The sequence below is a fragment of the Thamnophis elegans genome, chromosome 8, assembly GCF_009769535.1.
Source record: "Thamnophis elegans isolate rThaEle1 chromosome 8, rThaEle1.pri, whole genome shotgun sequence".
In the NCBI taxonomy this organism is placed as follows: Eukaryota; Metazoa; Chordata; class Lepidosauria; order Squamata; family Colubridae; genus Thamnophis; species Thamnophis elegans.
In genome coordinates this window covers 80,483,707-80,719,839 of record NC_045548.1, presented here as the reverse complement: position 1 = coordinate 80,719,839, position 236,133 = coordinate 80,483,707, and the positions used below count along the sequence as shown (strand labels likewise).

The 236,133-nt window shown below is 57.9% G+C and overlaps 6 protein-coding genes across 21 annotated transcripts; all 6 read right to left on the bottom strand.

Moving 5' to 3' along the window:
- Positions 1–2,916: 2,916 nt before the first annotated feature.
- On the bottom strand, positions 2,917–38,818 carry SCRIB (scribble planar cell polarity protein). 5 transcript variants are annotated; one of them, XM_032222500.1, is made up of 39 exons: positions 38,619–38,818; positions 29,773–29,890; positions 29,488–29,566; positions 29,105–29,194; positions 28,960–29,016; positions 28,809–28,872; positions 28,464–28,538; positions 27,628–27,772; positions 26,842–26,960; positions 26,518–26,717; positions 24,793–24,959; positions 24,563–24,696; positions 24,248–24,364; positions 23,491–23,736; positions 21,888–22,196; positions 21,191–21,253; positions 19,926–20,015; positions 19,746–19,823; positions 19,156–19,470; positions 18,875–18,955; positions 18,218–18,475; positions 17,996–18,106; positions 17,665–17,841; positions 17,443–17,559; positions 14,257–14,445; positions 14,046–14,165; positions 10,920–10,976; positions 10,760–10,810; positions 10,353–10,478; positions 10,137–10,247; positions 9,989–10,039; positions 9,744–9,906; positions 9,095–9,272; positions 8,819–9,007; positions 8,566–8,705; positions 8,442–8,479; positions 7,969–8,043; positions 4,300–4,354; positions 2,917–4,044 (listed from the first exon to the last, which is right to left on the bottom strand). In XM_032222500.1, the coding sequence occupies exons 1-39, from the start codon at positions 38,778–38,780 to the stop codon at positions 3,905–3,907; spliced, it is 5,055 nt and encodes a 1,684-aa protein (XP_032078391.1). In that variant the 5' UTR covers positions 38,781–38,818; the 3' UTR covers positions 2,917–3,904. The 5 variants fall into 5 exon arrangements, with proteins under 5 accessions (XP_032078391.1, XP_032078392.1, XP_032078395.1 ...); XM_032222501.1 differs by having other exon boundaries at positions 9,095–9,269; XM_032222504.1 differs by lacking the exon at positions 7,969–8,043.
- Positions 38,819–40,829: 2,011 nt separating this feature from the next.
- Positions 40,830–53,173, bottom strand: PUF60 (poly(U) binding splicing factor 60). Of its 2 annotated transcripts, XM_032223423.1 has the most exons (11): positions 52,974–53,173; positions 49,695–49,790; positions 47,876–47,965; positions 47,174–47,224; positions 45,090–45,251; positions 44,893–44,985; positions 43,925–44,138; positions 43,651–43,841; positions 43,061–43,205; positions 41,420–41,655; positions 40,830–41,258 (listed from the first exon to the last, which is right to left on the bottom strand). In XM_032223423.1, exons 1-11 carry the CDS (start codon positions 53,148–53,150, stop codon positions 40,959–40,961), a joined length of 1,755 nt encoding a protein of 584 aa, XP_032079314.1. In that variant the 5' UTR covers positions 53,151–53,173; the 3' UTR covers positions 40,830–40,958. The 2 variants fall into 2 exon arrangements, with proteins under 2 accessions (XP_032079314.1, XP_032079315.1); XM_032223424.1 differs by lacking the exon at positions 47,174–47,224.
- On the bottom strand, positions 49,694–66,289 carry NRBP2 (nuclear receptor binding protein 2). 4 transcript variants are annotated; one of them, XR_004255920.1, is made up of 19 exons: positions 66,044–66,289; positions 62,043–62,165; positions 61,838–61,939; positions 61,544–61,633; positions 61,280–61,320; positions 61,099–61,193; positions 59,694–59,717; positions 59,389–59,472; positions 59,248–59,303; positions 59,026–59,121; positions 56,988–57,120; positions 56,800–56,902; positions 56,404–56,454; positions 56,115–56,250; positions 55,491–55,544; positions 55,053–55,116; positions 53,812–53,867; positions 51,717–53,705; positions 49,694–49,790 (listed from the first exon to the last, which is right to left on the bottom strand). XR_004255920.1 is itself a non-coding variant. In XM_032223431.1 (18 exons), the coding sequence occupies exons 1-18, from the start codon at positions 66,158–66,160 to the stop codon at positions 53,592–53,594; spliced, it is 1,539 nt and encodes a 512-aa protein (XP_032079322.1). In that variant the 5' UTR covers positions 66,161–66,289; the 3' UTR covers positions 49,694–53,591. The 4 variants fall into 4 exon arrangements, 2 of the variants coding, with proteins under 2 accessions (XP_032079322.1, XP_032079323.1); XM_032223431.1 differs by having other exon boundaries at positions 49,694–53,705; XM_032223432.1 differs by lacking the exon at positions 66,044–66,289 and adding an exon at positions 65,764–65,834 and having other exon boundaries at positions 49,694–53,705.
- Positions 66,290–72,961: 6,672 nt separating this feature from the next.
- On the bottom strand, positions 72,962–115,105 carry EPPK1 (epiplakin 1). The gene is given in 72 exon segments (XM_032222365.1): positions 72,962–75,713; positions 77,808–77,893; positions 90,771–92,291; positions 92,294–92,425; positions 92,428–92,491; positions 92,494–92,730; positions 92,732–92,868; positions 92,871–93,092; positions 93,095–93,151; positions 93,154–93,198; positions 93,201–93,359; positions 93,362–93,416; positions 93,418–93,477; positions 93,479–93,652; positions 93,654–93,956; positions 93,958–94,118; positions 94,590–95,007; positions 95,010–95,141; positions 95,143–95,253; positions 95,255–95,541; positions 95,544–95,598; positions 95,601–95,654; positions 95,656–95,829; positions 95,831–96,069; positions 96,072–96,178; positions 96,326–96,523; positions 97,291–97,360; positions 97,363–97,649; positions 97,651–97,735; positions 97,738–97,785; positions 97,788–97,814; positions 97,817–97,870; positions 97,873–98,106; positions 98,109–98,147; positions 98,150–98,266; positions 98,269–98,736; positions 98,739–99,020; positions 99,023–100,189; positions 100,192–100,481; positions 100,483–100,589; positions 100,591–100,667; positions 100,670–100,839; positions 100,841–100,890; positions 100,892–101,086; positions 101,089–101,447; positions 101,450–101,491; positions 101,494–101,635; positions 101,637–101,888; positions 101,890–101,927; positions 101,930–101,953; positions 101,956–102,025; positions 102,027–102,073; positions 102,076–102,333; positions 102,336–102,359; positions 102,362–102,431; positions 102,434–102,513; positions 102,516–102,554; positions 102,557–102,587; positions 102,589–102,648; positions 102,650–102,760; positions 102,762–102,889; positions 102,892–102,946; positions 102,948–103,025; positions 103,027–103,379; positions 103,382–103,430; positions 103,432–103,526; positions 103,529–103,742; positions 103,745–103,930; positions 103,932–104,240; positions 104,242–104,736; positions 113,336–113,557; positions 115,052–115,105. Coding segments are annotated over 72 exon segments (15,552 nt in total). The 3' UTR covers positions 72,962–73,001.
- A 7,547-nt stretch (positions 115,106–122,652) lies between these two features.
- On the bottom strand, positions 122,653–132,148 carry LOC116512089 (microtubule-actin cross-linking factor 1-like). The gene is made up of 15 exons (XM_032222364.1): positions 131,900–132,148; positions 131,105–131,264; positions 130,726–130,923; positions 130,353–130,490; positions 130,069–130,212; positions 129,725–129,913; positions 128,918–129,035; positions 125,746–125,915; positions 125,231–125,393; positions 124,860–125,014; positions 124,227–124,301; positions 123,815–123,932; positions 123,543–123,721; positions 123,320–123,443; positions 122,653–123,092 (listed from the first exon to the last, which is right to left on the bottom strand). Exons 1-15 carry the CDS (start codon positions 132,079–132,081, stop codon positions 123,046–123,048), a joined length of 2,160 nt encoding a protein of 719 aa, XP_032078255.1. The 5' UTR covers positions 132,082–132,148; the 3' UTR covers positions 122,653–123,045.
- Positions 132,149–155,150: 23,002 nt separating this feature from the next.
- Positions 155,151–230,310, bottom strand: PLEC (plectin). 8 transcript variants are annotated; one of them, XM_032223401.1, is made up of 35 exons: positions 230,239–230,310; positions 229,224–229,419; positions 182,895–182,956; positions 181,790–181,879; positions 180,439–180,516; positions 180,252–180,344; positions 179,287–179,453; positions 178,324–178,439; positions 178,127–178,233; positions 177,902–178,021; positions 177,531–177,626; positions 177,269–177,396; positions 176,805–176,898; positions 176,557–176,711; positions 175,935–176,235; positions 175,737–175,814; positions 175,393–175,554; positions 175,188–175,292; positions 174,913–175,008; positions 174,652–174,777; positions 174,401–174,553; positions 174,151–174,305; positions 173,816–173,942; positions 173,437–173,620; positions 173,079–173,236; positions 172,652–172,830; positions 171,284–171,422; positions 170,811–171,167; positions 170,189–170,272; positions 169,976–170,080; positions 169,575–169,673; positions 165,135–168,515; positions 156,948–163,894; positions 156,351–156,476; positions 155,151–156,004 (listed from the first exon to the last, which is right to left on the bottom strand). In XM_032223401.1, exons 2-33 carry the CDS (start codon positions 229,411–229,413, stop codon positions 157,568–157,570), a joined length of 13,812 nt encoding a protein of 4,603 aa, XP_032079292.1. In that variant the 5' UTR covers positions 229,414–229,419; positions 230,239–230,310; the 3' UTR covers positions 155,151–156,004; positions 156,351–156,476; positions 156,948–157,567. The 8 variants fall into 8 exon arrangements, with proteins under 8 accessions (XP_032079292.1, XP_032079298.1, XP_032079293.1 ...); XM_032223407.1 differs by lacking the exons at positions 229,224–229,419; positions 230,239–230,310 and adding an exon at positions 214,247–214,358; XM_032223402.1 differs by lacking the exons at positions 229,224–229,419; positions 230,239–230,310 and adding an exon at positions 200,816–200,978.
- Between the last annotated feature and the right edge of the window lie 5,823 nt (positions 230,311–236,133).

The window sequence follows — 236,133 nt, the reverse complement described above, 5'->3', positions numbered from 1 at the left end:
GTGGCCTCTCTCTGAGCCTTTCCCCCAGCACCCGATGGTCCCTGTGCCACCACATGCTGAACGGGCAGGCGGCTGCTTCAGTCTTTTCTGTAAGGGCGCAGCTGAAGGAGCAGCCAGAATGACTGCCTAGCCCATGTGCAGCTGACACAAAACTCCCAGAGGCAGGAGACAGCCATTTCTGCAGGTTCCAGAGGTAGCCTAAAGGAGACCCCCCACACACACACACATGCACACTCACAGCGGCAGGGCAGCCGCTACCCGTCTCGGGAACTTCCAAATAAGCAGCACTTACTTCAAACCAGGTGGTGAGGAGCCTTGTCCTTTGGGGCTGCAGCCAGAGAAACGCCATTTCCCAGGAAGTCACAATTCCACGCTATTCTGCAGGAAACCTGGAACTCCACTGTTCCCATTTAGAGTAGAATAACAGAGTTGGAAAGGACCTTGGAGGTCTTCTAGTCCAATCCCCTGCTTAGGCAGGAAACCCTACACCAGGCAAATGGTTATCCAACATCTCTTTAAAATCCTGCAGTGTTGGAGCATTCACAACTTCTGGAGGCAAGTTGTTCCAGTGATTAATTGTTCTGTCAGGAAATTTCTCCTCCTAGGCTGCTTCTCTCCTTGATTAAGTTTTCCACCCATTGCTTCTTGTCCTACCCTCAGGTGCCTTGGAGAATAGTTTGACTCCCTCTTCTTTGTGGCAGCCGCTGAGATATTGGAAGACTGCTATCATGTCACTCCTGGTCCTTCTCTTCACTAGACTAGCCATGCCCAGTTCCTGCAACCGTTCTTCATAGGTTTTAGCCTCCAGTCCCCTAATCCTCTTTGTTGCTCTTTTCTGATTGCAGGATTCCAAGTGTGGCCTTACCAAGGCATTATAAAGTGGTATTGACATGTCACGTGATCTTGATTCTCTGCCTCTGTTGATGCAGCCTAGAACTGCGTTGGCTTTTTTGGCAGCTGCTGCTGCACATGGCTGGCTCATACTTAAATGGTTGTCCACTAGGACTCCAAGATCCCTTTCACAGTTACTACTATTGAGCAAGGTACTACATATACTGTTCCTGTGCATTGTTGTTTTTGCCAAATGTAGAACCTTACTTTTTTCACATAATGAATTCCAATTTGTTAGATAGTGCCCAATGTTCAAGTTTGTCAAGATCCTTCTTTATCTTAAGCCTTAAGTCTTCTGGAGTGTTGGCTATTCCTGCCAGCTTGGTGTCATCTGCAAATTTGATGAGTTCCCTTTTTATTCCCTCATCCAAATCATTGATGAAGATGTTGAAGAGTCCTGGGCCCAAAACAGAGCCTTGGGGTCCTCCACTGCATGCTTCCCTCCATGGAGATGCAGTTCCATTGAGGACTCCACGTAGAGTGCGGTTGGTCAGACAAATACGAATCCATGGTGATGCTGTCTAACTCACATTCTTCTACTTTATCTAGTAGTAGGTTATGGTCTACTTTATCAAATGCCTTATTGAAGTCCAAGTAAATTATATCAACAGTATTCCTCTGGTCCACTAATTTTGTCACTTTGTCAAATAATGTAATAAGATTAGTCTGGCATGATCTGTTTTCGAAAAACCCATGCTGGCTTTTGGTTATTATTTTGTTTGCTTTTAGGTGTTCACTGATTCACTGCTTGATTAACTTTTTCAGAATTTTGCCTGGTATTGAGGTCAGGCTGATAGGTCTGTAGTTTCCTGGATCTATTTTTTCCCCCTTTTTTGAAGATGGGAACCACATCAGCTCTTTTCTAGTTCTCTGGCAATGCCCTGGTGCTCCAGGATCTCTGAAAGAGATAGTTCAGTGGTTCCGAGATCTCGTCTGCCAGTTCCTTCAGAACCCTGGGGTGTAATCTTTCCGGTCCTGGTGATTTGAACTCGTCTAGGACAGACAGGTCTTCACTTACCATTTTCTTCCCTATTTTAACTTGAGTTCCTAATCTGATTTTTGTGGTGCTGTTTTTGATAAGTTGGACCGTTTTTTCCCCTTGTGTAAAAGACAGATGCAAAAAAAATCAACAACCCACAAGTTAAATAGTTCTGCTTTCTCCCTGTAGCTTGTCACCTTCTTGCCACTTTCTCCCAACAATGGACCAATTGTTTCCTTGACTTTTTTCTTGTTTTTAACATGTTGGAAGAAGCTTTTTTGTTATTTTTTACTTTTATTTTACCATTTCTGGCCCTTACAATTCAAGAATGGACCAGAGTTGTCAGAGCAGCATCAACAGACGCAGTAAGGGGGACGGTGGGGCTGGAAATTATCTGTTCCAAAGAGAGAAAGGGCCACTTGCTTTAGCTTGGAGAAAATGTTACGGCTCTTAATACCTGAAAGGAAGCCCCAGAGGCCTGGGCTGTGGGAGGTCGGAAACGGCTGCAGGCCGCAGGATGGCAGGCCCAGCCATGGGAGGGATTTCCTTTAGATCCTGCTGCAAGCCTCCTAGGGCCTTATTTTATTAATTTCTTTTTACAAATAATCCAGGGTACGGAAAGCTTCCAATGCACCTCCCTCCCCCTAACTTCCCCATAACAACCGTTCCCTGAGGTGCGTTGGGCTGAGAGAGACGGACCGGCCCAAGGTTGCCCAGCCAGTTTTCATGGCTAAGCTGGGACTAGAACTCACCATCTCCTGTTTTTTAGCCTGGCGTTTTAACCACTGGCCCAAGGTGGCCTTTCAGTGCGGGTGGCAGGAAGCGGTCAGTCTTGGCCAGCCTTCCTGCCCCACATAACCCTCTGAAAAAGGAAGGCCGGCCAAGGCTGAAGAGGACGGGGTTCCTCCTGAAAAGAGCCCCCCCCCCCAGTTGGCCTCACTTGGGGGGGGGAGGGGGGGCTTGGTTTACTAATCTTTCAGAGGGAGAGAAAGCAGCTGGAGGGGGGGGGGGAGGGAGAGCAGCTAAGCCAAGGAAGGATCCGGGGCTCTAAAAGGTAAAGTAAACTTTATTGTCATTGAACCACAAAATAGATTTCTTTGGTTGTACAAATGTCACTAGTTACAGTCCTGATCTCCCCCCCCCCCGGACGACCCCGGGGGACTAGAGATGGATGACAGCCCAGCACCTATAAGTTAGTTAGCCACTGAAACCCTGCCTGATCACTCCCCAGTTGCTCCTTAAAAGCAAATGCTAAAATTAGTTTAAAAACAAAAAGCTCTAACCGGTGATGTCGAAGCAGCCACCTTGGTAGCTGGAGAAAGAGAGACGCAGACCTCCCATGCTACCCTCCTAAAGCCAAACCTCCCGTTCAAACGAGCCTTTCTCGGCGATTTGGCCTAAGCGATGCCCCCGTCCTGTGGAAGGCTGGCAGCCTGCCCGGTGGGTGCCAGCAGAGTCCCTCGCCCCGCCCCCCCCCTTTCCCAGATGGCCCCGCAGCTCCACCGGCCAGGCTCAAAGCACCGGCTGGGCTGGTGGGGGCCACAGTCGCAATCCTGGGACTTCACCGGAGGCCGCCAGGCCCCTCCCCCCGCACTACTCCAAGCCCCTGCCTCGCCACACCCCTAATGCCACTAGCCGGCCCCTACTCGGCTTCCCCCTTGTCTACCCTGCCTGGCACAGCAGCGCCCAAAACGCTCCCCGCCAGCAGGTGGTGCTGGGCACCCTAAGGGAAGGTGGGGACAGGCACGGGGGCCCCACCGCTGGTCGGCTAACAACCGGTACGTCTCCAGCAACGACCACAGCTGATGCCACGTGGAAACAGTTTCGTGGCCCTCCTCCACCCACTATTTACAGACCCCACATCCCATCGGTTCCCCTCACCCCCAATGCTCTCCCTCAGTTTCGTCACGACCTGTCCCAGTGCATTGCAAGGAGGTCCAGAGCCCCACGGTCCATCGGGAGGCCCAGCAGCCGAGCGCCCCACTCCGTCCCGTTGGCCTGGCTGTGTCCGTACAGTCTCCAACGACAGGCGTGTTATGTCGGGACGGCGGCTTCTAAGCTGTGTTGGGCCTGCTGGAGGTTGCGCTCCTCGCCAAACAGCCCCAGCTCCTGGCCCGCAGAGGGTCCGTGGGTCACCAAGGGCTCTGGGCTCCCACCACCATGGTCCTGGCGCCCTAAGGGGAGGAGGAAGGAGAGGTCAACCTGCTCTTCGGCCAGGGGCCTTCTGGGACTATGGCCCTCCAGAAAGATACTCCTCACTCCACAGGTGGAGCACCCCTTGCTCTCTCCAAGGAAGGTCAAGAAGCGGCTAAGCATGGGTTTTTTTGGGGGGGGGGTCCCTTATCCCCTGGCCCAACGGCTTGGCCACACATTCCTCCTCCTTGCTGTCTGGGGCCGCAGAGAGCCCGGCCGGCCAGTCGGCCACCCACCTGAGCTGCTGCCGATGCTGCCAAGACGTTTGCAGGATTCTCGTGCATCTGGAGTCTGCAAGAACAGAGGAGGATCAGCCCCCCTCCGGCAGCCCCCCCACCTGCCTGCCTCCCCCCCCAAGCCCTTGATGGGGGCGCCCAGAGAAAGGGGACACTTCAAGGAGGAGAGCAGGAGTCAAAGGAAGGCTTCTAGGGCAGGGGGGGGGATCAAGGGCTGGCCGCAAGGACAGAGGGGTGGGATGAGGGTTATTGGGGGGGGGGGGGATGTCCTACCAGGCACAGCCGGTTCTTTTAAACAGGCTGCTGCAGCCTCAGGTCTGCTCTTGTGCCCGGGGGGCACTGGCCGGAGCCAGACCATGATTGGTGTGGCCGGCACAGGTGAGATTTAACCGTTCTGACCAGTTCGCCCGAACCGTTGGTTAATTGCTTATGCAGTTCAGAGAACCGGTTAAAAATAAAGAGGACCCCCCTCCCCCTCCCTTCAGTTAATAGCTCCTCTTAACAGTTGCAGCTGAAATGCAGGCCATGCACCACAGGGATAAAGAAATGGACAGGATCGGGGCAGGGAAACCCATCAATCACCCATCGAGAGACGGGGTTAACCTTTTCCTTTCAGGAAGGAGGAGGAGAAGATTACAAACATTTTCATTATAAAGAGTGTTAAGTAAGACTTCTGTGACCAGCTGAGACACCCTGGAGACCTTTTATAGCTGCTGCCGGGTCGGCCACTGCTTGTTTCTTCCTGGGGGAAAAGATCCAGGAGGGGACCAGGATGCAGCTGGAGCCTACGGGCCGGGAGTTTAGTGCCTGTGTGGCCCAGCCACGTGGAGCGCCCAATTTAGAACCCAGAAGAATAGGAGGGTTGATGGCTTTTGGCAGCACGAAGAGGCTTTCAATGACCTTGAGCAGCTGCTCTGGGTTCTCCTCTCAGCTGCCGCGGTCGCGTTGACCTTTTTTAAAAAGGGGGGGGGTGGCTTTTTTTAGGTTTCCTGCATTGTTCCAGTGGTGCCTGGGGGTGTCCTTTTGGGGTGCCCTGCTTCCCTCCCTCTCTTTGAAAGCCCCTCGTGATGGAGCACCCAGAACCCCCGAAGGCCGTTCCATTGGTTGACTGATCTCACTCTTAGGCAATTTCTCCTTAGTCCTAGGCGGCTTCTCTCCTTGGTTAATCTCCATCCATGGTTCCTTCTTCTGCCTTTTGGTGCTCCCTCTCTTTGTGTAGCGGCCCCTCTAATTTCCTGACGGAACAATTAATCAGCGGAACAACTTGCCTCCAGAAGTTGCAAATGCTCCAACACCGGAAGACAATCAGTTGTCTGAAGTGGTGTGGCAGGGTTTCCTGCCTAAACAGGGGGTTGGACTAGAAGATCTCTCTCTCCCTCCCTTATAAACATTGGAAGAGTGCCATTTCATTGTGCTGTATAATTGTGAGTTGGACTAAGGAGAAATTTCCTAAGGGTGAGATCAATCAAGTTGGCCACGGCCACCTAGTCACATGAGGCATTTCCCACAAAAAACACAGGGAGCCACAAAACCTGGGTAGGTGTGCCGTGTGTGTGTGTCTGTGTGTGTGTGTGTGTGTGTCATGTGACTGGGTATGAGTGACATTGAGTTGGCCACACCCTCCCACTCACATGACCCCCCACCCATGCCCACCAAGCCACGCCCACAGAAACGGCGAAACGGTAAAAAAAACTGAATCCCACCACTGGTGGCCGCCCCCCTCCACCGGCATCATGGGGCTCGGCTGACCGACGGGGAGGGCAGCAAGGAGAGGGAGGGAGGATGGAGGGAGGGAGGGAGAGGAGAGAAAGAACAGAAAGGGCCAGGACAAGGAAAGGGGGCTCCTTCCATGCTCTCGGGAAGCCAGGAAGCTGTCGTGGCCCCCAGCCCTCCTCCTCTTGAGCAGCCTCACTCAGACCACCCACAGCTCTGAGCACTTCCTCACATCTGGGCCTACGTGCCATCCAGCCCCTCCCCCCCTTCAAATTGGCGGGGACGAAGAGGACCGGCATCATTGGAGCTTCACTCCGCATCCATGGGAGGGGAGGGTCAGAGCGGGCGCCGTCTGGTGGGTAAGGAGGCAGAGCAGAAGCGGAGTTTGAGTCCTGCCTGGGGCCCCAAGACCCTCCCTCTCAGCTCTGGGGGCGGGGAGGAGGAGGAGGCCCCTTCCACAGAGGCTGCCGAGAGAAAGGGGCAGGACTGGGAGAGTCACACATGCACACCTACCTACATACCCAGAGTGTGTTGCAAGACAGGGACCGGTGGCCCTTCCCTACCAGCAGGAAAGCAGCACCCCTCCCCCAGGGGTCCCATACGGGTCCTCCGATGCCTCCCACCCAGCGGCCAACTGGGCGCCCCTCGGCTGGACAGCCTCCTCCTCGGACTCCTCCCTTTGCACGAGGCTCCCGCTCATCTCCTCCCCCCGCCAGTGTGGGCCTTGCCCCCACCTGCAGAGCCAGACAGGGCTCCCTTATTGCAGGCCAACCTCAAAGGAGCCACGCAAAGGTCCACCGCATGGTCAAAGCGTTCCCCCCCCCCCCCCCCGGGCATTCATTCGGAAGACGGCATCTTGTCTCTGAATCCGGCTGGTTCAGCCCAGGGACTCTCGGCTGGAGCAGTTCTCCCTCGGGCCCTTCTGCTTCCTCCCAGGGGAGCTAGCTTTATAAGGGGGTCAGAGAGCCCCCCCGTCTTGAGCCACTTACTTGCACGGGGGGGGAGGGGAGAAGGTCACCTGACTGGCACAGACTGCCCTCCCCCTGCAGATCTTCCCCATCAAAGGCAGCAGAATTCAATGAGGGCCCCAGGGCCCCTCCTGGCTACTTGATATAGGGGAAGGGGGGGGGGGCAAAAGGAAGGAAGACGCTCTGGAGGTGAGGCTGGACTGGCCCATTTTAGCCCCTTCATAAATGGCCTGGACTGAGTGGGGATGGGGGGCAGACAGCTGGCTAAGCCTGCAGACCCCTTTGGCCATTTTGGACCCCAGAAAATCAGCAGTGAGCCGAGGGGGGGGGGTCTGGCCTGCAGGTGAACCACAAAGTGATGGGGGGGGGAGGGCCAGGAGACCGGCTGTCAACACACAGTCACACACCCCTCCCGACCCCCGGAGCTCACCAGGCGAAGCCAAGGACATCCTGGCTTGACAAAGGCAGCAGCTGGCCTTGGAGCTCAACGGTGGTCCAGGACTGGGACCCCAAGGGAAGGAGGAGGCCTTGCTGGACTCTCCCCCACCACCCCCAAGAGCCCTGCACCCAGGCTGCCCTGTCCCACCCACTCCCTTAGAAAGAGCCGGGGGGGGGGGATGTTACCAAGCTCCCCCCTGGGGGAAAGGCCTTTGGAGATGCTCTGGGTCGAAGGGAGGGGCCAAGGCCCACTTGGCCTGGAGAGAGTGGGCAGCCGCAGGGCCATGGCCGGGGGGGGGGGATCTGGAGCGGACATAAGCTCCTCCTTTGCCAGAGGAGCCGCTTAAGAAACAGACAGAGGGCCAAGAGCCCCTTAAGGGCTCCGTCCTACTTTGGGGGCCCCTAGCGGTCCAGTTGCAGAGAGGAAGCAGCCCCTGATGCCCAGAGGCCCAGAGGGGTAGCCTGAGAAACTGGGAAGGGCTTCAACTATCCCCCCCCCACCTTGTGGGGAGGGGTTTCCTGACCATGCCCCCCTCCATGCAGATTGTACCTGGATTTCATATACAGGTTTGGAAGAAGGAATGGCTGCAAATTCCCTGTAGAGGAACTTCTTTTCAGGCAAAGACTGGAAGGGCCAGCGGGGAGAGGCAGAGGGGAGGGGGGGGCGATTGGGGGGGGGGGAGAGCAGAGGCAGAGAGAGAGAGAGAGAGAGAGAGAGAACAAGAGTGACCAGAGCCCAGGGAAGGCAGGCAAGGCCTCTGCCCAGGGAAGCCTCACTTGCTCCAGGGAGAGCAGAGCGGGGGCCCTCCAGCTGCTGTGGGTTTGGGTCCCTGGGCCCCCACCAGACCCCCTGTCTCCGGCCCTCCCGGCAGAGGGCGAGAGAAGCCCCCTCTGCCTGGCTGCAAAGCTAAAGGCCCCAGAGTCCTTTCTAGGTGGGGCCCCCAGAGTCCCCGTGCCAAGCCACGCCTGGCAACACCCCCCCCCCCCCCGGAAAAGCCTCTCTGCTGCGCAGGGATCTCCTACCAGCCGCCCTGGAGAAACTGCGACCCGGGAAGCACCGTCTGCAAAAGAGGGGGGGGGGCAGAGGAGTTTCAGAGACTCTCTTCCGGAGTCCATGCGCCAATGTCCAACGGAAGAGAAGACGCACCTTCCAAGGGCGTGGGGGAAGGCGTGGGGGCCGGGGAGGGTGACTCTGCCAGCTGCTCCAACGTGCCACGCTTCTTGTTCTCCCTGGATTTGGCAATCACCATCTGGGCCTTGAGGGCATCCTGCTCCAGAGACTTCATTCTGCCGCAGGGAGAAAGAGCCGTCGGGGGCCTTGTGGGTCCTGCCCGGGGTGGCCCCTGGGCCCTTAGGTGGCCCTGGACCCTCTGACTACTTCCCCCCCTCCCGGCACCTACCGTGCTGCTCGCCACATGGCCCGCTTCTCCGCTTCCAGGGCTCGGCGCTCGGCTGGGGAGAGCTCCTTCTCCGGGATGGCCAGCAGCTCCGGGCTCTGCACCCGCAGGCGTTCCTGATGCCGCCGTTCGGCTTTGGCTGTCCGGACTGGCACCCCCGGCTCCCCCCCTCTGGCGCAGACGGGGCTCATCCTGTCAGAGGGAGGTTGCCAAGGCTCAGCCGGGGAGGGGGACTTCCTCCTCTCCTCCCCCTCTGCTTATCAGAGACAGTGAGCTCACCAGGCGGTTGGGGGGAGACTGCCCCCGTTCTGCTTCTCCACCCTGTACTCAACGCCTTCGATGAAGATGCTGGAGGGGCACCCCGTGCCTGGGGGGGGCTGGCTATGCGCCTCCTCCTCCTCCTCCTCCTCCTCCTCCTCCAGCAACTGGACTCGCTTCTGTTGGAGTTTCCGAGCTGCTGAGAAAGAGACTGTGTATGTGGGGGGGTGTCAAAACAGGAACCCCCTCACAGCCTCTCCCTTGGAGTAGGAGGGGCCCTGAACTTCGCCCACGCAGCAGCAGCTGGACGGGGTGGGGGCCGAGGCTGCCACCTATGCAGGAAGGGATTTGAGAGAGCTACCAAATGGAACACACAACACAATCGCAACGGGGAAGCCCCCCCCCCCACGGCCAAACAGGAGCCGCTTGAGAGCAGTTTCCAAAGGGAACAGGTGAGCCCTAAGCCCCACAGCAGCCCCCACCCCCAGGGCCGACCCAGCCAGGGCAGCAGCCGAGACCTGCTTTTTCCTAGGGGTGGGTGAGAAGCTGGCCAGATGGGCATGGAAGCAGTTGGCGCAGGCCCTCAGCTGGCGGAGCTGCTGGAGTTCTTGCCCAAGGAGCAGCAGCAGCAGCCGGCCAGAAGGACCCCGCCCCGCCCCGCGGGCCCCACCTTCTTCCTCCTTCATCTTCTTCAGGTCTTCCTCCCCGACCAGAGAGACTCGCTTCAGGGGCTTCCCGGCGGCAGGCGGCTGCTTCAGCTCCAGTTCAAAGTACTTCTGCCTCTCGCGGAAGGTGCGCTGCTCCGGGCTGTGTGGGCTGCCCGGCCATGGGCTCTGTGGGGCACGGAGGCGGCGTGGGCTCAGCTGGGGTCAGGCGCCCTGCCCCGAGGCCGCTCCCACGGCCCATACTCCTTACCTCGGAAGAGACGGGCGGCACCCGATCAAGGCTCCTCTGGCCAGGCAGCTCCTGGGGGGGGGGGGAGGACACAGGATGAGCGCGGCACAGGTTGAGCCACAGACCATCCCACCCCCAACCCCCACCCCAGGGCCCAGGCCTGCCTCACCTCCGTCTCCAACGGGAGCTGCAATCCTGGGACGGCGGCCAAGGCCTTGTACACCTGCTTGGCACTGAGAGGGGGGTCCTCGCATTGCGACAAGGGTCCGGACTGCCAAGGCTGTGGGGAGAGCCAGGGAAAGGCAACTGACAGGGCCCCCGAGACGGCATGGGGCAGGCAGGGCAAGGGCAGGGCAAGGGCGGGGGTGTCTCCCCAGGCACTCACCAGGCCGTTGGGGCTAGAGACCAGCTCAGGCTGCTGCAAAGGGCTGGGGCTGCCCTGCCCCTCCGTGGGGCCCAGGGCTGAGGTCAGGCGGAGGCGAGAGACTGGCTGAATTCTCCCGGGCTTGGTCTGCATGCATGCCAGAGGGAGAAGCGGGTCAGAGGGCAGGCTGGCCTTGTGCCCAGCAGAGAGCCGCCCAGGGCAAGCTGAGGCCAAGAGCAGCTAAGGGCAGGCAGAGGCACCGGGGGCCGATCCAGGAAACGGAAGGGCCGCCGTCCAACAGCCATTGCTGCCTCAGGACTCCAGGGCTGCTCAGGGCCACGAGGCCCTAAAGGAGGGGGGGGGGTTTACAGGATACAGAAGCTGGGGGGGGGGGGGTAGGCAGAGGGCAGCAACCGAAGGGCACTTACAAAAAGAGTCTCTTTGCCCGCCAGGCAGAAAGGCTGGGACGGGGCCGAGCACTGGAGAATGACCAGGCCAGAGAAGGAAGCAGAGAGAGAGAGAGAGAGAGGCTGACCGGCTGCCAGGAGCAACTGGCACAGACTGCGCCCCGCCCCAGGGCCTCCCTACCTGCTGGCTGCCGGCAGGCTCCCGCTGGGCAGACTCGGCTTCCCCCACTACCACGCCCTGCAAGAGAAGGAGGCGGCAGCCGTGAGGACCCCGCCACCACCACCACCAACTGCGGGGGGAGGGAGCTTCCGCTTGATCTCAGGGTGGGCACAGCTCCCCGAACCAGCTGCCCAGCCAAGGCCGAGCCGCACTGATTCGTAAAGGACGGGGGTGGCACGATATTTCCCAACAACCAGCGATGCTGTCGCTTGTTCCTGGGCACTGTAATTTTGAATGTCTGTTAAACTGGTCGTAAGGTCGAGGACTATCTGGGCATGTCTTCCATGTCCGTGTGTTCCGTGATCAGAACCACGCTGGGAAGGCTTTCCGTGCCACCTGCTGTGGAAATGGGCACGGAGGAAGCAGGACACGAAGAGAACCGGTGGGAGGAGACGCCCTGAGGCAGCCAGGAACACAAACAGCCAGGACCGAAGTCTCCTGTACCAGACCCACCAGGCAGAGGCAACTGGGGGAGACGGGTGGAAGGGAGGAGGAGGAGGAGGAGGAGAGAACCAGCGGAAAGGTGGGTGGACTGAGACACCTGCTGAGAGGGCCAAGGGAGCCGGAGGGAAAGTGGGGTGGAGGTGGGTTTTCTTACTGGTTAGGTAGAACTTTATCTCCTGGTTCGCAGAAAGAAAGGAAAGTTCATCGAGGTCAAAGTGTCCTAAATGGGTATTCTAGAAATGTGGGGTTTTTTGCCCATTTATCTATCAATGACTGGGGGGGGCGGGGGTCCCCTCTCCAGAGCCTACAGAGACCGAGCGATGGCCGGCAGCTGGCCTGAACTCCTTCTAGCGGAGGCCTTTGGCTCCTTTGCGGATGTCCTGTCCCCCGGGGCGTGTGGTTGGGGTCATGGCTGCTTTTTGCAACGTCCTTATTTAGCAAAAACTAAAATCAATATCACACAGTTAAACACACACAGACACACACACACACACACACACAGACACACACACTCCTTAGAGAAGGAAATCAGCAGAGATGAAGCTTTGAGAGGTGAGACCACGGGGTGAAGGAAATGGAGAGAATGGCTAAGGCCCCTTTTGAGGGGAAGCCCCGTAGCAGCCTTGGCTCCCCCTTCTCCCCACCTGCCCCCCCCCCCCCAGGAAGCGAGAGGCAGCCCCAGGAAGGCTCCGTCTCCTGGGCCAGAAGCAGCAGATAGGAAAGGCTGCTCGGCCAGGCAGCACCATGCAACATCACGCCACGCCAGTTGCTCGCCCCCCTGCCTTGGTGTAGAGGCTGGTCTTCAGCAGTGCCCTCTGGCTGTAGACAAGGGGCGCGCCCCCCCCCAGATGGCAGGGCCCTGCCAACTGGCCCACACAAAGGGGTTGGTGCTGAAAGGGAGGGGCTGGGAGTCCACCAAGGTCTGCTGCCCTGGAAGCACCGCCTGGGCACTGCCCGCCTGACCCCTGTCCTGGGAGGAAGCCTGACCGGTGGGGACGTCCAGCAGGGGAAGAAGCCAACCAGCCTGGCAGGAACTGGCAAGAAGAGGAGCCGGGGGGGGGGGCTGTTGGGCAACTTCCAAGATGGCTCTTCCACTTCCCGCCCTGAGAGAGGCCCTGGAGAGGGACCGGGCTGCACGGGGCCAGAGCTGAGGCCACCTTGCCTGCCACCCAGGACGCGGGGAAGGCTGGCAGGCGATTCCAGGACTGCCTGTGGAAAGGAAGCCCTTAAGCGCATCCCGGGCCTCCCAGAAGAGGCAGGAGGGCTGGGGGAGCCCACCGCAGCCCTAACCCGGCTTAGCCTCCCCCCGTGCCCAACACTCAGCCATCCTGCACTCCTGAGCCATGCCCCCACCTCCCCCAGGCCTCTGGGAAAGCCCCCTTCACCCCCCACCTGCTCCACTGGGGAGGCAAAGACTGCTTCTGGAACTTGGGAGGCCCCCCGTGTTTGTCCGGGAGCCCCCCAGGACGCCCCTGGCCGGAGGAGATGCCAAGCCTTCAAAAGCAGAGAACAGGGCGGGGCTGAAGGGGCAAAGGTCAAGGCCAGCCCTCTCCCCTTCCCTGAACGGGGGCAAAAGACAGCGGAGCCCCTCAGAGGAGACCACCCCCGAGAGAAGACCCTGCTGCTGTGGTCCGCAGGGCCCCCCCCCACATGCCTCAGGACGCTCCCCACTTCTCTTGGGAGCTGCCTGCTTGTAGGCCTCAGCCGGGCAGGTCCTCCTGGCGGAAGGCCATGCCAGCCACTCTGGCTTGCCCACGGCTGCTTCTCCGTTTGCAGGCAGGCCCTTCTTCCGCTCATTCTAACCCCCCTCGTGCGCATCTGCCGTATCTTCTGGCTTCCTGCAAGGGCTTTGGAAACTCTCTGCATTGTCCTCCAGTGAAGAGCAGCAAGGAGCGTTTTGTGTTTAGCAGCAGCAACAACAACCACAACCACAACTACAGTTCCCCCTTCCTGTCCAAGGAGAAGGTGCAACTCTAGCAAAGGGAACGGCCGGTGCTGGCCTTGAAGGAGAAGGTACAAGATTTGGGGGTCTTGGCAAAATGACGACAGGAAGGTGGGAAGGAGGATGAGTGGGGGGTGGGGAGCTTTCTCCTTTTTTGCCGTGGTGGCAACGAATGATGGTGGTGGGACCTCAGGAGAAGTCCAGGAAATTTAAGCTGCCCAAAGGAGGGGGGCTCATGAGAGGTTGCCCACGAGGAGGAAGACAGGAGGCCAAGAGGGAAGCGAAGGGAGGCAGAGCTGCCTTCCTCCTCCTCCTCCTCCTCGCAGCTGAGGTTCAGTGGAAGAACGGCTGCAGCCCAGCCCCCCTCGGCCTCTGCTTCACAGGCCATGCAGACAGCTGGGGACCCAACCACATATGTCACAGGCAGGTGGAAAGAGCCCACTCCTGACACACCCAGAGGGGGGGCTCCTGGGGGAGGCCTGGTCCAAAGAGCAGTGGCCATTAGAGCCCCCTCCCTTTCCCACATCCCCTTTCGGCTATGCAAGCACAAGGCCGGGGGGGGAGGGGGTGGCTTCTGTGCACAGGAGAAGGGTCGAGCAGCACAAGACCAGCAAAGAATGGGGGGGAGGGGGGGAGGCAGGAGGGCCGCTGCTGCTGTGGGCTGCTTTGCTTGCCCCAGAGCCCCAGGAGCATCCTCTCACCTTCTGAAGAAGATCCGCCTCTTCTGGGCTGGGGTCCCTGTCAATGGACGAGATGCTCTCCAGGCTGTTCTTGCGCCCAATTCCGGCCGCAAAAGGGTTGGCGATGATTCCGGGAGACATCTGGGGTGGGAAGAGGGAGGCACTTTCAGGCCTGGCTTGGCCAGATGGTGGGGAACCCTTCCCTGGGAGAAGGCCGGGAGAGGGCACCAACCTCAAGGGCAGCCATGGCTTTGGGGTCAAAGCCCTCGCAAACGAGCACCAGCAGCCAGTCCCCCACGGCCCGCAGGACCTGCACCGCCTCCGCGTGCGTCATGCCCAGCAGGCTCTGCTGGTTCACCTCCAGGATGCGCAGGCCCATCCTCAGCCGGCCATCGCGGGCCGCTGCCCCGGTGGAGCTGACCTGAAAGGCACCAAAGAAGTGGGAAGGTGGCAGCACGGCTGTCCCCCCACCCCCTGGGATACCACCCTTGCTCCATTGGGGGAGGGGGGAAGGCTGCTGCCCTGGCTACTTTGGATGCATTGGGACAGGGACAGATGAAAAATTAATAAAGAAAATATATAGCTATTTGATAAGCATTAAGATGCAAGATGGGGAAGAGATCCGTCGTCGCGACGGCCGATGTGCGATCTTGGTGCTCCGAGATTGCAGTCAAAGTTCTGCCACTGGATGGTCCATTTGGACCTAAACCATCCCGTAGAAATGATGATTGAGAAGGGCACCTCCTGCTGATCTCAGGGACACTGCAAAGTCCCTGAAAGATCCAGGAATAGCCTTTTTTTCCAGCGATAGAAACGCAGCTAATGAAGCTGCTGAAGTTGGGATAGCTCCAGAACGGGAAGAAAGCGGAAAGAGAAAGTGTGTCGAATTGGTGAGGAAATTTTATTATTAGAGGAAGAGACTACCCAAGAAAAAGATTTAAGATTGAAGACAAAAAACTGTAGGTGGCGAGATTGATCTGCATTGAATTTAGTGTGTTATCTAGTTTCTAATTCTTTTTTTTTCACGGATGGAACTTTTGCAGGGGATCCCTATTTTTGAAACTAAATGGGTTAATTCTTTCTTCTTCTTTTTTCACGTTTGCTTATACCTATGGATTAAAATTCTCCTTTTTTTAATAATGATTGATTTGATTGATTGGATTGTTTTTGATCTCCATCTGATGGAGAAACTGAGGATGTTTACCAAATGAAGAAAGTGGAGGACAGAGTTCAAAAGATGGAAGAAAAAAAATGAGCAAAGAGATAGGAAAACTGTGGCTACTGACAACAAAGTGAGCGTGGTTGGTAATGGCAAGAGCGGAATATGGAAAGGGGAGATGGATGGATTGGAACTCTACTCCAGACTTCAAAGCACAGAAGAAGAAAAGAGGGGAAAAATGACGGAGATAAGGAGAAAAATCTTGATAGAAGCACTAGCGATAACCAAAGATAAGCTGATGGAAAGAGCAGATGTTGGGTTTCAAGCTTTTGTGAGATACAAAAGGAACAGCATGTTGCCAAGGGAGGTTTATACAAGATTTATTAAGAAAGGAACTAGAATATTAATGCTACATATGGCAAGAGATATAAGACCGTACTAGTGCTGGAGGGATACAGGTTGATGCAACGAAAATGTATAATAAAAATTAAGCTAAATTTAGTTTACTAGTAGTATGTATAAAATGAAGCGATAATAGCTATAGTAAAATAATGATTAATAATGATAACAATATATTAGTTTATATGAAATTTTATATAAGCAACACATGGAGATTATGAGAGGAGGTTTAAAAGCTTTATTTAGAATATATTATAAAGATGTATTATGATTGGATGATTTTAGGATGATTTAATGGAATGTTATCATATAATCCTAGATTTTGAATATTATATATAAAAGGACGTAAAAACAATTATAGTCAAATTAAGGTTGAGATATAATAATTGTGATATACATGAATATAGGTGAATTTGAAATATGCGATTTGATATGAAAAGCAGGTGGTGACTTTGGAAGAGATGCATGGAAATACTGTAACCGACTGACACACTTTGTACAATTTGTAATGGAAGATGGGTTTTTATTTTATTTTTATGTTTGTTTGTCATTCAAAAACAATTAAACATTGTTTTTTTAAAAAAAGATGAACAAGTAAAAGAGACAGTATGGGCTACTCGATTAAGTTAGATCGATGGCAGAAATTATGCAATAGAAACTATAAATTAACAATGTCTACTGCCCACAAATAAAATCTTCATAAAATGTTTTATAGATGGCATTTTCGGCCCTCAAAACTAGCAAAGATGTTTAAGAATAAATTTGCAAAATGTTGGGAATGGCATCAGATACATAGTTCATACTATCATATGTGGTGGTGATGTCAAAAAGCAAAAAAATACTGGACAAAAGTTGGAAAAAACGATAAAACAACATATCAACTTGAAACCAGAGACATTTTTGTTGGGCATTTTACCAGCTAAGTATAATAAAAGGAATGTATATCTGATTTTACATGTATTAATGGCAGTGAGCGCCTGTTCACCGCCGCCCGGCTCTCACGGCTTGTCGCCTTCGAAATGCCAGTGAAAGGCGCTCTGAACGGCTTTCAGTGCCTTTTCACGTGCCTCCCAGCCTCACGATGCCCTGGCCCAGCTCTCCCCGCAGAGCACGGGCACATCCGCTGCCGCTATCCCAGCATGGCTTTTTCGGCGGCTTCCAAACCGAGTCTTCCGGCAATGGCCGCTCTGGGCGTAAGCTCTTTGGTTGTGAGTCAGCTGCCCGCAAAGCATATGCCCGCTAACAAGAGAGCAGTCGCCCAGCAACTCCCCGCCCCTGCTTCAGCTTGGCACAGCGCTGCTCACCAACGTAGGGTATCCTGAAAGTGCCAAGCAATGTGATCACCTTTATCCTCCCCCCCCCCCGGTTCCCGCGGCTTGGCACCTTCGGGATACCCTCACTAGGTTGGTGAGTGACATTCTGCCTAGCCAGAGATGGGGGGGGGGGGTGTCCAGGGAGCTTATTTGCAGGGGAGGGCTTATATTTTTGCCCACCAGAAAAATGTGGCAAGGCCTTAGTTTCAGGACAGGACGTATTTTCGGGGAAACACAGTAAAATGGTTTGTACACAGTCAACACACTGTTTGAAGTTGGAATTTTTATATACTATAAAATAGAATAAAAACTTATTACAAAAAAAAAAAAGAGGCCACCATTGCTCCAATTGGGGAGGGGAAAAGCTGCTGCTCTGGGTCCAGGGGCTGCCCCGCTGCTTTGGACGTGTTGGGTCTCCTCCAGCAACAACCTGCCAAACGGACGCAGGGCTCTGTGTTGCATGGGGTGAAGAGGGGTGTGTGTGTGTGTAATACGCCCCTCTGCTGGACCACTCGCCCAGACACGGGCCGCAGAGGCCTAAAAGTACCTTGGAGATGAAGATCCCCTCGTCTGTGGGGTCAAAGGGGTTCCCCGCATGGCCCTTGGCGCCGCCTCGGATGCTGATGCCCAGTTTCTCCCCAGGCCTCTTTTCAATGCAGATCTCCTGCCAAGGACACACAAACCGGCGTCTTGGGGGGGGGGGGCACTCTGTGGGGCAGAGGAGGCTCTCCAGCCTCGACCGAAGGGTAGGGGGGGCGTGCTTCCCTACCTCCATTCCAGGCGGCGGAGGGTCTCGCCTAACCACCATCCGTAGCTCCGGGTCTCCGGAGAGCAGAGCGTTGACGGCCTCCTGGTGAGTCGCCTGGCGCAGGTTGATGCCATTCACCTCTAGGATCCGGTCCCCCACACGCAGGCCACTGCGGGAGGCCAGGCCGTGCGGAATGACCTGTGCAAGGAGGCAGGAAGCAGGCGGATCTGCATAAGAGCCCCTCGGCAGCCCTTTCCCCTCGCCCGGGCGGGGGGGGGGGGGGCAATTGTCCCGGCTGCACCGCACCCTTCCGCTGGGTGCCTGAGCACGGGGGGGGGGGCAGTGCTTCTACCTTTGAAATGAAGACTCCTGGCTCGTGGATGCCAAAGGGGTGGCTGGAGTGGTCACTGCCTCCCACGATGCTGAGGCCAAGGGCCCCCCCAGCCTTCACCAGGCAGACCTCCTGCAAGGAAAGGCCGGGGGTTCCCCACGGTCACTGGGGTGCCAACTGCCCCTCCCAGGAGAGAGGGAGCCCAGTGGCCCACGCCAGCCCAGTTCATCCCCGGTCACCCACCTCGGTGGGGTACTGGCTCTCCGCGCCTTTGGGCAACTGGCTCCTGGGGGGGGATGGTGCCGCCTCCTCCAGCAGGGCCTCTCCTTGGGGGGGCAGAGGTGGAGGCGAGGGGGCCTGGGGCCCTCGTGGCCCCACGGGCAGGTCCTTCTCTTGTGGTGCCGCCTCTCTTTCTACCAGCAGAGCAATGGTGGGTGGGGAGGCGGTCAGCAGTGCTACAGCCTGATCGTGCCGAGCTTCCGTCATGTCCACCCCATTGATCTAAAAAGGCCCCAAATCAATGTCAGCAGAGGGGGAGAGGCAAAAGGCAGGCTTATCTTTGTATTTGTAAGCCGCCCGGAGTCCTACGGGATTGGGCGGCATATAAATTTATTAAATTACGAATTATGAATTATTTCAGGGTTCAAGAAGGGAATCAGCTCTAGGCTGCCTCCCAGTGGCGTATGGGGTGAGTGGCCCCTCTAGGACATGAGCTCTCCCCTACACTGCTATCAGGGGCAGGGGGAGGTGGAAAGGGACCTCACACCATCCAGCAGGGAAGATTGGGAGGAGGGCAGAGATGGGGGGCGGTCAGGAGGAACTGGCTCAGCATGAGAAGTCTTTCCCGAGGTCCAGTGGGGGGGGGGGTGTCCCACCGTCCACCCTGGCCCTTTCTCTCACCAAGATGACCCTGTCGCCCACTTGCAACGTTCCTTCCCGGTGGGCAGCCCCCCCGTCTGCAATCCGGGAGATGAAAATCCCCTGCGAAGGAAGGGCTGAATCACTGAGTGTCCGAGATGAATCGCAGAGGGTCCCAGCTTCTCCCCATGGGGGTGAGGAAGAGGGCTCCATCCATTCAGAACAGATTCTCCAAGTCAGCAGGGCCCAGGAGTACTTCTCCAAGGGAAAGGGGGTCAAGTATCACCCTCAGGAAAGGGCTACCCCTCCCGCTCTCCTCTCACCATGTCGCCTGGCCGGTATGGGGTAGAGCCCTTGCCGCCGGCAATGCTGAAGCCCAGGCCCCGCTCGTTCCGCACCAGGCAGGCCGAAAGGCGCTCGGTCGTGGTGGTGTCTTTAGCCCCCACGGCTAATTGCAGCCCTCCACGCCATTCCCGCGGGCTGTAATCATCTTCGGGCCGCAGTGGCGTCACCGTGATGGCGTTCTCAGGCTCCACCATCCGCTCCCGCAGCACTGTCATGGAGACACTGCTGCCCGAGCCCCGGAGGGCTTCCACCGCCACGTGATGCTCAGCACCGTGCAGGGACACCCCATTCACCTGGGGGGCAGGGAGGGCCCCCTGAACGAGCGTCCGTGGAGGACCACGCCAGCCCCCAAACCTTAGGCCCTCCAGGCGGCTGGACCAGGGACAAACAGGGCAGAGCCGGCAGTAGCCACCGGAACGGGGTGGCCACTGGCCCCAAAACCCTTTGGCCAAGACAGGCAAGCTGGAACAGCAGTGGGCCACCACCACTGCCTCCAGCACCGCGGGCCCTCCTCAAGCCAGGCCTGGCACAGCACCTAGTCCTCCCAGAGGCTGCCCCCATGACCTACCTCCAGGAGCTTGTCCCCCACACGAACCCCAGCCTGTGCTGCTGGGCCCTCTTCCGACACACGGGAGATGAAGACACCCTAGGAAGTGGGGGGGGGGAGGGGGAGAGGCCTGTAGGAACTGGCTCCCTCCAGCAGCCACCCCGGGGCACCCACCCCCGAAAGGCTGCCCCCGACCCTCACCTCATCGTCTCCCTTGTAAGGGGTGGAGCCCTTGCCTCCTGCAATGCTGATGCCCAGGCCGCCCGTCTCCCGCACGATCGTCAGAGCCAGCTGGAAACCAAGCAGAGGGGTGGACGGGAGCAATGGGTGCAAGGGAGGGGGTTCCAGCCCTCCTCCTATGCCACCCGGAGGGCCCTCCACCCCCCCTGGGTACCCATCTGCTTGGCAGGGGAATCTCTGCCTGGAAAGCCTGCTGCAGACAAGCAGCCAGCCAGGAGCCTTTGCCTGGCCAGGTGCCCTCCTGACTCAGGGCAGGCCAGGGAAGAGGCTGGCTGTGAGGCCAAGGGGTACGACTGGCCAGGCAACAGACACCCCCCCCCCCGCTAGAGATCAGAGGCACTGAAGGGGGAGGCCGGGAGGGAGGAGGGCAGAACCAGGGAAGGGGGGGGGGGGAGAAGCCATGGAGGGACCGAGGCCAAGCCAGCCAGTCAGCGACCGCCACACCTTCCACAGACTGCTCTGGTTGCCACCCCCCCCCCCCCAATGCACACTCATCCGTGGCAACCAGGCACAATGGGGGAGGGAAACCCCTGGCGAAACTGCCCCCAGCCTTCCTCCTTTGCAGAAAGTGCCCAGAGCCCCCTTCCCAGGAAGCCAGCAGCTCCCCAGAGGACCCTGCGGGGCTGGACAGGAAGCAAAGGGGCAGAGAGAGGAAAGTGGAGGAGGAGGGGACCAGAGCCCTGGCCCAGGTGCCCAGGTAGAGACAGAGGGTAAAGCCATTCTGACCCCACCCCACCTTTTCTGAAAGCAGGAGACAGCCCAGAGGGAGAAGCCAGCCACCAACGCTGCACCGGGCTTGACAGGAACAGGGAGTGGCACTGGAGCCAAAGGGCCCAGCAGGCGTCAGGGGAAGCCATCTGGTCAGAGTGGGGCTCCAGGCCACAGGGAGCAGCACTGCAAGAAGCCCAGGGGGCCACCACCTATTTCTCCTAGGGGGTCAGGAAAAGCCACCAAGCGCAGCTCCCAAATGCTGGGCCTAAGGGTGACCCCAGAGCCCCCCAGGAGGAGGAGGAGGAGGAGGAGGAGGGGCTGCCCCCGTCAGCAAGGAAAGTGTCCCGCCCGCTCCGGGCCCTCTTCTCCCTGAGGGGCTCAGTGAGCCCCCTCCCCAGCTGAGGCAGAGGAGAGGAGGCCAGGGGAGAGGGGAGGCAGGGTGGCCCAGGAGCCCCGCCAGAAGCTCCGGCCCCACCAGGGAAAGAGACAAACCCACCCGGCGGGGCGGTACACACCTCTTCCTCCTCAATGCGAGCGGGCTCAATCAGCAGATTATTGGCTTGATCAAACGACACCCCCTGTTAGGACAGCAACCGGCAGAGGCAGAGGGCAGATTAGTGGGGAAGCCCCAGACCACCACCGGGGAGAGGCAGGCAGGCAGGCAAGCAGGAAGGCAGGCCCCACCCAGCACCGAGAGACCACACCAGAGAGAGAGAGAGAGAGAGAGAGAGAGAAGCAGGGAGAGAGCAAGAGCAGGCAGGGTAGAGGCTCCTCCTCATTGTCCCCCCCAGGCGGAAAAGGCCCCCTCCTGCCCCTCTTGCCAAGGCCAGCAGAGCGCGAGAGGGCCAGTCAAAGAGCTGCACTGACTGGAGCCAGCCTCAGCGGCCGGAGGCCCTGCCGCTCGGGGGGACCAGAGGCAGCCAGGCTGCTCTGGGCCTGGGGGCAAAGACTCTGTGCCTTGACCCAGGAGGGCATGCGTGCCAGGGACTCCCCAGCAGGGAGAGCAGCGAGCAACGGAAACCCCGGCTGCGGTCCACCTGGGACCCCCTCCCCATCCTCCAAGGGGCTGCCAAGGGGGCCCAGAGTGTGGCCAGGTGCCTTTGCCTCATCTCCCAGCAGTCGAGCGGGTGAACCAGGAGGGAGAAGTCCTGACTGTCCGCCCAACATCGCTGCCTGGCCTCCTGCCAATCCCCCTCCCAGGAAGCCCCTCACCTTGACCGAGGGTGGAACTGCTGTGCCCCCCTCGCTGACAGCCTCTTCCTGGCCCCACCCCGCCTGCTCCGGGGCCTCCTCCTGCTCTGGCTTCTCCTCTTCCTCCTCCTGAGGGCTCCCACTGGCCCCGAAGCCCTGCAGGAGGGCCACCACCGCCTCCGGGCGGGGCAGCTGAGCAATCCGGAAGTGCTTCTTGTAGTGGGGTGTGTCCTTGCGGATCAGCCGCTGCTTTCCTGCGGGGATCGGGGGTGCCTCCTCGTCCTCATCCTCACTGCGAACCAGGGTGTCCTCTGCGAAGTGCACCGTGGGCTGTAAAGAGACCCCCCGCCAGGGCAGAAAGGGTGAAGCCGGCCCCTGCCAGGCTGCGGGGGGAAGCCAGGGGCCACCCTGCCCGCCAGTCAACCCCTCTGGGCTGCCTGAGAAAGCCATGCGTGTGACAAGGGAGGGGAGGGGCGTCTCTCGCACCTGGGAGACGTGGGGAGGGAGGGTTCAAGCTGCTCAACTCCACGTTCCAGAGGTGCTGCTGACCCCCCCCCTTCTGCCAGAGTCCCCCCAGCAGTTGCTCTTCAGCTGCAGTGTCCCCCGTCCCCCCCGGGCACAGGTGTGAGCAGCCAGACAGAAGAGGGGGTGTCCCCCTCAGTTGCAGCTCCTCCAGGCCGCATGGAGAGGCCTCCGTCTGGTGGGAGAAGAGTCGCCTGTGGCCCATTGCTTCCCATGGAAATGCCCTGGGGAGCGGAAAATCCCTGCCCCTCCCCTTGGCTAGCGAGAGAGCCCGGAAGAGGCCGAGGGAGCTGGCGGGCAGGAAGAACGCCTGGGCGAAAACACCAGAGGCAGCTGCGCCTTCCCTTGCCTGGGGCAGTTTTCCCCTTGCCAGCCCCGAGGTCTTTAGGGGCATCTCGGCTGTAGGACGGTGGCAAAGGCCCCTCCACTCCAGGATGGAAGGCTCAGGCGCCGAGAAAAGGAGACCGGGCGGCCCTTGCTCTCCATCGGCCTTCCTCCAAGCTGTGGGCTGGGCCACCGTGCCCCCCCCCCCCCCGGGTTCTCCTGACCCAGGTCATAAAGGAGAACCCTCTGCTGGTCGGAAAGAGGCCGGGAAAGGACTCGGAGGAGCCGGGCAGGGGCAGCCCCCCTGCCCCCCTTCCCAGCTCTGCTGTCAGCCGAGGGGGAGGGAAGGTGGGAGGGCCCCATTGGACGTATGGCCGACTGAAGACCCAGCTGCTTCGCTCTTTCCCTCTGGGCAAAAGTCATCTGATCGCCTGAAGCTCCAGGCAGCTGACAGCAATGGAGTGTTAAAAAGGAAGACGCTTCCGGTCCTGGAAGAGCAACTGGCCAGAACCAGAATCCTCCCAACATCGTGGCCTTCACCGCCTGCTGCTCTCCTTCGCCCGCTCCGCCCCACTCCAGGGCTGCCAGGAGGCTTTCGGAGAGAAGCAAGCGCTTTGTCCAAAAGGGCCTGGAAAGGCTTCCACCCCAATTGCAGGTGCCCACAGTCCGGAGGCCTCTGCTCATGCCAGCTCGGCCAGCAGCCCCAGGCACAGCGAGCAGAGCGACCGGGATGCGGGGCCCTTGGAGGAGCTGCCTTGGGGGGCCTCCCGGCTCCTACCTCCGAGTACTCCAGCTCCTCCTCCTGGTCCTCGGCCGTCTCCTCCTGCGTGGCCACCTCCTCCGGGGGCACTTGGCCTTTTTCTTCGGCCACCAGCTTCCTCCCTCCCTCCAGTGGAGCCTCTGCGGCTGCGCCCTCGGCCTGCTGCGCCTCTCGCCCCTCCTCCAGGCTGCCGCTGGCAGAGAGGGTGCTGCCAGAGACGTGAGAGTCTTCGCTGTGGTTGGAGGTGGCACTCAGCCTCTTGCCCTGTGTGGGAGAGGAGCCGGTTGAGGACCTGGGCACTGCCTTGCCGATGTTGGCAACCCTGGCGGCCCCAGGGGCACCACAGTCACTTTGGGAGGCCTCCCCTCGCCTGCCAGCAAAGGGAAGAGCAGGGGCAAAGGTCGGGGGCTGGAACCTGAGGCCACTCTTCCCAAACCACAAACTCCTTTCCGGGATCTGGAGAGAATAAATGGGGGGCCTGGCAAGGTGACCAAAACATCCCCCCGTCTGCTGAACAGGCCGGCCGGGACCCTCAGCGGAACGACAGGGTCAATGGTAGAGGACCCCACTTTCCTCACCAAATTCCCAATTTAAAACTGAAGCACTGAAGTGCAAGGCATGGGGGAGGCCCCAGGGGCCCCAGGGGCCGGTGGCTGCTCTCTTTGGACTCCTCTCCAAGGGACTGGGCTGGTGCGGTGGTCGAGGCACCCGTGAACCAGGGGCCGAGCGGGCATCTCTTTGCTAGGCCACCTGACCCCTGGCAGAAGCCGCCCACCTCAGAGTTAGGGGAGTCCCGCTTAGCTGCCGCGGAGGCCTCACTGCGTCGCACTTCCATTCCCTTCTTCATGGACTTCAGCTCGCTGGGGTGCGGAGTGGCTCTGCGCTGCAGCCCCTGCCAAAACCATGGGGGGGGGGAGGGGGGAGAAGCGGGCAGGTGAGGGCATGGCAAGGTTCCTCCGAGGCTCATCAGCTCCAGTTGCTCCCTCCAGGAAACAGCATCCCCCCCCCTTCCGCCAGCCAGCCAGGAGAGTGAACCCCCCCCACCCCCACCCCCGGCTGTCCAGCCCTGCTCCTCTCCGTCGGCCATTACCCTCTTCTCAGTGCCAGCTTCCTCCTCCTCCTCCTCCTCCTCCATTTGGGAGTCCTCCAAAAACTGGATCACACTGACCCGGTTGGGGTTGGCCTCGGCCCAGCTCTCCTCCAGGCTGTTCTGCAGGAGGTTCTCTGCAAGGGAGAGCGAGAGGGATGCTGGAAGTGAGGGTGGGCTCCCCCCCCCACGCCCACCCCAGAGAGAGAGGCTGGGCCGTGGGGCCCCCTTACCTGAGCTGGCAGGTGGCTGCTGGGGCAGCAGGTAGCAGGTGAGCACTTTCTCCCCCGTCTTCTCATCCTCCTCTGTCTGGAACCGGAGCATGGGCTGCGACTGGTTCTCTGCCAGCCAGAGGGCCTTCAGGTGCAGGTTGGTCAGTGCGAAGGGCAAGTGCTGCAGCCTGTGTCCGTGCAAAACCATCAGGACGGGGGGCTCCCTTCGTCGTCCCCCCCCCCTCCCCAATCCGGTCCAAAAGCTGCCAGTTTAAATAGGGAGGGCAGCTACTCTGGCAGCAGCAAGGGCTCAAGACTTTCCCCCCCCCTACATGGGGGTGCGGGTGGGGGGGCTGTGAGAGCTCTGGGCAAAGTGAGTTGTCTGTCTGTCTGTCTGTCTGTCTATGCACAAAAGAGGCTTGGAAGGCTAGAGTGGCTAGAGTGGCTATCAGACTCCTTCTTTCTTTTTTTCTAATATTTTTAGAAAGATTTTTATAATATTAGATACTTAAGGTATTAGAAATTAAGATAAAATGAGATTGAATTATGAATAAGATTGTATATTTGAATGTTGGTACAAAATATGTATACCCAGATGACACACTGGTTAATGGAAAATGGATTGTTTATATATAAATAATATATTTTTTAAAGGATCTTGACTACACTCGGCCCAAAGCAGAGAAGTCGGAGGGGGGACACGACAGCCGCCTTTCCAGCCTTGAGGGGCTGACCCAGAAGAGAAGCGTGGGCTACTCCCGGGGGCCAGAAAAGGACCCAATGGAGGAAGCTTGCAGGAGACAAGCTCAAAGGGAGGGGGATTTCCAGGTATGAAATGGTGGAACCGCCGGCTTCCTGGTATTGCAGGAGCTTTCAAACAAAGATTGGACAGGCCTACCGTTGCCCCAGGCCCTTCCGGGGCAGAGGAGGGCCAGGTAGATACCTCTCTGCCCGCTCTCTCAGTCAGCCCCAGGGGTAAGCAGAAGAGAGTGGAAAGAGAGACAGGGCGCTCCAGAGCCTCACCAGAGGAACGACAGCCCTCGGGCGATTTCCGAAGGCTGAAAAGAGCGCCAGAAACATGGTGAGATGAGCACCAGCTCTCGCCACGGCCTGTGGCTCTTTCTCCTTTGGGAAACATCACATCGGCTCGTTTCCCACAGCAGCCGTGCTTCACGTCGGCTGAGCAGGCTTGGCAGCAGCTGCACGGAGGGAGGTGGCCGGTCGGGACGGGGGGAGGGGGGGGGAGGCTCCTACCCAGTGGGCCTAGCCGGATGGGGCCCACGGAAGGGGAGGCCGTTTTGAGGGCAGGAGCGCTGCGAAGCGCCTGCAGCTTTATCACGTGATCGAAGGGACGCTACAACGCCTGGCGCTGTATGTCTCTTTGTTCAGCGCGGTCGGAATTCTGAACGGTTGTGGAAGAAACAGTTGTAAGTCGAGGACTAGCTGTAAAGCTCCCCCACACGTCTCTTATTTATATTCAGGCTGCGAGACGGGCTCATTGCTACAGAGATCTCACTGCTTTAATTTCGGGTGACCTGAAATTGATCCATTTTATGTTCCCATGCCACTAAGGAGCACGCCTGTGCTTGCTCAGTGACTGGCCAGAGCGCAGAGCCCAGGGAAACAGGGGGACCACTGTGTTCTTTAGGCCCCCCTGGAAACAAGGTGGATACGCACAACCAGGGGCGGTGAGGGGCGTCCCCTGGCCAAGGCTGAGCTTCTTCCGTCTCCCCACCCCAGTCGTACCGGTTGCCCGCTACATCCAGGACGTGCAGCTCAGCGGTGCCAGCAAGCTCCGGGGGCAGCCAGTCCAGGCGGTTGTCCCGAAGGGAGAGGACGTTCAGGCTGCTGCAGCCCCCAATCTCTGCAGGGAGCACCTTCAGGCGGTTCCGGTCCACGTTGAGGTTGGTCAGCTTGGTGAGTTTCCCCAGAGACCTGGGGAGGGTCTGAGAGAAGAGCACCCACGGATGGGGGCATCAGACCGCCACCCTTGGCAAACCAGCTGGCTCATCTAACCCTAACCCTAGCTGCCCGAGGCACAGGGCAGGCACAGCCAACCTGCACGCCCACCTGTAGCAGGTTCTCGGTGAGGATGAGCTCCGACAGGTTGGCACAGTCCCCAATGGCTTCGGTCACCTCCGTCAGACGATTCTGGTCAACCTTCAGGATGGAGAGCTGCTTCAGCTGGCCTGAGGAAAGGTCAAAAGAGAGCACGGGTGACCCTGTGCAGCCAGGGAGGCCCCAGGCTGGGGCTGCAGGAGGCGATCCCTTTGGGGGCCTGAGCTCTCTCAGAAAGGTGGGGCCATCAGCATGGTTCAGGGGGTTAAGGACAGAGCCGTTATATCCGGGAGCAGAGGAGCCGGAAGCTGCCCGGGCATTGGCTGGAGCAGCCCTTCCCCAGCGCTCCTCTCAGGAAACGCTTGTGCCCTCCTGGGCATCAGAGGGCAGAAGGCCTTTAACAAAAGCCCTATGTTATGCTTCTATGCTCTCGTCTTATGCCCTCTTAACAGGAAAGTGCAGCAGAGACAAATGATACTAACAACGACAACATCAGCAACGACTTTTAACTTTATAAGGAAGGCTTAAAAGATTTTGCCTCCATGAGCCTTTTCCCCCTAACCCTGAGCCCCCCCCCCCCCCGAGCACAGCGGCAGTCCTTAAAACTCCGTACCGAGGAACGGTTCTCAAAGAGGCTCCTCCCAGCTCCAGAAATAAGAGCCAGGAGGAAGGAAAAGGAGATTTCAAAGCCAAGTAAAAGCCGATGCCACTGCAGGACGGCTTCCTTCTTTCCCAAGCCCCCCCCCCCCCAAATCTCACTCTAGGTTCCCCCCCCACCCCCAGCATGGCCACACTCACCAATGCCCTCGGGAATCACCTCCAGCAGGTTCTGTGACAGAAGCAGGTCCGTCAGCACCACCAAGCCGCCAATCTCATCGGGCAGCTGCTCCAGCTTGTTCTCGGAGACGTCCAGGCAGACCAGCCGACGGAGGTTGCCCAGCTCCTGCACAGAGGGAAGCCAGGCAGGCTGACTCGGGCGGCCTCTACAGCCCAGCCTCTTGCGCAAGGCTCTGGCTTCTCCCGACTGGGAAGCTTCGGGCAGCCGCACTGCCCGCAGGACAGAAGCGACACTTCCGCTCTTGCACCCTGGGCTGCCTGCCCCCCTGCCCGAGGCCACGCCCAATTGAATCAAACACGGGGGCGGGGGCACCAATTCTGCCCATATGCCAATTTCAGCCCTATGTTGGGAAAAAGCCTCTGCACCACCATTATGCGCCCCACTTCGGCATCCTGGTTGCCTTCCCCGTCCACTGGACTCCACGGGACGCCCTCTGGAAGCAGCATCAGCCCCCCCCCCCCCCCTTTAGGCCTTCCTGAAATCCGGAGCCACGCCCCCCCCCCCTGCAGCTCATCCTCGTCCTTCGGGGGGGAAAGGAGAAGCAGCACGGGGCACTCAGCCTGCTTTCCTGTCCCTGGTGAGGGGCTTCCTGCTCTAGCCACGCCTTTATTTCAAGGAAGCACCTCGGCCCACGTTCACTGGTCTGGGTCCCCCGTCTGGCTTTCCCTCAGCCCCGAGTCCCCGTCCCCCCACTGGCTTCCCTTTGGGTGGGGTGTTTGGTCAGCCTGCGAGGGGCCACCGGAGGCCAAGGCCGCTGCACTGGAAGGACAAGGCACGGGAGGGGGGAAATACTCACAGGGGGCAGGCCGGAGAGCTGGTTCCTGTCCAGCCAGAGCTCACGCAGGTTTGGCAGGGCGCCCAGGGTATCTGGCTGGGAAGGAGAGGAGCACGACATCACTCTCCGAGGCAAACACCCTCCCGGGGGGACACACACACGCGCACACACCCCCAGCACCTTCAGGCCCAGCCCTCGAGGGGTCTGCTGAGAGAGGAGGCTGCAGGAGGGTCATTTCCACTCAGGACCCGGGGCAAGGAGCAGCACCACTGGCTCGGGTGGGAAAGGGCCGCAAGGCGAGACACTGGCCAGGAAAGGGAAGGCAGGCGGGCGCCCCACCTCCCCCACCCGCCCAGCCCCCCTTACCAACACTTCAAGGTCGTTGCCCCCAAGGTCCAGCTGCTCCAATTTCACAAGGAAGGAGAGTGATCTGCAAGCAGAGAAAAAAGTCAGGGGCCCTGGGAGCACAGGGGCCGTGCCCCCACCTCAGCTGGGGCAGGAGCAGACGGGCACTCACGCCGGGAGGCACTTCAGCAGATTCTCACGAAGCTCCAAAGTCACCAGGTTTGCCAAGCTGAGGGAGGAAGGAGAGCCAGGGTTGAGCAGAGGAGTGGCCGAGAACCCTGCCTCCCCGCTACCCACCAAACCGGGCACGGACTCACTTGCCAACGTCACTGGGCAGGCTCTGCAAGGAGACGTCGTTCAAGGCCAGGTGGCCCAGGTTGCGCAGCTGGGTGAAGCCTTCGGGGAGCCTGGGGGAGAAGCAGGGGGACCCCAGAGGGTTCTGCAGCCGTGCAAGGAGCTGGGCAGATGGAGCCCCTCAGGGCAACTGGTCTTGGGGGCTCTCAGGACCCCCGAAGAGAGCGAGCGGCCACGTTCAGCACTGGCCCTTTGGGCCTCTCCCCCCCTCTGTCCCTCCAACAGAGCATTCGCACAGCAGCCCCAAAGCCCCTGCGGGGCAGAACCTCCCCGCAGCCGCCTCCACCCCAGCCAGGTCCCCTCCAGTCAGAGAGGCCCTTCCAGAAGGGCGACGCATCTCCCCTACCTGGACAAGGGGTTTCCGCTGAAGTCGGCAATCTCCAGGGACTTGCAGAACTTGATGCTCTCGGGAATCTCCGGGATGTCTGGAGCAGAGCAGCCCAAAGGCCGGCAGGAGTCAGGGAGGAAGACCAGCCCCAAGCCAAGCAAGTCCCCCCACCCCCCTGCATGAAGACAGGAAGAGCGACCCCCCCCCCCCCCGGACAGCCAGGCTCCAGCCTCAGCAGCTCCACGTGGCTCCCCTGATGCACACGGGGACAGACTGGGAAGGCAGCAGCCTCCCCTCACCCACCATTGCGGGAGATGTCCAGCTCCACCAGCTGCATGAAATTGGCCACTTCGGGAGGGAGGCGCTGGATCTCATTGTCACTCAGGCCCAGCCTGCGCAGGTTCAGAAGTCGGAAGAAAGGCTGCGGGCAGAGAGGAAGGGGCTGCTTACTGGGGCCTCCCGCCAGCCAGCCTCCCCCTCCAAGCACCCTCCCTCCCCTCGGGGCGGCCTGCTCTTCCTGCTGGAGCGAGCAAAGGGCCCACGGTAGCTGCACCCACCGCAAAGGCAGCTCTGTGGCAGAGGCATCTTTGGGGGCCCCGTTTGCACCCAATTCTGAAGGCCGGAGGAAGCCTCAACAGGAACCCCACCGCCCTGAAGGCTCCCCAGAGCAGAAGACGCCTTTTAGACCTTCTTCCCATGCAACCTCACGGCTGAGACGCCCAGAGCCTCTTGGGGCCTCTGGCGCCACTGTCCGTTGGTCCTCCTGGCGACTGTAAATGCTGAAAGTCTGTCTCTGCCAGCAAAACTTTCAAAGAGCCAAGTCCGCTACTCCTGGCTGATGGATTTGCAACCTTCCCTGCTAAACACAACTGGCTTGTCTTTTTTAGTTCCATGCTGGTTGTTGCATTATACAATCTATCCAGCATTCACCGTCAATCATTTCTCCACCTTATCCAAGTACCAGCCCAGCTTCTACAGCAGAAACATTTCCGACGTCTTTACCTGCACATACACTGACCAACCAAGGGAAGCAACGCCCTTCTGTGCTCAACCTCCGTGCTCAACGCTGGGCTACAAGTGCTCCTTGTTTAGCAACCAACTGCCCACAGTTACAAGGATAATGAAAAAGTTGCCTCCCAGCCAATACCCACAGCATTTGTGACTCTCCCTCCCTCCCCCCATTACAGCCAGTCTCGTCCTGCCTTGTCCTGACCATCCTCCCCCCTCCCGCACGGAGGTTGCTCCTTTCCTCCCCTTGGCCCTCAAAAGCGACAAATGCGAGTTAAGGAGCTCAGCTGTAGGGACCTTAACTGGCCTCCCTCAGGGGACTCAAAGGTGTTTCGGTTTTTTTTGGTAAAAAAAATTATTTTTCCATTTTCACAACATTTAATCACATGTATACTATTACATAGCCAACATCACTTTGTATTATTAAGTGTTTACATCAATTCATCTTATCAGCTCCCAAAACACAATTATTTAGCTCTTCTGCTTTCCATACACCATATTTATCTTACCCATCATTCTTCTCCCTCCTCCCCCTCCCTACCTTCTTTCTACTTCCCCTTCCTCTCTCCTTCTCCTTTCCACCCTTTCCACTCCTTCTTTCTCTCCTCCTCTTCCCCCCTCCTTGCCCTCTCTACTATTCCTTTCTTCTTCCCTTGCCTCTCTTCAATTCTTCTCACTCTTATCATTTACTTGGTGTATTTTAGCCTCTTCTGAGCAAGCTCCGTTTTATGTTGATGGTATTTATAGTTCCTTTTCGATATACGTATTTCATTTTAACATCCTTCCTTGGAAAAAAAATAGAACAAAAATGTACACATCTATAGTCATTGTACTTTTAAACCCCTCCCCTCCCCAGCTTAAATTTGGTCGAGATGTAGACCTGGTTACAATTCCTAGCTATTCTCATCATTATCTTTGTATAATTATACATCCTTACGCGCCCCAAACTTGTGCTTCTATCTTAAAATCATAATAGTTTCCCATTGTAGATGTATTCCAGGTTCCCTCTCTATTTTTCTATAACTTGGATCAAATTATCCTTAAATTGTCTATGACACAGCACACTGTTCAATGTTTATTACAATTCCCTTAATCTATTATGTTAAAAAAAACAAGCAGTAAACATCTCACTTTATTCATCGTCTTAAAATTTCTATATATGTATCCATGTCTCATATATTTTAACCAATGTTTGATTATCCTACTGTTGTCATTTTCAGTCAATTCACAACTCAGTTTAATTATCACGTGTAAAAGTGAAACAAAACCTCTGCTTTACAACCTCCCCATCTCAGTTTCATATTTATCCGTATTCAATTTATTTTGGGCTTTTTTAGTTATCTTTCCATTATTACGTTCAACCAGTTAGCAACTCCATTTTATTTTCATGTTTAGGAATAAAACCTTTATCTTCCTTTGTATTTTCACATATCCAGATACCTGATTTCCCCCCCTCTTTTGTCCCATTTCTCTGTTCCTGTCTTCCCCCTTTTCTTTAACATCTCCACTCCCAACCGTGGTTTTTCCCCAAACCACCCTCTCATCACTCTCAAGCATTTTACATTCCTCTTTCTTGGGGCAGAGCCTCCTACTTCAATTTTCTTTACACCACTAACAACCTTCAAGAGCACTTTTGCCTGCTTTCTATTCCCTTTTGCTGGGACACCTCCTCTTTTTAGCTATTTTCCCTACACCAATGCCAAGACTGATGGGGTTTCTTGTCTGCTTTTTATTTCCCTCCCTTCACTGTCTTCTTCTTCTTTGAATTCTTCTTTAGATCTCTGCTTCTTCACTGGGTTCAGGATTCCATTTAAGCTTAATTTTATTGATCCAGGCATATTTTTTACAATGCCACCCATTTCTTCTAATTCCCTTGCAGGAGGCCTGCATTATTCGCTGTCCAAGGCCGCGTGCTTGGACACAGCTGCTTCAGGAGAGAAGCTGACGATTCAGAAGGATCTTGGCCGACTGGAGCAGGGAGCCCCCATCGGACAAGATGCAGCTCAGTGGGGAGAGAAGCAAGATCTTGCACTAGGCAGGAAAAACCGGTCCCTGAGAAAGATCTGGTTCTCCTGGTGGACCACCTGGCTTAATGGCAGGGTGGCGGCAGCTGCCAATGCATCAGGATTGCAAGGCGCGAGGGTACCGCTCTATAGCGCACTAGTGAGGCCACACTTGGAGTACGGCATTCAGTTCTGACCCCCGTGGTGCAGAAAAGAGGCTGCAGAAAGAGTGCAGAGAAGAGAAACGGATAGAGAGCCTGGAGGCTAAATCCTTAGGACGGACGGTTAAGGGAACTGGGCATGTCTGACCTATCAAATGGAAGGGTTAGGGGTGGCATAAGAGCTGAGCTTAGTATTGAGCAGCTGTCACAGAGAAGGGTAGGGGGTCAACTGATTCTTCAAAGCTCCTGTGAGTAGGACAAGAAGTAATGGGTAGGAGATCCCCCAAGATCCAAGGAGAAAATTTCTGAGAGTGAAAACAACCGATCACTTGAATGGCTTCCCTCCCCCCCTGGGGGCTCCATCACCAGAGATTTCCAAGAAGAGAAGACTGGTTCAAGCAGAGGGTTAGAAGACCTCCAAGGTCTCTCTTTTCCAACCATGTTAGTCTACGTCAGGGGTAGTCAACCTTTTTATACCTACCGCCCACTTTTGTATCTCTGTTAGTAGTAAAGTTTTCGAACTGCCCACCGGTTCCACAGTGATGGTGATTTATAAAGCAGGGAAGTAACTTTACTTTATAAAATTTATAAAGCAGAGTTACAGCAAACCCCCCATCGCCCCCCATGAAAGCTGGAACGCCCACTAGTGGGCGGTAGGGAGCAGGTTGACTACCACTGGTCTATGTTATTCCTTTGCTGACCCGGAGCCTGCCTGCCTGTCCGTCTATGCTGGATTATGGTTCCTCACCTTCCATGGGAGTGTGAGGCCAATGAGATGTTTCTGAGCACATGCCACAGTATAACATAGACTAGAATATGCATATATCCTCCTTCTGTTACTTGTCTTATTTCTAGAGATATTCCATAATTTTTGTTGCTACCCAACTTGGTAATTTACCAGACTGCTAATCTAACTTCATCTTTCAGGGGTTCTGATAAGTAGAGGATATTTTGCAAATCACCTCAGATGTTGAGAAGTATGTACTATACCAGATTTCAGTGCACTCCTTCCAGCCGTGTTTGATGTTCCTTAAATTTATTGCTGCCCATTAGCATCTCTTAACAGATCTATTTGGAGCTGGAACCTCCTTCAAAGTTCCTTTGGAAAACTTCCTTGCCATCTTCAGTATTTTTAGAATGTCGTACTTTTCCTTTTTTAAGCCACTCTATGAAATTCTTTATTAAATTCCTTCCTGAGATCTTTCTGGCCTTCTGGGGGATTTGGCTTCTCTCATCTTCTGGCCAATCTCCATTGTTTTTTCTAACATCTACTTTGCTTTCTTCTTTTTCGTTTCCTAATCTTTGACAGTCTCTTCACATTCATTCTGGACTTCTTTAAATTCATTCCACCATTTCTTTAGTTCCCTATCAATGAGGTTCAGGGCCTCAAGGGAATTTCTGATGTTCTCCTTGAAAATGGTAAGCAGGTGTCCGAGAGCCTCCAATAGGAACTTCCACTTTAGCTGGGCCTGGAACTTGTGCATAAGCGCTTTTTTTTTTGGTAAAAATTTCTTATTTTTCAATTTTAAAATACATACATTCCATCTTTCCTTAAGCAGTGTGTTGTCTGGGCATAGATATCAGTGTGACGTTCTTCCATAAATTATAATACATTATACAGTTAAATCTTAGAAATCTCTTCAGTTCCTTCTTAACATGTCTTCTTCTATATATACAAAAATAACATTGATTATAGTTATTTTCATCATACTCATGTAACAATTAGGAAAGCTATAAAAACCTGGCTGTTCCGGCAGGCCTGGGGCTGTTGACCTGATTGTTGAGGTCCAGCCCCGATTAGAATGAATGTATGTGGTGTTGTGATTTTAAACTGTCTTTTTTCCCCTCTTTTTTCTCTCTTTTTTTGTAAGCCGCCCGGAGTCCTTCGGGATTGGGCGGCATATAAATTTTGATAATAAATAAATAAATAAATTATCATTTTATTTTTTATCTCCATCTTAATACATTTTCTATTCTTCTTTTTATCTTCTTCTTTTATTTCCAATTTCCTTTTTTTCTCTCCAAACATTGGTAAAATACTTCTCAAATCGTATAATATTCAGTTTCCTCTTTCCCCTTAATTGCAAATGTTAATCTATTCATTTCTGCGCATTCTAATATTTTCCTAATCACCTTCTCTTCAGCAGGAATCTCTTCACTTTTCCAATATTGTGCAAATACAATTCTAGCTGTGATTAATATATGAAGAATTAAATATGTATTCTCTTTATTCTAAGTTTCAGGTAATATACCCAACAAAAATATTTCTGGTTTTAACACAATACTTTTTTTATCATCCTTTCCAACCATATCTTTATTTTTGTCCAATACTTCTTTGCTTCTCCACATGTCCCCCACATAGAATAGTAAAATCCAGGTAACTGGTGGCATTTCCAACATTTGGCTAATTTGTCTTTAAACATGTTTGCCAACCTCGCCGGTGGAAAATACCATCTATAAGATATATAAATTTTCTTTATATGCAGTTGACATTATTATTTTATAATTTCTGTTCCTGACCAAAATTTTACGCCCACGTGCATAAGCAATTTCTGAAGACTTTCACGGTAAACCCCTGGCCACTTCATTAACTCTCAGCTCTTTAAATTAGGAATGACAGAATTCTTTTGCTTCCTTCTAGTAATAGCACGGTCAGTATGGTTCGGTTTCTGTGTATTTCATTTGGTGATATCTACATATAAACATATTTTTTTTTGGGGGGGGGGGAGTCTGAGTTACCAAGAAAGCAACAGATTGACATAAACTGGCTTCATGTTGGTTTTGCATTTTCCTCCTTAGCATTTCTAACTTTGACATTCCAGTCTCCAGTCACAAGGAGCACATCTCACCCACAGGTTTCATTGAGTTTGATCCTCAAACTCTTCTTCTTTTGTATGAAGGGTTGAAGCCCAAACTTAGACAATGGTATTAAGGGGATGCCCACCTTGCGCCCGAAAGTCGTCCTTGGCACACCTTTCCTTCTTCGGTTTGCGTGAGCCGTAAACAACCTCGTCTGTTTGAAAGTGCCCTGATTGAGTACATTTCAATTTGATGGTGTGGCCATTTCACCTTTCACGGTGTTGAGCCCTGCAGCTCTCCAAGTGCTGTCTGACCCGAGGGGCACACCATTCAACAGGGCACTGCCCATTGTTTTATGTTTCCTACTAGGTGTTCCTCTTTTTCAGAAGTGGTTTAACCCTAGCCCCCTGCCCACTCAATATGCAGGGATGCCTCTGCTGCTGTTGTGATCGTCTGCCTGCTGCTCAATATAAGGGCCTGCTTGTTTTAGCCAGGCAGCTGGGATGCCCTTCTTGCCTTGAGTGATCTTGCCGAGATTATACATTATTGGCAGGCACTCCTGGCACCCTTTCCCTTGTCCCACCCAGGAACAACCTCCCCCCACAACTGCCATGACAGGGCAGCACAACAGGATGCCCGGATAGGCAGAGAAAGCAAGCGCTATCTCCTCGACTGCAGCAACAGAAGCAGAAGGTCAGGATCAAAAGACGATGTTGCTTCTCTCAATTTTGCTTCCGTCAAAGCAGAATTAAGTCTGGACAATACGTTGTAGGAATCCTAAAGCCACAGCCAAATCCGCTCCAATGTCCTGCGTCCTGCTTGGTCCAGGAGAGATTCTCTGTTCATCTCTCTTTAAAAACCTCTAGTAAAAGAGCTCCTTTCCTGTGGCAGACTGTTCCGCTGGCTGACGCCTGATGCCATGCTGAGGCTCCTCCTGAGGGTCTTTCCTTGCACCTTCCCCCCTTCACTGCATCCGGCCAGCTCTGGGGGCGCTACAGAATAAGCCCACTCCCTCTTCTGCAGGACAACGCCCCCCCCCAACAAGGGAAAGCAGCTGTCCTCCCTCCTCCTCTGGAGGCTGAACCTTGACCCTTTCAGTCCCTTGCTGGCCCTCTTTGGCCTGGCCCCCATCGGCCCGGGGGCTTTTGGGGGCCCCAGAATTGAAGGCAGGACTCCACAGGAGTTTGAGAGGACAAAGTTCATGGAAGAGTTGCTCCTCCAGATCTGGATTCTATGCTCCTGCCAAGCCCCCCACCCCCCTCACCCCATATGTAGCTATAGCTGCTGCCTCAGACTCCTGCCTGATGGCTGAAGGAAAGACCCAGAGAAACGGAGAGGAGGGGGAGGAAGCCTCACCGCCTCTCCCAATCTTGTTCACTGACAGGTCTCAGCCCTTTCTGGTGAGAACTCTGCCAAGCGCTCATTCCCAAGGACCCACTCCGGTGGTTCTTGTGCTCCCTCCAGCTACGGCGACACAATAGTCCTACCCTTCCAGTCATCAAGCACCCATGCCAGCTTCCCCCATACATTACGTTAGCTGCAGATCCACTTCCCATCTTCCCTTAGCACTGGTTTCAATTCCACTCTTTAACAAACCCGCACCAATTCCATGCAAATCCCAAAAACCTTCTCACTTCCATTAATCCCAACCGTCTCCCTTCTGCTCCTTCTGCTGGAGGTTCTTTATTTAGCCATCTTCCCTCACATGCAAAGCAGTTGTTCTTTGGGTCTACCCTGATTCGCCTCCTTTGTTCCTCGTTCTCTTTCATTATTGTTTTTTCAACTTTTTCCCTCAACGCGCAGATGATTTCTGTCATTCATACATTTTGCAGCATTCATTCCCACCTCTTTTAGAGCCCCCCTCCCATCTTCATTCCACCATGCTTTCTCTTTCTGTATTTCTCATTAGCATAGCCCCCACCCACCAGAGAGAGAGAGAGAGAGAGAGCTCAATGGGCCATGGAGCCGTAAAAAGAAATTGGAGACAATGGGAAGAAAGCGGCTCGCATGCAGAAATGGGTGACCAGGACAAAAGGACATTGAGACGGTCTGGCTGTGCAGAGAGAAGGATGACCAAACGTATGGAAATGGTATATCAGCCACGAGAAAGTGGTTTCGCTATTTGTGTGTGTGTAATTCCCCCCCCCCCCCCCAAGATCCACTTTTGACCCCACTAGAAAACGGTCTGCTCCACCTTTGGAATGTTTCATCCTGGTACTAACAACAGGCTCAGACTTTCCACATCAAATCTGCCTTTAGTTTCAAAGCTGCCACAAGTTTACACATGAATCTAACCTTCTTAATCCTGTACACCACCCTGAGTTGCAGTGAAGTTGCCGTTGGGCCCCCTTACAAATTGGAGGGAGACTTATTCTTAAGCCTTACCTCCGGAGCATACTTTTTCTAAGCAAGTAGTCACCAATCACCACCCTTATTCATTTCTGGATCTCCGAACAGCCCAGTCACCACCACCACCACCACCACCTGCCCATCCATCCCATAGAATATTTCTCCCCTAAATCACAAGCATCCAGAACCCAATTCCTGCCAATCCCCTTTTCTGGTTCTTCCCTTATCACCCCTGGCTGGAAAGCGATAAGGTGCAATTGTCACCCTCCTGCAGATTCTTTACTCGGGGACCCACCCATCGAGAAATTAAGATACCAGTCCATAGTTCCAACACTTTCATTCATAAAAAGAAGAGTTGCACCGCCAGGGCTCCTCAGCTCCGCCCATTAACTTTCCCAGCTGGCGATTTTCCTGGGGACCCAGCCCAGCCCACCCCCCCCCCCGCAAGATACAGACGGCTAGAGAAGGGGGCCCCGGCGGGCAGCAGGGAGGCCGCTTTGGGCACCTTCCGGGGCCAGGAGGCCGAGGGAACCGGCGGCCTTCGCGCCCAGCCACAAGGGGCCCAGGCCGAGCGCCGTCTGGCTAAGGAGGGGGCGGGGCGGAGGAGGCCCCGGACCGCTTCTGCACCGACGGCCGCGGGGGCCCCGCAGGGGGGAGGGGGGGAGGGAGGGGGGAGGGCGGGGGGAGGGAGGGGGGAGAGGGGGGGAGGGGCAGCCCCGCCCACCCACAGCAGCGGCGACAGGTGCGCGCGGGGGGGGGAGGGGCGCAGCGGGGCCCCCACCGGGCGACGTCCCCGCCCCGCCCGCGCGGAACTCCCGCCGGGCCCCACCTTGGGCAGCTCGCGGAGCTGGTTGGAGTCGAGCAGCAGCTCCTCCAGCGAGCGGCTGTAGCGGTAGACGTCGTCGGGCACGGCCTGCAGCGAGCAGTGCCGCCGGTCCAGCGTCTCCACCTGCCGGTTGCAGCGCCACAGCGGCGGCATGCAGCGAAGCATCCTCGGCGCCGGGGCGGGCGGGCGGGCGGGCGGGCGGGGGCGCACCGGGCCGCGCGGGCTCAGCGGCCGAGCCGGCGGCGCGGCATCCCGGCGGCAGGGAACCTCCTGGCCATCCGGCGCGAGGCACCCTGGGACGACGGCGCCCCGCCCCGCCGCGGAAGACTACAGCTCCCAGAGCGCCCGGCCGGAACCATAGATCGCGCGGCGTAGCGCGTCCTGCCGTCTGCGCAGGCCCCCCGCTCTTTCCCCGCCCCTTCCTGAAGAGGCGCTCCGGCTCAGCCGCGGAAGGAGGTCGCCGCTCTGGGCCAACGGCTGCGGAAGAGGAGGCGGCGGCGGCGTCGCGAGTGGCCGAGGCAATTTTGAGACGGCCTTCAAGGGCCGCCCCGCCTGCAGCGCACGGCAGTAGTCCAGCCGGGAAGACAGAGCAAAGGCCCAGCTGCTCCTCCGGCAGGAGCGCCAAGCCGGCCCCGAGAGAGGCCCCTCCTCTCAGACTGGGCTTGAGCGGAGCCGGCTCTCCGCCCCCCCCCCCCCCGCCCGGCCCCTCCAGGCCAACACCACCACGACCGCCCGCACCCGCCTTGCCTCCCTTGGGCTGCCGCTCGCCTCTCCCAGCGGCCTCCATGAAGGGTGCAATGGGGACACCCGCCCCCCCCCCCCGCAAGGCTGCCTTGCTTAACCTCCCCCCCCCCCATCCCCAGGTGGCATTGACATTTCTACCGCCGGTGCTGCGGGCGTGGCAGGGGACGGATACCGCCAAACCCCCCTCCCCACCCCTGGGGCAGCCAGAGGCGGCATTTGGCTGCTCTCCAAACTACTCAAAATTCCCGGTTCTCCAGAACCTGCTGAATTTCGCCCCCATCCCAGGGCTGGACCTTCCCAGAGCCCCCTTTCCCTTCCGTGGCCCAGCCTGGGAAAGGGCCAGGGGATCCGCCTCCTCGTCCCCTGAATGAGGCTCCCCCAGAAGGGAAGTGGGGAGCCCAGACAGACGCTACCCAATGGGGGCTCTGGGGAAGTGGGGCTGTCCCTCCCAAGGAAGAGCCTCTGCCTGTCTCTGGGCTTTCCCCTCCTCCTCCTCCTCCTCCAAGCCGGACCCTGCAGGGAGTGGGACTCTGCGCCAAACGGGGCTGGAAGCTCTGTTGTTGTTGTTTTTTTTGGGGGGGGGGGGAGAGGTTATGGTGCAGAGGTGGGTATTCAGCAGGTTCTGACCAGTTCAGGAGAACCGGAAGCAGAAATTTTGAGTAGTTTGGAGAACTACTCTAGCTGGCCCTGCCCCCATCTATTCTCTGCCTCCCAAGTCCCAGCTGGTCAGGAGGGAATGGGGATTTTACTATATCCTTCCCCTGCCACGCCCACCAGTAGTAGTAAATAATAATCCCACCACTGGTACAGTGGCTCAGTGGTTAAAGACACAGAGCTTGTCAGCTGGAAAGCTGGCAGCCCAAGTTCCAGACCCCAGTGCTGCACTACCGGGTGAGCTCTTGTCCCAGAGCCTGTTCGCCTAGCAGTTCCAAATGTAGGTAAATAGGTACGGTAACAGTGTTCCATGTGCCTCGGCAAATACTCATGCTGGCCATACAACCATGGAAATTACCATCGGACAACGCTGGCTCCCTCAGCTAAAAAATGGAGAGAAGCACTGGCCCCTAGAGACAGAATCAAGTGGACAGGGCAAACCTTTGGTGTGGAAGAGACATTAAGGAAAGAGGTAATGTACTGGTTTTCTTGCCTAATGGAGATTCTGAGTCATCCAGTCAGAGCTGAAGAAACTTCTTGGATGAGAAGCGACACATCTTCAAAGAAAAACCAGAAAGCCCAATCGCCTCTTGAAAAAAACACCTTTGGGGCTACTGGTTTTCTTGTTAAAACTGGTGTTTTTCAATTAGTTTGAATTAACAAGGAGGCCAAGTGAAAATGCAGCAACACCACCACCACCACCAAATTGACCATTCTCGATCTGGTGCCTAATAATACATTGCCTGGGAATGGCTACCTGCCTAACCTGCATTCCCATTTTGCCCCCGTGGAGGTAATGCTCTCGCACACATCACGGACAACAGAAGGGTTTTTTTTCTTCCTGGCATATTTACCAACAACTACATGTACAACACAGGATAATGCTGGTCCAAAAATATTCCAGAAAACATGGGGGAAATGAAAGAGAAGTCTTTGTGAAAGAGTTCATGCGGAGAGGTCACTATTATCAAATCTCTCCTGGTCATACACTTCGGCCACAACCTTCCTGCCCGCAAACCAGCGCCCATTCAGAGCCTGGATGGCTTTGTGAGTCTCTGAGGCCATGGAGAATTCCACAAAGATCTTGACAATGATCTCCGCGTCTTCTTCCTCGCCCTGCTTCTCTTGGTAGATGATGACTCTGTTGACAGCCCCAAATTTGCCACACTCCTCCGTTACTTCTCCTTCCAAATCATCATCAATGTCCTTGGGATCCACCATGTTCCGCAAAACCATCACTGTTGACTGTGTGAAGAAAAAAGCCAGAAAACGTCACCTCCCAAGACTCCTTCTTCCAGCCAGCCTCGTTTTGCCTTTGTGAAGGCCCCCCGCCCTTCTTCCACGACAGGCTCAGTCTGGAGGCTTCTCCCCAGCAGCCCTTCCATCAGCCCTGCTGAAGAACTCACCTCTTGTTTCCGGAGAAGCTTCTGCATCACCATGTGGCGGGCGCTGCTGCCAGAGATGCTCATGTGCTCCTGTTCACTCAGCATCTCTGGCCTTTCAGATTCTTGGAAAACCTCCTCCTCCTCCTTCTCCTTCTTGGCTTCTAGCAGGCCTAATGTTGGGGGACTGGCCAAGATGGGGTTCACCACACCCACCTGGGGAATAGTGACGGGAATAGGTGGGCGAGCCGGAGTGACCCCTGGAGGAAAAACACATTTTGAAGTAGGTGAAAAGAACTAGTCGCCCATATACCCTCGTGCTCCACATCCAAAGCGAAACAGAATATCCAAGGCCTCTCAGACAAGGAGGGTAATCCCACCAGCTCAATACACACAATCAACCCGAATTTAAGAGAAATGGGCAATCCCTCGACTCACAACAACCTTAGCAACCAACTACAGGACCGTCGTATCAACAAGGAGTGAAAATCTCAGAAAGAACCTCAATACCCCTCACCCATCCTTCTACTCCACAGAAGGGAAACAGAAAGAAAAGACAAGCAGTCCTTGAGTTGCAACCATAAGAGAAAGACTGCCTGTTACAGGCATAAGTTGCAAAATGGATTGGTCACACTTTGCAGCAGTTATTAAAGTAATTTCTCATTGTGAGAAACGGTTTTGCTGAAAACCAGAAGTGGGGAAAATTGGGCATAAATGTAGCTGTGTTGCTGAGCACCCAAAGGCCGACCACGTAATTGCTGGGGGGGGGGGGAGAATTACAGGGGTGGGAACAAGCATCAGAACTCAAAAGAGGACACCCATGGGGCCAGCCCAAGCAGAAGAGGAGACAGAAGCAGCCAGCGGGGAGGCCGGTCTCTACACACCAAAGTCTTCCAAGGTAAACATCCATGGGGCCAATTGTTTCTCCATGAGGAAGATTTGTAAAGTTAGAATTATTCAAATTGCTAAAAGAAAATTTGTCAGAGACTTTTGAAAGAGACCCACCTCCGAGGCTCTTGGGCCAAGAGCCCACCGGATACCGAAGGTGCAAGTCAAAAGCCAGGAGAGAGGAGGGCCAGAGGTTTTACGGTTCCCCCAAGAGCGATGACCCCCTTCGGCCTCCTCCAAGCTAGGCTCCTCTTTCCCACCTGGCCAGACAGGAGCCCCAAAAGGAGGTTCCCAAGCAGAGGACCCTTCCGACTAAGAGGACCAACTGGCCCAAGGCCGGCCTCCCTCCTCCTCCCCAGTGCTCCCACCGCCAGGCTTTAAAGGCGCTCCTCACTCCCAATCCAGCAGGCTCCGTGGGGCAGGGCTACGGAGCTCTACCACCTAACCGAAAAATGCTGCGTGGGTGGGGGAGAAGAGCGCATTCTCGCTGGAGAGTGAAGTGCCACCGCCATCAACCCACCCGACTGGGCGGCACCAACCGGCAGCCCTTCCTTTCGTTCCTAGGAAAGCTCCTCAAGGCTTCTTTCTTTCTTTGCTTATTATACTTGCATGCCTTTATTAGACTCCTTTCTCCAAGGAGGCCTTCGCCTTTCGCTTGGTTTCACAGACACAACAGATGTTGTGGAGAAGACAGAGACGGCTGGGCCACCCCCACACAGGGCGGCTCCCTTATCCCAGGCGGCAAGAGGCGGGTGTTTCAGCCGCCAGGCCACTCACCCGTGATGACGCCAGGAGCTTGAGCTGCCATCACAGCCTGCGGTAAGGCCCCCAGGGGCTGCGCGAGGGTCAGGGCTGGGGTCACCAGTCCGGGAGTGGCCAATGTGCTAAGGACGGCAGCACCCGCCACCCCTGCCACAGCTTCCTACAAGAGAGAAGTCAGCTCAGACGCGGCCTCTGCAGCTGCAGGGCTGCTCCTGTACCCCAAGGCCCAAGCGAGGAACCCCACAGCCAGGAGCTCCCCCCCACCCCATCATCTTCTTCTTCTGTGGGCCCATTGGAGCGGAAGGGGCGCCTCGGGCCAGTATTTGCCTTTGCTTGCCTGATAATCCTACCCAGCCCCAGAGACGTCAGCCGGGCTCAACCCGGCCCTGGCAGCAGAGGGAGGAGGGGCCTGCAGAGCAGCTGCACACACTGAGCCCCTGGCGCCCCCTCCTCTCTGCTGCAGAGGGTGGGAGCCTGCCGGAGCTTGCAGGGGGAAAGGGATGCGGACGGGTGCCCCGCTTCTGCTGGTCAAGGGGAAGAGTAGGAAGGTCCATCCAGCCAGGGCAAGGACTCTCCAACTCCGCTCCCCAGGCCCTGCTCCTTACCTGAGCGGTGATTTTCGCCGTGGCGGCAGCCGCGGCTACAGCTGCTGCAGGGGGCAGGCCTCCCGGGGTGGCTGGAGTCAGCAGGGGCATGGGCGGGGTGACTGCTTTGCCCACGCGGAGGTACTGGCCCCCCAAGTCAAAGAGGTTCATGGAAGAGACGGCGTCCTGGGAGGACTGGGCCTTCTCGTATTCTGAGCGGGCAGAAAGAGCGATATGGAGCACTGGCCGCTGGCTCTGGGCCCTCAGCAGCAAGGCAGCTGGCCCCGGGGCTCACCGATGAAGCCGTAGCCCTTGTGCTTCCCCGTGGTGGGATCCCGGGCCAGCGTGCAGGACTTGATCTTCCCAAAGGCCTCGAAGACACTCTTGATGTCGTCGTCGGAAAGGTCCTGGTGCACCGATGCCACGTAAATGCGGTTGAAAGCGCGGGCCTCCTCTGCCAGCTGATCGATGATGGGCTGCGCTTGGCCAATGTTGCTGGGCCTCCCCACCTGCAGGAAGGTGACCCGTGAGGGCCTCTGGGCGCCCCCGGGGCCCCCAGAGCACCAGCTTCTCAACCGCCTGTCAAGGTGGCACTCGGCCTAGTCAACATGCCCAGCTAAAACACCGGTTGGGAGGGGGGGGAGGGTCTAGCCTGTTTCTACAAGCCCATCCGACATTCTGCCAACTGTGGGTTAACGTGTTTCCCACATCCAGACTTATTCATTAGGCTGCACCCTGTCTTTCCTCTTGCTGACAATTTTGTTCTTCCCGCATACAGCCCCGTGGGTGGCATGAGAAGGGGGCAGTGGCCAGCGAGGTGAATCTGAAGGTCCTCGGTTGCAGCCCGGCCCCTCCACCTCACTGACCCCGGCACGACAACCGATGAGGGAGTAGAGGGGCCTGGCCCGCTCTTACGTTAAGCCAGTCACTGCCTTCAGTTCTGATTTGTTGTTCTCACTGGGCACCCGCATCATGGGAACGCAGGAAGTCCTCCTTGCCACAAAGCAAGTGGCAAACGCCAGCCAGGCAGCCCAGCGGTTCACCCACCCACTGTGGGGCGGAGAGACCTTTGCAGCCCAGGGGCCCTGGGTGGTGTTGGGCAAAGCACTCGGCCTGCTCCCAAATAAGCCCCTGCTGACACCTTAGCCCTGCCGGAGGGACGGTAGGAGCTGGGGCAGGCAGGCAGGCAGGCGGCCCAGCTCCCCCCCCCCTTTTACAGGACGGAAAGACTGGCGTGTGGCCCACAGGTCTCCCTCCACGTACCTTGATGTTCCGCCCTCCGAGCATCACGGAGTTCATCTGCTCCAGGGCCAGCTGAGCAGCTTCCGGGACCTCATATTCCACAAAGGCAAAGCCCTGCCCAAGGAGAAAAGGGGGCATTAAGCTCAAGCACTCCCCTCCCCTCCCCGCCCCCCCCCGTGCACCCCTTCTTCCCCCTCCCTGCCAGCTCTCCCGCTCACCTTGTGCTTCATGGTCACGGAGTCCCAGGACATGTCGATGCTCTTGATGGGCCCAAAGGGGGCGAAGGCCTGCCGAATGGTGTCCTCTCCCAGCTCATAGTAAATGGAGCCCACGTAGACCCGGCACATGATGGCCAGGGCCCGCTGCCGCTGCGCTGCCATCTGTATCGGAGAGAAGGTCTGGCCGGTCAGCGCAGGAGGGAAGCCCGGCAGCTCTCCCGTGCCCCCCCCTCCCCAGGAGGCTCCAGGGTGGCGAGGGGGAGCCTCCCCGAGGAGGAACTAGCCCAGTCCACCCTCTCCCTCTGCCGCCCCAAAGGGTCCTTCCCCACCACTCTGGCCCCACACAGCAAGAGATCCAGACCGGGCACCTCGTCTCTGTCTTCCCCTGAAACATCTCCCACCCCAGGACGCTGCCTCTTCCTCTCGGCAGGCGCCTTTGGGAGCAAACGACCGCCACGGGGTCACCAGCCTTCTCCTCCCAGGGCCAGGCCGGCTGGTGCCAGGGGCCCTCTGACACTGTCCCAAGAAGGTGCAGTGGCAGAAGGCCCGCGATGACCCATCTCCTCCTCTGCCGAAAGTCTAGCCAGCCTACAATCCAGATTCACAGCTATGGTTCAGTGGCCGGGCAGCAGCTCCCCTGCCTGGCAGCACAGCCAGGCCCAGGACAAGCCGCTGGAGGGCTTCTCTGGAGCTGGGAAAAAGGACAAGGCTACTCCTGTTCTCCTGAGAGGCCCACCCAGCCGGGGATTCTGGCCGGTTGTAGATCAGAGCCAAGAGCACCTTGGGGGCTTCGCAGCAGTCCCCCGGCCCTTCTCACGAGGGTGGGGTGGAGAGATACCTACAAGACTAGGAAACCTCTGTCCCCCCTGCTCCCTCTCTGGGGCACACCTGCCACCCGGCCGCTCCCCAACCCTGGGGAGAGCTGCTGCTGCCTTGGGCGGATGCCAGGCAAGGCCTCCAAGCTCAGCCTCCCTTCCAAACAATTCTGGGGGAGGGGGGTGTCTCGCTGCTCCCCAAGAGAGACGAGGGACCCCCTGCAGGAAGAGGCTCTCTGCTGCACATCAGGACAGCCAGCGCCACTGGACAAACTCAACGAAGGGCACGCACTCCCAGCGTTCAGGAGCCAGCAGAGCAAAGAGTTAGGGAGAGGGGAGATGGGCATCTACAACGAAGCCCATGGGGGCTGCCCGGCTATTTGGCCTATCTGCTTCCCCTCCCACCAGCAAGCTGGCCGCCCCTCTAGCACCCCAGAACCAGATCCAGGCTGAGCGGCTGTTCTGAGGCGGGCAACCCGCCACGCTTCTCTTCCACTTGCCCCACAGAAACTAAGCTAAGCCTGTCCTTCTGGTGCCGGGAGAGCCCCGGGGACCCGGGTGGCCTAACTGCCGGCTGCCCCGATGAGCCGGCCTCTTCAACAGCTCCAAGGGGATCGATGCACAGCAGGAGCCGGGGCCCTGTGCAAGATCCACCAGCACATTAAGGGGGACCCCTGGCTCCTGCCTGGGTGTGCTACCCTGCTAGCACTCGGGTGGAAGGGCGGGGGCCCTCTCTGCCCAGGAGAGGGCGGGGCCTGCTCCTGCTGGCTCCAAAGGTGAGGGGCCTGTGCCCTGGCAGGCAGGCCCCGCGGCAGCCACCCCCCCCTCTCTGCCCCAGCGCCAGCTAGCAGCCCCTCTTCCTAGCACCCTTCCACTCGTCTAGGAGAGCCGGCCGAGCCCCAGCCCCCGGCCACCAGCCTCTAGCATCCCGCGCTGGCCCCCTGGCGAGTTACCTTGGCAGCTACTTTGAGGCCAGGACCTCAGCATCCCTAGAAAGGCAGTTCTGCTGCTGCTCGAGACTAACGCTTCCTGTCTCTCTCTCTCTCTCTCTCTCTCTCTCTGCCCAGAGCCTCCGGGGGTCCCAGCTGCCCCCAGCCCAAGGTCTTCCACTGGGAGCTTACACTTGGCCTTGGCTGGTTGGGGGCGGGGGGGTATATCCAGACCAGGGGGGGGGGGGGTGGCGAGAGAGGGAGGCCACAGCTACGTCCTCCCCCAGCCTAGGCCCTGACTAAGACCCAGTGCCCAGAAGAAGTGAATGTGTCTATTGACCGATTGTAAAGGTGAGAGAGGATCTCCAAAGCCCATTGTCACTGCTGCCATCTGAAAGACAGTAAAGACAGAGTTCAGTCTGTGGGAGCTGAGCACACCACCAGGGGTTTGTCAAAACTCAAGTGGGAGGAAAGAGGCCTCGCCTGCCTGCCTGCCTCCTCCGCCTCCTCCTTCTCCTTGCCGAACATCCCCGGCCGACCCTGGGTAGCCAAGGCAGGGAGGTCCAGGACAGTCTTCAGCTCTCAGCAGACCACTAGCTATAGGGACAGCCCCCCACCCCCCCCACCCCCCCCAGCAGCCAGAGCTGCCCCAAGGCTTTGCTCTTCCCCTCCCCCCCCCCGCCCTCCCCTGTTAGCTCCTCAGGAAGAGGAGCTTGGACAGCAGCTGGCAGCCCCCCTCCCACAGCCCTGCAAGACCCCAGACTCTCCCTGCCCCTCCCTGCCTGAGGCCAACTACTGCACCCCACACCGGCCTTCTCCCCCCCCCACTCCCTCCCTCTTGCTCCCTCCCTCCCTCCCTCTCTCTCTCCAGGCAGCTAAGCTTCCCTCCACAGGCGGCCATGTCTAGGCCTGAGAGGTCATGGCAGGCCAAAGGCAGCACTCCGGGCAGATCTCGGGACTGGCAGTGGCTCTAAGGGGCTGCCCTGGAGAGGGGGGAGGGGAGGGCGTGTCAAAAGCAAGGGCATCCTGGCAAAGGCCTCACCTGGAGGTTGGTGAGCTGCTGCTGCTGGTGGGCAATCGTCTGCTTAACCAAGACGCTTTTGATGCTCTGCTCCATTGCGTATTTTTTCGCCTGGCAGGAGAGGGAGGAGAGAAACCAAAGTCACAGAGACCAGCAGCTGGCAAACCTCTGGCCCCGAGAGACTCGGCAGCTGGATCAGGGATAAGGCGGTCCTCCTGCTCGCAGCCACCCACCCTCCTCCCTCCGTCAGCCCCACCAGCTCCCCTGTTAGGCCAGGTGGGACGTTTTCTATTATGTCGTAAAACGCCTTATGATAATTTTATGTCATCAAATGTTTTATAATTTTTTTAGCTCCGTAGCAGTTACGTGACCCAGATCTTGGACCCGTTATTCTGTAAGTCAGCCATTGGAGGTTCCTTTATTCAACAAACGTTTCTCTCCAGTCAAGGTTTTAGGGGAAGGAGAGATTTAGAACCGTATACTTAGATATATACTAGGTTGTTCTTATCATTGGTGCCGTTTAAATTGTTGGCAAGGGAGCCGCCCAAAGTTCCATATAAGATAGTGGCTGCCTATCTAAGGGTTTTTGTACATAAATAAAGCTAGCTTCCTAACATTGCCACAGTAAAAGGGGACAGGCCTCACGCAGCTGGTCCTTCTGACGGGACGGCTTTCTTCCCTAAGGACTTGAGGGAACCTCCACAACAAACCTGGGAGCAAGACTCTGGAACAGCGCTGGGCTTCCCCCCAGCTGCTCCACAAGCCAGCCAGACCAGAACACTCGCTTGGCTGCTGCCCCCTCCCCCCCCCAAAAAAAGGCTGGAGCTCTGGCCCTGCCTTCGGGGTCCACTGGGACCCCCTCAATGCCCTGAGGAAGCCCAGCAGCACCGACAGGAGGGCCCTCGGCCTCCTCTGCTGTCAGTGCCTGCCAGCTGGTTAAGGCAGCAGCCCTCTCCTCCTCACCTCGGGGTACCATGCATCAACCCCAGTTGCCACCCCCCCCCCACTACCCACATCACCAATGCTGTGCCTGCTTCTCCTCTGAGCTTAGAAAGGACCACCTTTCCTAGAGGGAACTGCCCCAATCCTCTGATAAGGTTGGTTATTTTTTTCATGGGCCTTCTTCCCCAGCTGTGTCACTGTTTTCTCCAGCAGGAGGGATCCAAGTAATAGGCAGAAATCTGAGCACGATTCAAGCCCCCGGCCCTTCCTATGAGGGCCGTTTCACTTTCAATGCACTTCCTGCTGATTCCAACATGGGATTTACAACCGTCGCACGTGTGGAACACCTTTACCAGTTCCCTGCTGAGAGTCCAGTATCCTCTGCCTGCCCAGCCCTATTGAGCCAGAGTTCAATGGGGCAGGTTTTCTTACGCCGCTCCTCATCCCGTTCAATTTTCTAAGAATTAGTAAAAGCCGCTTTATCCCAGGGAGGTTTGTCCCCAGCTACTTGGGAAACCTGAGGCGTCCATCCTGAGTTCTGTTTTGGATTTTAGTTCTACGATGGAAGTGGGGTGGGCGGGCGACACACACATACGTACGCCGTCAGCACAAAGCGATGCACGCTTGCCCTAAAAGCACCAACTTTCTAGGCGTCTGTGCAGTTACGGATTTGGGCGAAGCCACATTAATGCCCATTCATTTGTTCTGCATCTGTTAGCACCTCACTGAATATCTGGGTAAAATCCCCCAATCTGATTACAGCCCACTCCTGTGCAGGGAGACAGTACATTCCTGGTGGGGCCCTGCCCGGAAGGGGAAAGATCCTTGCCCAGGCCTCCCTCTCTCTCTCTCCCTGGCTATGCTTAGGCTGGCTGACTACCTTGGTCAAGCTGCTCACCTTCTGAAGGGCCTCCTGCTGCTCCGGGGTAAGAGGAGGGAGCCCCAGCTTGGCTGACGTGCTCTGTCCATTTTCCACCTTGATGGTTTCGGTGCCCTGAAATTGGAGAGATGCTCATGAAAGCCTGAACACAGGAGACCTATACAGGGTGGGCAGGGAAGCCCAGTTTCACTGAGCAGGGGAGGGCAGGGGAAACAGGACCAATAGCAACTTCAGAATAACCTGTTTGATATGTAAATTGTCTGCCTCCCAATCACTTTAGAGGCCGATGCCTGCACTTCTTCCCAGCTGGGATCCCCAGAAAGGCGTTTACACAGCAGCCCCTTCAACAGAGCTAACTGGCATCTTCCACAAAAATCCTTTCACCGGCTCATCCAAGTGTTTCTTCATCAAAACAGCTTTGAAATACCCTCCACTGGAGCAGCTCCATACAGACCTGCTCTTAGCCATCTCGTTAGAGGGCCTCTATTTAATTAGCGTATTAATCAGAACATCCTGGGATGTGTTGCTAGCCAGCACGGCTTGTTCTTGCCGATTTCCCAAGCCTTAAAGATTTTCACAGATCTCTGTGACCTGCTCCTAAATGTTTGGGTGCAACAAATTCCCAAGACGACCCTCCTCCTTCAAGATAAGGGCAACAATCACTCTGCTAGTGGTCTGATGCTTTATGCAGCTGTGCAGAATTTCTCAGCAATTATATAAGGGGTCATCCAGATGTTCAGCTACTTCCTACAGATTTAACCCATTGAAAAGAGGAAAAAAGGCTCAGGTCGTCATCACTTACCAACCAGAATTGGGACTAGAACACCATCACTGATATAGTCATTTAGTAAAACATCACATAGCCACATTGGCCTCACAACAGTCCCTCTGTAGCCATTAAGCAAGCCACTGGATCATTAAACACAACCTCCTCGTATGACAGCACCCCCCCCCCCCCCAAAAAATCCGCAACTCCCTGCCAGCTTCCCCACTGACTTTGCTTGTTGGAAGCCTGCTGTCAGAACCACATGACCGTGGGATACCAGAATAATTGCAAAGCACTCTGCAAAGGGGGCCCAAGTTGTGATCATGCGACTGTGGGAATGTTGCAATGGCTGCAAGTCCGAGGACCTGTTGTGAACCTACTTTTTCAGTGTCACTGTAACTCTGAACAGTGGCTGGATGAGGCGGTAAGTGGGGACTACCTGTATTCCTAATCATGCAATTATCAGGTTTTAGCCCTGCCCCTTCACTCCGGCCTTCACAATTTTCAGGGGAAATACATCTTCTTTCATTGGAAAATCCAAAGGGATTACTTATCCCCCTTCTTTTGTTTGAATAGCTCACACAGATTCCTTCTTCCACCTCCACCACCCATTGTTTTCAATGCCTTTAAAAGCCAGTGATGTGGATCTGAAGAGACCCTCATGCCCCCCCCCCCGGGGGGGGTCCCCTCTGAATCATCTTTCCTGCTGCTCATCCCTGTCCAAAGCCCTTTTGGTGGCTCTTAGACATCTTTTCAACCACCATTCATTCATTCTGCACTTCTATTTTCTTGTTTCAAGTGAGTAACCATTTTGTCTCTGCATTATCTGAAATTTTGTCTTTGACTGTAGCTGTGCATTTTGAGCTCTGGGTTCCGTTTTCCATTAATGTTCTCCTGCTGTGAAGTCCTAGTGGCCACAACTATGGCTAGGTTTTTTTGTAGCTCTAGATCCCAAGGATTCACCAGGTTCTAGCACTGGAAGTTTGATTTCCGCTTTCAGAAATTGCAAAGGTGTCTGTTACCCCCAAAGGAGGGGGGAGATGAAAAGATTGGGGGGGGAGGGGAGGTTATAGGAGTGATTGGGTCTAGGGTGGTGCTGTACTACTACTTTAGAATGGATCGGATAATAACTCAGGCCAAACTAACATATGACTTCTCCTGGGAGTTTAAAGAGTTAAGTGCGATAGTTAAGAATGAAGCTCTGGGACGCTACATAACCGAGAATCTTTCCTCTGCTGCTCCCAACAGAAACTGTCAGGTAGGAGTGGACCTACCAGAGAAACTCTGAGTCCTCAGCTGTGGTTCAGGAGGATGCTGTGACTGGAAGCACCGCAATCCATGGGGAGGTCTCCCTTCATCCGAGTCCTCCCGGAGGTCAACCCTCCGAGGAACCAACATAGTTTCCGTCCCATGATCAGGTATGAAACCAAACCGTCTCTGGAGGCTTTTGTAACTGCAGTCCCTCCTCTTCCTTAACCTTCCCCCAAGAATGGGAGTATTTGGGATATAATGGAAGTAATTCACAACTGCTGGATTCGGATTTAGCTCCTTGGGGGGGGGGGTGAAAGGACCTGCCTCCCCTCTTCCAGGACTTCGGAGGCCTTGCCTTCCCCCAAAGGGATTGACCACAGCTTGAATCCAGCTCCCAGTTCCCTGCCTGGCCATTTCCACCAGCCAGGTTGTGCAGAGGCCCAATCCGGAGGTGATAAAACTGAAAAGGCATTTCTCCAGATTCACTTTCTGTGATCCAGACCATCTGGGGAAAGACGGCCAGGCAGTCCACTGGTGCCCCTGGGAGCTCTTAGACGAGGAGGTTGCAGAGAGAGTCATTCGCCTTGGTTGACTTAGGAATCGGCTAGAAAAAGTCTGAAACGGCAACAGTCTTGGCCCAGGAGCCCGGGGGTCTTGGCCCCTCCCCCGCCCGGCCTTGAAGGGCTGCCCGGCAGAGGAGCAGAGAGGCTCGTGAACACCCCCGTGGCAAGGCCTCCTGCAGAGCCACCCGGGACCCAGCTGCTATCGGGCAAGCCGTCTCTCGGGCGGGGGGCGGGAGAAGCTGCTGCTGCTGCTGCTGGGCCCCCAACCACGAGGGGCCCCGGAAGGAGAGAGAAGCGGGGCGCCTCTTTCTCCGGGGCTCCTTCTGGGTGGCGGCCTACGCAGCTTCCCCTCGGAGCGGCGGCCATGGGCTCCTCAACCCGCCCATGACGCCCAGCCACCCGGGAGGCGCATCGGGTCTCGCTGCCCGCGAGGGAGGGGCGCGGCCTGGCCGACCCGGGCTTCCTGGCCGCACTCCGGCAACCCCGGGGAGGGGACGGGGCAGGGAACCGGGGCAGGAGGCCGGCCTGGCGGCCCGCGGGGGAAGAGTAGGGGGAATGGGGGGGGGGAAGCGCGGGCGGCGGAGGGTGCCGCGAGGCGGCTCGGAAGGGCAGTCTCCCCCCCGCTCCGCGTCTCACGCCCCGCCAGCGGCTCAACCGGGGACGTCCCGCATCTCTGTCGCGCGGCTCTCCTCCGCTCCGACCAGCTCGGCCGCTTACCAGAGAGAGCGCCGCGGTGGTGGTGGTGGTGGTGGTCGCCGCAGCCGCCGCCATCTTCGCCGCCGCAGCCGCCTCCTCCTCCTCCTCGAGCCCCAAGCTCCGGAGTCTCGCGAGAACCTGGCGGCGGGAGGCCGGGCGAACACGAGACGGATAGAGCTGGAGGCAGCTAGGGCGCATGCGCGAGCCCGCTGATTGGCCCGCGCCTCCCGCCACCCGGAGCCTTGGGGAGGGGAGGGGGCAGCCTCTTGGGGGAGCCTTTCCCGCTCCTCCCGCCCCGCCCACATCCGTCGGAGGGGGGGGGGCGGCGCGGGGGGAAACGGAAGAGCCGGCGGAGCGTCGGTTGCTGGCGCTTTAATGCGGGGGGGGGGTGAGAGAAGGGCGCATGCGTGGCGGAGGCGGCCGCGCGGGGACAAAGGCAGCTCCCGTCCGAAAAGCCGCCCGCCTGCCGTCCCCGGCCGAGCCCCGCTCCCGCCGCGTGCAAGGAAGGCGCTGCCCCTCGCCGCCGCCGCCGCCTCCTCCTCCGTGGCAGGGAGGGAGGAAGGGGAGGCGGGCGAGGGGCGAAGGGGCCGCGGCCGGGCAGGCGGCTCCTCTCCTCTTGCTCGTGCGGGCGGTGCCGGTTCACTGGGCCTTCTGGGCGCCGACCTCGGGGCTGGAGCCGGCGCCTCGGGCGGGAGGGTCCCGGGGTCTTTGCAGGGCGCCTTCCAGGAACGCCGCCAGCTTCTCCCGGTCGTCCTAGGGGAGAGCAGCGGATGGGCTTGGGCTCGCAGAGGAAACCCCCTTCACGTCTACCGGCCGCCCCGACCCAGGCCGCCTCGGGCAGCGGGCGCAGAAGGCTCACCTGGCTGATGAACCCATAGTGCACCAGTTCAGCCGCCAGGTCTCTGGCACGGTCGCCTGTGGACGAGCAGGGATGAGCGGCCTCACGGGGGGACAGTGTGGCCTTTGGGCCCCCCCCCCCCCCCCGCGAAGCAGCTTCAGCCCTCCCACCCACCCCCCCCAGTGCAGCCCTGCAGGAGGAGGGGCCCCGGGGGGGGGGGGGCAGCCTGAGCTCCTGCGGCGGCAGCAGCAGTCCAAGCAGTGGTGGGTGCAAGGCAGTCCTTCCGTGCCATCCCTCCTCTGCCTTCAGAGCAGCCCCGGGGCAACCAGTTGGCTTCTGAGTGCCACCCAGGGGGCTGTTTGTCCCTTGCGAAGCCTCTCAAGGCTTCTCCTTTTGCTCCTGCAAGAGACGATCCCCGCAGGGCCCTACCTCTAGGGCCAGGATGGCGAAGCTATGGCACACGTACCACAGGTGGCACGCAGAGCCATTACGGCACGGGAGGCGTTGCCCTGTCAGCTGGCCAGCGTGCATGCGTGTGCTGCCCAGCTAACTTCAGCCTTTCTTTGAGGCCGTTTTTCACCCTCCCCAGGCTCTAGAGGCTTTATAGGAGCCTGGGGAGGGCGAAAACAGCCACCACCACCACCCCGGGCCCTCAGGAGCTGTTTTTAGCCCTTCAGGAGGCGCCCCTGGAGGCTCCGGGGGGCTAAAACTGGCCCTACAAGCAAACCGGAAGCCTCTTCCTGAACTTCCGGTTTGCCCACAGGGCCGTTTTTTTGCACTCCGGAAGCTTCAGCATTTGACACCCCCCCCCCTGCGCTCACCCCCCCCCTTTTGCCACGTGAGCCAAAAAAGGTTCGCCATCACCGGTCTAGGGTGTGTGGCCCCATGGCCAGCTTCCCAGGGAGAGATTGGGCTTTGCAGAGCATTGCACCCGGCTGCTTCGGAGGGCCTTCGGATCTCCCGTGCGGGGACTCGGTTAGAGGCCCCGCAGTTCTTCCTCAGCAGCGGGTGTTTTCATGGCCACACGGCCAAATGGATAAAGGAATCCCGGTGGGGTGGGGGGGGGTTGAGGGCCTGGGATGGCGTTGTCCGGATTCTCCCCGGGGCACGGGGGAAGCTGCACCTGCCTTGGGAGCCCAAGGTCTTCTCTGCAGCAGAGATGGGGAGCCTACCCAAAGTCCGGAGGCACAGCTGGCATCGCTGCCCATCCCACCACTTCTATGCCCCTCGCACCCAGGAGGAGGGAAGCGGGCGGGACTTACCTGGGAGCAGGTCGTAGCTCAGGTGGCGGTGGAGCTTGTCTTCCAGGGTGAGGAGGAGGGTCAGCTGTTAGGGAGGCACAGGCTGGCATGAAAGGTGGCCGCCTGGGGCAGACGGAGAGGAGGGAGGCACTTCCAAACTCTAGTCATAAAACTACTAAGGAAGGATTCGAGGGGAAGCGAAAGAACACTGGCGGGAGGGGGTGTCCTTGTCGTTGGGAGCAGTTTCAAAAATAAGCTTTATCAAATGACCTTTGTCCTGCCTCGGCCCCTTTCGCCCCACGGGCCCCAAAGGCCCCAAGCGGGGCCTGGTCTCCCCTGTGAGGGCCGTGGGCTTCCCTGCGCCCACCGCATCTGAACCCCCCAGCTTCCGCTCCCCAGGATGCCTGGCCTGGTGCTCTTCCGGCCTGCAGCTGCAAGCCTTCCCCCAGCCATACGTACGCGCCATTGCCGCCTCTCCTCCTGCCACTCCGTGCTGCACTGCATTTGCACCACCTGGGGGGGGGGGGGGCAGAGGCAGCCCTCAGTAGGAGCCCCAGCCAAGGCCTTGCTGGTAGGGGGTGCTGGAAGCCGCCCCTCCTTGTGCCGGTCCCCAAGCTTGGCTCCCCAGCCCTGCGTGCAAGCATCTCCCATGGCTGACAGCCCCCTCCCAATGAACACTCATCCGCCCCACACCGCAGCGTCATCCCCGCTAAAGCCGGCTAGGCAGCTTAGTCTTTTTCCCCAGAGAAACAGCCGTGCAGCCCCCTTGTGAGGGTCCCCAGGGCCACGCGAGGCTTTCCTGCAGGCGATGGGGGGAAGCAGATTTCTCCTCCGCTCCTGTCATGGGTTTAGTCCCCACCTCATTGCCCTGACACGTCCTGAGGCTCTGACCCCTTGCTGCCCGCCCTGGGGTGGGTCTGCCTCCTCTTCCTGCCCCCCCCCCGCCCCCTCACTCCATGGGAAAACAGACTGAAGTGGTGCAAAGGGTGGAGGAGAGTCCCGCAGGCAGAGACCCTCCCCCCTTTTGCCTGCCTGGGCTCCAACCAAGGCAGGGGGGCTGCTGACCCGCCAGAGCCCCCTCACCTTCCGCGTCTCCACATCCAAAGGCTCCGGTGTGGGGGTTTGGGCTTTCTGGGGGTCTTCCAGGGCCTGGGAACTGGACTGTGGCAGGGTGTGGGGCCGGACGGTGGCAAAGTTCATCAGGGGGTAGATGCCATTCCTGGCAGAAAGAGCGAGGTGGGTCAGGGACGGGGTCCCAGCAAGGCAAGTGGGAGAGCTGTCCGTCCCATGCCCCCCCCCCCCCCGTCCCCTGGGCTCCCCCAGCAAAGGGTCGGTGGCTGCAGAGGGAGAAGCGGAAGATGGAGAAACTCACCTGACGTCTTCCAAGAATTTGTCCAATTCCAGGAAAGAGACCTCTGAATATCTGGGGGGGGGGGGGGATTTAGTTCAGTTGTCTGTGGAAGCTGCAGCCGCTCGACAGGGCCAGAAGGGTTCAAGGCACCATGGCTGGCACCAGCCCCCCATGCCAAGGCCAGAGAGGAGGATGCAGCAAGGGCCTGGCTTCTGCTGTGCCTGCCCTCCCCAGGCTCTCCCCTGCTGGAGAGGGAGGGCGATGGAGACAGCTTTGGGCTGGGAGGAGGAGGAGGGGGGGGGAAGTATCTGCCTGTGGCCACCCAGATCAGCCGGGAATCCCAGGTGGCAGGCGGGCGGGCACCCTCCATGCTGCAGGCGAGCCTTCCTGGAGGAGTTGCTCGTGTGCCAGACCCACCTCCACTGCACTGGCAGCCGCCCTGCCCGCCGAATCTCTGCCATCACCTCACTCAGATCCAGCTCCTTCGTTTTCTCTTCCACCACATTTTCAGGCCACAGGTCTGCAAGAGACAGGACTGGTACCCCAAGCCAGGAGCAGCCGCCCTTCCCTCCTGCCCCGCTCCCAGCTTCCCCCCCCCAACTCACATTGGTGGGTGATGAAGCAATGGGCAGCCAGGAGCTTCAGGGAGTGGACCTCAAAAAGCACCCGGTGGAACAGCAGGTCGTGTGCCGTGGGCCGCCGGCTGGGGTTCAGGAGGAGGCAGCCCAGGATGAATTCCTTGGGGGGGGGGGCGGGGGAGATGGTTAAGGACAGAAAAGTGTCTCTTCCCAGCAAGACAGGCAGCTCAGCCCTACACAGGGACAGTTTGGGGGCTGAGCAGGAAGGGGTGACCTGCAGAAAAGGGGCTGTGGCATGTAGCTCATCCTGGCAGGGGCCAGCCATGCCAAGGCCACACCCTTCTGACCGGTAGAGCATCAGAGTCCTCCGGCTCACGGACTCTGAATAGATGGCAACTGACTAAGAAGGATCCTCCCAATTACGTGGAATGATATTTCACGTGTCTGATGAAAACTAATTTATTCCTGCAAGCATTTGACAGATGCCGAGTGAACTGGTGCAGATTTGTTCAATGAACAGAAAATTCTGCAAGCAAAAGCTTTGTGGCGCTCCGTGGCAGCCGGAAAGGCTTCCTTGCAGTGTTAAGCCAAGTGGGGCCCACTGGCATTCCCAGAGGTGCCCTCCGGGCTGAAGAAAAAGAGGGTGGGCCCAGCCTAGCAGAGCCAGCTGCTCCCGCAGTTTCCATCCCATTTTTCTGGAGCTCCGCCTCCAATGTATTGTTTTTCATTCCGCTGCAGTGATTGCCGACACCTTTGTTACCTACGGATCTTAAGTTCCCTTCAGCCAAACCTAGTTTTCTCAAGGAGGGTCTTGTTGAGGGAGCGGGAACTGGAGCCAGCTGTCCCCGAGGTTTGGTAACTGGTCTCTGTGGAGGCCACCTAAAATTGTGCTTGCTTTCTGGCCACCTCATCACCCCATGATTTATAAGAACCCCCCACCCTGAATATTTCCAGAAATACCTGCACGGTTAACTGACTGGCAGCTGCCATTCCACGCTCGCCTCTTGCTGTGGTTCAGTGCCAGGCTGCCATGAACTCGGGGGAGGGGAGGGGGGCTGGATGGGAGGGGGGAGGATTCGAAAAGTTCATCTTCCCCCCCAAGAGGAGGTTTCAAAGTCAACCAGCTGGGACTGGAATCCAGCTGCATCCCAAGCCCCACACTTGAGGCCTCCGTTCTGAAAGCATCTCTGGATTTGATTGGACATTGCGGGGGGGGGGGGGGGCTTAAGGCAAGGGAAGTTTGATTTGGGGATTTTGGCAGGTGAATTTCACTTCTGGCTTTACGCTACTGTATTTCACTTGACCTCTAGTAAATTATACCTTTCCCAACAAATGGAGTTAAGGATCTTCTTTCTTAGGTGTGTAGCATTTGAGTATCCAGAGGTCCTGGGGGTATTTCTTCTATCTCCTCCAATCTCCCCATCACTCTCTGCCTCCTTACGTTCTCCGGTTGTTCCTTACGCTCTGCCTCCTCCCATCATCAGTTCTCTCGTGGCTTTTGGCCTCAGGTTCTAAGCTTTGTGAAGATTGTCCCCCTCCCCAAATGGACAGCAAATCTGAACGCTGCGAAACTGTTGGCAGATCAGCAGTTGCTGATAGTTCGTGGCTCACTGAGCTTTTCTCAAATCAGGGCAATCGCCGGAATCCCCTGGGAGGCCTTCCGCCCAACATTCCTCCTTGGAATTTCCTGCTTGTAAACGTGGCTGCTCGTTCTGATCAGGGTGAGGCCTGGTACCCAGGGGACTGAGGAGCAAGCTGCTCCCTATGCAGAGAGAGAGGGCACCAGCGGGACCAAACTCTTCCTGTGGCTCTGTATCGTATGACCCCTCTCTAGCCCAGACTGACTGACTGGGCAGACGGCAAAGAAGTGGTGGCGTGAACTCCCTCAGACCCCGGGAAGCAGATCAGACCCACCCCCAGGAGGCAAGAGTAACACCCACGGGTCTGTCCATAGTACAACCAGGGATATCTCGCCATTCTGAGCTGAAACGTTATGCGCTGTTCCAGGAGTCATCCTGTCGCCCCCTGCCCTGCCCCACCTCAGAGGGGCCAGGCTGCCTCTCACCCGCATGTTGGGGTCATCCAAAGAGTGCCTGGCTCGCTCAATGGCCTCCTTGGTCACCGAGGAGTCCCCGTTCGACTGGATCTCCAGCACGCCCATCTGTGGGAGAGGCCAAGATGGAGCCAGGCTGGCCACGCAGGCAGCAGCTGGGTTCCAGACCCCCAGCAGCAGAAGTTGGGTAGGGGGAACTTTTCGCACTCAGCCTCTGCCCCCGCAGGCCCTTACCTCCAGCGCACACATCCCAAAGGAGAAGATGTCCACCGCTGTGCCGTCGGCCGTCCCTGAAAAGCCAACGGCATCCCATGGAGCTGGCATGCCCCAAAACGGCCGTGCCCCTCCCCCCCAGCAGAGGGTGCTCACTCTCACCTCCGTACTCCGGTGGGAAGAAGTGCAGGTTCCGCGGGTCCTCCCGCTCTGTATGGACCGGGCTGTGGAGCTCGGGCGGAAGGGCTGCAGGAGGGGAGGGAAGGACTTGCTTAGGAGAGAGCAGCACGGACTGGGGCCCCAGGTGTCGTCCAGAGCTGGCTTCCTGCATCAGAGTGCGGCGTCCAGAGGACCCAGTCCTGAAGTCAGGTGAGGGCGGAAGGACTCGACTCTGAAATGGGAGCCAGCAGGGCCCTTCGGGCGGCAGAGAGAGGCGGGAAGATGCAACTCCAAGCAGCTTCACTCACCCTTTGCAAAAACACGATGCCAGACTGTGGGGGGAGAGAGAGAGAGAGAAGAAGGCCGTTAGAGGTGCAGGGCTCCTACCCAGAAGCTGCAGGAGAGCCCCAGCTGTGTCGTCCCAGCAAAAGCTTTGTGCGTTTGCTTCTCATCCTGAGCAAAGAAGTCCTCGATGATGGGTCAGGCTGAGCCCAAGAACGATGACCAGCAATTCAGCCAGAGGTCGGCTCTTTATTTATGAGCACAACCTAGGCAGAATCTTGCCAGACTGAATCCCCGCTACACCCGGCCTGACGAATGTGCCCCCGGGGGGGAGATGCTAGGAAGGGACCATCCTGGCTCTCTCCCTCTGCCTCCCACCCTCCAGCTTCAGGCTCTGCTGCCGCTTTCTGGAAGGTCCTACCACCTGCCTGGGAAAGTGGCACCAGGGTAGGCTGTTGCCTCCGTGGGCATCGTCTCTCTCACACAGATGCTCCCCACCTCACCAGGCTGTCTGTGGCAGGTCCACGCACAAGAGTTCTTCTCTTCCACCGGGGGGGGGGGGAGGGGGGGCTGTGAGCAGGTCATGGGAGAGCTTGATCCAGCCAACACACACGTGCGTCCGTGCATGTGTGCATGAAAGCAATGGAACGAGCCCCCCCCCCCCACTCCTATTTATTTTATTTATGTGCCACTGAGATGAGAGCCAACTCTGGGTGGCTTACGGAATAAGAAAAAGTAAAAATACAAAAGACTTAAAATGGGGAAAAATTAAATAAGAAGCTAAAACCGAAGAGGTCAGGTGAGGCAGGCGTGGGGATCTTCTCTCTACCCGTCAGCCGTCCTGAGCCCAGAATGCCCCACCAGGGCCCCCGGCCAACCGCCAGAGCCAAGACTGCCCTGGAAGGCCAGGAGGGTGGGGGCCGACCTTGCCTCCAGAGGGAGAATATTCCAGAAGGTGGAGGCGACCGCAAAAAAGGCGTCTTGTCCTGGGCCCACCAGCCCAAATAGTTTGGACGACAGGATCCAAAGGGAGTGGGGAGGGCCAATTCTATTGGCGGGCGGGGGGGGGAGTTCATCGGATACCCGGCACCCATGCTGCCAGAGGCTTTACTGGTAATGACCAACCCCTTGAGTTGGATCCAGAAGCAAATGAGCAACAGCGGCGTCACTCGCGCCAGGAGGCTCCGCACTGCTGCATTCTGTATCCCCTGCCATTTCTGAATAACCTTCTAGGGCAGCCCCATGTAGAGCATGTTGCAGTGGTCCAGCCAAGAGATGACCGGGGCTTCAGGACCCAGGAGGGAGAGGAGGGACACGGGTCTTTCTCAGGGGCCGGTCTGAGAGGGAGGGGGTCCCCCTGGCAACAGCTGGGGCCTCGCTAGACGTCCTTTCAGGGGTTCCAGAGACTGACCTGGCCCAACTCCTTCGTACCTGATCCAATTTTGATGAGCCCGTTGTGCTGGATGAAGATGGTGTCACTGGTGAGGTTGCCGTGGATGATGGGGGGATTGCAGGAGTGCAGGTAGCTGCGGGGAAAGAGTGCTGAGGGAGCCCTGCGCCCGAGGGGCCAGCAGGGCTGAGGAAGGGCGGGGGGGGGGGACCCAGGACTTACCTGAGAGCTGAGAGGATCTGGGTGCACCAGCGCTTCCACGCCTGTCGGGGGGGAGAGCAGAGGGAGAAAGGCCGTCCGTGATGCAGGGGAACCTTTGCCTAGACCCCCCCCCCTCTATTCCCAGGCTGTTGGCAGTGGGCCCAGCGTGGCAACCGTGCGGGTCCATCCGCGGCACCGGGGTCCCTGCACCCAACCTTCTGAGGGGCTCCCGGGGCAGCCGTCGCAAGCAGTCAAAGCGGGAGGGTGGGTGGGAGTGTCACCCACCTTGGCATTCATGGCTTTGTGGTTTTTCTTGGTCTTCTTCAGGAACTGCTTCAGGCTCCCTGAGGAGACGTACTCGGTGATGAAGATCACCTGCAGGGGAGGGGTCGGTCGCAGTGGGCACCCCTATTCCCAGGCACCCTTCCCAGCCATCAAACCCCTTCCCAGCCCCTTTCTGGTTCCATGGCCTGGCGGATGCTGCCGGCCCTCACCCTGCCCACCAGCGCCCTCCTCCCGGGGACTCTCCCGGAGCCCCTTGTCCTGAGCCCAGCCCTCCAGCCCCAGAGGTCAACTCACTTGGGCCTTGCTTTCCTTCACGTCCAGCCAGTATTTGTGCACCTTCACGATGTTGGGATGGTCCACGACCACCAGCTGCTCAAAGGTGGCCTTGATCTTCTCCTGTTAGGCAAGCGGCACTTCAGGGGAAGGGAGCCTCTGCCAGGGCCAGCCAGAGACGGGCGTTCTGGGCAGAGGCCCCGCTCCTCCTGTGGACCCCACTCACCTCATGCGCCGTGAAGGCCGCCTTGTCCATGAACTGCAGCTCGTTCCACACCACCTCCACACCTTCCTCCGTATCCATGGCCAGGAAGGTGCTCTGGAGCCCGGGCATGTTGCCTTGGTTCACCTGTGGGCATCGTCCGGCTTCAGCAACCAGGCTGGCCAGAGAACCATCGGGCACAACACATGACACACCCTGGCTGAGACAGGGTGCCCACCTCCTGCCCCCCAGCTGTGCCACCACTGGAACAGAGTGAGCTTCCAAGGGGAAAGGGGGCCTCCCCCCTCCCCCAGCATCCTTATTGGGATGGCCAAATCAGCCCATTTCCTGGCTCACACGTGACCTATAAGCTTAGCACACAGAAGACGTGGAACTTTGGGATGGGCCCTGAACCACCACCAACCCCGACTCCAAGCTCTGCATGCGAAGAATTGTTGCAGCGATCGCCATTGTACTGGCAACGGCCCTCTGGCCGAGCACAGCCCCCTCTCCAGGAGAAAGAGGGCAGAGAGCCGTTCTCCTGGGTCCTCCAAGGGCAGGAGCCTCTGGCTGGGCATCCAGGGAGGGGACCACAGCCAGACACACACACTTTCCAGGAGCTGTTTTAGGAGAGTAGACCCAGGTCCAAGTAAGGGTCCCTCCGGAGTGGGTGGCTGCCTGAGGTTGCTACCAGAATTCCCTCCTCTGCCATTCTCTGCCCCTTGATGGACTCCCCTGGGCTGAGGTTGGCATCCCGTGTCCTAGGAGCCCCTTGGCTCAGGGGAACCAGGAACAAAGGGCAGCCGCTTCCCTCACCCCCTCGGGGCCCATAAGAAACCGGGGTTCAGCAGCAGGACCGCCAGCAAAGGGAGGAAACACCTGCCATCTTGTTTTCCTGAGACTGGAGGCTTTGGGGAGGAGGTGCAGCCAAGCGCCAGAGTGGCTTTCTGGCAGCAGCAGCAGGAGGAGGAGGAGGAGGAGGAAGGGGGGTCTGCACCCCTGAAGAAGCAGGAAGGAAAGGGGAGCACCTCCTCTGCTTGAACCCCCTTCCCGGCTCCCTTCTGCCCAGGCAGCCTCCTCTTCCAGGTCTGTGTTTGGGCAGATCACTCAGCTGATTCACCCGCAGGATCTTTACAGCTGGCAGGTAAAATTAGATCCTGGGTTTTAGTGCTGTTTATTTCTCAAGGATAAATTATAGCGTGTATTTTGACATATTTTTCTAGGCATTTTGATTAATTCTATTGATATCGAATTAGCATCTGTGCCTATGTGTTCATCATAAAACAACTAAATAAAGAATACTCAAGAGGTGGGCCCACGGCCTCCAAGGGTCCTTCACCCCATGCCCAGCCCCACCTTGTCCCACCAGCAAACCCTTCGCCCTCCCCTCCCACCACCTGCGGGGAGAGGCGGGGGGGGGGTCTGCCCTCCAAAGGAGAGCATAGCCTTCTGATGAAGCTGTTGTCATGGCAACTGCCTGCAAGATCCAGGAGGCCAACCCGGCGACAGGGACCACCAGAGAGCTCAGGACACCTTGAGTGGGTGGTTTGTGGACAGGCATCCTGCAAAGGGAGCCGGGCTTCCACGCGGCCTCCCCTTGCAAGAGGTTTCCCAGCGCTTCCCTCCTCCAGGCTAATTGCCCGTTCAAGGTTTCCTGGCGCTGTAAAGTCAGGATGGGAGATAAAACTATTTTGCCAGATCTGCTCCTTGCCTGGCAACCACACTCACAGTTTCTGCTTCCTGGGTGAAGGAAGCGGTAGAGGAATGTGGAGATGCCCACCAAGAGACTGGCAGCAGCCCCCGCAAAAGCACCGGCCTCGCCTGGCACGACAGAAGCGGGTGAGGAAGAAACCCAACACCACCCTGGCCAAACTCTCGGGCAGGAGAGGAGGAATTCCCCCAGGCTTTCCTGGAGGCCAAATCAACTCACGCGGGGGGGGGGGGGGCTCTGGGGCCTCAAAGGGCTTCGCTCCCTTTCTGGCAAGGCCAAATGGCTGCTCACCCCCCCCCCCGCCCCAAGGCCGCCCCATGAGCAGGAAGGGAGGAGGCCACAGCAAGCAGGACCCAGGAGAGCAGCCCTGGGGGGGGGGGCAGGACGCTTGCCTAAAGGGCCCCCCACCAGGAAAAGGCCCAGCCCTGCCCTCCTCTGATAAGTCTCCAGCCCTCCCCCCTCCCCTCCCCTCCCCGGGGAGATAAGCAGCAGCAGCAGTTCAGCCACGCCCAGGTTCCACCCAAGGCAGGGATGGCCTGTAGCCCCTCCCAGGGGGAGGCCGGGCAGGAGCCAGCAGGTGCCCTTGGCAGCCCTGCCAGGAGGCCCTTCTTTCATCAGTGGCCCCCGAAAGGCCTCCCCCACTCGGACCCCTCCGGAGAAACCCCATGCGGCTCCCTTGGGAGAAACAGGAGGGGAAGCCCAGGCAGCCCAGAGGCCCCCCCCCCCACCCGGCGACAAGAGGCGGAGGGGCCCAGGGGGGTCCTTGGCAGAGCCAGTCAGCTCCCCATCAGGGTTCCCCGGGCAGCCTGGTGGGCACAGCTCCTGCTGCCCGCCTGAGAGGGGGAAGAGAGACTTGGGTGCCCCTGCAGGCTAAAGCCAGGCTCGGCCCAAGAGTGGCTGAATGAGGCCTGTGGGGCGAGTCGGGCAGGAGGGGAGGCCTGCGGGTGAAGACAAGGGGGGGCAGCAAAGATCTCCAAGCCACACCCGAGAGCTGCCAAGGGAAGCCCAGGAGGGCTCTCCAAAATCCCAGCAGCTGGGAAACAGCTGCAGTCTACCTGCAAGGCCGGTTCCTCCACTCTGATCTTCCCTCCCTGAAGTTCTCTGGGAGGGGCCCTTGGAGGACAAAGGGCCGGGGTGGCTGCTGGCTGGGGGGGGGCACTGGGAAGAGGACCCCAGCCGGCCTCTGCCAGGGAGCAGGAGACGCAAGACAAGGGGGGGGGGCAGGAGCTGCATTGTAGGTAACAGGGGAGCTGCCTGAGGGCAGGACCTCCGCCAGGGGGGGCGCGCAGCCAAGGAGAAGGACAGGCAGGGTAAGAACACCCCCCCCACACACACACGCATGCACACACAGGGTTGGGATGATATGGTGCAGGAGTCCCACAAGCCCCTCCTCACAAAGGGGCCAAGGGTTCGCCCTGCCCACCCCTCTGCCCAGGGAAGCCTCTGCACTGGCGCCTGAACTCCGGCCAGACTTTGGCTGAATGGCCAAATTCCAGAGAGCCTGAGAGGCCTCTGCTGGGGGGAGGGGGGCTGAACAGGAGGAGGTCCCTCCTGGGACAATCAGGCTGCACTCCTGCCCCCCCCCACTCCTTCAAAACGGGGCTCCTCCACCAGCAGGGAGAAGGGTGTCCCAGATGGAGGCCTAGGATGCCCCCCCCTCTGGGGGAGGAGGAGGGATGGGGAGGGCAGGCTTTGGCCAGCAGTTGGGAAGAGACCCTTGCCCCAGCTGAAGAGTTGCCGCTTGGCCTGCTCCCTAAGGCTGGGGGAGGGGGAGGAGGTTCGCCACTGCTTCCTCCTTTGCTAAGGGCCGGGGCTCTGCCGGCAGACAGTCGAAGGTCGGCCGGGGGGCGCTTGGTGACAAGAGGCGGCGGTCAGGAGGGAGCCCCGATCGCACCACTGAGAGGCTGCAACTGCCAGGGTCCAGCTGAGCCCCCCCCCCCGCCCCATAATCTCCCCTCAGGCAGCTCCACGCGCCGGCGCCTGGCGGTGGAGTAGATGGGCGGGGAGAGGGCTGGGCCGTCTGAACAAGCCTACCTCGCGGGGTGAGCGTTGTGGGCAAAGGCTGGAAAGGGAAACCCCCGCCCGGTAGGAGCTTCCGAGGACCGGAGAATGTAGTTCGACCGGGTTATAAGTAAACAAACACGTAAAACTGTCCGGTCGGGCAGCGTTCCTGCGGGTGAGGCGCAGGCGCAGGTCACCCAGTAGGACCGCCCGACTCCGGAGCGATACCCGCCTCCGGGACCGGGAGGACGGCCCGGCGGGAGCTTGGCTGCCGACTCCCCCGCTCTTCCGCGGCGCCCCAGCCCGCGGCTACCTGCTCCTTGCGCTTCTGCCAGCGGCCGCACGGGCTCTCCTCCAGCACCTCGCTCTCGTCCTCGCTCTCCTCCTGCGCGGCCGCGCACGCCTGCTCCGTTTCCGTGCGCCCCGACATGTCCCCCGGCGTCGCCCAGGCCGACGGAGGACGAGGCCCGCGCGCCGCTGCTCCCGGGAGGCCGCTGGAGGGCCAGCCGCCGCGCCTCTTTGCCTCGCGGTCCCCGCTGCGCAGCGCAGCCGGGCGTCACCAAGGGGCGGCGCGGAAGACCGCCCGCCTCCGCCGCCTCCCGAGCTGGTCCGGCTGTGCCTCGGCGATCGACGGCCGACCTTCGCTGCCCCGCCGGAGGGCTCCGGTGTTTAGGGGCTGGTTGTGGAGGTCTACCCCCGGTTGCTCTTAGGGGACGAGGCTGCCCCTTGCCTTTCACGTGGGGTGGGGTCTGTGTCCCCGAGGCTGCTCAGACCGGGCCTCTGGTGGTGGCCTGCAAGGGCCTCTGTCTCGGGGGTGTTCTGGGCAGCCGATCTGCCCCCACCCGGGAGGCCCTGCTGGGTGGGTCCCTGGGGACAACGGGTCCCTGGGCTTGTCCCCAAAGGCCTGACAAGAAAGGCGGACGGTCCCTTGGGAGAGGAGAGAAGCTGTCTCGAGATCACCTCCCCAGATCTGAGGAAGCCCCTGGAGTGGAGCCGCTTTGCTCTGCCTGCAGACAGGAAGGGTCCCGAGGAGAGCCCCGGAGGATCTGAAGCGCGTCTTCTCCAGGATCCCTCCTTCTAATGCAGGGCTGTCAAACTTCTTTTCATTGAGGGCCCCATCAGGGTTGTGTTTGATCTGGGGGAGGGCAGGGCGGACGTGGCCAGCTCAACCTCACCCGTGTTGGGGGTCTCTGTGGTGGCCTGAGTGCTCTGCCAGTGAAATGGGCTCCGGAGCTCCTTTTTCACTGGCAGGGGGTCACAGGAGTCCGTGGCTGCAGTCGGGAGTCCATTTTCGCTCGCAGAAACACAGCAGGCCAGTCCTTTGCTCTTCCCAGGGGCCGGATCCAGCCCTCAGGCCTTGAGTTTGAGACCCCTGTTCTAATGGAACCGGGGGATGGCAGGCATTGCCAATCCCACCAGCTCATCCTGCAGAACACTCTTCGTGAACGGGGTGGGTGGTGGGGGTCCTGGGTGGTAAGAAGACCAAAAGGTTAACTGCACATAATTAAGGCTCTGGTGGAAACATCTGAAGCCCACCCACCCACCCCACACAACCCCATGGCCGCAGACTGTTTTCCCTGGTGGTGTTGCCTCAGTTTACAAATGGCTCCTATTTAGCTGGTTGTCCACTAAGCCCCCAAGATCCCTCTCACGGTCCCTGCTATTAAGAAACTGGTTTCACCCAATCCGTATGAGCGTCCTTCGGGTTTCTCTTGCCTCAGTGTAAGACTTTACTTTTCTCTACATTGAGAAAAGGGTCCAGGATTCAAGTCTGTCAAAATCCTTTTGGATCCTGAGCGCTTTGGGATGGTGGCTAGTCCTGCCAGCTTCCTATCTGCAAATTTGGTAATTTCTCCTTCTATTCCCTCATCCGTTTATAAAGATATTGAAGAGAATTTTGATGGGTCGGCCCACTGGCACTTGTAAAGGCAAGAGCAGCCCAACTGAATGTGGGAGGGGGGGTGTCAGAGGAGCAGGAAGTGGGGTGCAACGGCAGGGTGGGGGGGGAAGCCTCCACCCCTTCCACAGCCATTATATGCCCGTGTTCACCCTTTGCCTGGGCTGAAAGGCGGCAAATGGGGGGACACCCCTCCCCAAAATAGTCTGTATTGGGAAGGGGCCACCGCGCCAGCCTTGCGGTTCAGAGGGCAAGCCGACCCCGCCCGCGAGGCTCAGCATCCGGCGCGGGTCGCGGGGGCAGCCCCTTGGCATAGCTGGATTGCCCCTCCGGCCCTGCTGCTTCTGGGGCCCGCTCCGCGCAGCGTCCATTGCTCCCGCAGCCGGGCGGTGAGTGGGCCTCCAGGGCGGCGGCCAGCCCGGGGACAGGGAGGACCCTATGCGCAATTGAGCGAAGCTTCCCACCCCTCGCTCGCCGCCGCCTTATTTATTTCTTGGGTTCGCCCCGCAGGAGACGCCCGAGCTGAGCTTCACCGTGGCGGCTCCGGCGCCCGCTCCTTGCCCACCTCGCTAAGCCCAGCGTCCGCAGCAGCCACCAGCCGACCCCAACACGCGGCGGCGTGTGTCGGGCAACGCGGGGCCTCACTAGGCTGCTGCCTCGGCCTCCGGCACCGACGGCTCGCGCTCTCTACCCGCGCAGGCGGGAAGCGCTCGGGCATGCAGCCGCGCAGGGGGGCTGGGATCGCACGCGCGCCGACCCGCGGAGGGAACGGCCAGCCCCGCCGATGGCAAAGGCGGCAGGGTTCAGAGGGGTTGAGTGGGGACGCCCCGCTGCCTTCCTGCCGACCCTGCGAGCTGCCTGCCGGCAGTCGGGGCCCCTTTGAAGGCAGCAGGCCCGGAAAGGCCGCAGGCAGCGCGCTCCTGAGTCTCGGGGGTCTCGGGCGCAGCAGTCGCTTCTGCTACTGGCCGGGCAGCTGGCTCGGGCGCGCTGACCCTCAATCCACCGGCCGCTCTTTTCCCCGATCCCTTACTCTCGCTGTTAGCATCCGCCTTATTTTAATTTTGGCTCTTTAGGCGCTTTACAGATGGTTTAAAACACGATAATAAAATGAAGCGTGAATAAAATCGGGCGGAGATGGCAGGATTAAAACCTGGATGGAAAGAAGTGAAAAGAACCCAGGTGGGGGCCTTTCAGATCCGTGGTGGGGGGACTCATTCCGGGGAAGAGGCGGAGGGCTCAACGAGCGAGAGGGGGCTTCCCTGCACGTGGGCTGCGGAGTGGGCGCGTGCGGGGAGGGGGAGAGGCTCAGGGTGGAAATTGAGGCAGGAGAAACCCGGCTCTCTCCCCTGAGGCTAAATGCCTGGGAGGGGGGGGGAGGTGTCAGCTGACCAGAGAAATCTGAACTGTGGGCCATGGGGGGGGAGTGATTAGGGCGCAGTACTGCAAGCTACTTTTGCTGCTTGATGGCTGCCTGCAGTTTGGCAGTTCGAATCTCGCCAGGCTCAAGGTTGACTCGGCCTTCCAGCCTTCCGAGGTGAGTAAAATGAGGACCCAGACTGTTGGGGTCAAGAGGCTGACTGTGTGAACGGATTAGAGAGGGCGTGAAGCGGGATAGGCAGTAAGTCCAAGGGCCATTGCTCTTTGGATAGGCTGCTTCTTTCCACAGGACAGCAGAGCAGGCTGCGCAGGTGGCCCCTCTGGGCCCAGGGCTGCCCAAGATGACCTACTTTGTGATCCGTCCACCCCACCTTCTATTCAGGAGGTTAAAGAGGCGGTGCTTCCCCTACCTGCACGGAGGCTGAGTTTCTGTGGTCTCCCCAGGCCCAGCCCTGCCCTCCAACACCTTTGTGGGTAATGGATTAACCTGTGGTAGTGGCTAAAACCCCAAAGGAATTTGGTAGCAGCTTTTCTGACTCTCGCATTTTATGGCAGAATTGGCAGAAACTTTCATGAATTTCCTCTCCTCCCGCAACCATATTTGGGAATTAGAAAAGATTTCACTGGGCTCCTCCTCCTGAGGGGAAGGCAAGGCTTCCGTCACTGCAGTGGCTGAGAAATTGGATTGAGACAGCAGCCTGCAGAAATGGGGAAAAAACAGGCCCATAAATAAAATGAGGGGGGCTGATGGAAGGCCTCGGCTCCCTGGCCAGTCTGGCACATTGGCACTGCTGCATGGCAGGCAGCACCCGGGCTGGGGCTGGTAGCAGGCACCTCCCCAACCTCTTACCAGGCTGCCCTCTTGTGGGGAGGGGGTCTGGGACCCTTACAGTCCTCCTTACCATCAAGCCCCAGGCAGCAAAACTTTTTTCTGTGGTGAATGAAAAGGTGCAAAGGAGTCCAAAGGATGCCTGAGGGGGCTCTCTTGGTCTTCAGACATCCTCCCCCCCCCCACCTTTTGATCACCCCCCCCCCAAAGCAGACTCCCTTCCTATTCTGCTCTTTCATGGAAATAGGAAATAGGAAAGTTTATTTATAGGCCGCCCTTTTCCCTGGGGGGACTCAGGGTGGCTTACAATCCATAAGGAGGGGAACACAAACAGTAAAACATATAACAATACATAATTAAAAATAAAACACAACATTCATTCATTCGGGTGGGGACGGATTACAATCTAACCCCAGGCCTGACGGGATAGCCAGATCTTAAGGGCCGTGCGGAAGGTCTGGAGGGTGGTGAGGGTACGGATCTCCACGGGGAGATCGTTCCAAAGGGTCGGAGCAACTACCGAGAAGGCTCTCCTCCGCGTAGTCGCCAGTCGACACTGACTGGCAGATGGAATTCGGAGGAGGCCTAATCTGTGTGATCAAATTGGTTGTGAGGAGGTGATTGGCAGGAGGCGGTCTCTCAAGTACCCAGAAGCCTTCCCTCTTCCCTTTCCTCCCTTCTTTCCCTTTCCTCCTCCCTCCCTCCTTCACTTTCCTTCCTTCCTTCCCCACTCCAGCTCCCTCCTGCTGGAATGAGCTCCCTTTGGTGGCAGGCAAGGAACAGGTCCGGCAGAATGAAGGGGTGCTGCAGCTGCGGAAGAGCTGCTCTCTGGGTGTGCCTCTTTTCTGGAAATATCACCTCTGCCCTGCATGCTCTGGGGCCTTTGATGTGGGTCAGCCCCACCCGAGTCCCCATTTCCTTGTTTTGCTGCTCTAATTGCATCTGGGTGGGGGACCACCCAGGAATTCCCGGGTTGTGGCTGGGAAGCATCCAGGAAGCCACAGTGCCCCCCCCCGAGCTGCAGGGAGGCTCCCCTCACCTGGAACATTCCGGTCCTTCCTTTCCAGGACTAGGACTGGCTCCTGCCCAGGCTGAGCATCCTTTGGGGCTGCTGGTCAGCTTCTTGCTGCTGATCTTCCCCCATAAACACACACACACACACACACACCATGAACCCCAAAGAGAACTTACATTTCTGGGGTGGCTCCCTCCCCCGCAACTCCCAGCCCCACCCCTTCTCCTGTGGGTTGGGGATGTTCAGCTTAGGAAAGGCAGAAACAGGCAGGAAGAGGGTTAAGATGGCACAGCCCCCTCCAATATACAACGGGTGAAGGACCCCCCCCATGGGGTAGCCTGCCAGAAAGCCTCTTCTTGCAGGGGCTTCTCAGAAGGGAGGTCGGGGAGCAGCTGCTGCCAGCCAGAGATGGCATTCAGGGTGATGGGCTGCAGCACCTGAGGGACACCTCTCCTTGGGCCACACTGGCTGGGGCCCCCACCGGAAGATGTAGCTGAGCTCAGGGTGGCCCAGACACATTCCCCAGGAGGGGGTCAAAGGCTGGATGGTGAGAAAGGGGGCGGGGGGGGCTGGAAGATGCAAGCAGCCTTTGCAGCAGTGGGGTGCTCTCCCTGCATCCCCTGGCCTGAGAGAAATCACCCCTCGATTTGCAGACGGGAGGGGTGGGGGCTGGCCAGCGGGACGACGCATGCCAGAATCTTGAAAAGAGGAAGCAACAAATCAGTTTTCCACATCCACTTTTTATTGGCAGAGAGCAAAACTAAACAGACTGTTTCACAAGGCAACAACCCCCCCTTCTCCCCCCCCCACCGCACGTCACAGAACCGCTGCAGTGCCTGTGCTCCTGCTCCTCCTTCACTGGCTGCTGCTCCCGGGTCACCTCTGCAGCTCCCGCACCAGCTCTGGGCAGAGGCCCCAAGAGGGACTCCCTGGTCCCCTGCCTGGCTCTGTCCAAGGACAGGTAGAACCTAGAGCTGACTTAAGGCTGCCCCTCCCAACACAGGGGCTTGATAGGACGCTGGGGGAGTCACCCACGGGTCGGTTTCTTTTGGTCCCACAAGTGGACATGCACAAAGCCCTCGCAGGTCCGGCCTATGGCCCACCCTCATTCTGCCCCACCCGGGCGGCCAAAGGCTGCATTGCGCTTGCCAGGACAAGTGAGCAGCGGCCATAGTCGGAAGGAGAGACCTCTTCACAGAGGGTGCAGCAGATGCCCAGCCCAGGGGGTGGGGGGCTTGCCCAGTCCCCAAACCAGGCAGTGGAGCAGCGGGTGATGAAAGCAGGCAAAGGGTGCCGGGTGGATCCCCTTTTGCCAGCAGGATGGGGACCTCTACTGCCCAATCCCAGCCTGCTTGTGCCACAGTGCCTGGCCCTGGCCCCTGGCAGGACCCTCCCTGAGGCAACGGGACAGCGGTGCCCCCAACAGGAACAAGAGCCTAAGAGCTCCCCCATCCCTCGCAGCCACCTGGCCAGAGAGTTAGCAGAGGTCAGGTTAATCCTCCACCTGGGGGGCTGACCAGGATGGTCCCAAGCACACTTGGGTCTCTACAAAATCTCTGGGAGCAACCCAGGGAGAAGGCTTGACCCACAGTCTCAGGACTGAGCTGAAGGCTGACTGACCCAAGAAACAGGCATCCCTCCTGGCCAGCCCCAGCCCAGGTGAAGGGGAGGCTGCCCTGACCCCAACCCTGCCAAGCAGACATGGGCAAAGATATAAGGCCCACCACCACCGCCGCCACCACCACCCCCGGTCAAGCTCCCCCACCTAACGGACCTAGGGGCAGATACGTGCCATGTGGAAGCCTCAGCCCAGGGCACCAAGGCACATGCCTGCCTTCCCATAATGTTTGGTGCCCAAACAAACACAACGGTGGCTTAACATGGTGCGCCAAGATGATGCTCCTCTTCCCTGCAGATGGGTGATCCAGTCCCTTTCAGTCTAGCCGAGCACATGGCACCCAGCAGCCTATGGCCCAGCCTCTCACTGGTTGCCTGGATCAATCGCCGTCTCTGACCAAGAACATCCTCCCTCCCCCCCCCCCAGGCACTTTCCCTTCAGGGCTGCTTGTCAGTGTCCTGTCCCACACCCCCCCCACCCCCACCCCCACCCAGCAGTGGAAGTAAAACTCTGTGCTCGGGGATCTGCCCAGTGCTCATTCCGGCTTTTGCTCGGCTCCTTGAACCACCGTGGTGGTCATTGTGACCTCGCTGTAGGTCACCTTTCCGTTGTTCTGGGCTTCTTGTTCCTGAGGCCCCAGGAGGTCTTGCATGGAGGCCCTGGGGGGCCCAAACATCATGTACGAAGCCTCCCGGGGCAGCAGGGGGAAGAGGGGCGGGATGCTGAGCATATTCCTCTGGCTGTGGGCCTCTGTGATGAGGGCAGTGAGGGCAGCCAGCAGATCCTGGTTGTTCAGCGCCCCTATGGCATATTTGGTCAGGAGCTCCTGCCGCTTGGCGTCCGGGACGTAGTTGGAGAAGAGCAGGTCCCACACGGTCACCCTCCGGCCTTGGAACTCCCCCACGGGAAACTCAAAGGTCAGACTTTCCATGGTCCTCTCCCTGAGCCTCTCGGCGGAGACCTCGGCCACCCCGGTTTCCTTCAGGCGGTGGCCGGGAGGGCTGCTTCCGTGCCGGTCTTCTTTAATCTTTTCTTCACAAAGTTTGGTTACCACCGTTGTGACGATGGTTTCCATTTGGTCAGCTGAGAGAATCCCGATCCTGTACAGCTTCAGGACTTCCTTCCTCTTCTTCTCTGGGAAGTACCTGGAGTGGAGCAATTTCCAGAGAGAGACCTTCTGCCCAGCGAATTCCCCCACAGGGACCTCCACCATTCTCGATTTCAAGACCTTATCCTTCTTCTTCTGGTCCTCATCACCACTGTCCTCATCGTCATTGTCTTCCTCGTCCTCCTCGTCCTCGTCCTCCTCCTCTTCTCCCTCAAACGACACCGTGGGAGGGCCAAGCGAGCCTCGGGCTGAAGCCTTTGTGCCAGTTCTGGAAGGGGTTTTCTCCAGGGTAGAGAAGAGGTCGTGCAGTGATGCCAGGATGGTGAGCGTGGAGGCCATCTCCTGCACGGTGAAGGTTCCTTCCCTGTACTTCCTCAGCAGCTCCTCCCCTTTGTCTCTCGTGATGTACTGAGAGGAGAGAAGGTCCCACACAGACATCTGCTGCCCCTGGAACTCTCCCGCAGGGATGATGACCGTCTTGGCCTTCAGCAAGTCATCGGCCTCCTGGGAGGCGGAGGAGGAGCTGGAAGCTGCCGCCACCTGCTTGCTCCCTGAGGCTTCCTGGCTCCGACCCTTAATCCTCACCATGAACCTCTTCCTGCTGGCCTCAACTTTCTCCAGGGTGCTCCTCACGGCTTCCACCATCTGCTTGGGGCTCAGCACCCCTGACCCATAGAGCTCCAGCAGCTCCTGCCTTTTCTCACGGGAAAAATATTTAGAGAAGAGGAGATCTAGCACAGACATGTTTTGTCCTTTGAATTGGCCGGAGGTTACCGGGATCTGGATCAGCTTTAAGGATTGCTGCACTTGGGTGTCGTGGGACTCACACCGACTCTCGTCCTCCTGGACTGCACCCAACATTTTGGCCTTCTCTTCCTCCACTTTGGCCACAATGGCAGTAACCACCACTTCCATCTGGTCCACCGTGAGGACGCCGGTTGCAAACAGCTTCAGGAGTTCCTTCTTCTTCCCTTTAGGGATGTACTTGGAATGGAGGAGGTCCCACACGGAGATCTTGTGTCCAGCGAACTCCCCAGCCGGCATCATGACCACCCTGGACTTCAGGATCTTTTCTATGATCTCCCTCTCAGAGCTGCAGCGGCTTTTGTCTCTCTCGCACAGAAGCATCATTTGGATGGGCTTCGACTTGCTTTTCGTCTCCGCCTCGTCAATGATGGAGGTGAGCATCTGCGTCATCTCCGGAAGGGTCACGGAGCCAGATTTGAACTGCTTCAGGAGCTCCTTCCGCTTGCTCTGGAGGATGTACCTGGAGAAGAGAAGGTCCCACAAGGAGACTTCCTGGCCCTGGAAAATCCCCACCTGGACCTTCACGGTGGCAGACTTTAAGGACTTCCGTGCGTTCTCGTCCAGGTGGACGCACCCCTTATCCATCACCTGGAACATCAGCAGCCCAGTGTCCGAGTCAAGGATGCAGCGGGGCAGGAGCTGCAGGTAGGTGAGGTTCTCACGGGCATTGGGGTCAAAGCACCTCTTGGTGTGGTTGGCGGGATTGGAGATCAGGTGGAAAATCTCAGCATCCAGGTACCCCCACTTGTAGGCCACTTCCACAGGGAGGCGGTGGCTGTGCATGGGGTGGATGAGCCCCCCCGTGGCCACCTGGGCTTCCAGCAGGCGGATGCCGTGGTCCTTGATCAGGAGGCCTTTCCTCATGGCCTGGAAGAGGGAGATTTTGTTCCCTGAGAAGGGATCCGTGTAGCCGGTCACGGCTTTCTCGGCAATCAGGAGCGTGTTGAAGTGGTCCCGGTCCAGCAGACCCGCGTTCTTCGCATCTCTCACCGAGAGCAGCCGGTTCTTGGCACAGTCCACGATGTAGCCAGAGGCGGCCTGGTGCTCCAGCAGGGCCAGGCCTGTTCCATGCGTGAGGAGGCCCCGGTGCATGGCTTGTCGGATGCTCAGCTGCTCCCGGCCAGGCTCCTTCAGGATGCCCGCGATGACCTGATCCTCCCGGGGATCCATCAGGTTAGGAAAGGGCCAGTGGGCTTCTTCACGGACTTGCACGATGGGGGCTCCCTCTGGACACCCCGAGGCAGAGCGCTTGTCTCCTGGCATCACTTGGACCTGGATGCAGATATCACGCTGTCTCTGGGGACGGGCGAGGGCAGGCGGTGGCAGATGGGTCTGTAAGGAGAGAAAAGGCCAATGGGCTCGGTCAAGGGCAGGCCAAAGGCAGCTCAGCCTCCACTTGGGCCCCTGGGCAGCCTCCCCAGGCTGGTCCGGCCACAAGCGGGCAAATCCTTAACCCAAAAGCTCAGCCGAAAAGTCATCACACACCTGGCAGGGTTTCTGGCCACCTTTTTCCCCACCACCCTTTTGTGCCACGTGGCACAAAGCCAAGGGCTCCCCAGGCCACGGGTAGCAGGCGCAGGGCCCACCCCTGGAGCAGGGCCAAAGCAAGGCGACCCCTGGACCTGGGCAGCCTCCTTGGGAAATGTGCCCCTCCCGGGCCCAACGCCCCAGCTTCAGCCTTTGCCCAGCCGGCTCCCGGCCCCTCCCAGCCTGTCTGGGGGGCCCAGCTTGCCCCGCATACCTCAGCCATACTAGTAGGACGGTGGCCACTCAGCTGCTCCTCTGTGGCAGGTTCTCCAGTAGAAGGGCAACTGGGCAAAGGGCCCCTTGGCAAGAGGGCTCAGCCCAGCCGGGCAGGAAGCTGAGTGGGTGGTCAGGCATCCACCACCCCTTTTGCTCCCAGCACGGAAGGTGTTTGTGCCACGGCTGGAAGGGCCAGTCGAGCCCCAGATGCTGCCAGCTCACCTCTTGTCATTGCTCTAATTGCTGCCTTGTGGGGCATGACTTACCCCGTTTGGCTCCGATTGCACCCAAATTGGCAACCGGCTGCTTCCCTTCTGAGCTCATTCCTCAAGGCAGCTAATTGCGGCTGGGATCCCTGACAAACAGCTGCCCTGAAAGTAGTTGCAGGCCACAGAGGGCACCATGGGGGGCATCCCCAGCAACGGAGCTCTGCGCTTGCGTCTGTACACGCACGCACGCACGCACACACGCACACGCCAAGGCCAGCACTGCCAGCAAGCAGCAGCCCTGTGCTCCTTCTCTTCTGGGCGGGCCTGGGGCCCATTTCCTCAGCCTCCCCCTCAACCTTTGCAGGGCCGCTGAGCCTCCCCATTAGGGAGTGAAGCACCAACCCAGAGGGACCCAACTCTGGGGCCTCTGTGGGAGGGTCTCATGGGTGGAAGGGGGGGGGCGGCACAAGAGCCACTTTTGGGCTTCGGCTGCATAATGAAGATGATGATGGGGGGGAGGCTCTTGGACCAGCTGCCTGGGAAAGTGACAGGGGCTTGGCCCATCCAGGAGTCTGTTTTGGACATTCCTTGATCCATGTTTGGGGGAGGCGTGAGCTCTCCGGCCCCAGGCTGGTTCCTCCAACTGGCAACCTGCCACGTGAGGAAGGCTGAGCCTCAGCCCTGTAATGACGCAGAGCGCTTCCCTGCTGGCGGCCACGGTTGTTGTGGCTGAACCCCAGACAATTATTTTGGGGAAGCAGGCTGAGGAGCTGGATACCCTGCAGGGCAGTGAGGCACCCGGATTCCAGGCTGCAGCCCTAATTGCCACTTGGGAGGGAGGGAGGGAGGGAGGACGTGGGGCCGGGTGTCAGTCCTGGGGCAGAGGTGGCCTGACACAAGGGGGAGGGGGCCGCTGCAGAGGAAGTGACACACCGGTAGAGCAGCAGCGGGGCAACTCAGGTGCTTCTTGGCCCCTAATTGTGGAGTGGGAGGCGGGAGCAGGGGCCAAGAAGCCCCTTCTCCGCTGCCTTCCCAGGAGCCCGGGGCCGTCCCTGCAGAGCTGTCAGGAGGGGGCAGCCAGCCTGGCCCTGAGCCCCCTCAGAGTTACCTCCCCCTCCCCTGGGAAGAGTCTGTGGGAACCGGGGCTCTCCCTGGCCAAGGGACCTTCTCTTTGGAGCGCTGCCGCCTCCCGTAGTTCGGAAAAGCGGCGCGCCTTTCGCGGTGCACGTTCCACTCCGCGCAGAGAGGCTTCTGGTCCCAAGACCGGCCGGCCGGCGGCCGGGTCTGGTCTCTGGCGAGAGGACCGCAAGCGGGACATCCGCAGCACCGCAGCCTCAAGAGGCACCTCAGCTCTCGCCCCACTCGGCCCTTCCTGGGGGGGGGGGGCAGGAAGCGCGACCCCGGGGCCGGGATTGGACAAGGGGAAGGTGGAGGTCCCCAAGCGCGACACCCCTCGCCCCCCCCCCCGCCTTACCTGCAAAGGCTGCTCCGGGCGGCTGGTTTCTGTTCTGCTGCTGCTCCGACGGCGGCTCGACGGCTTCCCTGCTCGGCCGGCTCGGCCTCACTTTAAAAGCGCGCCCCATCCCAGCCCCGGGGTGATGCAGCGCCGGTCCGCCGATCACGTGCCAAACCCTCCTCCCGCGTCCCTCCCTCCTCGCTCGGGAGAGCGGGGTGTCGGCCCGGCCGAGGTCCACGGCTGCTGGGAAGCTGGGAGCTTCGGGACTCGGGCTGCCACCTTGCGAGGTCCGGGCGAACCGAAGCTCATCCCCGCTTGCCTCCCTTCGCGGGCCGAGGGGGAAAGCCGCATGGGGGCCCAACCCAGCGCCTCTTCTGGAGCGACCTGCCACAGAGAGGAGGAAGGGCGGGGCGCGGGCGGGGGGTCAGGACTGCCCTCCGGCCAGATGACTAAGCCACGCCTTTCTCTTCCACTGGCTGCCCCCCCGTGGGGAGGCCGGGTGGGGAGGGAAAGTAGTCGGGGGGGGGGGGCAAATAAGCCGAGCCGGCCGGTTGTTTGGATGCTCAGTCTGGGATGCCTCTAGGGACACAGATCCAACTGCCCCCTTGATTGGGGGGGGGGGTTCTGCAGTAAGTGCGCCCCTCTCAGCCTCACATTCTCAAGCTAGAGGAGATGTTTGACGGTTTCTTGGGAAGGTGGTGGTCAGCTCCAGATGCCGAAGAGCAAAGGCAGGGGCGAGCAGCTGGTCCCCTCTGGCAGCACAATCCCAGCTCCCCCCCCCCATCAAGTCCAGCAGACAGAGCCTAGGCTAGGGAAGGGGTTTTAGCCCTACAAGAGGGGAGCCTGTCAGCTGGATAGCCAAATGCAGGCAGAAGCAGCATTCAAACAGGGGAGCTGGTGTAGGTCTCCCCCCACCACAAACGCCTTCTTTTAAAAAAAAGTTTTTATTTTTTTCATTTTAATAACATATAATCACATGTATACTATTACATAGCCAATATCGTATTGTATTATTAAATGTTTACATCAATTCATCTTACCATCAACTCCCAGAAATGATTATTGGCTCTTCTGCTCTTCATACACCATATTTGTACCTTATCCATCACTTTCTTCTCCTTCTCTCCTCCCCCCACACCTCCTTTCTTCCCTCTGTCATCCTTCTCTTCTCTACTTCCCCTTCCTCTCTCCTTCTCCTCTCTCCCCTTTCCACTCCTCCTTTCTCTCCTCCTCTTTCCCCCCCCCCCGCCCTCTCTCCTATCCCTCTCTTCTTCCCTACATTTTATGTTGATGGTATTTATAATTCCTTTTCAATATACTTATTTCATTTTAACATATATCTTCCTCCTTTTTTTAAACAAATAGAACAAAAAAGTATACATATATAGTAATCATATTTTTAAACCCACCTATTTTGGGTCGAGATGTAGATGGTTACAATTTCCAGCTATTCTCATCATTATGTTTATATAATTATGCTTCCTTACACGCTCCATATTTGTAGTTCCGTCTTTATAATCGCAATAATTTCCCATTGTAAGTATATTTCCTGTTCCCTCTCCATTTTTCCATATCTTGACAGGTTACCCTTAATTGTCTTTAAATAACAATGCTTACTGTTCAATGTTCACTACAATTCCCTTAATCTGCTATGTAGAACAACAAGCGGTCCACACCTCACTTGGTCCATCATCTTAAAAGTTCTATGATGTATGTCCATGTTTCATATATTTTAACCATGCTTAATTGCCCTTCTATTGTCATATTCAACCAATTAGCAACTCAGTTTAATTATCATGTATAAAAGTGGAGCCAGCTTTTTGTGCAGTCATGTTGCTATGCTGCCGCCCCGGCTCCGATTCAGAGGGCAAATCTCTGACCTATGAGGGCCTGTTGCACTCCCTCTGGGTCTGATGAGACGCTGCCCCTTCTTCTCCCCCCCCCACTCCAGGGAGATTCTGATCCAAAAACGGATCTCGGAGACAGTTTGACAGACAGGGTTCATGTAAGCGTCTTCAGAGCTCACCTCCCCCACGTCTGTCCAGCTGCAGAACTTCAGGTCGAATCCTCCACAAATGCCCTCTTGAGGAAAGATCACTCATCCCCTTCTTTTATTAAGAAATGTTTTTTTATTTTCATTTCCATATAAGTATCCACAAGTATATCATTACATCTTAACAAACACTATTATGTATTATCCAGTATTATATCTCATCATCTACCCACAACTCTCAGTTGCTCTTCTGCTTTCCGTACACCGTATTATACCCTGTTCCACAACAGCACTATCTCCTCTCCCCCTCTCCTTCTTCTTCCTACCTCCTTCCTTCCCTCTACCATCACTCCTTTCTCTTCTCTCCTTTCCCTTCCTTTCTCCTTCTCCTCTCTCTTCTTTCCACTCCTTCTCTCTCTCCCACTCTCTTCCTCACCTCTGCTTCCTTCTCTCCTATCCCCTCTCTTCCCCTCCTTTCCCCTCTATCCACTTGGCTTACATGGTATATTTCAGAATCTGAGCAGACTCCATTTAATATTGAGGGTATTAATAGACACATTCCAGTATTTGTCTTTCATGTTAATAATTTTACATACATCCTCCTTTTAAATGTATACATATATAACAATTCCATTATTATTCCCCTCCCCCCCCAGTGCGTATTTTTTGGACAGTGTGGGCCAGGTTCAAACATCATTTCACATAGTTTTAAATCATATCTACATTTCCAACTATCACCAAAATATTATTACACAGTTGGACATCATTAGATGCCCATAATTTTCTTTTTTTATATAAAAAAGTTTTTTATTTTTCCCTTCAACTTTATTCTCAAATATACATTCTTATAATTGTTATTTAACATTTAACATTTTCAGATCATTTTTCCGCCTGTATATTTACATTTTCATACTTTCTTATTTCTCCTCCCCCTGATTTAATAATGTGTCATCTGAGTTATTTGGTTTTTTTTAATTATTTTTTTTTATTTTTAAACCAACAAAAACGAACGAAACATAAGACACATACAACCTTCTTCCCTTTCATTTAGCGTGTCGTTTGGTTGCAAGATTTTTTGCGTCTTTTCCATGGTCACCACTTACAATTATATATCGAATCACAAATTGTTCCTTAGATAAACATAAGTACATTATTAGCGTTATATATCAATTATTCAACTCCAATTATTATTCCTTCATTTTAAACAGAGTATTCTATATGTTAAAATCATACATAAAAACATAATTCCATTACATCGTTCTAATCTGTTTAACAATGCTGAACCTTTATGGGATTGTATATATCATTTTACTATTCTTAAAATATGAAAAAAATCTCCAACATTTTCCATTACTATGATTTTTATCTAACCGTTGATAAAACAAATCCCAAACCTTGTAAAATTGTTCATCTTCTTGTAGAAAATGACAGGGCTTAGACGTTTCAGGATGCAAGGAGAAGTTTATTGGCAGCCAGGTTCAGAAAACTAGAACAGAAGACTAGCATTGCAAGTTCTGAACCACCTTCATTATCGAATCAGGCGTTCTTATACACTCTCAAAGGCAGCGTAGCACGGAAACACTTAACTCATTTCTTATTGGTTGCCTTGAGGAAAGAAGCCTTATAAGTAGATATTGTCTGACTTCTCCTTTTGTCTTGGGCCATAGGTACTGGCTACACGTGTCTCTATGCGAACTTTAGCTGAACCCTGTGGTTTTGGTATAAGAACTTTTACTGGAACCTTTACTGGACTTCTGTGGTTTAGGGCTTATGGCATTTTCCTTCTGCCACGTCTTACTCTTATATTTTAATTCACATTTTATCCTGCTTTATCCCCCCTTCTAGACTCTATTAATAGCTACAATTGAGTCTAGGCCATGACAGAGTTTTTGATTAACAATTCAGAACACCCATCAGCGAGAGGGAAAAGAAATACACATAGAATAATTCTTAGGGCTTATCTTCCAGAAGCACTTTCTCCACTCCCAAGAGTGCAAGTCGAACATACGTGCCAGTATCTGAAATTTCATCTTCATCATCCTGATGTGGGGCAATCCTATGGTCAATAAAGCTTTCCATCAGAATTAATTCCTTTTCAACCCGTATTTCCTTTACGGACCTCGTAACGAGTTGCTTGAATAGGGGTTATTATGGAAGGAAAAAAGGCCAGGCTCGCGATCCCACATAGCAGAAGAAACAGCATTTGTTTAATCCAACCTGATCCTACAGGGTCCCTCGCAGTCTTTGCCCAATTGAGGATGCTTGGTCCCGCAGTTGTTGTTGTTGTTTTTTGAGAACTTTTTTTATTGTTTTAGTTAAACAAACAAACAAAAAAAAACATCTTTCGTTACATCTTGTTGAAAGCGTATCGATTGGTTACAAATACATTCCGTGGGTTTCTTCATTTTTTTTTTTTCATTTCATTTTAATTTATTTGTATGCCGCCCTTTTCCCTAAAGGGACTCAGGGCGGCTCACAACTCAAAGGGAGGGGAAAACAAACAAAGTTACAAAAAACATAAAACCATACATGGTTAAAAAGCACAACAGTCATACCATTCGAAGTGGGGCAGCGAGTCTTTAGCCCCAGGCCTGTCGGAACAGCCAGGTTTTAAGGGCTGTGCGGAAGGCCTGGAGGGTGGTGAGGGTTCGAATCTCCACGGGGAGTTCGTTCCAAAAGGTCGGAGCAGCCACAGAGAAGGCCCTCCTCCGGGTAGTCACCAGTCGACACTGGCCGGCGGATGGAATTCGGAGGAGGCCTAATCTGTGGGATCTTATCGGTCTAGTGGAGGTGATTGGCAGCAGGCGGTCTCTCAAGTACCCAGGTCCAATACCATGAAGGGCTTTGTAGGTGACAACTAGCACCTTGAAGCGTACCCGGAGATCAACAGGCAGCCAGTGCAGCTCACGGAGGATAGGTGTTACGTGGGTGAACCGAGGCGCACCCACGATCACTCGCGTGGCTGCATTCTGGACAAGCTGAAGTCGCTGTATACTCTTCAAGGGCAGCCCCATGTAGAGCACGTTGCAGTATTCCAGTCTAGAGGTCACAAGGACACAAGTGACTGTTGTGAGAGCCTCCCGGTTCAGGTAGGGACGCAACTGGTGCACCAGGCGAACCTGGGCAAATGCCCCCCTGGTCACAGCTGACAAATGGTGTTCAAAAGTCAGCTGTGGGTCCAGGAGGACTCCCAAGTTGCGGACCCTATCTGAGGGGCGTACTATTTGACCCCCCAGCCTGAGAGGTGGAACACTTGGCCAATTAGTAGGAGGGAAGCACAGCAGCCACTCGGTCTTATCTGGATTGAGTACAAGCTTGTTAACCCCCATCCAGTCCCTAACAGCCTCGAGGCCCTGGCACATCACGTCCATCGCTTCATTGAGTTGGCACGGGGCGGACAGATACAGCTGTGTATCGTCCGCATACTGGTGGTATTTTATCCCGTGCCGTCGAATGATCTCACCCAGCGGTTTCATGTAGATATTAAAGAGGAGGGAGGACAGGACCGAACCCTGCGGCACCCCATACGTTAGGGGCCTAGGGGTCGATCTCTGCCCTCCGACCAACACCGACTGCGACCTGTCCGAGAGGTAAGAGGAGAACCACCGCAAGACAGTGCCTCCCACCCCCACCTCCCGCAGTTGTCGCAGAAGGATACCATGGTCGATGGTATCGAAAGCCGCCGAGAGGTCAAGGAGTACTAGGATGGAGGCATGACCTCCATCCCTGGCTCTCCAGAGATCATCGATCAATGCGACCAAAGCAGTTTCCGTGCTGTAGCCAGCCCTGAAACCTGACTGGAAGGGATCTAGATAACTGGTTTCCTCCAAGGACCGCTGGAGCTGAAAGGCCACCACCTTTTCAACAACCTTCCCCACAAAGGGGAGGTTGGAGACTGGACGATAGTTGTTTAGGACGGCTGGATCCAAAGACGGTTTCTTCAGGAGGGGTCTCACCACCGCCACCTTTAATGCGGGGGGAAAGACCCCCTCCCGAAGGGAGGCGGTAACAACCACTTGGATCCAGCCCCGTGTCACCTCCCTGCTGTTAACAACCACCCAGGAGGGGCACGGGTCCAGTACACATGTGGAGGCACTCACAGCTCTCATGGCCTTGTCCACAACCCTTACATATGCTTCATTCAAATCAGGTTGTACATTTTAAGTCAAGAAAGAAAAGTTATGTATTTTACTATCCCTGTACCATAATTCTCATTTGGTTACCATTGTTTTAAACATGTTTTTATCTAGAATCATTATATTAAAGACACAACCACCTACTGGCATTCATTTGCAATTTCAATAGATCTCCAATAACATTGCACCTTTATAACATATTTCTAAAATTAATTCGGTTAAGTAAGATATCTAAGCATCTGTCTCCCCCCCCCCCCCCCGGTAACCCACCTGTGTGTATCATTAAATATTGTCCATTAATATTCATTGTTATTATTGTAGTTAACTAAAGGTTATTTACTGTTTATCTCACCTCTCCTCTCCAGGCTCACACATATTATAACTTTATAGCCGTCTTTAAACAATGATTTATAATAAGATTTATAGGACTTTTCCCTCAATCCTAAATTAGTTAATTACGTGCTAAGAAAATAAACATTAGACATCTAAGACAATCTAAGAGATATTAACATTTCTACTTGACAATCACCCAAAATATACATTAGCATTTCTATGGCCTGGTTATTTATCCTAACTAGGGTTATTATTTCTCTATTAGTATCATAGTAAATTTATGTTAATGAATAAACATTCAATGGTAATCTAAAACAGCCTATAAGGTACTAAAATCTCTACCTAATTAACTAGCTTTTCCCATCAACTAGCATTAACACCGAACCAATTGTTATGATGGACATAAGCTTCCCCGACCCCCCCCTTGAACACCTGCTGGCTGCCCCCCCCCGTTTCATCTCCCCGTTCCATCTCCCCATGATGTCATCCCGTTTGATGCCACACTCTCCTCTATGTTTACCACTGCGACAGAACTTTATTCCCTCGGGAAACTCCCCCTTTCCCGGGGATGGCCTTCTGCCTATCAAGACGCTTCCTTAATGACGGATCAGGATCCCGAGAGGTGGCATGCGAAGAGAGAGACTTCTTGGGTTTTTTACAGGGTTTTTAAAGAAAAACTTAAGGGTGGGGTGGGGGTGATACGATGGCTCAACAGCGGCTTTTGGGGGGGGGAGTCTGCCAGGGCACAGTCCAGAGCAACTAATGGGCACGGTCGGGAGTGCTGGAAGGTTAGGATTCTGGGGGGAGACATTAAGCCATTCCATTGGGGGTTCCACCATCTCCACTGTTTGTGGGAGAGCAGATATAGTGGGGGGCCGAGGGCCAAATTATTGGTCAGGGGACGCGGTGTCGCTGTATAAGAGCGATCGCGCGTTTCGACCCTCATCACCCTTCTCACACCCCTGGGTTGTCAGGATACAGGACCCTGGTCTCCGCTGGTGTCGCTTAACGCCCACGTCCGTGGTACATAAGACTCCCCTCATTTACGACCTCATCAAGAGGGTAGAGCGGACCTGGCGTCCATTATGGAGACCTGGCTGAGCCATGAGGGGATGGTTCCCCTTAGTGATTATGCCACCAGGCCTTCCGGGCGTTTCACCAGCTGAGAGCCCAGGGCAGGGGTGGGGGGGTGGCGGTGGTTATTAGGGAAAGTCTCAGACCTCATGAGTTCACCGTCAGATAGGCGGGTGTGAGTCCCTTTTTGTGAAATGGGCCTTGAGTTCAGGTGGGCCTTTTTGTTATGTACATGTCTCCCTGCTACGTTTCATCGGCCCTGCCGGAGCTGCTAGAAATGGTGTTAGCTGGATTGGCGGTTGATTTCCCCAGGCTTATGATCCTGGGGATTTCAATCTGCCTTCCATTGGCAAGACATCCAAGTCAGCTCAGGATTCATGGCTTCCATGACGGCTATAGACCTACTCAGTTAATTCAGACCCCATCCATAATGGGGGACGCACGCTCGACCTGATTTTTTTCTCTGGATGAATGATCTAGATTTAGGGGATGTTTCTATCCAACCCTTGTCATGGTCGGATCATTTCCTCATCAGGCGTGACTTCCATACTGCTACCCTTCACCGCAGGGAGGTGGAACTGACTAAATGGTTCCGCCCCAGGCGCCTGATGGACCCTGAAAGGTTCCTGATGGAGCTTGGGACTTTCCTGAATCCCTTGCTCACAACTCGACCGAAGCCCTAGCGGAAGGCCTGGGATAGGGCGGCCACTGGGGTTTTGGATCGTTTTGTGCCTTTGCGGCCTCTGACATCCCGGATAGCTCCCTGGTTTACCGAGGAGCTCCGGGAGATGAAACACCGGAAAAGACGCCTAGAGAGTGGTTGGAGGGCCAGCCGGTCTGAATCTGATCGAACACTAATAAGAATTCATATTAAATCCTACTTAGTGGCGATAAAAGCGGCAAAACGGCAACATTTTTCCGCTCTTATCACATCCTCAGATAACTGCCCAGCCGCCCTGTTTAGGGTGACCCGCTCCTTACTTAACCAAGGAACTGGGAAAGACCCCTTGCAGGGTAGGGCTGAAGAATTTGTTCAGTATCTGCAGGATAAAATCGCTCAGATCCGGACAGGCTTGGACTCTGACTGGATAGATTCGGGCGAGTCGACGGGGATGAATCTTGTGGAGACCATCTGAGTTTGACCCTGTGACCCCCGAGGGCATGGACAGGATTATGGGGAGACTCAGTGCTGCCACTTGTGTGCTGGACCCGTGTCCCTCTTGGTTAGTCTCGGCTTCCTGGGAGGTGACACGAGGCTGGCTCCAGGCGATTACCAACGCTTCGTTGAGAGAGGGGTTCTTTCCTACTGCCTTGAAGGAGTCGGTGGTGAGGCCCCTCCTTAAGAAGCCTTCCCTGGACCCAGCTTCTTTAGCCAACTATCGTCCGGTCTCCAACCTTCGCTTTGTAGTGAAGGTTGTTGAGAGTGTGGTAGCACGTCAGCTTCCCCAGTTCCTGGATGAAGCTGTCTACCTGGATCTGTTTCAGTCGGGTTTCAGGCCCGGATACAGCACAGAGACGGCATTGGTCGCGTTGGTCGATGATCTCTGGTGGCCCAGGACAGGGGCTGCTCCTCTGTCCTGATCCTGTATATGAATGAATAAATGAATGAATGAATGAATGAATCCTATTAGACCTCTCAGCGGCTTTCGATACCATCGACCATGGTATCCTACTGCGACGACTCGGGGGGTTGGGAGTGGGGGGCACCATTTTACGGTGGTTCTCCTACCTGTCAGATCGGTCGCAGTTTGTGTTGACTGGAGGGCAGGGATTGACCCCAAGGCACGTCACTTGTGGGGTGCCCCAGGGGTTGGTTCTCTCACCCCTCCTGTTCAACATATATATGAAACCACTAGGTGAGATCATCCGTGGTTTTGGGGTATGGTATCATCAATATGCTGATGATACCCAACTTTTCATCTCTACCCCAAACCACCCAAACGATGCCCTCGACGTGATGTCCCGATGCCTGGAGGCTGTGCGGATCTGGATGGGGAGGAACAGTCTCAGGCTCAATCCCTCCAAGACTGAGTGGCTGTGGTTTCCGTCATCCCAATTTGTGCATCTTGTTCCATCTTTGATGATAGGGAGAGAAATTTTAGCCCCCTCAAAGAGGGCCACAATCTGGGCCTCCTCCTGGATACGGCTTAGTTTAGAAGAACACCTGACGGCCGTGACCAGGGGGGCCTTTTACCAGGTTTGCCTGATACGTCAGTTGCGCCCCTTCCTGGATGGGGATGCTCTGTGTACAGTCACTCATGCCCTCGTCCTTTCTCGCCTGGACTACTGTAACACTCTCTACATGGGGCTGCCCTTGAAGAGCACCCGGAGGCTTCACCTAGTGCAGAATGCGGCTGCGCGGGTTATCATGGGGGCACCTAGGTGCTCCCATGTTACACCCCTTTTAGGTGGCCTGCACTGGTTGCCGGTTGTCTTCCGGGTGCAATTCAAGATACTAATTATGACCTTTAAAGTGCTCCATGGCTTAGGCCCAGGATACCTGCGAGACCACCTACTGCCACCGGTAGCCCCCAGTGCGATCCCACAGGGTTGGCCTCCTCAGGGTGCCGTCAGCCAGCCAGTGTCGGCTAGCGACCCCCAGGGGGGAGAGCCTTCTCTGGGAGTGCCTGCCCTCTGGAATGAGCTGCCCCCGGAGCTTCGTATAATCCTGACCTCCTAAAAAGCTGGCTTTTCCAGCAAGCCAGCCTGGCCTGAACAAAACAAAATAAATTATTGATCACTGTTAATTTTAATTGAATTTTCTTAAAAATGTCATTGTTAATTCTAATTGGGTTTGTTTGGGATATCCTATTGAATACTTTCTAACTTTTGTAGTATGTGTTGTTTTTTTAATGTTGTAGGCCGCCCTGAGTCCTTGGGAGAAGGGCGGCATATAAATCTAATAAACCAAACCAAAACCAAACCAGTATCTTTCCAGTAACAAAATGGTCTTTCCTCTCTCGCCAGCTATTGTGTCGATTCTCTGTCCAGGACCTTTCCAGGGTTTAAGGCTTCTCTCCGCACTTTGAAGCTTAAACGATCTCTCGCGTGTGGTTTTGTTGCCCTTGAGTTGTTATTAGTGTAAGATTAATTTTGGTTGTCAGGTTGATTTCTGAATAGATTTGTCTTATTAACTCCATCTTTTTTGCTCTTTCTTTCTCTCCTGCATCTTGGAGTTTGGAATGGAGCACCAAATTGTCAAAGTCACTTTTCCAGCTTCCCTTCTTTCCACCTTCCCTCACGTTTACTCCATTTATAAGTTCATCTGAGTTCTTATCTTTGTTTTCTGTATTTCCATTCACTTCTTTAATTTCTGGGGCTGCAACCCCATCATCTATTTTTTGTGATTCCCCATAGTCTGTCCCATTTCTTGTCAAATCTCTCAAGTCCTTCTGAGAAGTTTTGAAGTCCAGCCAAAATGTTTTGAATTTACAATTTTTTTATCTGAGTATTGCTCCATTTTTTAGAGACAGGAAAAATATAAAGAAAAAGCAAGAAGAAGAATTTGGTACTATCTGCCACTCTGGCCTGTCACAGATTTTGAAGAATATACCTATTTTTATTTTAAATCTTAAGCAAACGTTCTTTTATGGTTTTCAAAAAAGAAGGGTTCTAAAGTTTTCTTTCCTTTTCCAATTCTTGCCAAAATATTTTCCACACACCACTATTTGTGACCTTGGGTCTTTATCGGGTTTTAAAGAGACGTTCCAAACCCTCCTGTTGCACAGTCAGTGTGGTCAGATAAGAGTGAACAAAGGTCAAAGCTTAACCAACCAGTCCGACCCTCCTCTGGGTCAGAAATGCTGGTTGTGTTTATCTGCTGGGCCTTCATCTTATCATTCCAGTTGAGCCAGATCTTTGGGAAAAGACCAGGGCTACGATAGTCCTTGACAAGGGAGGTAGAGGGGGAACCAAAACGGCAGAAACCCAGCTGCAAAGTGACTTGTATAATGTACTCAAAAAGCTGGGGATTTAGCCGTCTCCCCATGGTTGGCCCCGTAGCCGTGGGTGTAAAAATTACAGGGTCACCCTCCTTGTGCATCAAACGTTTTATCAGGAACCTGGCATTCCTGTGGGGTCACTGTCAGAGGAACAGTGCCCATTCTGAAATGTACCTTGCCCCTAGGAAGACACTTGTGGACGTGAAATTAACGCACAGCATGTCTCCCTCTGCTCACAATCTCTTCCAACACAAGGTCATTTCCTCGCTTCCGCCCCCACTCGTTTTTAACTGTTGGAAGGGGAATTTGACTACTGGAAGATGCCCAAGGCCATTTCAGCCACTCCGATTCCCCGTTTGGCTTACGGGATTTTGTGTTTACTTTCCCCCTGGTGGTTAATTCTGTTATGTTAACCCCTACATTATTCTCTTTTCAGGAAATGTTTTTCTTCTGAGGAGAGGCCGCCTGTCAGGCCTGCAGCCAGATTCCTTTTTGGATCTTTGGCCTGCCACTCTTCTATCTACTATGCAGTTTCTGTAGTGGGGAAATGGGAGGGGGATAGTAAGGAGTAGAATGTGATGTAACCAAAATAAAATTTCTTTTAGATTGCCAAGGTCATCCTTTGCCTTGGTACCTCTGAACCTGACAGGAGCTGGATGGGTGGAAGCTGCCAGCATGGCAGTGGGAGATTGGACCACGGGATGGGCTTGTGGGTATGGGGGCAAGATCTTGAACTCTCAACTGGGTGTGGAAAACCAGGAAGCCTTCAGATTCGGGTTTTCCCAGATGTGCCAACATGGCTCTCTTCATAAATTGGAGCTTTGAGTAATACTTTGCCTTGGAATCTGGTTTCATTTTGGATGTTATTTGGAATCCTGACACCCCCATACCTCTGTTCGCCCCCCCTTTAGCCAGTCTAGGGAAGCAGCCTGGATCTGGAACACATTCCAATGCAGTCAAAGCAATTTTAACACATTTTCTTTCTTTTTATTGCCAGTAGAAACAGTCCAATAACCGAGATTCACGTAGCTAAGTTGCAGCAGAATTGGAGTCGTACACAGTTAATCCCCCTCCCCCTCCCAAGTCCCCTACGAAGGATATGATTCACCTTGAACCCTCCCGTCTCTCGGGCAAATGGCTCCCCAGCCCTGTAAGCAGTTCTGAGCAGGGAGCCACCATTTTGCCTCCTGCAGGAACTGATTCAGCCTCTTGTGCTTTCACTGGTATCTGGGTTCTAGAAAACCAAAGCAAGAGTGGGGTTCCCAGGAAGAAACAGTGAGACGGCTGGAGAGCATTCCCTGGGAACCCCAGGGAAAAATCCCACCGCCCACCCAAGCCAGATGCAGCAGCAAAGGAGTGAGAGGCGAAAGGGATGGCAGCCAGAGAGGCTGCACTTGGTGGGGTGGCCGGAGGCTCCTGGGTGGATGAGAGAGAAAAGAATCAGCTCCAGCAAGATGGTCTGTTGCTTACAGGTCTCCCCCTTGGTCCTGCCTCTCTTTTCAACGCACAGCCCTTTTCTTGGTTTCTGGCTTCTCCTGCTGGCGTTCCGCCTCTTCCAGCAGGCCAGTGATTGTGCTTATCAAGTCCTCGATGAGTAAAGTCCCCGCCCTGTATAGTTCAAGGAGCTCCTGCCTTTTATCCTGAGGGACGTATCTAGAAAAGAGGAGCTCCAGAACACATATGCGTTGCCCCTTATATTCTCCCACCGTCACAGGGACCAGAGTGGTCCTCAACGTCTTCTTCAATTGCAGCTGCTGAGCCCGGGACGCACTGTCAGCTGCTGCTGTGGAATCGGGGCTGCCGCTGGTTGACCAGCCTCTGCTCGGCCACTCTTCCCCCCCCTCCTCTGGGTGGATGATGCCGATCACCGCCGATTCCATCTGATCAAGGGTGAGATCGCCCAATTGATAGAGCTGCAGCAGCTCCTTCCTTTTCTCGTGGGAAATGTACTGAGAATGCAGCAGATCCCACAATGAGGCTTCTTTTCCATGGAACTCAGCAACTGGGAAATTTAACAATCGAGACTTTAAATCACTCTGTGAGTGAAATGTGCTTTCTACCAAAGGCTCCTCAGAGGCTTGGGGAAAGGAAATGTTTCCTAGTGAAGGCTCACAAAAGACGGATGCCCCATCGCTTGAGGTCCCCATTTGTGTAACCGCAGTAGACATCACCTTGCCATCTGCAGGGACACTACCTGCCAATTCTCGAGATTTGAGGTGACTCATTTCCTCACTGGTCTTAGACACACACCTGAAAAAGAAAGGATCCCAGGTGGATGTTCTCTGGTCCTGGATATTACGGATAATGTCATTGATGTCCTCCAACTCCAATGTGTACTGAAAAAGGTCATACTGTGAAGGATGCTGATTTCCTGATTTCATGTCCTCTGTCTTATTGACGATGGCGGTGACCACGGTCTCCATCTGGTCAATGGTGAGGATGCCCGATCGGTACAGTTGTAGAAGCTCCTTCCTTTTCTCCACAGGGATGTACTTGGAATGAAGTACCTCCCACACCGACACTTTACGCCCGTGAAACGCCGCAGCCGTGACCTCCACCTTCCGGGACTTCAGAGCCTCCTCTTTCCGCAGGTCGGCAGGATCCCCTTCCCCCCCTTCTCTGGTGTCTTCGGCCTCGGCACTTGAGCTGGATGTGTGGAAGTCTGTGGGAAGATGACGTTCGCTGCTTGTGGCTCTGGGAAGGCGGTCGGTGAGAATCTTTGTGAGCTCCTCAAGGGGGAGGCTGCCCCTCCTGTATCTGCTCAGAAGCTCTTCCCGTTCGTGCTCTGTGAAGCGCTCGGAGAACAGGATGTCCCAAGCGGAGAACTCTTGGTCAGCGGAAGGTGCGGGCAGGAGCTGAGAGCGCAGGGCGCTTTCCCAGTTTGCCAGGTCTAAGGAGGAATCCCTGAGAGCCCGGGGATCTGCCGCCGCCTCTTGATCTGGGCTCCTCACCTTCACATCGAGCTTCCTGCCAGTGGCTTCCTTTTTGGCAACCAAGGCGTGGAGGACGATGCTGAGCCGCTCGTTGACAGCAGCCCACTTTTGAACAAGTCCAGTAACTCTGTCCTCTTCTCCTCGGAAATGTTGTTTGAGAAGAGCAGGTCCCAGAGGGTGACCCTCTGCCCTTGGCAGTTGCCTGCAGGCATATCCACGGTCGTGACTCGAGGGTCTTCATCCAGGGCTCTCCAAGTGGTGGTTGATCCGTGGCATCATCTGCTGTCATGGGTGGTTGTTGGGAGCTTCTTTGTGACCGATGGCCTGGAACTCTTTCCTCTGCCTCGTGATTATGGCGATGAGGACTTGGGTGAGGCGCTCAAGTGTCATGGTGCCTGCTTTGTGCTGCCTCAGCAAGTCCTGCCTCTTGGACGGAAGGATGTATCTGGAGAAGAGGAGGTCCCATACAGAAACCACTTGGTCCCGGAACAGCCCCACGCCGATCTGGGTCTTGGCCGCCTGCAAAGCCTTTCCTGGTGTTCTCGTTGAGGGAAGAGGAGAAGCAGCCCTTGTCCATGATGTGGAGCAGCAGCAAACCAGTTTCTGGGTCGGGCAGGCACCGCTGCAGAAGCTGCAGGTAAGTGAGGTTTTCGTGTGTGTTTGGGTCAAGAAGCCCTTGGTGTCGTCGGTGGGATCAGAGAGGATCCGGTTCATTTCCTCATCAAAGTAGCCCCGCTTGTACGCTACTTCCACGGGGAGGCGGTGACTGTGCACAGGATCAATGATGCCCCCCGTGGCAATCTGGGCTTCCAGCAGGCGGATCCCATGCTCTTTGACTATGAGACCTTTCTTCATGGCCTGGAAGAGGGAGAGCTTGTTTCCCGTATAGGGTCCTTATATCCAGTCACAGCCCTCTCTGCAGAGCGAAGCTTCTCCTGCAGCTCGGCCCCACCAGTTCAACAGAGACAGCGTCATCGACGGGAGAGTTCTGATTCCCCAGGGGTCGGTGATGAAGCCCGTGGCGGCCTGTGCCTCCAGCAACACCAGGGCCGTGCCTGGCCTCAGAATGCCTTTCCACGTGGCCTGGTAGATGGTCATCTTCTCTGACTTGGAAGGGTCTGTCCTGGATGGCACCAGCACTCCAGCGATGCAGCTGTTGCTTCCAGGTACCTCTTCACTGAATCCATCTCGCTGACCTCTTCCACCGTCTTGGTGCCCTTGCGTGAACTCGGAGAGCGTGGCTTGGTTGATGATGTGGGAGTCAAACAGTTCTGAGGCCGGACACCTGCTTCCTCAGCCCCGAGAACCTCGGCTGGTTTCCCTTGTCTTCCATCTCTTCCAGCAGGTTGGTGAGAATTTGGACCAGCTCTCCTGGGGCCACAGACCTCTCTGGTATTTCTGCAGCAGCTCCCTGGCGCTTGGCCGCAGTCACGTACTTGGAGAAGAGGAGCTCCCCACGCAGATCGCCTGGAGCCTTGAAACTCACCCACAGGCACGTCTATGGTCACCTGTCGCAAGTGTGCATTCCAGTTCGTTGTGTTGGGAGGGAAGTGTGGCTTCCTCTCCTGGGGAAAAAGCCTGTCCTTGGCGTGAAGCGAGACCAGGGTGCTGATCATTTCCTGAATGGTCAAGGATCCCAATCGGTATTTCATCAGCAGCTCCTCTCTTTGGCTTTCTGGAATGCTTTGGGAGAAGAGGAGTTCCCAGACGGAGATCCTCTGTCCTTGGAACTCGCCAACCTGCAGGGTCACGGTCCTGGTTACGCAAGAGACCCTCCCAGGAGCCAGGAGACACGGGAGTGTGGGACGGTTCTCTCTTTTCACTGTCCTCTGTCTTATTGACGATGGCGGTGACCACGGTCTCCATCTGGTCAATGGTGAGGATGCCCGACCGGTACAGTTGTAGAAGCTCCTTCCTTTCTCCACCAGGGATGTACTTGGAATGAAGTACCTCCCACACCGAAACTTACGCCCGTGAAACGCCGCAGCCGTGACCTCCACCTTCCGGGACTTCAGAGCCTCCTCTTTCCGCAGGTCGCAGGATCCCCTTCCCCCCCTTCTCTGGTTGTCTTCGGCCTCGGCACTTGAGCTGGATGTGGGAAGTCTGTGGGAAGATGACGTTCGCTGCTTGTGGCTCTGGGAAGGCGGTCGGTGAGAATCTTTGTGAGCTCCTCAAGGGGGAGGGCCTGCCCCTCCTGTATCTGCTCAGAAGCTCTTCCCGTTCGTGCTCTGTGAAGCTCGGGAGAACAGGGTGTCCCAAGCGGAGAACTCTTGGTCAGCGGAAGGTGCGGACAGGAGCTGAGAGAGCAGGGGCTTTCCCAGTTTGCCGGGTCTAAGGAGAATCCCTGAGAGCCCGGGATCTGCCGCCGCCTCTTGATCTGGACTCCTCACCTTCACACGAGCTCTCCTGCCAGTGGCTTCCCTTTTTGGCAACCAAGGCGTGGAGGACGACAGCTGAGCCCGCTCCGTTGACAGCAGCCCACTTTTGAACAAGTCCAGTAAACTCTGTCCTCTTCTCCTCGGAAATGTTGTTTGAGAAGAGCAGGTCCCAGAGGGTGACCCCTGCCCGTTGGCAGTTGCCTGCAGGCATATCCACGGTCGTTGACTCGAGGGGTCTTCATCCAGGGCTCTCCAAGTGGTGGTTGATCCGTGGCATCATCTGCTGTCATGGTTGGTTGGTTGGGAGCTTCTTTGTGACCGATGGGCCTCCTGGCACTCTTTTCTCTGCCTCGGTGATTATGGCGATGAGGACTTGGGTGAGGCGCTCAAGTGTCATGGTGCCTGCTTTGTGCTGCCTCAGCAACGTCCTGCCTCTTGAGACGGAAGGATGTATCTGGAGAAGAGGAGGTCCCATACAGAAACCACTTGGTCCCGGAAAAGCCCCACGCCGATCTGGGTCTTGGCCGCCTGCAAAGCCTTCCTGGTGTTCTCGTTGAGGGAAAGAGGAGAAGCAGCCCTTGTCCATGATGTGGAGCAGCAGCAAACCAGTTTCTGGGTCGGGCAGGCACCGCTGCAGAAGCTGCAGGTAAGTGAGGTTTTCGTGTGTGTTTGGGTCTAAAGAAGCCCTTGGTGTCGTCGGTGGGATCAGAGAGGATCCGGTTCATTTCCTCATCAAAGTAGCCCCGCTTGTACGCTACTTCCACGGGGAGGCGGTGACTGTGCACAGGATCAATGATGCCCCCCGTGGCAATCTGGGCTTCCAGCAGGCGGATCCCATGCTCTTTGACTATGAGACCTTTCTTCATGGCCTGGAAGAGGGAGAGCTTGTTTCCCGTATAGGGGTCCTTATATCCAGTCACAGCCCTCTCTGCAGAGCGAAGCTTCTCCTGCAGCTCGGCCCCACCAGTTCAACAGAGACAGCGTCATCGACGGAGAGTTCTGATTCCCCAGGGGGGTCGTCCATGTGATGAAGCCCGTGGCGGCCTGTTGCCTCCAGCACAACACCAGGGCCGTGCCTTGGCCTCAGAATGCCGTTCCACGTGGCCTGGTAGATGGTCATCTTCTCTGACTTGGAAGGGTCTGCCCTGGATGGAACCAGCACTCCAGCGATGCAGCTGTTGCCTTCCAGGTACCTCTTCACTGAATCCATCTCGCTGACCTCTTCCACCGTCTTGGTGCCTTGCGTGAACTCGGGAGAGCGTTGGCTTGGTTGTGATGCGGGAGTCAAACAGTTCTGAGGCCGCACCTGCTTCCTCAGCCCCGAGAACCTCGGCTGGTTTCCCTTGTCTTCCATACTCTTCCAGCAGGTTGGTGAGAATTTGGACCAGCTCTACTGGGGCCACAGACCTCTCTTGGTATTTCTGCAGCAGCTCCTGGCGCTTGGCCGCAGTCACGTACTTGGAGAAGAGGAGCTCCCACGCAGATCGCTGGAGCCTTGAAACTCACCCACAGGCACGTCTTGGTCACCTGTCGCCAAGGTGCATTCCAGTTCGTTGTGTTGGAGGGAAGTGTGGCTTCCTCTCCTGGGGAAAAGCCCTGTCCTTGGCGTTGAAGCGAGACAGGGTGCTGATCATTTCTGAATGGTCAAGGATCCCAATCGGTATTTCATCAGCACGCTCCTCTCTTTGGCTTTCTGGAATGCTTGGGAGAAGAGGAGTTCCCAGGACGGAACTCCTCTGTCCTGGAACTCGCCAACCTGCAGGGTCACGGTCTGGTTACGCAAGAGACCCTCCAGGACAGGAGACACGGGAGCGTGGGACGGTTCTCCTCTTTTTCATGTCCTCTGTCTATTGACGATGGCGGTGACCACGGTCTCCATCTGGTCAATGGTGAGGAGCCCGACCGGTACAGTTGTAGAAGCTCCTCCTTTTCTCCACAGGGATGTACTTGGAATGAAGTACCTCCCACACCGACACCTTTACGCCCGTGAAACGCCGCAGCCGTGACCTCCACCTTCCGGGACTTTCAGAGCCTCCTCTTTCCGCAGGTCGGGCAGGATCCCCTTCCCCCCTTCTCTGGTGTCTTCGGCCTCGGCACTTGAGCTGGATGTGTGGAAGTCTGTGGGAAGATGCGTTCGCTGCTTGTGGCTCTGGGAAGGCGGTCGGTGAGAATCTTTGTGAGCTCCTCAAGGGGGAGGCTGCCCCTCCTGTATCTGCTCAGAAGCTCTTCCCGTTCGTGCTCTGTGAAGCGCTCGGGAACAGGGTGTCCCAAGCGGAGAACTCTTGGTCAGCGGAAGGTGCGGACAGGAGCTGAGAGCGCAGGGCGCTTTCCCAGTTTGCCGGGTCTAAGGAGGAATCCCTGAGAGCCCGGGGATCTGCCGCCGCCTCTTGATCTGGACTCCTCACCTTCACATCGAGCTTCCTGCCAGTGGCTTCCTTTTTGGCAACCAAGGCGTGGAGGACGACGCTGAGCCGCTCCGTTGACAGCAGCCCACTTTTGAACAAGTCCAGTAACTCTGTCCTCTTCTCCTCGGAAATGTTGTTTGAGAAGAGCAGGTCCCAGAGGGTGACCCTCGCCCTTGGCAGTTGCCTGCAGGCATATCCACGGTCGTTGACTCGAGGGTCTTCATCCAGGGCTCTCCAAGTGGTGGTTGTATCGTGGCATCATCTGCTGTCATGGTTGTTGGTTGGGAGCTTCTTTGTGACCGATGGGCCTGGCACTCTTTTCCTCTGCCTCGGTGATTATGGCGATGAGGACTTGGGTGAGGCGCTCAAGTGTCATGGGCCTGCTTTGTGCTGCCTCAGCAAGTCCTGCCTCTTGGACGGAAGGATGTATCTGGAGAAGAGGAGGTCCCATACAGAAACCACTTGGTCCCGGAACAGCCCCACGCCGATCTGGGTCTTGGCCGCCTGCAAAGCCTTCCTGGTGTTCTCGTTGAGGGAAGAGGAGAAGCAGCCCTTGTCCATGATGTGGAGCAGCAGCAAACCAGTTTCTGGGTCGGGCAGGCACCGCTGCAGAAGCTGCAGGTAAGTGAGGTTTTCGTGTGTGTTTGGGTCAAAGAAGCCCTTGGTTCGTCGGTGGGATCAGAGAGGATCCGGTTCATTCCTCATCAAAGTAGCCCCGCTTGTACGCTACTTCCACGGGGAGGCGGTGACTGTCACAGGATCAATGATGCCCCCCGTGGCAATCTGGGCTTCCAGCAGGCGGATCCATGCTCTTTTAAGATTAATTCCTTTTCATTGCTTGGAAGAGTGAAATAGTTTTTCCTGTGTTTGGATCCTTGTAACCTTTCGGCTCTCTCTGCATAAGTACTTTTTCTGTATTTCTTCTCCTACCACCCCAGCTTCAATTGCCTGATCTACAGAAAGTCTCTCATTGCTTAATGGGTTAATGATGAAGCCCGTGGCGGCCTGTGCCTCCAGCAACACCAGGGCCGTGCCTGGCCTCAGAATGCCTTTCCCATGGCCTGGTAGATGTCATCTTCTCTGACTTGGAAGGGTCTGCCTGGACGGCACCAGCACTCCAGCATGCAGCTGTTGCCTTCCAGGTACCTCTTCACTGAATCCATCTGGCGACATCCTGCGCTCTCTCTTTCCTGCTTCCAAATTGTTCAACGTTTTCTTCATTAATGCTGTCTGCCTTTTGTAGTTCGGAAGCTGTGACTTTCCGCCGTAGTCTGGAACCATATGGTCTTTTCTGTGGTCTTCTCTTTCCTCTATTATCTTCAGTATTTGCCTTGGCAATAGACTTCAGAATTTCAACACCCCCCTGATATTTTTAATCATTTCTTTCTGCTTTTCTTTTGTAATGTAGTCAGAAGAAAGGAGTTCCCAAAGGGAAATGAAATGTCCTTTGTATTTCCCAAGACCTACGTTTATTTTGCAAGATGAGAGGACACGCCTCGTTTTTTCATCCACAAATATATACTCTCTCTTCTCTAATAACGGCAGCAGGTATGCCCCTGTCTTTGAATCTTTGGTGCACCTGAGCAGGAGCTGAGCGTAGGTAATCTTTTCCTGGGTGTTGGGATCTACAAATCCTTTGGGAACAAGCCCCTCATCAGAAAGCAGGATGCAGGTTTCTTCATCCAAGCAGCCCCGCCTGCAAGCCACCTCCACAGGGAGGCGGTGACTGTGCATGGGGTCAATGATGCCCCCGTGGCCATCTGCGCCTCCAGCAGCCGGAGGGCATAGGCTTTCTCTACCAGTTTACTTTGCATGGCTTGGAAAAGGGAGACCTTGTCTCCTGTGGAGGGGTCGGTGTGTCCAGTAACGGCTTTCTCAGCAAGGAGGAGCGCCTTGTGGAACTCTTCCCCAACCAGCCCAAGAGAGACGGCCTGGTCAACTGAGAGGGACTTCTTCCCCAGCAGGTCAGTCAGGAGCCCTGTGGCAGCTTGCACTTCTAGTAACGGCAGAGCGTGTTCTGGGGAGAGAAAGCCTCTTTCATGGCCTCATAGGCAAGCAGCTTCTCCCCGGCTACCAAGACACCTGCAATGCAGCCTGTCCCCTCCAGGTAGCGCTTCACGGTGTCCCTCTGGGCAAGCTGCTGCAGCGGAAGGGTCTTCTGGTGCAGCCGGTCCACAGTCGCCTTGTCAAGGATTTCTGCATTGAAGAGCTCTGCAGCAGAGACCTCTTGCCCCCGCAGCCCCTTCAGCTTCAGCTCCTGGGTTGCCCGCTCCGTTTCCTCCACGATGGCGGCAATGGTTCTGCAGAGCTGCGGCAAACTGAGCTTCTCACCCTTGTACTGCCTGACCAGATCTTTCCTCTTCTGTTCATGGATGTATGGGGAACAGAGGAGGCTCCACAGAGAGACCGCTTGGCCTTTATACCGACCGACCTGTACACGCATAGTCTGCATTCTCAAAAATTCTTTTGTTGCTTCGTCAATGTAGAAGTAGGCTTCCCCTCTTCTGACAATCTGCAGCATGTACAGCCCAGTTTCTGAATCTTGGATGCAGCGTTCGAGAAGCTGAAGGTAAGTGAGGTTCTCGTGAGTATTGGGGTCAAAGAATCCTTTGGTATCATCCGTGGGGTCCAAAAGGATGCGGTTCAGGTCTTCATCAAAGTAGCCTCGCTTATATGCAACCTCCACGGGGATGCGGTGGCTGTGCACGGGGTCAATGATGCCCCCCGTAGCAATCTGCGCCTCCAGCAGGCGGATGCCATGGCTCCTCACAATCAGCTCCTGATTCATGGCCTCGAAGAGGGAGATCTGCCCGTTGGTGTAAGGATCCGTGTATCCAGTGACGGCTTTTTCTGCACTCAGCAGCTTCCCATGAATTTCTTTTCCAATCAGCCCTGCTGTCATGGCTTCGTCCACAGAGAGCTTCTTGTTTTTCACAGGGTCAATGAGGTACCCTGTGGCTGCCTGGGCCTCCAGTAGGACCAGAGCTGCCCCTGGTCTCAGCAGACCTCGCCTCATGGCTTGATAGAGGCTCATTTTTTCATGATCCGGTTCTATGAGGACCCCTGCAATGAAGTTGCACCCCTCCAGGAAGCACTTGACGGAATCCATCTCGCTGACTTCCTGGACAGTTGTCTTCCCCTGCCTGAGTTCGTCCAGGGTCGTCATGTCTATCAGCTGGGACTGGAAGAGGTCGTTGGCTGACACCTCTTCCTTAGGCCTTTGAAGGTGAACCTCTTGCCTTGTTGCTCTGTCTCTTCGATGACATTCTTGATGGACGATGCCATTTCCTGAAGAAGCTCCTCGTGTGCACCTTTGTATCTCAGCACCAGCTCCCTCCGCTTGGTATCTGGGATGTACTCTGAGTGAAGCAAGCAACCAGAGAGAAACTCTTGCCCCTTAAACCTCCCAGTGCTGACCGAGACAAGGAAAGAGTTTAGCACTTCCACGGCTTGCTGGTCTCCATAAAAGCTGCCTCTTCAGACAGTGGGAGAAGCCAGAGCCTGACTCAGGATCCTGGATGCACCTGTCCTTCAGACGCTGATAGGTCAGGCTCTCCTGGGTATTCGGGTCAAAGAAAACCTGGATCTCCTTGCTGTCCTGAGAAAGAGGCCATCTGCATTTCTTCGTCAATCAAACCGTGCTTGAAGGCCACTGGAGGTGGCAGGTGGTGGCAATGAACAGGTCAATGATTCCTCCGGTGGCCAGCTGAGCCTGAAGCATGGGGATGCCCACGCTGGCAGGTGAGGAGCTCCTTCTAATAGCCTGGCACACCGAGATTGGTTTCCCCGAGTAGGGTCAGGGAAGCCAGTCACTGCCCTCTTCGGCTTGCAGCAACTCTTCCATCAGCTCTTCTCCACAATGCACTTTTGATGGCATCCTCAACGTCGGCAAACCTCCGATTAGACACGGTCCACGATGGAGCCAGTGGCTGCCTGGGTGCTGAGCAGTTGTTGCCGCCATCCGTGGCAGGAGAAGCCTTTCCCCGCATAGCTTGGTAAATGCCCATTTTTCTTGGAGGACTGAAGGAAAACTCCAGCAATGCTTCCTGTGCCCTGCAAGTACGACTTGACGCTTTCCATCTCGGACACTTCTCTGGGAGGATCTCCTTGCCTTGGGCCAGCTCAGCAAACACCTTTTCTGAAATGATGCCTGCATCTACGAGCCAGACGGCTGGCACCACTCCTCTCAGGCCTTGTAAAGTGACCTGCGTCTTAGCTTTCATGTCTATGTCATTAATAAGCTCCTGGACCAGGCTGACCAGCTGGCGGAGGGAAACTGCTCCAGAGCTGTACTTCTCCAAAAAGTCTGACTTCTGCTCCTCAGTGAAGTAACCGGAACTCAGGAGGTCCCAGAGAGAGACCCCCTTGTCCTCAACGAGGGTCTCCTGAAGGCGCTGCTGGGTCTGCTCTTCGGTGGAGCCAGCAGACGTTGTTTGTGCCAGAGGCAAGAGGCGAATGCCTGAATGGGCTCCTCCAGACACTGGTCCATCAACTGGCTGTAGCTGACCCTTTTTTCCTGTCCAGCATGCTGAAAGCCTTGGAGTTGCTGTCCGGGTTGGAAAGGGTTTTCCTAAACTCCTCATCCAGGTAGCCATTTCTCTGGGCAAATTCTATGGGGACATAGTGGCCGCTGTGTGGATCAATGACCCCCCCAAGTAGCCAGCTGGGCATCCATCAGCTGCCTGGCTTTCCTGTCTGCCAAAAGGCCTTTCTTCATTGCTTGGAAGAGGGAGACGACCTTGCCGGTGAAGGGGTCCCTGTAGCCTGTGACGGCTTCTTCCGACTGTTGCAAGACCTCATAAAGCTCAGGGGCCAACCAGGCCTTTCTTCACTGCATCATCCAGGCAAGTTTCTGGCTGCTCACAGGATCCACGAGGAATCCAGTGGCTGCTGGGGCCTCCAGCAAGCGGCAGGGCTACTCCGGGCACCACCATGTTCCTTCTCATGCTTCGTAGAGGCTCAGCCTCTCATGGAAGGCTGCAGCAGAATTCCCCCTATGCTTCCCGTGCCATAGAGGTACCTTCGGACCGAATCAAGGCGCAGGCACGTCCTCTGGGCTCACCGCTCCATCTAGGATCTGCTCCAAGAGGGCCGGTCAATGATGCCTCTCTCCAGCAGGTGGTAAGCACGACTTCCCTCGGATTGCTGGGAACCGGATGCAAGCCATTTCTTCATTTCCTCTTCCAAAGTCAGGCAGATCTGCTCCAGGGTGAGCTTCTGGAGGCGGTAGTGGTTGAAGATTTCCTTTCTCTTTCCCTCACTGAAGTACTCCGAGTTCGCAGATCCCACAAGGAGCTCTTTGTCCTTGAAGCGCCCGTGTTTGACAAAGAGCCAGGAGCTCCTGAAGCCTGCTTGGTGGCATCATCCAGGGGTTGGGGCTTCTGCTGTTGAGTGGCAGGAGGCAGAGGCCTGTGGTGGGTTCCACAAGGCAATTCTCCTTCAACTTGCAGGTAAAGTTAGGTTCTCCTGCGTGTTGGGATCAAAGAAGCCTTTGGTGTCATCACTGGGATCTGAGAGGATCAGGCTCATTTCTTCTCAAAATAGCACCGTGTGTAAGCCACTTCCACAGGAGGCGGTGGCTGTTGACAGGATCGATGATGCCACCAGGTGGCAATCTGGGCCTCCAGAATGGAGGATGGCATGTCGGTGATGATGAGCTCTTTTTTCCATTGCCTGGAAAAGGGAGATCTGTTTCCCAGTATAAGGATCCTTATAGCAGTCACTGCTTTCTCAGACGCCCAGCAACTTGCTATACACATCTGGACCTATGATGTTTGCCACGCAAGGCCTCTCTCACGGAATATCTCTGATTGGCCACGGGGTCAATGATGTGTCCCGTGGCCGCTTGAGCCTCCAGAAGGATGCGTGCCGTTCCCGGGCGGAGGAAGCCCTTCCTCTTGGCTTCGTGATGCTCAGGTCTCTCTGGGAGTCAGGCAGGAGCAACCCACCACTGCTGCCAGTTCCCTTCCAAGTACTTCTTCACCGTGGCCATGTTAGTCACCTCCTTGACCAGGGTCTCTCCCTGCGTTAACTTCTCAAATAAAGTCTCTGTTGATGATTTCAGAGCTCAGGAGCTGAGCAGGAGTACCTTTTCCTCAGGCCTTCAAAGGTGACTCGGGATCGGCAACGGTTTGCTCCACCATGAGACGGATTTTGTCAGCCAGCTGCTGAGCAGAGAGGGACCCGGAGGAGAATCGCTGTGTAAGAGTTCTCCTCTGCTCTCCCGTCAGGTATTCCGAGAAGAGGAGCTTCCAGAGGGATACGGGCCTTCTCTTGAACCTCCCGGAAGCCACAGACACCGTGGTGTTTTTTCAGGGCCAGCTTGTATTGTGGTCAATGAAGGTCTGACTCCTCTTGTGATCTCCAGGAACGGGCAAGAGGCAGAGCCCGGTATCCGATCAGAGACGCCCCGCAAGAGCAGTTCCCCATAGGACACTTTTTCCTTTGAGGTTGGGCTCAAAGAATCTGCGGGCCTCGTTCGTAGGTTTGCACAGCAGCTTGTACGTCTCTTCATCCAAATGGCCCCTCTGCAGGGCCGTCTTGTAGGAAGCCGGTGATGGGCATGTGGGTCAATGATGCCTCCGTGGCCAGCTGGACATCCAGCAGGGAAAAGGCCTTGGTTTCTGGGCACCAGGTGTTTCTGCATGGCTTGAAACAAAGAGATGGTCTCCCCTGTGTAGGGATCTTTGTATCCCGTGACAGCTCTCTCGGCTACAGTCAATTTCCCAAAGAGCTCTGGCCCAACAACTCCTGCCCGGAACGGCCCTCGGCCACCGTTAATTTTGCATTCTTTATAGGGTCAATTAAATAGCCCGAGGCCACCTGAGCCTGCATGAGAATTTCAGCCACGCCAGGAGGAAGGAGGTGCTCCACTAAGGCCTGGTAAAGACTCTTGCGTTCATTCGTTGGAAGGACGGCTACTCCAGCGATGCTGGCAATCTCCGACGTGGGACTGCTGCACCACGTCCATCTCTGCCACTTCCTGCACAGTCACCTACCCCTTCTGGAGGGCTTCAAAGGTGGCAGAGTCCATGACTCCAGAATCCAGCAGCTCCCGGCTAGTCACGGCCCCTCTCAGTCCAGGGAAAGAGATCTTGAGAGGCAGCAAGAGCAGGCCTTTGGCTGGGTCTGCAACACACCTCCTCATCAGTTCTCCGTAGGGGACCCTCTGGTCAGTATTAGGGTCCCTGAAGCCCTGGGCCTCCTTGTTGCCTGGGTCAGAGAGGGAGCCACCCAAGGCCTCGTCCAAGTAGCCCCGGTGCATAGGCCTCTTGCAGAGAGATGCGATGGCCAGAGACAGGCTCAAGGACCCCTCCGGTGGCTATCTGGGCTTCCAGGAGATGCAGGCCCAGCTTTCTTCCAATCAGCTCTTTCTGGATGGCTTGGTAGAGGGAGATCTTCTCCTCTGTGTAGGGGTCAGGGAAACCCATCACTGCCCGCTCTGCGCACAGCAACTTCTCCTTCATTTCCAGCCCCGCCAATCCCACCGCCAGGGCCTCCGCCACAGGGAGGAGGCGCTCGCCCTCCAGGTCAACGATGCCACCTGTGGCTGCCTGGGCTTCCAGGAGGGCCAGGGCAACATCCGGTTGGATCAGGTGGTCCTGGAGAGCTTGTGCCAGGCTCATGGTCTTGCCAGAAGCTTCCACAAAGACTCCTGAGATGCTTCTGATGTTGTGGTCTTTGAACCCGTTGGCTGTGGGGCTTCCATTATTGCTGCTGCTGCTGCTGCGCCTGCTATGATGGTCAGGGAGGTCCTGCAGAGAGAAAAGGAAAACAAGGTTTTAGAGCGGTGGGAGCAGGTGGAAACAAAGAAGGGAACGGAAGCTGATTGGGACAGTCTTGGTTTTCATGGTGCTTTATCTAAACTGATGCATTTTCCTTTCTTCTTAGACATTAAGAATATTAACAGTAGTAGAAAGCAGGGAAAGTAACATTGAGTTTGCTGATTTATGAATATTCATGCTTCACTATCCTATTAGCTATGCAGATGTATGGACCTGCGGATTTTCTCGCTTCCTCTTTCCGGTATGAAATGTGAGGGGACATCCTTCAGCTTGGCAGGGAGCCTCTCTCATTACTTTTCGGGAGGGAATTCCTTCCAGGTCCCGCGGTTAATAAATTTAACACTGGGGGGTGGAGCCTGGATTATTCTCCTGGTATGTCAGTTCGCCCCTTCCTGGATCGGGAGCTCTGTGCACAGTCACTCATGCCCTCGCCTTTCTCGCCTGGATACTGTAACGGTCTCTACATGGGGCTGCCCTGAAGGCACCCGGAGGCTTCAACTGGTCCAGAATGCGGCTGCGCGGGTTAATCATGGGGGCACCTAGGTGCTCCCATGTTACACCCCTTTTAGGCGGCCTACACTGGTTGCCGGTTGTCTTCCGGGTGCAATTCAAGGTACTAATTATGACCTTTAAAGTGCTCCATGGCTTAGGCCCAGGATACCTGCGAGACCACCTACTGCCACCGGTAGCCTCCCACCGTCCAGTGCGTCCCACAGGGTTGGCCTCTTCAGGGTGCCCTCGGCCAGACAGTGTCGGCTAGCGACCCCCAGGGGGAGAGCCTTCTCTGTGGGAGCGCCTTCCCTCTGGAATGATCTGCCCCTGGAGCTTCGTATAATCCCCGGTACTCCGGTCCTTCCGACGCGCCCTAAAAAGTTGGCTTTTCCAGCAAGCCGGCCTGGCCTGAACCAAAACAAAATAAATTATTGATCGTTGTTAATTTTAATTCGAATTTTTTTAAAAAAATGTCATTGTCAATTTAATTGGGCTTGTTTGGGATATTCTATTTAATTCTTTTTAACTTTTGTAATATTTTTTTTTTTTTAATGTTGTATGCCGCCCTGAGTCCTTGGAGAAGGGCGGCATATAAATCTAATAACCAAACCATTAGCTTTTTAGTTCCATTTTTTAAAAATTATTTTGAAACATAAAAGACAACTTTAAAAAATTCTCATCCATTACATACCACATGTCGTTTGGTTGCAAGCTTTTGTGCATCCATATTTTCAATTACACATACAATCACAGATTTTTCCGTCTAATATAACTAGATAACTCACTTTCATTGTACAACATAGATTCAATTACGATTAATATTTCTTTCTTTTCAATGAACCTAATTCCCTTGCATTCTTGATTGTCTATTTAATAACAATAAACCTTTATGTAATCACTTATCTCATTCTGAATATTTTTACAATGTAAAAGAATTACCAACTGTTTATGTTTATAAATCACTACTTTCAATTATGCCTAATCCCACCAATTATCCCTCAAGTATGCTTATGTTGATTGTTGTCCTTGTACATCATACATTCAAAGAAAAATGTTATTCCTTCATTTTAAACAAAGTATTCTAAATACTCACTTCATTACTTCCTTATTAAATTATTTATCAACAACAAAATATCTTATAATATACATCGCTACTCTAACTCTATGCATAATATCGCCGATCCTCTATCAAATGTACATAGATTCATTATTATCCTTATCCTTTATTTTAAAACAAAATATTCTAAATTATTCAATTCATATATATGTCAGTCTTTCATTGTATCAACATAATTGTATTATCTCCTTCAATTAAAACATAAGTAAAACATTTTTCATTTCCAGGTTGTTGTTTTTCCAGCCACTAATAAAACAAATCCTATATCTTATAAAATTGCTCGCCTTCTTGTTCTCTAATTGTCAATTTACTCATTTCAGCACACTCCATTATCTTTTGGATAACATCCTCCTGTTTTGGTATTGTTTCATTTTTCCAATTTTTTGCAATACGATTCTAGCTGCTGTTAAAACGTTTACAATCAAATATTTCAAGTCTTTATTGTAATTTCTGGTATGATCCCCAATAAAAAGAACCTCTGGTTTAAAGTCTATGTGTTTGTGTGTCATTTTCTCCAACCACATATGGATTTTAGTCCAGTATCTTTTAGCTTCAGTGCAAGTCTACCACATGTGGTAGTATGAGCCCGGTGTCTGTTGACATTTCCAACACTTTTCTGATTTATTCTTGGACATTCTTGCGATTCTCGTTGGGGGGTAGATGCCACCTGTAAACATCTTATACAAATTTTCTCTATATGCAGTAGACATTGTCATTTATAATGTTGAGACCACACTTTCTGCCCTTTCTCTAAATCAATCCCATGCCCAAAAGTTTTTCCCCAAGCTATCATAGTTTCTTTAACTTGTTCTTCCTTCAACTTAACCTCTAGTAAGTGTCCATGTAATTTTTTAATTACTTTATCATCAGTACCTGTCAAAATTTTGTCTAATTCAGTAATTTTGTCATAACTTTTTGATTCCACAGAAACTGCTTTCAGAGGTGGGACTCACAGTCTTTGAGCTGTGACCAGGGACAACAGCTGGGGCGCCTCGCAGGGCGTGGAGAGATTGATCCCATGTCCCTGCCCACTGCCACAGAAGGGCACCGCTTAGGAGTGTGTGGAAGGCCACAGCCTGTTTTGGATGGAGGGGGGGGGGGGGCTCGCTGAATGCAAGGGGTCCCTTTCCAGGCTGATTCTCAGCTTCCCTGCTGCACGCTCAACTGAGCAATGAGGGGTCCAGAAAGCAAGGGACAACTTGGCTCGGTGGGGTGGGCAGTTGGAGCTTTCTGTGCTGAAGAACGGAGGCCCTGTTGACACTTCCTTTTTCCTTTTGTCTCCATGAAGTTGCCTAAACTGACCCTGGGCAGGAAGGGAAGAGGGTAACGATGCTCAGGCAGACTCTGATTGGTGGACGTGCGCCCTCACAACCAGCAAACCGGTTGTACAGCCCACCTCTGCTTAATTGTTATTCCACCTGGTGCAGCGAAATTAAATGCCATTTCAGTGTACATCATACCTAAGGAAACTATAAAAATAAAACACAAACACATATCCTTCACATTCTACACAATTGAATTGAAAACCCCTGATACTATATTACCACATGTGGTGGACTTGCATTGAAGCTAAAAGATACTGGACTAAAATCCACATGTGGTTGGAGAAAATGATACACAAACACATAGACTTTAAACCAGAGGTCTTTTTGTGCTGAAATGAGTAAATTGACATTTGAAATTAGGGAACAAGAAGACAAGCAATTTTATAAGATATGGGACTTGTTTTATCAGTGGCTGGGGGAAAAAAACTTGGAAATGAAAAATGTTTTACTCATGTTTTAAACTGAAGGAGTTAAATGATAACACAATTATGCTGTGAAATAGACTAACAACGATATAATGAAAACTGATACATCTATGAATTGAATACTTTAGATCTTTTTTTTAAAGGATAAGGATAACAATGATTTTATGTATACTTGATAGAGGATTGGTGATATAATGTATAACCCTAAGAATATATTACAACGATATCCTGTTGTTGATAAATAATTTTAATAAGGGAATAATTAAAAATTGGTATATATGTGTAGTGACTATTTAGAATATTTTGTTGAAAAATGAAGGAATAAGATTTCTAATTGAATGTATGATGTGACTATATGTGACTATATGTAGGACTATATGTAGTGACAATCAAGAATGTAAGGGAATTAGATTTATTGGGGGGAAAACAATAATACTAATTGTAATTGAACATATACTGTACAATGAAAGTGAGGTATTTAGTTATACTAGATGAAAAATCTGTGATGGTAAATGTTATTCGAGAATAGGGATTGTAAAAATACTTGTAACCAAACGACATGCTGTATGTGATGATGCTTTTTTATGTTTTTTTGTTTTTCTTTTGTTGTGTGTGTGTATGTTGTTTGTTTAATAAAAATACAAATTTATATTAAAAAAAGAAAAGAAAACCCCTGATACTGCATCAATATTACACCAGAGGTGGGATTCAGCGGGTTCTGATCAATTCTGGAGAGCCGGTAGCAGAAATTTTAAGTAGTTCGGAGAACCGGCAAATACCACCTCTGGCTGGCCCCGCCCCCATCTATTCTCTGCCTCCGGAGTCCCAGGTGATCAGGAGGGAATGGGGATTTTTCAGTATCCTTCTCCCGCCACACCCACCAAGCTATGCCCACCAAGTCATGTCATGACCACCAAGCCACGCCCACAGAACCAGTACTAAAAAAAGTTGAATCCCACCACTGTATTACACTATACCGTAGAATTCAGTATAGTTACTGCTCTGGGATAGAAGCTGTTTTCCAGCCTATTTGTCTTTGTTTTTATTGTCCTGTACCGTCTGCCAGATGGCAATAGTTCAAAAAAAGAAGGCCAGGATGAGATGGATCTTTAAGGATGTTTTGAACTTTCTTAAGGCAACAGAAGCTACAAGGGGGAAGGGGTTAGGGTTAGGGTTGGTATATATATGTAGTGACTATTTAGAATATTTTGTTGAAAGATGAAGGAATAATATTTCTAATTGAATGTGTGATGTACAAGGACAATAATGAACATAAGCATACCCAATAGTTGATTGGTGGAATTATGCATGATTGAAATAGTGACATACAAATATAAATGGTTGGTAAAAAAAAAAAATTCATATTGGGATTTGTGATTATATAAAGGTATACTGTTATCAAATAGACAATGAAGAATGTAAGGGAATATGATTTATGGGAAAATAATAATACTAATTGTATTGAACATATACTGTAAAATGAAAGTGAGGTATTTAGTTATACTAGATGAAAAATCTGAGATGGTAAATGTTATTCGAGAGTATGGACTTCCTGGCAGGAGCCTGCTGATGGTGGCAGCTTAAAATTAGCTGTCCCCGAATTCCTGGTTATGTACCTGTTTAGATGATCATCCATCTGACGTCCTTAACAGGTTTTCTATCCTTCAGGCAAGAAGGGAAGAAGAATTGTTTTGCTGGCAAATGCCCTTCGATTTTTGCAGCTTTTGTGACTGTAGAGAGAGGGGGGCCAGCCCAAAGCAGAACAGTGTCCGTGCTGGGAACTTCAAGTAGGTCTCCCCCACTCAGTTCAAAGTTTGATTTATTTGATTTTATCACGAGCTGAATCCGTCCACGTGGAAATTAAATGTTTACCAAGATTTTAGCTTCTTATTTTACAAGAGCTTTCTCTGAAAACTACTTACTTAGAGGCTTTTAAAATGGCGCCGAGCAGGCTGGACTCTCCGGTAATCTAAAATTTCAAAGGAGTATCCTTATCACTTGTTTTACAATCGGCCAGCAGAGGCTTTTTAATTAGTTTCACTTTTACAAGACTTTCATTCTCTCATTAATCTTGCTTATCTGGAATTTAAATGGTGATGAATTTGCTGAACTGTCTTGTTACAATGCTTATTTTCTGAAAGTTTTGCCAAGCCTCAAATTTCAAAGTAAAGGGAGAAATTCAGCGTCTTTACTTATAGCTGCATAGTCAGACAGCAGAGTTTTATTAATTGCTGGAACATAAATTTAATGTTAAGATCAGAAATGATTTAAATTGCTTAAAGTTAGTTCAGCAAGAAGAAACTAAGGTCAATGTAGAATGTTATTAATTTCTTTGTTTCCTTTTTTTTCTCAATAGATTTTAGACTGTGTTTGTTAAAAATCCATACCGTGTACGGGTTCTGGGAAGTCGGGGGGGGGAGGAGGGGGGTTGGGGGGCAGGGAGGGGCATACAAAAAAATTGTACTTCGATGTTTTATTGATTGAGGAATGTTGAATATTGACCACCGTCCAGACCTTCCGCACAGCCCTTAAGATCTGGCTATCCCGTCAGGCCTGGGGATAAGGTCCCAATCCGCCCCGCCCGAATGCTGAATGAATGTTGTGTTTCACTGTTTTATTTTATTTTATTCACAAATTTTATGTTTTGTCTTGCACTCCCTCCCACGAGTTGTAAGCCGCCCTGAGTCCCCTCAGGGAAAAGGGCGGCCTATAAATGCCAAATAAAACTCTAAAAACTCTAAAAAATATTTGTGTTTTAAAAGAAATAAAACTTTTGAAGGCAAGAATGAAAAAAAGAGAGAATATGGATGTAAAAACACTTGTAACCAAACGACATGCTGTATGGGATGATGCTTTTCCCCCGTTTTTCTTTTGGGGTGTGTGTGTGTGTGTGGTGTTTGTTTAATAAAAATAAAAATTTGTATTTAAAGAAAAGGGGGGAAGACGGTGGTGGCTGCATCCAGAGTTTCCCAGCCAGGTTGGGGCTGAAGGCCAGTTGCCCCCACCCTCTTCCTGTCTCTCCCCAAATGCCCCCCCCGGGGGGGGGGTCTGGTCCTTCTGGAAAGAAAGGCGGGCAGACAACTTTTGCGGCCTCCCCAAGCAAACCGGCAGAGCTCTCTGGCAACCCCAGGAAACTCAGCCAGGTTGAATGTCAGCTGAGTGTCCCAAGGGAGTCCAAAGGCCTGAGCTGGCCAGCCTGGTTAAGTATGTGGTGGTGCCGTAGCAGCCCGTCTGAACTGCAATCTCAGCCAGCCCACTGAGGTCTAAGCCTGGACGTGCCATGCCCCCCCCCCCCAGCAAGGCAGCCTGGGCCGCTCCTCCCACCACCCAAAGTGGCATGACCTGTTGGGAGAAGCACCAGCTCTGGGAAGCGTGAGGGCGGGTCTGCTTGGTTGCCCCTCCCCGCCACGAAGGTGGCAGATGCACTGGCTCCCCTCCCGCCCTTGCTCGGCGCATCCGAGGGAGAGCCGCAAAGGGCTCTTGAGGACCAGGCTGGGTTCCCAGGCTCCTCATGCGAGGAGTTGCGCCCCACCATCGCGAGCACACAAGGTGGAGGCTCTCTGAACAAGATGTGTGAATCCACCAGGCCTCTTGTGGCTCTGTCCAACAAGACAGATCAAGGTGTGGCCGCTGCCGGGGGGGGGGGGGGGAAGAAGGGGGGGCAGATGTCCAGAGGAAAGGAAAGCCCACCCCCCAGGGGGCCTGGAAGATTCTGGCAGGGGTCATAAAGAGGTGGATCCAGCAGCATCTCGAAAGCAAGGCAGGACATACAGGTAAGTTCTCAACCTTCCACCACAATTGAGCCCAAAATTTCTGTTGCTCAGCGAGACGGTGGTTGGGTGAATTTTGGCCCTTTCTGCAACCTTTCTTGCCACAGTTAAGCGAATCTTAACTGTGTTAATGATAGTCATTAAGTGAACCCGTCTTTCTCATTGACTTTGCTCCAAAGGAAATTGCCAAATGTGATCGCATGACCCCGGGACATGGCAACCATCATAAATATGAATCTGTTGCCAAGTGTCTAAATGTTGATCAGCTGACCACGGGGATGCTGCACTGGACGTTAAGTGCATTTTCCACTCTAGGGGACAAAACTCAGAGGAACACCCACACGTGTGTGTGTGTGTGTGTGTGTGTGTGTGTGTGTGTAATATACCTGTTTTGATGAAGAAGAAAACAACCCCCGGAGGGGAAGTTAAAAGCAAATGGAAGGCAAGGCAGGAGCCTCCTGTGGCTGCAAACAATTTTAGACTCCAGAAGGAGCATTGACAAGAAGTCCCGGTCCCACCGATGTGCTTTGTTAGACCGAATCCACAGCTCGGGGTGCTGTGTCCAATCCCAGGCACCGTCCTTAAGAAAGGGAAACTGGGAAAAGTCCCAGGAAGGCAACACTGGTGGTCCTGAAGAAGATGCTGGGCCCCAGGAGGAAGAAGGGAGGAGGAGGAGGAGGAAAGGAACTGAGCTGGTCTGACTTTGAATAGAGACATCAACTACCTGAAAGTGTGTCACATGGAAAGGCCACAGGATCCGCCCTGTTGCTCCAAAGGGGTGCCTGGAATAATGAGATGCAGGCCTTGGAGCTTTGGCTGGAGGCCCAATCCACCAACGCTCCCTAGAGCCTCCCCACCCCACCCCCACCGTGTTTCTGTGGACTCCTGCCCTGGGCTGCTGGCTTCAATGCCCTTCCAACGGCATCCTCTCTTATCAGCTGGCACCAGCTCCAGGGCTTGGGTTCCCTCTGCCGCTGGGGGGTGCCGCTCGCCAAGCGCCTTTTTGCCCGCTGCATGGCCAACTGCACCAAATCAGCCGCCCTTTCCGCCAGGGGTCCCATCCCGCCTGCCAAGAAAGCGATCCCTTCCGAATCCTTCCCAAAGAGGCGAGGCTCCGGGGGAGCGGTGCACCCGGGAAGCTTTCCCGGCGACGGGGGTGGATGGTGGCGGGGTCCGGGCGCAGAGTTGGAAGCGGGTAGACCGAAAGCCTGGATTCAGCGTGCACCGGGTGGGAAGAAAGCATGTCAGATGGGAGGGAAGGGACCGGCGCAGCGGACCGGCTTTTGGGGCTGCTTGGATCCCGGGCACCGCACTGCCAGCGCTCCGAGCGGCTGCTCCGAAGGCCCCCCCGGAGAAGCTCCTAGCCAGGTGGGTTTGCCTGCCCCCGGCACGAGCCAAAGCCCACCACTCCCCTCTCCCTCCCCTCTGCGCCCGGCTTACCTGAAGACCTTCGCCGCGCCGCCGGTCCAGTAAAGTGTCCCGAGAGAAGCTGAGCCTCTCCCTCTCCTGTCCCCGCCCCCTCACTTCTTCCCCCCACCTCCGCCTGGATGACACACCGGCCCATCCCAGGCTGCGCGGGGCCAACAGGCCTCCGCGGCTCTGGCAGGTACCTGCCCAGGGTGTGCAAACCCTCCTACGCAGGACTTTGGTATCTTCCTCTGCCTGGCAGCAGCGTGAGCTGCGGGGGGGGGGGGTGTGGGGAGGGGGGGGGGAGGAAAGTCCACCGACTTCCAGGAGACTGTTCTGCAGTCCCAGAGGCCCATCGATGCCTTCCTCTGGAGCAGAGGCCAGAGAACTCCCCGCCTGGCGCCCAGCAGCAGGCTGATCTCCCCCCCTTGCCTCTGGAGGGGTCCTGCCTCCCACCTGCCCGTCCTTGGCCCACAGGGGTTGTGGCAACTGCTGGTGGGCAAAGCGGGTTGGAGTGCGGCTTGGAGGAACCTGTGGGCCTTCCCTCCCTATGGAAACCAAATCTTCCTCTTTGCCAGCTGCTCTGTTGCCCCTACTTTGGGGGCTTCAGCGCCTTTCTGGTTGCCCACCCCACCCCGTTCCACCTGCACTAGCTGGCCAACTCCCCAGGGAGCCCTACAGAGGTATCCACCGGCACCCTCTTGCCAGCATGCCCACTTTCTGCCACTGGGAGGGAGGTTCATAGGGATTGCGGCCACTGAAGGCAAGGTGGGATGCCTGCCCACCCACCCACCCAAGAAAGCAGCAGGAACCTGGTTTGGAGAACCAACCCCTCCTTCCCACCCATAGGAGACCCAGAGCCACGGAGGGTCCTAGCGGAGACGTTTGCATTGCCTGGTCGGGGAGCGCTTTGGTGTTCCCAGAACTGCTGGCTCAGCTCACCTTGCAGATGGATGGGTGTAGGAGGGAGACCTGGAGGAGGGAGGGGACTCTGGCTGGAGCAGTGGACCAGCTGTTGCTCACAGTTTCACCTGCAACTAGAAATTGCAGGTTTATTCTTCTGACTCCGAACTTCAAAGCCGCTTCAGTGCATCTGTGAATGGTTGGGCCAGAAATCCTCCTCAGGGGGCTTAGCTGTTGGGGGTGACTCGGGAGGGGTTGCTGGGTGGGAGCCCCAGCTGACTAAGCCTCTATAAAAATGGCAAGAAGCTGCTAATGGAAAGGCCAGGCCAGCTGGTGTAATTCTTGGGGCATTTATCAGGCGGAGTTATTACATTCAGAAAAGCATTCGGGCAAGGGGGAAGCTACAGGTATCTCGAACTATGAAAGGTGCGAAGAACGTGGGGCCGCAGGGCATTCAGAGGGCCACAAGGAAGCTTTAAGTCAGGACAGTAAAATGGCAGAGGTGACCTCAACTGGGCCTCTGGCCAGGTGGGGGAGGCTGCGCTGGAGCAAATGGTCCAAAGGGGAAGAGGCAGCCCAGGACCCAAGCGGGCCAAGGACTCCCTTTCTGTCCTGGGAGGGCACACAGGGCGGGGGGGGGGGTCCCGCAGCAGAGAGCCTTTGGGAAAGGCTGAGGCCATCACTAGGAGCCAATGTGGGTCTGTCAAGGGCCAGGGCACTTAACCAGGTTATCCTTCTTGCCTCTGGGGGTGAACAGGCCTAGGATGCTGGGAGTGGATGGACCTTGAGCTGAGTTGGCCAGTTTTTGCACTGCCCTGCTGGATGAGACGGACACATTGGTGGTACCCTGGTCTGCAGCATCTGGAAGTGGTTAAACGTTTGCACGAAAAGCTTATTCATCATTTGCAGTGCATTTGGAGGAAAATATTGAGAATGGGGTCCCAGGAACCGACATGTTACACATCTTTATAAACAGCCCAGTCAGCGGGAGAAAAGGGACGCTCTTCAAATTGGCCAAGTGGCCAAGACAGAAGGTTGGCTGAGTCCTTAATGGACCAAAATCTCGTGTCAAAACGATTTTTTCTGAGTTAAATGTTGGAACAAATCCAGCGGATGCCTAAGATCCTGCATCCAGGGAGGAAGAACCAAGCACAAAGGATTGTCCAGGGAGCCCTGGGGTGCAGAAGGGTCTGCTTCAGGAAAATGCAGCTCTCGAGAGGAGGCCAGTTCCTTCTGCTCGGCTTTGGCTGGACCCACCTCCGGCACGAAGGCCCACACGTTCAAGGGAACACGGAGCAGTTTGGGGAAGAGCCCCCTGAATAAGGAGAGGGTGGAAAAGAAGGAATGCTGAAAAGGGTGGCTGGGCGGGGGAGGGCAGGGGGGAAGAGCCGTGATCCAGGCGGCCCAGGAGATCTTGGTGGTTGTGCCTGGATGGTCTCAGGGCCACGCAGGGGCCCCAGCGGGAAGCCCAGGAGCCCTCTCTGCAATCAACAAGAGAGGGGTGCCCCATCGCCCCATGGCCTGGCGTGGCAGAGCTAGTGGACGTCTCAGCCACGTCCTCCTTCCCTGGCGCTTTGCCCTTCCGGACAGGAGACTTGCAGCAGGTCTGCACCCTTGAGAAGGAGAGTCCGACCTCACTAGAGGGTCGCCTCTGTTTGAGTGACCATGTGAAGGGTCAGTCCATGTGTGCAACTGCAGCTGTTCCGTCCTTAAATGCATATATTGCCACCCATCTTAGTCTGCAATGCAATTCTGGGTGGCCTGCAATTAAAAACATGAATATTGAAACATTGGGTACAAAGATAAGGAATGAAAGACAAGATTGGCATGGGGTGGCATCTTCCCTCAAAGTCCACCAGCCCCCTCCACCATAGAGCCCCCTCCCCCTCCCTGGACCCAAGCCAACCAGCCCTTCCGCAAAGGTATTTGGGCAGGGCAGAAAGGATCCTCCTGGCCCGCTGCTGCCCGGCTCCCATCCCAGACAGGACTTGGCTGCCGGGACAGCGGGGGTGGGGGTGGGGGTGGCTTTCCCTCCCCCCAGTCCTTGCGTGCCAGCCAAACCGGCTGTGCTCCTGACTCCGAGCAGCCTCTCCAGAGCCGCCACCCGCCGACGAAGGAATGAGGAGTGGTTGCGGGAAGGAATGTGGCAGCAGGCATGTCTGAGCTGCGGTGGGCGAGCGACTTGCGTGCGTCTCCCCGCCGCCCGCCCGACTTCCTCGGAAATCTCTGGGCCAGCCTAGCCCTGTTGCTCCCCCCCCCACCCCCAGCGCCGCATCCGGCTTTGGCAGCCAAGTGCCGCTTCCCTCCAGGCCCCCGGAAGCCTGCAGGGAGCCGGCTCAGCACCGCAGACTCACACTTGGTCGTGAGAACAGGGGAAGCGCAGCCGGTGCTCCAGGCGAGGGCGCGCCCCGGGCGCAGAGGCCTGGCTGGTTCGACAGGCTCCCTCGCTTCATCGGCTCCCTGGGAATCGCTCCGAAGGCGGCGGCGGCGGCGGCGGCGGCGGCTCCCCCTACAGCGTTCTCTCCTCTGCCCCAGAGCGCCCTCCCAGGGAGCAGAGGGGGAAGCCGGCAGCCGCCGCCCAGCAACCCGACGCGTGGCATGGGGCGTCTCTGCACGGTCGGGATCCAGCTGGGGGAAGAAGCGGGGTATTTCCCTGGGCTGCCTCCAGGCTCGGTGCTGTTCAGCCACGAGGAACCGCTCAGAGGAGGCCGAGAGAGAAGGCGCAGGCGGGCGGCACGAAGCAGGGCAGCGCAGACCCTGGGACCGTTTGAGCTGGGAGAAGGGCCACGCGGCCCCCCTTGGCTTACTTGTACTGGTGGCGATCCGCTGGAGTTTGGGGAGGGGCCCCTTTTTCCTAAGGTCTCCAGCCAGTCAGAAATGATGCCCTATGGATCCTCTAAAGAAACGCAAGTTCTCTTTTGGGCAGGAAACTCAGAGGCCCCGTTACAAAGTGGAAACATTTCCAGGTAACTTGCTCGGCAACCAAAACCTGGACCACCAACTGCCTGGGCAACTGCTGTGGTCCCTGGGCAGAAAATCACCTGACAGGCTTACAAGGTCTCTTCCCATTTGACCCCCAAGAGAGTCACTGTTGTCCTTCCTTCCAACTCCTCCGTAACGGGTTGGCAAGCAAGGCTCCAAAGTATCCCTAAATGAGGCAGTCAGGAAATGAGGACTTCTACACCGAAGGGCAGAACTTGTAAAGCAAAGCAAAGGACAGAAATAACGATAAAAACGGGCTACCTTGGTCTCCAGCCGGCTGCCCAAGGGGCATCCCGGGCGGCATCATAGCTCTCCATCGTCCTGAGTCTGAACCTATCTCTGGGCAGCACAACTGAAGAGCTTACAACCCCCCCCCCCATAAAGACTGAGAGGAATAACAATAGCAGTTAGACTTATATACCGCTTCATAGGGCTTTCAGCCGCTCTCTAAGCGGTTTACAGAGTCAGCATATCGCCCCCACAGTCTGGGTCCTCATTTCACCCACCTCGGAAGGATGGAAGGCTGAGTCAACCCTGAGCCTAGTGGGATTTGAACAGCTGAACTGCAGATAACAGTCAGCTGAAGTGGCCTGCAGTACTAACCACTGCGCCACCTTGGCTCTTTAAGGAACGGCTGGGGATGATGGGTTGAAGAAGAGGAGACCGCAGGCAGGCAGGGGGACCTGAGGGTTAGGGTCTCTTGGGCCCTCCAGAGCTGCAGGGAGGATGGGGGGGGGGTTGTCCCAGGAGACAAGAAGCCTAAAGAGAGAGCAAGGAGATTCCAATTGTCCGTCCCAAGAATGCTTCCATCCGAAGGAGTTTGCTTCAAGAGAGGAGGGTCTTCTGCTGGAGAGGCAGTAGCAGTGGACTCCTAAACTGGGCATGGGTTGGGCTAGATGACCTCCGAAGTCTTTTGAAACTCTCCCCTTTTCTAATTCCCGGGCTGTCCAGGCAGGACAAGGGCCAAGGGCTCTGCTGGAGTGCCGAGATCTTCTGCACTCCAACTTTGGGCCATAGGCTGCAGGTCAAGATTTTACCCAAGACGTACTCCCCCCCTCCTTGCCCACTTCTGCTGCAATGGCAGAATCAGGGGCAGAACTGGCTGAAGAGGGGAGCAGGGGGAGGGTGCCGAAAGGGGCCAGGGAGGCTGTGGAGGAAGGCTCCCGGCTAACTGCCCTGGCCAAAGGCTGCTCCCATTCCTGGCACAGGAGACCGTGCACGAGTGTGTGCGTGTGCGCACTTCCGGCCAGGTCTCCAGGCTGAGGAGTGAGGCTTTCGGGGGGGGGGGGGGGCTCTGTGGAGCACATGAGGCCATGCAGGGACCGCTTGGGAATCAGGGCCACTCTCTCCGCAGGCCCCAAAGCCCATTTCTCCTTTCCTCCTTCAGAACTCAGCTTGCAGCAGCGGGCAGAGGCCCCACCTGCCCTCGCACTGCCCTCCACCTGCTGCAGGCACCCCCCTCCTTCCAGACAACCCCACTGCAGCCTTTGGCCCCGGGGGAGGCTTTGATCTCAGGGCCCCTCCTTGGCTCCAAGGTCAGGCTGAGACCGTGAGATCCTGTATTTGAGCGTCTTCACAGTTGTCGCAGGGAGGCTGGATGGAGCTGTGGGGAGGGAGGGAGGGGGAGGAGAGATAGCTGGGGGAACATGTAGCCAGAATAACATCCTTTCTTCTGGGAACCTGAGGCGCTCTCGCCAGCACCTGCAGGGGCGTGGACGGGAGGCATCCGGGATGGGAAGAGACTTGATTGGGGCATGGAATGGGTGGGGGGGGGGGAGAGAACTTTGGATTTTGAACTGGGTGGGGAAAACCCGGGGAACTTCAGAGTTGGGTTTTCACCAGCTGTGCCAATATGACATGCCTAATAAATCTATACTTTGAGGAAGCCTCTGGACTTGGGAGTTTTGATCCCACACCGGCTGTTGCTTGCAACCTTGGCAGACCCGGCTGAAGGTGGCCCTTGCGGTTCAGCCCCATCACCCCCTCGGGTCTGGCAAGGAAAGCTCTGGGCCACCACCGGACAGCTGGCAACCAGCCAGCCCAGAGACAGCTCTCCCGAGACCCGCCAGCCCGAGGGAATGAGGCCCGGACCACAGACCTGCTGCCTGCAAGCGGGGAAGTCAGCAAATGCCTTGGCTGCCTGCTGCTCCTGTGGGCTCCATCCTTTGGTGGGCCTTTCCAGCAGCCATGGAGAGGTGGGCTCGGTTGGCCCTTGTGGGAAGCCCAGGAGGGCGGCCTGGAAGGGGGCTGGGGGTGCAGAGGAGCTGAGGAATAGGAATAGGGCCAGAGGAGACCCCTGCAGGCTGGGCTTCCCAAGTCGCTGTTCCCTCTAGGGTGCCAGCCGTCCCCCTCAATCCTGCAGCTGGCGCCCCTTGGACAGCGTAGTCCACCTCTGGTGAGGCTGCGCTGGGCCAGGGGCAGCAACCGGCCCCCCTGTTGAATTTGTGGGGGAAACCTTGCCAAAGCGCAGAGGAGCATCGTGACGGAAGGGCCAGCACAGAGGGGGAGAAGGGGCCAGCTGAGCCTCCAAGAGCCCGGAGGCAGAAGCTCTGTGGCGGCGGCAGCAGCTAAGTGCTCAGGCCCAGCCCACCCAGCCACAGGAACCGGATCAGGTCTTGGGGGCACGGAATGAATGGCTTTGTGTGGACGAGGGGAACCCAAATGTCTGTGACTGAAAATAACAAAATCCCCCCGCAAGGAGATGTCCCGACGATGTTCTTGGCCAATAAAATGGGCCCCTCAAATCAGTGGATGTTGTCAGGCATCAACAGAGCCCAGTTTAGGGTGCCCAGGGGAACAAGCTGGAGGCTACGATGACGGCAGATGAATGGCAGACGACAAAGTGTCGGCAGAAGTGCCATGCCGTGCCAGAGTTGGGAACGGGCTCCCTGGCCTCCCACTGCTGACCTCTGCAAGTCCCAGGGAAAGAAGCAAGTTGCAGCACATATTGCCAAGCCTGGGCCGTGGTGAGCCGGCCCCTCCCTGAACCGGCCCCTCTTTGTTCCCAACAAGGTAAACAGAAAAGGTGACACAACACGTATGTAAACTGATCCGAGAAGCTGAGGTTGAACCGCCAACATTTGTTGTCTCCGCCCAAGGACGCAATGGGGAGGGGGGGAGTTTTTCCAGTGAAGTGGCCCTCCGCTGCCCTGGCCGGGAGTCTGGCCAAGTCTAGCCTGGTGGTGTCCCGTCCAAGTGCTGATTGAGCTTTTGTGCGTAGTTGCAGCCGTCTCCTCCCAGGCAACGCAGACTGACAAACTCACAGACAAAACGCGGCTGAGGTTCTGCCCTCAAAGGCTTCCAACACATTGGACGTAGCTCCTCCAGGCCCCTGCCGGCCTTTAGCAAGCAAAGGAGGGCGGGGAGCCTGCAATCCCTTGGACCCCTTTCAAGCAAGACCCCTTTCTGCCGCCCCAGAGCAACCCCCCCCCCAAGGTCTGCAGACCGAAATCCACTCCAATTTCTGCTTTGAGCTGTGCAGCTTCTGTTCCTACAGTGGAAGAGCTTTCAACCTTCCATGAAGGCCGATATGCCCATTGGCCAAGAGGCCCGAAAGCTGCGCTGGCAAATGCCTCCCTTTCAAACGCCTTGCCTGGAATCCGCCTTCCAGCCGTTCCGACCTGCTTGAGGTGGAGCTGCCGGCAGGCGGGGTGGAGGGATGGGGGCGCTCTTGTCAGCCGTCCGTCCGTGTGTGTTGTGTGGCTGTGTGATGCAGCTGCCAAAGAGGCCAATGTCATTCCTGGATTCTGTTCCCTGCAGCATAAACTGCCAATCACAGGTAGTAACTGGTCCCCTCACCCCACCCCACCCCTTTGTCAAGTCTTTGCACCACACTCAAAAAGGGCAGCGACAAATGGATGCGGGCTCGGAGGAGCGTCCTCAGGAGAGCCATCGGGGATCTGGCCCCCTGGATTTCCCTGCTGGGACCTCAGGGCTTCCCCATCCGCCAAGGCAGTGCCCACCTCAAAGGACCCCCGGGGTTAATGAGGCGCTTTTGTCTGCCCTCCCCATTGCCCTGGGGCAGCTGCTGTCCACTCTCTCCAGGACAGCTTCACTGGTTTGACAACCAGCCTCCTGGCCCTCCTCCCCAGCATTCTGGGTTACACCCTACAGGCCAGACCTCCTCTTGGCTCACCCGTTTCCAGGGCCCTCAATGGCCAAGGGGGCCTGCGGGTTTAGCCAGCTCTCTGCCCTCCCCCCAGACCATTTATGAAGGGGCTGAAAGGGTCTCTCCCTCCAGGGCCCAGCAATGCTCTCCTGGATCCCCTCCCACTCCTCTGCCTGCACTCGGCCGGCTTTGAGGCCTCCTCCTTTGCCAGGAGCTCAAACCTTCTCCCTTGGGATGGGTGAGGTCGCCATTGGGTAGTTAAGGGAGGGCGTCCCATGCGGTCCTCACCGAGGCCAGCCCTCCCCCAAGGGCAGAAGCCAAGTGTCCGCACTGAAGCCCTTTTGGGAGGGGCTGCCACAACAGGGCCTGTTGGGAGCTGTGGGGACGTGAGGGGGGAGACAGAGATAGCTGGGGGGGGGGATGGATGTGTATGGATGGATGGATCCGGCATACTGGTGATGCTTTTTGAAGATGTCTCCCACATGACACCTGTGGGGTGTACGGATTGGACTATGGGATGGGGTTACCATGGGGAGGGGGTTGGGTCACATATTGATACCTATGATTACGCGCGCTTTTGCCTCCGATCTTGCTTTGCTTAGCTGCTACCTACTCATGACCAGTAAAAGTGCTTCTGCAAAATGGAGTTGAGTGGTTTTTCTTTCTTGGTTACTGAGGGAGGCCGCCGTGAAAACAGCCTTTCCCGTGGGAGCCAAGGACGCTCTACCAGGGGTTGGAGGGGCGGGGGCCAAAGGCAGCTGGGACTGGGACCTGGGCTGTGGGATGGACTTGTGCCCTGGGGGAAAGAACTTTTGATTTGGGTGGGGAAAACTTCAGAGTCGGATTTTCACCAGCTGTGCCAAGATGACATTCCCAGTGAATTCGTGCTTTGGGGAAACTCCGGGACTGAGAGCTTTGGTGGCTTTGGGTCTGTGACTTGGGACCCCGATGCAAAGCGGCTTCCCTACCAGGATCCCCTTCGCTTCCCTCCACTCTCCCCCACCCTCCCATTTCCCTGCCCGAGTTTCACTTCTGGCTGCTGCAGGCCCCATCCCCTCACCCCATCGCCTGGAGGAGTTCATTTGGGGCAGGGGGCTGTGCTTAGAAACCCTGGACACCCGGCCACGGAGGTTACCTGCCAGCCCAGGCCGTGGCGGCCCCTGCGTTGCAACCTCAGCACCTTCCCTGGTGGCTGCGTGAGGCCGCAGAGCAGGCAGCCATCCTGGCCCCAGGAAGCCCAACCTCAGCAGCCTCTCGGTGGGCAGCCGGGAATGAAGCCCGCTGGCTGCTTCTGCACCCCTGGGTTCCCCGCATGCACACACGCACTATCACACACCGCGCACACAGAGGCAGTGGGGACTGCAGGAAGCCTTGTCTTTATTGCCCCTGGTGCTCTCTCTGGCCCCAGGATTCCACCTGCCTGCAGAGGGACAGTGCTCGGCCAGGGCAAGGCGCCACTCCTTCCAAAATCTGCCCCAGGAACACCGGAGCTTCACCCGAGGGAGGCCTCGGCTAGCTGGGCAACTGGCTTGTGGGAGCACCAAACCGTGCCTCTCCGACGGGTGGTCTTGCTCCAAGAGAGCCTCAGCTGCATTGCCAGGGACGGCTGCGGAGAGCAGGGAAACGGATGCTTGTGGGGAAAGGATGGGGCAGCCTGCTTAGCCTCCCAAGGCCTGGGTGCCAGTGGGGGCTGCTCAGATCCCTCCGCTGCTGCTCCCTGGGCCCGGAGAGGAAGGAGATGCTCCAGCGGTCAGGGTGCAGGGACATCACCTGGGGCAGCTTCTCTTCTGGGGTGACCTACACAGAAGCAGAGAGAGCGTCCCACAAAATAGGCCCTTCACAGGGGCAATCCTGCTCAAGGAGCCCACCCAAGCAAGGCTGCCAGACCCGGGTGCCCCCTGGACGGTTGCAGCCATGACCCTGGAGGCTTTGGGGCAAGGGCCGGCCTGCCTCTCCGTTGGCAGGCTGAGGTCAGCCCCTCTGGTCAGCCCCTCTGGCCACAGAGTCCAGCACCACTCTCTCACCTGGGGGCTCAGCGCCAGGCCCAGCCACTCCAGCGGCAAAGTCCGGCTCGGCCCTCCCGGTTGCCCCAGCAGGACTGCAGGAGTGGAGGCACCGATCCCCTGAGCGTGTCCGGCGCAGAACAGCCTGGGAGGAGAGGGAGGAGAGGCCGGCTGCAGGATTTGCCAGGGCCGCCTCGGGGAGCCCAGGACTCTGCCCACCCGCTGCCCGCTCCAACCGGCTCACCTTCCTCGGGACAGGGCTGCTGGGCGCAGAGGCGCTGCTGTACAGGCTGAGGCTGGAGGTGGAACCGCTGGGGGAGAGGATCTTGGAGGCAGGGGCAGATTGGCTGCCGGCCCCCTTCCGCCCCAGAAGTCCCGGGGAGAGGTATCGTTCATTGATCTTCAGGTTGGTCCTTCCCTTGACTGCGAGAGAGAAAGCCACCAAGATGGGGAGGCCGTCGGACACCCATCCTGCTTGGGCTGCTCCTGGGGTCCTGGCACCCAACAGCCTCTCACCTCTGCAGGGGTCGTTCTTCACCAGGAACTCGTCCAGAGCCGTCCAGCCTCCCCCGACTCGCACCATCAGGGTACTTCGTAGAATCCGGACCATGCGCAGCTGCTGGCACTCCCCAAACTGGACAAGCAGCAGGAGGGGCCATTTGACAGAGGCCATTCGTGCGGCCTCCCTCTCAGTCCCTGCTTCTCAGGGCGGAGGAAGAGCCCCATGGCTCGGCTGCCCCCTTCGCGGACCCCGAGGGCAGAGCTGGTGTGAGAAATGAGCGCCAGGAGAAGCCCGGGCAGAGACCCAGCTTAGAGCAACCTGACTGGAAGCTGACAGGGTCCCTGGCTTAGAGGGAAGGGCCAAGAGACTCGGGAACCAGAGGGCACAGGGTTAGGAAAGCAGGAGGGGGGGGGCGCACAGGCTTACTCTGTAGCGGCTGCCACTGATTTGCTCCACTTGGAAACGCTTCACACAGTTGCACTCAGCCACTTGTCGGTTCACCTGGGTCACAAAGGAGAAGCAGTTGGGGGGGGAGAAGAGCCTCCAATTTCTCCTAGACACGCCTGCCTTTGCAGGGGCCCAGACTTCACCCCCCCCCCCCCGTTGCCAGCCTCTCTTTTCTCTCGGGGAAATTCCATGCCGGAATCCTGGAGGTCCATGCCTGCTCTCACTCAGCAACCACCGGAACTCAGCCGCTGCCGAGCGGGTGCTGCTTATGACCGGCCTTCAAAACGCCCCCAGCACGGCCTCCTGTGGTCACTTGGTCGCCTTTGCCAACCTGAATTGCTGGCTTCAATGAGAAAATCCAGCTGGGAAGCCGGCAGGGAGTAGCAAAAGCTGCCCGTATGAAGTTGCACTGGAGAACGGCAAGAGAGGCATCCGCTCTGGCTTTACAGCTGCGCCACTTGGGCGATGAGAATCCCAGCTGGGAACCCCCTGCACCCCTCCCGCCATCCATTCACATTCCTGGGCATCACCCCTTCCCTCCCACTCCTATGCCCAGCGCTGCCACCTGGGCTCAGCTGCATCTCCAAGGGGGTCTGCAGCAGCACCCCTTACCTCCTCCTGGATGTGGTCCACGTTGGCCACCCGGTGCAGGATGTCCCGACTGGGGTGCAGAGCGCTGATAAATTCATAATAATCAATGAAACCGTCCCTGTTCACGTCAAAGATTTTGGCCACTGCCTTCATCTCCGGCAGGCTGGTGGGGAACTCTGGAGAGGAAAGGAAGGAGTGGAGGAGGCCAACCTCCCCCCTCCCTCACCCCCGACATCCTGGCCATGTCCACAACAGCCACGAGGGGAAGCAAACGCACCACAGGGGCCGAGGGGGGCGGCCACTGCAAGGAAACCTGGGCCTCTCGGCCTGTCCCCACGGAGGGCCTACATCTCTTGTGCCCTGCAGGAAGGCAGCCCCAGATCGGCACTCACTGGAGGCCAGGACACGCCTGATAAACTCCTGCTGGGTGATGCGCCCATCTTGGCCTTGGTCAATGCTGCGGAAGATGTCTAGGACCCGGGACTTCCTGTGGCCAATCCACTGCAGGAACCGTTTGCGCCAGGCAGCAAAGTTGAAGCCGGCCATTTCTTCTAGCTGTGTGCGAGACAGAGTGTGCACGCACCTAGCCACAGGGGCCAGGCGCAAGGACCCCAACAAGGACGCCCGAGGCAAGGCCACCAGCAGGGCCCGTGCCCTCCCTTGCTCCTCATCCCCATGGCGGACCCAGAGAGGAGGAAGCTGGCCCAGGAGGGGACTGGTGTGCCGTAGCTCCCCATCCAGCTGCCCAGTCCCACTGGAGGTGGCCAAGGACCGCCCAGGCCTCCCACCCAGATACCGGGATGTCTCAGGGCTGCCAGGGGTCCTTGCCACTTGACTCGGGTCCCTCCCTGCATCTGTCCCACCGCTCCGGGGGGGCTCTTCGCCCACTGCAGTTGGCCATCCTCACCTCCTGAAGGCGCCGCTGGGCACTTTGTAGCCGATGCTGCCGTTCCTGAGCTGCCACCCAGAGCCACTGCCAGCGGTGCACTAGTTCGGCCAGGAGTGGGTCCTGGGGCTGCAGGTCTTCCAAGGGCATGGAGGAGGGCCGGGGCAAAGCTCTGCGGGCACCAGGCCAATCTGCAAGGGGAGGGAGGGAGGGAGGATCCCAGCTAAAACATGCTGTTATTAAGCAGCTGGCTGCCTTTGGAGAGAAAGCATGCAGGGGGGCAGGTGGGAACCCCGAGCAGCCCCCCCAAGGGACCGATGAGGGCACCCAGACCGGGGGCAAGTGTAAGGGGAGCTGTGAGCTGGGTCTCAGCACAGGGCTCCGCTCACCTGCCCTCCTGTAAGTTGGCTGTGGGGCAGAGGAGGGAGTGAGCGAGCAGGTGGGACACAGGCTGAAGGAGCTGAAGGAAGGCCAAGAAAGAGGCTCAAGAAGTCAGCGATCTTCTTTGGTTCACGATGGAGAGGAAGCCCCAAGGGGCTTCCAGACTCTGCCCTTCTCCCTTGAGAGCACCCAGGCCTGCTCTTGAAAGCCCCTCCCCACCGCATCTTACGCTAGACAAGCCTGGGGGGGGGGGGAAGGGGAGAGGAAATGTCCTTCTCATGCTCCCTCCTTCCCAGGACTGTCCAAAGTTCCCCAGCCTCTTCCTCAGCCTTTGCCCATGAGGAGAAGCAGAAAGGAGGATGCCCTGAGGCCCCTGGCGAAGGAGAGGGAGGAAGGGAGGAAGGAAGGAAGGAAGGGAGGGAGGGAGGGAGGAAGGAAGGGGCTCTTCTTCCTCCCCCTCCCTTCCCACTGTGGAGGAGGCAGCTGCACCTGAGAAGCCTATTGTGGATGTGTGTGTGTGTGTGTGTGTGCAGCACTTGGAGAAGGGGTGGGAAGGGAAGCATCTGGAGCAGCCTTTAACCATAGTCCAAAGGGACACTTATAAAGCAACACACGTGTTACAAAGGGGAGGGAGGGAGGGAGGATCCCAGCTAAACAAATACCAATAAAACAAATACCAATAAAACTACAAATACCAATAAAACTCTTGGGCTCCAAAGAAAACCACATTTGGGAAAAGAGTCGTGTCTTCAGCCCTTAATTCCCCTTTCCCCTCCCACAATTAATGGTCCATCATCCCCACCCCATGGGCTCCCGACACTCCCTGCTTGAATCTGGACCCCAGAGCTTTGGGTCCGGCTCCACCCACCCTGCAGCTTCTCCAGGGCCCATCCCCCCCCCCCTGGAGGACAGCCAGCAGAACCAGGGGGGGTTCCAGGGAGAGCCCGTCTCTGCCTTCCTGGCAACGGAGCTATTGGCGCAGCACTGTCCTCTTCTCACAATGGCAGGACAGAAAAGCACGCCAGGATAAGCAGGAGGCAAGGGGCCCCTCCTCCCATCCGAGGTAATCTCTGCCCCAGGCCATCTTCCGGCATTGCTGGCACCCAGCCGCTCAGCTTATTCCATCCAGGCTTGTTCTCCTGGGGGACCTCCAGGGAAGAAATGTCAACCAAAGACACCTCTGCAAAAAGCAGAGACAATGAGCACAAAGGAAGGCAGAGCCACCGAGTAAACCTGCTCTGCGAAATTCCTCTCTGTGCAAGGAGGGGACTTGGGATCGCCCACAAGTGCTCCAGAGAGCGGCTGCTTGTCCGTAGACCACAAGACAGCGCCCTCTGGTGGGTGTAGAAGGGAAAGGTCTTTCCACTCAGTTGGTGCCTCTATGGGCACTGGGCTCATACACTCCTTCTGTCATCCTTTTTGGGAATTGCTCGTTAACTGCTCTTCCGGCTCTCAGGAACCTTTGGGGTGACACCACCTCAGGCCACACCGGGTGAGTTTCCTTCAATCCTCAACCAAAGGGGTTTTAAATGTGGGTGACTAGAACATTGATTTTTGGAAAGTTCCAAATGAACTAAGGATCCACCTGGATTTGAAATAAGGTTTTGAAACTAATGATAAGAATCCTTCCGATGGGTAAACACTGCTGTTTTGAAATCTTTAAAAAATCCTACGGTGGAAGAACGGAACTTCAACGATTGGACCGTAGAGGGAACCAGAAGAAACTTAAGATTGCAACGGAAGGAGGAAAACGATTCAAGGTGATTTGATTAGGCAGAACGGAGGGACACTTTTAACATTACATTTATCATCATGATAAATGATAATGAATGAATGACACTTTTAACGTTACATTTATAAAATGACACCTGTGAACAATGGGCCCAGAAATTGATTTTAAAAGTGTCTGTTCTTATAGATAATCTGTGTTTAAGAGATGTGGAGGGAGGAGATCAAATTACACTGGACAAGACTGGGGCTGATCTGAAAGTGGATTTTAAAATGACAGGCTGCAAGAGGGAGCTGGGAGAAGATGCCCTGCGGGACAGGCAAAGGGAACCGCTGATGCTGCCGTCTTCGTCGTGAAAAGGGGTCCAGGAATCACAAGAGAAGGGCCTGGACGACGTCCCTGCACTGGATTTACCGGAGAGGCTCCTGAAGGTATTGAAGGATTTGCAAGAAGGGACCAAATGGAGAAAAGTTCTAGGACACCATTTGAAGCAATCAGAGATCAAGATTGTTAAAAATAAAGGAATGCAAAATTGGCCTATTTAGGGAGGGTTAAAAGAGAGAGGCTGCCATCTCTGGTCGTCCTTAATGGGCGTTTGCTGATCAGGACTGAAAAAACCAGGCCTTGTTTCTAGAAATGGAATACAGAAGAAGAGACCAATGCTCCTATTTCAGAGCAGATGATCTGTGACTAAAATCCTTTGTACTTGTGATGGTCATTACTTTATGTATTTTTTCTTTTCTATTTCTTTTCTACACTTTTCATCTTTTTTAGGTTGTATTAGTTTCACCTTTAATTCTAACGTTTGATAAGATTTCTAAAACCTCCATTCTCTTAGACCGAGGAGGACTTTGGAGCGTTTCGGTGGCGGCTTCATTGCCCAAGTCGTCAGGTGTCGATCCAATCGCTTGATTCCCTGGAGGTGCCCGCTCCTCTTCCCCTCCCTCGGCCTCCAGCTAGCACTTGCCCTCCAAAGGGCTCAGCGGGACGGAGGGAGGCTCAGCAGGATCACGCGGCCAGTGGCTCTGGATGCTCCACCTCTGGCCCGGAGCAAAGGCGTGGAAGGAGCAGGGATTGACTAACCAGGAGGCCGCTGGCTGGAAGAAGGCGCCAGGCCCACTTGTGCTGCTCTTCTCCGCCTGCCGCTCTTGGCCACCTTCTCCACCTCCGCCTGTTTGTGCTCCAACTCCCGCATGAAGACCTGGGGGGCAGGGGGAGGGGTCCCCATCAGCCATTCGGACCTTGGCAACCAGGCATCGTTGCTGAGGGGCCGAGGCCCCACCCTCAAACTCAGGGGCTTGAAAGCAGGAGACCTGCATAGGCACTGGCGCACACTCACAGGGCCTCCCACGTTGACCGAAATGTGCCCCCCTGCCCCAATTGGGAAAACGGGCTCTCCAGGGCTGTGGCCACCTGGTTGCCTCGACTGCGTGGCAGAAGGCACTGCCCAGCGGAAGGCCTTCCCTGGCAGCCCTGCCAAGGAGGGAGGGGGAGGCCTCTGCAGAAGGTCAAAGGGCCGGGGGGCAAGTGGGGGTCACTGACGTCCCAGCCAACCCACTGCTAAGAGCCAAGGTGGCGCAGTGGTTAAATGCAGCACTGCAGGCTACTGCTAGATCAGCAGTTCAGCGGTTCAAATCTCACCGGCTCAGGGTTGACTCAGCCTTCCATCCTTCCGAGGTGGGTAAAATGAGGACCCAGATTGTTGGGGGCAATATGCTGACTCTCTGTAAACCGCTTAGAGAGGCCTGAAAGGCCTATGAAGCGGTATATAAGTCTACTGCTATTGCTATTGCTATTGCTATTGCTAAGGGCTAGCAGCAGCCAGGAGGGCAGAACCCCTTCTGGCTCCCACCGGGGCTGGCACAAAGGGAAAGGGCAAAGTTATCCTACCACGTGTTGGCATCCAATTTCCTCCAGTTGCCTCTTATCCTCCGGGAGGGGCTCCTGGTCCCGCAGGCGCAAAGACTCTTGGGCGGCTGTGATCCAGGCGCTCAGCCGCTCCGCCTCCTCCTGGTTCGCAGCCAGGGAGGCCGCCTGGCCCTTCAGCCGCTGCTCCTGCTGCTGGACCTGGCTGCAGAGCTGGGGGAGGAAGAGGAGGAGGAGGAGGGAGAGAGCAATGCAGGAGAGGGGCGCATGTGGTGAGGGAGGAGAGCCCCTTCTCTCTACCCCGCTGGATGCCGCGCACACGAGGCCCAGAGCACCCACAGGCCCCTCCCCCCTTCTGCTCTGCTCACCTGCTGGAAGCGGGTCTTGGCAAGGGTGACCCAGGACTGGACGGTGCCCACAGCATCGGGGTGGCAGGTGCTCAGGATCTCCTTGCCCAGAGAGCTGATGCAGTCCAGCTCCAGCTGCTGCCACTGAATGCTCTGCTGCATCTCCTGCCGGCGGTGGGCAAGGCCATCAGCACCTCCCTGTGGGGCCAGCCCCCCCCCCCCACTCCAGAAAGGAGGCTGAAGGCTCTTCAGTAGGAGACTCTTCAAGATGAGAGCAGCAGGGTCTCCACGCCCCCCACCCTGACCTCCAGCTGGCTCTGGCCCTCGGCTATGGCTGCCTCCTCCTCCTCCTCCTCCTCTGGGGGTGCCCCATCCATCACTTGCTTCTCCAGGCCAGACAGGCGGCTCAGGAAGGCAGACAGCAGGCGGTGGAACTCCTCTGCCTGCAGGAGAGAGGGAGGCCGGCATCAAGGGGGCTGAAATTCTGGGGAGCCGAATGTGGGTCCTCTTGACACCCAAAAGCACCCTGGAAGCTGCTCGGCTTCAGGAAAGGGGTGGTGGGCAGGGAATGGGGCAAGCCTCCTGCCCATCCTGCGTCCCAGCACAGGCCCCGCCTGGAAGCTTCTGCCTTCTACACAGCTGTCCTCCTCCCACCGCTGCCCTGGGTGGCCCACATGCCTGCCTCAGGGCCACCTCCAGCCGGCTCTGCTGGGAGACCGAGAGCTGGCCAAGGATTTCCCAGCGGTCTTCCAGCTCCTCCGTCTGGATCTGCAGCCACTGGGCATCCACGCTGTTCCCACCTTGCACCAACACATGCGCGGAGCACCTCAGCGACGTGACCGCCACCGCCCGCCGGCCCAGCTCCGTCTGGAAGGCCTGCTGGGGCAAGAGAGGAGGCCTCACTGCTGGGCACCTAAGTGGCGCAGCCATCCAGCCCCTTCCTCTCCACCAGGGGCTTCTGCGGGCCCGCCAAGCCCGCCTCGCCCCAGGCCCTCTCAGCAGTGGCAATGCAAACCTCCTTGCCTTGCCCGTGCCGGGTAGTGGCACTCTCACCCACCTTATGCTGCTCCATCAGCGTGCCCACCAGGTCTCTGTCCCCAGACACGGGGGTCTCCTCAGCCAGCTGGGGCTTGGCCCGACAAAGCCAGTCCAGGAGGCCCTGAAGGGCATCACCAAAGCAGCCGGAGAACAGCAGGTGGCCCTCCAGCTTCTGCTGCCTGCAAAGGGTTGGCAGCAGTGACGGGCCCGCAAGGCATCTGTGCCCCCTTCTCTCGGGTGAAGGGCCAGGCCTGCCCCAAGGGGAAGCTCCCTGGAGCCATCAGCAGCACCCACTCTGGGCAAGCTCCCGCTGGCCTGCGCCCAATTCAGCAGCACCGGAATCCAGAAGGGGTTTGGGCCCCTCTGCGCAACCGTTACATGGGCCTTTAAATCCCAGGGGCATGGATGTGGGGCCAGGGACCCTTGACCCCCATGAGTCAAGGGTCCCATGAGTGACCACCTCAACCGCTCTCCCTGGTCCTGGCCTACTGCTCCCGGCTCTTCAGCTGACCCCCTGCCCCCCCCCAGGCCGGGCCAATGTGGACACACCTCCCGGCTGCACAAAACATCCTCTTCTCAGTAGCACTGCAGTGAGCAACAAGGAAATGGGGCTTTCTCCCCAAGAACCCCCCCCCCGAGGGATGGACACACACACACACACACACACACACACACAGAGCGGGGACCTTCAGAGGTTTAGTTGCCCCAGCAAGGCCGGACCTGCTTTGGCCAGTGAGTGGAGACCCCGTGTGGCCCAGAGATGCTGAGAGGTGAGCAGCCCCCCCACCCCCCAGCCCCTCTGCCCCCTACCTACCTCTCGGCTGCCCAGCTCCACAGAGCCCCCCAGCGCTCCTTCAGCTCCCTGTGCATCGCCTCCAGCTCCTGGCCATCGGCAGGGAGGAGGGCCTGGCCACGCAGGAGAGCCCCCTGCTGCAAGGTGGCCTCAAAGACGGGGCGTTTGGCCCGCAGGCGCCTCTGGAACCCCTGCAGGGACATTCGGAGAGAAGGCCTTGGCCAGCCGGAGAGAAGCGGGGGCTGCAGCTGGCCGTGGCCTGGCCCAGGGACCCGCCTGCCTCCCCCTGCCGGACTCAGGATAGGGCAGGAGACGTGGGCGGCTTCCACAGAGGGGATGGACTTGATGCAGCAGCCTCCCCCCCATCCCCGGCTCACGGGCTGTCCCAGAAGGGCCTTGAGGTCCTCTTGCTTGGCAGGGGGGGCATCTGCAGGGGCTGGGCAGGCTGCCTCCCATCCGTCCATCCACTTGAGGAGCAGCCGCCAGGACCCTGCGAACTGCAAGGCCAGAGCAACACTGCTGTAAACCTCCCTGGGCGAGGCTGCCCCTCCCCAGCCCCCCATCCCCCACTGTCCTTGGGGAGTCTTCGTGGGAGATACCTGCTTGGCCTGCTGGTGGGCCTCTTCCAGCACATCCCCCCTCTCGCTCACTTGCTGTAGGACCTGGGCCAGCCGCTCCTTGGTATTGCCCCCGTTGTCCTGGGTCAGGAAGGCAGCCCCCGCCTCCACCCCTGCCAGCTTCTTGCTCTGGGCTTCCATCCCCTGTGCCGAGGTCTGCAGGAAGAAGCAGACAGCGGAGCCAGGAGATTTCTGGACCAGTCCTCCTCCTCAACGCCCATCCCACCCAGACTCTCGCTGGAAGACCGGAGAGGGACACTTGAGGGCAAGCTCGGCAGCGCCCCACATAAGAGGCCTCAGACACCAGTCTGCCCTGGGCCAAGTGGGCCTGTGCCCAGGGAATGGCAGGCAGACTTCGCTTCCCAAAGGATGCCAAGGGCACCCATGCCACCCAGGGGGCTCCCCCTCCTTTGCCGGCCGTCTGTGGCTGACCTGTTGCCGCCGCCTCTGTTTGCTGACAGTGTCCAGGATGTAGCTGGGAGGAGGCAGGGCCTCCAAGGCCTCCTCGGTCGGCTTGACCCACCGAAGGAGCCCCTGGAGGCTGGCATGGTGCTTAGTGGCCATATTCGGGCTTTGGGGGAGCTTTCTCCTGGGAGAAGGATGGAGGTCCGTGGGTGGACCCCAGGCAGGACGAGAGGCCTGCCCTCCGCAGCCCCCTTCCCGCCCACCCACCTTCTGCTCTTGCAGGGGGCTGGTGCAGCCGCCCCACTTCCACTCCAAGACCCTCAGGCTGTGCTCGGCCGTAGAAGCTCCGCTTGGGTGGCAGGTGGCCAGCAGGTGCTGGAGCTTCTCCGGGACTTGCTGGTACCTTTGCTGCTTGGATTCCATCTCTTTGCACAGTTCCTGCCCAACCACAAGAGGCCCCCAGGTGAGGTTCCCACCACTGCCAGGAGGAGGAGGAGGAGGAGGAGGGGGAGGAAGACAGGCCCAAAGGCAGCCCAGGCGGAGGAGCAGCGCGAGGGAACCGGCAGGAGATCAGACCCTCCCAGTGCTGGGAAAAGGCCCCCCCCAGAGGGATGGCCTGGCAAGAGGAAAGCGGTGGCTTGCTCTGCTGTAGCCGAGGGGAGACGCTTCCTCGCCCAGGCCTGGCCCAGAAGCTCCCCTGCAACCGCCTAGAGGCCTCCCAGGGCACGAATTCAGGCGCTCTGGAGGGTCCCAGCCCACCAAGGAGAAGAAGTGGGGCCAGAGGCAGCAGGCAGGCGGGGACATCTTGACCCGAGGCTCCAGGAGCCCCCCAGCCACCACCAGCCCTGGGCTTCCCATCCTGGGCTTCTGGGTGACGCAGGAGGCCCCGGACGGCTCTCGTCCTGGATTGGGGTGCCTCTTCTCAACGGGGGTTGGAGTCTTTCGTCGTTGCTCCCCCCTCTGAAGCAGGGCAGGGGGAGCACCTCTATGGGCTCCTTCCCTGCTGTGGGAAGCCACCCCAGTTGGGCTTTGGCCCTTCCCAGATTCAGCTGCCCCAGGAGCTCCCAGTGGCCCAAGGAAGGAACAGCTGGTGGGGGGGGGGGAGGACCTTTGGCTTGAACCGTCTGACGATGCCCCATCCGCCCTCAGCAAAGGGGCAGACAAAGACCTGGGAGAGATTCCCTTCGGAAACAGCCCAGGGCCTTCCGGGGGGAGGCCCTGGACGTCTCCTCCTGCCAAAACAGCCTCTCAACCTAAGGGCTCCAAGCGGGGTGAAATTCACCCACCTTTCCTCCCTAGCCGTCCCTGGAATGCAGGGAGTTGCTGGGAAGGGACTCACCGAGAGTGGGGCAAGCTTCTCCTTGGTGGCTTCGGAGTGGCCCCACATGGGCTTGGAAGAGACGAGCTGCAACTCCACCTGCTCGAACCACTGCACTAGCCCAGCCGCCTCCAGGGAAACTTCCCGCACCTTCGGGAGCACCAGACAGAGACGGCCGGCCGAGTGAGGAGGGCGGGGAGGACAAAAGCTGCTCCCCCTCCCTTTGAAGTATGCTTTCGACCAGTGAGAAGTGAGAGCAGCCTTCTTTGTGAATCTATTCTTTAATTTTATTGATTTTTCAAGCTAGGGTAGCTGTGTTTGTCAGAATGACACAATCCCAAGGAAAAATAGGGGTCTTGACCTTGCAAAATATATTTTCAAAACTACAGAAATTATCAAATATAGTAGAGAAAAAACTGGAATACATAGAGCACATAACAAGAAAATATGATGAAAAAATTGAAAATGTTCATCAAATGCAAAACGGGGTGCTTGAAACTCAAAAAACCGAAGTGAAAAATGAAGAGACTAAACCTGCTGTTATCTATGGTAATTGGTTTGTTCCTGAAAATGGAAAGAATGAAATACAGAAAGAAGAATTAAATGGAGAGGAAATCTATTTCAAAGATCAAGATATAGAAGAAGATAAAATTAAAGAACCTATGGATTTAAAGAAAGAAATTCCACTAAGCAAAAGTTTTGATAACACTGCTGATAATCAGAGACAAACTGAATAAGGAAACAGAAAGAGGGCATCAAGATTATATGAGAGATCTTATAAGCAAGAAGTTGCTAAGAGAAGTCCATACAAAGCTGATCAAGAAGATGACTAGAGGATTGGTACCACAAATGGCAGAAGATATGAGATTGTTTTGCTATTGGAAAGATACAGGTTGATAGGTGGAAGAATATAACTTAAAACTAGTTAAACGTAGTGAAATTTAGTGATAATAGATATAGCTTAAATAAATAACTGATAATGTTACTAATGTAAACAATGTGTAGTGTTATGATGAGTATAATTGGATATGAATATTGAATGGTACCCATGAAAGGAAGTTTAGAAATCCTGAGAGGAGGAGCCAACATCGCGACGGAACATCGTGCGAACTTGACAGTCTGAGTCCGCCGATGACACTTTTGCCCTTGGACGGTCCGGCAGGACCTAAACCGTCCTGAAGAGATGGTGACTGGGAAGACAAAACCTTGCTGGTCGCAGGGGACACTGCAAAGTCCCTGATTGACCCAAGGATAGCGCTTCTAACCGGCGACAAACAGGCAGCCTCCAGGCTGACATAGTCGGAGACGGCTCCCAAAGGAAGAGAAGAAATGAAAGCGTTCCATCTGGTGAGGTTATTTTTTCTTTTTCAAGATTGCCCTAAGAAACTCTTTAAAAAATAATAATAATTAGTCCTCTACGCAAGAACAAATCGGCAAATTTAATCCCTATTGGACTGCCTTAGAAAGTTTGTTGTTCCTGCTTGTAACGATGTTTTGTGGACTGAAGTGATTGCAACGTTTCCTGTTTCCCCGCCTGAAATTTAAGGACTGATCTTTTTTCCTGTTTTTTTTAACTACCTTAACTTTTTTCTTTTGGCTTGAACTAAAATTTCTTCTTACTTTAACAAATTTCTCCTTCTATTTGTTATAAAATCATATTAAAGATACTTAAGGAACAAGCATAAAAAATAATAATTGAATCTGCCATTTGGAAGCCTAAGCCTGAAGTTTTTTTGAAACAATGTATCCTTTGTTCTTCTCTATTTGGCTTCACTGACTTTGCAACGGAAGGATTTGGACTCTTGTTTATAAAACCTGATAAAGACTCAAGGGCATGAACAGCGTTTTGCAGGTGCTTTTGGAGAAGCAAAAGAAAAGAAAAAGACAAGAACCCTTCTACTTTGAAAACCACAAAAGAACTTGTGCTTAAGATTTAAAATAAATATAAATATATCCCTCAAAAACTATTCACAGGCTAGAGTGGCAGATACCTTTTTCTTTTTTTCTTTTTCTTTACATCCTTCTTCTCCAGCAGGTGGGGGAGGGGTCGGATAGACACTTTGCCCAAACCGTCTTCTGGGCAAGGGGGCTGCAAGGGGCGGCCTTTTCCCACCCACCCTACCTTCTCTCCCCCTGCGGGAGCCCGGGAACAGGGATCATCTTCTGCCTGGCTGCCCGGCAAGTGCTGCTCCTTCTCCGAGGGCTGCAGCCCGAGGTCCAGGCCTTCCTGGGCGGGCTCCTGGTGGGAAGAGGCCTCCACGGTCTGCTCCATCGGCTGCAGGGCGTTGCTGCTCCTCTGCTCCACCAGCAGAAGCCTCAGCTGCAGGGAGTCCATCTGGCCCTGGATCAACCGCCCTTCTTCTCCTGCAAGAGCAGAGCCCCAGCTCAGCCCAGACAGAGCCCAGCACCCACCCCAGGGGTCTCCCGGCTCCCCCGGCTGCCAAGACTGAGCTGCAACTGGCCAACCTGCACAAAACTGGACTCTCGGGGACAGGGACTCTCGTTGCTCACCAGGCTCCTATCCCAGCCAGCATCAATTCTGGAAACTCAGGGCACGAGACGGAGGGATGTAGACGCGAGTGATCGTGGGTGCACCTCGGTTCACCCACGTAACACCTATCCTCCGCGAGCTGCACTGGCTGCCTATTGGTCTCCGGATACGCTTCAAGGCGCTAGTCGTCACTTATAAAGCCCTTCATGGTATTGGACCTGGGTACTTGAGAGACCGCCTGCTGCCAATCACCTCCACTAGACCGATTAGATCCCACAGACTAGGCCTCCTCCGAATTCCATCCGCCGGCCAATGCCGACTGGCGACTACCCGGAGGAGAGCCTTCTCTGTGGCTGCTCCGACCCTCTGGAACGAACTCCCCGTGGAGATTCGAACCCTTACCACCCTCCAGGCCTTCCGCAAAGCCCTTAAAACCTGGCTATTCCGGCAGGCCTGGGGCTAAAGGGCTTCTGCCCCCGTCTCGAATGGTATGACTGTTGCGTGTTTTAAATTATGTATTGTTGCGTGTCGTTTTAATTTTTGTTTGTATCCCCCTCCCTTGGTTTGCGTTGTGAGCCGCCCTGAGTCCCCTTCGGGGGGAAAGGGCGGCATATAAATAAAATAAACATACAAAACCTTTTTGGGGAAGGGACGAGGTGCCCTGAACGGATGTTTCTATCTGAGTTTTGGGCTTTAGTGTGAGTACAGCTTATTGCTACCATCTTGCTACCCACAGCTCTTGTGCTGGACTCTGAGGGGTTGCTTGGGCAGAGCTGTTGAGCCACTGAAGCTCCCCGGGTCAATTTAACATAAACCAGAAGGACCTTTACCTGGCACACGGCCAGTCCTTCCCACCACCCCCTCCCCTCCAAAACCTTGGTAGCCAGAGGCTGCCAAGTCAGTGGGAGGGTCAACGTGGCTAAGCCCCGAGTCTTCATTGCCATCTTCAACCCAGCAAATACAATCGGCTGCGAGGCGCTAGAGGGTGGAGGCATATCAAGTTAAGAAAAGTTTTGCTTTCTTTACGTTCTATGAGATTGCTTTGACTCCCCCAAAGGGGGAGTGATTAAACAGAGCCGTTTTCCCGACCCACCTGCTTCAGTTGCTTTCAAAATATATAAACTGAATTAAAATAAAACAACAAAAACCGAGAATCCATTATTTTTATCCATGTTACTATCCTATTATACCTAATTAGAGAGTGGGGTGCTTCAGACATCTGAGGATGGGCTGTTTGTTTATTTTTTCTTTGTGTTACTTAATGAAATTATTTCCCTCTTACTCAGAGCACAAAAGAGGGAGAAATCCCGACGGCGGATGACCCTCACGTGAGCTACTCCGGGGACGGCTGGGCGTGCGATACGAAGGTTCCCAAGGGCAGCTCCACCTGGAGTCCCGTCACGAGGTGCCAGGACGTGAGCGACCGTTCCAGAAACGGCCTCGCATGACGCAGGAGACGTGACCGTCCCTGCCCCCACGGCCGCCACCTGGCGTAGAAGCAGGACCCAGGAGGAGTCCAGAGAGATTCCTAGACGGTGGATTAGCTCCATTGAGTTTTGATGGGGGGGGGGCATCAGGTGCACCTTCCGGAAAACAGGGAGAGACAGCAGTAACTCCCCAACCACTCGTCAAGGCGGAAGGCAGAGTCAGGCGGCCGCCTGGGAGCTTCTGGGAAAGGGTCGAGGCCTCCCGCTTTGCAGGGGCTCCCTTGCTGCTCCATGGCAGCTTTTGTGACCAGGTCCCCGGAGGGAGGGGCTGCTGACACACAAAGCAAGCCAGGAGGGGGAAGAGACCACGAAAGGAACGGGGGGGGGGAGGCTGAGGACCGACCCCCTTCGTCCCCCTTGGGCCTCCGTGTTAAGCTCTCCCTGGCCCAGGTGCAGAACAACTTTTAGCAGCTGCATTTAGTGTTTTGGGGAGGCAAACAGCCACCACCAGCCGGATAGGAAGGGGTTTGCTGGGTCCAGGGCAATGCCACCTCTCAGGGCCCCGACTTCAACATTCAGAGGGCAATAGCAATAGCAATAGCAATAGCAGTTAGACTTATATACCGCTTCATAGGGCTTTCAGCCCTCTCTAAGCGGTTTACAGAGTCAGCATATATCGCCCCCAACAACAATCCGGGTCCTCATTTCACCCACCTTGGAAGGACGGAAGGCTGAGTCAACCCTGAGCCGGTGAGATTAGAACCGCTGAACTGCAGATAACAGTCAGCTGAAGTGGCCTGCAGTGCTGCACCCTAACCACTGCGCCACCTCGGCTCTTGCGCTCTTCTGCCTCAGAAGGGTGGAAACTGCCGCTGGTTTGGGGCAGCTGTCCTCACAGGAGGCCCTTCAAGAGTCGCATGAACCCCAAGGCCTCCACTGTGGTTCTAGCTGCCGGCCTGCAAAGTGAGAGGCGACGAAAAGACCTAACGGAGGGCAGCTCCTCTGAAACCCCCTCCCTGGAGGAGAGGAGAGGGGGGTCTCCTGGGGCAGGGAATGCCCACCACGGGAAGGCAGCCTCTGCTTCCTGTCCCAGCAGACGGGATCTTGCTCAGTGCAGGCTCCGAGGCCTTTCTTTCTTGTGTGGCGGACAAAGGGTGGGCTGCACTGGGGGAATGGAAGCCACGTGCCAATTGGGCCCTTTCTGGGAGGGAGACGGCTGGGGGCTTAGGAAGGGAGCCAAGGCACCTGCAGGCCTGGCAGGGAGAGGAAAGAAACTCTTCTGCCAATAAGGGCAGAGTCGGGTTGAACAGGCTCCCGCCCAGGGGTGAAATCTACTCACTAAATGTGAGCGCACGGGCCACATCCGCACATGCACAGGACATTCTGCGCATGCACAGAGCGTCAAAAACAGACGTGATGATGTCCATGCGGGTAGGCGGAGCCTGCTACCAAGCACGCCTAAAAGGTAAGTAGAAGAGCGGGGGGAGGGGGAAATCCACTGTGCCACACGATTTAATTACTGCTTTCTACGTACTATAAATCACGCGTCACAGCTGATCGTCGGAAATACCGGTTTGCCCGAACTGAACCTGTAACTTTCTTTACTACCGTTCAGGCGAAGCGATCCAAACCGGCAGCCTTTCACCCCCTGCCCATACAATGCGCTGGCTAAAGAGATCTTAACTCCCCATCAAACCCAAGGAGAGAGACCACTTAACTCTCCGCTTCCCCACACCCTGCAACGCCTGTGACCCTGAGCCTCCAGGAGGAGAACCGGAGCCCCCAAGGGGGATTTCCCTGCGGGCTGCCACCCAGCCAAGCCAAATGCACCGGGCCAAGTGGGATAGGGAGGGGTCCCTTCAGGGCAGCCCCTTCCCTGGCTCTGCACTGGGCGGAGCCCAACTTTGATGGCAAGCAGCAGCCCTGGGTCCCTTGGCTCTGCAATGACCCGTGGGCGAGCCAGAGACCCTGGGGGAATGGAATGGGGTCTCGCACCTCGGAGGGCGTGTGACAAGGACCTTCTGGATCTGGAAGCGGCTCTGCTGCAGGGAGGGAGCCGCTGAGCCTTCTGCAACTCTCCACCCCTCCCTCATGCCGCCAAGCCACTCAAGGTCCCCCCCACCCAGGAGGCTGAACTGAACCTTCTGCAGGCGCCTGGAGCTGCCACTTGCCTGGCACCAACTGCAAGAGCCGCCGTCCGTGCTCCAGGGTCTCTTCCAGTTCTGCTGGCTTGGACTGGACTTCCCTGCGCAGATCCTGGAGGAAACCAAGCGCCCAGGTGGCTCCAGGCGGCCTTGAGGTCCTTCCCGCTCCCTGATCAGGGAACAGAGCCTCCCACCCATCGCTGCCCATCCTCCTCCCTTGGGCCTCCTTGAAGCCTTCCCGGCACCCTGCCTGAATCTGCTGGTGGGCATCTTGGCTTCGTGCCAGGCTCCCAGGGGCTCCCCAGAGTTGGGCCAGCTTCCGCTCCGTCAGGCTCAGCCAGTCTTGAAAAGCCTCCACCGATTCCTGGAAGAGGCTGGCGGCCGGGACGATCTGCTGCAGGCAGCTGTGCCTATGGAAGAGGAGATGGGGGCCCCAGCAGGAGCCCAGCAGGGAAGGGCTCCCTCTTGCCCTCCAGGACGCTTGGAGCCACCGGGAGGGACGTTCCAGTGAGAGGGGCCGGAGGGCACCAGCCCTAGGCAGACGCCCTTGCCCTTCTCCTCCTGTGCCTTCCCTCGCCAGGGGGACCCTGAAGGAGCTCAGGGAAACCACCCCTCTTCAGCCAGGCTGGGAGAAGGGCGAGGGACCGGAGAGGGACTGATGCCACATGGGGGCCAAGGAGCAGAAAGGCCGGTCTCTCCAGTCTTTCCCTCCTTGGGTGGGCGATGCACACCCTGGGCAACCCCAGGCTCCCCTCCACCCCTTTGCCCACTAAGGCTTGGCACAAGCAACCATAGAACAGACCACCACGAATCTTGAGTTGCTCCGGAACATTCTGGGTTTTGGTTCAGGTGGAGCAAAGATGCCCTCCTGCTTTTGGGCTCTTCCGTGGCTGGGAAAGGATCAGAACCCTGGAGGCCCTGCGCAGGGTGGGCTGGAAACCCCCCTCCCAGGCCTGTGCCCCACTGGATGAAATGCCCAAAGTTGCGTTTGCAGGACACGCCTGGTCTGGTTGAAGCAGGAAAAGGCCCACCAGGTTTTGCAAAGGACACAAAGACCAGCAAGCGAACAGCATTTGGGGGCGGGGGGGCAGCAAAGGAACTTCTTCTTTCCCTCCCCCCAGATGCCGTGGGCTCTCTCTACCTGGCTTCCGCCTCCTGGACCAGGATCTCCCACTTCTCCTGCAGGCTGGCGAGGCCCCTGGGCTGCTCCGGTCCCTCGGCAGCACCGGCAGGCTCAGCAGGGAGCGGCTGGCAAAGGCGGCTGATGTGTGGGGTCCGCTCCCCCAGCAGGCGCAGCAGAAGCTGGAGGAGAGCAGAGCGAACGGTGGGCCTCCCGCAGCCCTGTGGCCTCATCCCCTCTTGCCGCAGAGCCTGCCAGGCCCTCTTGAAGCCACTCAGTCTCGCGCTCAACAGGAGCCTCTCTGGCTCGTCATGCGGCTTCCCAGCCTGGTCCCAATGTGAACGGCCTCCCCCTTTATCGCCCCCCCCCCTGTGGCTCCCAAACAGGAGGCCCGGCCCTACCCTTGCAGGCAGACGACAGGCCCGGCGGTTGCAACCCAAACGGGCTGTTCCCCGCCCATGGCTGCAGTGGAGGATGGAGCCGCCTGAGGTTGGGTCCCCCTGGGCAGCCCTCGGGCATGAGCTTAGAGCAGCTGACACCCCCACTCCCCCTGCAGTCAAGGGAGCCCAGACTGAGCCTCTTCCCAGCCCCACCTCCTGCCCTGGAACGGCTTCGGAATAGCCCCTTCCCCATGGCTCTTTACACACAGGTGCAAATCGTACTGGGCAGAGTATTTTTATATTAAAATTGCGTATCATTTCGAAATGGTGATAAGCTCCCAAGCTGCCATGTCCCACTTCTGGGGCCGTAGCTTTTCAAGACGGGGGTCATCTGCTGAGTCCTAACAACCAGGATGGTGGTCATGGCGATGAGGAGGTTCCAGGAGAGCCCTTTTTAGACACAACAGCTGTGCAGGTTCCAGCTGACCTGCATTCTACTCCCCCTCCCCAAACCCAGAGCAACCTCCGCCAAGGTGCAGCTCTTTCCGAAGCTCCAGGTGTGAAAGCTGCTGCTCCCTGCTCACCTTTTGCTCCTGCAGCTGCGCCTTCACGACCTTGGCTTCCCCCGAAGGAGGTTTCTGGTGGCCCATGAGGTCCTCCACTTCACTCACCCAGGCAGCCAGCTTCCCTGCAGCCTCCGGGGTCAGCCCAGCGCCCTGCGTGCCTCCTGGGAGGGCAGCTGCCTGCAGGGAGAAGAAGAGGCCTCACTCAGCGCAGCTCTCCCACAGGTGGCTTCCGGCATCTCCTCAATGCACCGCGAAATTGGGGAGGGGGGTGTCCCCTACAATCCCTTCGATTCCCAGCAACTGTCCCTAAGGGGAAGGCAGCGTCTGCTCCTCAGACCCACCTGCTAAAACCACTTATTTACCCCTCTCCAGGTTGGGCAGTGCTGCGCCTGGGGCACAGATGGCCAAAAAGGCTCTACCTGGGCAGGTTAAACCTGTCGTGTGAATGCAACCACTGGCTCTTTAAAGAACACCCCCGTGTGGCTAGGGATGGTGCCTGGTTCTCCAGTCAGAGCTGAGGGGCTGGTTGGAGCCCACAAGCTACGCTGGGCGTTACTTCTGTTCTTGACCAGCCTGTGGTCTAAACGTGGCCACTGACGGGAACCCCCACAAAGGACCACTCCAGGCTCCTAACTCCGAAGCACATGGCAGAAGGAGGGGTGAGGTACAGAGGCAGTGGCTGGGCCCCCACAATGCACCCAAGGGCTGACCCCACACACACACACACACACACACACACACTGCAGAAGGCAAGACCAAGGCCAAGGTGGACAGGAGCCTCCTTCCGGAGCCACCTTTCCTGTCTCCCAGCCCAGCTCCCCACCTGGTAGCCATTGGCATCACCAACCCTGTCAGAGGAGGAAGAGGCATCCCCAGAGCTCCCTCCGCACAGGTTGGCAAGAGGCCCCTCTTCTGCTCTGAAGGTGCCAGCCAATTCCATGGTCTGACCCTCGGCCACCGGGCACAGTTCTCTGCTCCCAAAGCAAACCTCTCTCCCTGCTTGGGGCTAGGTGGGCCGGGAGCCCTCTTGCCAGAGCGAGAGGAGGGAGGGCAGGGACTTGGCCGGTGGAGGGGACATGTCCAGCAGCCTGCCAGCCCGCCTTCCAATGCAGCCCCTGCCTTCCTGGAAGGGAGAGCAGATGCCTGGATTCTGGGGGCTCCCTTGCCAGGGGCTTCTGGCCCTGCTTCAGAGGCCTCTCTGAGCGGATGAGCCGCTTAATGGCCGTGGCCACCCCATCCGTGCAAGAGCCACAGCCACCTTATCTTGGCTGCAAGCCAGTCTGGCAGCAAATGTGAAGGGCGGGCACAGCACATAGCCAGAGGACTGCCCCACAGCCCCTTGCTCAGAGTGCCAGGGCCGGGGCAGAAGGGGTGAAGTTGCCGCCACGGTGCCTGTTGACCTGGGCTTCTCGGACATCAGCCAGCACCTTCTCCATCCTGGTCACCGAGGTCTCTCGGCTCCTGTCCCCACCGGGGTACTCTGTCACTTCCAGGATCTCAGTCACCACCGTCTCCGTCACTTCCGTCACTTCCGTCACCTCCCTGGTGGTGGGCAGCTTCCAGCCCCAGCTGGCCCCCAAGCACCCGGGGGAGGTCCAGGGGGCCACGGCTCCTTCCGGCTGAGTTTGGAGGGGGCAGCAACTGGGCAGCTTCAGGTCCAGATTGTTTTGCTTGGGGAGGGGGCTGCTCTTTGCCATGGTCCAGCCATTCTCCATCACCCGTGGGCCGGGGCAAGCCTTCTCTGAGGACCTGCCTGCGCCATCCTCCTCCTCCTCCTCCTCCTCCTGGTTGTTGGAGGCGGCCGAGCAGGGCTCCTTCGGGACGTCTTCGGGTCGGGGGCTTTTCTGCCCCAGACAGCTGGGCCTGCTGACAGAGTTGCCCATGGCCAGCGGGCAGGAAGGGCCGGGCTGCCTCTCAGAGCCCCCTCGGAGCCAGGGGAGCGGCGGCCAGCCTCTCAGGGGTGGGACCAGGCAGGAGAGAGCCGGGCGGGCGCTTCCCTTGGCCCATCGCGTGGGGGCTCATGGCTGCTCCGGCAGGGAAGGGCTTTCCTCGGGAGGCTTCGGGTGCCAGCTGAGCGCCTGGCTGGCCCCGCACCTGCTGAGGAAAAGGCGGCTTGTTGAAGGGGAGGCGGCAGGGTGGGCGTCGCAAAGGCGGCAGCCGGGTCGGGCGGGGACGCGGGCTTGCATTGAAGCCCAGCCACCACGAGGCCCGGCCGCACAATAGGCTGCGCTGCCCTCGCCCCGGCCCCGCCCCGGCCAGCGGCGCTGCTTTGCTCGGCGCCGGCTTCCAACCCATCCGCCCCTCGAGCGAAGCGGGCGGCGTGAAGGAGACAATCGGCCGCGCCTCCCCGCCGCCCTTCCTCGCTGGGCGCTGCACCGGCGACGCCGCTCTGCCCAGCTCCGCCCGCCGCCACTTCGCGCGAACTTCCCGGGAGCCGGCCGGGGCCAGGGCCGCTCGGCTTACCTCCCTGGCGAGGCGCGGAGACCGCCCGGCATCCCCACCCGGCGCTTCGGCCTCCGTTGCTCCAGAAGCAGCTGCCCCGCCCGCTTCGCCGTCTCAGCGGCACCTCAGGGCATCCCCGCGGTGGGGCGGGGCGGGGCGGCCGAGAGACCCTCGCCCGAAGGGGCGGCGGGCGCAGAGCCGACTTGCAGCGGCCGCCCCGCCCCTCGAGCGAGACTCTGGGCTGGGGCCGCCCAGGCTCGGCGGCAGCAGGTGGCGCGGAGGAGGAGCAACTGGGAGCCCCCTGCCCTTCCCTCGCCTGCCCCTCGCCCACCAAGACCAACCGCTGCCTGCCCTGCACTCCTCGCCGCTCCCGCGCTAACGCCCCGTTGCCGTCACTGGGGAAACATCCCGGGGCTCCCAAGCACGCCGGCGGGGGCCGGGGAGAGGCGGGCGCCTGGACCACCAAGGCCCGCAGCCAAGACGGCTCTCCAGGCAGTGCCACCATACCCCGGTCCCTCCCAGGCCCCTGCCGGCCGCGTAGCCTGAGGCCGGAGGAACCCCGTAGGTGCGCGCCCCGACCCTGCCCTTGCACGGCCCGCCAAGGTCCCGGAGCCGAAGCCAGGAAGGCGAGGTCGCCCCTTTCCCCTCGCTGGGCGGCGGCGACGACTCAGCAGCTCCGCTCGGGGACCTGCGACCACCCGGAGGTCGCGCCTCGCTCCCCCGACAGGCGAGCTGAGCGCCCCGGAGCAGCGCTGCCTGGAGGGGAGGGCACAAATACCCGGGTAGAAGGAAGCCCCTGGGCCGGTCGGCTGCGGTCCCTGGCAGGATTGCCAATCCCCCCCCTCCCCAAAGAAGGTCCTCAGAAGGCAACAGGTAGTCTGCAGTCTGAAGACTCCCTCTGGAGGCCCCTGGAAAGCCCCCCCCCTTCCCAAAGTAGCAGAGCTCCCGCAAACATTGTCAGCCAGTCCTGCCACACCCAGCCAAGTGTGTCCTTTTTGCTATGCTGCACCAACACAAAATAAAATGACTGTCTGGGGATCTTGAAACATTTCCCCCCTCCTTGAGACTTTAAGACAAAGGCCCGGAACCAGATGCCCAGCCATGGACTCCCCCATGCGTCCCCTGGATAATCCACAAGGTCAGGTGCCCCGAACCCATTAAAAACCGCTGCACAGACACCCCCAGGGGATGACAGCACTGGATGTGTCTGCCCTGGAGGCCAAAGCATTGGATGAATGCTTGCAAGAACCACCGTAGGTATGTCTAGCTTAATGAAGAGAAGGACTAGAGGGGACATGATAGCAGCCTTCCAGTATCTGAGGGGATGCCCCAAAGAGGAGCAACCTATTCTCCAAAGCCCCTGAGGGCAGGACAAGAAGCAACTGGTGGAAACTAATCAAGGAGAGAAGCAACTTAGAACTGAGGAGAAATTTCCCAACAGTGAGAACAATTAGCCAGTTGCTACCAGAAGTTGTGGGCGCTCCGTCAGTGGAGGTTTTCAAGAAGAGACGGGACAACCATTTATCCAAAATGGTATATAGGATCTCACCCCTAGCAGGGGGTTGGGCTAGATGATCTCTTACTCCCTTATTCTGTAATTCTGGGGTTTAGTTTAGTTTAATGAAATTTGTATGCCGCCCACTCCCACTGGGACTCTGGTGCTTTTGTCCACAAACTAAATGATCAGCAAGGCCTCCCCTACGGCAGAGGCCTCAGCAGGGCAGGAGGAGAGGCTGGGTGAGGCCTCGGGCACAGCAGACAAAGGAGAGAAAGTCACCCTTGTGAAGGTGGTGGTGGGTGACACGGAGGGACTGGCACCACGTTCCTCCACATTCTCTCCCCAGATTCCCCAGCAATGTGTCGGATGCCAGGCTTAGAAAGGATGGCCTCAGGCTGCATCTCCCCAGGAGCCCCACCAAGGGCGTTGCCCACCTTCTTCCTGCAATGCCTGAGCCTCCCACCAGGGACCGTTGCCCCTTTGTATGCCCGTCTCCCTTGGGAGGATGGCATGAGTGGCACAGCCTGTGCAGTCCTGCACTTTCTCAGCTCCACCCTCGCATGTGGACACCCATCCCAAAGCAGATTCTCACAGCCAACCAGAACAGCAATTAGCCCAGCACGGGAACCGGAACCTGCACCAAGCCTGGGTGTCTAATTTGCCCGCTGGGCTCCACGCACGGCTCCAGCCAGGGCACGCCCGTGATTGGAGGTGGTGTCGCATGCCCTTCCTCTCAGATCCTGCATGCCATCCTCTGCCAACAAAGCCTCCCTGGACTCTGCGCAGGACAAAGGGCAAACTCTGCGCACACAAAATGGTGCGGCTGTTTCTAATGTAAGGTTGCACGACTTGCACGGCTATCCAATCTCTGTACGTCTCTTGGAGTATCCGAGCTGCATTCTGAGCAGCAGAGCCAAAACTTTCAGCTCTCTGCGAATCTTCCAGGTCGGTGTATGGAATGTGCCTCAACAATAGTTCCAGGTTTTGTATGTTTCTTTCCTAGGGGCAGGTAGTCAGCAGGTACTTAAAGGTGTACATTGCCTTGCTGCAAAAACAGATTTCTATCAAACCGTAGGGGATAAATTACAAGTTATTTTTGTGATTAGCAACCCGCAATCAATAAGATACACCCAAATGTGTTCAGGAAGCAAAATCTTTGTTTTCACAACAAAACCTGTGGAGGGAAGGTGGGGAGTTGCGTGACATGTTAGGGTGAGAGCAGTTAAAATCTAAGCCTTGGCACAAGTGGCCTGTCCAGGGCAGGTGTGATCTTTCAGGCTGAGTGAGGGAGTGATTATGTTCCATGGGGACATTGTCTACGCCCAGCAACCAGCCAGCCAGAGGTTTTCTATAAGCCACGGCCTCTGGCCTTTGAGGCCTTCCAGGGTAACTGCGTCCATCCCCTTTGGTCATCCTCTCCTCCTACCTTTCCCAGAGGTTACAGCCTTTGAGAGAGGGGGGGGGGATCTTCACACCATGTATCCAAAATTGAAGCTAGTCATTGGTGCAGCCTGATTGGTCTGATGATCCACCCATTTGTTTCCTTGGTGTCCACCCTCTTCTCACAATCTTCTCCAAGGCCAAAGTACAAAAGCACCAATATCATCTTGTCCAGCTTCTTCAGATCTGACTCTTCCATGGAGGGTCAACAGGGAAGGCCTGGTTGCACGTTCTGGCCTTCCTAGCACTAGACCTGCGATGCACCGAAAGACCCACCACATAGAGCAGATTTCGCTGCTCTACCTAGGCCTGGCCAGCATCCGAAGGCGCCTGGGGGGACGGGCGAGAGAGAGAAGGCAAAGCCCAGGCGGAGCTGAAGCTGCACTTGGGCAGAGAGCAGGAAGCCACGGCGTCTCACCTGCTCAGGAGCAGAGTTTTGCTCCAGACAAGAGAGGCAGCCTCTCTTCTGCAACATCCATCCAGCGGCGCAGGGTGAGCGGCCTCCCCACCGTGCCACAGCCACGGCCTTCCTCCCACCGGGAAGCATTAGCAGGGCAGGAGCTTCCAGAAGGAAAAGCAGACTAAATCTTCCGTGCCAGATCAGAAGCCCAGGGGGCGGCACAGGTGGGCTTCCTCCAGGGTGGGATTTTGGCTCCGCACTGTGTGCCCACCTTTGCCCGCTCTGGCTGTGTCCCTCTGCAGGGATGGCCACCACTCGGCCTCTGCCAACAGGTGTGGCTGGCTGGGGTTGGCCCAGCATCGCAGTCCCCGTGTTCTGACAACTGCCTGCCGCTCTCCACAGCTCTTCCTGGCGTCACGGGGGGGGGGGGGGGATTCCTGTTGGATCAGGGGCCTGGCTCTGCCTCCTGACTCGAGCAAGGGGGGCCAGGCATGGTGAGGCTGCTGGTCCTCCTGTCCAGCGATGGGCCTGTACTCCAAAGTCTCCATGCAAAGGCCAGCCATGCGTGTTGACTGGTGACTTCTGTTCTCACCTAGGCTTCCCAAGAGCCTGAAGCAAACTCCTGGTCCCGACAAAAAACCCTTTTATTAATGGATGTGAATTCTGCTCATTCACATCCAGCAAAGTCTTTTAAGGGAGTATTTCCAGTCACCGACCTTATCTGGCTTGGAGAGCTGCCAGGCTGATATCTGCAAAACTTGGCAAGGAGTCTCGGAGAGTCATGAACCAATGAAGCGAACTAATTGTCTCCTGCAAACTCCACTCCCCTGTCGCCCCTCTTTTATTCCCTCTGGGAGAGGCCATTCATTGTACACCTGTGGCCTTACTCCCAAGTCAACCCCTGTTCTTTAGCTGTTCCCTTTGTCTGGCAGCTCTGCACATGTGCACACTGGGAACAGGCTCCAGCTGTTCTTCTGCCTCACTGATGTCCGACTCTGAAGGCAGCTGATAACTGGCATACAGCCCTGGCCCCCTCTCTGCCTCCGACACAGAGCCCTCCTCAGAGCCTTCCCCAGACTCCGGGACTGGCCCAGGTTCCTCCCCAACCTCCTCACTGTCTGAATCTGCTGCCGGCTCTGCTGGCCATTGGCGGGCCACAACAACTTCAGGGAGGAGGAGGAGGGTCTCTGCCCCCATTGCCCAGTGAAGACCTCAGATGTGGGGTGGACCCCAACATTGCAGCCATCACACCAGCCAGCATCAGATGGAGAAAGGGGGCACAACCTGGTTGCCGGAGGCAGAACCCCCAGGGGGAGGGTGCTTGGTGTGGCCTTCAGGGCAGCCCTGCCTGAGAACAGGGGCTCTTCTTCCTCAGGATTTGGAGAGACCCTGGTGGGCTACGCCTCTTGAAAACCCCAGAGGTATGTTTTCCAAAAGGCAACCGGACTTCCTTGTTTTTCTATTTTGAAAACATTTCATTTCTCATTCCGCTCTGACAGGTTGGGAATGGAAAGGTTTATATTCTTTGCAGGCATCTGGCCGCTAATGGAGGCTGAGACCACTTGGAGGTTTATCTGGATCCTCAGAATCACCCGAATCAGAATGCCAAAAAAGAGGCTCTGGCAGCCTCGGGGGGGGGGGGGTGTCTCAGCAAGTCCTTCTCCTCCCTCTCCACCTCCTCTTCCGTCTCTGAAGCTGGTGTGGCCGGGGCCAAGCCCCCAAGGTCAGCAGGATCCACAGGGAAAAGTCTCGGGGGGGGGGGGGAAACCACACGCCCCGTGTATGGGCAGCGGGAAGGCCTGGCAAGCAGCAGAGGTTAAGCCCACCAGAGTGAGGGCCAGAGAGGAGGACTCTCCTTGAGGAAGTGGCATCTCATAATATGAGTCCTAGAATGTCAGGGGAGCCCCAGGTTGGCTGGGGAATTCTGGGAGTTGAAGTCCACATTGCCAGAGTTGAGGAACACTGCACTAGTCCAGCCCTCTGGCCAAGCAGAGAAACTCCCCCCCCCCCATATAAATGCAGGGTGAACCATCCTGGTTTGATGCTGCCTGACCAACTGCTTCATCGGAAATACTCACCCCAGCCTCCTCACAGTACAACTGACACCCATATCATTCCCTTTCTAAAAAATATTTAAAAAAACATGGCATGCTCAAGGTATGGTATTGGAAATGACTCTCTTTGAAAATAGAGCTCAGATACATTTGCAGAAGCCCGAAGAATTGCAGCTGGTGGGAACCTTGCTCTACTCCTAAATGTTTCTCTTCAGATCCAATGGGACTGAAGCCAAATCCTGAAGGAAGACTCTTTTCTGCGCTTTGACTGCTGTGGTTGTCAGAAGCTTCCTGCAGTTCAGGAGCTGCACTCGGGCGGTGGAATCCAATGGAAAACGGAGCTGCCCCCCGGTCTGCTTGCTTGCACTGCATTCACACCCTGGCTGGCTCTCCTATCTCTGCACGTGAGAACGAGCACGCCAGCAAAGGAAAAACCTGCAGGGTGAGGCTGCTAACCCAGCACTGCTCTGGCCACCATCCCTGGTAGCCTAGGAAAACTCCTCCTTTATGCGGCCCCATTTGCAGCACAAAGTGGCACATGGCCCATGTGCCCCAGCCACCTCCCTTGCTGGGAAAAGAGGGTTTATTCGGCCAGAATTCCCAGCTGAAGAGGGGTGAAAGCACCCATGCCCTTCTCCCCCAAAGTGCCTAAAGTGGGGTGAAGATTGTCCAAGAGGCTTCATTTCCCCCCCCCCACACACACACACGCTGCCACTTCCGGCCTCTGCCTCCTGGCCTGATGAGGGGAACTTCAAGACCTTCCTGGGCAGGGAGGAGCCACGGAGCCTTTGCAGGGCTGCCCAGAGGAATCTTCTCAGCATCTGCTGGACCTCACTTGGAGCTGGACTCCTGGAGGTGATGGGGGACCTTGTGGCTCTTGAGGAAGAGGGCGGGGTCCTCGGCCCCTCCAGGTGGCTTTAGGCATCCTGGGCGATGGCCTTGGTCAGGTCCCAGCGGAGATTCAGAGTCCGCCCTTGGAGCCTGCAGTAGTGGGGAACGTTTGTCCAGTCTCTGCCCTTGGTCCCTTTTGAGGGAAGGGAGGGCGGCTGGCACACAGCTCCAGAGGACCCCGGGTGAAGCCGGCCTGGGTTCAGGCCAGTCCCAGCCTTGAAGGGGCGCTGGCTGTCTGGGGGGTCTGGGATGGTGGCCCTCTCAGGGGCTTTTGCTGCCACCCAGCAGGGGGTCCTTCTGGGCCAGCCCTACGGTTCTCCTCCTTCCTCCATGACCAGCGTTGGTAGGAGGGCAGGCCCAGGCCCCGAGACCATGCAAGACGGAGAGGCCCCTGGGAGGGAACTGTCTGGTCAGGCCTGGCATTCATCGTGTGCCATGCACCCTACTTGGGTATCTCCTCCCCAGCTGGACAGGGGAGGTGCCGGCTGAGGGCCTGGAGCTCATGTGGGTTTGGCTGGGGATGGACTGGCTCTGACTTGGTCCTGGCAAGACAGTGGGATTTTGGCTCCCCCCCCCCCACTGCTCAGGCCCTGGTGATGCTTCATTACAGATGAACAGAGTTGGAAGGGGCCGTGTAGGTCATCTAGTCCAACCCTCCACCCAAGCCGGAGACCCTACACCATTTCTGACAGTCCAGTCCAGTCTCTTCTTGAAAGCTTCCAGTGATGAAGCTTGCACAGAAGGTCTGTTCCCTTGGTTGATTGTTCTGTCAGAAAATGTCTCCTTATTTCCAGGTTGAATCTCTCCTTGATCAGTTTCCATCCATTATTCCTTGCCTGGCCTTCAGGTCCCTGGAAAATAGCTTGACCCCTTTCTCCTCCCTATGGCAGCTCCTCAAATATTGAAAGTCTGCTATCCTGTCTCCCCTGGTCCTTCCCTCCATGCTCAGTTCCTGCAACCATTCTTCATATCTTTTAGCCTCCAGCCCCCTCATCATCCCGGTTGCTCTTCTCTGCACTCTTTCCAGAGCCTCAACATCTTTTTTTATAGTGTGGGGACCAAAACTGGATGCAGTACTCTAGGTGTGGCCTTACTAAGGCTTTGTAGAGTGGTATTAGTACCTCCCTTGACCTTGATTGAATCCCTCTGTTAATGCAATTTAGGACCACATTGGCTTTTTTGGCTGCCACTGCACACGGCTGGCTCCTATTTAAAGCATCTTTGGCTTAAATAATCTTCGGCTCTGGATGGGTGGGATTTCCCTGGACTGAGCTGAAGTGCAATTGGGGGAGGGGGTCTTGTTGGGCTCAGGGCTCCTGCTGAAGGAGCAGCCATGGCCGGAGAGGCCTCTGCATCGGTCAGTCTGGTGAGCCAATTGATGACCTCCACATGGGGCTGCCCTTGAAGACCAGAATGTGGCAGCTGATGAGGTGGTGAGTGGCCCTCATCGTGCCCTTTCAAAAGCCCCTTTGGTGACTGAGAACCTCCCAAGATCTTCTCACCAGTCGCCCCTCTTCCTTGCCGAAGGATGCCCACAGGGGGGTTTCCGAACCCCTCCCTACCCCCTCCTCTCTGACAGCCCGCAGGAGCTGTTTGGCAAATGGGGTTGGGGAGGAGGCCCTTCCTCTAGGCCCCACCTCCTCTGGGCCCCTCAGCCAGGGGCAGGGCAGACGTGGGAGCAGGGTTTTGGCCTGGAAGCCCCCAGGAGCTACGGTGGTGCTTCTTTGTTTGCGAAGACTTTGGGAGTTTCAGCATAGGAACAAGGTAAAAATAGATAAAGGGAGGCAAATTGAAGGAGTAAATCAAAAGCATCCTACTGGCTCATGATCCAAAGCCACATGTTTGTGTGGGGCAAAAGTACAGGTGAACCTCCGGGACGATCAGTTCCGTTGAAGGGAAATTAGAGCCAGGTTTCCCATCAATGGGAAGCTAAGCAGGTGTGAGTGTGGGAGGTCCTGCTTATTCTTTAAATTCCTGGTGTTCCTACCAAAAGTCTGATCCTCAGGATGGAGGTGTGCGGGAGTGGCTCCAACAGATTTCCGAAGACTTCCAAAAACATTGGGTGACTCTCACCAGGGTGGAAAATGTTACCAAACTGTTTCCAAAAAGTTTGGACTTCACCCTCTGGCTGCTGGGCAGATGATGTGCAAATGAGCCAATTCCTGGGATGCTCCACCAACCAGCCAGGCAACGCCATCTCCCCCCCCCCCCCCCGAGCAATCGCCCCCGATCCCGAGGATCCGAGGACCCTGCAAGCGAGGCAAAGTCTCTCTGGCATTGACGAAGTCAGCATCCACGAGAGCCGCTCAGGAGGCCCCTGAAGAAGAAGAGCACAAGCAGGAAGCCACCAGGCCCCAAGAGGAACGTGGCTGCTGCCCAGGGGGAGTTTGTGAAAGGCCCCCTGGATAAGCCAGGAGGGAGGAGGTTCTGTGGATAGGGGAGCTCAACACGGGACATTCCAGCCTGAATGGGAAGCCCGACCTTTGGAGGAGGCCAAACGCCGCGCTCGGCAGAAGGACCTTGTCGTGGTGATGGCGGCACCTGCTTCGAGGCCTCTGGATCAAGAGGGCTTGCCCTCCTTGGAAGGAACTCTGACTTCTGGGCTGTACCAGCAGAAGCTGGGCCTCTGCCCATTAACTGGAGCTCCAGAGGAACTGGGTCATGCCCTCAAGGACCCACAGCATCCTATTCACACAACCAAGGAATGGCTAAAGTCCAGACATTAACCTCGTAGAAATGCTGTCGGGGGGGAGACTGACACAGGGGGGTCCCACGCAGAGGCGGCCACCAACACCCCCAAGTTGAAGCTGTTCTGAACAGAGGACGAGGCTAAGAGCTGTCCGGTCTCCTTCAGGTGGACGGCATAAAAATCGAATGAACAAACGTTTTTGACTTATTTAATTGGCTTCTCTTAATCTTAAGACTTGTGTGGGAAACGGATCACATTTTAGGTCCCTTTTATGTGGAGACGTTGAAAATTCAAAGGGGTTGGCAGACTCCTCATCACCACCACAGGGATCTCCTGCACGGATCTCCCCCCCACTCCCAGCAACAGAGTCTAAGCGCCTCCCCCCCCCCCACCCGCTCTGGGTGTAAGAAACGCCCTCCGTTGCCTCCTTTCCAGAGCTCCAGCCTTCTTAGGCCAGAGCCCTCGGCCTCCACCTGCCCGGGAAAGGGCGGCTTCCCGATGGGGGTGCTGGATTGGCAGCGGGTCTCCAGGGAAAGAGGGGGCCCTTCATTTCTTGAGCCCGGCTGGGTGCAATGCAGGTGGCGGAAGGGATTCTCTGGATGGAGGCCACGAAGCAGCACTCTGAGTCGGCCCGGCTGTTGGCTAAGGCGCCACCCCCGCCCCACCCACAGAGAGAAACTAGCACAGCCACGATGCGGCCCTGCAATAACTTGGCTAAAGACGCCCCACCCATCCCGAAGCAGTGGGGGCCTTTGAGCAGGAAGCTCTTTGTCCAGGAGACAGGAAAGCCCTTCTCAGAGCCCCCGGGAGCCCCCTGCAAGACTCGGCAGGCCTTGGAGATATTTAGGCCCCTGGAAGTTGTGGCAAGAGCCGCCCCTCCCCCTCCCTGCCAAGAGATCCGTCCCCCCTCCCTTGTGCACGCAGAGAAACGGCCCATTCCCCCCTCCCCCTCCTCCCCCACCAGAGGCTTTTCTCTTCCTTGGGGCTCCCCCTCCCCCCCTCTGCTGCCACCAAGGAGGCTTCTGAAAAGCCTGAGAGTCATAGAAGGGGAGGGGTGGGGGGAGGGGGCTGGGAACTGCAGAGCACAAAGAGGCCGGACCCTGCTTTTCCCAGCAGCGAGACCCCCGAGCGACCCTTCCCTGAGGAAGCTGTGCCCAGAAAGCCTCCGCTGGCAGCCACGGGGCGCCTTCCAAAGGGGGGAGGGGAGGGGGGAGCCCAGAGGATCTCATGCCAGTTGAAAATGTTCTGCCACCCCGGGTCACATGGCAGGAGCTGCTCCTTTGCGCAGCCTTGAATGCTCCCCCCGGGCGGGCGGGCGGGCGGGCGGGCGGCTGGCTCAGGGCCCAGGGAGGGCCAGGAAGCGGGAGGGGAAGAAAGCACACAAAGCCGGTTCATGAAATCATCGCCTTTACTGCTCTCCCAGCCGAGGGCTTGACAAACACTTCAAGCTATTTACAGGTCGGGGTGTAGTGTTTTCCTGCCCCCCCCCCCACCCACTGGAGGGGAGTCTGGGAAGTCTCATCTGGAAGAAGGGGGGCCCTGGGCACAGGCCACCCGACAGGCTGGGGGGGAGGGGGAGAAATGGACAAGGGCTTTCCCAAGTAAACGCAGCATGCAAAAAACAAGAGCAGCTGGCAATGAGGACGAGAGACAAATGCCAAGGATGGGATGGCTGATCCAGACGCAAAGAAGCAGCTATGTGGGGGGGGGGGGAGGAGGAGGGCCTGATGGGGCTGTGGGGAGGGGCTGCCTTTTCCACCTGAAGGGGGGAAGAGGGGTGAAGACATCTGTGCACGGAGGGCCCTGGCAGTGGCTGAAAAGGCTCCCTCTCGGTTGGCACAGCTCCGCCTCGAGAGGGACCTCTGGCTGCAGAGACCAGGCAATGCAGGCTCCCTGAGATGACAGACGGGATGACGGATGGCCTGGAGGCTGCAGAGGGGGGGGGGGGGAGACAGGCAGGGGCTGCTCTCAGCATGGCCAGGCCGGCCTCCTGCTGACAGCACAAGGATGGCTGCTTGCCAGGCCTTGCCAGGACAGTCCTGGGGCTCCAGGGTGAATCGCCCCACCCGAGGAGCAGCTGGCTCGCTGGTGATGGGCGGAAGGGTCAGCCTTAGGGAGCTGCCCTCTCCTGGCCACTGCTAACTAGTCCGCGCTGGTGGGCTGCAAAGGGGGGTGGCGGGAGGATCAACCCAGGGCACGAGATCCACGGCAGCTGGGAAGGACGTGGGATGGCATCCAGCAACACTACAACAAAGTCAAGAAAGAAACGGGATGGGATGAGACAGAGGAAACCACAAATGCGATGATGCTATCAAACCAAGTGGGGGAGGAGATGACAGCTGGCCTCACTCTGCAGGACCCCCCCTTTCCCCCCCCCCCGGGGCTGCTGCCCTTCTCCATCTCCTCCTCCTGGGAGGCCGGAAAGGGAGAAGCGCACGCAAGCAGCAGGCTGGGACCTGGCAGGTGCTGGGACACCTGGGCGGGAGGCCTCCTCCCTAGACCCACGGCCTTCAGTGGTTCATCTCTGGCTCACCAGAAAAGGAACACTGGGGAGGGGGGAGCCCAGGAGGGGCCCCGGGGGCCCGGTTACCTCTTGAGGAGCCGCCCGATGCGGGTCTCCTGGGTGGCCGACGCTGGACTTGCTAGCTCCGGAGAACCAGCCCAGGAGTTCCCGCAGGGTCAAGGGGTCTTCTTTGGCGGGCCTAGAAGAAACCGTCTGAGAGAAAGAGCAGACATTATGAAAGAGGAGCCGGGCGAGGGCAGCAAAATCCGGGGTCAATGGCCTTCGTCAAGCCGCTTCCTCCCCAGATCCAAGCCACCCACCATGGCAGAATGCCACACAGGAGCATACTCTCCCCCCTCCCCACAAAAGCAGAGAGCCACACCTCCTGGAGATCTTAGCGCCATCCCCTTTTGCAGGGGCAGTAACCCAGAGATGTGGGTCTGAAGGCTGCCCCCTTAAACTTCACTCCCAACCACCCGCAAGCCTGAAAGCCACATGCAGGACCCCCCACCCTGCCAAGCTTCCCGGGAGAGAGAGCAGTGGAGCGGAGCCCAGAGGAGGGTCAGGGTCTGCGGAGCCAGGGAGCGTGAGAGGCAGCCGGGGAGGAGAGCCGGAAGAGGAGCGGCAGCCACCGGTGGGCTCCTCCGAGGGGCAGCAGCAGTGCAGCAGGGTCCCTGCACTTACGGTCCAAGCGCAGAGTCGCCCGGGTGTGGAGGGCAGCCAGCAAGGAGGTCGGTGGAGCAGCGCCAGGAGAATCCCGTGCCCGTTCCATGGTGGAAGGCCAGCGAAGAGAGCAGCTGAGGCCGCAGTGGAGGGAGACGGGAGGGCAGATGTGTGGGAGATGCTCCTGCCAGCCGGTACTCCTGGAGGCACGGACAGTCTTTGCATAGGCAGGTGATCAGGAGGCACTACAGAAAGGACGAGTGAGGAAGAAGAGGGTGGCAGAGCTCCTGGCATGGGTGAGGGCGGGTGGGGAGGAAAGGAGCAGGTTCCAGGGGGCATGAAGCGGCGTGGGGAGCACTGATGCGCTCACATTCTCTCTCTCTCTCTCTCTCTCTCTTTATCTCTCTCTCAATATACAAATACTATCAGAACCATCATATATTAATATATTAGTGTAGTCTTTTTGGTTAAAGTTTAGGCACTGCTTTGGAAGGAAACTCTGGTTTTTTAAAAAAGAGCAACAGGAGGAGTAATAAAAATATTGGTAGGATTAGCCAGCAGCTTCATCACATGCAGAGCGAAAGGAAGGCCATGTTATCTCAGCTTGGGAAGGGGGGGGAGGGAGGGAGAGGGGGGGCCCTTTAGGCCACAGGCAGCTGTTTCCCAGGCAGTTCAAGAGGGGGAGAACTTCCTTTCCACCCACAGCTCCCCTCTGGATAAGCCAGGGTGCCACGGAGGTCGGCTGCATCTGTGCTGCTGCTGGTGGCGCCTGGTGCGTATCTGCGGCCGTAACTTGATGAGCTGTAGGAGGAGGAAGCGAAGGAGACGGAGAAGCCGGAGCCGGTGGCGTCAAAACTTCCTCGCCTGGAGCCTGGCCTGGAACCCGTTCGTGAACCCGACCGGGAGCCGGAGGTGGAACCGGAGCCACTGACGTTGTAAGGACTGTAATAGCCTTTGCTGGATTGCGAGGAGGCTTCCAGGAGACGGAGGCCCGTCCCTTCTTCAGTCATGCTCCTGTCCATGGCGTCCTTGTAGGAGATCTTCAACTTGGTTTTGGGACAGGTCAAGTACTTGGAGTAAGTGTTGACGTCCCGAAGTTTCTGGGCAGTGCGTGCATCGACGGTGTTCTTCTGCAAGGCCTCATCGAGCGAGACCCGCCCAGACACCTCCGGCTCAATCAGCCCACCGGTCAGGTATTGGACCTCCAGGAACCGCTGGCCGGCCTCATAGTACAGCCAGCCCTTCTTTAAGGCTTGGGCAGCAGACATCTTGGTCTTGGTCCTTGGATCCTCAAAGCCGTAGAAAGCTTTTTGAGCAAGGTTGATTCTGTCCACCATGATCTTGTCCACCAGGTTCTTATTAACAGCATCTGCAACAGGGAACTTCTCCCCTGAAACCGGGTCAATGATCCCACCTGTGCAGGCCTGGGCCTCCAGCAGCCTCTGGCCTGTAATGTTATCCACCAGGTTACGGCGCATGGCTTCCGTAATGGATACTTTTTCCAGGGTATCTGTGTCCAAGATGCCAGCAATCGGACCAGTCTCTTCAGTGGGATCGCTCCAAGAGGTCAGCTGGGGTCTGGCGTGAGCAGGACTTACGGAATAGGAAGAGGAGGAGCCCACGGAGGAAGACCTGGATCGGAATCCACTGACATTGCCAGACAGCATGTCTGCAAACTCCGTGATGGACAAGGTCCCTGAGCGATACTGGTCCAGGGCAGACTGGTCTATCAGGCCTTTGGCCAGGGCGTCATCTATGTCGTACTGCCGTCCCGACCTCCGATCAATGATCATGGACTTGACCACCCCATCAGAGGAGGAGATGGTGATTTCCTCCCATTCACACTCTTGTTCCGAGAGCTCCAGGTAGGTCTGGTGGTCAATGAGGCCTTTGCGGTAGGCTTCATACACAGACATTTCCTTCCCGGTCTCTGGGTCTACAATCACCACCCTGCGCTTGCGGACAGAGGATTTGGAGGAGGTCTTCCTTTCCCGCTTCTTCTCTTTCAGCAGCAGGAGGCACAGCCCGGTCTGGGGGTCCGTGATGCACCTTTCCATCAGTTGCAGGTAAGTCAGGTTTTCCTCGGTGTTTGGGTCAAAGAAGCCCTTGGTGTCATCACTTGGGTCCAGGAGGATTTCATTCATTTCCTCGTCAAAAAGGCCCCTCTTGTACGCGACTTCTACCGGCAAGCGATGGCTCTCCTCAGGGTCAATAATGCCTCCTGTAGCAATTTGAGCTTCTAGCAAACGAATCCCATGGTCTTTCAGGATCAGCCCTTTCTTCATGGCTTGGAAAAGGGATATTATCTTGCCAGAGTAAGGGTCCTTGTAACCGATCACTGCCCGCTCGGCTGAGATCAACTTGTCTTTGAACTCTGGGCCTACAATGCCCATGCGCACCGCTTCCTCCACGGCCAGCTTGAGGCCCTTGATGGGGTCAATGACGTAACCGGTGGCCGCCTGGGCCTCCAGCAGCTCAAAGGCCGTCCCTGGCCGGAGAATGCCCTTCTTCATGGCTTGGTATACAGACAACCTTTCCTTGGTCGAGTCCATGTAGACTCCAGCAATACAGCTGGTGCCCTCTAAGAACTGCTGCAACTTTTTAGAGACCTCCTCCACGGAGGTGAGGCCGTCCTGGAGTTGCTGGGCAGTGGCTTCATCCATGACTTTTGATCGCACCAACTCCTCCACCGTGATCTGCTTCCTCAGCCCCCTGAAAGTCAGCTTCCGAGTGTCGCAGAGGGAGAGCAGGAGGAAGCCTGTGTTCTCGTCCTTCTTACATCGCTTGAGGATCTGAGCATAGCTGAGCTTTTCATCTGTGGAGGGATCTGTGTAGCTGCGGATCTCACTGGGCTCAGAAAGTCTGTCAAAGGTCTCCCGATTGAAGTAACCACGTTGGTAGGCAATTTCTAAGGGCAAGTGAAAGCCCAGGAAGGGGTCTATGATTCCTCCTGTGGCCAACTGGGCATCTAGCAATCGGAGGGCTTCTTCAGAAGGGATGAGGTCCTTCTTCATGGCTTGGAAGAGAGAGATTTTCTGCTCACTGTAAGGATCTCGGTAGCCTGTCACAGCTCTTTCGGCAGAGAGAAGGCGATCGTGCATTTCTGGGCCCACCACCCCTTTCCTCACTGCCTCGTCTACCGTAAGCCTGTCGTTCTTTATAGGGTCAATAATGAAGCCGGTGGCAGCCTGGGCTTCCAGCAAGGACCGGGCAACTTCAGGGCTAATCAGCCCCTTTTTGAGGGCCTGGTAGACGCTGAGCTTCTGCTTGCTGGAGGGAAGGTGGATGCCAGCGACACAGCCGGTGCCATAGAGGAATTTCCAGGTGGTCTCGATCTCCAGAATCTCTCGGATGGTCTTGGAGCCCTGCTTCAGCGCATGAAATATCTCCAGAGAGATTATCTTGGCCTCGTAGAGGTCTTCGGCCGTGATGCGGTGCCTAATGTAGTCATAGGAGGTGACATCTTGCTGGCGGACGATCTCGGTTTTCTCTATAATCTCAATGATGATGATGATCATGCGTTCCTTTGTCAGGTTGCCTAAACGGAACTCTTCTAACAATTTTTTACGTTGCTCTTCAGGGAGGAGATTGGAGTTCATAATTTCCCAGAGGGACATGGAGGAGCCAGCAAGCTCTCCAGTTGGAATGTCAATTTGAGTTTCTTCAAACATCTGCTTGGTTTCTGCCTCAGTGTACACTTGAGTTCTCTCCACCACCGCCGGCCGTTCGGGCTGCTTCAGAGGCAGGAGGCAAAGGCCACTCTCGGGGTCCTCAATGCACCTCTCTTTCAGCTGCAGGTAGGAGAGGTTCTCCTGGGTGTTGGGATCAATGAAACCCCGGGTGTCATCAGAGGGATCTGAGAGAGTTTGGTTGATCTCTTCATCAAAGTAGCCTCGCTTGTAGGCCACCTCCACCGGAACTCGGTGGCTGTGCACAGGGTCTATAATGCCCCCCGTGGCAATCTGGGCCTCCAGCAGGCGGACAGCATGCTCTCTGACAATCAGTCCCTTTTTCATAGCCTCAAAGAGGGAGATGGTGTTCCCGGAATAAGGGTCTCTGTAGCCAGTGACGGCCTTCTCAGCAGACAGCAGCTTTTCGTGCAGCTCTGGTCCCACAAGGCCAGCCTTCACCGCTTCGTTGACGTGCAACCTCTGATTCCTTACTGCATCCACCATAAAGCCGGTGGCTGCCTGGGCCTCCAGCAGGACAGTCGCTGTGCTGGGCAGGAGCAGATTCTTTCTCAGCGCCTGGTAGATGTTCAGCTTCTCCTTGCTTGTTTCGACATAGATGCCGGCAATGCAGTCACTCCCTCTCAGGTATCTCTTCACCGCATCCACTTCGGCGATGTCCTTCACCGACTTCTTTCCTGACTCGAGCTGCTCGTACTGCTGCTGGCTGATGACCTTGGACTCAAGCAGTTCACTAGCAGGCACTGGTGCTCGCAGGCCACTGAAGGTCAATTTTTCTTCTTTCTTGGCCTCGCTCTGTTCAATAATTGTGATAACTATCTTAATGACCTTTTCAATGGTGACTTTGCCAGTCTTGAACTGTCGTATCAGCTCCCTCCGCTGCTCTTCAGTCAAATATTCTGAGTGGATCAGCTCCCAGACTGTCACCGTCTTGCCCTTTTGGCTGCCGGCAGGAACTTCAACGGTGGCCTTACCAAAGGATTCCTTGATGGCACTGTCCGAGTAGAGCTCCTCCTGATGACGCCGTATGGCCTCATCCGAAAGGCACAGCAGGTGGAGGCCCGTCTCCTTATCCACCTGGCACCTCTGCAGGAGCTGGGCATAAGTGAGGTTTTCTTGGGTGTTGGGGTCATAGTACAGCTTGAACTCGTCGGCCGGATCAGACAAGGCCTTGTTCATTTCTTTGCTGAAATAGCCCCGTTTGCAGGCTACTTCCAGTGGGAGGCGATGGCTGTGCACAGGGTCAATGATGCCTCCAGTGGCAAGCTGAGCATCTAAGAGCCGGAGCCCAGTGTCCTTAGGGACGAGGTCTTTCTTCAGTGCTTGGAAAACGGAGACCACCTGCCCCATGTAGGGATCCTTGTAGCCGATGACAGCCCTCTCTGCAGAGAGCAGCTTCTCATGAAGCTCAGGCCCCACCAGTCCTGCTCGGACTGCTTCATCCACAGGAAGCTTCTCGTTCCTCACGGGGTCGATGACATGCCCAGTCCCAGCCTGGGCCTCCAGAAGGATCAGGGCCGCCTCGGGTTTCAACAGGTTTCTTTTCATTGCATCGGCAAGAAGTAACTTTTGGCCCGTTGACTCTACCAAGATGCCCGCAACAGGGCCAGTGCCTCCCAGGTATCTTTTTATGGCATCCATATTGGCGACATCCTTCACGGTCTTCTTGCCTTGGTGCAGCTGATTGTAGAGTTCTTGGTTGAGGATTTTGCTCTCCAGCAACTCAGCCGCCGGCACCGCAGCCCGGAGGCCTTCAAAGCAGAGTTGGCTTTTCTTCTCACTCTCTTCGACCACAGTAATTATGATCTTAATGATCTTCTCCACGGTGATCTTTCCGGTCTTGTACTGACGCAGGAGTTCCCGCTTCTGCTCCTCAGTAAAATACTCGGAGTTGATGATCTCCCAGATGGTGACGGTCTTTCCCTGGAATCTACCAAAGGGAGGAGAGACGGTGGCTTTCCTGAAGACGTCCTTGGCCTCTTGATCAGTACAGACCAGCTCCCGTCCTCTGGCCGCTTTGTCCGTCAGTGGCAGGAAGATTAGCTTGGTCTCAGGGTCAGTCACACACCTTTCCATCAGCTGCAGGTAAGTCAGGTTCTCCTGCGTATTGGGGTCAAAGAAGCCCTTGGTGTCATCTGTGGGGTCTGAGAGGATCCGCTGCATCTCCTGGTCAAAATAGCCTCGCTTGAATGCCACCTCCACAGGGAGACGGTGGCTGTTGACAGGGTCGATGACGCCACCGGTGGCAATCTGGGCCTCCAAAAGCCGAATCCCGTGGTCCTTCACGATGAGGTCTTTGGTCATTGCCTGGAAGAGGGAGATCTTTTCACCCGTGTAGGGATCCTTGTATCCAGTCACCGCCCTCTCTGCAGACAGCAATTTATTGTGCAGCTCAGGCCCAACCACGCCTTCCTTTACTGCCTGACTGACAGACATCCTCTTGTTATTCAGGGGGTCTATCATGAAGCCGGAAGCTGCTTGCGCTTCCAGCAGGATGAAGGCCGTGCCTGGGCTGAGCAGCTCCTGCTTCATGGCCTGGTAGATGCTCATCTTCTCGTTGGTTGGCTGGATCAAGAGCCCCGCGATGCTGCTGCTGCTGCCTTGCAGGTACTTCCTGATCTCCTGCCTCTGGGACAGCTCCGGCACGGTCACCTTCCCACCCACCAGACTCTCCAAGGTCTCTCGGCTCAGGATGCCAGCCTCTGCCAGCGTCCGGGCAGAAACCTTCTGTCGGATGCCATCAAAGGCCAGCTCAGGATCACCGTTTTGAGAGAGACCATCAGGCATGTCTTGGCCGTTAGGCAGTGCCGTGACTGGAGAGACGGCTGCCTCCTGAGGAAGGTCATCGGTCTGGATCATGATTTCTCGGGTCTGAGCAAGGGCAGCCTGTTGCTCCTCCTGCAGTTGCCTCAGTTTCTCCCGGAGCTTTTGGTTTTCCTCAGCTAGAAGCTTCTCCTGCTGTTGACGCTGCTTCTCCAACTGCTGGAGTTCCTCCTGCTTGCGATGGACACCCTTCTCCGCTTCAGCCTGCTTCTCCCGGGCATCCCTAAGGGTGGCCTCCAGCTGCTCCTTCTCCTGCTCCATCTGCCTCTGCTGGCGCTCCTGCTCAGCCTTCAAGCTTTGGGCTTTCTTGACCTCCTCCTGGAAGAGGCTCTCCAGCTTGGCCTTTTCCTCCTCTACAAATCTCTCCTTCTGCAGGAGGAGGTCCTTCTCGGAGAGGAAGGTCTGCTGGAGCATCTGCGTCTCCTGGCGGAGCTGCTCCTTCTGAGCAGTCTGCATCTGGATTAGGAAGAAAAGAAAGGGCATCAGCCAGAGGGCGAAGGAGGGGGAGGGGGTCACCTAAAAGGCAGGCGCCAGTGGTTGCACCCTGTCCGGCCAGTGCAGAGGGAAAGAAGCCACCGGGGAGGAGCTACCTGTCCTGCCAACATCACAGAAGCAGAGGACAGGGCCGTTTCTGTCTCGTTTTATCAAACACTGCCCTGTCCCTTTGGCACCAGAGGAACTCCCTATGGGCTGAGGCTGGAAGGAGCTTTCCCAGAAGAGAAAACTGGTGAAATGAGGAGTGGGCTGGGCAACCAGTTCATGGCCAATTCATAGAACCCGTTTCCATTTGATGTCTCAGAGCAAGAAATCCCTCTTATCTCTGCACAACCACCCTGACTGGGCCAGCTGCCGCCGCCTGCGTCGAATCACCCTCCACACTTGACAGGGAGCTCCGTCCTTTTTGCCCAGGGGGAGGCACCCCTTGTGGCAGAGATCGTCCGCCAGGAACCCTCCCAAAAGATCCCATGGGAGCCTTCCCAGACCAATCCCAGGAGGGCACCGCCTGTTGATGGGGCAATACTCCACCCCCTCAGCTGCCTTCCCACCCTCCCTCTTCTCAGTTGCCATCCCCACTTCTGCCAAAATTCAAACAGACTTTGACAGAAACAGCGAGCAGCAGTGAGGTTGGAACAGGGAGGCTCCGGGATCGGCCCCCGTGGTTTGCACGCTCTAGTTCAACAGCACACAAAATCAACTCCCCCTAACGTCCCCCTTTGCTTTCTTGATGCAGAGAGGATTTCCCGCTGAAACGATGTGCCATCTTGGCTGAGGGAGAACACAACCAGCCACCTCCTAAAGGACAACTTACCACGAAGTCATCTAATAAGCAGAGAACACTCGGTCGTCAGTACTGACCTGCAAGCAGCAGGGAACATCTTCTGAACCGTACCAGGGAAGCGAGAACATCTCCTCCTCCTTCTCTCCTCCCAAGCCATTGAGTGAGGCAGGTCGACGCTCACACAACCACACAGCCTGCATTCTTGAGTGGGACAGGAACCCCGTGACCGGGGGTGGGGGGCATGGGGCCGTGGTCCACTGCATCTGCACTGCTACCATATCTACCCCTCCCTCCTGCCCGAAGCCTCCTCAGTCAGGGGGATGTGGACTAATGGACTGGCTGGGGCCGATGGGCATTGCTCAACCTGGGAGGGAGGGAGAGAGGGGGGGATGTGGGGAGCCACCACCGAGCAGGTACCTCTTCCGCCTTCTGCTGCAGCAGCTGGGCTTCCCGCTTCAGCTTCTCTTTCTCCATCTCCAGCTCGGCAATAGCCTTCCTCAGCCTGTTGGCATCTTGATCGCTTTGCTGCCTCTGGATCTCCAGTGTCTGCACCAGGGTCACCTTCTCCTGAGTGGACAGCTCCATCTGGTGCAGATTCCCGCTGATCTCTTCGGCCTGCTTCCTGAACCGCCTGGCCTCTTCCTCCGCCTTCGCCTGGGCCAGGCTCAGCTCCGTGACTTGCAGCTTCAGCCGCTCGGCCTCGGCGGTGATCTGCAGCTGTCGCTTGCGCTCGGCCTGCAGCGTCTTCTGGAAGCCCTCCGTCTCCTCCTCCAGCCGCAGCCGGATCTGCTCTTTGTCCTCCTGCAGTTTGCGGGCGTGCTCCTGGGCCAGGTCCTTCTGCTTCTGCAGCACCTCCGCCTCGGCCTTCAGCTGGGTGGCTTCCTGGATGGCCTGCATCTTCTCTCTCAGGATCTTCTCTGCCAGCGCCCGCTGCTGGGCCAAATCCTCCTCTGCCAGCTTGCGCATGCGGGCAGCCTCCTGGGCTTCCACACTCAGCCGGGCAGCTTCCTCCGCCACCTGCTTCATCTTCTCAGCTTCCTCAGCGAGGATCTTCTGCATGTTGTCCTTGTCCTTCATGATGAGCAACTTGTTCTCCTCCTCGATGCGGACCTTCAGCTTGATCAGCTCCTCCATCTGGATCTTCACCTTGAACAGCTCCTCCTCCGCTTGGACCTTCTGCTTCATGGCTTCCGTCACCTCCTCTTTCAGCCGCTGCTGCTCCTCCTCCAAGAGGCTCTTCTGATGGTCCGTCTCCTCCAGCCGCAGCTTGACCTTGGTCAGCTCCTGCTCCACCTGGGCCTTTTGCCGCAGGGTCTGCTCTGCAAATTTTTTGTGCTTCTCCATCTCCGTGTCGGCCACCTGCTTCTGCTTAAGAGCCGCCTGTTCCGCCTGGGCTCGCCTGGCCGCCTCCAGCTCTGCCTCCTTGCGGAGCTTCTCAGCATCCTCCTGGGCCCTGGCTTTGTCTTGGGCCTCCTCCTCGGCTCGCTGCTTCATGCGCTCGGCCTCGTCCACCAGCTGCCGGGACAACGTGGCCTCTTGCTCCGCCTTGAGGCGGGCAAACTCTGCTTCCTCGGCGGCTCTCTTTGCTCTCTCGGCCTCCTCCTTCAGCCTGTCCAGGATGGACTGCTCCTGCTGTCTGGTCTGCAGCAACTCCTGCTCCTTCCGGCGCACCAGGGCCAGGTGAGCGGCCTCTTCGGCAGCGATCTTCTTCTGGGCTGCCTCCTGGGCCAGCAGGATCTGCTTCTCCGACTGGCTTTCGGCCACCTCCTTCTGCTTCTTGGCTTCCTCCACCTTGGCCTTGAGGCGCTCCACCTCCTCCAGAGCGGCTTTGCGCTGCCTGGCAGCTTCCTGCTCCGCAGCCAGGGTCTTGTGGAGCTTCGCTTCGGCCTCTTTGCGGCGGTTCTCCTCTTCCAGGGCCACCCGCCGCAGCCTCTCGCCCTCTTGCTCCGCTAGCTCTTTGCTCCGCTGAATCTCCTCTGAGCTCTGCCTGATCTTGCTGAGCTCCAGCTCCAGGTCCGTCTTCCCGACGGAGGCTTTCTCAAAGTTGATCTTGAGGATGTGAATTTCCTCCTCAATGATGCGCCGCTGCTTTAGGGTTTCGTTGACAACAGTCTTCTGCCTCTCTAGCTCACTCTCAGAGGACTTCTTTAGCTGTGCAATCTTCTCCTCGATGTCGTGCTTGTGCTGGGCCGCCTGCTCCTCCAGGACCCTCCGCTGGTAAGCCTCGTCCTCCGCTAGCCGCCTCAGTCGCTCGTTCTCAGCCTCCTTCTCCTTCAGGGAAATTTCCGCTTCCGCCTTGAGGCGCGATGCCTCGCTGATGGCTGCCAGTTTTTCTTTGAGGATCCGCTCAGCTTCTGCTCGCTGCCGAGCAGCCTCCTCCTCGGCCAACTGCCGTTGCCTCTTGGCTTCCTCAGAGAGGGCGCGCAGGCGACCTGCCTCCTCTGCCACCTCCCGCAGCTTGGCGGCTTCGTCCTCCAAGATCTGCTTGGACTTCTCGCTGGCAGAGCGCGACTCCTTTTCTGTCCTGGCCTTGCTTTCCAGCAGGAGCTCCATTTCAGCCCGCAGTTTGGCCAGCTCTTCCTCCAACTCCCTACGCTTCTGGACAGCCTCGCTGACCTCACTCTTGAGGCGGAAGAGCTCTTCTTCCAGGAGCAGCCGCTGCTGCTCCCCGTTCTCCACCTCCGACTTCAGGCGGATCAGTTCCTGCTCAGCCAGGAACTTCTGCTGGGCTGTGCCCTCGGCCAGCTTGCGCTGCTTCTCCAACTCCTCCTCGGCCAGCTCCTTCTGGCGCAGGGCCAGCTCCTCTGCCTTGGTCCGCTTCCGGGTTTCGCGCTCGGCATCTTCCTTCTGCTTCTCTGCCTCCTCCTGCGCCAGGGACTTCTTGTGTGCCACTTCCTCCGCCTGTAGACGCAGCCGGAGTGCCTCATTGGCCTTCTGCTGCCACTTCTCCAGCTCCTTCTCGGCCTCCTCCTTGGCCCGTTCGGCTTCCGTCTGCTGCGTCCGCAGGCGGTCAGCCTCCTCCTGGAGGTAGGTGAGGGTGACATGCTCCTGCTTCAGGGTGAGCTCCAGCTGGGCCGTCTTCTCGGCAAAGGAGAGGCGCCGGCTCTGCAGGTCTGCCGCAGCGCTCTTCTGGGCTGCCTCCCGCGCGACCTGGATCTGCCGTTCCTTCTCCAGCTCCGCCTGCTTCATCCGGCGCTCAGCCTCCTCGGCCTGTGCACGGAGCTCCTGCAGGGCCCTCAGGGCCTTCTGCTTCTCCTGCGCTGCCCGCTGCTCTGCCTGCACCTTCTCCTGCAGCTGCTCCTCCGCCTCCCGCTTCCTTTGGGCTTCGTCCTTGACCTGCTTGCGCAGGCGCTCAGCCTCCTCCTGGGCAGCTTTCTTCTGGCGCTCGGCTTCCTCCGCCCGGGCCCTCAGAGCCTGCAGCTCCCCTTCCGCCGCAGCCTTCTGCTTCTGCGTGGCTTCCAGCTGCAGGCGGATGATGTGGATCTCCTCTTCCACTTTCCTGTGGCTGATCTCCACTTCCTCAATCAGTTTCTGCTTGGTCAGGATTTGCCTGTCGGAGCTGAGCTTCATCTGCAGCAGCTCCTCCTGGATGTTCTGTTTCTGCTGCTCGGCATCCACGGCTGCCAGTTGCCGCCGGCTGACCTCCTCCTGCATGCGCTGCTGCAACTCCCTGGCCTCCTCCTCGGCCTGAGCCTTGGCCTTGGCGTGGGCCTCGGCCAGCTGCCTCTGCTTCTGCAGCTGGGCTTCCACCTCCTCCAAGCGCTTCCGCTCTGCCTCCTTCAGCTGCTCCGCTGCTTTCTACGAGGAGGGGGCAGAGGGGAGGGGAGGGGGAGAGAGAGAAAGATCACAAGAGCAGATGGGGGGGCCGGTCTTTGGGGTGGGGGCAAAGGAGAGCAGGGAAGGAAGCAGGCAAACCCACATACTGAGAAAGAGGACGGGAGCACCGACGGACGGATGGGCGCCAGAAACAAGACCAATGAGCCACAAGAGCACACCTCCACCATGCGCAATGCCCTGCCACCACGCAGCGGAATGTCCAGCACACCGGGAGACCAAAAGCTTAGGGGTCGGAGGTGATCCAGCCTGGGGCACGTGAGGGGAGTGACCACACTGCAAGAGCGACCGTGGGGACGGTGCTATTTCACAAAGACCCCCTTCCCCCTCTCCCGTTTTCAGCACACAAGGCCGGCATCTCGGAGACTTCAGGGGAGTCAGGAGGGAGGGGGATGACCATCCGCACGCATCCAGGCCAGGCAGCACACCAAGCGGGCTGGAAACCTTACAAGCGGGCAAATCGAGGTGACCCAGCAGACCTTCCCCCCACCCCTCCTCTATCCTTCCCTCTCACCCAGTGGGCCCTCCCAACGCCCCCCCCCCCAGCTGTGTGATCAATGCAGGGCCACGGGGGGGGGGGGAGAGTGCAAGGGTGGGGGGGACATGCGGATGGAAGGAGTACCTGGTGGAAAAGCTGCTGTTGCTGCTGCTGCCTCCTCTGGAGGTCAACCCTTCCTTAGAGCCCCACCAACACCAACCTGCCCCGAGCAAGCTCAGGCCAAGGAGCTTGGCTTCCGAAGGGCAGAAGCCAAGAGTTAGAAAGGGGAGGAGAGCACAGCAGAGCCGAGGAAAAGGGGGCAGGCAGGGGAGTCCCGGAAGCAGCCCCAGGCAGAGCAGGAGGAAGAGCAAGCAAAGCAGTCAGTTTCCCTGCAGGGCGATGAGGCCCACGTGGGGCCACAGACTGCCCAGGGGAGGGGGGGGGGCGGGGAAGAGGAACAGCCAGTCAGGGGGGACCATCCCCCCCCCCCGCACAATCCATCCAGAGGCAGCCAAGCCATGCTGGGCCCACCCTGGATCCCTTACCTCCTCTTCCTCCAGCCGCCGAAGAGTCTCCGTAATGAACCTGATGTACTGGCTGGTCAGCGTGGTCAGCTCGCTATACTGAGTCCTCAGGTCAACATACTGCAAGGCCAGAGGGGGAGGGGGTTGCTCTGATGAGCCCTGATGGCCTCTTCCTCCCAAGCACAGGAGGGAGGCCTTCAAAAGCCCTGGGACAGAGCCTGCGGGCAACTGGCACCAGAGCAGCCCTTCAGACGCTCCCATTCACCTCAAGGGAAGCTGCTGCTGATGCCACCCCAGAACAAGACCCCCAGCTCTGGCCAAGAGCGCCCAGCAGGGCCAGGGTGGCAGGAAATGCTTCCTTCTAGAACCTCTGTCCTTACTCCCGGCACCCCCCACCAGCCCCGCCCAGGGACGCCCCTCACCTCCTGGATGATGCTGTCCGAGGCAGAGTGGACTTTGGGCTTCTTGGCGGGAGAAGAGACGGGCTCCACCTGGGCCTTGTAGGTGACAAGCTGAAGCTCGTAGTCCTTCAAAGGAAAGAGGGGTTGGCCTGCTGCTGGAGCCCCCCGAGCCCAGGCGAGGACCCCAGCCTCCAGAGCCTGCCCGTCAAGCAGGCCCGCCTGACCGCCACGTACCTTGATGGCATCAATGTACTGCTTGGCCAAGCGGTGGCTCTCCTCCACCTTCTCCCAGTTCTGCTCACACTCTTCCAGCAGTTTCTGGAGAAGGAGAGGCAGAAGGAATAAGCGCCTCCCCCACCCCCAAGGCCCCCAGCACAGGGAGGGCCCACGGCTCAAGAAGAGGCTGCCTTGGAGGGAGGGTCTGCGGAGAGGCGTCTCAGAGGAACCGGCAACAGCACCCCCCTGCCCCCTCCCCCAAAAGCAGCCCCAGGGCACTGAGGGAGGGGCGCAGGAGCCCCACGGCCAAAGGGAGGAAGGGGTCTCTGAACCGGAACCCTGCCAGCCTCCAAGGAACCCCAATCATTGGGAAGGCCCATCGCTCCCCCCCCCCTTCTCAGATAGCTGTGCATACCTGAAAAGTTCAGGCCATTTATTTGTCAAACGGCACAAACTCTTCAGCTATACACAATTACACAAAACCCCAGGCCTGATCTGATGGGACGCCAGGTCTACCCTCTGCACCCCACCCCAGGGCCCCGAGGCCTCCTCTTAGCCCTGCCAGCCCCCCCCCCCCGGCCCTCAAGGGGGCTTCTGCCGCCTGCCCAGCCAGGCCCAGTCTCCTCTCGGCCGGCCTCACCTTCTCTTGCAGCAGCTGCTCCCGCACCTGCTGGCTGCTGGTGACGGGCACAGCCTGGAGGCCCTCCTGGCGCTGGCGGGCATCCTGGATCCACTCCATCAGCCAGCTGTAGCTGTTGCGGTAGTAACGCAGCTGGCGTCCCAGCTGGTCCAGTTCCCGCTGCCGCAGGTCGATCTGCCCCAGGACAGCCTGCCAGCGGTCGAGGAGGTGCCGCACGCGATCCCGGTAGCGGTCCAGGTCCAGATCCCTCTCACTGTGGCCTCTCACCATCCTCTCGTTCACCTCACTGGCCTTGGCCAGGTCCGTTTCCAGGGCACTGAAGACTGGCTGGTGCCCCTCGGCCTGCCCACGGAGCCTCTGCAGGACAAGGAGATAGGGAGGGGGGTGTCAGGGTCGCACGAGCCCTTCGGAGCCACAGGAGGCTCAAAGGTCTCCCCCCGTGCCCCCCGGCAGCTGTGGGTCTGGCCGGTCACCTTAAGCTCAGCCTTGGAAGCCTCAACAGCCTTGAGGTCGGAGGGCACAGCCTGGACGTCTTTGAGCTGCTCTTCGTAGCTCTGGACCAGCCCCTCAGCTCCTTGGGTGCTACGGATGACCAGGCTGATGGTCTTCAACCTGCAGGAGAGGGGGATCGACTCAGGCACAGCAGCCGGACAAGGCTGCCCATTCCCCCATTCAGGGGGCCTTGGAGTCCTAGTGGAGAATCCTCTAAATATGAGCAAGCCGTGTGTGGCAGCAGCCAAAGAAGCCAATGCAATCCTCGGTTGCATTAACAGAGGGATAGAATCAAGGTGAAGTGTTAATACCACTCCATAAAGCCTTGGCAAGGCCACGCCTAGAATCCTGCATCCACTTTTGGTCTCCACTCTCTGAAAAAGATGTTGAGATTCTGGAAGGAGTGCAGAGAAGAGCAACCAAGAGGATTAGAGGGCTGGAGGCTAAAATAGGCCAGTTGCAGGAATTGGGCATGTCTAGTTTGATGAAAAGAAGGACTAGGAGTGATATGACAGCAGACTTCTAGTATTTGAGGGGCTGCCACAAAGAGGGGGGGGGGGTTCAAGCTATTCTCCAAAGCATCGGAAGGCAGGACAAGAAACAACGGATGGAAACTAATCAAGGAGAGGAGCAACCTGGAACTAAGGAGAAATTTCCTGCCAGTCAGAACAATTTAACCGGTGGAACAAATTGTCTCCAGAGGTTGTGGGTGGATGCTACACTGGAGGCTTTGAAGGAGAGACTGAACAGCCACTTGTCCAGAATGACAGGGGGACTCCTGCTTGAGTAGGGGGTTTGAAGGCTTCCAGGGCCCCTGCCAACTCTGCTATTCTGTTATCTGGGCTGCAGTTACTCCAGTTATCTGGAAGCGGATATAAACCAAACTTTTCTAGGCAACATTTGGACTCCAAAGCAGATAAGAATTAGCCCACATCATCTTTAAAAAGCATAGCGGGGAGCAGTAACATAGAAACGGCCACTTGAAAACCTTCAGAAACTGGAAACGGAGTTAGCTGTTTGTCAAAAGGATGTTGAGAGGCCAAAAGAGTCTCTCGTGCAAAGCTGCCAGGGACACCGAGGAAACCAACGGCCCACGCTACGTTCCTGCCCGTCCCTCCGCAGAGGGCTGGGGCTGATGGGAGCTGCCTCAGGGGGACAGGAGAGCAGAGGGGAGCTGGATCAAGGGGTCCCAGGAGGACCTGATTCCCCAGCTAGGATCTCGGAGTGGCTGCTGCAGAGTTTGTAATAAGGACAAGGGCGGCCAAATCCGATGCCCAGCCTCCTCCCCCCCTCCCTCCCTTTGTCCCCATGGCCGGGCAGGACGAGGCCTGGTGCTAAGGACCACCTACTTCTCCAAGAAAATGCTGGAGAGGCTGTACACCTGGCTCATCTTCTGCAGCGTGATATCCAGCTCGGAGTGCAGCAGGGGAGCCGAGCCGGCCTGCTCTGGCTGAGCCAGGACCTGCCCCGTCTGGGCGCTCACTTTGCCCAAAGTCTTCTGGAGGGTTTCCAGCTCCAGATGGATCTCCTGAGGGGAGGGGAGGGGCGTCACGGACCCAGGCCAGGAAGCCCCACGCACAGAGCTCAGCCCCCTCCTCCTGGAGGGAGCGCCCCCCTCCTGTTTCCAGATGGGAAGGTCAGAAGCGGCTCCGTGGGCAGAGCAGTCCCGGACGGTCTCTGGGGCAGCACAAGGCTCTCCTGGGGCCCGGAGGAGATTCCAGGAGAGCCATCAGCTGTTGCAGCCGTGTCCATCTCAGGGCCGAAGGGAAGCCATACCTGCTGGTCGCTGATGCGCTGCGCACATTCCTTAACAGGGTCTTGGTCAAGCGGAGAACGGATTTTGTGGATGGTGCGGGACTCGCAGCCTTCCAGCTGCAGCCGGATGTCCTTCAGCTGGGAGAGGAAACTCCTGCACAGTGACTCCTCCTGCTCCCCTGTCCCCCCACAAACAAAGCCCGGGGTTAAGGGATGCCGGCACCACTCGTGGCTACAGGCCGGTCAAGAGAGGAGCACGGAGAGGCTGCCGAGGGAGCCGGCCCAGCTCCTTGGAGGCAGGGAGAGCCACGGCCTGAAACCGAAGCGTGGGCCCAAGGCGTGCCAGGGGCCACAGCCCGCCCAGGGCCCCGGACCTCACCTTTCTCCAGCCCGCGCAGCAGCAACTCGTACTTCTGGGTGCAGATGGTGTAATCACGCTCTGCCTGCAGCCGGTCGTCCGGGTGGAAGTTCTGGGAGTCCTGGCTGTCGCGCAGGAACTCCTGGTAGTGGGTCTCCAGGCTGCGCAGGGTCTGCCGGTAATCCTCGGGAGGCATCGTCCGAAACTGCAAAGGAGTCCAGGAGAAGGTCAGCCAAGCCAGCTGAGGTTGGTCCCTCAAGGCCTCCCAGGGGCCTCAAAAGGGGGGAAGGGGCTACATCCCCCCCTCCCGCCTGCCGTGGGGATCGCCAGCACAGCTCTCTCTGCCGGAGGCTTGCCAGGAAAGCTGGCATCGGGGAGAGGAAGGGAGTCGGGCTCTCACAATGAGGAGGGACCAGGTCTGGATCTGCTGGATCTCCCGCTGCAGGAGCTGCCAGGACCGGAGGCTCTTCAGGTTGAGGTGCAGTTGCTGCCAAGTGCCCAGCAGCTTCTGGTGCAGCGTCTCCAGCCTAAGGGGACATGGGGGGGGGGGGGAGGTCAGGGGGGAGGCTGCGGCTCTCCTGGCTGGGAGGGGGCGTGGGGAGGGAAGAAAGCCAGGCTTGCAGCCTGGCCCCAGAGCCAAGGAGGGGGGGAGGACAGGGGGAGAATGATGGCCTGCTGGAGAAAGGAGGGCCTTTCTAGCCCCCCCCCCCGGGGGCCCAGGTGAGGAGCACCTACCTCCCGACGGCCTCCAGGGCCTCCTTGTTGGGTGGAGGGATCAGGAAGCAGATGGAGGGGGCCAGGGACTCCTTCCCGGCTGCATTCAGGACCTTCCACTTGTAGGGCTGGGCGTTGCTGAGGAGGGTGCAGTGGTCCCCCTTGTGCACGGTGATCTGGGGGGGGGGAAGGGAGGGCAACTCAGATGATGCAGCCAGCCCCCCTCCATCCCTCCCCCCCCCGCTCTGCCTCGGGCCCCCTCCTCACTCACCTCCACTTGCTTGTAGTCACAGACAGCCTGGAGGGGCAGCCGTCCCCTGAGCGGGGGGCTTGCGCTGCGGGGCTTCAGCTGGACAATGGTCTTTGCCCGGTTGGCCAGTCCCGCCAGGTGACTCTGGTACTGCGTGAGGTGGTCTTTCTCCTCCTGAAGTGGGGGGTGGGAGGCAGGAAGCAGCCCCGGTAAGTGAGGGGGGAAGGGGGCTGCTGGGTCCAGGGGAGGGGGCCAGTCCCTCCCACCCTCACCAGGGAGTCCTGCAGCAGGTCCTCCAGGCGGGTCCCGGTGATGGACCGGTCGCAGCTGAACTTCTTCTTCATCGTCTCCTGAGTCTTGCGCAGAAACTCCTCCGCTTCCTTCACGTCGGAAAAGAACTGGGGAGGGGAGGGGGAGGGTGGTGAGGGGGCTGATAGGCGTCCTCTGGGGTTCCATGCCCCCGAAGGCTGGCCGGCCCCTGCCGGAGTCCTGCTCTTCTGCCCCCCCTCCCCCCGGCCTTCCTGCAGGGCTACCTGGAAGTAGCTGCTGTTCTCCTTCAGGTGAGCCTCGATGCAGCAGCACAGTTGCAGCAGCCAGCTCCACTGGGTCTGCAGGGCCGCCTGGAAGGCCTGCAGGGGGGAGCAGAGCAGAGTGGGCGGGGAAGGCAGCAGAGGGATGCCAGGGAGCCCTTCCCACGCCCCGGGCGCCCGCTTGGGGAGGGCGGTAGGCAAGGGCCAGGAGCGGTCATCTGACGAGGGCTCCTCGTGATGCAGGCGTGACTGCTGGCACTTCCCCCGACCGCACCCACCTCCACCGTCTGCCTGGCTGGGTGATCCTCCCGCAGCAGCCGGTCACCCGTGCTCTGGATCTCCTTCACCCGACGCTCCCGCAGCTCCAGGTCTCTCATCAGGCCCTAGAGGGTGGCAGAGCACAGATCCGGGGGTCATCCGGGGCTCATCCGGGGCCCAGCAGCCGGACTCCTCGCTCGGGGCCAGAGGGAGGGCGACTTTTACCGAGTAGCTCTCTTTCTTTGCAGCCATGTTGCTGTTGCGCTCGCTCCAGTCATAGTTAACCTCCTCCTCCTCCTTCTCATTCAGCCACATCAGCTCTTTGGTGGCTGCAGCCACGAACCCCTGGAGGTTTTCCAGCTGCCGCAGGCGGGCTTTGGATGAGCTCTGCAAGACACGGATCGCAGCGGCTCGGCTCAGCACCGAGAGGGGCCTGACGTCAAGGGAAAGCGTCCGCGGCGAAGTGCTCCAGGGCACCCAATGCCGCTGGGTCCCCAAGGGGAAGGAGAAGCGGGGTCTCTCCTTGCACCCCCTCTGCTGCCCCGACTGTCCCCCGGCCATCTGCTCACCAGCAGCTTCTCGTACTGCACGTCCAGCTTGCTGAGGTAGTCCCGGTAGGAGGCCTGTGTGCCAGGAGAGAGCTGGGCCTACGGTGAGCAAAGGACAGCCATGAAACCATCCCCACTGCGCAGACACGGCGGCCTCCTCCTTCAACAAGCCTTGCTGGGAGGCTGGCATCCTGGCACCCCCAGGCCTGCCCTCCATACCTCGTCCGCCTGGGCTCGCTCAATCTTGGGGCGAAACTCCTCGATGGAGCGGTGCAGTCCGCGGTGGCTGCCGAGCTGCGACTCCACCATGGGCAGGTCCACACCCCATTCGGCGGCATTGAGGCGGGCCTGGTTCTCTTCCACCCAGGCCAGCAGATCGTTTAGGTAGCGCAGGGTGGCATCATCCAACTCCGGCCGCGAGCGCTGCGTGACCGGCACGGACACTTGGACCGTCCCAGATTTCAGGCGCAAGTTGTACTCGGTGCGGATGGCCACAAGTCGCTCGTGCAAGCGGTAAACCCTGCAAGGGGGGGGGGGGAGGGAATGCTGTGCTACAGATGAAGGTCCCTGCAGGAAAGGCAGCAGCCGGAGCTCCCTCCTTGCAGGCCCAGTGAGAGTGGCTGCAGCGGCCCCTGAAGAGGTTGCAAACTGCAGGGAGAGGCTCCCACCACCAGAGGGCAGTACACACGAAACCTGTCAGCCATTTTGGGGGGGGGGGGTTCTGAGTCTCCCTTCCAGGAAGGGTGGAAGACCCTAACTTCATGGCACCAGCACCATTCTCCCATGTAAAGATGCCCCCCCCCCACATATGGGGAGAGGGGAGGGGAGGAGCATTACTGACCTGCGATACATCTGTTCGCCTTGGGGGTGGCGCCCATCCTTGAGGGCTTGCACATCATTGAAGAGCAAGCGGAGCATGGCCTCCGCCTTGTCCAGGTCCCGCTCAATCTCCGCCGCATGCTGCGAGGCCTTGCCTGCATTCAGCAGGCGGATGTCCTGCATGAGGGAAACCAAGGACCCTGAGCCTGACAGAGCACTGGGCCAGACCCTCCCGCCCACTCCTGGGCTCCCTGGGCTCCGGCCTCTCACCGACTGCAGCAGGGTGTCTGCCTGGTTGAGCTGCTCCTCGCAGAGGCCGGACTCCATCTGGAGTTTGCTGACGATGCGCTGCAGCCGTTCCAACCTGGGAAGGCAGGAAGGGAGCGCGGGAGAAGTCAGCGAGGGTTCCGGCCAGCTCCCTCCACTCTGCTGGGACTCGGCTCCCGTCCCTCCTGTGCCAGGGGAGGGCAGCCTAGCTGTCCCAGGCTGCCTCGGCTCCCTCTGCCCGCTGGCCCAGATGCTTCCTGAGGAACACAGCCTGGGAGGAGGGGCGTGGTGAGTCACCAGTCGTGTGTTTCCCATTATGGCTGGGCTGGGCCGGCTGCGGCTGGGAGGGAGCTGCCAGCTTCCGTCCTGCTGGGCTCCCTTCCCAGGAAAAGGAAGTCCCCGACTCCGGCCCCTGCGCCCCCCCCCCCCGCTTCCCTCTAGGCGCTCTGTCAGGCGCTCCTGCTTGCCTCTCAAACTCCGAGCGCAGAAGCTTCTCCCTCTCCAGGATGGCCACGTGCAGCCGGCCCCACTCCTTCTCCACGTCCAGCGGGTGGTAGCCCGGAGGGATCTTCAGTTGCCCGCTTTGCACAGCAGCCTAGTGGAGCCAGAAGCAGATGGGAGCCACTGACAACGGCCCCCAGAAGGACACCCCCCCGCCCTCCAGTAGGCTGGCACGCTGGCCGGCCCAGAGCCCCCCCCCAGGGCCCCCAGGGGACAATTCAGGCTCACCTCCAGCGACTGGAAGATCACCTTGGAGCGGCTCTTGTCAGCCTCCTTGGCGGGCAGCTCCATCTCTTTGAACTTCAAGAACTGGTGCCACAGGATCTGCGGGAGAAGAAGGCGGGGGGGGCTGGTGGGGGGGGGGCCAAGATAGGTCCTGGGGGCATCCCAGTGGCACCAAGAGGCCCCAGAGCTCTTTCATCTGGGCCAAGCCGCCAGCAACTCTCCTGGAGGCAGAGCTGGTCATGGAAGGGGACTCCCGTGGATGTTCAGGGAGTCCTTGCACGGTGCCCCCCCCCAACATGGAAGGGAGCGCCAAGAGAAAAAGGCTGCACCCCAGCCGGAGAGGGAGGCGGCGCAGGGCAGAGGGAGGCTCTCACCTCGATCTCCTCGTAGCTGGCAGGGAACTTCCTCTCCTCAAAGGTCACCGTGTGGTGCTGGATCCACTGCAGAAGCAGGCTGACTACGCCGTAGTATTCCTGCCAGCGCAGCTGCAGCTCCTAAGGGTGGGGAGGGGGCGTGGGGGAAAAGGCGGTGGGTGCCGAGGTCATCCCCCAACCCCACAGACCGGCCAGCCCCCCCCCACTCCATCCCCCGACGCTCACGTTGGCTTTGATCCCGTCCTGCACGTCTGGCACTCGAGGCATGGCGTCGTAGAGGGAGGACACGTAGGTGATGATGGACTTCTCATCCGGCTGGGGCACATCCACGTCTGGGAAAGCGAAAGGGAGAAGGAAGGGAGTGCCATGCTGCCCCTCCCAAAGGAGCCCCCCCCCTTGCCATGGGGCAGCCATGCTGGTACCTTCCGGGTCCAAGAGCCGCGTCACGCCCAGGTCGTGTTCGGCCACCGAGAAGGCCTGCTCCAGGTTCTCCACGTTGCTCTGGTGGTAGACCTTGTTCATGTCAATCAGCATGGGCCTGCGGAGGGGAGAGGTGGGGGCTGTGGTCAGAGGCCCCCCAGCTCACCCCAAGAAGAGGGCGGAGCTTCTGCTGGGCCCCAATTCTGTGCCGGACCTTCCCCTGGAAGTGAGGTGGCTACGTCTCTCCCCATCTCCTGCTCGGCCTCCCCTGGCACCAGCCTTTGTGCCCCCTGTGGGTCTTCCAGAGGTGGCATCGGAGTGGCCTGGAACAAGGCCGCCCTGGACCTTAAGCTTCTGCTCCTTAAAATAGGGGCCACAGAAATAGCTGCAGTAATAAGCTTCCCAACAATTGGAAAAACTCAAGGTTCACTGCAGTATCGTCCATGTGTGTGCGTGTGCCCAAGACAGGATATCATGAGCCAAGCAGTCCTGCTTCCTTCTCCCGCTAAGGTCGTCTGAATAGTTGCCCCCCGTCTGTGCCTGGGATGAACCCCCCCCCTTCTTAGGGCACAGGGGCCTGCAGGCACCCGAACCCAGTGTGCCTTGTTTGGGAGGGGCCCCAGGATGAGTCCGCAGCTTGGAGAAGACCCACCAGTGACTGAGATTCTGGCTTTTCAGAAGCAACCTCCCTCTGCCGAGAGTCTGATGCCCGCTGGGCAATCTCCCTGGCCTTGACCTGGGAGTGGGCGCTGGGTGCCCTCCATCAGCTGGGAGGGGAAGAGAGGGGCCAGGCCAGAGGGACCCCAGCCCATTCCCACCCCTTCCTCCCTTCACAAGCAGGGCAGCCTGCAGCTGAGGCCCCCTGCCCTACATCCATGGCTGCCTCCTGGGTGCAGCCACTACAGCCCCTTCCATCAGAGCCCCTTCCTAGGCCTCTGCCCCTCACCCCTCGCCCCACCCCTTACTTGTGCCTGTGGATGACGGCGTTGAAGAGACGGCCGTCGCGCCAGCTGGAGCTGAAGTTGTCGCAGCGCAGGCCCTGGTAGCCCTCCACCATGCGCTGGGACCACAGAAGCAGCTTCTCTTTGGCCGTCATGTCCTCCGACTGTCCGCTCACCTGGATGTCCGAGATCTTAGAGGGAAGAGGGAGCGCCTGAATCCGGGAGCCTGGCTGAAGTCGCTGGCCATCTGGGGATGGTGCCTCCCGCCCCCAACCACCCGACGGGCTGCAGAGCCTTCCAGCCAGGGCTCGGTCTCTCTATGAGCCCAGACCTGGAGCTCCCAGCAGCCCCCTCAGGGCTGCCCTGCGCCCCTCAAGAGGGGGAGGGTCGATTCTTTCTGCTGCCCTGGTGGCCGCGATGCCCCAGGCCAGGCGCTGGCCCTCCACTGGGAGCCTTGGGGGGCCCCTTGGGAGCCTGCCTTCAGTAGTTGCCTCTACCCAGCGCACAAGGCGCAGCTGCAGGGCTCCAGATGCTCCCATCCCTGCATCTGGGGCGTGCCAAGGCCTGCGGGTCGCCCCCCCCCACCCAGGCCCAGCACTCAGCGGAAAATCTTGTGTCCTGAAGCGACTGATGGGTGAGTCAGCCCCACAAGCCGCAGCATCCTGTTCTCTCCCAGCCACAGCCCACATTCCTCCCCTCCTGGGTTCCTCCTCCTCCTCCCTTACTCACCCTGCCAACTCCAACCTCCCCCGCCTGCTTCTGAGCGGCATCCCTGCCAGCCTCTGAAGGGAAGGGCAGCCCCGGCCTCCTTTGCCCATCTGATCGCATGGCACTTGTGGAGAGGCAGCGGAGGGGGTGGGGGAGGAGGCCCTTACAAGAATCTGGCCCACAGGCGGGGGAGGGGGAGGCGGGGAGGGGCCGAAGAGAGTCCTTGGCCCCAGAGCAGAACAGGGAAGAAGGCGGGGGGGGGGGGGGGGAGCTGGCCACACCTGGAAGTGGAGGATGATGGTCCAGATGAGGCCTAGTGTCAGCTTGGGGTTCCCATCGGCGATATCATCATTCCGGATGTTGACCAGTTTCACCTGTGGAAGCAGACAGGCAGATGCACACAGGCACCCTCCCCCCCGGCCACCTTTTTCCACCTTCCCCTCCAGGCTCCTTGCCCCAGATGCTCACCTGCCGGTGCTTCAGGTACTCCAAGGCGATCTGCACGTTCTGCAGCTTGTGGAAGCGCATGCGTCCCTTCTCCCGGGGCTGTGGACAAAGGAGGCTCAGGTCGGGGCCCTGGAGAAGCCGGGGTGGGGCTGGGGTCCCTTCCCTCCCACCCTTGGAGCCAGGAAACGATGCAGGGGAGGAAAGACTGAAACCCCCTCCCACCTGCCCGCCATCCTGGATCCCCTCCACAGTGCCCGAGGCTCAGGGGCAAGGGGACGGCCACACTGCCAAAGGGCCCGCTGCGTGGGAGCCGGTCGTGCGATGCACCAGCCTCCCGTCAGCAGTTACGGGTCAAGCAAAGCTTTCGGAGGGACTGGACGGGACGCGGCTTCTGCGCAAGCGGGGAGGCGGTGCTCATCAGCCGGCCTCCTCTCCAGCAGGCGCCAAGAGCAGCAACAGGGCATGCAGAACCGGCCGGGACCACTCACCAGGCGCAAATTCCGGATCACGTCGCGCTCTCTGGGCTGAGCAGCAGGTGACAGCCGAGCGAGAGGGAAGCAGAGGTCAGAATCCAGCAAAGAGAAGAGACAGACAAACAGCACAGGGAGCGGCAGACAGACAACCCAGAGGAAGTGAGAGAGAAACAGAGTCCGGAGTAGTAGCTCTTGCGTCAGAGGGAGCGGGCAGGCTCAGCCTGCCGCAGGGGGTGAGGAGGAGGAGGAGGTGGCAGCAGGGGGGTGGCAGCATCCCAGCTGTCGCTCTAAGCACCACCCTTGGCGTCCGTGCACCTCACGCCATCGTCCTCCTTCCAAAAAGCCTCCCTCTTAACTCAGGAGGCCACCGAGGGCCCTCGACCTCCACAGATCTCCTTTCCGTGTCCCGAAGGCCGGCTGCCATTCCTCTTCCTGAACAGTACCAGCGGGAGGACTGCCCGTGTCTGTATCGGTGCAGGCGGCTGACATGGAGGCGGTAGAGGAGACGTCCCCCTCCAGCTGCTTCTTTGGCCATGGCACAGCCGGGGCTGCGGTGGGCTCCCATGGTGTTGGCCCTAGATGTCCAGCCCCCGGGGACCCAGCTCCCTCCCCAAAGCCTCCGGCCGGCCATGCAAGAGTCGAGTAAGAGGGAAGCTGCTGCTTGGACTCCCGGCTCAGGCCAGGCGACACACAGGTGCAGGCAGCGTGCAGCCGGGGAGGAGGTGCAGAGGAACCCGCAAGCAGGAGGCAAGGATGGCGGACACTGGAGGGGGGGAGGGAGGGAGGGCAGAGACACGGCGCTGGGGGCCCCGGTGCAAAAGCTTGAGCTGCTTCCTCTGGAGCTTGGGTGGGAAGAGTGGCACTGCCCACCGAGCCCCGAGGAGCAGGTGGCCACGTACCAGAGTGTCCCCCGAGAGCACTTCCAGCAGCGAGATCAGGTTGTGTCCATCTCGCAGGTCCTCGTAGAGGTCATTCACATGGCGCTGGGCCTGTGGAGGCAAAGAGGAATCGCAGCGGTTGAGAAGTGGAGCCGGCTGGGGGACGGTGGGGGTGGGCTTGCTAGGCATGCCAGTCTGGCAGCCACGCCCATGCCAGTTCAGGGAGATGGTTGCACCCAAGGAATGTCCAGCCCCTGCCCTCCGTCTGGCTTTGGGGCTGCCTCCAAGAGGCTCCCTTTTCACCCACACCCCAGACAGCCTCTGTTTCAGGCCTGACCCGGCAGCCATCACCAGAGGAAGAGGCTGCAGGACTCCTGGAAAATAAAGGAAAGAAGGGAGGGAAGGAGGGAGGAAGGAAGGAAGGAAGGAAGGAAGGGAGGGAGGGACGAGGGAAGGCAGGCAGGCAGTGGATCAAAGCCCAGCCGCCTTGGCACATACCTCTGCTCGCCAGTGCTGTTGCCAAGGCAGGAGAGAAGGAAGAAAGAAGGAAAGAAAGAAGGAAGGAAGGAAGGAAGGAAGGAAAGAGAGAAGCATCAGGGAGAGACAGAGAAGTCAGGGTGGAGAAATGCCCACAGGAAGCAGTTCAGGAATGGGGGTCCTGCATCACCCCAACTGGTGGCATTTCCAACTGTGGGCAGTATGGGGCAAGGCCTCCCAAGTGGAGGAAAGGAGTCCCCGAGAGACAGCTGCCCTCCTGCTGCTGTTCCCCAGGGCAACCCCTCTCCACCCCCCACCCCCCCGGAGCCCTTCCCCAGAGATCCCAGCCCATCTGCAGGCAGAGCTCCAGGACTCCCAGCCCCAGCCCAGACCCATGATGGGGCACACAAAGTCTCCTTGCCCAGAAAGTGGGTCAGGGGCAAGGAAGAGAGTCTCCTTCAGGGAAGGTCCTCAAGGGGCCTCCTGCACGCCATCCCTGCTCCCAGCCCCATCCCTGGGGAAGCTCCAGGCCCCCAGAACTGGCATCCTTTCGGCCTGGCTCAGATGCAGGCAGGGAGGCTGACCCTCATCCTCCCGAAGCTGCCCCTGAGACAGCCGGCTCCCCCCCCCCAGGGAAAGGGGGGCTTACCTTGAAGAGGTGCTTGTTGACCCATTTCGTGAAGGTTTTCTTCTGGACCCGGTCCCGCTCATCTGCAAGAGAGGACGTGCGTGTATGTATGAGTGTTAAGTGGGGGCCAATGGAAGAAGGCGGGCGCGGGCAAAGGGAGCCGAGGGGATGGGAAGGAAACCCACACCAGGAACCTCCACCTCTCCAGGGGCTGGCCAGGGACAGGGGGCCCCCACTCCCTGGCCAACACCCCCCCCCCCCGGGGCTCCTCTGGAGGCCTGGGCAAAGGGAGGGCACAGCCGTCCTCCATCAGCAGGGATAGGGGAGGGGGTCGAGCCCCCTTGCACAGATCCCCAAAGGGTGCCTTGGGCTAACTGGGCCATCCTCCTGCATTTGTCACTGGCTGTGGGCTCTCTTTCCAGTCCCCTGCCCAGGCGTTTTCGGCTGGGAGGCCCTGGGGTGGAAAAGGAAGCTCATCGGGACACCAGGCCCTCCCTCCTTCTCTCTTCCCCCTTCTGCCCCAGCCACCCACTCTTGCTTGCAACCGGCTCTCTTGGCACGGCCTGGTGTTCCTTGAACCCCTCTGTTTTCACCCTCTCCTTGCCTCCATGCCTTCTTGATCTGCTCCTTCCTACCAGCCCCTCCCTCCACCCCCAGGCCTGTTGTGCAATTCGGCTCTCAGCTGCTCTCCCCGTACCGCCAACAACCGCTGCAGCGAGACTATTTTGTCCTGGTCGCTCACTCTGGCACATCACCCGCCTCCCGTTAATTCACAACGCATCCTTCCCCATCGCTCCTTTGAGCCCCCACCCCCCACCCCTTGCCACGGCTCTGGGTTTCCAAGCTAAGCTTGCCTGACGCACTGATTCCAGATCCCACCCTGGGCAGAAAGAGACTTTTTTCCTCCCTTCCCATCACTGCTTCCACCTAACCCTACATCCCTTGCAATAAAGGACATTATATCCGTTTTCTTTCTGCCCTATTTGAACATCTTAACAAATTTTCACCCAAAGTCCTTTTGACAGGTTACTTTTCAACTTTGCATCCCACAACGCAGCCCGCTTTGGCTCTGAAGGGCAGAGAGTGCCAGCCGGCCACAGCACCTCCTGCCCGTGGCATTCGGGTCCCACCCCAAGGACGCCTCCACCCTCGAGGACTTCAAACGGTCAACCTGCCCGGATCCCAACGTGCCAGTTCTTCTTCTCAAGATGCTGGGCTTCCACCAAACCTCCTTCTGACCATGATCAGCCCCCATCCTCCAACTCCAGGCTCCCCAGAGCAATCCCCACCCGAGCCCTCTTCACTCAGACCCTCCTCAAGGCTGCTGGGCAGAGAAAAAGTGGCCTGCACACCACCTGCGGACAAAGCCCCCCCCCCCAATTGCTAGCTGCCTGGCCCTCTTCCCATGGGAACCTGGGGGGCCCTCGCCAGTCTCCACACACAGCCTGCCCAGCTGCATCAAACCCAAAGCACCCCCGTGTCTCAACCTTTCTCCCCAACACCCCTCTCCACCTGGAACCAGTTTTCAAAATCCTCAGAGCAATTTAACTTTTTTCATCATTTTCGCTTGGAAGTTGGTTCCAGCTCCACACTTTAACATATTCCTATAACTTCAGTGCAAACCCTAAAATTCTTTCCACCATTCCTCCTCTCCGGTTTTCACCCCAAATAACGTTCTCATTTATAATTCCCTCATTCGAAGCCTCCTTGTTTAGTCCTCTTCGTCTAACCCCCAAACAATTGATTTCCATTAGAACTGTTTTGCATTTTCTCTGCCTCTTTTAATCATTCTCTTGCACCTCACTCACGAGGCCTCTGGTTTCATCATTTGTCCTTCTTATATTTCCTGTTACTGTAACTTCTGTGGGCCTGAGAATCCCGCTAGGCATTTCCAAAGCAGATTCCTTCTTTTCTCCTATCAACTTTTCATTCATTCTCTTCGCCTTTTCCAGCAGCACCTTCGTTTTTCTTCCATTTTCCCTTGCAAATCTCCTCTCTCCTTTTCCCCAAGATCCACTCCTGACCTCCACTCACGTACAACTCTAGGCCTGCTTGCAAGGGCAGCCGGTCCTGCTTTCGGGCATAGATGGTGGTTCCATCATCCCTAGTGAAGCCAACCCACCCAGGTCTTCCCAGAAGGTCCACTCAGTCTTCCTGCCTGCACTGGCGCCACGGATCTTACGCGTTCTCCTCCTTCCCCCGCTGATTCACTGGGGCTCTTTCCCACTTACACAGCCCCCCTCCCCCTCACACTACAAACCCCGCCATCTTTAGCAGCCCCTCCTCTCACCAGATGGGCTCATCTCTGCTGCGGATCCTGGCTTTGGCCAAAGGAGGCTCTCACCAGACAGACAGACAGACAGACAGACAGACGGAGGCACCGGAGTTAAATAGACCAGGCCAAAGTCCCGCCCTGCCCCAGGCTCCATTCCCCGTGGACGGGGTCCCTATCCGGTCAGGGTGCCACCAGTATTTACTCAAGAGTAAACCAAGCACTCCCTCATTTTATTAGCCAGGCGCTTTAGGGAAGGGCCAAACTCTTGCCTGCATCCCAAAAGCAGCCTGGCAGAACAGCCTTTGCCCACAGAGCTGCTGGCAGCTGCGTGCCTGATGCTTTGGTGGGCTTCATTTCCCGTGGGACGCTCTGGTTGGTAGAGTGAGAAAGCTCCCTCAGCGGCTAAGGCAATATTCTACCCGTCGGAATCCACCAGGCGTCTGGCTGGGAAAGGCCGCCATGGGGCGTGGAAGAGCAAGCGCCCGGGGAAAGGGGGCTGGAGGGGGAGCAGCCGAGGGGCAGGTCGGATCAGGCCCGGCAGCGCTGCTTTCCTGCCTCTCCGGCCTCCTGCCAGCCAACCCCCTTCGGGCCAGGTGGCGTCGCGGCTTCGCTGAGGCAGCAGCCAGGCGGACCAGCGCCCTCCCGCAGGTGCGCTCTCCCCCCCCCCCCCCCCGCGTCCCGGCTCAGCAATCCCCGTCGGAGGATTCGGGCGGAGCGGCTGCGGCTTCCCTTCCTCCGGCGGGTCTTGCCTGGGATCAGCGGCCGCCGCCGCCCCCTCCGGCAGGGTCCAGGTGGGTCAAGGAAAAGCCTCCCCCCCCGCCGCCGCCTCCGCCGGAACGTGGACAGCGCCCTGCTCGCTCCCTCCGCCGGCGGCCCTTTGCTTCCCACGCCGCGCACCAGGAAGTGGCCCGAAGGCAGAGCGGAGCGGCTCGGCGGCGCCGGGGAAGGCGACCTTCGAGCGGGGCAAAGGCGGCAGGCTAAGCGGGCTCCGCGGGGCCGGAGAGGCGGGAGGAGCCTCGGCCGCGCGTCCCTTCCCGGTACCTTTCTTGCCCTCGGAGGCGCGCAGGACGGCCTTGTACAGGTTCTCCTCGGAGCTGGCGGAGTGCATCGCCCCCCCGGCGGAGGGACCCTCGCCCCCCGCCCGGCTGCGCCCCCTCTGCCGCGACATGTGCGCTCCTGACGCCGCTGGGACCCGCTCGCCACCTCGCTCGGCTCCGCACAGACGGTCGCTCGCACACCGCAGGCGGACGCTCCTGGCCGAAGCTGTTCTTCAGCGGAACAAGGTTGGCGCAAGCAGGCCAGGACGCTCGGCCTCCCGCAAGCCCGCCCTCGGAGCCGCTGGGGCTGGGCTGGGCGGGCCCTGGGCTTCCCCTGCCCCCCCCCCCCCGCCTGCCCCGCCCGCCTCTTGCTCAGGCAGGAAACCGCTCCTGGGCCATTAACCGCTTCCCGGCCGGCCATCCCCGCAGCGCCCGCGCGTGAGAAGCAAGCGGGGAGACCCAGAGGCAGGGAACCCCAGGCTCCCCCCCCCCATGCTAAAAGGTGGGTGCACCCAGCCCCCTTCGGCCCGGACACGGCAGGGCCAGAGCACAAAGGCAGAGCTGACAGTGGATCCCACCCCCTCCCCCTGCCCAAGAGGACAGGCGTGTTCTGGGAGCAAAGGTTGCCAAATATCAGGGCTGCACATCCCCAGGCGGCGCATTCCAGGCTGGCCAGGCCCGGCCCCACCCAGCTCCACTGAGGCAGACCTAGGCTGGCCCAGACACAGGAATGCGCTGCAACACGAGGGCTTCAAAGCAGCCCCTACTGCCCGCCCAGGCGTCTGGGGTGCCAAAGCACGTCAGAAAGGTGGGGCTGGGCGCTCATCCTGCCAGGGAAGGCACCTGGAGCCAAAGTCCCCACCCGCCTGAGTCACATCCCACGGAGGAAGCCAGTGGCCGCAGGGCACCACTCTGGAAGCGGGAGGGGAGGGGAGGGGGAGGGGGGAGGAAGGAAGGCCTCCCTCATTCTCCCCAACGCAGGAGCAGGAGAGGGTGCACGTGCCTTCCTGGCCCTCAGCTCACAAAACAGCAGCCAAAGGGGGCTGCTTGGTCACAAAATAGCTGCCCACTAGGATCCAGCTCTGGAACGCAAGGCAGCCCACAGCCCTGGACAGATGAGGCCCCTCCGGAGCCAAACTCCTGCCCAGAAGAGCAAAGGAAAAGGGGGGGGGGGTCCGGAAACGAAGTCATGGAAGTCAAAGGGACCCCATGCTGTACGTGAATCAGCAGTGCAAACCGCCTGATGAAAAAACCAAATGCAACTGACGACAGGCGTGTTTTCTGAAACATAGGAAATAACTTTCCACCCGACTCCACCCATGATGGAAGGAGGGTTGCTAGGCTGCCTTTGTTCTGCTCTCTGGTTCAAAGGTCCTCCTTCATTCCTCTGCCCATCAGCCTCCCTCCAAAGAGCTGGGAAGCCCCCAGTGGACTCCCTCTCCTCTGCCTCCCAGCTCAGTTGCTTCCCAAGCAAAACCTATAACACGCTCTCCTCCCCCCCCCTTCCCAGCGTCAGACCCAAAGGGTCCCTGAGGGCCAGGGACAAGATACCCCAAGGGGGTGGGCTCCATAGGGACCCTTCAAACCCATCCTCCCCCATCTTGTGTAAGGCCAGATCTTGCACAAGCCCTCTCAGGAGGACCTCGGAAGGGCAGGGCGGGGCAAGGACAACATTTGCTCAAGGAAGCCCGTGTGACCTTCAAAGATGCCTTCAAAGATCACAACTGCCCCAAAATAGGGGAAATAGGTGCTATTGTTGAAAGAGCAGCCGATTGGGTCCCAGCCGTGCCTTTAAGGCCCCCTGCAAAGGCAGTCCCGCCTAGAACACCCAGCTGCAATCCACAGGGCCGGGCCACACCCCCACCCACTGCTCAAGCAGGCACCCCGGGAGTCCAGCAGGGCCCCCCCCCCCCCCGCGGCGTTTGGCTGCTCTTCCGAGAGCTGCTGGTTTGTAAAGGTAGAAAGTTCCCTGTCCTGCCCTTTCTGGACTAAGGAGCGCCACTGAGTTCTGAGGAAGAAGCCTCGCGCATGAGCCACGCATGGTCCTATGGCAATGGGGAACTCAGACAGGGAGCCAAGCAGAAGACAGGGCCGAGGGGAGGCTCTGCGTTTCCTTCTGGAGCCAAGGATCCACTCAGCTAACAGAGCAAACACTTCGACAGGGGAGGCTGGTTGCATTTAAGCCCTGAGCGCACAGCTTCATCCGACAGCCCACGGCCTCACGTTCTCCTAGTGGCCGCCCAGAGGAACATCTGCCACCACTGGTTCCCTGCAGTCTGGATTTGGAGCCCAGCCCTGCTTGGCTGCACCCAATCCCTTTCAAAGCCACCCGGGTTAATGGCCATCACCCCACTTATGTCAGGTCCACAGAGGGGCCTTCTCATCCGGGGGATGGTGATTGCTGGCAGATGTGAAGAGGACAGGGAAGGAGCGGGGCAGCCCACTCCAGCAGCCCTGCTTTCTGGATTCGCACTGGAGCCCGTGGTGCACCAACTCTGGCCTCTGAAGACCCAGCAGCTCCCCACGGCTCCCCACTCACAAATGCCCATAGTCTTCCACTCAGAGACAAAGCCTAAAGCAGTCTTTCTCAACCTTGGCGAGAGCTGGCTGGGGGATTCTGGGAGTGGAAGTCCACAGGACTTAAAGTCGCCAAGGTTGAGAAAGACTGGCCTAAAGGGCAGGAGAGCAGATTCTACAGGTGCTGAGCAGGAGGAGGGGGAGACTCTTCAGAACAAAAGTCACCTGGGAGTGGCTTTGCTGTGTAGTATTGGACACAACTTGCTTCTCCTCCAGATTGTTTCCTTATCCATCTCAGCCCACGCCTGACCCGTCTCAAGGTCTCAAGGCTTCCTCAGGAGAGTTCGCTCCAAGAGCAACCACTCCGGTTACACTTCTGGCTGGGACAGATGCACAACTGGTTTACATTCTGGATGGCGGCCTAGCCAGAAAAATGAATGAACCCCACCCACCACCCCCAAAAAAGAAGGGGAGAAAAGTCCCCTTGTCCAGGTTTGGGTCCCTGCTGCCTTTTTCCAAGCTGAAGAGTCCCCAAAGTCCCAGCCTTTCCTTCAGATCTTTTCCCCTGTCACATCCCTCCAGAAATCTGGCAAGCAGAACTTTCCAGGGGCTCCCTAATTGCCAGTTTCCAGGGACTCCTCCCTGGGCAGGACACGGGCTGCCAAGAGCCGGGGGGGGGGGGGGCTGCCCCCTCCTCCCCTTTGCATACTCTGCACCCGTGGCAGCCCCTCCGTCTTCCCCAAACAGCTGGCTGGGACAGAAGCAGGCGACTCTCTCCAAGGGAAGGATGAGTGAGGAGGGGCGCATTTCCCACCCCTCAGCCACCAGGGCTCTTCCCCCGCCACACCCCAAGCCTCCAGCCCCATCAAAGGGGACTCCCACCCACACGCCCCTCTTGCCAACTGGCCCACTTTTGGTGCGGTGACTGCGCCACCCCAACCCTCTCATTCCTGAGAAGGGGAGGGGGCTTCTTGGTTTCCTGCAGGCCACGCACTCCCTGCCTTCCCCCCTGGCCCGCGGGAGGCGGGGGCACGCTCGGAACCCTTCCATTCTCAGGCGCCGCCGAGCTCGCCCCCTCCGCCAGTCAACGCCCCCCAGCTGCCCGGGCTCCTCCCCGCCTGTTCCTTCAGAGCGAAGGGCTCGCAGGGAGAAGCGGCGGCGGCGCCAGGAAAGCCAGCTCGGGCAGCGCTGGGAAGGGCAGCGCTGGAGGAGCCGCTCGCTCTGCTCCAGCGCCCGGCGCAGTCGCGGGGCGAGGCCGAAGGAGGGAGGGCCAGGCCGTTGCTCGGGAGACGGGAAAGGGCCGGGCCCTCCCGCCAGCCCCGCGCGTCTCGCCCACTCACCCAGGCAGCAGAGGCGGCTGTGCAGGAGGCGCCGCCGGTGTTGTTCGGGCGCGCTCAGCCACTCCGAGCCGCCCAGCAGCACTTCCCGCTTGTAGGCGAAATACGCGGCTACCGAGGGCTCGGCCATCGCCCCTCCGCCGCCGTCAGCCACGGCAACCCTCCCGCCGCTTCCTGCCGCCCGCGAAGCGGCCGAGGGGAGCTCCGCCCTGCCGCGCTCCGCCCGCCCCTCGCCGCGCCCGCCCCGGGCAGCCAGCCGCGCCGGCTCTTTTGCGGTGGCGGCGTCGGGAGCTGCGCGGGAGCCCCTCGGAGCCCGTCCAGGAGCCCCTCGACGGGGAGCGCCCAGAGCCTCCGCCGGCGGGGTCACTCGGGGGGCTCCTGCGGCGGAGCTTCCCCCGAGGCCCCGTCCCGCAACCCCGCGGAGCCCCGGGGGAAGGCGCGCCGGACTTGGCAACTGCCCCGGTGGGGAGAGCGCTGGCTCCGTCCTCGTTAGCTTCCCCCCCGCTCCGGTAGCCGGTTCCTTCCGCTCGCCGCCTTTCTTTCGGGCTTTGCGCTCCGGAACCCTCAAGGCAGGCAGCTCCAACCGCCCCGCTGCATTCTCACGACCAGCTGAGCCGCACCTTGGCGCTCATTTCAATCGCGGTGCTTGTGGGAACCGTGCTGGCCGGTCGCCTCCGAAAAGGGGAAATCGCGAACAAGGCGGCCACCGTAGTTGTAGCGCGCAACCAAAGTCCCGCGAACCAAGCGCAGCCTCCGCCTGCAATTATCGGCCGCGCCGATAGAGGCGCTCTGGCTGCAGGCCTATCAGTCGTCTCGAAGCCCTAATTTACTCCAGCGCTGTCCTGCTCCCGAGTCCAGTGGCTGCCTGGAGGGAAGCCCCGTCCAAGATCTGCCCCTGCCAGCTGCTGGGCTTCCCTTCCTGGCCTGGGTCTTGACGGATGGCACAACTGGGGGGACCCAGGGCCACATCCTGCAATGTGGCAGCTGGCTGGCTAGGACACTCCTCCCTGGCATGGAAAGGAGGGGGGGGGGGCACTGAGGAAGCCTGCAAGAGCCCTTAGTCCAGTGTTTCTCAACCTTGGCCACTTGAAGATGTCCGGACTTCAACTCCCAGAATTCCACAGCCAGCGAATGCTGTAAGCGATTGTAAGCGAATGTTGGCTGGGGAATTCTGGGAGTTGAAGTCCGGACATCTTCAAGTTGCCTAGGTTGAGAAACACTGCCTTAGTCACTGCGGGTGGGAGGAAAAGTCCTCCGCCCAGGTCCGGCGCAGTTGGCAGCCCTGCCTGGACACCAAATTCCAGGGCTGCGGAGGGGGCCCTTTTCCCTAGAGCTCTAGTGGTGCAGTGGTTAGAGTGCAGTGTTGCAGGCCATCTACCCACAGCCTGCTGTTCGATCTTGATGGGGCTCAAGGTTGACTCGGCCTTCCATCCTCCCGAGGTGAATAAAATAAGGAGCCAGATTGCTGTGGGCAATATGCAAATAATGCTTTGACCTTGTTAACCGCCTGCCCGCCCGCCCGAAAGTGCTATAAAGTGCTGTGGAGCATTACATAAGTCCCAGTGCCGCTGCTTCCTCCACACAGGGCTCCCTCCCACGGGCCGGCCTGCACAGCAGAGATAAGGTGGGGAAGGGGAGCGAAGGCAGCTATCACCTCAGCCAAATCCTCTGCCACCGAGGGCTTCTTGCAGGGCGAACCCGCAGCCGGCTGGCCAAGATGGGGCTTTGTGACCCCATCTCCCCTGAGAGTCTTCCTGACCCCTGGCAACCGGTGAACCACAGGGAAGTGGCGGACCAGTCCCCGGGGTTTGCCCAGGACCAGCCGAGGAACAAGGGAGCCGCTTGGCACCGCTTCCAGGAAGACCAGGGCCCCCCTCCTCAGACCAGTGGGGGGGCAGGCGAGGGGGGTTACCGAAGCAAGGAAAGAATGACTTCCTGCCCTCCATCCCATTAGCCATCAATGACTACCCAAGTGGGAAGCAGTGGGGTTAAGGGCTCGGAGCCCCCAAACTGGGGTGGCTGACCCACGGAAGGAGGCCCAACGTTTTCAGTGTGTGTCCAGGCAGCTCTTTTCTTGGGGATTCACAACAAGCTCTGGATTAGTTAACTCCCCCAGTTAAGTCCTGCCTCCAGGGGAGGGACTGCACAGGGTCCCAACCCCTGAAAGTGGCCAGAGGGAAGAAAGGGTGAATCCCCCCCCCTCCCCTGGCAAAGCTGAGAGCTCTGTGGCTGTCAATCCTCAATGCTGCGGCTGGGGGGCACCAACATCCCCCTCCCCCCCAAGAGAGAATCCAGGTCTGCAGCAGACAGCAGAGCCACCATCCAGCAGAGGGCAAGAGATTCCTCCCCCCACCTTGGTATTCAGCAGGTAGAGGCACCCACGGGGGCATTAAGGTTTCTTTACTGCATGTTGGCTGACTCCCTTGGCCCAGGCTCCCCCCTAGGGGCTCCCCGGAGCTGCCCTGCAGCTTCTCCCTCCAGGACGGAGCGGGTGGGTGAGGGTGCCTGGTCTTTTATTTGGAGTATTTTCCAACTCCCCCCCCCCCTCACTTTCTGCAGGCCCAGATCCCACAGCGGTTTCACAAACAAGCATTCCCCAGGGAGCCTCCACTGCTGCAGGGTTTTCTGTCGTCCTCCCAGTGCAAGAGCGATGCTGACCTGGAGGGACTCCACATCCACCTTCAAGGGCATCAAAGATGCACACGGCTCAGTCCCACTCCCTCGCGGTCCCCCCCCCCCAACAAGAGGCCCTGCCATTTGGATCCAGACAGACGGCGCCTCCTCCCTCTGAGCCAGAACTGGGCTAAACAGAGCTCGGCTGCTCCCTGGACAGGCAACACGGCGGGGTGGGCTCTGCACAGTGAGGCGTGTGGCACGTAAACCATGAACAACAATAATAAATCAAAACAAAAGGACCAAGAGTGGCGGTGGGGAGAGGGGGGAGGCTGGGGCCTATCCTGAGGACAGAGGTGACCTCCGTGCCCATCAACCAGCCGGACCTGCCCTGATGCCTCTGAGCAGGTGTGACCTTAGAATGCAGCAGCCCAGCCAGAGCCAGACTGGCAGAGCACCAGCGCCAGGAGCTGCCTTCCCTGGGAACAGGCAAGGGCCCAACTGGATTAGCAGGAGGAGGAGGAGGAGGACAGAGGGGCTGAAATTAGCCCAGCCCCCCTTTGCTCTTTTCCCACCCCCAACGACTCCCGGGTCTCTTCCTCCAACAGAGCAGCCGTGAAACACCACGCAGAGGGCCACCGCTGCCCCTCTGCTCCAGCCTGGGGCCTCCATCCTGCCAGAGGCCTCTTGCTTTGGGGCAAGGTATCCATAAGGATAGCTGTAACTCGAGAAGCACCTCCAGCTCCCCCTTCCCCACCCCCAACAGGAGGAGGTTAGCAGGAAACAAGGGCCAAAGGCAGCCAGGGCCTCCATGGGGGAGGGGGCATGGAGAGGGGCAGGAGTGAGCTCCCTTGTCTGGAAGGGAGGCTGAGCAAAGGACCCTCTGAGCAGGACCCAAGGTGCAAAAGCCCTCCTGCTGGGGCTTCTGCTGGGCAATTAACCGGGAAAAGCCTTGAAGTGGCTTGCCCGCTTCAGCAGAGGGGAACCAGAAGACTCCCCTCCCTTTCTTTCCCGCAGCTTCTGCCAGTGGCATCAGAATCAGACCAAGAAGGCTTCCCCAGCGTCATTGCTACTGGCTGGGTGGAGGCCCAGCAGCCTCTCTCCGCAGGGGAAGCCCCAGCAGCCTGAGGCTGGGTGGGCGGCAGTGATTCACAGAAACCAGCAGTGATTCAGAGAACGGGAGAAACCACAGGCCCAACGGCCCAGAGGCGCAGCAGGAAGGGAGCCCCCTGGCCATCACTGCCCAGAGCCAGCAGGGAGCTTGGCTTCAGCTGCCCCTCCAGGCTGCCCTCAGTTCAGCCACTGAGGGTGGAGCCTCACTCGCTGAAGGGGAGGGGAGGGCCTTGCATGACTGGATGCAAACTTGGGGAATTGACGTTGGAGCCTACCCTCTCTGCACACACTCAGCAACTCAGCCCAGCCCTCTGCCACCAGCAGGCCTCAGAGGAAGCCATTCTGAGCCGTCCTGAGGCCCAGTCAGGAAGCAGAAGCAGCAGGGAGCACAGGGAACAGGCCCCAAGGATAAACACCAGTAGCAGCTAGGAGGGTGGGGCCCCAGTGTGGGTTCCTGTATACCAAGCGGCTGCCACCTAGCTGGAAGAGGGGGAGCCCCGCGCAGTGCCCTTCTGCTGCCTTCAGCTGAGGCCTCTGCCCCAAACCATGAGGATGGCAGAGGGGGCCACTCCAACATCCCTCAAGCCTTAGGCCACAAGGCTGCCCTCCTCTGGCTGCTGGGCACCTTGACAGCTGCAGGAAGCACCTGACAACCAGCAGCCATCCTCTGGATGGGCTCTGGAACTCCCAAGGCAGAGTGGGCACAAGTCCCCCCCCCCAGGCCTCTCCGCCATAGACAGGAAGAAACTCAGCGAAGAAACGGCTCCAGCCCAGGCAGAAGATCACCTTCTGCTAACGCAAAGCCCTCCAGGAAGCAGGATTTCAAGGGGGGGGGGGGGCTAAGTAGATGGCGGCGCTGCAGAGGGCAGCAGCTCCTCCACCCAGAAGGGCAAACGACGCCCGGCGGGAGTTCTCAATGCTGCCTTATGCAGAAAAGGTCACCGGGCAGAGGAAGGCGGCATAATCCCCGCCCTGAATTTCCCGGATTTTAATGCCGGCGTAGCTCAGCTCTTGACCGCGAAGGAGGCTGCTCGTCTTCTCTCTCGCCAACACACGCAAGCACGCACACACACACACACACACGGGGGGAGAAAACGGGGGAGAGGGAGAAATTGTTCAAGCCCAGAAGCTTCATGGCGCCCAAAGCAGCTCCTTCACCCCAGGGACCCGGGGCAGCCTCTCCAAACGTCCCCTGGAAGAAGAGTGGAGGCTGCCACGTCCAAACCCCCCACCCCCCGCCCCCGGGCTGGCTTCCTGCTCAGTCCAACAACGGGGGGATGCAAGAGGGGCCTCCAGCTCCAGAATCTACAAAGAACCAGGCGAGGCACGGAGCGTCTGACGGGCTGCTCGGCCGGCCCGTCGCGTCACTAAGACATCTGACCGGCACCGCGGGCTAACTCGAAGGCCCGCCCCGCAACGCCCGACCCCGCCTTTGCCGAACCGAGCGGCGAATTTCCAGCCGCATCCCTGCCGGGACACTCTTGCCGGGCCCGGGCGGGATCTCAGTCCCGGCGCGGCTGGTCCTCGGGCAAGCGGGCGGCTACAAAGCGGAGGAGACCCCCCTCTCCGTGCCGTTCCTCCTGCAACCCCGGAGACCGCTGGGCGAAAGCTCCGGCCAAGGTCAACGAGCAACTGGCTGCGGTTGCCTGCTGAAAGAACGGAGCTGCTGGCAAAGCCCCGAAGACGGGCGGGAGGCGGCGGGAACACACACAAACACCCCCGAATATCTCCGACTAAGCCAGGCGCGCCCCTCGCGGCTATCCCGCCCCCCCCACGTGGCTGTGTTTGCTACAGCCCGTGCGAGCGAGGGAGGGAGGGAGGGAGGGAGAGCGGGCGGAGGGAGGGAGCACCCCGCCCGCCTGCCCCGCCGCCCGCCCCGCGGGGCCCCAGCGCCGCCGCTCCGCTGGCTCTCACCGTCGTCGGCCGCGCGGTCGGAGCTCCCTGCGCGCCGCCCGTACCAGACCAGCGCCAGCGTCAGCACGTGTCCGGCCACCACCAGCGACGGGAAGAGGTTCCCCCCTCCGGGATCCATAGCGAGCGCCGCGCAGAGCAGGAGGCGCTCCGAGGACGCAGCCGCTGGGCCGAATGCCGGAGCCGAGTGAGCAGCGGCCCCTCCCGGCCGCGCCGGCCTCCTCCGCCTCCTCCTCCCGGGCTGTCCGCAAGTCCGGCCCCCTCGGCCCGCCGCCCGCAATGCGGAGCCGTCCTGGCCCAGCCCGAAGCCTCGCACCTTCCCGCAGCGCTCAAGGTTACCCGCCCCGCGCGCGCTCCTGCCGCCGCCGCCGCCGAGCCTGGCACCTTCGGACCCGCCTCCCCTCCGCCCCGCCAGAGGTCCGGGGCCTAGGAGGCCCCAGGGCGCCGCCAGCTCAGCTGCTCACCCCTCCACAGTGGCGGCGTAGCGGCCCGATGGCGCGGAGCCCACGGTCGCCCCCACCGCCGCCGCACAAACGTCCCCTTCCCGTCGGGAACCGGCGCCCAGTGCCCCGGCCTTCCCGGGACGCGGGTCGTCGCCTACCCGGCACGATTTTCATGGTGAGGCCCCGTCCCTGAGAGCAGCCCCGGCCTCGGCAGCCCCCTGCCCACTGGCTGCAGCCCCCGACTGAGGCTCCGAAGCGTCTCTCGGCCGAACCCCGACTGCCCCCCCGCCGCGATACCCCGTGGCAGGGGAGGTGGGCTATAAATAGCTCTTTCGTCGCCGCCGGCCACGGTCCAGCTCGTCACGGCTCCAAGTTAGAACATTACGCGGAGCGGGGGAGGGCGCCCCTTCCAGCACAGCACCTGCGGCCGCCCCCGCCACACCTGTTGGGGCTGCAGCTGCCTCCCCTGCCCTCCGGCACCCACGGGATGAAGGGTCGGGAGGGGGAGCCGGGCCTCGGCAGCGGCGCCATCCAGGCTACCAACCAGCCCGGAGGCATTTGCAATCCTTCCCATGGAGTATGCCCAAGGGGGGGGGGGCAGTTGGAGCCAATCAGTCTAAACCTCCAGGGACAGGAAGGAGGCTCTCCCACAACTAGATAGGGGGCATCGCAGCTCTGTGCCCACCTGGAAGTCTTCAAGGGGAATCCGCAGGTGGCCCTCAGAAGAAGCCTTGGGGTTTATCCCCAAGTAGGGGAGCAGAGGGTCCTCCACTGATTGCACCCCCCCCACCTGCTGCCTCTGCTCTGATGCCAGGCAGCTCACCTCCCTGGAGGATCCTGAGGTGCCCCCTTGAGCTGCCTGCCAAGAGCCTCTGGCCCAGCCAGGGGTCGCTTGCTGTGTGAATGCGCCCACTGGTGACCTGCGCAGAAGACAGAAATGTTGGGGTACACCTGCTGGGAGGCCAATCGGGAGGAATGTCAGGTCCCTAGTCATCCCAGGCCGAAGAGCCCCCGGCCACTCGGCCCAGCCTTTGAGGTTTCTGGGAGAGAGGGGGATCTCCTCCACAGGGACCCCCCTCCAGGCCCAGCGGTCAAGGTGGATCAGGCACTGACCAGCAGGAGCATATCCGAGCAGAGAAGCTGCTCTGAACCATCAGCCGGCATGAAACCTGCCCCAGGTGCAGGGGGGGCCCTGGGGGAAGCTGCCCCATCATGGCACATGCTCCAGCTCCCGGGCCAGCCCCCCCCCCCCCCCCGTCCTCTGCAGACAGATGGGTGGCCAGCTCAGTCCTTGCTGTGTCTGTCGGAGCCCTTTTCCCTTCTCAAAGCTCCTGAATTGGGCCCAGCCTCTATGGGGGGCACAAGAGGGCCCTGTGCTGCCTCCAGCCCCCAGAAGCGACCTTCGTGCTCGGTCCCAGCAGAATCGATGCCCCACAGTGGAGAACTCTGCCCATAACACCTCCAGCCCTCTGGGGGCTCAGGGCACTCTCCAAAGGGGGACTTTTGGCACATCCAGGGGGGCCCCTCTCGGGCAGGGGCTGGATTGGAGACAACCTGGACAGCCGGGGGCTGCCTCTTAGGACAGCGGGGGGCATCTTCCCACCAGAGATGGCCAGCAGTTCTCTTGGCCTCAGCTCCTCCTGAGGCGGCTGCTCCGGCAGGAGGGGTACCTGGGGGGGGGGGTGAGCAGAGACCAGCTTAGCCTGACCTGCAGCAGGGCTGGAGAGGAGGCTTGCCTGGGGGAGGGGGGCAGGGGGGCGGCTCTTGTGCCAAGCAAGAGCAGTTCTGTCAAACCCCACGGAAAACATGGGCCCTGCAGGGCCAAACTCCCTGGCCAGATGGTCCCAGAGGCTTCGCCTGACTCATCCAGCACAGGCGGGTTCAGGCCAGAGAAGATGCCCACATGTTGGCCGTCTCTCATTCAACTCCAGCCCCCAGGCCAGCCACAGCAGCAGGCCGACCTCCTGCTCAGCATGGGGGAGGGTCTGGGGGTGGGGGAGGCTGGTGCACCCCTCTGGCTCTGCTTGCTGTGGGCCAAGCGCTGGAATGAAAGGGGGGAAAGAGGCACCTCAGTTTTCACAGCCACCTTTGGGGCTCAGTGGAATTGCACAGCCGGCTGCGTCCCATGCCTCCCCAAATCTCATGGGGGGCTGGGGCTCCTGGGTGGCCCTGCCCAGCGTTTCCCTGGAGGGAAGAGAGGCCCAGCAAGTCTCTGCCCATCTACTGCTCCCCCCTGCCCTGAAATAAACTGCTTAATTCCCAAGAGGGGGGTGGAGGGGGGCCCCCCCGAGGGGAAGAAGTGACCTCAGGGTGGGTGTAAAGGAGGTGACCAAGAGCTGCCCTAGAAGCCTCTCCTTCAACAAGCTCTGTGTCACTCAATTGGGACAGAATTCATGGCCTCAGGGAGCCCCCCGATTCTATTTTCCCTTTAGGGGGACCATCCCTGCAGGGGGAGAAGGGGCCCTCCTTTGGCTTCAGATCTGAACCTTCAGGCGGGAAGACCAGGAGCTGGCAATGGGGTGGGGGGGGCAGGCTGCCCTTTGCAGGGGCCAAGGGGGTTGGAGGTGGGGCAAGGGGAAGTGCCCTGCCAAGCCCCCCTCCTCGCCTTCAGCTCCCACCATAACCGCTGAACTCTGCCTGCCCCCCCCCCCCCCCACGGGGTCTGAGCACAGCCTCCCTCTGTGCTTCCTGCCTGCCATTCTCAGGGGAGCCCCCCATCCCGCGGTACCTTGCCCCTGCTGGATAAGGTCCTCCATGAAGTAGCGGCCGTCCTCCCAGTCGGAGGCTACGGCAGCCGCCATTCTGGCCCTGGTGAGCGAGGAGACGTTCGCGGGAGAGAGCAGCCACCTTCCTTCCTCTCCCGCCAGATCGCACCCCAAGACTCCGCCAGCCAGGCAAGCCCATGCAGAGCGCGGAAGCCAGGCCCCCCTCCAGCTGCCGCCGCCGCCGCTGCTGCCACACCCAGAGACGGCCTCTGGGCTCCCCTCCCCCCAGCCTCTCAACAAGAAGCCCCAAATTCACTCCAGCTGCCATCTGGGTGCAGACGGGACGCCTGGGGCGCTCTTCCCGCTCAGTGCAGAAATGAGCGTGGTTGGGAGGTTCTCTCCTGCACAGCCTCCCCTTGCAGGGGGGTAGGGCGGGGCTCACCACCAGCCGAACTGAACACCCCCGCAGCAAAAAGTCCAAGAGGGACACACAGACCCCAACATTGCTGGGCTACTTGAATCATTCCCATGGCTCCCCCAGGAGTGCCAATTGGCAGGCTGGGTCTCTCCAGGATCTCCCCCCTCCCCCCCCCTCAAGGCTGCCAGATGGCAGTGAAGACTCCCAACTGCCCCCCCCCCCACTGCAAGGCGCCCGGGAAACAGCTGCTGGGGAAGAGCAGGGCGTGGCCCTCCAATTCCAGCAAGGCAGCCCCCCCTCTCCCTGAAGAGGGGGGCCACTCAGCTCATAGGACGGGGAGGGGCCTTAGCTGACTCAGAGCCTGGGTCTACACACACACACACACACACACACACACACACACTTCCTTTCCCACATGACCAGCTGCCAGAGCAACCAACCAGCCTGTCCGGCCCCTCCTGTGCCTGTCCGGCCCTCCCACACACGCAACGGCCCTGGCACTCAGAAAAAAAGTGGCGTCCCATCGGTGGCAGCAGAGCCCCTCCCCCTATTAAGGAACCCCACCTGAACCACCCAGGAGCCGCTCCTCAACAGACCGGCCCGCAAACGCCTGAGACACCCACTGGTCTCCCTCCAACTACCCCCCACCAGCTGCCCCCTCGCCCCCCGCCTTCTTCACCCGGGAGCAAAGAAGAGGCTGCGAGGAGCCCCCAAGCCCACGTTCCACCCACGCAAGGAGACGGGCAACAAGCGACCCTCCCCGATACCTTCACCCCGCTGCCCCCCCCTTCGCCTGCGCTCCCTGCGCCGCTGCCGCCGCCTCTTCTGCAGCTCTGCCCCCGAGAGAGCGGGTCCTCCAGCAGGCTTCATGGGCACCAGCTGCCTCTGACCTTGGCAGGCGGGAGAAGCGGCGGGGCTCCCAGCGACGGGCAAGGAGCTGCTAAGGATAGCAGCACAGCAGCTGCCGCCCACCTGTCAGCAGCAGACACCCCCCCCCCCTCCAGCGTGCCATCACCAGCACAGAGGCTCCTACAGGGCACCAAAGGCGGAGCACAACGCCCCCCCCCCCCGACCTCCAGCTCCTCCCCCAGGAGGAGGCAGCTCCGACCCTGTGGAACGATCTCCCCGTGGAAATTGGTACCCTCACCACCCTCCAGACCTTCCGCACAGCCCTCAGAACCTGGCTATCCCGTCAGGCCTGGGGCTAAGACTGCAACCCGCCCGAATAGTATGAATGTTGTGTTTTAATCATGTATTTGTCTTATATGTTAAAAGTTTGTCTCCCCCCCCCTTTTTAAGTTGTAAGCCGCCCTGAGTCCCCCCAGGGAAAAGGGCGGCATATAAATAAACTTTAAATCTAAAATCTAAAATCATCACGGTACAAATGAGATTTCCTGCCCTCCGTCTGGAGCACCGTCCCCCCCCCCCCGCCCCGTCCTAGGCGCCAGAAGGAAAGGGAAGGCAAAAGCCTTGCAAGTCACAGAAGACCCCGACAGAGACGTCCAAAAGAGGAGTAGGGGGCCCTCCCCCACATGGCCAGCCCTCCCCCCCCCCACAAGGGAGGCGGTCTGACCTTCATCCGAGGAAGATGCTGGAGGCAGCACCGTCCTCCTGCGGGCAGACTCCACAGCTCCGGCGGCATCCTTCCAGCGGTACTCCTGCCGCCAGCCCTCCTCCCGGGGCTTGGTGGGCTGGGAGAGCGGGCCCCGCACGGCTTGCATGCCAGGGGTGCGCGCGGCAGGCCGGGCCACAGGGAGGGGGCGACGGGCACGCTGCAGGGTGGTGGGCACGATCTCTGGCGGCAAGCGCAAGTACTGACGGAGGTGGGCGATGCCCTCGTCTGTCAGGTACCAGTAGCAGTGGCGCCAGGCAAAGTTCTCCCGGACCAGCCCCCGGGAGCGCAGGGAGCCCATCGCCCGCCAGACCTGCAGGTGGCTGACCCCGGGCAGCTCTGGGTGGAAGCTGCGTGGGCGGGGGTCTTTCTGCCCCACCAGCACGCCGTCCCGAAACAGCAGCTCGTAGATGCTACGCAGCTGCCCCAGCGGCATCAACATGCCGGCTACCATGATGCCGGAGGGCAGGGGGGCCGGCCGGCTTCGGAAAGGGGGCAGAGGAGCAGCAGTCGCCTTCGCTGACGGGTAGCCCGGACAGGAAGGAAAGCTCCGCTGGGCTGGACCGCCCACCCTCCCTCTGCCCAGCCCCAAGGAGCCTCCCGCTCGAGCCCCCCTCCCCCCCCCACAGCGGAGAGGGAGGGGGAGGCACATGTTCCTCCTGCCGCGCCTGAGTCAGCACGGAAGGGAGGGGCGTCCCGCTCAGAGTTTCCTTCCACAAACTTCTGGGCAGCCGGAGGGAGGGAGGGAGGGGAGGGCAGGATGGAGGAATCTGTGGGAACTCAGGCCTGCCCAGAGGCTGGGCAGCTGGAGGCCTGGTTTGAGGCAGTGGTGGGATTCAAATAATTTGGCAACAGGTTCTCTGCCCTGATGACGTCTTCCAACAACCACCCGACTGCTCAGAAAGTGAAGCCCGGTTCTCCCGGAGTGGTGCAAACTGGCTGACTCCCACCAGGGCACCCCAAGGCTCCCTATTCCCTTCTGGGAAACTGAGGCACAGAAGGGTTACACAGAAGCCACTGCCAGTCTTTGTAAAGGCAGGAATCCCTTTCCAGATGTGCATGGCTGCTGGAAGGGGCTGAGGCACTCCCCCCCCCCCGAAAATGGAGGGGCTCTGCTGGCTTGTTCCAGGGGCTTCCCCAGGCAAGGGGCAAGGAGAGGGAAATCAGCTGCCTGCTTGCCCGCCCCCCCAGCCCCCTTCCAAATACCTGAGACCCACAGCCCCCCCACCACCACTCCCCTGCTCTGGGCTATTCCTGGGTGGAGGCTTTGCCAGGTATGTGGGGCCAGATGGGGCTGCTTGTTCCCCTCCAATTATAGCATCAGCCCCAATGCCGGCAGCTGGTCTCTTGGGGGCACACCCAGGTCTGTGTGCTGGGGGAATGCCTGCTTCCTTGCAAGCCTTCCCTGAGCTCAAAAGGGCTGCCCAGGCATGGGGGGGGAGGGGGGAGAGACAAATAGGATTGGAAGGACAAGGACAGGTGTCCAGGCTGGCATCACCCAGCAGCCCCAGGCAGCATCGGCAGCGCCCTCTTTCCAGGGAAAGATGGGGAGGGGCCGGGCAATGCTGGAGAGGCCTGACACAAGCCCCGCCCACCTGACAAGTCTCCGCCCAGCAGATACCCTCCACTTCTCTGGACACAGGGGGCAGCTGGTGCCCAGGGTACAATCGGGACCCCCGGCTGAGTCTTGCCCGAGGGTCCTTGGGCAGCCCTGGGCCTCCTCCACAGGCGCTGCCAGCCCACCTCTCTGGCACTCAGGGATCTGCACCTGCCAGCAACCACTCCTCAGTTCCCACTGGGCACAGTGCCCACTTGGCAGGAAGCGACACTTCAAACCGGCTGGGCAGTTTCCCCAGTGCTGTGCAGGATTTGCCTTTGGTGGTGGTTCTGCTGGTCCAGCCCCACCTTAAGCACACATGCCGCCCCCTCAACCGTACTCACAACAGCCGCTTTCCCGAGGGAAGAGCCCCGCTTGCCCAGGGCAATTGGCACACGCCCCGGGGTACCCTGGAGGCCATCACTGTAGAGAGGAACCTCTGGCTGCTTCCTTGCCCCTCTCCTGTCCCCAAGAGAGGGCAGGCGTTCAGTGCCACGGAGGGGGGGGCAGACAGATAATGGGGAGACTGAAAGGCAATGGGGGCCCAAGGGGTGCCCTGTGCCGCCTTCTGTGAAGCCAACCCATGTTGCCTAGCCTCTCCTACCCGGCCCCCAGGGAGACACGGCTGCTCTCAGACTGCCCTCAATTCCTACCCAGTCCCACCCGCAGCAGGTGAGAGGCAGCAAAGGCAGCACCCATCAGACTCAGCAGGGGCCCTGGCAGCTCACCCTGGGCCCCAGGGAGGCCCCCGTCCCGCCCCTCCCTTTGGCTGGCACCTAGCAGGAAATGCCATTCTCCAGAGCAGCTGATCCTTCCTTCAAAGCCTTCGGGCTGGCCTGAGACACCCCCCAGGTGGAGCAAGAGAGCCAGCGAGAGGGAAGCAGGGCCTGGAGACAAAGGTTACACATCTTAAAGGGCCCCCCCCCAAAAGGACGACGCGGAACAAAGGAAGCCATGACAAAACTTCTGGGCAGGAGGCCTGGCACACCAGAAGGAGCAGCTGCACCCACAACCTGCTCTCTGCCAAGCGGAAGGGATGCCCCTTCTGACAACACCAGGGCCCAGAGGAGGGCACAATTTCCTGGGACAGCTGAGAAACTCCAAGGCTCCAAGGAAACCTGCTCAACTGGCAGCAAAATCGGCACAAGCCATGCAAAAGGTGGGCACAGCCCCCCCCTCCCCACCTGTGTGGAGGCGGAGAGGCTGGCTCCACCACAAAACCGCGGTCGACTAAAGCGCGCTCGACGAAACCGCGTACCTGACGTCATCACAGCGCGACGAAAAAAGCACGCTGTGAGCGGTAAAGCTAAAATTAACGCGTAAACCTAAACCTAACCCCCCCCAAACCTAACCCTCACCCTAACCCTTAACCTTAACCCTTAACCTAACCCTAACCCTAAACCTAACCCTTACCTTAACGTGAATCGGCTTGCTTTCAAAGCGCTTTTTAAAGCGCCCTTTTTTCTCCGCGGTCGTTGTTGTCGCGCTGCTGATGACGTCAGCGACACGCTTTAATCGGGCGCGCTTTAGTGGACCACGGTTTTGTCGTGCCACGGAGAGGCTTAATCCCCTCCGGCAGCCACCCACATCTGGAAAGCCAGAGGGAGCACTCTACCCGCCCCAGCCTTTGCCAAAGGCTGCTGTTCCTGGCCGAGAGGCCTAGCCTGGCCAGGGCCCTCCTGGTGAGAGAGCCCCAGCTTGGGCCTGCAGCTGCCCGGCCCAAAACCCGGACAGAGAGGCCCTTCCTTTTGCCCCCTGGCTGCTTGGCTCCTGCAGAGGAAGAGGGGGCCCTTGGCAAGCATGGGCTCTCTGCCCGGGGGGGGGGGGCTTGGGTGCAGTGGGGCTGCTCTCCCTCCTGACTCAGGCTAGGGAGCCCGGCCTCTCCGTCAGGACAGACTGTGAGGTAGAGAACCCCACTTCCTCCACCCACTCCAAAGAGTGCCCCACTGATGCCCCACTGGCTCTTTGCACATCTACTGCCCCCTCAAGTGCCCTTCTAAGCTCCTCCCCAGGGCCTCCCCTCCCCCAGCAGGAATCCAGCCTGTGCCAGTCAGTGGAGGGAAATGGGTTCCATTACAAATGTGCGAACGACAAAAGCGCACCTGACTAAACTGCGGTGACAAAACCGCACCGACGAATGAGCGCTGAAGCGCGCCGACAACAGTGCGCCGACAGAAGCGCGCTGTAACCCTAACCCTAAACCAAACCCTAAACCTTACCTTAACTTAAATTGCGCTTCTGTCGGTGCGCTTTTGTCGGCGCGCTTTTGACATTGCGGTTTTAGTCCCGCAGTTTTGTCGGCGTGCTTTTGACGTTCGCGCATTTGTCGGGTCACGAGGGAAATGGACTCCCCCAGGGAAGGAGAGACACCAGGGGGGTTGGCAGGGGGTCTAGGATGGGGGCTCAAGGCTGTGGCTCCCCAGAGGCAGCCGATGCCAGCCCGGAAGGAGCCAGGAGGCCCAGAGGGAGCCAGCCCCCTTTCTAGGCCTCTGAGAAAAAACATTTTTTTGGGGGGGCTTCTCAAGGGGCCCTTCATCCATAAATGAACTGGGGCCCTTCATCTTCCCTGGCACCTTCTGCTGACTTTCGCCATGTAAGATGCACCCCCCCCCCAAGAAAAGCCTCTCTCCCCAGATTCACAGCTGGGTGGGTGCAGTCTTCACTCTCCCTCTCTTGCCCATTTGCCCACCGGGCATGATGCCTCTAAACGTCCAGTTGGACAGTGGGCGGTTCACCCTAGGACGGCTGGAGGGAACGGCCTTGCGTGGATTGGCCCCCAAAAGGGACTGCTGAGCCTCAGGGCCTTGACTGCCCCCCCCCACATATTATGGGCCCAGCCCAAGCCACCCCAGGCTCTCCAGCACCCCCCCCCTTCCAGCAGTGACTGCAGGAGACTGAGCCAGCCAGCCTTGCTCCACTCCACAGCATGGGCAGAAAAGCTTCTCTCCCCCCCCCAAGACACGCCCAACCCTTCGTCCAGCCAGGCGCATCACACACCAGCATCGGCCACTGCAGCAGACGCAGGGAAGTGCAGCGTCAGCGCAGCAGAGAGGCAGACTGTGACTGGCAGGCAGGCTTCCAGGTCTGCGCCAGCTTTGCCAGCCAGCCAGGCGCTGGGCATCTCGGTCAGCTGAAGAAGGGGGCCCAGAGGAGCAAGGAAGGCACAGTCGCCTAACAGCCAGACCTGCCCTCGTCCCCCAAACACAACATCCGCTCTCTACCAGCACCCTCTTCGCACAACCAGGAACACGCACACCCTGAAGCCGGGTCAGGGAGGCAGCCCCCCCTCTTCCAGGCCCAGCTCAGCAACCGGCCAGGAGTCCCCAGGGCATAGCAGGAACGGTGGAGGGGAGGCCGATTCCAGAGGCTCTTTTTTGGCCTAATGCGGAAGCGGCTGGCCACTCCCTGCCTTGGCAGCCGTTTCTTGAATTCCACTTTACCCCACAGCCGCGGGAGGCCTTGGCACCAACCGGGCCAGCGGGTCCTTCAGCTGGATCTTAAGAGGGGCAAGAGCCAGGCGGCCCTGGAGGAAAGCCTGGGGGGGGGCTGCCCTTCCGCTCTTGGTCACTCAGTGGGGAGGCACCGAGAAGGGCCCTTTCAGCAGAAGCCGAGGGCAGGGTCTCCGAGGGGGAACACTGGCGGGGCCAATCCAGGCCGCCTGAAGGGGGCACTGCCTCCCGGGCCAGAGGGTGGGGGCTCCAGACCAAGCCTCCTCTCCTGGTAAATCATCCAGGCGCAAAAGCTCGCCGGAGGTCGAAGCACACATGTACAGACCCCACGCCTGCACGTTGCTTCACAGCGCAAGACCCCTGGTAAAAGCCTTTGCAGGGTCTTTTCCTTCAAGGCTCTTCTAAACCTCCGCATCTGAGGGGCTGTGAATGGGAGAGGGGGTGGCAGAGCCCCCCCCAAAGGTTAAGGTTGCCCTGGAGGGGTCTGTCAGATGTGGTAAACACACAGCCAGTGCAGGTTTAGGCTATCCCCCGCCCCAGGAGCAGCCTTTCCCCATTAGCCCAGTTCCTACCTCTGCTTTGCCAAAGTCTTGCATTCACACACCACACACCACACACACACACGTGCCTTCCCCATGGATTGGCAGGAGCAGAAAAAGAGCTTCAGATAGAGAGGCAGTCTAGGCCACCAGTGAAGTTGCCCCAGAGATGGAAAGAGGGCCAGAAGAGACCATGGGGGTGGGGGGTATTCAGACAACACACCAGGGACACTCTCCCCCCCCCCTGCCACGCCCCAGTCCAAGTGCTTTAACTTGGATTCCTGCCAGGAGTTGGTGTCCCCAGGCCTTCTTGTCCCCTGGAGCCCCCTCAGTTCTCCCCCTCAGGGCCACAGTGGGCATCCTAGTCCCACGGAAGCCACCAGAGAAAGGCCAGAGCAGAGCAGGGGCCTGGGAGAGCCTGTCCAGATTGCGGGGGGGGGGGGGGACAGCAAGTGCTTCACCTTGGAAATTTTGGAGCTCCTCCCCCTCTTGCTGCCTTCTGCCAGAGGTCTGTGCAGGAATTAACCCCCCCCCCCCCAAGGGCCGTGTGGACTGGCTAGAGGAGGGGCTGCCTCTGGCACCTCCCTCTTTTCATTCATCAAGCCCCGAGAGCCACTCAGAAATGCCTTCTCCCTCATTCAGCTGATGGTTGTCCCAACGGGGCTCTTCTCTGAAGACTTTTCGCTTCCCCTCCAAGAAGCCTCTTCAGCTCCATCCCCCACCATCCAGTCAGAGCCGAAGAATCTTCTTGAATGAGAAGCAAAACATCTTCAGAGGAAAAAAGTCCAGTTGCCTCTTGGAAAAGCGCCTTCGGGGCAGCCGTTGACCGGGGCACTGCAAACAAGAGGAGCCACCTGAGCAGCCAAAGGGCTGGAAGGAGGGGCTGTCAGTCCCCCCCCCACTTGGTGGAGCAGGTGCGCCGGAGGGGCAGAACCTGCTGCTCCACAACCCCTTGCGGGGTCTCCAAAGGCTGCAGTTCCCTGGAGCAGCCGGGACGCCTCTGCAGCCCCCCTCCCACGCCGCCTTTTCTCGCACAAGGACCCCCTCCCTCCCCCTTGCCGCCATCAGCTACGCCCGCAAGCCCGCTTCTCTTCCCACCCGCAGATTCAGGACATTGGCGGGTCAGCCGCCCCACCGACAGCCTCCTCCAGCAGAAGCCCCGCCCGCCGCCCCCCCCTCTTTCCTGGACCAAGCACGGGGGGAGCTGCCGACCCCGCAGACAGCCCGGAGCATCCCGCACGGAGTGCGACCGCAGCCCCCTCCCCACCCACCCCCGTCATCCGCAACCGACTCCGGAGGGTCCGCCGAGGAACGCAGTTTGGCCAAGCAACTGCGAACGGCTTCACCTCCGCTCCCCTCGCGCCAAGGAAGGTCCGGCGCAACGGAGCCAGGATGCGGCCAGCCTTCGCCCGCACACCCGCCGCAGCTTCATCTCTGCACCCCTTCCTTGCACCAAACGCAAGCGCCCTCAGCGCCCACCCGCCCACCGAGGCCTCGCCAAGGGCTACCTTTCAGCGAGCTGATCTCGTGCTGGATGGAGCGTGTCAAGTCCATGGCGCGAGGATGCGGCGCCGGCGGTGCGCGCTCCTCTGCCTCCTCCGGCTGAGCGCGTCCCCCGCACTGTCGGCCGTCGGGGCGGGGCGGTGGGAGGTCCTCCCCGGGCAGAGCCGCAGCCAATCAGCGTCAGGGGCTCCGGCCGGCCTCCTCCCCCGGCGGCTCGGCCACTGCGGCACTGCGCTTCTCCCGGGAAGGAGGGGGGGCAGGGCTGCCCCGCAGACCCCACGCGGGAGCCCCGTGCAGGAGACGCAGCGTGTCAGCTACGCTGCGGCGCTCTGGCTAGCCCGACAGAGCCTGCCGTGGCCGCGGTCGAAAACTCCCCTCCGCGGGCTTCCCGAGCTGTCGGCGGCGGCGCCTGGGCGCTCCTGGGCTGGCGAGAGTCGCGGCCAGTAGGGGCCAAACCCTCCCGCGCGATCCCCCGGCCGAGGCGAGCGCCGGCTCCTCGCACCCGCCAGCGTCACCCGAGGGGGCCAGGCGAGACTCAAAGCCTCAGGTCTTGCGGAGCAACGTGAGTGCGGAGACCCCTGGAAGAGCCCTCCGTTCCGAGCCAGCGAGAGGACCCTCTTGCCCAGGCTTTGGCCCGCCCTCCGTCGAAAGGCGCGTCGGGGGTGCCCAGCCTGCACCACGAAAAGGGCGCCCGCTTCCCCCCAAGGCGAGGCAAGGAATGTCGGACCCGGACGTCGGAGCCCTTTGGGCAGCGGCCGCTCAGCGAGGTCCCCGCCTGCAGCTCAAGGATCCTCGCGGGAGGTGTGTGGGCTGGCCGCCACAAGAGCCGCCGCCCCTGAACGGCTGCCCGGCGTCGAGCGGCCAACACGCCGAGGGGTGCAGCGCAATGCAATACAACCCTCCCCGCTATGAACATAAACCGGCTAAGTTCAGAGAACAGGCGCCCCCTTTCAAGCGCTCCCTTCGGGGTCCCCATGTGGGTCCCAAAGCAGAACCAAGGTTCCCGCTCTGGCCCGCAAGACTGGCCTCTCCCCAGATAAGAGGAGCCCCCAAGGGGCCCCCAAGGGGCAGAGAGGTCTGTGGGAAGGGGTCTCCACTTGATCTGGACCCCACGCAGGGCTGAGTGCCCCCCCCCATTGCCTCCTGCCCTAGAAGGCCTGGGGGGCTGCCCCCACAGCCCCCACCCAGGGCCCTTCGCATCCTTTGACTTCCTGCATCCCAGAGGCTCCACCTGTGCCAGATCAGGGCCAAGAAAAGGAGCAAGAGGAGCCCCTGCTGAGATGGCCTATGCCAAGGCCCGGAACTGGTCAGAATCGGGGCATCTGGGTACAGGCGCGCATGGCCAGCAGTGCCAGTGCTCCTGTCCCAGTGCAGCCTCCCAGGGCCGGGAAGAGGGAAGAGGGCAGGACGGGAAAGTTTTGCCAGGAGTGCAAAGAAAAGGCTTCCGGCGGTCTATTCCCCCCATCCCCAATGGCAATGAAGCCCTTCTGCACGGGGGGGGGGGGTCTCTATGGACAGCATCCCTGCAGAGCTTCTGGGGCTGCCCCCTTCCAACTGAACTGCGGCCGGATTGGAAGGCAGCCCCACGGACGGGTGGGGTGGGGACTTCATTACTCATACACTCATGCCTCCACCTCAGACAGAATCTCTGCCCGCTGGGCACCCGCTTGACCTCACCCTGCTATTCAAACACATGGATGCCTTGCAAGGGAGGGAGTTCACCTCACCAGGCTGGCATTCTGTAGGTCTTGAAAACAGAAGGTGCCAGGATCATTGCCCACTGGGGCTCCCAGAAAGGAGAGGGAGACTGTGGAAGGCAAAGGGGGTGATGGAAAGGGGGGGGAGGTGCTTGTGGGTGCTGAGGGCATCACCTGCTAGAGTGCTGGGAAGATGTGCTTCTCCAGGTGATGCCATCTTTTGGTTCCATAAACAAGCCCAGGAATGGGCAAGTGGCTGGGCCATCTAACCTGGCAAGGGGTCATGTGGCCACAGAGAGCCTGTGTGTGTGTGTGTGTGTGTGTGCATGTGTGTGTGTGTGTGTGTATCACAATACCAACCTCTCTTTCTTCCCCAAAGCCCCTCCCTTCTACTGAATCACTCAGGCTCTTGGCAGGAAGGGGTGGGGGGGTGACCACAGCTGGCAGTTCTCCACAGCTGGTCTTTGGAACTGTTGCACACTGGCACTCCTCCCCCCTCACGCAGCCAACACAGAGGGACCCTCACCTGTCAGCCTCTGCTTTGCTGCTGCTTCGGCTGCCATTGAAACGGGGAGGGGGGGCATGGTATTTGGGAGGGGTTTACTAATTGTGCTGGAGGAAGATTCTGGAGTTCTGCTGCCTGTCGGACTGCGCATGCGGAGGAGGTTTCCCGCCAAGGCTAACGGCACCGACATTCCATCTGGGTGATGCCTTTCGAAGTTATCTCACACCTGACACTTGGGAGAATTATGATTGGACTGTAACTGGGATGCCAAGGGGTGGGGAATGGGTTATTCTATATATCACTCGCTTTCGCGCCTAAATAATCAGCCTTCGCTTTGCTACGCTTCTAATCATTTATAATTAGTAAAAGTACACTTGATTTCTATCAATGGAGTCTTGTGGTTTTGGTGGCCATCTTTGAAGAAGGACATTGAACTTTATGTTGCCAGCTGTCCGGTCTGTGCAGCCGCTAAACGCCTGCCGGGAAAACCACAGGGTTTACTCCAGACTGTAGCCCGCCCTGTCGCCCCCTGGAAGGAGATTTCTATGGACTTTATTGTCGAACTTCCTGAGAGCCAGGGGCACACCGTCATATGGGTGGTTACTGACTTATTTTCCAAGCAAGTTCATTTTATTCCGTGCCATAAGATTCCTTCTGCAAAGGCACTTGCTAAACTCTTCATTTCTCACGTTTACCGGTTGCATGGCGTGCCTGACCGCATCGTTTCTGATAGATGTGTACAATTCACTTCTGTTTTTTGGAAGGAATTTCTTAAGCGCATTGGCTCCACCCAGGGTCTAAGCTCCGCCCACCACTCTCAGACTAATGGGGCTTGCGAGAGGACTAATTCTGTTCTAGAACAATATTTACATTGTTTCATCAATTACCAGCAAGATGATTGGGTGGACTTATTATAAGCCACTTCCCCATGTGGCAACAATTCCGTACATAGCAGCACTGGATTCACCCCTTTTCGAGTTGTATCTGGCCAGGACTTTGTTCCTATTCCCGAGGTTCCTCTTGAGCAGCCACAGATTTCGTCCATCTCCGAATGGAGTGAGCGGTTGTGGCATATTTGGCCTTTGGCACTTAGTACTTTGGACGCTGCGCATCGCGCGCATAAAAAACAGGCTGATAAGAAACGTGCGCAACCTTATCAGTACAAGGTGGGTGACCAAGTTTATTTATCCACGAAGTTCCTTCAAACTACGCAGAAGTCTAAGAAGTTGGGGCCTAAGTACGTGGGCCCGTTTCCCATAATAAAGGTCATCAATCCTGTTTCAGTTCGCTTGAACCCAAGCACCTCAGCCGTGTTTATCCAGTTTTCCACATTAATCTCATTAAACCTGCCCCCCTATTGATTGATGGTGAACAGCATTTTGAGGTCCGGGAAATATTGGACTCTCGGCGGAGGCGGAATCGGATTCAGTACCTAGTGGCTTGGAAGCATTTTCCTCCATCTCATGCCGAGTGGGTGGACAAGTCCCACCTCCGTGCTCCCCGGCTGCTCCGCCCATTTTATTCTATGTATCCTGACAAACCCTGATTGACTCTCCTTCCTGACGTTCTCTTCCCCCCCCCCCTTTTTCGTTTTCTGTTTTTTTGTTGTTCGTCTGTTTGTTTGTGTTTTGTCATTTTCCAGGCCTGGCCGCCTTTTTCCGGAGGAGGGCCGGATGTCAGCCTCTGCTTTGCTGCTGCTTCGGCTGCCATGAAACGGGGAGGGAGGGCATGGTATTTGGGAGGGGTTTACTAATTGTGCTGGAGGAAGATTCTGGAGTTCTGCTGCCTGTCGGACTACGCATGCGGAGGAGGTTTCCCGCCAAGGCCAACGGCACCGACATTCCATCCTGGTGATGCCTTTCGAAGTTATCTCGCACCTGACACTTGGGAGAATTATGATTGGACTGTGACTGGGATGCCAAGGGGTGGGGAATGGGCTATTCTATATATCATTCGCTTTCGCGCCTAAATAATCAGTCTTCGCTTTGCTACGCTTCTGATCATTTGTAATTAGTAAAAGTACACTTGATTTCTATCAATGGAGTCTCGTGGTTTTCTTTCCTAATTACTCAATGGAGGAGAGCCTCCAGATCAACTGCCCCCCTCTAACAGCTCTGGGGGGACCCCTCTCCCTGCTGGAGGAGGATCACTGGGCAGGAGCCATCCTGACTGCCAGCACCCTGGATCACGGCAGCAACTCACCATGCCCACCTCTTGGGCCACAAGGACCGCCACAGGCATTCAGTCCACAAACCTCAAAGTGGGAAATGAGGCCACAAAGCGGAGCTAGATGGGAGCCAGTTCAGTGCTCGCCTCACTCCAGAGTAAGGCAGAGTCCCTGCCAGTCAGAGAAGAACCATCTCCCCACAGTGGCGGTGGGTTCTCCCCACTGGAGGCCTTTCAAAAGACCCTCAAGGATAAGTGGCAAAGGGGGGGGGGTTGGATGACCTATTTGCGCCTCCCAATCCCACGGTTCTGACACTCTGGGATGTGCAGCAACAGCTGCATCTACGTAAAGCATTTCACCTTCAAGGTGCCCTCCAGGCCCGCCAGATTCCTGAAGCAAATCACATTTTCCAGCAGAGAGGATAATCATCTCCCCAGCAACCCAGGAAACTATGCCAGGAAGCTGTGTGACGATGCCACCGAGGCAGCACCGCTGCCAGGCAGCCGTCTGCCTTTTGCTGAGCCCCCCCTCCACACACACACACACACATCCTGGCCATGCCTGGTCAGCTCTCCCGAGGGAGTCATGCGTCCTGTGCCTGGCGTGCTGTGTGCACAGGCGCTCCAGGGCTCTGAAGTCATTCCATGCCAGGCACCTCAGACCCCAGGCCACATTGCCTCCCCACTGGCTGCCCAGGAACTCTCCAGTCTGACCCATACAGACCACCCGCCCCAGGGCCTCTGACGGCCACCATTCCGGTTAGTCACCCTTCCCCCCCTGCACGGCGGCCACCCCGGCATCACGGAATGAGAAGGGCATCTCCACTGAAGTTGGGGAAGGGGAGACAGGCCCCCTTTGTCAGAGTGCCCCTCTCCAAGCCTCTCTCTCTACCTGCTCACCCAGATCAGCCCTGGCACTCCCTCCCTCCAGCCTGCACCCAGGTTTCCCAAAGGAGCCCCAAGTCCCACAGCAGGGACCTCAACCGCTGCTGGCTCTCATCCTGCCTGGAAGCCAATCTCTCTTCTGCCTGCCCTTCTAAGGCCACTGATCCATTGTGGGAGGCCGGGGCTGGAGCATGCAGGCACCAGCAGCAATGCCCAGCCAGGGCAGGGCAGGCAAGCGAACCAGGCCTGGGGGTGGGCAGGGTGGGTAAGAGGCAGCTGATTCGCTGCCAATTGGCATTCACAGACAACGTGCCCCTAGGCCAAGCGGCCCCCAGCCCTTGGAAGGCCATAAATACTCAGCATGCACAGAGCACCTTCCCAAAGGGGCTGCAACACACACACACACACCATATTCTGCCACAGCAGGTGTGCCCCTCCCTCTAAGGTCCCCCCCTCCCATTCCGCAAGGGCAAAGCCCACCCTCGGGGGGGGGGGCATCCATCGCTGCCCCCTCCCTGCCTACCCTGGCTGGGCAGACGTACTTGGCTTCCTCCCTCCGGCTCTGGGCAGGGGAAAAGGCGGACAGAAGCCCCCAAGGGACAAGGGGGACCAGAGCAGAGGAGACTTCAAGGGAGAACCCCCCGCCGAGGCTCCCGCCCCCTGCCCACTCAAAATCCAAAGGAGACCAGCCTCGTCACCGCTCCCGTCTAAGCCCGCTCCCTTCCAGGCTGGGGCTTTTTCCTCTCCGGGGGCCCAAAAAGTCGGGCCCTCCAGATAACAGGGGCCGCCTGTGCCGGGGGAGTGGGGACATCGTCGCCCGATCGGCCAGCCAACTTCCCTTCGCCCTTGCCGGGTGGCCCTGCTTCGGTCCCAGGGCGGAAAAGCCTCCAGGGCCCCAGGACGCTTCGCTCCGGCGGAGCGCAGGGGCGGCAGGCGGCCCCCTCGCAGACCGACTCGAGCGAGGCTCTGGTCCCGCCACGGCCGCTTCCCTTTGCCCTATTAAGGGCAAGCGCGGCGAAGCAGCCCGCGCGGCCGCCTGCTCGGTGCCCACCTTTGTACTTCTCCCGCACCTCCTCGTAGGCCTGCACGAAGTCCTTCTCCTCGGGGTTGGGGGGCAGCAGGCTCAGGTTGAAGGTGGCCATGGCGCGGCCCGGGCAGACTGGGCTGGGTCGGGGGCCGCGCCGGCGGAGGGGGGCGAGGCCAGGCGGGCCGGCCGGCCAAACCCTGCGGCGGCATTCCGGCGGCGGGCCCGGCCCTACCCCTTAAAGGCACCGCCGCCAGGGTCCCCTCCCCAGCCCTGACCTCCCTCGTCGGCCTCTCCTCCGCGCCGGCCCCCTGCAGTCGCCGGAGCGGGCTGGGTCTGGAGGGCGGGGGGGGGAGCGGTCGCCGTGGCCGGCGCAGACGGGTCGGCTCCAGCAGGTGCGCCCGGGGCGGCTCTGGCCACACAGCCGTCTCTGCGGGGCTCCTCCCGCCGCCCCCACTGGCCTCCACCGGCCGAGCCTCCCGCGCCGCTTCCCGCCAGCCGGCCACGGGGAGCACCGCACTGAGATGCGGGGCGGCAGCCACTGCACCCCTCCAGAGCCCGGCCAGAGCCCGCAGGATGCCCGGCTCCGCGCCACCCGGGTGGCTGGCTGGGCGAACCTCGGATGCTGCTCGCGCGGGGAAATCGGCCGACACCAAGTGCAGAAATCCGGACTGCAGCTTCTGCTCCCAAAGCAGCCCCGAGGAGAGCGGGGGGGGGGGGCTCCCGGGATCCCCTCCCTGCTCCCCCCCCCCCGCCGGAGGAAGCGAGGAGTGGCCCTGCCCGGGTGTCTTTGCTTCGCGAGACGGAGGGGAGACAGGGCAGAGGTTCATTCACCCAGCCTCTCTGAGGCCAGAGCTGGCACGGAGGACATTCGAGGCTCAGGCACAAAACCTGGGGAGGGGGGCAGAAGGCAGCTAGGGGCCCCGCTGAGTGACCCTCAAGCCCCCCCCCCACTGCTTGGTCTCCAATGGGCATCGCCAGATGGGGCAGGGCAGCTCTTCTGGGACACCCCCCCCACCTCCCCTCTCCCAATTCAGCAGTGTGCGGCCCTCCCCCATGGCAGCCAGCATCTCAGCCCCAGCACACATCGAACAGGAGTGGAAGGGAGAGTGGCAGATTCCCACCTCCCAGAGGGATGAGGCAGCCATTCCCAAGAAGCTTGGAGAGGGAGGGGGATGGGGGGATTTTACTGTCCCAGTGAACAAGAAGAGCAGCATTCACACAGGACACTTGCGCTCTGGTTGGTACGGGAGGGGGGCAGAGATGATGGAAGGGCCACGGGGCCCTAGAGCTGTCTGGTGAGGGTCCCGCTACAGTGTGGCCCCAAATAAGGGCTCCTCCCGCCCATCGTCCTGGCCAGAGCTGTGCTGCCCCCACCCATCCCTCTTGAGCAGCCTTTTGCAGCCCACCCTCACAGAAGGGCCTGGCAATGCCCAGGGGTGTTCAAGGTGGGTGGGCTGGGTCAGGGGTCAGCCTCACACAGCCGGAGCCCCCGTGACTGCAATTGATGGAACGTCCCAAGGTTTTCTTGGCTATGCAAGCAGGCGTATGCTTCCTGCTGTGCCTCCCAGCCCCCCCCCCCCCTCACTCCAGGCTGGCCTTTGTGTGTCCCGCTCAATGGGACTCGGAGTCCCAAACAAGTTGCTACCAGGGACAAGCTGCGGGTGAGCCTGGAGCCCCAACAAAGCCTCTCCCCGCCAGACGGCGCCTCGGACTTGGCTGCACCTTCAGAGTCCCCATTCCGGCTGCAGGAGGGACCTGGGGGGGGGGGAATTTAGGGGGCAGCCCAACCCTGCCCCTCATAAAAGGATGTTCTGCGTGGGATTTGGCAAAGGCTGTGTGGTTTTCTTCTTCCACCCGGATTCCTTTCAGCTTGGTTTTTTAAAATAAGATAAAGCGAAGCAGTGGGGCAGACCCAGCCCTTCCCTGCTGGAAGAGAGGACTGGCAACCAGCACAAAAGGCCCTTCTTCCCTCCTCACTCAGGGAGATGCTTCTTGGGGCTCTGGAGGGCCCCGTCCATGGAGCACCCCCCCTCCCCGGAGCATACAGGGGCTCCCCAAGGCAGCTTCTGCCTGTCTGGACCTTCAGCTGGGATTACAAGTCCCCCCATTCCAGGCCTACAGAGCGGTGGGTGGGCGGGCGGAGAAAATACACTGAGGCTAGTATACCTGGAAGGCCTTCTGAGTGCTGGAGAGGCTCACTGGCTTACGAGAAAGATCAAAAGAAAAGAGACAAAATATTCCCTGGCCAGAGCATTACAAAACAGCAGGTAAAACGCATGAGGAGAAGAAGGCCGAGCGACGCCTGAGAGCAGGGAAGTTGAAGAGCAGCTAAGAGGATCAAAGGCCTGGAGAGGAAAACACATGGAGAACAGTTGTGGGAACTGGGTGTGGCCACTCTAGGGGAAAGAAAGGTCAGGGGGGACAGGATGGCAGCCTTCCAGTACTTGAGGGGTTGCCCCAAAGAAGAGGGGGTCATTTTCCAAAGCACTTGAAGGCAGGACAACAAAGAATGGATGGAAACTAAAGAAGAGAAGCAACTGAGAAATTTCCTAACAGCAAGAACAATTACCAGTGGAACTGCTTGCCACCAGAAGTTGTGGGTGCTTCAACCCTGGAGGCTTTCAAGAAGAGGTTGGACAGCCATTTCTCCCAAATTGTATAGGGTCTCCTGCCCGAGCAGGGGGTTGGACTAGAAGGCATCTAAGGTCCCTTCCAGCTCTATTCTGATTGATTGATTGATTGATTGATTGATTGATTGATTGAAGAAAGAAACCAAGGGGCTAATTCTGGCGGCACAAGACCCAGCCGTAAGAAGAGATGCAAACAAAGCCAGAATTGAGAAGACAGCAACAGAGAGCATTAAACGCTGCCAAGGAGCTGAAGAAACAGTGGACTCCCAGGTTAGCTGCTTCAAGAAAATCACACAAACTGACTACAATCAAGTCCTTATTGTTGAAGGAGCAACAATGGTGCCTTGGAAGATCTGCAAAAAATAGCATTTGCTTGCAAACAAGAACCGGTCAGACCATGAAATAGACAAGATAACAGAAAAGGAAGGAGCTAAAGGGCTCTGGGACTTTAGAATTCAACAAACAACCTCTAACACTTAACAACTGTTGATAAGAAAAGCAAAAAAGTTTGGACAGTAGAGGTGGCAATAACTGTGGACAGCAAAATAGAAGAGAAAGAACTGGAGAAGATGACAAAATAGAATAATTGTGGCAAAAGAAAGCAGAGAGGGTACCAATCGGGACAGGCATCCCAAAACCTCTGGAGCAGCCCTTTGGCATTGACCAAATCCCCATCCGTCTATAGCATGGCTCCTCCCTCCCTCTGCTGTGGCTCCCTGTCACTCAACGTATGATACCTGCTGGCACACAATTTATTGAGCTTCTTGAGACCTGGTAGGCCAACCACGGATAAATCCAGGAAAAGAAAAGAGAATGTTTAATTCAACTACATATTCCAGTTCTGTGGCCGCTCAGGAAACAGTCTGGCCTGGGGAGGGTTTTGTGGCTCCCGGTGTTTTCTGTGGGAAACGGGTCCAAATGTCTCTTTGAGTGCTTAAGGTTGCTGACCCCTTGCAAAGGGCAGATTGACTTGGAATAGTTTAGATCCTCCAAGAGCAAACAGCATCTGCCTATCTCGGAAAGGTGGGAAAAGAATGGAACGGAATACAATATTCTTTATTTTTTACTGGCCGAGCGTGATTGGACACACAAGGAATTTGCCTCAGGTGCAGAAGCTCTTAGTAAACATTCCAGCAACCAAGTGAGAACCCACAAAGGGAGACTCAGAGATACCAGTAGGAGCAGGTAATAAGAAAGAAGAGCAGGATAATAGACACAGGCAGTTCTTGGCTTACTATCACAATTGAGCCCCAAATTTCTGTTCTTAAATGAGACAGTTTTTAAGTGGGTTTTGCCCAATTTTACATTTCCTGCCGCAGTTGTTAAGTGAATCGTTGCAGTTGATCAGTTAGTAACTGATTGGTCGTTAAGTGAATCCGGCTTCCCCATTGACTTTGCTCATCAGGAGCTCGTAAAAGGGGATCCCGTGACCCCGGGGCTCTTCAAGGGTCATAAATATGAAGCAGCTGCCATGCATCCGAATTTTGATCACGTGACCTCGGGGATGCTGCAGTGGTTCTAAGTATGAAAACCCTCTTTTTACGGGCCGTTGTAACTTTGAACGGTAACTAAGCCACCTGTTGTAAATTGAGGACTACCCATAATACAGCCCTGCTACCTTGCTTGGATATCCTTAGGGAGAGAGGGTGCTGAGGGAAGGGAGGCCGTTACCAGAGGGATGGTGGTCTTGGGGGAGGGGGAGTGCGGGGGGGGGGGCTACCTTTGGGTCTAGGCAGGGTCTTTGTAGGCCCTGGAGAAGCGTCCTGGGGTTGAACCGCTTCTGTGTCTGGGAGGGTCTGGGAGGCCTGCAGGTATGAGGGATCGGGGTGCCCAGACCAGCCTAAGCATCTCGCTTGCCTGTCCAGACAACCATCATCATCATCATCATCATCATCATCGTGGCAGCCCTCGACAATTGAGCCCATAGTGAGACAGTCCTTAAGTGAGGTTTGCCCCATTTTGTGACCTTCCTTGCTACCGTTGTTAAGGGAATCGCTCCAGTCGTTAAGGGAATCTGCCTGCCCCTCCCTTGACTCTGCTTGCCAGAAGTTTGCAAGAAGTGATCACGTGACCCTGGGACATTGCAGCCGTCATAAATATGGCAATTTTGATCATGTGACCCCCGAAGGGAGAGCTAAATTTGGGACCAGGCAGGCAGCCCTACAAGGCCTGGGAGAGGGGACCCCGCCTCCTTCGCTCGGCTCCGGACTCTCGGCCGCTTCTATAAATAAGCAGCTTTGCAAGGCTGAGGGGAGCGGAGGGCAGCGGTGGAAGCGCCTGGTCACCCCTGGGGAGGGAGGAGATGGCGAGCAGCCCCCCAGCCACAGCCAGGCCTCTAACTGCCTACAAGTGACACCGGATGAGGAAGAGGCAGGCGAGGCAGCCGCCGGGGGTCTGGCGCCCAGAGCAGGCATCACCGAGCAGCTGCTTCCCTCAGGTGGAGAAGAAGCCCCCCGGGGGGGGCAGTGGCTCCGTGGAAGGGGAGGAGCCATCAGCCTTCCTGTGCAGGGACCCAGGCCACGGAGGACCACCGGCCTCGCTTCCTTCTCCAAAGCTCCCTGGAAATCCCACGCCAGGAGCCAGGTGGGTGGGACGGGAGGGAGGGAGGGAGGGGTCGGCTGAGACCAGGGCAGGGAGGCAATAGGAACAGAGCCCCTCCCCGGCCTCCCCCGCATTCCAGCCCAGGAACAGGGGAGGAGGGGGGAGAGCTGAAGGCCCATCCCTCCGCCTGGCCCAGAGATTCCAGAGCCCCCCAGCTGATCCCGCTCGGCTCTTGCTCAACCTTTGGGCTCCTGCCTTTCAGCTGCTCAGACGCAGAGGCCGCCCTGCCTCTTTTCCCTGCTGGGAAAGCCAGAGAAAGGCAGGAGCCGGGCGCTGCCTAAAGGCCCGGCTGGCACTTGTGCTGCAGCAGAATCACTGACCTGACCAGGCCCCAAAGGCCCCCACAGCCTTACTGGCAGCCTCCACATCCCGCCTCTTTGGGGGAGCCCCCCTCAAGGCTCCAGGACTGGCCAGACCGGGGGGGGGGCTGTCTCCCCAAGAGCCGGGATGGGCTGAGAAAGGCAAAGGGGGGGGGAGTTCAGAGCCTTTGCTAGAGGGGCAGCTGCACGCATTGCAACAGGCCACGTGGGTCCCAGATGCCACACCAGGGAGTCTGGAATGAGGGGGGGGGCTGCTCCCATCGTCTTTGGTTCATGAGTCTGGAACCCCCCTCCCCCACACTTTGTCCCATTCCAAAAATTCCAGTCTCCATCAATCGGAGCCCTGGTGTGCGAAATGCCAGATCCAGCCATGGGCAGCCAGCGGGCCAAGTGACAGAATGAGCCCGCCTGGCAGAAACTGGGTGGCCGTTCAGAGAGCTTGGGCTCCGGGCTGACTGGGGGCCTCTGCAGAGCTGGGGGTCCAGCCAGTGGGTGGCTGCTCCTTGCAAATAAGAGCCCGCCTGGTGGAAGGCACCGAAGCTCCTACTGACCCCCACTTGGGGGGAGTGAAGGAAGGGCCACATCCTCACGGCTTCTCCTCCCTCAGAGAAGGAGAACAGTCATGGGGGGCAAGAGGACTCCTGCTGGCTGCTTGTTTTGGGCTTAGCGGTTCCTGAATCCAAAGGATGGGGCTTGGATGGGGCTCAGGACCACGGCTGGTAGCTTAATGCGTCACAGGACCCCACTCGTTATCCAACGAGTCAGTCATGGCTGAGCAACCCGCATGAAGCCGGCCAAAGGGGAGGCTCTCTGCCTTGCCCCACGGGGGTGGGGATGATTTCAATACAGAAACACGCCAGAGCACCGGGGGGGGGGGGAGAGCCACGAAAGCTCCGGGAAGGATATTCAAATATCACGATGTGTGTTTGGAATTGTGAAGGTCAGAATGGTGGAGGCCAATGTTTCTCAGCTGTGGCAACATTAAGATGGGTGGACTTCAACTCCCAGAATTCAAAGACGGCTGGGGAACTCTGGGAGTTGAAGAGGGGCCACAGGGGAGAAGCGCTGGCGCAGACAATATGTCAGGGCTGCCCCCGACCAATCCTTAGGAAGGAAACCCCTCACTCCATGGATTTGGGGGGGGGGGCTCGGTTCCAGCAGCACCGGGGGCCTCCGGTTGGGCACTGCAGAAGATCGGCTTATGCGGTCACTGGGGGTTTACCTTGACTTATTTGATCAACCTTCCCAGGATTAAGTGGGGAGGTCAGGCAGATAAACTCCACGGAGATGGAATCACGCGGATTACTTTCATTATTCATCAGGCATTCTCTAAGCAACAACTCACAGTCCCTGCAGATTCTTCTGTCATAATCTGAACCCAGGACATCCAGGTGAAAAGAGGTCCTCGTTTCTTCCCCACGTGGGGGGAGCCATCATCCCCCCCCCCCCGCAATTAATTAAAAAAAAACACAACTTGTCTGCAGCAGCTACTAAGCCTGGCAGCCAGTTAGAAATCCCACCCAGCAGCCAATCCGAAACTCGGATGTGACCACGTGACATAAAACTACATTTCCCAGAAAGCAATCCCTTAAAGGGATAGTTCTTTTTTTTTTTTAAAGACAAGTTTTATTGCAATTCCCCCCCCCCCATCATATGCACAGTGTGGACCAGGTCACATCTTATGCATCATATTTATAATCATAGTTTCAATGTATTCTAATCTTCCCACTTTTATCAATATTCATCTCTTTTATACAATCCTTTATCTTTTCCATTAATTCATTTAAGCTTACATATCATTATTAAACATTCTTTTCTTTTTGTCTGCAACTAATTACTATTAATTCACCTTTACAAATTAATCATTTTTAACCATAGCTTTGCTATTCCAACTTCGACAATATTATTCTCTTTACATAGTTTTTTTTAATCATTTCTTATTCCATTTTTACACATAGTTAAAATCACTGTACGCCCTGTAGTTCACCTTTTTAACAATTTTTCCAGTTATTTACCCTATTTTTTCTTCCTAGAACAAATCTCACGAATTCCCTTTCCCCAGTCATTAAGATCTTAAATTCCCAAAGTTGTTTAAATTGCCTTCAAAAATTAAAAATTTAAGGATCCCATATTTAATGATTTTTTGATCTGCCTTTTATCCCGCCCTCTTGAAGTCTTATTTCTCTCTCTTTTTTAATTTTTATATGTGTTGCACTTTCTGTTTTGTATCCCTTTTATCCCTTTTTTGCACAGCCCTTTGCCAGAACTTTCCCTTGTCTTGGCAGAATTACCTTCCCTCTTCGTTTTTCAACTGCTTCTTTTTTTGGGGGGGGGGCTTTCCCTTAAGGGGACAGTTCTTAACTCCTAAACTACCCATTTCCTCTGAGCAGCAGAGTCTTCCCGGGCCAAGACCAACCTCCGGCCCTGGGCACAAAAGACCTGCCCAGCTGCTTGGAGAACCAGAAGCAGAAGGTGGAGAGGTGGAGAGGAGGGGAACGATAGATGCCTGGAAGGAAGAACCCCAGATTCCCCATGGACTCTGCTTCCGAATGCAGCCCAGGGGGTGGGGGGTGGGGGGAGGCTGAGGAGGTGGAGGGACAGCCTGGCCTGGTCTGCCCCATGGAGAACTGCAGAAAAGCGCCTGAGCTGATCCACAGGAGACACCCGGGCTGCCAGCCAAGGGAATCCCCTTCTCAGGGTTCCCTGGAGATCCAAAGGGAATTTGGACAGGCTCTTCAGGCCAAGCTCACGGCAACCACACCGCTCTCTGTGAGGCGGCTGTGGTTGTGGGGTTTCCGCAGAGATAAAGCAGCCTTGCTCAGCCTTGGCCACTTTAAGAAGGGTGGACTCTCCCAGGATCCCCTGGCTGAGGAATTCCGGGAGTTGGATGCACCTCAAAGTGGGCAACACGGACATACCGTGGAGACACGGCCCATCAACAAGGCCTGAGAAATGCTGAGCACAGAACATTAAAACGGGGGACGGAAACGTTGCAAAACCAGCTTTCTCCCCTTTCAGAGCCGCCCCTGGTTCTGCCCCAGAGGCAGCCGACGGGGGAGGGGGGCGTTCCCTTCGCTGGGGACTCTGGGCTTCCGGGTGCTGGAGGTCAGCTTGAATCCCAGCAGGGGCTCCCTGCCCATCCCCATCGGCTGCAACCCATCCCAGGAACAGCCTCTCCCTCCGGCGGTTCAAAGGTTGGGGCTGAGGTCCTCAGGGACAGACATAGCATTGGCTTTGGGGGGTGGGGGGGGGGAGGATGTGTTTCCCCTGGCGGCAGAATTCCCTTCCGAACAGCCTCTGGGTGGAGGGAGTTTTGTTCTCAGGCTTTCGACCACGTGGTTTTCATGGGTCTGTGGTTTCCTTTTGTATGCTTTGTACTTTGCTACTTCTTTTAATCTGAGTTATGGAGGGTTTTTTCCAATGCTCAACTGGAAGAGCTGAGAGCTTTGGAAACAAGTCAGCAAACCTTCCGCCTCTCTCCCCACCCCCACCCCGTTTCCATCCTTCAGCCCCACCCCCACCCCCGGGCTGCCTCCTTCCGAGGCTCTGCTGGCACTTCTACAATCCCTCTCCCTCCTGCCGGCTCTGATCTTCCCCCAGGCCTCCCCACCACTTGTTTCCACGTGGCCAAATGGGCAGAAGCCCATTCCTACCCACATTCGCCTCTCGCCACAGACATTCCTTCCCTGGGACATTGTCCCATTGTCCACCGGAGCCCAAACCCACAGAAGACGGCTCTGCGGCAGCCTCCGCCCTGGGCGCTTGGCCTTTGGCAGAGCCGTTGGCTGCTCTCTTGGGGACAGGCCTTCAATTCCCCATCCCTTTCTCCCCCCCCCAGTCCAAAGCCTGAGCCTTTTCACAGTAGACGCTCCCCCCCTCCACCATCATGGGTCCCCAGGGACCCCTCGCTTTTCTTCCCCATCTCTCCCTGCTGCCTAAGAGCAGGAAGCCTCCCTTAATGGTTGCACAGTATTAATGTCTTCCCTCGCATCGCTTGCTTTCAGAGTGGGATGCAGTTTCCCCCCCAACCCCCCTCTGCTTCTTCCATGGAAGGTAACAAGGATGGCTAGCAATTCCTCTTTTTACAAGGATCCACAACAGCCTTGTGGAGAGTCCGTCTGGACAACGGAATGAAAGCCAATTTCTCCTTTCGGTCCTGTGTTCATCAAGTACTCATGCTGTCCTATAGCTCGCCATGCTCCTCCAATGGGAACCTTGTAAGCACCTACTGATGGAAGAGAGTAATAGCAATAGCAATAGCAGTTAGACTTATATACCGCTTCATAGGGCTTTCAGCCCTCTCTAAGCGGTTTACAGAGAGTCAGCATATTGCCCCCAACAACAATCCGGGTCCTCATTTTACCCACCTCAGAAGGATGGAAGGCTGAGTCAACCTTTGAGCCGGTGAGATTTGAACCGCTGAACTGCTGATCTAGCAGTAGCCTGCAGTGCTGCATTTAACCACTGCGCCACCTCGGCTCTGTATTTGTAATTGTAGCTCAGGGCCGAACCGTGGGGGCTCTGTGGGGGGGGGAGGTTTTCTTGCAGATGTTTCATTGCTAGCCCCTAGTTGGATAATGAAACATCTGCAAGAAAACCTCCCCCCCCCACAGAGCACCCGGGACCCCACAACCCTCCAAGTCTGTATTGGTTCAGCACTCGGCCACTCGAACCAGGAAGTGAGCCCTTGGAGGGAAAACGTTCAAGCGTCATTCGGGGAAATACGACAAGAAACGGGGTGCTTAAAAAAGGAGGAAACAGATTTCATTCGAACATCAGGAAAAATGGGCCCATAGTAAGGGGCTGCCTTGGGAGGTGGCTGATGGAGGCTGCCCCCCCCCTCGGTCTGGATGGGGGTTGGGCTAGTTGATCTCCAAGGTCCCCCCCTGACTCTGGCCTTTGGTCCCGCTGTAATCTCCTGCCCCAACGGCCTCCAGCTCAACTGCAGGTGATTTTCCAATGGGGAGGGGAAGCCCCCCTTTAACAGAGAGACTTTTGTTCCCTTATTTAGCAGGGCAACCAGGCAGCCCCCCCGCCCTTCCCTTGCTCCACCTGAGCTTAATATCTGCTAACAATCATGGCTACAAAGGAGCCGGTTGTTAAAAGAACAAAAAAAAAACCGCTATTCAAATCAACTCACAGGCCACGCGCCAGTTTTGTGCAGCTCCCCAACCCATCCTTGGTATCCTTTGATACCAAAATCTCTTTCCCCAGACTTAAATTACTGTAAATAGTATTACGTGGTGCTTATAACAGTGAAACCTACCAAGGAAATGTTGGGACATTTTAAAAGTTTTTCTATTTGTATTGCATTGTATTTAATGGATTTATAGGCCGCCCAATCCGGGAGTTTTTTTCCTGGGGTTCATCCCTCCTTTCATCCCTCAGGAAACAACAAGTGAATGAAAAACTGCTGGTGACCTTCTACTGCTGCACCACAGAGAGTATTTTAACTCACTGCCCCTGTGCCCGGTTTGCCAAGTGCACAGTGGCAGATAGGACAGTGCTCCAGAGGGTCAACGTCATTGCCCAGAGGATCATTGGTTGCCCCCTCCCCTCCGTGGAAGGGTGCTATAGCTCCCACCGCCTTAAGAAAGTTCAAAACATCCTTAAAGATCCCTCTCATCCTGGACAGCCTTTTTTCTTTTAACTATTACCATCTGGCAGCCGGTGCAGGGCAATAAACACAGGGACAAATAGGCTGAAAAACAGCTTCTATCCCAGGACAGTCACTATATTGAATTCTACTGTATAGTGTAATATTAATGCAATATCAGGGGTTTTCAATTATGTAGCATGTGAAGGATGTGTCTTTGTGTTTTATTTTTATAGCTTTCTTATGTAAGATGTACACTGAAAATGGCATTTAATTTCATTATATAAGATGCAATGGCAATAAACTAATCTTTATGCCAGGGTAAAGGCTGCTGGGCACCCCAGGAGAAAAGGACTAAGGGGTGTGTGTGTGTGTGTGTGTGTGTGTGTGTGTTCTATGCTGCGGACCCTTTGCTTATTAAAATAAGTTGACCTTTGCTTTGCTCAACTTATTTTCCAAAGCATCTGAAGGCAGGACAAGGAGCAAGGGAGGGAAACTAATCAAGGAGAGACACAACCCAGAATTAAGGAGAAGCTTCCTGATTATTCCCAGAATAATTAACGAGTGGAACGGCTTCCCTCCAGAAATGGTGGGTGCTTTTAAGAAGAGGCTGGAGAGTGGTTTGTCCAGAGTGGTGCAGCTCTCCTGCTTGAGCAGAGGGTTGGGCTAGAAGACCTCCAAGGTCCCTCCCAGATTTATTCTGATTATGGGGAGGTGGGAAGAAGCCTTTCAGGGGACATTTTGCTCCTGCGCAGGAAGGTAAACAGAGATCTTGACTGAAGGATCATGTAGGAGATCTTTATTTACTTATCAATTTAAATGGCTGCCCACCTCATATACTGCACCCAACTCTGGGTGACTGACAATTAAAGCAATAAAAACATGAGTTATAAACATAAATGACAAAAAAAGAGCAGGGAGAAACTCAGTGACTTTGCCTTTAGAGTGCAGTGCAGGGAGAGGGAAAACCCCCATTCCACTGAGGAAAAGATCAGTTTTTAAAAGTAAATACCATTAAGCAGCCTTTGTGTGGATGTAGAAGCCCCCTACCCCCCACCCGAGCAGATCACCTCTGGCCATGGAAGGGTTTAAAGGTTGATCCTGTTGACCTCCCTCCAGGTCCACTCTGACCCAGGAACGAAGGTGTTAACCCTTGACCTCTGGGCCAGTTTCGGGGGGGGGGAATGTCACCCTCCAGCTGTCATCGGCCCCTGACCTACAATGACAGGAATCAGCACTGCCTCTCCAAGCCCAGCCCCCCCCCCAACAAGTCTTGTTCCCCCTTGACCTGGTTCGTGGATAAGCCAGGCCGATTTGTGGAGGGCGGAGGAGGCCCACAGACACAGAGACCGGTGTGGATCTGGTGGGTGACACACACAGGCCACAGTAAAGAAGGGAAGGCCGGAGGAATCCTCAGCCCCTGGCAAAGGGAAAGCCCACCAGGTGAGAGGGAAACGGCCCCCTCCAGCCATCCCGTTAGAGGAGGGAATGGCAGCCAATTAGGGACACAAAGTCTAGGGAAAAGACTCGAGGGGAAAGGATCAACCCAACGGCCCAGAAGAAGAAAGACTGTGTGGAAAGACTATTTAGGCGAGGCCAAGCACAGCAACCCTCCCTGACAACTCCAGGAAACGGAAAGAGATCATCTAGACCTGCCTCTTCCTTCAGGGGGAGATCCACGCAAGTTCATCCAAACGAACCACAACGAAAACAATGACACTATCACAACCTCTCAGAAACAACCAGCAGAGTATTACAACCCCGCGGTGTCACCGTAGCAGCGGAAACACCCAAAGCCCTCCGAAACACCCCCCGTAAGCCCCAGGGCAGCCCCAGGAGGAAAAACAGGAGTGCCAGGAGGGGAATGGCCGCTGAGTGGGACAGGCAGGCAGGAGGCCGCAGAGCCCACCCACCAACGCCCCAACCGGCAGCCAGAAGACACGAGGGAGACTCCTGCGTTCACAGCCATCCCTACAGCTGGGAAACGGAGAGCTTATCCTAGGACAAGCGAATCCCAACCGCCCGGGAGTTCCTGGAAGCCTGGCACTCAGACAAGTCAACAGCCAACAGCCGTACAGAGATAAACATTTCCACCACGTTCGAAAGAAACAATAAAAGAGGAAACAGAAACACCCAAAGGCCTCCTCTCCAGCAGCCAACACCCAGATAAGCAGGAATTCACACCAGGATTAACGCTCAATGAGCAACCAAGGGGTCCACAACAGCCTCATCAAGGAGTTCCCAAGGGAGAAGAGACATCCCCACCAACTTTGACAGAGCAAACCTCTGCATAGAAGCAGAGAGCACATCCCACCCCCCGCTAGACTGATGACGTTGCCTAGTTGGGTAACAAAACCTCTGTCAGAGAACAACTGAGCTCGGAGAGCACCGAGGAATCTACGGAGAACAATGTGGCCAAGCAGGCAAGATCGCTCAGAGTTCCAATTACGGGGACGGCATTGACGCAGGGCAGGGAGAGTCTGCATTCACAATTGTCCCCAGCAGCCTTTCTCAACCTCGGCAACTTTACAGTGCATCAGCTCCCATGCTGGCTGAGGAATTCTGGGAGTTGAAGTCCACACATCTTAAAGTTGCAGAGATCAAGAAACTCTGTTCCACAGTAAAGGCACCAGCAGTCAAGAGGTACGTTGCAGACCAGCCCTTGATTCAATGCCAGCAAAATCGGTGAAATTGGGGGTCCCTGGAGGAGACATTCCGGTGGTTGTGCCTACCAGGGTCAGAAGCTTGGAAGCCAGTGGCTTTTCCTGGGACCCTCTAAAGTTGGACTGCTGGAGAGGAGAGGACAACTGGCAGCAAAGTGGATAGACTCAACCCCAGCAATGGTGGCCGCATCCCCGGGGTCCTATGGGAGACAGACCCCACTGGAGAGAGGGTCAATTCCTGACAAAAGTCACGACTAATTAGCCAATCAAAATCAGAGGAGAAAGCCTCCTAATTAACAGTACTAGCCCGCAAGTCCTGGGACCAAAACTCTGGGATGCCAACTGCAGCACCCACCATCTCTCCTTCAGGAAAAAGCCACCTGATGCTCTGCTCTGCCCCCCCCTCCCCCAGATCAACAGCCCCCTTTGCAAGGGAGGGTCGCAAACGCCCCCCCACTGCCCAGTTCCAGCAAAGACTTTCAGGGCATCTCCCCAGACCCTCCAGAGGGCCCTTGAGAGCTCCTGGGGGAAGAGTCGGGGACGAGGCTTGGAAGATCTTTCGTGGCAGGCAGGAGGGGCCCAGAGCAGCAGCAGCTCAGCCAGCTCCCTGCCCAGCCCCACGGCCTTAGCCCTGCCGCTTGGGCCAATGGACTTCCCCAGCAGCCCCCCCCCCTGCTTTGCTTTCAGCCACCATTCTGGCTCAGATGGGAAGCCGAGGGGGTCAGGAGGTCAACTGAGAACATTGCCGTCATACCCAGGACTTGTCCCAGAACAGCCGAGAACCTGGGCAAATCCCCCAGGCCCCCGCCACGGAGGAAGCCCCTCTGCAGGGCAGAGCGAGCAGCCATCCGCCTCTGGCTTAGAATCGCAACTGGCCAGCTGACTCTGCTGAAGACCAATTTCCAGAAGCCCCACAGGACCTCCAGAGGACAGGAGCAGAGACCTCTGCCAAGGACGCCCTAGGAAACTAAGGCCCCCCTGGCACACGCCATCCCCACAGTAGAGCAGGGCATTGCCACTGAAGCACGCAGCACCAGTCCGATCCATGCCCACTTCGACAAAGCCTGCCGGGTCGATGCAGCAATACCAACCTGGGCGCTCAGAACTGGTCCCTCAAGGTGGCAAGCAAATAACCCCAGAGGCGGCACCCCGACCCCACTTCCCCGTGGCCGTTGGCCAGCCCTCGCCTACCTGCGATGCGGAGGACTGCCCTCTCCGCGGGGTCCAGCACAGAGCCGCTGCCGCCCGCGGCTGCCTTGCTCCGCTTGGTGCGCTGGTGCTTGGGCAGGTTCCATGGCAGGGTGTCCCCCGGGGTGGGGGAGCCGCTGCTGCCACTGGAGTCTTCGGCCATCGGCGGCTTCTCCTTCCATCGGGCAGACATCACCTCCTGCAAAGGGGGGACAGTGCCAGAGTTGGGGTTCTGCAGCAAGGGGCTAATCCCTGTTGCCCATTAGCCACCCCTCCCCAGGACTGAGTTGTCCAAGCGGTTGCCCCCATTCTAGGGGGAGGGGAGAGATGGAGGGAGACTGGCTCCCCCTGACTGCCCCCCCTCCCTCCATCCTCCCATTCCGGTTGCCATCCCTTTAGGCAGCAGATGAGGCCCAAAGTGCTCCAAGATGCCAAGGCCAGAGGCAAAGCGACCCAGGGCCCTGCCCCCTCCCACCGCGGGCCTAGACTCCCGCCCAGCGCTGTGTAGGAAGGGCCTCCACGGGTGAGCCACGGGGCCCCAGAAAAGCGGCAGGGATCTCCGGGGCAGAGCTGGCACTTCTCCGTTGCCATGGTTCCCGCTTCCCCGGCGCCAGTGGGAGGAAGGGAGGCACGTGCACCCTGCCCCCCTCGGGACGAGCCCCCGCCCGCCTGTTCTGCCCAGCGCGGCGACATCTCCCGCTGTCCCTCTCCGGACGGCTCCTCCGGCGGTCTCCGCCTGGGCACCGGGCGCTGTGGGAGCAGCCCAGCCGGAGGCTCTGGTGCCAGCCGCGCCCGTCGCTCTCTGCACGCTTCTCCTCCGCCCGGGACCCCCAAGGCCGCCTCTGCCGCCGGTCGGGCCGGGAGAGGGACGCGAGCGAGATGGCCGAGCCCGCCCCGCACAGCCCCGCCGCCCACCCGTTCCCCGGCGACGCCAGGCGACGCAGCGGGCCCGGAGCTCGCCCCGCGGGCAGCCTTAGCCCCGCCACGGAGGGGGCGGCCTCACGCGCGCTCCACTCACCGGGGGCGGGGACCGCGGGGCGCCGGGGCGCTCTCTCGCGCGGGAGGCATGCCGGCAGGGCGGGCGGGCGAGCTCAGCCGGGCGGCGTCATGGCCAAGCGGGGCAACCTGCGGCGGCGTTTGGCAGAGGCGCCGCCCCGCGCGTCTCCGGCAGGGCGGGTGCGCGAGCGCTGGTGCGCGGCGGCCGCGAGCCCTATCTCGGCGCCCCACGCGCGCGGCTCCAGGCGGCCGGACGGATTAGGCGCCGCGCTCCGAAGGGCGGCGGGAGGGAGGCCGGGAGCGACGGCCTGGCCGGCTTTTTTCGCCCGCCGGAGGCGGAGCTGACCGGGGTGCCAATGGGGGCGGCGGCCAAGGCGTCCCCGAGGAGCCCCGGTGGCTGCTCCGGCCGACGGCCCACCGGGCAGCGCCTCCCCGTCGGGCAGAAGGAGCGCCTCGGGGCGGGATGGCAGCAGGGGTGGGGCGGAGTGGTCCTCGCCTCCACTGCAGAGACCCGGAACGTGGCTGCCAGCGGAGCAAAGGCGGGGAAGATCAGGCGGCGGTCGGGACCCTTTGCTGGCCTTCGGGGGTGAGTCGCCCTCGGACGCGCAAGAGCCGCCGTTCCGTGGTCAGGGGCCAGGCGGGATGTGGCGGGTCCAGATCCGGTGCCCTTACCTTGCTGGGCCCCTCGCCGCCCCCCTCGCTCCGAAGACCCCGACAGCTGCTCCTTGAGACGGGGTGAGCCAGAGCCCCTTCCCGGGAGAGCCAGCCTTCAAACTCCTGCCGGACCCCGTCGGGGCTGCGCTGCTCGCCTCCATTCACCGCTGCCCCCCGTGCCGTTGGGGCGGGGATGGTGAGGCTCCACTCGGCCTGCCCAGGACCTGCCCTGAAGCCACGGGGCAGGCGTGAGGCGGCTCGGCGCTTGCCTGCCTACCTGCTGCTGCTCCTTCCCTCGGGCCGCCCTCGCGGTACCTGTCAGCCGCCCCTCGTCGGCCGGTGGAGGTGCTGACACGGGGCCCGACCTGGGGCGCCCCTCCCCGGTGGGCCGGCCTCCTGCTCCGCCTGCGGGTGGCCAACCCCGTTCCCGGACTGCGGCTCGCCATTGGCCGGCGTGCGCGGCTGCCCGACCTGCTTCGGCCGCTGCAGGTACCACCACCTTCCCTCCCCCCGCCGCGGCCTTCCGGCGCTGGGAGTGGGAGGAGAACGAGGACCACGGAGCTCAACCCCGCCCCCCGGCCGCCGGCGAAACCTACCGGCCTCCTGAAGCAGCAGAAGCTGCAGAGTGGCAGAGCGAAGCGCCGAGGGGGCGGCTGCATCCGGAAACCGGGCAACCTCGGGGGCCGAGGAGAGCCGGTGAAGCAGGGCGACGCAGGCGGAGGACTGGGAGGCGCGGGAGCCGGGCTGTCTGAGACGGCGGGCGGGAGGGGCGGAGGAGGGTCCAGGCGGGCCGAGAACAAGGCTCCTCTGTCCGACCCGCGTCCCGCAGCCCCACCCCGGCCCCGAGGCAGCGCTTGGCAAGGGCTCCGGTTCTAGCCCGTCTCTGCCAGGGCCGGCCTAGGCTAAAGCGAGCTGAGAGGCCCAGCCGAAGGAGCCGCGCTGGTGGGGTGGGGCAGCCGGGGGTGGATGGGGACAGCCGCCCAGGGAGCTTCTGCCTGAGAATCTCCTGGTTTACCAAGGAGGTCAGGGCTGCCATAACAGGTGAGGCTGAGGGCAAGAACAGGTGCGCACAGGAGCACATCCCCGGTCTCCACAAGGCTTCAGTGCATCCTAGCTAGGAAGGTGCCCACCAGCACTTTGGCCTCTCCATCCCACCTGCAGGGATTAGCCCAGAATGGAGGAGGGGAGGCCCAGGCAGTCAGCCAGGGCCACGTGGGGGAGGGGAGGCGGGAAGCTTCCGGGGATCCAGGAATGCAGGTCTCAGTTGGTGCCTGCAGAATCTTCTCTCCATGCACAGAGAAATCTTCCCTGGGCTTCGGCTCAAGCCTGTGCCCCACACTCTACCCCAGCAGAGGGGATATGCTGCTGGTGTGCATCGGTTCGGGCAAACCAGTAATAGCAATAGCAATAGCAATAGCAATAGCAGTTAGACTTATATGCCGCTTCATAGGGCTTTCAGGCCTCTCTAAGCGGTTTACAGAGTCAGCATATTGCCCCCAACAACAATCCGGGTCCCCATTTTACCCACCTCGGAAGGATGGAAGGCTGAGTCAACCCTGAGCCGGTGAGATTTGAACAGCCGAACTGCTGAACTGCAGTCAGCTGAAGTAGCCTGCAGTGCTGCATTTAACCACTGTGCCACCTCGGCTCAGTAGTGACGGCCGCGCGAGGCTCCACCCAACCACCCTGACATCAACCCTTCTGGGCATGCGCAGAAGTGCTGTGGGCGAGTGTGCTCCCACAATGCCATCTCTGCTCCCCACCCCAGGCTGCAGGTGCCGTTTGTGGCTGGAGGAAGCCTTGAGCTCATCTGGCTAAGCTGCCCCCAGTTGTGCCCCCAGCTGCAGCCCCCTTACCTGCTCCTTGGCAGCTGGAGAGAGAGCCACCCCTGTGGCAGAGTTCCCGGCCTGCTCCTTGCGTGGTTTGGCTTTGGCGGCCTTCTTCCGGCGCTTCTAGAGATGCAAAGAGGGGAAGGGTAGTCATCCCTGCAGCCCCTCGGGGGATGCCCAGCTCTCCTGCCCACTCTTCCCGGCCTTCCTGCCTGGGAGGTGGGAAATGCTCAGGGATTGCTGCGTGCCAGTCACTGGCGGAGGCCCTCCCCTCCCCGAGCCTCCTGGGCTCTCTGCAGTTGTGAGCAGAACTCCCCTCCCCCTTGCCAGGGGGCTGCACAATGAAGGCTTTGAGGGCGCTTGCCCCGCTCGTGGCAGAGAAGGGCGAAGGCCCAGTGCCTACAGCCCCTGGCCACAGGCACGTGCTCCAGGATTCTTCCAGGGAAAGCCAGTGGGCATCCGGAAGGGCTGCTGGGCCCCTGTGAGGCATGGGTAGAGCAAAGCTTACCTCTGAGGACCTGGCTCCTCCCAGCTGCGATCCTGGCGGACGGAAGAGGAGAGAATTAGGGGTGCGAGGCTGGAGGTCGGAGGAAGGGGGGCTGCTGTGGGGCAGGCTTTCTTTTCCAGCCTTCCACAGGAATTGCAAACCCTCCCCCGCGTCTCGGCCCCAGGCAATAGCAATAGCAGTTAGACTTATATACCGCTTCATAGGGCTTTCAGCCCTCTCTAAGCGGTTTACAGAGTCAGCATATCGCCCCCAACAACAATCCGGGTCCTCATTTTACCCACCTTGGAAGGATGGAAGTCTGAGTCAACCCTGAGCCGGTGAGATTTGAACAGCCGAACTGCAGAACTGAAGTCAGCTGAAGTAGCCTGCAGTGCTGCATTTAACCACTGCGCCACCTCAGCTCTAGCCAGGCCAGCAGGCAGAAGGGCCCAAGCAAGCCCATCTTCCTGGGGCCTTCCTCTGGCTGCCCACCCAGGGAGGCTGCAGAGCCGTGCCCTGCTGCTTCCTGGGCCCAAGGGGGCGGCTACTGTGGGTGGAGCCCTCTGCTCCAGCGGCTTCCCTGTCTGCGTCCCACAGGCCCCTCGGGGGGGGGGGGGCACAGGGTCTCTGCCTGGGCTAAGGCCAGGTGGATGAGCGGAGGGTTGGCTGTGCAGGGGCCCCAGCTGGCCTTCTGCCCCTCTGCCCTGGCGTCGTTCGTCTTGTGTCCTGGGGGGGGGGGGGGCTCCTGAGTGGAGACCTGGAGGCCTTCCTGGGCCGCCTTCCCGAGGGGCGGGAGCACTCAGCTTCGGGCCTTCCCTGATTGCATGAGGGCCCCCCCCCCTCATGACTTTCTCCCACTGGACTCCGGGTGTCCAGTGGGGAGGGAGGGGCGGAAAAGGATGCAGGAGGCCGTCTTGCTCCACAGAAGCCTTTAGGCCTCTCCAGGCCTGACTCCGCAACACCTCCCCCCTCGCCTCCTCTGGGCCTGGGATCTGCAGACGTCAGCAGGTCCTGGATGTTGGCTGGACCACAGGTGACTATTACTCGGCCAAGTCCCTGTCAAGCGGCCCGGTTTTGCCTCCCCCCCAGCCCTCCGAATTGGTAGAGACTTTGCAAGTCTCCTGCCAGCAGGACGGGGGGGGGGGAGCTCTGCCCCCTTGGAAGGAAAGCCTTAACTTCCTCTGCTGGCCGGGCATTAATCTGGGGAAAGGCACAGCAACAGGAGAAGCAGGACCAGCGGGGGGGGGGGGATAAATGCACTCCTCCACCCCCCCACCACCACCTCGGGAGCCCAGGGAGGAGGAGGAGGAGGCAGAGAGAGCTGCTGCTGCCTCTCCCCCCCCCATCCTCAGCATCACTGCTGGTCTGCCCAGAAAGGGCCGTGCCCGGCATGGCACCCACGTATTTCCCTACCTACCTGACCAGAGGCTGGGGGGCGGGTGTCCCTGCCAGGAGCAGACCAGGAAGAGGGCCCACACTCCAAGAGAGCACAGCACCAGGCCAGCTACCCAAGCAACGCGGAGCCAGGCAGGATCAGTCGGAGTCCATGGGTTCAAGGCGGCCATGCTCAGCTTCGCTGTGCCACCGAGCCACGCCACGCCACTGCATCCAGCAGCAAGGGAGGAGGGGGAGGGCAGCGGGTGTGCCGGCCTCATTAACCCTCACTGGCTTCCCTGTCTGCTCCGGCCCAGATGGGTTCCAGATGTTCGTGGCCCCTCCTTTTCCTCCTCCCCACCCAAGCAGGCCGCTCCCTCTGAGTCAGCCAGGCAGCCCAGGGCTTTAACCCCTCCGGCAGTGTGGGCAGAACTGTGGGGCAGGAGAATGGGGAGAGGGCTGCAACAGTCTGGGGAAGAGAGGGGACCGTCCTCTGCTCCCTCTCTGGCCTCCTGGGGGGCTCTGGGCTCCGTATACAGACCCTTCCGCCTGTTCCAAGAGGGTGGGAGGAAGTCTGGCCGAATCTGCCTCTCACCAGTTCTTCGGCTCCACCGAGTCAGAGAAGAGATGAGATCTTCGGCGGACTCTTCCAAAGGTCTCTCTCGCTCAATATTGGACGGGATGATCTAGCCCAGGGATGGCCCATGTTTTTCTGCTTGGGTGCCAAAAGGGCGCATGTGCGATATTGCCCACACCATAATGCGGTGCCCTCCTCCCCCCCACCCCCCGCGCAAGTGCGCAGGACTCACTGAAGCCTGCAGACTTCTGGTTTGCCCTGTGGGCCATCTTTCGCCCTCCCCAGGCTCCGGAGGCTTTCCTGAAGTCGGGAGGGGGGGGGGCGAAAATGACCTTCCCTCCCTCCAGAAGGCCAAAGATCAGCTGGCCCGCGGGCACATGCGTGCTGGAGCTGACATAGTGCAACACCTCGCGTGCCCTGAAATATGGCTCTGTGTGCCACCTGTGCCACCCGTGCCCTGGGTTCCCCATCACGGGTCTAGCCCGATCCTTCGCCTGGGCGATCCGGGATCCAACCAGAGCCGGTTTCTGAACCTCAGGAACTTCAAGGCACGTGGACGTCCCCCGTCCCCCCTCCCCCGAATTCCCCAGCCAGGCACGGGGATGGCGGCATGGCTGGCCTGGGAACTCTCGGAGCATCTCTGCCGCGTTTGAAGTTTTCCAGTGAAAAGTGGGAGCTTATAATCTCAGCTTCTGTAGCCGTCACGTGGACTTGACTCTGGGCAGCTGACAAAGTTTAAGGCCATATGACAAAAACACTATTTCCCACGACCAGGAAGCAGGACAAATTGATCAATGAACTGGCAAAGCTGAAACTGGTTTCTTTCCAGTCATGTCATGTAATTACCGATTAATATTCAGTTAGCGCTGAGTTTGTCCTACATGTTTTTCTTCAATACTATTGTCAACCATACATCACCCAATCCTCCATCTCTCTGAATTGAATTTCAGTTTTCTAAATAAAGCTCTGTGCACTTATCGCTGCTAAATTTCACTC

What these genes read in the sequence shown, in the direction of transcription:
- SCRIB (XM_032222500.1), bottom strand. Translation starts at nt 38,780, where the DNA reads ATGCTTCGCTGCATGCCGCCGCTGTGGCGCTGCAACCGGCAGGTGGAG. An exon ending in TCACCGAGAACCTGCTACAG is followed by an intron (nt 26,718 to 26,841) that starts GTGGGCGTGCAG and finishes CTCTTCTCTCAG; the next exon opens with ACCCTCCCCAGGTCTCTGGG. An exon ending in TGCCGCCCGTCTCTTCCGAG is followed by an intron (nt 9,907 to 9,988) that starts GTAAGGAGTATG and finishes CGTGCCCCACAG; the next exon opens with AGCCCATGGCCGGGCAGCCC.
- PUF60 (XM_032223423.1), bottom strand. Translation starts at nt 53,150, where the DNA reads ATGCGCCCTAGCTGCCTCCAGCTCTATCCGTCTCGTGTTCGCCCGGCC. An exon ending in AGCAGGAGGCCCTTCAGAAG is followed by an intron (nt 47,966 to 49,694) that starts GTGAGCAGCTTG and finishes CTCTCCTGCCAG; the next exon opens with GCGAAAAAATACGCAATGGA. An exon ending in CGGCGAAAATCACCGCTCAG is followed by an intron (nt 43,206 to 43,650) that starts GTAAGGAGCAGG and finishes TCTCTCTTGTAG; the next exon opens with GAAGCTGTGGCAGGGGTGGC.
- PLEC (XM_032223401.1), bottom strand. Translation starts at nt 229,413, where the DNA reads ATGTCTGCCCGATGGAAGGAGAAGCCGCCGATGGCCGAAGACTCCAGT. An exon ending in CAGCCAGGCAGACGGTGGAG is followed by an intron (nt 175,009 to 175,187) that starts GTGGGTGCGGTC and finishes TCCCCCCTGCAG; the next exon opens with GCCTTCCAGGCGGCCCTGCA. An exon ending in GCTGCGCGGGCTGGAGAAAG is followed by an intron (nt 173,237 to 173,436) that starts GTGAGGTCCGGG and finishes GTGGGGGGACAG; the next exon opens with GGGAGCAGGAGGAGTCACTG.
- LOC116512089 (XM_032222364.1), bottom strand. Translation starts at nt 132,081, where the DNA reads ATGTCCCTGCAGGGGTTCCAGAGGCGCCTGCGGGCCAAACGCCCCGTC. An exon ending in CCCAGCGGCGCCTTCAGGAG is followed by an intron (nt 125,394 to 125,745) that starts GTGAGGATGGCC and finishes TCTCGCACACAG; the next exon opens with CTAGAAGAAATGGCCGGCTT. An exon ending in TCAGTGGCAGCCGCTACAGA is followed by an intron (nt 123,933 to 124,226) that starts GTAAGCCTGTGC and finishes CTGCTTGTCCAG; the next exon opens with TTTGGGGAGTGCCAGCAGCT.
- NRBP2 (XM_032223431.1), bottom strand. Translation starts at nt 66,160, where the DNA reads ATGTCGGGGCGCACGGAAACGGAGCAGGCGTGCGCGGCCGCGCAGGAG. An exon ending in CTTCCCACCGGAGTACGGAG is followed by an intron (nt 59,304 to 59,388) that starts GTGAGAGTGAGC and finishes TTGGCTTTTCAG; the next exon opens with GGACGGCCGACGGCACAGCG. An exon ending in TGGATGTGGAGACGCGGAAG is followed by an intron (nt 55,545 to 56,114) that starts GTGAGGGGGCTC and finishes CCCCCCCCCCAG; the next exon opens with GTGGTGCAAATGCAGTGCAG.